Here is a 276,889-nt window from a genome sequence, read left to right as displayed (position 1 = left end):
GACGCCAGACTTACAGAGCCCTCCGGCTGAAAACCCGGCTAAAGCACACCGTAAACGGGCCTTAACATGTAGCGGGGAGAAACAGCCAATCTGGCAACAGCAGCCACCACTGAGTCGCACCGCAGCATGTCATCAACATGCTACGCCTTCACGGCAAAAAAAACAAAAAAAACAAATAGAAAACAGGATCAGTCCCTCAGACTCTGCCTCCACGATTCATACTTCATCTTCGTTATGATTACTTAAAATAATTTTATGAAAAGGTCAGTGATGATCCAGGTGGGAAAAAACATCACCTTTTCGTGTAAAATGTGCCCGCCGGGTTTCAAGAAGCAACTCCATACATCAACAACATCAACAGCAAACCTGAGATGGCACATTAAACTAAAACACCTGGCGAACCCTTCAAGGTATGGGGAGTAACGAAAACATCAAAAACACACAGCAATGTCGAGCCAATAATGGGCTGAATATTGCACTTTTATGACCCAAGTTCTAGAACTTGTCTTTGGACAAACAAGTGAGGAAAAAGTCGATTCACTAAAAACTGAAAAGTGAGAGATAGATAAATAATGTTTAAATGTTTTGCACATTGAATGTTGCACTTTGAGGTACACCTTAAGTTTCTTACCCAGGTCTGGCTCCTCCCTCAGATTGTGTTTGAGTTAGTACAGTGGTTCTCAATTATTTTCTGTCATGCCCCCCCTAGAGGACAACAATTTTTTCAGGCCCCCCCCGAATTGTACTACCATTGAGAACCTGATAATATTTGTTTATTTATCTGTATAAAACATTGTATGATTTGCTGGCACCAGCATTCTGCATACAATCGCCTGATTATCAAAATAAATTAATAAAATGAGCTGGAGGCCCTTTTTTTAATCGTTCAAGCATGAATAAAGACACTAATACTGAAAGTCGCGCCTGCCTCACGCCCCCCCTGACACCCCACCCAGTCCCCCCAGGGGGGCTCGCCCCACCATTTGAGAAGCACTGAGTTAGTACAAGAATTATGTCGACACATCTTCTGGACTTTGTTGTTAACAGCTCACAATAATCTCCTTGAGTGTTTTACTATTTTAGCTTGCAATTTGTTTGTAGAACCTGCCTGATATATTTTCCTTTGCACCTCAAGGACTAGGTTTTTGTTTTAATAATTCCTTATTAAAAAAGATCATTCAAGCAGCATGTTATGGAGAATATATTGTAGGGGTGGGGATGGGGGGCAACAAGAGGGAAATTGCATTATTCTGAGGGTAATAGCTCGCATCAACATATTGGAAAAAAAATAACTATGAACGAGTTAATTTTTGGAACTGAATTATGGACTATGAACTGAACTCGTTCATTTTAAAATTTGTGAACTCAACTTTGAACTAGTTCATGTAGAAAGTGAACTTTCCCAACACTGATCAGAAGGTTGCAGGTTCAGTTCCCATCTCTGCCTACCTAAATGCCGAATTGCCCTTGGGCAAGACACTGAACCCCAGACTGCCTGTGTGTATGCAGTGAGATTGAGTGAGCGGTGGCGGTCAGAGGGACTGATGGAGCAAAATTGCAGCCTCGCTTCCGTCAGTCTGTCCCAGGGCAGGTGTGGCCATCAAGTATGGAGGAATGAATAATGCAATGTAAAAGTGCGTTTGAGTGTCCAGAAAAGTGCTATATAAAACCAATGCATGGATTTGATTGTCATAAACCCAGTTTCAGTGTTTGCCTCATGGAAGTTGGCTAATATGAAATCAATATGTCATATATGATAGTGTATGCTGGGACTGACTGACTGTCATTGTTCAGGGTTCATTGTCTGTCACTGATTTGACTCTTAACATTACCAGAGCATTACTATAACAATTTATTTTTTATTTTTTTTGTATTGCTGCAACATTACTGCATTTTCTAAAATCGGAAGATAGGTGTATAATCATGTTTTTCTTTGCAGGAGCAATTAAAAAAGTCGTTTTGGCTCCAAATATTGAGACAGAGGAATCATTACAACTTCCTGTCCATGAAGCCCCTGGACCATCCCATTCCTCAGGACCTCCTCCTGACCAGGAAGCAACAGAGCCCATGGTCACTGCCTGTTTTTGGTAAACTAGTATGAGGTGAAAAATAAAATAAAGTAAAAAAAACTTGCCAACCATGCCTTCCTGAGGCATGACATGACTCCTCTGGAGCTTCCCACTGTCATCCACAAAAGTTGTTTGGAGGAACTGCATCTCAATCTATGGATTGCCCTGAGATTGGCCTGCCCTCTTTCTGTGACTGTACCCTCAGCAGAGAGGAGCTTCTCAAAGCTGAAGCTCATCAAAACCTACCTACAATCATCAACGGGGCAGGATCACCTTCCAAGTATTACAACAATCGGCCTCAACCATCAGATGGACAAGCAACTGTCATATGAGGACATAATTGATGACTTTGCAAAAGTCTCTACAATCTCCAGTTGATCCAGAACAGTGCAGCTGGATCCTACTCAGAGTAAGAAAGCACAAACACGTCACCCCAATACTCTTTCTCTTACTCTCGCACACTTTAAGGGCTTCCCATTATGACCAAAACAAACTACAAGTTGTGCCCTTTATGCATCAATGCCTTTATGAAAATGCTCCTTAACTCAAAGAAATGCTCATTTAACAAACCCCAATCCAGAACACATGCTCTGCACACCAACACCACCTCCAACCTGGGAGGGCCAACATCCTGCATGTTTCGAGGTCTCTCCCAGTTCCAACAGATCCAAGTAGCTTCTTTACAAGCTTGATGATGACATTGTCATTAGAAATAGAAAGCCTTTATTGTCATTATTCAATGTGGAGTGGAGTTGCTCCTCTCACAAATAAAAGAAAGAATAGTGCAAAATGACAAAAGGTTCCAGATGTTTCGCAGTGAATTTTGAGTTGCTTGTGATGTGCGGAATGTGTGCGAATCATTGAATGGGGAAATTTAGGTTGTTCATGGCTCTGGAAAATAAACTTTTTGAATCTGCTTGTCTTTCCTTTGTTACACCTGTAGGAACAGGTCAAACAGGTGCTAACCAGAGTGTCGCTGTCCTTGGTAATGTTTTGTGCTCCACTGAGGCATTTGGAGATGTAAATGTCCATCAGGGACACAGGGCAATGCTGCTGCTGTGATTACGCCTCTCTCAGCCAGGAGGTCTGGGTTACAATATTGGCTAGGAGTTTCTTTGTGGAGTTTGCATGTTCTCCCTGTGTGTGGGCTTCCTCTGGGTATTCCACTTTCCTCCCACAGTCAAATCTCTCTCTCTCTCTCTCTCTCTCTCTCTCTCTCTCTCTCGCCTCAAAAAGTACCTGCTAATGTTACATATTGAAGACGTACATATACATATTAATGTAACAATAAAAAAAACATGCATGTGAATAGGTATTAGCATCACATCGCAAATAGGCTTCAAAATAACCTCAAACAATAGTAATACAAGTGGCATTTTCAAGAATATTAATGTTTTGAATTCCCTCACCACCTTATATTACATGTCTAATTACTCAGCATTCCAATGTTGCACTTCTCAACTACCCCTGTCTCTTAAACATGTGCATGCTCATCAAATTACATCAGTTCAGAGTAATTATTCTTTATTTCAATGGTAATACATACATGGAACTAGTATATAACTTTTTTGGGCATTTGAATAGGTTTACATAAAGAAACACAATTAAAGAAAGAAATATAATGCAGAATTTTTGGAAATGGCAGTTTATTTATTTTGCCAAAAATATGACAATAGTTTAAGAATGCCTCAATATGCTTTATTATAAAACTCTGAAATGAACAAATGTTATTATGGATATGGATAAATACGAGAACGCTTTTCTAATTATTTTTCCATGTACTTACACATGAAATGTGATGGAAAAGCGATTTGTACAGCAAACTTTACTATCTTGTTATGTTGCTCAATGTTGTTTTGCCACTACCTGAAATCAGAGCTCATTGACTGCCTCAAATAGTTTTATGCCCTGTCTAGAGTTTATACATGTCTATGGTGGATACCTTGACTTTGCCCGACTTTGCTTCAGTCCACTCACCTGTATAAATGAGTACCAGCATATCCTGAGGAGTAACTGCGATGGACCAGTGTCTCATCCAGGTGCAATTATTAACGCTAACACGCTTTGCACTACTGAAACTGGAGATAAGCACCAGCCGAATAAGCTCCCATGGCTTGGAATAGGTTTAGTAAGTACTACTACTAGTCATAGATAAGGGCAAGCCCATCGATAATGAGGCTAGAAAAAAATTATAAATATATATATACGCATACGACAAACTTGCATGCAGTCAATAAGAATGGTCTCTTGGTGCCGCTGTGGACCAGTGTACAGAATAGATGTGCAGACATATCCAGCCACTCCTTCTGCATAATTTCTGTACATTTGGAGATGAGTCCCTTTATGCGACGGCATTAGAAGAAGTCGTCACTGCTTAGTTGTTGGATCTCATGTCTGTGTTTTTCATTATTTTGTTTTTGTTTGAGACCGTATTTTTGTAGGAACACGGGAGTTGTGTTTTTTCCCCCAGGATGGGAGACAAAAGATTCTCAGCGCTCGGGCCGATCATCTGCTTTGCTTTCTTAATCGTAATGATGCGCCTCGTCGACGGAGATCTGAGTTATTCTTTTCCCGAAGAGATGAAGCAGCAATCTGTGATTGGAAATATTGCAAAAGATATCGGCCTTGATATGAAAGCCTTGTCTTTTCGGAAAGCCCGTGTGGATTTGGTTGGAACTCGGAGACGCTACTGTGACATTAATTTAAATACCGGGGATTTGATCACACTGGAAAGAATTGACCGGGAGAGCCTTTGTGGAAAGAAACCGTCTTGTGTTGTTATTATGGATCTGTTGTTAGAAAATCCTTTGGAGCTTCATCGTATAAACCTTCATATTCAGGATGTGAACGACAACCCACCAAGATTTAAAAACAATTTGATCGACATGGAGATACGTGAATCCGCAGATAAGGGTAACCGCTTCTCCATCGAAGAGGCCCATGACGCAGACGTAGGTCAAAATGCAGTTCAGAGGTACAGTCTTAAAAAAAATGACTATTTTATCCTCGCTGTAGACAGCAACCGAGTTGAACTGGCGCTTGAGAAAAACTTAGATCGAGAAAAACAGAAGGAAATCAATTTACTCCTCACAGCTCTAGATGGCGGCTCTCCTCAGAGATCAGGTACTGTCGTCATACACATCACGGTGTTGGATGCCAATGATAACGCTCCAGTGTTCAGCCAGACCGTTTATAAAGTCAGTCTTCCTGAAAACTCTCCACCAGATACTGTGGTGGTTCGTGTCAGTGCGACTGATGCAGATGAAGGACTAAATGGAGATGTCACATATGATTTCGGTCACGTGTCTGACGACGACGTGAATATTTTTTCAATTGATCGCAAAACAGGAGAAATTAAAGTGACAGGTGACATTGATTTTGAAGACAGAAGTTCATTTGAAATTAGAGTGAACGCGAAAGACGGCTTAGGACTTACCTCATACGCTAAAGTTTTTGTAGATGTTACTGACATGAATGATAATGAACCCATGGTAGACGTAAAGTCTCTGTCTTACCTCATACCGGAGAACATCCCACCTGGTACTGAGGTGGGCATCATCAATGTGCAGGACAGAGACTCTGAGAATAATGGACAGGTCCGCTGCTCCCTCCAGCAGGGTGTCCCTTTTAAGTTAGTTCCTTCTATTAAAAACTATTATTCTCTGGTGAGCACAGGGCAACTGGACCGTGAATTGGTGTCTGATTACAACATTACAATCACTGCCACTGACGAGGGCTCTCCACCTCTGTCCTCCTCTAAAACTGTTCATTTATCTGTAGCTGACATCAACGACAACCCACCTGTGTTTGATGAAGAGTCGTACAGCGCATATGTGAGTGAAAATAACAAACCCGGCTCCACTTTATGTTCCGTTGCTGCTCGAGACCCTGACTGGAGACAAAACGGAACCGTGATTTATTCTCTGTTAGCTGGAGAGGTGAACGGTGCCCCGGTGACCTCGTATCTGTCTGTGAACGGAGACACCGGGGTGATCCACGCTGTGAGGTCGTTTGATTACGAACAGTTGAGGAGTTTCAACGTGCAGGTGATGGCCAGAGACAACGGTTCTCCTCCACTGAGCAGCAACGTGACAGTCAGTGTGTTCATATCAGATATGAATGACAACGCTCCTCAGATCTTGTACCCCGCCCCGGAGGGCAACTCCTTCATGACCGAGCTGGTCCCCAAAGCTGCACACGGAGGTTCTCTGGTGTCCAAAGTGATCGCAGTGGACGCGGACTCCGGACAGAATGCGTGGCTGTCCTATCAGGTAGTGAAATCCACTGATCCGGGACTTTTCACTATCGGTGTCCACAGTGGAGAGATCAGGACACAACGGGACATTTCTGAATCTGACAGCATGAAACAGAACCTGATAGTGTCAGTGAAAGACAACGGACAGCCCTCTCTGTCTGCCACCTGCTCCATGTATTTACTTATTTCTGATAACTTGGCTGAGGTTCCTGAGCTGAAGGACATTTCTTATGATGAGAAGAACTCCAAGCTAACTTCATACCTGATCATCGCGCTGGTGTCCGTGTCCACCTTTTTTCTGACTTTCATTATCATCATCCTGGGAGTGAGGTTTTGTCGCAGGAGAAAGCCCAGACTGTTGTTTGATGGAGCAGTGGCCATCCCCAGTGCTTATCTCCCTCCAAATTACGCAGATGTTGACGGCACAGGAACTTTACGCAGCACTTACAATTATGACGCCTACCTGACAACAGGATCTCGAACCAGTGACTTCAAGTTTGTGAGCTCTTACAATGACAACACGCTGCCTGCTGACCAGACTCTGAGGAAAAGTCCATCAGACTTTGCTGACGTTTTTGGAAATGACGGCAGTTCTCCTGAGGTAGGATATATTCATCTCCATATATATCTCTCAACGGCGGATATTGTGTCATCACTATGGAAGTCAATACACCCAGCCATTTCTTCAGCTCGAGCCACCTTCATACGAAGGAATATCTACGTAGCATTATCGTGTAATTGCATTAATTTCAACAGTATATACCACGTCAATGTTAGCATTTGTTTTCATATGTCATTAATGTTTTGCCCAATCATAACTTCACCCAAAATCTAATTCTGTGAAATACTGAAACAAAAACAACAAAAAAAAGAATTGAAACCCTTATGAATTAAGAATGGATTTGCATTTTACGTTTTGATCAGGTGTCTGATTTTTCAAATGACAACAAAATATCTTATTATGTACATAAGTTGAAATGACTCCACTTGTTAAATGTATCTAGAGTTCTTCCAACCTATTGTTATTACTTCCAAACATGTTAGCATTTAAATGAACAAGTCTGAATGACCAATTCCCTATGCGTCCAGTATTTGACCATATATAGTCTTATACGTTACAAATATTACTGAGTCAACAAAAATAATGTATTTTGATTTTCATACATTCACGAAAGTGATTTAGACGGGCATGCTCGGATAGAGAATGGTTCAGTCTTTGGCTTGCCATTGTAGCACTGTCCATGGTCCTGATTATTTTTTTGTTTGCTGAGCGCTTGAAGATTGAAGCTGATTGCTTCCATTTACAGTATACTACACTACAATTAGCTACGTCAGTGTTGATGTTTTTGACAAGTTTCAGACGTCATCTGTAATAGAGGTTGTTTATATGCGATATGTCTAATAAAGCTCGGGGCGTCGCTGTTCACTCGCAGATAGGAAGGAGGTTATTTCTCCACCCACAGCAAAAATAGTAATCATATAGAAACCGAGGGTAGCCATTGTTGGAAAAGCATCTGAGCGATACGTTCTATTTCCAACAAGAAAAAAAAAATCTTATCTATAGAGTTTCCCCTTTTCTCTGGCACTATGGCGCTGACAGGACGAACTTGGTTGGTTTCTCTGAGCTACTTCATTGTCTTTTTCCACCTCACCACGGGGGACATGAGCTACTCCGTTCCGGAGGAGATGAGACCAGGGTCGATTGTTGGAAATATTGCGAAGGATCTGGGTCTGGAAGTGGGGCAGTTATCCGCCCGTAAAGTCCGTATCGATGTTGAAGGAAAGTACCAACATTACTGTCACATTGATCTCAAAACGGAGAATTTGATCATGAAAGAAAGGATTGACAGAGAGGAGCTGTGCGGGGAGAAGGTTTCGTGCATGCTGACATTTGAATTAGTGCTAGAAAACCCTTTGGAGCTGCACCGCATTTCTGTGCTCATTCAGGATGTAAACGACAATTCACCAATTTTCCCGAAAGATCTATTTAAATTAGAAATCAGAGAATCAGCTGACAGAGGAGCTCGATATAGTCTTATAGAAGCTCACGATGCCGACATCGGACAAAACACAGTTAAAGACTATAGTTTACAAAAGAACGAGCATTTTGTTCTGTCTGTAAAAGGTGGCGCGGATGGATCTCAAACCGTCGAGCTGGTTTTAGACAAAGAGTTAGACCGTGAAAAACAGCAAGAATTAAATCTTGTGTTGACTGCAGTTGATGGTGGAAATCCACAGAAATCAGGGACTGCTATTCTACTTGTGAGTGTGCTGGATGCCAATGATAATGCACCTGTGTTTGATCAGGCTATATATCAAGCGAGTCTACCGGAAAATTCTTCAGTTGATACAGTAGTATTAACTGTCAGCGCCACCGACGCAGATGAGGGAATCAATGGGGAGGTGACTTATGAGTTTAGTCGCATTTCAGAAAAAGCCAAGAAGGTTTTCAACCTCAACAGTAAAACTGGGGAAATAAAAATCATCGGTACTCTTGATTTCGAAAGTGATAGTAAATTTGAAATGCGCATTTATGCTAAAGATGGATATGGTCTTTTTTCAAATTCTAAAGTCGCAGTTGATATTACTGATGTCAACGACAATGTCCCGGTGATATATATGAAATCAACAATTAATCCCATACCTGAGAATATCCCACCTGGTACAGAGGTGGGTATCATTAATGTTCAGGATGAAGACTCTGATAGTAATGGACAAGTCCGCTGCTTTCTCCAGCAGGGTGTCCCTTTTAAGTTAGTTCCTTCTATTAAAAACTATTATTCTCTGGTGAGCACAGGGCAACTGGACCGCGAAGGGATTTCTGATTACAACATTACAATCACTGCCACTGACGAGGGCTCTCCACCTCTGTCCTCTTCTAAAACTGTTAATTTATCTGTAGCTGACATCAACGACAACCCACCTGTGTTTGAGGAAGAGTCGTACAGCGCATCTGTGAGTGAAAATAACAAACCTGGCTCCACTTTATGTTCCGTTGCTGCTCGAGACCCTGACTGGAGACAAAACGGTACCGTGATTTTCTCTCTGTTATCTGGAGAGGTGAACGGTGCCCCTGTGTCCTCGTATCTGTCTGTGAACGGAGACACGGGGGTGATCCACGCTGTGAGGTCGTTTGATTATGAACAGTTGAGGAGTTTCAAAGTGCAGGTGATGGCCAGAGACAACGGTTCTCCTCCACTGAGCAGCAACGTAACAGTCAGTGTGTTCATATCAGATGTGAATGACAACGCTCCTCAGATCTTGTACCCCGCCCCGGAGGGCAACTCCTTCATGACCGAGCTGGTCCCCAAAGCTGCACACGGAGGTTCTCTGGTGTCCAAAGTGATCGCAGTGGACGCGGACTCCGGACAGAATGCGTGGCTGTCCTATCAGATAGTGAAATCCACTGATCCGGGACTTTTCACTATCGGTGTCCACAGTGGAGAGATCAGGACACAACGGGACATTTCTGAATCTGACAGCATGAAACAGAACCTGATTGTGTCAGTGAAAGACAACGGACAGCCCTCTCTGTCTGCCACCTGCTCCATGTATTTACTTATTTCTGATAACTTGGCTGAGGTTCCTGAGCTGAAGGACATTTCTTATGATGAGAAGAACTCCAAGCTGACTTCATACCTGATCATTGCGCTGGTGTCTGTGTCCACCTTTTTTCTGACTTTCATTATCATCATCCTGGGAGTGAGATTTTGTCGCAGGAGAAAGCCCAGACTGTTGTTTGATGGAGCAGTGGCCATCCCCAGCGCTTATCTCCCTCCAAATTACGCAGATGTTGACGGCACAGGAACTTTACGCAGCACTTACAATTATGACGCCTACCTGACAACAGGATCTCGAACCAGTGACTTCAAGTTTGTGAGTTCTTACAATGACAACACGCTGCCTGCTGACCAGACTCTGAGGAAAAGTTCATCAGACTTTGCTGATGTTTTTGGAAATGACGACAGTTCTCCTGAGGTAGGAAACATTCCTCTTCATAAATGTCTCTCAACGGCGTATATCCTAATGTGACATTACTATGAAAGTCAATACCCCCATCCATTTATTCAGCGCGAGCCACCTTCATACAAAGGAATATGAGGTTTACGTAGCATTATCGTTTGTTCACATTAATTTTAAAATGATATACCACGTCAACGTTTGCATTTATTTTAATATGTCATGGATATTTAAAGCAACCATAACTTCTCCCAAAATCTAATTCTGTGAAATGCTGAAACAATCAAACAAACAAAAAAATTAAAAGCTTATGAATTAAGAATGCGATTTACATGTTAAGTTTTGATCAGGTGTCTGATTTTTCAAATGACAACACAATATATTATCATATATATGTGTTGAAATGACTCCACTTGTTAAATGTATCTAGAATACTTCCGACACGTTGTTATTACTTCCAAACATGTTAGCATTTAAATGAACAAGTCTGAATGACCAATTCCTTGTGTCCAGTATTTGACCATATATAATCTGATACGTTACAAATAATACTGCGTCAACATAAATAATATATTTTGATTTTCATACATTCACGAAAGTGATTTAGACGGGCATGCTCGGCTAGAGAATGATTCAGTCTTTGGCTTGCCATTGCAGCACTGTCCATGGTCCTGATTATTTTATTTGTTTACTGAGCGCTTGAAGATTGAAGCTGATTGCTGATATATATATATATGACCACCCCCCCCCCCCCCCACACACACACACACACACGCACACACACACACAAGCAAACAAACACACACAATGACAGAAATAAGATTAAATAATGCTCAATTTGATCTAAATAAATGGAAGTCACTCCACTTGTTAAATGTATTATTTGGCTCCAAAAAGTGTTGCCCTTTTTCAGAGCGCATGTCTGAATTACCAGTCTCATAGGTAGTATTTGACTTCACATAATCTGATACATTACAAATTTCACTGCAGCCCTAGAAATGATATGTCTCAATTTGCATAGATTTATGAAATTGATTTACACCGGGCAGGCGCGATATAGTTTTTAAATCTTTTGACATACCGTTTCAACATTGCCCATGCTTCTGATTGGTTTCTATTGGAAATCTATTGAGTGAGCTACTTCAATGTTGAAGAATGAAATGTTGATGTGTATTTGTTATTTGTCGAAGAAAACTCAGGGTGTCGCTGTTCACTCGCAGATAAGAACACGGTCTTTTCTGTCTTTTCTCCACCCACAGTAAAAAATGGCATTGTATGGAAACTAAGGGCAGCCATTATTGGGAAAGCAACCGAGCTCTTCATTGTGTTTACAACTAGAAAAAATATTTTCTGTTTCGTTTTGGATTTTTTTTACTTAATAGCTCGGGAACCATGGAAGGGCGATCTTGGCTCATTCATTCATGCTATTTGGTTGTCTTTTTCCACATCACCACGGCGGACCTGAGCTATTCCGTCCCAGAGGAGATGAGGCCAGGATCTATTGTTGGAAATATTGCGAAGGATCTTGGACTTCAAGTGGATACATTATCCGCCCGTAAAGCCCGTATCGATGCTGAAGAAAACTACCAGCCTTACTGTGACATTGATCTTAAAACTGGGAATTTGGTTATGAAAGGAAGGATTGACAGAGAGGAGCTGTGCGCGGAGAAGGTTTCGTGCATGCTTAAATTTGAATTAGTCCTAGAACACCCTTTGGTGTTGCACCGCATTTCTGTGCTCGTTCAGGATGTTAACGACAATGCACCCGTTTTTCCGAAAGATCTATTTAAATTAGAAATCAGAGAATCAGCTGACAGAGGAGCTCGATATAGTCTTATTGAAGCTCACGATGCCGACATCGGACAAAACACAGTTAAAGACTATAGTTTACAAAAGAACGAGCATTTTGTTCTGTCTGTAAAAGGTGGAGCGGACGGATCTGAAACCCTCGAACTGGTGTTAGACAAAGAGTTAGACCGTGAAAAACAGCACGATTTAAATATGGTGTTGACTGCAGTTGATGGTGGAAATCCACATAAGTCAGGGACTGCTATTATACATGTGAAAGTGCTGGATGCCAATGATAATGCACCGGTGTTTGACCAGGCTGTATATAAAGCGAGTCTACCAGAAAATTCCCCGGTGGATACCGTGGTATTAACTGTCAGCGCCAGTGATGCAGACGAGGGAGTCAATGGGGAGGTGACTTATGAGTTTAGTCGCATTTCAGAGAAGGCTAAGAAGGTGTTCACACTAAACAGTAAAACTGGGGAAATAAAAGTAGTCGGAGCTCTTGATTTCGAGATTGATAATAAATATGAAATGCGCATTTATGCTAAAGATGATTATGGTCTTTTTTCAAATTCTAAAGTAACAGTTGATATTATTGACGTTAATGACAATGCCCCAGGAATATACATTAAATCACTGAGGAGTCCCATACCAGAGAACACCCCACCTGGTACAGAGGTGGGAATCATTAATGTGCAGGACAGAGACTCTGATAATAATGGACAGGTCCGTTGCTCCCTCCAGCAGGGTGTCCCTTTTAAGTTAGTTCCTTCTATTAAAAACTATTATTCTCTGGTGAACACAGGACAACTGGACCGTGAAGTGGTGTCTGATTACAACATTACAATCACTGCCACTGACGAGGGCTCTCCACCTCTGTCCTCTTCTATAACTGTACATTTATCTGTAGCTGACATCAACGACAACCCACCTGTTTTTGAGGAAGAGTCGTACAGCGCATATGTGAGTGAAAACAACAAACCTGGCTCCACTTTATGTTCCGTTGCTGCTCGAGACCCTGACTGGAGACAAAACGGTACCGTGATTTTCTCTCTGTTATCTGGAGAGGTGAACGGTGCCCCTGTGTCCTCGTATCTGTCTGTGAACGGAGACACGGGGGTGATCCACGCTGTGAGGTCGTTTGATTATGAACAGTTGAGGAGTTTCAAAGTGCAGGTGATGGCCAGAGACAATGGTTCTCCTCCACTGAGCAGCAACGTGACAGTCAGCGTGTTCATATCAGATGTGAATGACAACGCTCCTCAGATCTTGTACCCCGCCCCGGAGGGCAACTCCTTCATGACCGAGCTGGTCCCCAAAGCTGCACACGGAGGTTCTCTGGTGTCCAAAGTGATCGCTGTGGACGCGGACTCCGGACAGAACGCGTGGCTGTCCTATCAGATAGCGAAATTGACTGATCCGGGACTTTTCACAATCGGTGTCCACAGTGGAGAGATCAGGACACAGCGGGACATTTCTGAATCTGACAGCATGAAACAGAACCTGATAGTGTCAGTGAAAGACAACGGACAGCCCTCTCTGTCTGCCACCTGCTCCATGTATTTACTTATTTCTGATAACTTGGCTGAGGTTCCTGAGCTGAAGGACATTTCTTATGATGAGAAGAACTCCAAGCTGACTTCATACCTGATCATCGCGCTGGTGTCTGTGTCCACCTTTTTTCTGACTTTCATTATCATCATCCTGGGAGTGAGATTTTGTCGCAGGAGAAAGCCCAGACTGTTGTTTGATGGAGCAGTGGCCATCCCCAGTGCTTATCTCCCTCCGAATTATGCAGATGTTGACGGCACAGGAACTTTACGCAGCACTTACAATTATGACGCTTACCTGACAACAGGATCTCGAACCAGTGACTTTAAGTTTGTGAGCTCTTACAATGACAACACTCTTCCTGCCGACCAAACTCTGAGGAAAAGTCCATCAGACTTTGATGACGCTTTTGAAAACCGTGACAGTTCTCCCGAGGTAAGATACATTCCTCTTCATAGTTCTTGTTGTTTTTTCGGGATTGTGTCGCAATAATGATGCGTGTTTTATCGTCTTTCATGTTGTATGCTTTTATGATATGTTGCTTATCTTTAACTTTTGGCGTGCTATTTAAAACGGGATTCATGCCTGATAAGCTATATACTTTGCATGTTTAGTTTAAAGGAAGTTTATACAGGTGAACGGTCAAGTTGCACACATTACTTTATTGACGACTTTTAAATATTGTCAAGTCATTAAAAACAAAATAATTACTTTCGGGAAAAATAAATACAAAAAACATGTACATCCATCTGGAATCATTGGATATTTTATTTCAGTTCTCTCTATTTGTCTTTCTGTTCTTAATTTTCCAGCGAATCTATATTTCCATAGTGTTGTCCCTCCATCCACCTTAATACATATACATACATATAGTTTTTTTTCTGAATATCTAAATGCTTTACAAAGTGTGATTTACATGACATTATCTTTTCGACACATTTTTTTTCTTTTTTTTTTTTTTTAAGTAAGAGCATGCCAAGCGCTTGCGGAACAAACCAGAGCCGGGTCGGGGGCGGGGCACATGACCATGTCCTTTAAACCGAAGTAATAAAGCTCATCATAATTTACAAGATGCATATGTCCGTAAAGGGGGTCTTACACGATTCAGCACCACGAAGAGCAACCATGCCATTTTGAAGTCCATCAAACGGACATGAACTATAACAAGCCAAGAAAACAACAAAAACCATTAGGCTACATGGCCCCTAATAATAAAACAATACAAATCCAAAGCTGTTCAGCACCGCGGATAGCGACAACATAATTTTGACATCGACTTTAACTATTTCAACTAATGGGAGGCTACCAGCTTATATCAATAGTTATACATTTTAGTTAAACTGGCACAGCGACCCACATGTTCACAGACCAACACAATTTCAATATGAAGTACTATAAGCCTACGCACCACTAGTTGAAGGGCATACCACGAGCCTTGCGCTCCGCGAACTCGTCCACGATGTTCTGTTTGCCCATTTCCTTTGCTCCCTCATTCTCCATTGGAATCATTGCAGTTCAACTCAGTCTCTCCTGTCCCACTGTACTCCTCAAGTGGTTTTTGATGAGTTTTAACTTGGAGAATCAGCGCTCGGAAGTTGCTACGGTGACGGGAAGAGTCAAAAATAAAAAAGAGGGCGGTGCAAACCTCACTGAATGTAGAAGTTACTGCTGGGTGGGTGACGAGTAGCATTTTTGCCAGATCCGCAATAAACTTTTGCTGTGGTGTCTGAGTCACAGCATACCGATACAGTTCAGTTTTATCTGTTTATTAAATGTATGAATTACATGTTTGAACAGGGACTGTGAAACGTTTCAGTGGACTTTGTGTTTTATCCTGTCACTCGAGAGTTGATGGTGGAGGGTGACGAGGAGGTTGTCTCGGAATGCGTCCCGTGCGCATAATTGTACCGCGAGCAGCTTTTTTCAGGATTTACAGCTATAATGTAGAAACATACGAAACTATATCACGTATCACGTATGTATGCTAATAAAATAAGCAATATAAAGTCTATAATTTCTTAATTTCACATGTAACCCATGGAAAATCATGTCAAGTGCAGTTTGTTTTTTGCATGCGACTTTCCCAGAGACTCACATTACGGTAGTTCTTACCGTGTACACACAGTTCAGTTTGTTTGTACGTTATAGCTGCACATCCTAAGACAAGTTGGTGAAACAGAACAGACGTCCCCAGCGACAGCCAGTCAGTGTGCTCTCCCGTGGACGGGACTCGGTTTTTGGCACAACACCTGCGCATCCACAGTGCAGCTTTACTTACGGCTGTTACCGTGCGTAAAGCTGTGCTTTCTCTGAAATTAGACTTTACACACTTTGTCACAATTGATAATCCATCAGTTCTATCCACTGCTCTGTATCATTTGAATATTAAAGTTTGGCATGAGAACATGGTGCTGCAAATTCACTAGTAATGCTCCACTAAAGAAAACATATATACCACTGCAGCCTGGCTGTTTACAATTACACGGATCTATAAGTCTGATATTTGAGGATATTAAATGTATGAGATGAATCTGGCTTTAATTCTCCACCTCACATTCAGCGCTGCCCGGTTCCACGTCTCAAAAATCATAATGCACAAGGTTCAAAGTTTGCTTACCGGCAGGCACACCCCCCAGCCCTCCCCAGCCCAGAGCCGGGGGAGGGGCCCGGCTCCCCCAGGTCCCCGCTCCGAATCGGGCTCTCCGGGGCCCAGACCGGGGGCGTGCTTACCCTCGCAGGCCCTCCCGAAGCTCCGCTCCTGATACCGACTCAATGGACGTATATTTTGGAATAAGCCTTGCATGTTTTAGGCAACCATAACTTGCCAAAGTAGAATTGTCTAAAAAAAAAAATGAACAAAACAAAACGCGAATCAAACACTTACATGCATATCAATTAGGAATGCGATTTACGATGTTTTTCTTTTTATAACTTTATCACATTTCAGATTTTGTCAAGGCACTTCCAAGGTATGGGTATCATTTCCAAAAAAGAATAAAAAATACCCTTTTTTATTATCACATCTCGGGAATCAGCAATTCAACACGTTGCAAGTATTTGACTTAATATAATCTGGAAAAGTCACAAATACCACCAAGACACCCAAACTAATGTGTCTTCATTTTCCATCAAATGTAGTTAAACGGGCTAGTCAAGATATAGAGACTTTGAATGTTTGACTTGCCAGTTTAACATTTTTAGTGGTCCTGAATGGTTTCTTTCTTTTTTTTTGTTCTCGATTCTTACTGAAGTGAACTAATTTAAATTAAAATCTAACTTGCGACAGCGAGGCACTTCAGTGTTGATGGATGACAACAACTCTGGCGAATTAATGTATCTACGGGGTGTTGTTTATTTGCCATATGTTGAATTATACTCCGGGCGTCGCTGTTCACTCGCAGATAAGAAGACGGTCTTTTCTCCACCCACAGCAAAAATAGTCATTGTATGGAAACCAAGTGCAGCCATTGCTGGGGAATCAGCAGAGCTGTATGTTTTGATTCCAACGTGAATAACATTTTCAATAATTTTTATTTTTTGTTTTGTTTACTGTGGAACCATGGATCATACAGTCCGATCTTGGATCATCGATTTCTGTTGCTTTGCTGTCATTTTCCACCTCACCACGGCGGACCTGACCTATTCCGTTTTGGAGGAGATGAGACCGGGATCCATTGTTGGAAATATTGCTAAGGATCTTGGCCTTGACGTGGGGACATTGTCCGCCCGTAAAGCCCGTATCGATGCTGAAGTAAAGTACCAACATTACTGTGACATTGATCTCAAAAATGGGAATATGATCATGAAAGGAGCGATTGACAGAGAGGAGCTGTGTGGGGACAGGGTTTCGTGTATGCTTAAATTTGAATTAGTACTAGAAAATCCTTTGGAGCTGCACCGCATTTCTGTGCTCATTCAGGATGTAAACGACAATTCACCCGTTTTCCCCGAAGATTCAGTTAATTTTGAAATAAGAGAATCAGCCGTTAGAGGTGCTCGATATCGTCTCAATGAAGCGCATGACGCTGACAGTGGACAGAACGCTGTTAAACAATACAGTTTACAAAAGAACGACCACTTTTTTCTGTCTGTCAAAGATGGAGTAGATGGGTCCAAAACCGTTGAGTTGGTTTTAGACAAAGAGTTAGACCGTGAAAAACAGCAAGAATTAAATCTTGTGTTGACTGCAGTTGATGGTGGAAATCCACCGAAGTCAGGGACTGCTATTGTACATTTGAGTGTCCTGGATGCCAATGATAACGCACCCGTGTTTGATCAGGCTGTATATAGAGCAAGTCTGCCCGAAAATTCCCCTATGGATACAGTAGTATTAACTGTAAGCGCCACTGATGCAGATGAGGGAATCAATGGGGAGGTGTCTTATGAATTTAGTCGCATTTCAGAAAAAGCTAAGAAGATGTTCACCATAAACAGCAAAACTGGAGCAATAAAAGTCATCGGAGCTCTTGATTTCGAGAGTATTAACAAATATGAAATGCGCATTTTTGCAAAAGATGTTTATGGACTTTCATCTGATTCAAGAGTGATGATTGATATCACGGATGTAAATGATAACGTCCCGGCAGTATATATGAAATCGTTAATTAATTCAATCCCTGAAAACATCCTACCTGGTACAGAGGTGGGCATAATTAATGTTCAGGATGAAGACTCTGAGGGGAATGGACAGGTCCGCTGCTCCCTTCAGCAGGGTGTGCCTTTTAAATTAGTTCCTTCGATTAAAAACTATTATTCTCTGGTGACCACTGGACAACTGGACCGTGAATTGGTGTCTGACTACAGTATTACAATCACTGCCACTGACGAGGGCTCTCCATCTCTGTCCTCTTCTAAAACTGTTCATTTATCTGTAGCTGACATAAACGACAACCCACCTGTGTTTGAGGAAGAGTCGTACAGCGCAGCTGTGAGTGAAAACAACAAACCTGGCTCCACTTTATGTTCTGTTGCTGCTCGAGACCCTGACTGGAGACAAAACGGTACCGTGATTTATTCTCTGTTACCTGGAGAGGTGAACGGTGCCCCAGTGTCCTCGTATCTCTCTGTGAACGGAGACACGGGGGTGATCCACGCTGTGAGGTCGTTTGATTATGAACAGTTGAGGAGTTTCAAAGTGCAGGTGATGGCCAGAGACAACGGTTCTCCTCCACTGAGCAGCAACGTGACAGTCAGTGTGTTCATATCAGATGTGAATGACAACGCTCCTCAGATCTTGTACCCCGCCCCGGAGGGCAACTCCTTCATGACCGAGCTGGTCCCCAAAGCTGCACACGGAGGATCTCTGGTGTCCAAAGTGATCGCAGTGGACGCGGACTCCGGACAGAACGCTTGGCTGTCCTATCAGATAGCGAAATCCACTTCTCCGGGACTTTTCACAATCGGTGTCCACAGTGGAGAGATCAGGACACAGCGGGACATTTCTGAATCTGACAGCATGAAACAGAACCTGATAGTGTCAGTGAAAGACAACGGACAGCCCTCTCTGTCTGCCACCTGTTCCATGTATTTACTTATTTCTGATAACTTGGCTGAGATTCCTGAGCTGAAGGACATTTCTTATGATGAGAAGAACTCCAAGCTGACTTCATACCTGATCATTGCGCTGGTGTCTGTATCCACCTTTTTTCTGACTTTCATTATCATCATCCTGGGAGTGAGGTTCTGTCGCAGGAGAAAGCCCAGACTGTTGTTTGATGGAGCAGTGGCCATCCCCAGCGCTTATCTCCCTCCAAATTACGCAGATGTTGACGGCACAGGAACTTTACGCAGCACTTACAATTATGACGCCTACCTGACAACAGGATCTCGAACCAGTGACTTCAAGTTTGTGAGCTCTTACAATGACAACACGCTGCCTGCTGACCAGACTCTGAGGAAAAGTCCATCAGACTTTGCTGATGCTTTCGGAGAAGGTGACAGTTCTCCTGAGGTAGGACAAGTTCAATTTCATAAATTTCAATGAACGTTGTGGACGACTTATCGTGACATTTCAGTAAAAGTTAAAGTGTTTATGTATAGGGAACAAGCGTCTTTTGTTTTTAAACTATATGTGGTTGTTGTTTTTGTTGTTGTTGTTGTTGTAACAAGTGCCTGTATGGCAATACCAATGCGTGCCTTAAATTATTTATTTTATGCATATTTGATATGGTGGTTTATTGTAATTTGTGATTTACGATTTCAAATGTGATCATATCTCAGAAGCTTTACATATTGCCATGGACAGTTCAAATACGTCTCCAGGTGAGCGGTTTAGTTGTATACAGCACTGCACTGACTACTTTTCAATAAGTGGTGGTGTGTACCTTGCTGGAATTTCTCTCAACCAGAATGGAGTGGGTGCGTTGGTAACGTATGGGGGTGTATTGATGACGGTTGAAGGGTCAAACGAGGAATTGCACTGATGACAGAGAAAAACCTTTGAAAGTTGAACTATCAAGCTGTTGCCAGCAATAGATGAAGTCAACTCGACTCATCTGTTTGTGTCCTCTTTCACGAAAACAACAACAACAACAAAAAATCGTGAATAATTATATACATCCAAACTTTCTCTCTTCCTTAACATTTTTAATTAATCTCTATTTTTTTGTCATCATTTCACGCTAAGGCGAATTTATAGTCCTACTGTGGGGGTCTTGTATTAACAGTAATTTTTAAACGAAGAGTGTGCCTTGTCAATATTTCTTTTTTATGCACAAGCTCTGCATGTTTTAAGCAACCATAACTTCCTAAAAAGCATGATTGTCTGAAAAAAAACAAACAAAAAAACAACACAAAAAACCCTAATTTTTTAGTCAGATTTCAAATTTTGTTAAATGCCAAAAGGTCTTTTGATCTATATAATCGTAAGTTACTCCACTTGTTAGATGTATCCAGGGCACTTCCAATGTATTAGTTTCGTTTCCAAAAATGTACCCTTTTTCTTGTCATTTTCCTGAATGACCAATTCCACATTTGCCCAGCATTTCATTTTACACAATCTGATACGTTAGAAATTTTGATCGAACACCATCAATGAATTGTGTCAATTTGAAAAGATCCATGAATGTGATTTTGACGTGGTTGAGTCACGATAGAATATTTTACTCATTAACGTTCAGTTTCAGCGCTGTCCGTGGTCCTGAATGGGTCCTGTTTTTTGTTTGTTTGTTTGCTTTTTGTTTTTTTTGTTTTTTTCAGTGATTGAGACATCATCGATTGACTTACACTTGAATTCACCAAAGTGAGCGAATTCAGTATTGATAAATGACAACTAATCTTCTGAGTTCAATCGAACTGGATGTTGTTTATTTGCGATATTTCAAATTAAACTGCGGGCGTCGCTGTTCACTAACAGATAAGAACACGGCAATTTCTCCACCCACAGCGAAAATAGTCATTGCATGGAAGCCAAGTGCAGCCATTGTTGTGAAAGAAGACGAGCGGTTCGTGTTATTTCGAATTAGAAGAATATTTTATGTTCAGATTGCTTCCTTTTTTGTGGAATCATGGATCTTGCACGACGTTCGTGGCTCATCGATTTATGTTGCTTCGTTGTCTTTTTCCGCCTCACCAAGGCGGACCTGAGCTATTCCGTTCCGGAGGAGATGAGACCAGGGTCGATTGTTGGAAATATTGCGAAGGATCTTGGCCTGGAAGTGGGGAAATTGTCCGCACGCAAAGCCCGTATCGATGCTGAAGGAAATCATCAACAATATTGTGACATTGATCTTAGAAGTGGGAATTTGATCATGAAAGAAAGGATTGACAGAGAGGAGCTGTGCGGGGACAAGGTTTCGTGCATGCTTAAATTTGAATTAGTCCTAGAAAACCCTTTGGAGCTGCACCGCATTTCTTTGCTCATTCAGGATGTAAACGACAATTCACCCGTTTTTCCAGAAGATTCGGTTAATTTCGAAATACGCGAATCAGCCGACAGAGGAGCAAGGTATCGTCTCAATGAAGCCCATGATGCGGACAGCGGACAAAACACAGTTAAACAATATAGTTTACAAAAGAATGATCACTTTGTGCTGTTTGTAAAAGATGGAACGGATGGATCTCAAACCGTCGAGCTGGTTTTAGACAAAGAGTTAGACCGTGAAAAACAGCAAGAATTAAATCTTCTGTTGACTGCATTTGATGGTGGAAATCCACAGAAGTCAGGGACTGCTATTATACATGTGAGTGTCCTGGATGCCAATGATAATGCACCTGTTTTTGATCAGGCTGTATATAAAGCAAGTTTACCTGAAAATGCCCCTGTGGATACAGTACTATTAACTGTCAGCGCCACTGATGCAGACGAGGGAATCAATGGGGAGGTGTCTTATGAGTTTAGTCGCATTTCAGAAAAAGCTAAAAAAGTGTTCACAATAAATAGTAAAACCGGGGAGATAAAAGTAACCGGAACTCTTGATTTCGAGAGTAATAACAAATATGAAATGCGCATTTTTGCCAAAGATGCTTATGGACTTTCATCTGATTCAAGAGTGATGATTGATATCACGGATGTGAATGATAACGTCCCTGCAGTATATATGAAATCATTGATGAATCCAATACCTGAAAACATCCCACCTGGCACAGAGGTGGGAATCATCAATGTGCAGGATAGAGACTCTGAGAATAATGGACAGGTCCGCTGCTCCCTCCAGCAGGGTGTCCCTTTTAAATTAGTCCCTTCTATTAAAAACTATTATTCTCTGGTGACCACTGGACAACTGGACCGTGAATCGTTGTCTGATTACAACATTACAATCACTGCCACTGACGAGGGCTCTCCACCTCTGTCCTCCTCTAAAACTGTTCATTTATCTGTAGCTGACATCAACGACAACCCACCTGTGTTTGAGGAAGAGTCGTACAGCGCATCTGTGAGTGAAAATAACAAACCTGGCTCCACTTTATGTTCCGTTGCTGCTCGAGACCCTGACTGGAGACAAAACGGGACCGTGATTTATTCTCTGTTACCTGGAGAGGTGAACGGTGCCCCGGTGTCCTCGTATCTGTCTGTGAACGGAGACACGGGGGTGATCCACGCTGTGAGGTCGTTTGATTACGAACAGTTGAGGAGTTTCAAAGTGCAGGTGATGGCCAGAGACAACGGTTCTCCTCCACTGAGCAGCAACGTGACAGTCAGTGTGTTCATATCAGATGTGAATGACAACGCTCCTCAGATCTTGTACCCCGCCCCGGAGGGCAACTCCTTCATGACCGAGCTGGTCCCCAAAGCTGCACACGGAGGTTCCCTGGTGTCGAAAGTGATCGCAGTGGACGCGGACTCCGGACAAAACGCGTGGCTGTCCTATCAGATAGTGAAATCCACTGATCCGGGACTTTTCACTATCGGTGTCCACAGCGGAGAGATCAGGACACAGCGGGACATTTCTGAATCTGACAGCATGAAACAGAACCTGATAGTGTCAGTGAAAGACAACGGACAGCCCTATCTGTCTGCCACCTGCTCCATGTATTTACTTATTTCTGATAACTTGGCAGAGGTTCCTGAGCTGAAGGACATTTCTTATGATGAGAAGAACTCCAAGTTGACTTCATACCTGATAATTGCGCTGGTGTCCGTGTCCACCTTTTTTCTGACTTTCATCATCATCATCCTGGGTGTGAGGTTTTGTCGCAGGAGAAAGCCCAGACTGTTGTTTGATGGAGCAGTGGCCATCCCCAGCGCTTATCTCCCTCCGAATTACGCAGATGTTGACGGCACAGGAACTTTACGCAGCACTTACAATTATGACGCCTACCTGACAACAGGATCTCGAACCAGTGACTTTAAGTTTGTGAGCTCTTACAATGACAACACGCTGCCTGCTGACCAGACTCTGAGAAAAAGCCCATCAGACTTTGCTGACGTTTTTGGCGATTCCGATGGTTCTCCTGAGGTAGGAAGTTTGACTTATTGTCTAACATCTCAACAACTATGAATTTATTTTGAATTGTCTTTCCTCTGGTTTTTTTTATTTTTTATGGTCAGTTAATGCATCGTACTTTGTGTCTATGTTTTGATGGGAATTATATTCTTGAAATCACACAACGTAGCACTATTTTTAATTTGCATAGGTCATTATTTTTATAATAACTCTATGTGTCATTGCAGTTGTGAAGTATTGGGTCACACTAAGGTGTTTATTGGGAACACATTTACACATTGGGTGTATCTGCTTTGTTTTTATGATTGTGCTGCATGCCTTCTTATTGGATTATAGTTTATTTTAATTGCTGGGTTGAAAAAATGGTTTTGGTATTTTAGATCGCACCAGTTATTCGTAATTGTGAGCACCCGTGTCCATCCATGTTGTCGTCTGAAAAACAAAAACAAAAACAAACAAACACATATATATCGTCACGTTTCTCCCACTAGCATCTGTGCATTACCTAATATTAAAAAAAACCCAAAAAACATTTGCATTATAATTTGTATTATTGGTTTATATCCGTCTCTCGGGAATACATTCATCACTTGCGCAACAAAAATGTAACATTCTTAATCCTCAACTGAAAAAAGGCAAATAAAGAAAGACATTTTTTAATCATGACGCAATAACTTGTTTTATCTTGGAATCAATAAAGGGATTTCTGATTACAATATGGGAAAATGTTGGAAAACAAGCCTAGCGGTTAATTTTGAAACGTTGAAGCCTGTCTTAGGTTTTTTTTTTTATAGTTTTGTTGAAAACATTCTCCGTGCTCTCTCTCGTGCATATGAACCTGTACATTTGGCAACATTTGGAACTTTGCGGTTAACTAAGATTTAATGGTGAACTTTCTGCTTCCACAAGGCGTTCTGTCTGTGTGGGTTGCATAAATAGTTGAAGTTCTCAACTTGCATCAAAAATTCCGGCAGTTATTTTCTCTCTCTCTCTCTTCTCTCTCTCTCTCTCTCTCTCTCTCTCTCTCTCTCTCTCTCTCTCTCTCTCTCTCTCTCTCTCTCTCTCTCTCTCTCTCTCTCTCACTCTCACTCTCACTCTCACTCTCTCTCTCTCTTCCCCGCTCTCTCGCTCTCTCTCGCTCTCTGGTCATAACATACTTCAAGTCTCACTTTATCTGGTGTGCTGATGCTTGTTTCCAACTCCTGTCTATCTCCTTGTCATTGCTTTGCTTCCTCGCTTGTGTAATTATGGTTTAAATTGCACATAAATTACTCAGCCCCTACAGGTACTTGGGCCTGTCCAGAAAGTGTGCTGAGAGGTTAACCACCTCCATATATCATTTTGCTCCTCGTATGCATATTACATTTTGTCCACGATTATAAGTGCAGGATGGCCCGACCAATGACAGTGATTCGGCCAGCCCCCTGTCAATCACAACTGATTATCCAATCAAACCACAAGGAAAACACAATTAGAACTTGTTTTGCTTGGATCAGTTTTCAGATAATTGGAATTGTTCAAACCTATATTTATTTGATTTTATATGATTTGGATTTCTCTTCGTGTTGAATCTGACAATGAGTTTTACTTAATTGTTGATATTTTGTTAAAATCGGTCACATTTCAGAACAAATGAAGCCACACTTTTATTGTGGCAATGTCCTCTTCATCTCTTGTGCATAAACTGTGTCCTACCTGTATGTTACTGAATCTGACATGACACAGATTTCAGTTTAGTGCAGATATACCAGATGCTTTTCATAGTTGCTTACCTTTTTATGAACACCCAACTCGAGAATAACGAATGAAATTGTGTTATTGATTGAAGTAGTCTCCGTGAGGCTTCATGATTAAATTATATTATAATTCACCTGAAAGAAACGTTTGTTATACTAGCGCTGTCCATGGTACTCATGAATGACTCTTGATCAGCAGCATATCTAGTGATTGCACTTGGACAGTAAAAAAGAAAAAAAAAGAAAAAAAACAACAACAATAACTAAACTATGGTTCTTCTATTTACTTACTGGCTGAAAATGTGAATTATTCTGGATAAAAGTTGTGCATTTGTAATATGTGGAATAAACCCCAAGTGTCGCTGTTCACTTATATATATGAAGACGGTCGTTTCTCCACCCACAGTCACAGCAGTCATTCAGTACAAACCACAGCAACCATTGTTGTACCGGTAGCGTATGCCTACATTGATTTTAGAGTCTAGCTGCGGTATTTTTTAAACAAAATTAGTGTTTGTGTGTCCAAATCGTCCTCCAGGAAAAAAAATGGATCTTACAGGACGATCTTGGCTCGTTGTTTTATGTTGCTTCGTTGTCTTTTTCCACCTCACCACGGCGGACCTGAGCTATTCTGTTCCGGAGGAGATGAGACCTGGATACATTTGTGGAAATATTGCGAAGGATCTTGGCCTTGAAGCGGATACATTATCCGCCCGTAAAGCCCGTATCGATGCTGAAGGAAACAACCAACATTATTGTGACATTGATCTTAAAACTGGGAATTTGATCATGAAAGAAAGGATTGACAGAGAGGAGCTGTGCGGGGAGAAGATTTCGTGCATGCTTAAATTTGAATTAGTCCTCGAAAACCCTTTGGAGCTGCACCGCATTTCGGTGCTCATTCAGGATGTAAACGATAATTCACCCGTTTTCCCGAAGGATATATTTAAATTAGAAATAGGAGAATCCGCCTACAGGGGAGCTCGATATCGTCTCAATGAAGCTCACGATGCGGACATCGGACAAAACACAGTTAAACAATACAATTTACAAAAGAATGAGCACTTTGTTCTGTCCGTACAAGGTGGAACAGATGGTTCTCAGAACATCGAGTTGGTTTTAGACAAAGAGTTAGACCGTGAAAAACAGCAAGAATTAAATCTAGTGTTGACTGCGGTTGATGGTGGGAATCCACAGAAATCAGGTACTGCTATTATACGTGTGAGTGTGCTGGACGCCAATGATAATGCACCAGTTTTTGATCAGGCTGTTTATGAAGCGAGAATACCTGAAAATTCTCCCCTGGATACGGAAGTATTAACTGTAAGCGCAACTGATGCCGACGAGGGAATCAATGGGGAGGTGATTTATGAGTTTAGCCGCATTTCAGAAAAAGCTAAGAAGATTTTCGAGCTCAACAGTAAAACTGGCGAGATAAAAGTCATTGGAGGGCTCGATTTTGAAAGTAATTCAAAGTTTGAAATGCGCGTGGATGCAAAAGATGGCTACGGATTTTCATCCGATGCTAAAGTTGTGATTGATATCACCGACGTAAATGATAATGCTCCAGCTATATACATGAAATCATTGATGAGTCCCATACTTGAGAACATCCCACCTGGTACAGAGGTGGGAATCATTAATGTGCAGGACAGAGACTCTGAGAGGAATGGACAGGTCCGCTGCTCGCTCCAGCAGGGTGTCCCTTTTAAATTAGTCCCTTCTATTAAAAATTATTATTCTCTGGTGACCACTGGACAACTGGATCGTGAAGTGGTGTCTGATTACAACATTACAATCACTGCCACTGACGAGGGCTCTCCACCTCTGTCCTCCTCTAAAACTGTTCAGTTATCTGTAGCTGACATCAACGACAACCCACCTGTGTTTGAGGAAGAGTCGTACAGCGCAGCTGTGAGTGAAAACAACAAACCTGGCTCCACTTTATGTTCTGTTGCTGCTCGAGACCCTGACTGGAGACAAAACGGAACCGTGATTTATTCTCTGTTAGCTGGAGAGGTGAACGGTGCCCCGGTGTCCTCGTATCTGTCTGTGAACGGAGACACGGGGGTGATCCACGCTGTGAGGTCGTTTGATTATGAACAGTTGAGGAGTTTCAAAGTGCAGGTGATGGCCAGAGACAACGGTTCTCCTCCACTGAGCAGCAACGTGACAGTCAGTGTGTTCATATCAGATGTGAATGACAACGCTCCTCAGATCTTGTACCCCGCCCCGGAGGGCAACTCCTTCATGACCGAGCTGGTCCCCAAAGCTGCACACGGAGGTTCTCTGGTGTCCAAAGTGATCGCCGTGGACGCGGATTCCGGGCAGAACGCGTGGCTGTCCTATCAGATAGTGAAATCCACTGATCCGGGACTTTTCACTATCGGTGTTCACAGTGGAGAAATCAGGACACAGCGGGACATTTCTGAATCTGACAGCATGAAACAGAACCTGATAGTGTCAGTGAAAGACAACGGACAGCCCTCTCTGTCTGCCACCTGCTCCATGTATTTACTTATTTCTGATAACTTGGCTGAGATTCCTGAGCTGAAGGACATTTCTTATGATGATAAGAACTCTAAGTTGACTTCATACTTGATCATTGCGTTGGTGTCTGTGTCCACCTTTTTCCTGACTTTTATTATCATCATCCTGGGAGTGCGATTTTGTCGAAGGAGAAAGCCCAGACTGTTGTTTGATGGAGCAGTGGCCATCCCCAGCGCTTATCTCCCTCCAAATTACGCAGATGTTGACGGCACAGGAACTTTACGCAGCACTTACAATTATGACGCCTACCTGACAACAGGATCTCGAACCAGTGACTTTAAATTTGTGAGCTCTTACAATGACAACACGCTGCCTGCTAACCAGACTCTGAGGAAAAGTCCATCGGACTTTGCTGATGTTTTTGGAGATTACGATGATTCTTCAGAGGTAAGATTTTTTTGTCTGAATTATGCGCTTCTTTTACTTTTCATTTTTAAATATTTTTTTTCTTTTAATTAGGTGCAATTTGTGTTATATTGTCAATACCAACATACAATGACTTAATTTTGAAACGTTTGTCCATTTTGATGCGTTTTAAAATGGGTTTTTATTTCCCTGTTGATTATTTGCTCTCTATTACCCTTTAATGAAACAATGGGTTTTTGTATATTTGTGCAAGTGTCATTCAGATTATTTAATATATTCGTTTACAAGGCGCATGTAGTTTTCACTTACCAGAAAAGTTCATGATTTTACCTTGGCATTTTACATACACAATTGATATCCTCACCGTGATGTGAAACGCAATTGAATACTCAACCATTAACAGTGACTTTCTAATACTATAGCACAGGTATTCCTTTCTTCGGACTTACAAAAACCAGCACGCAACTTATTAAATTTAGTTACATTTTGAAACACTTCTGAATGCGATTTATTGTTGTCATAATCCTCTGCAAAAGTATATGTAAGAGTTAGTATAAGACACTGTCTTTTCATACAGCTTTTTGCCTTTTTCAGTTTTAGTTCACGTCTTGATTTCTAGTCTGCAACTACTTCAACAAACAATTTACCCTGAATTAATATAGCCCTCGGTACTTTACGGCACAAAGTGCACTGCAAACGCTAATTTAATTGGTTATCAGTGGCCTATACTTTTGTCAAAATATGAATAATGGTTACTATTGAAGGACATGGCAGTTTGTGTTACTTTTAACATTTTATTTTCTGTAATCTTCGGGGTATACTGCAAGTGTCGCTGTCTACCAATCAAAATCATAAAGTGCTTTGACTGAGCCCTTTCAGTGTCTCCACCCAAAGCTTTTTCCTCCTCATTGTTTGTCACACTTGTATTTGGGTCGAACTGCACAGCTACGTTTATATGTATATGGGTGAAACTAATTGTTTCATTTTGTTTGACTAATACCTTCTTTTAAACGATGGCGTGGCTCAGTTGGCCCATTACATTCATCTGCGGGTCTCTGTTTTTGCTTTTGGGTTTAAAGCTTTGTCGCGGCGATGTGAGCTATTCTTTTATGGAGGAGCAGAAAACCGGATCTGTCATTGGAAACATTGCCAAGGACCTTGGGCTTCAAGTCGGGAGGCTTCCACCTCGAAAGGCGCGTATTGTATTTACAGGGAACCGTAAACGCTACTGTGAGATCAAAGCGGATACCGGGGAGCTTGTCATCGGTGATCGGATTGACCGAGAGGAACTATGCGGAACTAAGGCTTCATGTAATTTGAAATGCGAATTGGTCCTAGAAGATCCACTTGAATCACACCAAATATCTCTGCAAATACAGGATGTGAATGATAATCCACCCGTTTTTGGTAAGGATATCGTTAGACTAGAAATAGGAGAATCTACTCCCAAAGGCTCTCGCTACAGAATAAATGCGGCACGAGATGCAGACATCGGGCAAAACGCTGTTCAAAACTACGTCTTGCAAAAAAACAATTACTTTGTTTTGAATGTGCTCACCAATTCAGTTGGATCTAAGTACTGTGAGATTGTCCTAGATAGAGAATTAGACCGTGAAGGAGAACAAGAGGTAGCTTTAATACTGACTGCCGTAGATGGCGGAAATCCTCAACGATCAGGCACCGTGGCCATACAAATCACAGTGTTGGACGCTAATGATAACGCTCCTGTGTTTAGTCAGGCTGTCTATGAGGCCACTCTACCTGAAAACTCTCCTCTTGACACAGTGGTGGTGATCGTGAGTGCCACTGATGCAGACCATGGGGCGAATGGTGAAGTAACTTATGAATTTAGTGGAATAAGTGACATAGCAAAAGACATATTTTCGTTACACGAAGTGACTGGAGAAATTACTTTAGTGAAAAACGTTGACTATGAAGAAGAGTCGAGATTTGAAATGCTAATTGAGGGAAAAGATGGTTATGGGCTTTCCACAGAAGCAAAAGTAGTAATAGAAATAACCGACGTAAATGATAATTCGCCAGTAATTCACGTCAATTCATTAGCAAATCATATGCCTGAAAACATCCCACCTGGTACTGAGGTGGGGATCATTAATGTGCAGGACAGAGACTCTGAGAAAAACCGACAGGTTCGCTGCTCTATCCAGCAGGGTGTGCCTTTTAAATTAGTCCCTTCTATTAAAAACTATTATTCACTGGTGAGCACAGGACAACTGGACCGTGAAGTGGTGTCTGATTACAACATTACAATCACTGCCACTGACGAGGGCTCTCCACCTCTGTCCTCTTCTAAAACTGTTCATTTATCTGTAGCTGACATCAACGACAACCCACCTGTGTTTGAGGAAGAGTCGTACAGCGCATATGTGAGTGAAAATAACAAACCTGGCTCCAAGTTATGTTCCGTTTCTGCTCGGGACCCTGACTGGAGACAAAACGGAACCGTGATTTATTCTCTGTTACCTGGAGAGGTGAACGGTGGCCCGGTGTCCTCGTATCTGTCTGTGAATGGCGACACGGGGGTGATCCACGCTGTGAGGTTGTTTGATTATGAACAGATGAGGAGTTTCAAAGTGCGGGTGATGGCAAGAGACAACGGTTCTCCTCCACTGAGCAGCAACGCGACAGTCAGTGTGTTCATATCAGATGTGAATGACAACGCTCCTCAGATCTTGTACCCCGCCCCGGAGGGCAACTCCTTCATGACCGAGCTGGTCCCCAAAGCTGCACACGGAGGTTCTCTGGTGTCCAAAGTGATCGCAGTGGACGCGGACTCAGGACAGAACGCGTGGCTGTCCTATCGGATAGTGAAATCCACTGATCCGGGACTTTTCACTATCGGTGTCCACAGCGGAGAGATCAGGACACAACGGGACATTTCTGAATCTGACAGCATGAAACAGAACCTGATAGTGTCAGTGAAAGACAACGGACAGCCCTCTCTGTCTGCCACCTGCTCCATGTATTTACTTATTTCTGATAACTTGGCTGAGGTTCCTGAGCTGAAGGACATTTCTTATGATGAGAAGAACTCCAAACTGACTTCATACCTGATCATTGCGCTGGTGTCTGTGTCCACATTTTTTCTGACTTTCATTATCATCATCCTGGGAGTGAGGTTTTGTCGCAGGAGAAAGCCCAGACTGTTGTTTGATGGAGCAGTGGCCATCCCCAGCGCTTATCTCCCTCCAAATTACGCAGATGTTGACGGCACAGGAACTTTACGCAGCACTTACAATTATGACGCCTACCTGACAACAGGATCTCGAACCAGTGACTTCAAGTTTGTGAGCTCTTACAATGACAACACGCTGCCTGCTGACCAGACTCTGAGGAAAAGTCCATCAGACTTTGCTGATGTTTTTGGAGACGGTGACAGTTCTCCAGAGGTAAGATCGTTAAATATTGAATCCACATTATCACTGCAAAATACTGTTCTATATTTATTTCAGTTAACTTATACGTCTTTATTGATGCAGCTAATTTGTAGATTTAGCTGAGATATCAGCACAATTTTACCTCATACACAACAATATATTATTTTACTAGGTCTCAGCGGTTTTACTCATCTCAACTATGATTTCCACCTATTTTTTTACATTTTATTTTAAATATTAACTGATCATTTATAAATTCTCAGAATTAACCAATATGGGTAAACATTCAGACATCATAATTTATCACATTATTTACTTCAGTAAAGCATTGACATTGACCTATATATTCATAGTCTGATTTTATTCACTATTATATATATTTTTCCACAATATCATGCATTTAAACTTGGACTTTTTTGCTGTATGAATGTGGGCTATTGGTGATGTTCTGTATTTATATGGGAGTTCTTTTTGCAAAAAATATATTTTCTGCTCCTTGTATTGATAGTTGTTTTGTGTTGCATTGTTTTGATCATTCTACGACTTTATATAATCCGTACTTCACTGTCCTGTCTGCTGTTTTCCTTTAAATAGTTGACCTTTTTCATTCCTGATGAATGTTTTATTTTATTTTTTTGCAAATTTCATCATTGCTTCTTCTACACCTCTTTTGATCAATAATTTATGGCTACAAAATACAGCAGTGTTGGTTGTTTTTTTTAATTATATTTATTTAAATGATCATTGACAGAAGGTGTTGCTTTATGCTCGTTGGCTTAGTGTAAAGATTGAGATACGTTTCTATTGCAATTTTTTTTTTCTTATCCGTCACTTTTTCAGTGAGGATAACACTTGAGAAAACACACCCCCTGCTCATTGTCTGTACATTTGTGAAATATATAATTTGGTGTACTACCATACTGTAGTTATGGATCTCATGCCCGCCCTAGTCTACACTTGAATGCAGACGCACATGTTTTCTTGTCTTTTTCCAATCGTAACTTGAAATAAGATTGGGATTTTGTCGGTAGTATTTGGCATTGTTAAAATGTATGTAGCTTCTCCAGGAGTTTGCGGGAGGTATAATTCTATTTAAAGCATAGTTCTAGTAATTGTTTTATTTGTTTCTCTTCAACGTTCATTATAACACAGTGACAGTGCTCACAGTTTTACAATAGCAGGAAAATAAATAAATAAATATATATATATATATATATATATATATATATATATATATATATATATATATATATATATATATATTAGGTCTTGGGAATTGTTAATTGTAGCTTTACTTGGTTCTTACTCAATGTGCTGGGAAATCATAGCTATTGTTATGTTGCAAAACGAAAAAAAATAAATCTAGAGTTTATGCTTTCACCATGGCATGATATTAATTAACCTTAACAGTTAAAATAAGTAAAGACAACTTTAATCATGTTATTTCCTCAAGGCTTCTTGTGTCTTTTACCTTTTGATTGTGAAGGATTCAAAAAGCAATATTAATCTCTGTTTGACCCAAGTTTGTGGGTATTAATGTTGTAAGGGTGAACATATTGACTGATTTGAGGAGGGAATGTTGTATTGTCACTGTTACAAAAACAATTACATTCAGTTTGGCAGTCTCCTATATGTATACATACCGCATGACTCAGTGGGAATCATTTTACTGCTCATACAGTTTGAGCTGTGTCGTTTAGGAGGAGATAAATAAGTCTATATTCCAAGACCTTTTCATATAATCTGTTTTGGAATGCATTGTATCATTTGAATGTTCAAATGCATCAATATATCTACGCATGTTCAGTGAATGAACCAATTGTATTATTTATTTGTTCTGTTAAATTATTTGGAACTGTGGCGATTATTTAGGGTATAACACATTTTTATAAATCGCCCTGTTATTTCTCAACAAATACTCATGGTGTCAGTGTGCACCAGAAGACGGAGCTGACGTTCTACTACCCTTCTGTGTCTATGAAATCAAGCCATGAGTCTGCTTTTGTCCTGCAGTTGGCAATATACGCTCCTGATATGAAAACTGCGCTCGATGGTGTTGTTCAGGGATTTGTAACAATTTTTTTTAGAGTATTTAGCCTCATCATTGCTTTTTCTCTAACCTGCAAGCCGTCATTTTTGCTGCAACAATGACTTACAGCACGTTTGCTCTGCATTGCGGCCTGGCTTTTGTTTTTATCGCCTTTCGTCCCGTCAATGGAGATCTGAGTTACACAATCCAAGAGGAGCTGAAACGTGGAGTCGTAATCGGAAACATCGCTAAAGATTTGGGAATTGAGTTAGGAAAACTATCGACACGCAAGGCTCGTATAGATACCGAGGACAACAGTGTTAAGTATTGCTCTTTAAACCTTAATACCGGAGACCTGGTTGTAAAAGAACGGATGGACAGAGAGGGGCTTTGTGCCAAAAAAGCATCGTGTGTTGTGAAGCAAGAGATTGTCTTGGAAAATCCAATAGAGCTGCATCGTATTAATATTCGAGTTCAGGATATTAACGACAACTTTCCACAATTTAAAGAAGAATCATTAAATTTTGACATTCAGGAATCTGCAGTAAAAGGTGCGCGGTTCCTCCTGGACGAGGCGCACGATGGCGACATTGGAGAAAATGCTATTCAGGGATATTCACTCGAGCAAAACGATCACTTCAAACTAAATGTGAAGACGAAAGCAGGTGGATGGAAATATGCCGAGTTGGTCTTAGACAAAGAATTAGACAGAGAAAATAAAAAAGAAATCACGCTTTTGCTTTCTGCATTTGATGGTGGCTCCCCACAGAGATCAGGCTCTGTGGTTATACGTGTAACTGTAATGGATGCTAACGACAATGAACCAGTATTTAGTCAGTCTGTGTATGAGGCTAAACTACCTGAAAACTCGCCTCTTGATACCATTGTTTTGTCAGTGACTGCCACCGATGCAGATGAGGGGATGAATAGTGAGGTCACTTATGGTTTGAACCATGTTTCAGATGAAATCCAAGTTTTTTCCCTTAATCCCAAAACAGGAGAGGTTACAGTTTCTGGATCTATTGATTACGAAAAAGAGTCGTCATACGAAATGCAAATCAGCGCTAAAGATGGATTAGGTTTGGCCTCATATGCGACTTTAATAATTGAAATTGTGGATACGAACGATAATGCTCCAGTTGTTAACTTAAAATCCATATTCAATTCCATACCGGAAAACATCCCACCTGGTACAGAGGTTGGCATCATTAATGTGCAGGACAGAGACTCTGATAGTAATGGACAGGTCCGCTGCTCCCTCCAGCAGGGTGTCCCTTTTAAGTTAGTCCCTTCTATTAAAAACTATTATTCTCTGGTGAGCACAGGACAACTGGACCGTGAAGTGGTGTCTGATTACAACATTACAATCACTGCCACTGACGAGGGTTCTCCACCTCTGTCCTCCTCTAAAACTGTTCAGTTATCTGTAGCTGACATCAACGACAACCCACCTGTGTTTGAGGAAGAGTCGTACAGCGCATCTGTGAGTGAAAATAACAAACCTGGCTCCACTTTATGTTCCGTTGCTGCTCGAGATCCTGACTGGAGACAAAACGGTACCGTGATTTATTCTCTGTTACCTGGAGAGGTGAACGGTGCCCCGGTGTCCTCGTATCTGTCAGTGAACGGAGACACGGGGGTGATCCACGCTGTGAGGTCGTTTGATTATGAACAGTTGAGGAGTTTCAAAGTTCAGGTGATGGCCAGAGACAACGGTTCTCCTCCACTGAGCAGCAACGTGACAGTCAGCGTGTTCATATCAGATGTGAATGACAACGCTCCTCAGATCTTGTACCCCGCCCCGGAGGGCAACTCCTTCATGACCGAGCTGGTCCCCAAAGCTGCACACGGAGGTTCTCTGGTGTCCAAAGTGATCGCAGTGGACGCGGACTCCGGACAGAACGCGTGGCTGTCCTATCAGATAGTGAAATCCACTGATCCGGGACTTTTCACTATCGGTGTCCACAGCGGGGAGATCAGGACACAGCGGGACATTTCTGAATCTGACAGCATGAAACAGAACCTGATAGTGTCAGTGAAAGACAACGGACAGCCCTCTCTGTCTGCCACCTGCTCCATGTATTTACTTATTTCTGATAGCTTGGCTGAGGTTCCTGAGCTGAAGGACATTTCTTTTGACGAGAAGAACTCCAAGCTGACTTCATACCTCATCATTGCGCTGGTGTCTGTGTCCACCTTTTTTCTGACTTTCATTATCATCATACTGGGAGTGAGGTTTTGTCGCAGGAGGAAGCCCAGACTGTTGTTTGATGGAGCAGTGGCCATCCCCAGCGCTTATCTCCCTCCAAATTACGCAGATGTTGACGGCACAGGAACTTTACGCAGCACTTACAATTATGACGCCTACCTGACAACAGGATCTCGAACCAGTGACTTCAAGTTTGTGAGCTCTTACAATGACAACACGCTGCCTGCTGACCAGACTCTGAGGAAAAGTCCATCAGACTTTGCTGATGTTTTTGGAAATGACGACAGTTCTCCTGAGGTAGGATACATTCATCTCCATACATATCTCTCAACGGCGGATATTGTGTCATCACTATGGAAGTCAATACACCCAGCCATTTCTTCAGCTCGAGCCACCTTCATACGAAGGAATATCTACGTAGCATTATCGTGTAATTGCATTAATTTTAACAGTATATACCACGTCAATGTTAGCATTTGTTTTCATATGTCATTAATGTTTTTCCCAATCATAACGTCTCCCAAAATCTAATTCTGTGAAATACTGAAACAAAAACAAAAAAAAGAATTTAAACCCTTATGAATTATGAATGTATTTGCATTTTATGTTTTGATCAGGTGTCTGATTTTTCAAATGACAACAAAATATCTTATTATGTATATAAGTTGAAATGACTCCACTTGTTAAATGTATCTAGAGTTCTTCCAACCTATTGTTATACTTCCAAACATGTTAGCATTTAAGTGAACAAGTCTGAATGACCAATTCCCTATGCGTCCAGTATTTGACCCTATATAGTCTTATACGTTACAAATATTACTGAGTCAACAGAAATAATGTATTTTGAATTTCATACATTCACGAAAGTGATTTAGACGGGCATGCTCGGATAGAGAATGGTTCAGTCTTTGGCTTGCCATTGTAGCACTGTCCATGGTCCTGATTATTTTTTTGTTTGCTGAGCACTTGAAGATTGAAGCTGATTGCTTCCATTTACAGTATACTACACTACAATTAGCTACGTCAGTGTTGATGTTTTTGACAAGTTTCAGACGTCACCTGTAATAGAGGTTGTTTATATGCGATATGTCGAATAAAGCTCGGGGCGTCGCTGTTCACTCGCAGATAGGAAGGAGGTTATTTCTCCACCCACAGCAAAAATAGTAATCATATAGAAACCGAGGGTAGCCATTGTTGGAAAAGCATCTGAGCGATACGTTCTATTTCCAACGAGAAAAAAAAAATCTTATCTATAGAGTTTCCCCTTTTCTCTGGCACTATGGCACTGACAGGACGAACTTGGTTGGTTTCTCTGAGCTGCTTCATTGTCTTTTTCCACCTCACCACGGGGGACTTGAGCTACTCCGTTCCGGAGGAGATGAGACCAGGGTCGATTGTTGGAAATATTGCGAAGGATCTGGGTCTGGAATTGGGGAAATTATCCGCCCGTAAAGTCCGTATCGATGTTGAAGGAAAGTACCAACATTACTGTGACATTGATCTCAAAACAGAGAATTTGATCATGAAAGAAAGGATTGACAGAGAGGAGCTGTGCGGGGAGAAGGTTTCGTGCATACTCACATTTGAATTAGTCCTAGAAAACCCTTTGGAGCTGCACCGCATTTCTGTGCTCATTCAGGATGTAAACGACAATTCACCAGTTTTCCCGAAAGATCTATTTAAATTGGAAATTAGTGAATCAGCTTACAGAGGAGCTCGATATAGTCTTATTGAAGCTCACGATGCCGACATTGGACAAAACACAGTTAAAGGCTATACTTTACAAAAGAACGAGCATTTTGTTCTGTCTGTAAAAGGTGGAGCGGATGGATCTCAAACCGTCGAGCTGGTTTTAGACAAAGAGTTAGACCGTGAACAACAGCAAGAATTAAATCTTGTGTTGACTGCAGTTGATGGTGGAAATCCACAGAAATCAGGGACTGCTATTCTACTTGTGAGTGTGCTAGATGCAAATGATAATGCACCTGTGTTTGATCAGGCTGTATATCAAGCGAGTCTACCAGAAAATTCTCCAGGTGATACAGTAGTATTAACTGTCAGCGCCACCGACGCAGATGAGGGAATCAATGGGGAGGTAACTTATGAGTTTAGTCGCATTTCAGAAAAAGCCAAGAAGGTTTTCAACCTCAACAGTAAAACTGGGGAAATAAAAGTAATCGGTACTCTTGATTTCGAAAGTGATAGTAAATTTGAAATGCGCATTTATGCTAAAGATGGATATGGTCTTTTTTCAAATTCTAAAGTCGCAGTTGATATTACTGATGTCAACGACAATGTCCCGATGATATATATGAAATCAACAATTAATCCCATACCTGAGAACATCCCACCTAGTACAGAGGTGGGTATCATTAATGTTCAGGATGAAGACTCTGATAGTAATGGACAAGTCCGCTGCTTTCTCCAGCAGGGTGTCCCTTTTAAGTTAGTTCCTTCTATTAAAAACTATTATTCTCTGGTGAGCACTGCGCAACTGGACCGTGAAGTGATGTCTGATTACAACATTACAATCACTGCCACTGACGAGGGCTCTCCACCTCTGTCCTCCTCTAAAACTGTTCATTTATCCGTAGCTGACATCAACGACAACCCACCTGTGTTTCAGGAAGAGTCGTACAGCGCATCTGTGAGTGAAAATAACAAACCTGGCTCCACTTTATGTTCCGTTGCTGCTCGAGACCCTGACTGGAGACAAAACGGTACCGTGATTTATTCTCTGTTACCTGGAGAGGTGAACGGTGCCCCGGTGTCCTCGTATCTGTCTGTGAACGGAGACACGGGGGTGATCCACGCAGTGAGGTCGTTTGATTATGAACAATTGAGGAGTTTCAAAGTGCAGGTGATGGCCAGAGACAACGGTTCTCCTCCACTGAGCAGCAACGTGACAGTCAGTGTGTTCATATCAGATGTGAATGACAACGCTCCTCAGATCTTGTACCCCGCCCCGGAGGGCAACTCCTTCATGACCGAGCTGGTCCCCAAAGCTGCACACGGAGGTTCTCTGGTGTCCAAAGTGATCGCAGTGGACGCGGACTCCGGACAGAACGCGTGGCTATCCTATCAGATAGTGAAATCCACTGATCCGGGACTTTTCACTATCGGTGTCCACAGCGGAGAGATCAGGACACAGCGGGACATTTCTGAATCTGACAGCATGAAACAGAACCTGATAGTGTCAGTGAAAGACAACGGACAGCCCTCTCTGTCTGCCACCTGCTCCATGTATTTACTTATTTCTGATAACTTGGCTGAAGTACCTGAGCTGAAGGACATTTCTTTTGATGAGAAGAACTCCAAGCTGACTTCATACCTGATCATCGCACTGGTGTCCGTGTCCACCTTTTTTCTGACTTTCATTATCATCATCCTGGGAGTGAGGTTCTGTCGCAGGAGAAAGCCCAGACTGTTGTTTGATGGAGCAGTGGCCATCCCCAGCGCTTATCTCCCTCCAAATTACACAGATGTTGACGGCACAGGAACTTTACGCAGCACTTACAATTATGACGCCTACCTGACAACAGGATCTCGAACCAGTGACTTTAAGTTTGTGAGCTCTTACAATGACAACACGCTGCTTGCTGACCAGACTCTGAGGAAAAGTCCATCAGACTTTGCTGACGCTTTCGGAGAAGGTGACAGTTCTCCTGAGGTAGGACAAGTTCAATTTCATAAATTTCAATGAACGTTGTGGACCACTTATTGTGACATTTCAGTAAAAGTTAAAGTCAATACACCAGGTCATTTCTCGATACAGTGTTTATGTATAGGGAACAAGTGTCCTTTGATTTTAAACTATATTTGGTTGTTGTTGTTGTTGTTGTTGTTGTTGTTGTTGTTGTTGTTGTTGTTGTATCAAGTGCCCTTATGGCAATATGAATGAGTGCATTAAATTATTTATTTCATGCATATTTGATATGGTGGTTTATTCTAATTTGTGATTTACTATTTCAAATGTGATTATATCTCAGAAGCTTTACATTTTGCCATGTGTAGTTTAAATAAGTATCTGTAGGGGAACGGTTTAGTTGAATACAGCACTTCACTGACTATTTTTCCATAAATGGTGGTGTGTACCTTGCTGGAGTCTCTGTCAACCAGAATGGAGTGTGTGTGTTGGTAACGTATGGGGGTGTATTGGTGACGGTTGAAGGGTCAAACGAGGAATTGCAGTGATGACAGAGAAAAACCTTTGAAAGTTGAACTATCAAGCTGTTGCCAGCAATAGATGAAGTCAACTCGACTCATCTGTTTGTGTCCTCTTTCACGAAAACAACAACAACAACAACAAAAATTCATGAATAATTCTATACATCCAAACTTTCTCTCTTCCTTAACATTTTTAATTCATCTCTCTATTTTTTTGTCTTAATTTCACGCTAAGGCAAATTTATAGTCCTACTGTGGCGGTCTTGTATTAACAGTAATTTTGAAAGTAAGAGTGTGCCTTGTCAATGTTTCTTTTTTATGCAAAAGCTCTGCATGTTTTAAGCAACCATCACTTCGTAAAAAGCATGATTGTCTTAAAAAACAAAAAACAAACACAAAAAAACCCTAATATTTTAATCAGATTTCAAATTTTGTCAAAGGACAAAATTTCTTTTGATCTATATAATCGTATGTTACTCTACTTGTTTGTGTATCCAAGGCACTTCCAATGTATTAGTTTCGTTTCCAAAAATGTACCCTTTTTCTTGTCATTTTCCTGAATGACCAATTCCACATTTGCCCATCATTTGCTTTTACACAATCTGATACGTTACAAATCCTGATAGAACACCAGCAATGATTCCTTTCAATTTGCAAATATCCATGGAAGTGATTTTGACGTAGTTCAGTCATGATAGCATAGTTTAATCATTAACGTTCAGTTTCAGCACTGTCTGTGGTGCTGAATGGGTCCTGTTTTTTGTTTGGTTTTTTGCTTTTGTTTTTTTTATTTTTTTCAGTGATTGAAACATCATCGATTGACTTACACTTGAATTCACCAAAGTGAGCGAATTCAGTGTTGATAAATGACAATTAATCTTCTGAGTTCAATCAAACTGGATGTTGTTTATTTGCGATATTTCAAATTAAACTGCGGGCGTCGCTGTTCACTAGCAGATAAGAAGACGGAAATTTCTCCACCCACAGCGAAAATAGTCATTGTATGGAAGCCAAATGCAGCCATTGTTGTGAAAGAAGCCGAGCGGTTCGTGTTATTTCGAATTAGAAGAATATTTTATGTTCAAATTGCTTCCTTTTTTGTGGAATCATGGATCTTGCACGACATTCGTGGCTCATCGATGTATGTTGCTTCGTTGTCTTTTTCCACCTCACCAATGCGGACCATAGCTATTCCGTTCCGGAGGAGATGAGACCAGGGTCGATTGTTGGAAATATTGCGAAGGATCTTGACCTGGAAGTGGGGAAATTGTCCGCACGCAAAGCCCGTATCGATGCTGAAGGAAATCATCAAAAATATTGTGACATTGACCTTAGAAGTGGGAATTTGGTCATGAAAGAAAGGATTGATAGAGAGGAGCTGTGCGGGGAGAAGGTTTCGTGCATGCTTACATTTGAATTAGTCCTAGAAAACCCTTTGGAGCTGCACCGCATTTCTGTGCTCATTCAGGATGTAAACGACAATTCACCCGTTTTTCCAGAAGATTCGGTTAATTTCGAAATCAGCGAATCAGCCGACAGAGGATCAAGATATCGTCTCAATGAAGCTCACGATGCGGACAGCGGACAAAACACAGTGAAACAATACAGTTTACAAAAAAATGAGCACTTTGTTCTGTCTGTAAAAGGTGGAGCGGATGGATCTCAAACCGTCGAGCTGGTTTTAGACAAAGAGTTAGACCGTGAAAAACAGCAAGATTTAAATCTTGCGTTGACTGCAGTTGATGGTGGAAATCCACCTAAGTCAGGTACTGCTATTATCCATGTGAGTGTCCTGGATGCCAATGATAATGCACCTGTGTTTGATCAGGCTGTATATAAAGCGACTTTACCAGAAAATTCCCCTGTGGATACAGTAGTATTAACTGTAAGCGCCACTGATGCAGATGAGGGAATCAATGGGGAGGTGTCTTATGAGTTTAGTCGCATTTCCGAAAAAGCTAAAAAAGTGTTCACAATAAATAGTAAAACCGGGGAGATAATAGTAATCGGAACTCTTGATTTCGAGAGTAACAACAAATACGAAATGCGCATTTTTGCCAAAGATACTTATGGACTTTCGTCTGATTCAAGAGTGATGATTGATATCACGGATGTAAATGATATCGTCCCTGCAGTATATATGAAATCATTGATGAATCCGATACCTGAAAATATCCCACCTGGTACAGAGGTAGGCATCATTAATGTGCAGGACAGAGACTCTGAGAATAATGGACAGGTCCGCTGCTCTCTTCAGCAAGGTGTCCCTTTTAAGTTAGTTCCTTCTATTAAAAACTATTATTCTCTGGTGAGCACAGGACAACTGGACCGTGAAATGTTGTCTGATTACAACATTACAATCACAGCCACTGACGAGGGCTCTCCACCTCTGTCCTCCTCTATAACTGTTTATTTATCTGTAGCTGACATCAACGACAACCCACCTGTGTTTGAGGAAGAGTCGTACAGCGCAGCTGTGAGTGAAAACAACAAACCTGGCTCCACTTTATGCTCCGTTTCTGCTCGAGACCCTGACTGGCGACAAAACGGAACCGTGATTTATTCTCTGTTACCTGGAGAGGTGAACGGTGCCCCGGTGTCCTCGTATCTCTCTGTGAACGGAGACACGGGGGTGATCCACGCTGTGAGGTCGTTTGATTATGAACAGTTGAGGAGTTTCAAAGTGCAGGTGATGGCCAGAGACAACGGTTCTCCTCCACTGAGCAGCAACGTGACAGTCAGTGTGTTCATATCAGATGTGAATGACAACGCTCCTCAGATCTTGTACCCCGCCCCGGAGGGCAACTCCTTCATGACCGAGCTGGTCCCCAAAGCTGCACACGGAGGCTCTCTGGTGTCCAAAGTGATCGCAGTGGACGCGGACTCCGGACAGAACGCGTGGCTGTCCTATCAGATAGTGAAATCCACTGATCCGGGACTTTTCACAATCGGTGTCCACAGCGGAGAGATCAGGACACAGCGGGACATTTCTGAATCTGACAGCATGAAACAGAACCTGATAGTGTCAGTGAAAGACAACGGACAGCCCTCTCTGTCTGCCACCTGCTCCATGTATTTACTTATTTCTGATAACTTGGCTGAAGTTCCTGAGCTGAAGGATATTTCTTATGACGAGAAGAACTCCAAGCTGACTTCATACCTGATCATCGCGCTGGTGTCTGTGTCCACCTTTTTTCTGACTTTCATTATCATCATCCTGGGAGTGAGGTTCTGTCGCAGGAGAAAGCCCAGACTGCTGTTTGATGGAGCAGTGGCCATCCCCAGCGCTTATCTCCCTCCGAATTACGCAGATGTTGACGGCACAGGAACTTTACGCAGCGCATACAATTATGACGCCTACCTGACAACAGGATCTCGAACCAGTGACTTTAAGTTTGTGAGCTCTTACAATGACAACACGCTGCTTGCTGACCAGACTCTGAGGAAAAGTCCATCAGACTTTGCTGACGCTTTCGGAGAAGGTGACAGTTCTCCTGAGGTAGGACAAGTTCAATTTCATAAATTTCAATGAACGTTGTGGACCACTTATTGTGACATTTCAGTAAAAGTTAAAGTCAATACACCAGGTCATTTCTCGATACAGTGTTTATGTATAGGGAACAAGTGTCCTTTGATTTTAAACTATATTTGGTTGTTGTTGTTGTTGTTGTTGTTGTTGTTGTTGTTGTTGTTGTTGTTGTATCAAGTGCCCTTATGGCAATATGAATGAGTGCATTAAATTATTTATTTCATGCATATTTGATATGGTGGTTTATTCTAATTTGTGATTTACTATTTCAAATGTGATTATATCTCAGAAGCTTTACATTTTGCCATGTGTAGTTTAAATAAGTATCTGTAGGGGAACGGTTTAGTTGAATACAGCACTTCACTGACTATTTTTCCATAAATGGTGGTGTGTACCTTGCTGGAGTCTCTGTCAACCAGAATGGAGTGTGTGTGTTGGTAACGTATGGGGGTGTATTGGTGACGGTTGAAGGGTCAAACGAGGAATTGCAGTGATGACAGAGAAAAACCTTTGAAAGTTGAACTATCAAGCTGTTGCCAGCAATAGATGAAGTCAACTCGACTCATCTGTTTGTGTCCTCTTTCACGAAAACAACAACAACAACAACAAAAATTCATGAATAATTCTATACATCCAAACTTTCTCTCTTCCTTAACATTTTTAATTCATCTCTCTATTTTTTTGTCTTAATTTCACGCTAAGGCAAATTTATAGTCCTACTGTGGCGGTCTTGTATTAACAGTAATTTTGAAAGTAAGAGTGTGCCTTGTCAATGTTTCTTTTTTATGCAAAAGCTCTGCATGTTTTAAGCAACCATCACTTCGTAAAAAGCATGATTGTCTTAAAAAACAAAAAACAAACACAAAAAAACCCTAATATTTTAATCAGATTTCAAATTTTGTCAAAGGACAAAATTTCTTTTGATCTATATAATCGTATGTTACTCTACTTGTTTGTGTATCCAAGGCACTTCCAATGTATTAGTTTCGTTTCCAAAAATGTACCCTTTTTCTTGTCATTTTCCTGAATGACCAATTCCACATTTGCCCATCATTTGCTTTTACACAATCTGATACGTTACAAATCCTGATAGAACACCAGCAATGATTCCTTTCAATTTGCAAATATCCATGGAAGTGATTTTGACGTAGTTCAGTCATGATAGCATAGTTTAATCATTAACGTTCAGTTTCAGCACTGTCTGTGGTGCTGAATGGGTCCTGTTTTTTGTTTGGTTTTTTGCTTTTGTTTTTTTTATTTTTTTCAGTGATTGAAACATCATCGATTGACTTACACTTGAATTCACCAAAGTGAGCGAATTCAGTGTTGATAAATGACAATTAATCTTCTGAGTTCAATCAAACTGGATGTTGTTTATTTGCGATATTTCAAATTAAACTGCGGGCGTCGCTGTTCACTAGCAGATAAGAAGACGGAAATTTCTCCACCCACAGCGAAAATAGTCATTGTATGGAAGCCAAATGCAGCCATTGTTGTGAAAGAAGCCGAGCGGTTCGTGTTATTTCGAATTAGAAGAATATTTTATGTTCAAATTGCTTCCTTTTTTGTGGAATCATGGATCTTGCACGACATTCGTGGCTCATCGATGTATGTTGCTTCGTTGTCTTTTTCCACCTCACCAATGCGGACCATAGCTATTCCGTTCCGGAGGAGATGAGACCAGGGTCGATTGTTGGAAATATTGCGAAGGATCTTGACCTGGAAGTGGGGAAATTGTCCGCACGCAAAGCCCGTATCGATGCTGAAGGAAATCATCAAAAATATTGTGACATTGACCTTAGAAGTGGGAATTTGGTCATGAAAGAAAGGATTGATAGAGAGGAGCTGTGCGGGGAGAAGGTTTCGTGCATGCTTACATTTGAATTAGTCCTAGAAAACCCTTTGGAGCTGCACCGCATTTCTGTGCTCATTCAGGATGTAAACGACAATTCACCCGTTTTTCCAGAAGATTCGGTTAATTTCGAAATCAGCGAATCAGCCGACAGAGGATCAAGATATCGTCTCAATGAAGCTCACGATGCGGACAGCGGACAAAACACAGTGAAACAATACAGTTTACAAAAAAATGAGCACTTTGTTCTGTCTGTAAAAGGTGGAGCGGATGGATCTCAAACCGTCGAGCTGGTTTTAGACAAAGAGTTAGACCGTGAAAAACAGCAAGATTTAAATCTTGCGTTGACTGCAGTTGATGGTGGAAATCCACCTAAGTCAGGTACTGCTATTATCCATGTGAGTGTCCTGGATGCCAATGATAATGCACCTGTGTTTGATCAGGCTGTATATAAAGCGACTTTACCAGAAAATTCCCCTGTGGATACAGTAGTATTAACTGTAAGCGCCACTGATGCAGATGAGGGAATCAATGGGGAGGTGTCTTATGAGTTTAGTCGCATTTCCGAAAAAGCTAAAAAAGTGTTCACAATAAATAGTAAAACCGGGGAGATAATAGTAATCGGAACTCTTGATTTCGAGAGTAACAACAAATACGAAATGCGCATTTTTGCCAAAGATACTTATGGACTTTCGTCTGATTCAAGAGTGATGATTGATATCACGGATGTAAATGATATCGTCCCTGCAGTATATATGAAATCATTGATGAATCCGATACCTGAAAATATCCCACCTGGTACAGAGGTAGGCATCATTAATGTGCAGGACAGAGACTCTGAGAATAATGGACAGGTCCGCTGCTCTCTTCAGCAAGGTGTCCCTTTTAAGTTAGTTCCTTCTATTAAAAACTATTATTCTCTGGTGAGCACAGGACAACTGGACCGTGAAATGTTGTCTGATTACAACATTACAATCACAGCCACTGACGAGGGCTCTCCACCTCTGTCCTCCTCTATAACTGTTTATTTATCTGTAGCTGACATCAACGACAACCCACCTGTGTTTGAGGAAGAGTCGTACAGCGCAGCTGTGAGTGAAAACAACAAACCTGGCTCCACTTTATGCTCCGTTTCTGCTCGAGACCCTGACTGGCGACAAAACGGAACCGTGATTTATTCTCTGTTACCTGGAGAGGTGAACGGTGCCCCGGTGTCCTCGTATCTCTCTGTGAACGGAGACACGGGGGTGATCCACGCTGTGAGGTCGTTTGATTATGAACAGTTGAGGAGTTTCAAAGTGCAGGTGATGGCCAGAGACAACGGTTCTCCTCCACTGAGCAGCAACGTGACAGTCAGTGTGTTCATATCAGATGTGAATGACAACGCTCCTCAGATCTTGTACCCCGCCCCGGAGGGCAACTCCTTCATGACCGAGCTGGTCCCCAAAGCTGCACACGGAGGCTCTCTGGTGTCCAAAGTGATCGCAGTGGACGCGGACTCCGGACAGAACGCGTGGCTGTCCTATCAGATAGTGAAATCCACTGATCCGGGACTTTTCACAATCGGTGTCCACAGCGGAGAGATCAGGACACAGCGGGACATTTCTGAATCTGACAGCATGAAACAGAACCTGATAGTGTCAGTGAAAGACAACGGACAGCCCTCTCTGTCTGCCACCTGCTCCATGTATTTACTTATTTCTGATAACTTGGCTGAAGTTCCTGAGCTGAAGGATATTTCTTATGACGAGAAGAACTCCAAGCTGACTTCATACCTGATCATCGCGCTGGTGTCTGTGTCCACCTTTTTTCTGACTTTCATTATCATCATCCTGGGAGTGAGGTTCTGTCGCAGGAGAAAGCCCAGACTGCTGTTTGATGGAGCAGTGGCCATCCCCAGCGCTTATCTCCCTCCGAATTACGCAGATGTTGACGGCACAGGAACTTTACGCAGCGCATACAATTATGACGCCTACCTGACAACGGGATCTCGAACCAGTGACTTTAAGTTTGTGAGCTCTTACAATGACAACACGCTGCCTGCTGACCAGACTCTGAGAAAAAGTCCATCAGACTTTGCTGACGTTTTTGGCGATTCCGATGGTTCTCCTGAGGTAGGACATTTGACTTATTGTCTAACATCTAAACAACTATGAATTTATTTTGATTTTTCTTTCCTCATAATTTTTGTATGGTCAGTTAATGCATCGTACTTTGTGTCTATGTTTTTATGGGAACTATGTACTTGAAATCACACAACGTAGCACTATTTGTAATTTGAATAGGTCATTGTTTTTATAATAACTCTATGTGTCAATGGAGTTGTGAAGTATTGGGTCACACTCTAAGGTGTTTATTGGGAACACATTTATACAATGGGTGTATCTGCTCGGTTTTTCTGATTGTGCTGCATGCCTTCTTATTGGATTACAGTTCGTTTTAATTGCTGGGTTGAAAAAATGGTTTTGGTATTTTTAGATCTCATCAGTTATTCATACATGTGAGTACCCGGTATCATCCATATTGTCTTCTGAAACCCCCCCCCCCCAAAAAAAAACAAAAAAAACAAAACAAAACAAACAAACATATATATATCGTCACGTTTCTCCCACTAACATCTGTGCATAACCTAATATTAACCCCTCCCCCCCAAAAAAAACCCCAAACTTTGTAATTATAATTTGTATTATTGGTTTATATCCTTAGTCTCTCGGAATAAATGTATCACTAACACAACAAAAATGTTACATTTTTTATCCTCAACTGAAAAAAGACAAATAAAGAAAGACATGTTTTAATCATGACGCAATAACTTGTTTTATCTTGGAATCAATAATGGGATTTCTGATTACAATATGGTTAAATATTGGAAAACAAGCCAAGCGGTTAATTTTGAAACATTGAAACCTGTCTTAGGTCCCAGCTTTTAAGACTATCATTATTCTGTTGATACATTACTGCTTTTTTTCTAACCTATGTACAGTGGTTTTATTGTTTTGTTGAAAACATTCTCCGTGCTCTCTCTTGCATATGAACCTGTACATTTGGCAACATTTGGGACTTTGAGGTTCACTAAGATTTAATGGTGAACTTTCTGCTTCCACAAGGCATTCTGTCTGTGTGGGTTGCATAAATAGTTGAAGTTCTCAACTTGCATCAAAATTTCCGGCAGTTTTCTCTCTCTCTCTCTCTCTCTCTCTCTCTCTCTCTCTCTCTCTCTCTCTCTCTCTCTCTCTCTCTCTCTCTCTCTCTCTCTCTCTCTCTCTCTCTCTCTCTCTCTCTCTCTCTCTCTCTCTATGGTCATAGCATACTTCAAGTCTCACTTTATCTGGTTTGCTGATGCTTGTTTCCAACTCCTGTCTATCTCCTTGTCATTGCGTTGCTTCCTCGCTTGTGTAATTATGGTTTAAATTGCACATAAATTACTGAGCCCCTACAGGTACTCGGGCCTGTCCACAAAGTGTGCTGAGAGGTGAACCACCTCCACATTTCATTTTGCGGCTCACATACAGTACATATTGAATTGTGTCCACAATTATAAGTGGGGGTGGGCCAGCCCCCTGTCAATCACAAACGATTATCCAATTAAACCACAAAGAAAACGAGCGGATGATGCAATTAGAACGTGTTTTGCTTGGATCAGTTTTCAGATAATTGGAATTGTTCAAACCTATATTTATTTGATTTTATATGATTTGGATTTCTCTTCGTGTTGAATCTGACAATGAGTTTGACTTAATTGTTGGTATTTTGTTAAAATCGGCCACATTTCAGAACAAATGAAGCCACACTTTTATTGTGGCAATGTCCTCTTCATCTCTTGTGCATACACTGTGTCCTACCTGCATGTTACTGAATCTGACATGACACAGATTTCAGTTTAGTGCAGATATACCAGATGATTTTTATAGTTGCTTGCCTTTTTATGAACACTCAACTCGAGAATAACGAATAAAATTGTGTTATTGATTGAAGTAGTCTCCGTGAGGCTTCATGATTAAATTATATTATAATTCACCTTAAAGAAACGTTTGTTATACTAGCGCTGTCCATGGTACTCATGAATTACTCTTGATCAGCAGCATATCTAGTGATTGCACTTGGACAGTAAAAAAGAAAAAAAAGAAAAAAAAAACAACAACAATAACTAAACTATGGTTCTTCTATACGCATACTGGCTGAAATTGTGAATTATTCTGGATGAAAGTTGTGCATTTGTAATATGTGGAATAAACTCCAAGTGTCGCTGTTCACTTGTATATATGAAGACGGTCGTTTCTCCACCCACAGTCACAGCAGTCATTCAGTACAAACCACAGCAACCATTGTTGTACCGGTACCGTATGCCTACATTGATTTTAGAGTCTAGCTGCGGTATTTTTATTTTAAACAAAATTAATGTTTGTGTGTCCAAATCGTCCTTCAGGAAAAATATGGATCTTACAGGACGATCTTGGCTCGTTGTTTTATGTTGCTTCGCTGTCTTTTTCCACCTCACCACGGCGGACCTGAGCTATTCCGTTCCGGAGGAGATGAGACCAGGCTCCATTTGTGGAAATATTGCGAAGGATCTTGGCCTTGAAGCGGATACACTATCCGCACGTAACGCCCGTATCGATGCTGAAGGAAAGTACCAACATTATTGTGACATTGATCTTAAAACTGGGAATTTGATCATGAAAGAAAGGATTGACAGAGAGGAGTTGTGCGGGGAAAAGGTTTCGTGCATGCTCAAATTTGAATTAGTCTTGGAAAACCCTTTGGAGCTGCACCGCATTTCTGTGCTCATTCAGGATGTAAACGACAATTCACCCGTTTTCCCAAAAGATATATTCAAAATAGAAATTACAGAATCAGCCTACAGGGGAAATCGATATCGTCTCAATGAAGCTCACGACGCGGACATCGGACAAAACACAGTGAAACAATACAATTTACAAAAGAATGAACACTTTGTTCTGTCCGTACAAGGTGGAACAGATGGATCTCAGAACATCGAGTTGGTTTTAGAAAAAGAGTTAGACCGTGAAAAACAGCAGTATTTAAATATTGTGTTGACTGCAGTTGATGGTGGAAATCCGCAGAAATCAGGTACTGCTATTATACATGTGAGTGTGCTGGATGCCAATGATAATGCACCTGTTTTTGATCAGGCTCTTTATGAAGCGAGACTACCTGAAAATTCGCCCCTAGATACGGAAGTATTAACTGTCAGCGCAACTGATGCCGACGAGGGAATCAATGGGAAGGTGATTTATGAGTTTAGTCGCATTTCAGAAAAAGCTAAGAAGATTTTCGAACTGAACAGTAAGACTGGGGAGATAAAAGTTATTGGAGGGCTCGATTTTGAAAGTAATTCAAGGTTTGAAATACGCGTGGATGCAAAAGATGGTTACGGATTTTCATCCGATACTAAAGTTGTGATTGATATCACCGATGTAAATGATAATGCTCCAGCTATATACATGAAATCATTAAAGAGTCCCATACCTGAGAATACCCCGGCTGGTTCAGAGGTGGGCATCATTAATGTTCAGGATGAAGACTTTGAGAGTAATGGACAGGTCCGCTGCTTCCTTCAACATGGTGTCCCTTTTAAATTAGTCCCTTCTATTAAAAACTATTATTCTCTGGTGAGCACAGGACAACTGGACCGTGAAGTGGTGTCTGATTACAACATTACAATCACTGCCACTGACGAGGGCTCTCCACCTCTGTCCTCCTCTAAAACTGTTCATTTATCTGTAGCTGACATCAACGACAACCCCCCTGTGTTTGAGGAAGAGTCGTACAGCGCATATGTTAGTGAAAATAACAAACCTGGCTCTACCTTATGTTCCATTGCTGCTCGAGACCCTGATTGGAGACAAAACGGTACCGTGATTTATTCTCTGTTAGCTGGAGAGGTGAACGGTGCCCCGGTGTCCTCGTATATGTCTGTGAACGGAGACACGGGGGTGATCCACGCTGTGAGGTCGTTTGATTATGAACAGTTGAGGAGTTTCAAAGTGCAGGTGATGGCCAGAGACAACGGTTCTCCTCCACTGAGCAGCAACGTGACAGTTAGTGTGTTCATATCAGATGTGAATGACAACGCTCCTCAGATATTGTACCCCGCCCCGGAGGGCAACTCCTTCATGACCGAGCTGGTCCCCAAAGCTGGACACGGAGGTTCTCTGGTGTCCAAAGTGATCGCAGTGGACGCGGACTCCGGACAAAACGCGTGGCTGTCCTATCAGATAGTGAAATCCACTGATCCGGGACTTTTCACTATTGGTGTCCACAGCGGAGAGATCAGGACACAGCGGGACATTTCTGAATCTGACAGCATGAAACAGAACCTGATAGTGTCAGTGAAAGACAACGGACAGCCCTCTCTGTCTGCCACCTGCTCCATGTATTTACTTATTTCTGATAACTTGGCTGAGGTTCCTGAGCTGAAGGACATTTCTTTTGACGAGAAGAACTCCAAGCTGACTTCATACCTGATCATTGCGCTGGTGTCTGTGTCCACCTTTTTTCTGACTTTCATTATCATCATCCTGGGAGTGAGGTTTTGTCGCAGGAGGAAGCCCAGACTGTTGTTTGATGGAGCAGTGGCCATCCCCAGCGCGTATCTCCCTCCAAATTACGCAGATGTTGACGGCACAGGAACTTTACGCAGCACTTACAATTATGACGCCTACCTGACAACAGGATCTCGAACCAGTGACTTCAAGTTTGTGAGTTCTTATAATGACAACACGCTGCCTGCTGACCAGACTCTGAGGAAAAGTCCTTGTGACTTTGCTGACGTTTTTGGAGACGGTGACAGTTTTCCTGAGGTAGGAAACAATGCACACTCAAAACAATGTATGTTTGGTCATACCTATACTAATGTGATGTTCCTGACACGAATTTGGACTTTCCTTGTTGTAATTATTCATGAATGTTATGCATATGCTTAATCTTTTACATTTAGCTTTTTTTCTAGCACAGCTTCATATATTTCACAGATGCCAAATGATCATATCGTACGTGTAGCTTTATCATTTCTTACAAGTTGCAAGTATTTCCACCAGCCATTCATATTTTCATGAAGAAATGAAACCAGATTGGAAATGCCACTGATTGTATTTAATCATTTAACCTGCATTTTTTGATAACGTTTGCAAAATGTAACAAGCTTTGGCCAAATGCGGAAAGTGTTATTGAAAAGTGCGTACGAAGATTGTATTACAAAATGCAGCGTTATCACAATTAATTGAAAATGTTTTACCTAGTTACATTTTGCACTTATATTACATAATACGGCGCTACAAGGTTTTACCTAATTCTTTGTATTTTGGCAAAATCCTTCAAGTTTCAGATTATGCGAAGACGCACCTTTATTATGGTGATATATTTTTTCATAGCTTATGAATAAACCTTGTCATTGCTGCATATCACAGATTATGACATTCCACATATTTCAGTTTTGAAGAGATACCAAGTAATTTCAGCAGTTGGTTCATTTTTGTCAACAATGTACTTATGAAGAATCAAGCAATTGCTATCCTTTATTGAATTAATATCTTTGAAGCTTCGTGATGAAGTTGTACTTCATGAGAAATGCGTTGCAGTAGTAGCGCTGTCCATGGTACTGATTGATGAAACGCTGGAATTGTCCCATACCGAGTATTTTCAGTTAGAACATTTAACGAAAGGAAGGAAAAGCGAAACACATGAATCTTCTGGATATTAGCTACGACTGTGATGAATTGTTTTGCATTACAAGTTTTTATTTGTAGTATGTGGAATACACTCCGAGTGTCGCTGCTCACTCATAGATGTGTAGACGGTCGTCACTCCACCCACAGCAAGTACATTCATTCTGTTTAAACCACAGCAGCCATTGTTGTGCTGGTAGCATATGCCGACAAGGATTTTAGAGCCAAACTGTTGTGTTTTTAAACAAACCTATTTTTTGCGTGTCCATATCGCTCTCGAGGAAAAATATGGATCTTACAGGACGATCTTGTTTCATTGATTTCTGTTACTTACTTATATTTTTCCACCTCACCACGGCGGACCTGAGCTATTCAGTTTCGGAGGAGATGAGACCAGGATCCATTGTTGGAAATATTGCGAAGGATCTTGGCTTTCAAATGGGAAAATTATCCGCCCGTAATGCCCGTATCGATGCTGAAGAAAACTACCAACACTACTGTGAGATTGATCTTAAAACGGAGAATTTGATTACGAAAGAAAGGATTGACAGAGAGGAGTTGTGCGGGGAGATGATTTCTTGCATGCTTAAATTTGAATTAGTCTTGGAAAACCCTTTGGAGCTGCACCGCATTTCTGTGCTTATTCAGGACGTAAACGACAATTCACCCATTTTTCCGAAGGATATATTTGAATTTGAAATCCAAGAATCAGCCGTTAGAGGAGCTCGATATCGTCTCAATGAAGCTCACGACGCGGACATCGGACAAAACACAGTAAAACAATACAATTTACAAAAGAATGAGCACTTTGTTCTTTCCGTACAAGGTGGAACAGATGGATCTCAGAATATCGAGTTGGTTTTAGACAAAGAGTTAGACCGTGAAAAACAGCAAGATTTAAATATTGTGTTGACTGCAGTTGATGGTGGAAATCCACAGAAATCAGGTACTGCTATTATACATGTGAGTGTCCTGGATGCCAATGATAATGCACCAGTTTTTGATCAGGCTGTATATAAAGCGATTTTACCAGAAAATTCTCCAGTGGTTTCAGTGGTATTAACTGTCAGCGCCACTGATGCAGACGAGGGAGTCAATGGGGAGGTGATTTATGAGTTTAGTCGCATTTCCGAAAAAGCTAAGAAGATTTTCGAACTGAACAGTAAAACTGGCGAGATACAAGTAATTGGAGGGCTCGATTTTGAAAGTAATTCAAAATTTGAAATGCGTGTCGATGCAAAAGATAGCTACGGCCTTTCATCAGATTCCAAAGTGATGATTGATATCACAGATGTTAATGACAATGCACCAGCGATATACATGAAATCATTGATAAGTCACATACCTGAAAACATCCCACCTGGTACAGAGGTAGGCATCATTAATGTGCAGGACAGAGACTCTGAGAGTAATGGACAGGTCCGCTGCTCCCTCCAGCAGGGTGTCCCTTTTAACTTAGTCCCTTCTATTAAAAACTATTATTCTCTGATGAGCACAGGACAACTGGACCGTGAAGTGGTGTCTGATTACAACATTACAATCACTGCCACTGACGAGGGCTCTCCACCTCTGTCCTCCTCTAAAACTGTTCATTTATCTGTAGCTGACATCAACGACAACCCACCTGTGTTTGAGGAAGAGTCGTACAGCGCATATGTGAGTGAAAATAACAAACCTGGATCCACTTTATGTTCCGTTGCTGCTCGAGACCCTGACTGGAGACAAAACGGTACCGTGATTTATTCTCTGTTAACTGGAGGCGTGAACGGTGCCCCGGTGTCCTCGTATCTGTCTGTGAACGGAGACACGGGGGTGATCCACGCTGTGAGGTCGTTTGATTATGAACAGTTGAGGAGTTTCAAAGTGCAGGTGATGGCCAGAGACAACGGTTCTCCTCCACTGAGCAGCAACGTGACAGTCAGTGTGTTCATATCAGATGTGAATGACAACGCTCCTCAGATCTTGTACCCCGCCCCGGAGGGCAACTCCTTCATGACCGAGCTGGTCCCCAAGGCTGCACATGGAGGTTCTCTGGTGTCCAAGGTGATCGCCGTGGACGCGGATTCCGGGCAGAACGCGTGGCTCTCCTATCAGATAGTGAAATCCACTGATCCGGGACTATTCACTATCGGTGTCCACAGTGGAGAGATCAGGACACAACGGGACATTTCTGAATCTGACAGCATGAAACAGAACCTGATAGTGTCAGTGAAAGACAACGGACAGCCCTCTCTGTCTGCCACCTGCTCCATGTATTTACTTATTTCTGATAACTTGGCTGAGATTCCTGAGCTGAAGGACATTTCTTATGATGAGAAGAACTCCAAGCTGACTTCATATCTGATCATTGCGCTGGTGTCTGTGTCCACCTTTTTTCTGACTTTCATTATCATCATCCTGGGAGTGAGGTTTTGTCGCAGGAGGAAGCCCAGACTGTTGTTTGATGGAGCAGTGGCCATCCCCAGCGCGTATCTCCCTCCAAATTACGCAGATGTTGACGGCACAGGAACTTTACGCAGCACTTACAATTATGACGCCTACCTGACAACAGGATCTCGAACCAGTGACTTCAAGTTTGTCAGTTCTTATAATGACAACACGCTGCCTGCTGACCAGACTCTGAGGAAAAGTCCATCAGACTTTGCTGATGCTTTCGGAGAAGGTGATAGTTCTCCTGAGGTAGGACAAATTCAATTTCATAAATTTCAATGAACGTTGTGGACGACTTATCGTGACATTTCAGTAAAAGTTAAAGTCAATACACCAGGTCATTTCTCAATACAGTTTTTATGTATAGGGAACAAGTGTCCTTTGCTTTTAAACTATATTTGGTTGTTGTTGTTGTATCAAGTGCCTGTATGGCAATACGAATGCGTGCATTAGATTATTTATTTTATGCATATTTGATATGGTGGTTTATTGTAATTTGTGATTTACGATTTCAAATGTGATTATATCTCAGAAGCTTTACATTTTGCCATGTGTAGTTCAAAAATGTCTCTGTAGGGGAACGGTTTAGTTGAATACAGCACTTCACTGACTATTTTTCCATAAATGGTGGTGTGTACCTTGCTGGAGTTTCTCTCAACCAGAATGGAGTGTGTGTGTTGGTAACGTATGGGGGTGTATTGGTGACGGTTGAAGGGTCAAACGAGGAATTGCAGCGATGACAGTTCAACTTTCAAAGGTTTTTCTCTATCAAGCTGTTGCCAGCAATAGATGAAGTCAACTCGACTCATTTGTTTGCGTCCTTTTCGCGAAAACAACAACAACAACAACAATTCGTGAATAATTCTATACATCCAAACTTTCTCGCTTCCTTAACATTTTTAATTTATCTCTCTATTTTTTTGTCTTAATTTCACGCTAAGGCAAATGTATAGTCCTACTGTGGCGGTCTTGTATTAACAGTAATTTTGAAAGTAAGAGTGTGCCTTGTCAATGTTTCTTTTTTATGCATAAGCTCTGGATGTTTTAAGCAACCATAACTTCGTAAAAAGCATGATTGTCTGAAAAAACAAAAAACAAACACAAAAAACCCTAATATTTTAATCAGATTTCAAATTTTGTCAAATGACAAAATGTCTTTTGATCTATATAATCGTAAGTTACTCCACTTGTTAGATGTATCCATGGCACTTCCAATGTATTATTTTCGTTTCCAAAAATGTACCCTTTTTCTTTTCATTTTCCTGAATGACCAATTCCACATTTGCCCAGCATTTGATTTTACACAATCTGATACGTTTGAAATTCTGGTCGAACACCAGCAATTATTTGTTTCAATTTGCAAATATACATGGAAGTAATTTTGACGATTTTCAGTCATGATAGCATTAACGTTCAGTTTCAGCGCTGTCCGTGGTGCTGAATGGGTCCTGTTTTTTGTTTGTTTGTTTGCTTTTTGTTTTTTTTGTGTTTTTTTTTCAGTGATTGAAACATCATCGATTTACTTACACTGTAATTCACCAATGTGAGCGAATTCAGTGTTAATGAATGGGAACTAATCTTACGAATTCAATCATACTGGAGGTTGTTTGTTTGCGATATTTCAAATTAAACTGCGGGCGTCGCTGTTCACTAGCAGATAAGAAGACGGCAATTTCTCCACCCACAGCGAAAATAGTCATTGTATGGAAGCCAAGTGCAGCCATTGTTGTGAAAGAAGCCGAGCGGTTCGTGTTATTTCGAATTAGAAGAATATTTTATGTTCAAATTGCTTCCTTTTTTGTGGAATCATGGATCTTGCACGACATTCGTGGCTCATCGATGTATGTTGCTTCGTTGTCTTTTTCCACCTCACCAATGCGGACCATAGCTATTCCGTTCCGGAGGAGATGAGACCAGGGTCGATCGTTGGAAATATTGCGAAGGATCTTGGCCTGGAAGTGGGGAAATTGTCCGCACGCAAAGCCCGTATCGATGCTGAAGGAAATCATCAACAATATTGTGACATTGATCTCAGAAGTGGGAATTTGGTCATGAAAGAAAGGATTGACAGAGAGGAGCTGTGCGGGGAAAAGGTTTCGTGCATGCTTAAATTTGAATTAGTCTTGGAAAATCCTTTGGAGCTGCACCGCATGTCTTTGCTCATTCAGGATGTAAACGACAATTCACCCGTTTTTCCAGAAGATTCGGTTAATTTCGAAATACGCGAATCAGCCGTTAGAGGAGCAAGATATCGTCTCAATGAAGCTCACGATGCGGACATCGGACAAAACACAGTGAAACAATACAGTTTACAGAAGAATGATCACTTTGTTCTGTCCGTACAAAGTGGAACAGATGGATCTCAGGATATCGAGTTGGTTTTAGACAAAGAGTTAGACCGTGAAAAACAGCAAGAATTAAATCTAGTGTTGACTGCAGTTGATGGTGGAAATCCACAGAAGTCAGGTACTGCTATTATACATGTAAGTGTCCTGGATGCCAATGATAATGCTCCCGTTTTTGATCAGTCTGTATATAAAGCGACTTTACCAGAAAATTCCCCTCTGGATACAGTGGTATTAACTGTTAGCGCCACTGACGCAGACGAGGGAATCAATGGGGAGGTGTCTTATGAGTTTAGTCGCATTTCAGAAAAAGCTAAAAAAGTGTTCACAATAAATAGTAAAACCGGGGAGATAATAGTAATCGGAACTCTTGATTTCGAGAGTAACAACAAATATGAAATGCGCATTTTTTCCAAAGATACTTATGGACTTTCATCTGATTCAAGAGTGATGATTGATGTCACGGATGTAAATGATAACGTCCCAGCAGTATATATGAAATCATTGATGAATTCGATACCTGAGAACATCCCACCTGGTACCGAGGTGGGAATCATTAATGTGCAGGATAGAGACTCTGAGAGGAATGGACAGGTCCGCTGCTCCCTTCAGCACGGTGTCCCTTTTAAATTAGTCCCTTCTATTAAAAATTATTATACTCTGGTGACCACTGGGCAACTGGACCGTGAAGTGGTGTCTGATTACAACATTACAATCACTGCCACTGACGAGGGCTCTCCACCTCTGTCCTCCTCTAAAACTGTTCATTTATCTGTAGCTGACATCAACGACAACCCACCTGTGTTTGAGGAAGAGTCGTACAGCGCATATATGAGTGAAAATAACAAACCTGGCTCCACTTTATGTTCCGTTGCTGCTCGAGACCCTGACTGGAGACAAAACGGGACCGTGATTTATTCTCTGTTACCTGGAGAGGTGAACGGTGCCCCGGTGTCCTCGTATCTGTCTGTGAACGGAGACACGGGGGTGATCCACGCTGTGAGGTCGTTTGATTATGAACAGTTGAGGAGTTTCAAAGTGCAGGTGATGGCCAGAGACAACGGTTCTCCTCCACTGAGCAGCAACGTGACAGTCAGTGTGTTCATATCAGATGTGAATGACAACGCTCCTCAGATCTTGTACCCCGCCCCGGAGGGCAACTCTTTCATGACCGAGCTGGTCCCCAAAGCTGCACACGGAGGTTCTCTGGTGTCCAAAGTGATCGCAGTGGACGCGGACTCCGGACAGAACGCGTGGCTGTCCTATCAGATAGTAAAATCCACTGATCCGGGCCTTTTCACAATCGGTGTCCACAGCGGAGAGATCAGGACACAGCGGGACATTTCTGAATCTGACAGCATGAAACAGAACCTGATAGTGTCAGTGAAAGACAACGGACAGCCCTCTCTGTCTGCCACCTGCTCCATGTATTTACTTATTTCTGATAACTTGGCTGAGGTTCCTGAGCTGAAGGACATTTCTTATGATGAGAAGAACTCCAAGCTGACTTCATATCTGATCATTGCGCTGGTGTCTGTGTCCACCTTTTTTCTGACTTTCATTATCATCATCCTGGGAGTGAGGTTTTGTCGCAGGAGAAAGCCCAGACTGTTGTTTGATGGAGCAGTGGCCATCCCCAGTGCGTATCTCCCTCCAAATTACGCAGATGTTGACGGCACAGGAACTTTACGCAGCACTTACAATTATGACGCCTACCTGACAACGGGATCTCGAACCAGTGACTTCAAGTTTGTGAGCTCTTACAATGACAACACGCTGCCTGCTGACCAGGCTCTGAGGAAAAGTCCATCAGACTTTGCTGATGTTTTTGGAGACGGTGACAGTTCTCCAGAGGTAAGAGCGTCAAATATTGAATCCACATTGTCACTGAAAAATACTGTTCCTTTTTTCTTTCAGTTATCTTATACGTCTTTATTGATGCAGCTAATTTTTAGATTTAGCTGAGATATCAGCACAATTTTACCTTATATACAACAATATATTATTTTTCGAGGTCTCAGTGGTTGTACTCAACTCAACTAGGATTTTCCCCTATTTTTTTTATTTTATTTTAAATATTAACTGATAATTTATAAATTCTCAGAATAAACCAATATGGGTATACATTCAGACATCACAATTTATCACATTATTTACTTCAGTAAAGCATTGACATTGACCTATGTATTCATAGTCTGATTCTATTCAATATTCTATATATTTTTCCACAATACCATGCATTTAAACTTGGACTTTTTTGCTCTATGAATGTGGGCCATTGGTGATGTTTTGTATTTATATGGAAGTTATTTTTGCAACAAATTTCCTTTCTGCTTCTTGTATTAATAGTTGTTTTGTGTTGCATTGTTTTGATAATTCTACGACTTTATACAATCCCTACTTCACTGTCCTCTCGCTGCTTTCCTTTATATAGTTGAACTTTTTCATTCATGATGAATGTTTTTTTTTTTTTTTTTTGTGCAAATATGATCATTGCTTCTTCTAAACCTCTTTTGATCAATCATTTATGGTTACAAAATACAGAAGTGTGGGTTGTTTTTTTATTATTTTTATTTAGATTATCATTGACAGAAGGTTTTGCTTTATGACCGTTGGCTCAGTGTGAAGATTGAGATAGGTTTCTATTGCAATTGTTTTTTTTTGTTTTTTTCTTATCCGTCACTTTTTCAGTGAGGATAACACTTGAGAAAACACACTCCCTGCTCATTGTCTGTACATTTGTGAAACATATAATTTGGTGTACTACCATACTGCAGTTATGGATCTCATGCCCGCCCTAGTCTACACTTGAATGCAGACGCACATGTTTTCTTGTCTTTTTCCAATCGTAACCTGAAATAAGATTGTGATTTTGTCTGTAGTATTTGGCATTGTTGAAATTTATGTAGCTTCTACAGGAGTTTGCGGGAGGTAGAATTATATTCAAAGCATGTATCTAGTAATTGTTTTATTTGTTTCTCTTCAACGTTCATTATAACACAGTGACAGTGCTCACAGTTTTACAATAGCAGGAAAAAAAAATATATATATATATCTTAGATCTTGGGAATTGTTCATTGTAGCTTTGCTTGGTTCTTACTCAATGTGCTGGGAAATCATAGCTATTGTTATATTGCAAAACGAAAAAAAATAAACTGAGAGTTTATGCTTTCACCTTGGCATGATATTAATTAACCTTAACAGTTAAGATAACTAAAGACAGCTTTAATCATGTTATTTCCTCGAGGCTACTTGTGTCTTTTACTTTTTGATTTTGAAGGATTCAAAAAGCGATATTAATCTCTGTTTGACCCAAGTTTGTGGGTATTAATGTTGTAAGGGTGAACATATTGACTGATTTGAAGATGGAATGCTGTATTGTCACTGTTACAAAAACAATTACATTCAGTTTGGCAGTCTCCTATATGTATATATACCGCATGACTCAGTGGGAATAATTTTACTGCTCATACAGTTTGAGCTGTGTCGTTTAGGAGGAGATAAATAAGTCTATATTCCAAGACCTTTTCATATAATCTGTTTTGGAATGCATTGTATCATTTGGATGTTAAAATGCACCAATATATCTACGCATGTTCAATGAATGAACCAATTGTATTGTATATTTTTTTCTGTTAAATTAATTGGAACTGTTGCGATTATTTAGAGTATAACACATTTATATAAATCGCCCTGTTATTTCTCAACAAATACTCATGGTGTCAGTGTGCACCAGAAGACGGAGCTCACGTTCTGCTACCCTTCTCTGTCTATGAAATCAAGCCATGAGTCTGCTTTTGTCCTGCAGTTGGCAATTTACGCTCCTGATATGAAAACTGCGCTCGATGGTTTTGTTCAGTGATTTGTAACAATTTTTTGAGGGTATTTAGCCTCATCATTGCTTTTTCTCTAACCCGAACGCCGTCATTTTTGCTGCGACAATGACTTACAGCACGTTTGCTCTGCATTGCGGCCTGGCTTTTGTTTTTATCGCCATTCGTCCCGTCAATGGAGATCTGAGTTACACAATCCAAGAGGAGCTGAAACGTGGAGTCGTAATCGGAAACATCGCTAAAGATTTGGGAATTGAGTTAGGAAAACTATCGACACGCAAGGCTCGTATAGATACCGAGGACAACAGTGTTAAGTATTGCTCTTTAAACCTTAATACCGGAGACCTCGTTGTACAACAACGGATCGACAGAGAGGGGCTTTGTGCCAAAAAAGCATCGTGTGTTGTGAAGCAAGAGATTGTCTTGGAAAATCCAATAGAGCTGCATCGTATTAATATTCGAGTTCAGGATATTAACGACAACTATCCACAATTTAAAGAAGAATCATTAAATTTTGACATTCGGGAATCAGCAGACAAAGGTGCGCGGTTCCTCCTGGACGAGGCGCACGATGGCGACATTGGAGAAAACGCTATTCAGGGCTATTCACTCGAGCAAAACGATCACTTCAAACTAAATGTGAAGACGAAAGCAGGTGGATGGAAATATGCCGAGTTGGTCTTAGACAAAGAATTAGACAGAGAAAATAAAAAAGAAATCACGCTTTTGCTTTCTGCATTTGATGGTGGCTCCCCACAGAGATCAGGCTCTGTGGTTATACGTGTAACTGTAATGGATGCTAACGACAATGAACCAGTGTTTAGTCAGTCTGTGTATGAGGCTAAGCTACCTGAAAACTCGCCTCTTGCTGCCATTGTTTTATCAGTGACTGCCACCGATGCAGATGAGGGGATGAATAGTGAGGTCACTTATGGTTTGAACCATGTTTCAGACGAAATCCAAGTTTTTTCCCTGAATCCCAAAACAGGAGAGGTTACAGTTTCTGGATCTATTGATTACGAAAAAGAGTCGTCTTACGAAATGCAAATCAGCGCCAAAGATGGATTAGGTTTGGCCTCATATGCGACTTTAATAATTGAAATTGTGGATATGAACGATAATGCTCCAGTTGTTAACTTAAAATCCATATTCAATTCCATACCGGAAAACATCCCACCTGGTACAGAGGTTGGCATCATTAATGTGCAGGACAGAGACTCTGATAGTAATGGACAGGTCCGCTGCTCCCTCCAACAGGGTGTCCCTTTTAAGTTAGTCCCTTCTATTAAAAACTATTATTCTCTGGTGAGCACAGGGCAACTGGACCGTGAAGTGGTTTCTGATTACAACATTACAATCACTGCCACTGACGAGGGTTCTCCACCTCTGTCCTCTTTTAAAACTGTTCAGTTATCTGTAGCTGACATCAACGACAACCCACCTGTGTTTGAGGAAGAGTCGTACAGCGCATCTGTTAGTGAAAATAACAAACCTGGCTCCACTTTATGTTCCGTTGCTGCTCGAGATCCTGACTGGAGACAAAACGGTACCGTGATTTATTCTCTGTTACCTGGAGAGGTGAACGGTGCCCCGGTGTCCTCGTATCTGTCTGTGAACGGAGACACGGGGGTGATCCACGCTGTGAGGTCGTTTGATTATGAACAGTTGAGGAGTTTCAAAGTGCAGGTGATGGCCAGAGACAACGGTTCTCCTCCACTGAGCAGCAACGTGACAGTCAGTGTGTTCATATCAGATGTGAATGACAACGCTCCTCAGATCTTGTACCCCGCCCCGGAGGGCAACTCCTTCATGACCGAGCTGGTCCCCAAAGCTGCACACGGAGGTTCTCTGGTGTCCAAAGTGATCGCAGTGGACGCGGACTCCGGACAGAACGCGTGGCTGTCCTATCAGATAGTGAAATCCACTGATCCGGGACTTTTCACTATCGGTGTCCACAGCGGAGAGATCAGGACACAACGGGACATTTCTGAATCTGACAGCATGAAACAGAACCTGATAGTGTCAGTGAAAGACAACGGACAGCCCTCTCTGTCTGCCACCTGCTCCATGTATTTACTTATTTCTGATAACTTGGCTGAGGTTCCTGAGCTGAAGGACATTTCTTATGATGAGAAGAACACCAAGCTGACTTCATACCTGATCATTGCGCTGGTGTCTGTGTCCACCTTTTTTCTGACTTTCATTATCATCATCCTGGGAGTGAGGTTTTGTCGCAGGAGAAAGCCCAGACTGTTGTTTGATGGAGCAGTGGCCATCCCCAGCGCTTATCTCCCTCCAAATTACGCAGATGTTGACGGCACAGGAACTTTACCCAGCACTTACAATTATGACGCCTACCTGACAACAGGATCTCGAACCAGTGACTTTAAGTTTGTGAGCTCTTACAATGACAACACGCTGCCTGCTGACCAGACTCTAAGGAAAAGTCCATCTGACTTTGCTGATGCTTTTGGAGATTTGGATTCATCTGAAGAGGTATGACCTGTTTTCGCTCTCAAATTGCTTTTTTATTTCTTTTTTTAATCATGATGTGCTTTTATTTTGCTGGTTGTTCTGCTTGTATTTAACTTCGATGATTTGATAAGTTTCATTTAATTTGAGCTACGTGGACATTTATGCAATCGATAGAACAATTCAATCGATATTAATTTTCTTATTTTCTGGATTTAAAGTGGCACTTTTTTTCAATTTGACTTGTCATGTGACTCATAGTCAGGGCCGACTTATATATGATACCTATGAGAGGACTGTTGTGTTTTTTTGGTTTTTTTTTTCAGCGGGTATATCACATAATCCTCCATTTATAACTGGTATTAGGATGAGCACGTCCTGTTTTGTCCGAGACACACGGCGTATTCATCTCCTTTAACTGTGATGATCTAGTTTGAATCCAACTTCAGTCAGCCACTAGATTACCCACCAATCACCTTTTAGTATATGCATGACCAATGTCCGTTGGTGATCTATGCTTGGGTTTGTCCGCTGCACCCGCGCGAGCACGGTTCCAGGCGCCAGCTGGTCTTGAATGTTGAAGTATCTCTCCATGGTCCTGAAACTCTTAAAGACGTTTCATATTCTTACTCACTGTTATTGCTATTTCTCGAAATGGTAGTCATTGATTGTATTGGTCGAGTTGAAGTTCACAATGTTTAACCAGCCTATATACAATGTTTTGTATTTTAGGGAAGTCCAACAGTATAAACACATTATGTATTTAAATTCAAAACGAAGACTTAAATTGAGCAATGGTCACCTCCAGTGGCAACCTCCTTCCAAACCACACAGATGTTTGTGACATAGACATTTTAAGCAGCACTTACAATCATAACGCCAACTTCACAACATAGTACTGTTAGTTATGACAGCAAGCAATCTGCTGACTAGACTCTGAGGTTTAAAAGTCCATAACACTACAGTGATGATTGTGAACAATCAGATGACTAATTTGTGGTTCTCAAATACCCACTAATCCTCACTTTTGCTTTAGACGAGAGCTTTAAACCAGCTGTGAGATAATATCAGCTGGTCTTGACAGTGCACCTGTTAGCTGCACAAATCCTGTGTTATTAATCAAAGTCTTTCGTGCTTCTTTTATATGAGCACATTTTACTGACTTCCTGCACAGATACACTCACACATTATGCAATGATGTCTTTCATAGCTACAATCATAGTAATTGTTTACTGATTTAATAATTAGTTACATAACATGTTGAATCGGAGTCAAAATAGACTCATCAATCTAGCTTTAATAGAAAAAAAACACACAAAAAACTATAGGCAGCAAATTCTTGAGAGTTCATGGACGGAATTATGTCTGTTAATCTACTCGACTGTGTTTGCATTATAATCAAATGAGTACTGGAAAAAAAAATATTCAAGTTGATACGTAACGAGCGAAGTTTTCAGTATACTTGAGTTTACCATGCTATTTCACGTAAATACTCTTGGTGTCACTGTACACCCGCAAAGGAAATGATGTCTCGCTTCATATCCTATTTTCAACCATTACAGGTCTTGTTCATGGCTCGTTGAGTCTATCGGTTGGATACATTGCACGCAGAGCCAACGCCGTGATTACACTCGATGTTAAATCGAGGGAATTTAACCACATTCTGTTGTCTTTATAATTCACTGGACGAGGATGGACGTCTGGCCATTCGTTGTGAATACAATGGGCAGACCGTTTTGCCTGATTTCCTATTGTGTCGCCTTTCTTTTCCTCGGCCTGCATTTCGCTGTCGGGGATGTGAGCTACTCTGTCGCAGAGGAGATCAAACGCGGTTCCGTGATCGGGAACATCGCTAAGGATCTTGGACTTGAGATTCCCACACTATCCTCACGCAAAGCTCGCATTGACACTGACCGGAATGACAAAAGGTATTGCGACATCAATCTGAGCAACGGGGATTTGATAGTGACTGATCGGATCGACAGGGAAAGTCTTTGTGGAAAAAAGGCAACATGCGTTTTAAAAGAGGAGCTTGTTTTGGAAAACCCATTGGAGCTCCACCGCATCAGTATCCATGTGCAGGACATTAATGACAATAGCCCAGAGTTTAGTGAGGACTTGATTCTGTTTGAAATAAGGGAGTCAGCCATGAAAGGAGCAAAATTTCTGCTCACTGAGGCCCGTGATGCAGATATCGGTTCGAATGCTGTGCAGGATTACAGCCTACAAAATAACGAGCATTTCACCATTAATGTAAATACTGATTCTGGTGGACGGAAACACTCAGAATTAGTTTTGACAAAAGAGCTGGACCGAGAAACAGATAAAGAATTGAAATTAGTGCTGACAGCTCTAGATGGCGGCTCTCCTCGGAGATCAGGAACAGCCGTCATACGTGTCACAGTGCTGGATGCCAATGATAACTCACCTGTGTTTAGTCAGGACGTTTATAAAGCCAGTTTGCCTGAAAACTCTCCCGTGGATACTGTCGTGGTCACAGTGACGGCGAGTGATGTAGACACAGGGCCCAATGGTGAAATTACATATACTTTTGATCATATATCAGACGACCGCTTGTCTTTATTCGCAATTGATCATAAGAAGGGGGAGCTCAGAGTTGTTGGCCCGATTGATTATGAGACAGACATTTTAATTGAACTACGCATACGAGCAAAAGATGGCCCAGGTCTTACCTCTTACTGCTCAATAATTATAGATATAACTGACGTCAATGACAACGCACCTACTATCACTTTGAAATCACTGTCCAACCCCATACAAGAAAACATCCCACCTGGTAAAGAGGTGGGCATCATTAATGTGCAGGACAGAGACTCTGACAGAAATGGACAAGTCCGTTGCTCCCTCCAACAAGGTGTCCCTTTTAAGTTAGTCCCTTCTATTAAAAACTATTATTCTCTGCTGAGCACAGGACAACTGGACCGTGAAGTGGTGTCTGATTACAACATTACAATCACTGCCACTGACGAGGGCTCTCCACCTCTGTCCTCCTCTAAAACTGTTCATTTATCCGTAGCTGACATCAACGACAACCCACCTGTGTTTGAGGAAGAGTCGTATAGCGCATCTGTGAGTGAAAATAACAAGCCTGGCTCCACTTTATGTTCCGTTGCTGCTCGAGACCCTGACTGGAGACAAAACGGAACCGTGATTTATTCTGTGTTAGCTGGAGAGGTGAACGGTGCCCCGGTGTCCTCGTATCTGTCTGTGAACGGAGACACGGGGGTGATCCACGCTGTGAGGTCGTTTGATTATGAACAGTTGAGGAGTTTCAAAGTGCAGGTGATGGCCAGAGACAACGGTTCTCCTCCACTGAGCAGCAACGTGACAGTCAGTGTGTTCATATCAGATGTGAATGACAACGCTCCTCAGATATTGTACCCCGCCCCGGAGGGCAACTCCTTCATGACCGAGCTGGTCCCCAAAGCTGCACACGGAGGTTCTCTGGTGTCCAAAGTGATCGCAGTGGACGCGGACTCCGGACAGAACGCGTGGCTGTCCTATCAGATAGTGAAATCCACTGATCCGGGACTTTTCAATATCGGTGTCCACAGCGGAGAGATCAGGACACAACGGGACATTTCTGAATCTGACAGCATGAAACAGAACCTGATAGTGTCAGTGAAAGACAACGGACAGCCCTCTCTGTCTGCCACCTGCTCCATGTATTTACTTATTTCTGATAACTTGGCTGAGGTTCCTGAGTTGAAGGACATTTCTTATGATGAGAAGAACTACAAGCTGACTTCATACCTGATCATTGCGCTGGTGTCTGTGTCCACCTTTTTTCTGACTTTCATTATCATCATCCTGGGAGTGAGATTTTGTCGCAGGAGAAAGCCCAGACTGTTGTTTGATGGAGCAGTGGCCATCCCCAGCGCTTATCTCCCTCCAAATTACGCAGATGTTGACGGCACAGGAACTTTACGCAGCACTTACAATTATGACGCCTACCTGACGACAGGATCTCGAACCAGTGACTTCAAGTTTGTGAACTCTTACAATGACAACACGCTGCCTGCTGACCAGACTCTGAGGAAAAGTCCATCAGACTTTGCTGACGTTTTTGGAGACGGTGACAGTTCTCCTGAGGTAGGAAACATCGCACACTTAAACCAGTTTATGTTTTGTCATACATATATTGATGTGATCTTCCTGACACGAATTTGGACTTTCCTTGTGGTATTTATTTCTTAATGTATCCATATACTTACCCTTTTGCATTCAGCTTTTTTTCTTTTCTAGAACAGCTTCATATGATATTTCACAACTGCCAAATAATCATATTGTATTTGTAGCTTTATCTTTTCTTACAAGTTATAAATAGTTTCACAAGCCATTTATATTTTCGTCAAGAAAGTAAACCAGATTGGACTTTCCACTGACTGTATTTAATCATTCAACCTGCATTTTGTAATAAAGGTTGCAAAATGTAACGCGTTTTGGCAACATGTGTAACATGTTATTAGACAATGCGTTCAAGAATTGTACTACATATTACGGGAGATTATTACAAAATGCAGCGTTATCGCATAACGAGTTGACATTTTTTTCCCTAATTACAATTTACACTATTATTACATAATGCGGAGCTACACGACTTTACCTAATTGTTTGAATTTTTTCATACTCCTTCATGTTTCAGAGTACATGAAGCTTCACTTTTATTGTGGTGATACATTTGTGTATCGTATTAATAAACCGTGTAATTCCTGCATATTACATACTTTGACATTCCACGAATTTCGGTATGTTGCACAGGTACCAAGTCATTTCAGCAGTCGGATATTTTTTGTCAACAATCTACTTGGGAAGAATCTAGCAATTGCTATTGTTTATTGAAGCTTCATAATGAAGTTGTAATTCATGGGAAAGGCTTTGCAATAGCAGCGCTGTCCATGGTACTGATTGATGACTCGCTAGAATAGTCACACGTAGAGTAATTTCAGTGAGAACATTAAAAAAAGGAAAGAAAAGCGGAAGAAAAACAACTGAAATATGGATCTTCTGGATATTAGCTACGATTGTGATCAATTGCTTTGAATTACAAGTTGTTGTTTTTTTTATTTGTAGTATGTGGAATACACTCCGAGTGTCGCTGCTCACTCACAGATGTGTTGACGGTCGTTTCTCCACCCACAGCCACAACATTCATTTTGTTTAAACCACAGCAGCCATTGTTGCACGGGTAGCATATGACTACAAGGATTTTAGAGCCTAACTGTGGTGTTTTTATACACAATTTTTGTTTTTTTGCGTGTCCATATCGCTCTCAATTACAAATATGGATCTTACAGGACGATCTTGGATCAGTGATTTATGTTGCTTCGTTGTCTTTTTCCACCTCACCACGGCTGACATAAGCTATACCGTCCCGGAGGAGCTGAGACCAGGATCAATTGTTGGAAATATTGCGAAGGATCTTGGCTTTCAAGTAGGAACATTATTAGCCCGCGATGGCCGTATTGATGCTGAAGAAAGACACTATTTGGACATTGATCTTAAAACGGAGAATTTGATCGTGAAAGAAAGGATTGACAGAGAGGAGCTGTGCGGGGAGATGGTTTCTTGCATGCTTAAATTTGAATTAGTCTTGGAAAACCCTTTGGAGCTGCACCGCATTTCTGTGCTCATTCAGGATGTAAACGACAATTCACCCATTTTTCCGAAGGATATATTTGAATTTGAAATCCGAGAATCAGCCGTTCGAGGAGCTCGATATCGTCTCAATGAAGCTCACGACGCGGACAGTGGAAAGAACACAGTGAAACAATACAATTTACAAAATAATGAGCACTTTGTTCTTTCCGTACAAGGTGGAACAGACGGATCGCAGAATATCGAGTTGGTTTTAGACAAAGAGTTAGACCGTGAAAAACAGCAAGAATTAAATCTAGTGTTGACTGCGGTTGATGGTGGAAATCCACAGAAATCAGGTACTGCTATTATACATGTGAGTGTCCTGGATGCCAATGATAACGCACCTGTTTTTGATCAGGCTGTATATAAAGCGAGTCTACCAGAAAATTATCCAATGGGTTCAGTGGTATTAACTGTAAGCGCCACTGATGCAGACGAGGGAGTCAATGGGGAGGTGATTTATGAGTTTAGTCGCATTTCAGAAAAAGCTAAGAAGATTTTCGAACTGAACAGTAAAACTGGCGAAATAAAGGTAATTGGAGGGCTCGATTTTGAAAGTAATTCAAAATTTGAAATGCGTGTCGATGCAAAAGATAGCTACGGCCTTTCATCAGATTCCAAAGTGATGATTGATATCACAGATGTTAATGACAATGTACCAGCGATGTACATGAAATCATTAAAGAGTCCAATACCTGAGAACATCCCACCTGGCACTGAGGTGGGAATCATTAATGTGCAGGACAGAGACTCTGATAGTAATGGACAGGTCCGCTGCTCCCTCCAACACGGTGTCCCTTTTAAGTTAGTCCCTTCTATTAAAAACTATTATTCTCTGGTGAGCACAGGACAACTGGACCGTGAAGTGGTTTCTGATTACAACATTACAATCACTGCCACTGACGAGGGCTCTCCACCTCTGTCCTCTTCTAAAACTGTACATTTATCTGTAGCTGACATTAACGACAACCCACCTGTGTTTGAGGAAGAGTCGTACAGCGCATATCTGAGTGAAAATAACAAACCTGGCTCTACTTTATGTTCCGTTGCTGCTCGAGACCCCGACTGGAGACAAAACGGTACCGTGATTTATTCTCTGTTGGCTGGAGAGGTGAACGGTGCCCCGGTGTCCTCGTATCTGTCTGTGAACGGAGACACGGGGGTGATCCACGCTGTGAGGTCGTTTGATTATGAACAGTTGAGGAGTTTCAAAGTGCAGGTGATGGCCAGAGACAACGGTTCTCCTCCACTGAGCAGCAACGTGACAGTCGGTGTGTTCATATCAGATGTGAATGACAACGCTCCTCAGATCTTGTACCCCGCCCCGGAGGGCAACTCCTTCATGACCGAGCTGGTCCCCAAAGCTGCACACGGAGGTTCTCTGGTGTCCAAAGTGATCGCAGTGGACGCGGACTCCGGACAGAACGCGTGGCTGTCCTATCAGATAGTGAAATCCACTGATCCGGGACTTTTCACTATCGGTGTCCACAGTGGAGAGATCAGGACACAGCGGGACATTTCTGAATCTGACAGCATGAAACAGAACCTGATAGTGTCAGTGAAAGACAACGGACAGCCCTCTCTGTCTGCCACCTGCTCAATGTATTTACTTATTTCTGATAACTTGGCTGAAGTTCCTGAGCTGAAGGACATTTCTTATGATGAGAAGAACTCCAAGCTGACTTCGTACCTGAACATTGCGCTGGTGTCTGTGTCCACCTTTTTTCTGACTTTCATTATCATCATCCTGGGAGTGAGGTTTTGTCGCAGGAGAAAGCCCAGACTGTTGTTTGATGGAGCAGTGGCCATCCCCAGCGCTTATCTTCCTCCAAATTACGCAGATGTTGACGGGACAGGAACTTTACGCAGCACTTACAACTATGACGCCTACCTGACAACAGGATCTCGAACCAGTGACTTTAAGTTTGTGAGCTCTTACAATGACAACACGCTGCCTGCTGACCAGACTCTGAGGAAAAGTCCATCAGACTTTGCTGACGTTTTTGGAGACGGTGACAGTTCTCCTGAGGTAGGAAATGTCGCACACTTAAACCAGTTTATGTTTTGTCATACATATATTAATGTGATCTTCCTGACACGAGTGTGGACATTCATTTTGGTAGTTGTTTATTAATGTATCCATATACTTTCCCTTTTGCATTCAGCTTTTTTCTTTTCTAGCACAGCTTCATATGATATTTCACAACTGACAAATAATCACATAGTATTTGTAGCTTTATCTTCTATTACAAGTTCGAAATAGTTTCACAAACCATTTATTTTTTCGTAGAGAAAGTAAACCAGATTGGACGTGCCACTGACTGTACTTAATACTTCAACCTGCATTTTGTAATAAAGGTTGCAAAATGTAACACGTTTTGGCAACATGTGTAAAATGTTATTAGACAATGCGTTCAAGAATTGTATTACACATTACGAGAGATTATTACAAAATGCAGCGCTATCACAAAACGAGTTGAAAATGTTTTCCGTAATTACAATTTACACTATTATTATATAATGCGGAGCTACACGACTTTACCTAATTGTTTGAATTTTGCCAAAATACTTCATGTTTTAGATTACATGAAGCTTCACTTTTATTGTGGTAAAACATTTTTCATATCGTATTAATAAACCGTGTCATTCCAGCATATTACATACTTTGACATTCCACAAATTTCGGTATATTGCACAGGTACCAAGTCATTTCAGCAGTCGGGTAGTTTTTGTCAACAATCTACTTGGGAAGAATCTAGCAATTGCTATTGTTTATTGAAGCTTTATAATGAAGTTGTAATTCATGGGAAAGGCTTTGCAATAACAGCGCTGTCCATGGTACTGATTGATGACTCGCTAGAATAGTTACATGTCGAGTAATTTCAGTGAGAACATTAAAAAAAGGAAAGAAAAGCGGGAAAAAACACAACTGAAATATGGATCTTCTGGATATTAGCTACGATTGTGATCAATTGCTTTGAATTACAAGTTGTTGTTTTTGTATTTGTAGTATGTGGAATACACTCCGAGTGTCGCTGCTCACTCACAGATGTGTAGACAGTCGTTTCTCCACCCACAGCCACGACATTCATTTTGTTTAAACCACAGCAGCCATTGTTGCACGGGTAGCATATGCCTACAAGGATTTTAGAGCCTAATTGTGGTGTTTTTAAACACAACAATTTTTTTGCGTGTCCATATCGCTCTCAATTACAAATATGGATCTTACAGGACGACCTTGGATCATTGGTTTATGTTGCTTCGTTGTCTTTTTCCACCTCACCACGGCGGACGTAAGCTATACCGTCCCGGAGGAGATGAGACCAGGATCAATTGTTGGAAATATTGCGAAGGATCTTGGCTTTCAAGAAGGAACATTATTGGCCCGTGATGCCCGTATTGATGCTGAAGAAAGACACTACTTGGATATTGATCTTAAAACGGAGAATTTGATCATAAAAGAAAGGATAGACAGAGAGGAGCTGTGCGGGGAGATGATTTCTTGCATGCTTAAATGTGAATTAGTCTTGGAAAACCCTTTGGAGCTGCACCGCATTTCTGTGCTCATTCAGGACGTAAACGACAATTCACCCATTTTTCCGAAGGATATATTTGAATTTGAAATCCAAGAATCAGCCGACAGAGGAGCTCGATATCGTCTCAATGAAGCTCACGACGCGGACAGTGGAAAGAACACAGTGAAACAATACAATTTACAAAAGAATGAGCACTTTATTCTTTCCGTACAAGGTGGAACAGACGGATCGCAGAATATCGAGTTGGTTTTAGACAAAGAGTTAGACCGTGAAGAACAGCAAGAATTAAATCTAGTGTTGACTGCAGTTGATGGTGGAAATCCACAGAGATCAGGTACTGCTATTATACATGTGAGTGTGCTGGATGCCAATGATAATGCACCTGTTTTTGATCAGGCTGTATATAAAGCGAGTCTACCAGAAAATTATCCAATGGGTTCAGTAGTATTAACTGTAAGCGCCACTGATGCAGACGAGGGAGTCAATGGGGAGGTGATTTATGAGTTTAGTCGCATTTCAGAAAAAGCGAAGAAGATTTTCGAACTGAACATTAAAACTGGTGAGATAAAAGTAATTGGAGGGCTCGATTTTGAAAGTAATTTAAAGTTTGAAATGCGTGTCGATGCAAAAGATAGCTATGGACTTTCATCAGATTCCAAAGTGATCATTGATATCACAGATGTTAATGACAATGTACCAGCGATATACATGAAATCATTGAAGAGTCCCATACCTGAGAACATCCCACCTGGTACTGAGGTGGGAATCATTAATGTGCAGGACAGAGACTCCGAGAGTAATGGACAGGTCCGCTGCTCCCTCCAACACGGTGTCCCATTTAAGTTAGTCCCTTCTATTAAAAACTATTATTCTCTGGTGAGCACAGGACAACTGGACCGTGAAGTGGTGTCTGATTACAACATAACAATCACTGCCACTGACGAGGGCTCTCCACCTCTGTCCTCCTGTAAAACTGTTCAGTTTTCTGTAGCTGACATCAACGACAACCCACCTGTGTTTGAGGAAGAGTCGTACAGCGCTGCTGTGAGTGAAAATAACAAACCCGGCTCTACTTTATGTTCCGTTGCTGCTCGAGACCCTGACTGGAGACAAAACGGAACCGTGATTTATTCTCTGTTAGCTGGAGAGGTGAACGGTGCCCCGGTGTCCTCGTATCTGTCAGTGAACGGAGACACGGGGGTGATCCACGCTGTGAGGTCGTTTGATTACGAACAGTTGAGGAGTTTCAAAGTGCAGGTGATGGCCAGAGACAACGGTTCTCCTCCACTGAGCAGCAACGTGACAGTCAGTGTGTTCATATCAGATATGAATGACAACGCTCCTCAGATCTTGTACCCCGCCCCGGAGGGCAACTCATTCATGACCGAGCTGGTCCCCAAAGCTGCACACGGAGGTTCTCTGGTGTCCAAAGTGATCGCAGTGGACGCGGACTCTGGACAGAATGCGTGGCTGTCCTATCAGATAGTGAAATCTACTGATCCGGGACTTTTCACTATCGGTGTCCACAGTGGAGAGATCAGGACACAGCGTGACATTTCTGAATCTGACAGCATGAAACAGAACCTGATAGTGTCAGTGAAAGACAACGGACAGCCCTCTCTGTCTGCCACCTGCTCCATGTATTTACTTATTTCTGATAACTTGGCTGAAGTTCCTGAGCTGAAGGACATTTCTTATGATGAGAAGAACTCCAAGCTGACTTCATACCTGATCATTGCGCTGGTGTCTGTGTCCACCTTTTTTCTGACTTTCATTATCATCATCCTGGGAGTGAGGTTTTGTCGAAGGAAAAAGCCCAGACTGTTGTTTGATGGAGCAGTGGCCATCCCCGGCGCTTATCTTCCTCCAAATTACGCAGATGTTGACGGCACAGGAACTTTACGCAGCGCGTATAATTATGACGCCTACTTGACGACAGGATCTCGAACCAGTGACTTCAAGTTTGTGAGCTCTTACAATGACAACACGCTGCCTGCTGACCAGACTCTGAGGAAAAGTCCATCTGACTTTGCTGATGTTTTTGGAGACGGTGACAGTTCTCCTGAGGTAGGAAACAGCGCACAGTCAAAACAATTTATGGTTGGTCATACATATATTAATTGGATTTTCCTGACATGAATTTGCACAATCATTGTGGTATTTGTTTATTATTGCTATCCATTTGCTTACCCTTTCACATACAGCTTTTTTCTACCACAGCTTCATATGATATTTCACAACTGCCCCAACTGCCAAATAATTGCGTTGAATTTGTATCATTATCATTTATTGTGTTATTGTTCAGTGTTCCAACATCATCGGGTGTTTCATGATGTCATCCTTTAAATGGAAATGGTCTTGTGGCTAACCTAACAATGTTCTGTAAGTAAAAACTAATGTGGTTGACAGTATTGAGACGTTGCTCTCTGTTGCGGTTATTTTCTCTGTCCATGGTGCTTAAAGTTGGTTTTTGATTACTATATTTAGTGTCGTCCTTATAGCTGTAATTTGTTCTGCTCATAGTGTTTTCTGTTACACTGATAACTGGTTAATCTTTGAACTTTTACAACACACTTCCCGTTTACTACCCATTATTGAGCGTATTACCTTTTCAAAGATTCATTTTCTAAGTCAGTAAAGCTTATTTAGACAAGGTGTTTTACTGATAAGAAAACGTAAAATGCCATACATAAAAATAGGAGCACAAAAACAACAGAATAATTTAATAAAATGCAGAAGTAAAGGCTTTGGAGACTTTTGAGTGAGAAATGCAGAGGGACAGAGGTAAGTCATTCCATAGCCTGAGGGCTTTAACTTGAAAGGACGAGTCCCCTCGGGTTTTTGGGTTTTCGGGGCCTTCAGGAGAGTTTCGCCTGAAGGTCGGATGATGCACCTGAGGATTGTTGTTATTGAAGTAAGTGAAGACAGAATTGCATTAGTCAATATGAGATCATGAAAACATGAATAAGCATTATAATGTCCAATTTTACCCACATATTCCTCACTTTAGAAATATTTCGCAAGTTATCTTTTTTTTTTTTTTGTCAGCTTTTCGGAGTAACCCTCCAAAGAAATGACCTGATCAAACACAACCCATCGGTTTCTGAGGCTGGTTTTAAATGATGAACCCAGAGCACCAATGTGATTTTTGATCAGGGGAAACTTTTTTTTTTTTTTTTTAATCACGAGCAATTTTCAGTTTCATTTATGTCGGCATGTAACTGAAGGTTTGAAGGAAGTCAGTTTTTTAATACAAGTCATGGATTCCAAAATCATAGATAAGAAATCAAACTGTCATTGAAGGAGCAATAAAGCTGCATATCCTCATCATAAAGCAGTGGGACACATTTTTAAAACAAATAACGAGATGACCAAGAGGCAGCAGGTACAGCAGAAACAAAACAGTCCCCAAGACAAGTCCCTTGGCAACTCCACAAGACAGGTTGGATAAATCAGACATTATATTGTTGAAAGCAAATTTTAAAGTCACACTCCTTTTATGAAAACCACTAAAGGACAGACCCGTAAAACACCAATTCAGATTTAAGTCTGTCAAACAATATATTGTCTTCCATAGTATCTAACACAGAAGTCAAGTCCAGTAAGCCAAAAACTGTGTGGTCACCAGAGTCTCCAGCCATCATCACATCATTAAGAACCTTTGATGAAGCTGTTTCATTGTAGTGCATTTTTTGAAAACCCAATTGAAATGCATCATCAAAATCATTCTGCTCCAACTATGAGGTTAAACTGTTCACCACTACTTTTTTTTTTAAAGATTTTAGAGACAAATGGACATTATAATATTGGCTTGTACGTTTTTGGTGTCCACAACGTCAAGCTTTGGCTTTTTAATTAATAGGCTTCACAGCATGTATGAAGTTACTGGGGACAGTATATGATCGAAGTGAAATATTGTCATCCAGGGACCTACAACATGGAAAACATTTAGAAACAGAGATGTAGGTGAAATGTCAGCAGGGATCGATGACAGTTTTCATCTTGCCCACTTAAGTCTTCGACTCCTGTAGGATGACTGGAGTGAAGTAGGACCACAAGCACACTGGAGATGATACTGTACATAGGATGTTTCGGGGAGGATTGAGGCTAGCCCTGATGTGTTGCACTTTGTTTACAAAGAAGTTTAGATAGTTATTACAATCTTCCTGTGTGTGCACAGGCACACGAGGAGCTGAGGGTGCAACACTATGTTCAATATTCAGCTATTTAATCTACAAGGAGGCCATTGATAGGAGTTGTATCTGAATTGACCTATCCCAGGCAGTAACGATGTTCTGTATAGTTGTTTTTCATGCATCACCAAATTCCCATCATAGTACATCAACACAGGTGCAACGAGTTTTTGTTCTGAAATTATTGTGTTATTTGTTGCCCTCAGTGGTTGAAACGGTGTTTTATTTATAAAAGAGTTGGACATGTCATGTCTCAAAATATACTCATGGTGTCAGTGTGCCCCAGTTGATGGAGGCAACAGTAATTCTCCACCCTTATTGTGTCAATGAAGTCAATGCATGAGACTGCTTTTGTACAGCAGTTCGTGGCGTGTGGCGCATTATATTCCTCTTAACAATCCGTAAATATTTATTTTAAATATTTGTTTTCTCTACAAAGCTCTTTTTAAACGTATGGATGTTTTTCATCGCTGCTGCCATGACTTCCAGTACGTTCGCTCTGCACTGCGGCCTGGCTTTTGTCTTTCTCGCTTTTCATACCGTCAATGGGGATCTGACTTATACTATCCAGGAGGAGCTAAAACCCGGATCTGTAATTGGAAACATCGCTAAGGATCTTGGACTGGAGATGGGACAAATCTCTGCGCGTAATGCCCGTATAGACACCGAGGACAGCAGTGTGAATTACTGCAGTTTAAACCTAAACACCGGAGATTTGATTGTGCAGGAACGGATTGACAGAGAGGGGCTCTGTGACAGAAAATCATCGTGCGTTGTTAAACTGGAGCTTGTTCTGGAAAACCCATTAGAACTGCATCGCATAAGTATCCGCATTCAGGACATAAATGATAATTCTCCTCAGTTTAAAGAGGAATGGCTACATTTCGAAATTCGTGAATCTGCTGATAAAGGTGCGCGTTTCCTTCTGGACGAGGCGCAGGACGAGGACATTGGAGAAAACGCTGTTCAGGGCTATTCACTAGAACAGAATGACCACTTCAAACTGAATGTGAAGACAAAGGCAGGTGGAAGGAAATATGCTGAGCTGGTCTTAGACAAAGAATTAGACAGAGAAGATAAAAAAGAGATCATGCTTTTGCTTTCTGCGTTTGATGGTGGCTCTCCACAGAGATCAGGCTCTGTGGTTATACATGTAACTGTACTGGATGCTAACGACAACGAACCAGTATTTAGTCAATCCGTGTATAAGGCTAAACTACCTGAAAACTCTCCTCTTAATATTGTCGTTTTAGCGGTGAAAGCAATTGATGCAGATGAGGGAATGAATAGTGAGGTGACTTATGGTTTCGACCATGTTTCCGAAAAAAATCAAGTTTTCACTCTCGATCCTAAAACTGGAGAAGTTAAAGTGGCTGGAACTATTGATTACGAAAAGAAATCGTCATATGAAATGCAAATTAGTGCTAAAGACGGCCTCGGACTGGCCTCGCATGCAACTGTAATAATTGATATCACTGATATGAATGATAACCCTCCTGTTATAAACCTAAAATCTCTGTCTAACCCAATATCTGAAAACATCCCACCCGGTACAGAGGTGGGAATCATTAATGTGCAGGACAGAGACTCCGAGAGTAATGGACAGGTCCGCTGCTCGCTCCAGCCCGGTGTACCTTTTAAGTTAGTTCCGTCTATTAAAAACTATTATTCTCTGGTGAGCACAGGGCAACTGGACCGTGAAGTGGTTTCTGATTACAACATTACAATCACTGCCACTGACGAGGGCTCTCCACCTCTGTCCTCCTCTAAAACTGTTCATTTATCTGTAGCTGACATCAACGACAACCCACCTGTGTTTGAGGAAGAGTCGTACAGCGCGTATCTGAGTGAAAATAACAAACCTGGCTCTACTTTATGTTCTGTTGCTGCTCGAGACCCCGACTGGAGACAAAACGGAACCGTGATTTATTCTCTGTTACCTGGAGAGGTGAACGGTGCCCCGGTGTCCTCGTATCTGTCTGTGAACGGAGACACGGGGGTGATCCACGCTGTGAGGTCGTTTGATTATGAACAGATGAGAAGTTTCAAAGTGCAGGTGATGGCCAGAGATAACGGTTCTCCTCCACTGAGCAGCAACGTGACAGTCAGTGTGTTCATATCAGATGTGAATGACAACGCTCCTCAGATCTTGTATCCCGCCCCGGAGGGCAACTCCTTCATGACCGAGCTGGTCCCCAAAGCTGCACACGGAGGTTCTCTGGTGTCCAAAGTGATCGCAGTGGACGCGGACTCCGGACAGAACGCGTGGCTGTCCTATCAGATAGTGAAATCCACTGATCCGGGACTTTTCACTATCGGTGTCAACAGTGGAGAGATCAGGACACAGCGGGACATTTCTGAATCTGACAGCATGAAGCAGAACCTGATAGTGTCAGTGAAAGACAACGGACAGCCCTCTCTGTCTGCCACCTGCTCCATGTATTTACTTATTTCTGATAACTTGGCTGAGGTTCCTGAGCTGAAGGACATTTCTTATGATGAGAAGAACTCCAAGCTGACTTCATACCTGATCATTGCGCTGGTGTCTGTGTCCACCTTTTTTCTGACTTTCATTATCATCATCCTGGGAGTGAGGTTTTGTCGCAGGAGAAAGCCCAGACTGTTGTTTGATGGAGCAGTGGCCATCCCCAGCGCTTATCTCCCTCCAAATTACGCAGATGTTGACGGCACAGGAACTTTACGCAGCACTTACAATTATGACGCCTACCTGACAACAGGATCTCGAACCAGTGACTTCAAGTTTGTGAGCTCTTACAATGACAACACGCTGCCTGCTGACCTGACTCTGAGGAAAAGTCCATCAGACTTTGCTGATGTTTTTGGAGATGGTGACATTTCTGATGAGGTAGGCACGATTATAACTTCAATCATAGTTTTACAATACTTTATTCAGAGACAATCACTTCACTTCATTATATTTGTTACTTGTTCTTGGAATGTACTGTTTTATGGCTTATTGTCGATTGTACTGCAACTTCGTATTTGTTTTTAATGTTTTCAAACTGCTTTATTCAATGTTCATTTTAAGGACTTCATTGAAGAAGACTCTCTCTTGTCTCTATCCATGGTGCTGAAGCGATGTTCACATTCATTTGTCTCGCTGCGGTCTGATTTACTTTCTGCTTTTACTTCTTTTTGACAGAGGGCAATGTGTTTCAGGGTGATATTTTTCATTCTACATTTATTATTTCATTTTTCATAAAATAAATGTATTAGCTTATATTGACACTTCATAGATACATACTTGTTACGGCCTGGTGTATTGGAACTTAATGGATAACAGCTTATCTATCTATCTATCTATCTATCTATCTATCTATCTATCTATCTATCTATCTATCTATCTATCTATCTATCTATCTATCTATCTATCTATCTATCTATCTATCTACCTATCTATCTATCTAGTTATTTATGTTACAATTAACAATAGGACACGATCCTGCGTGAATATCATTGACCCACTAATCGGTGAATCATTGTTTAAACTATATGTCTGACCTTCTTTTTTTTGGCAACATTACTGTAAAATGTCACATCTATTGCTGTATAACTTTACAATATTGTGGGAGTATGTCAAATTTACTTTTAAAAAGAAAATCCTAACTGTAATGCCTGGCAAATTGATCCATCAAAACATGTATTTCATTAATATAGCTCGTTATGCATTGTATGAGTTGTCTTGTACAGCGTGGAATTATAGAAGGATGTGAACTTTGGAGAATTCCCCAGAGCTAGAAAAAAATGCCTTCTGCTCTGAGCATATCTGAACCTTTTATTCTTCAATTACCGCCTCTATCATTAATTTACTTTCTAGTGAACATAGCTCATTGAGTATATCTCACTTTCCTTAATGTATGTCTTGTGCTTAGGCTTTATCTTACATTGACTACTTTGTTAAAAAATAAAAAAATAAAAAAATAACGTTTGAATAAATGTCCCCAGTGACTGTGAAAATCATGTTGCCACTTTATCTAAGGTTTTACTTTTTTTTTTTTTCGAAACCGCATTTTTTTTTCTTTCTTCTTATTGAAAATTGGCCTTAAATCTGACATCAGGGAGGTTGTAGGTTTAACATGATTTACTAACGTCTTTAGCATACGACTTGATGGATATATGTTGCTTTGGAATCCATTTAATTCCATCCGTTCGAATGTCAACATTATTTAGTTTATTAGTTTTGTTTAACGTGGACTAGTTTGGAGCATTTTTCGTCCCCAGTGTTATTTCGGATAGTGCTTCTCATTTTCATTAGTAGGAGAAACAAGTTAAAAATGTTATTTTGGCACGAAGTTAGGCCAGCCTAACTTTCAGAATCGTTGCGCGATGTGAGAAATAAGCCCAACATCTCATTTTCATGGAAGGAAAATATGCTGAATTAATACGAGGTGATATTAACATGCCCACTAGACATGATCAGCGGTGCGTTCTGTGGACAATATTCTATATATATCCATGCGCATTTGTGCAATATAACTTTTGTCCCATCTTGTATAATGGTGAAGCATTGAATGGGTGTTGATAAATCTTAATCGGCTTCAGAATCCTTTTAATTCCCACCACCACCACCAACTGTTTACAAGTACAGCCTTGTTTGGAAACATTGGTGGAATGTATGTATTTATTTATTTAGTTTTTATTTTTATTTTTTTTTTATCTATCTTGCTCTTTTACTTGACAGTTCACCAAGTTTGTAGACAATTATGTATTTGTATTATTCAATCAGAATGACTTCATTACACAACTCACCCTTAAAGCATGTTATAGCCAAACTAAAACTCATGGTGTCAGTGTGGACCAGGATATCCAAAGACGCAGCTACACTCCACCCTACTATACCAGCAGATTCATGACCTGACTCTGCCGTTGTGTGCAAACACTGTGTCTTGGAGACCAACAATTTTAGATTTTTCGTTTTTTTCGAAGATACATTTGTCTGAGGTCCTTCAGCGTGCTTTGTGTTGTCCTCACAATGGAGTACTGGACACGTGTGCTGAAGTGTGGCCTTATTTTAATTTTTGTCGCTCACCCTCCCGTCAATGGAGACGTAAGCTACTCGGTTCCAGAAGAGATGAAACGTGGATCTGTTATCGGAAATATTGCCAAGGATCTGGGACTTGGTCTGGGCGATCTGACTGCACGCAAAGCCCGAATTGATACGGAGGATAATAGCTTGCAATACAGCAGTTTGAATCTGAATACAGGCGAGTTAATTGTAAATGAACGAATCGACCGTGAGAGTCTTTGTGCGAAGAAAGCATCGTGTGTTGTTAAACAGGAGCTTGTGCTGGAAAACCCATTGGAACTGCATCGTATAAATATCCGCATCCAGGACATAAATGATCATTCTCCTCAGTTTAAAGAGGAATCGTTACATTTTGAAATTCAGGAATCTGCAGTAAAGGGTGCGCATTTCCTGCTGAACGAGGCGCATGATGGTGACATTGGAGAAAATGCTGTTCAGGGCTATTCACTTCAGCAAAATGTCCATTTCAAATTAAATGTCAACACGAAACCAGGTGGGCGTAAATACGGAGAACTAGTCTTAGACAAAGAATTGGACAGGGAAGACAAAAAGGAGATTGTGCTTTTACTGACTGCATTTGATGGCGGGTCGCCTCAGAGATCAGGTACCGCAATTATACATGTCACTGTATTGGATGCTAATGACAATTCACCCGTATTTAGTCAGAATATGTATAAAGCCAGTCTACCTGAAAATGTTCCTCCAGACACAGTGGTGATTATTGTTAGTGCAGCTGATGCAGATGAAGGGATGTACGGTGAAGTAAGTTATAGTTTTGATCAAGTTTCTGATGAGAACCAAGTGTTTTTTATGGATCCACATAAAGGGGAAGTTAAAGTAGCTGGAGTAATTGATTTTGAAAAGGAGTCGTCTTACGAAATACAAATAAGCGCTAAGGATGGTCTAGGAATGGCAACATATGCAACATTGACAATTGAGATCACAGATATAAATGATAATGCCCCAGTTGTACAATTAAAATCTCTATCCAGTCCCATACCAGAGAACATCGCACCTGGTACAGAGGTGGGAATTATTAATGTGCAGGACAAAGACTCTGAGAGTAATGGACAGGTCCGCTGCTCCCTCCAGCAGGGTGTCCCATTTAAGTTAGTGCCTTCTATTAAAAACTATTATTCTCTGGTGAGCACAGGACAACTGGACCGTGAAGTGGTGTCTGATTACAACATTACAATCACTGCCACTGACGAGGGCTCTCCACCTCTGTCCTCCTCTAAAACTGTTCATTTATCTGTAGCTGACATCAACGACAACCCACCTGTGTTTGAGGAAGAGTCGTACAGCGCATATCTGAGTGAAAATAACAAACCCGGCTCTACTTTATGTTCCGTTGCTGCTCGAGACCCTGACTGGAGACAAAACGGTACCGTGATTTATTCTCTGTTAGCTGGAGAGGTGAACGGTGCCCCGGTGTCCTCGTATCTGTCTGTGAACGGAGACACGGGGGTGATCCACGCTGTGAGGTCGTTTGATTATGAACAGTTGAGGAGTTTCAAAGTGCAGGTGATGGCCAGAGACAACGGTTCTCCTCCACTGAGCAGCAACGTGACAGTCAGTGTGTTCATATCAGATGTGAATGACAACGCTCCTCAGACATTGTACCCCGCCCCAGAGGGCAACTCCTTCATGACCGAGCTGGTCCCCAAAGCTGCACACGGAGGTTCTCTGGTGTCCAAAGTGATCGCAGTGGACGCGGACTCCGGACAAAACGCGTGGCTGTCCTATCAGATAATAAAATCCACTGATCCGGAACTTTTCACAATTGGCGTCCACAGCGGAGAGATCAGGACACAGCGGGACATTTCTGAATCTGACAGCATGAAACAGAACCTGATAGTGTCAGTGAAAGACAACGGACAGCCCTCTCTGTCTGCCACCTGCTCCATGTATTTACTTATTTCTGATAACTTGGCTGAAGTACCTGAGCTGAAGGACATTTCTTTTGATGAGAAGAACTCCAAGCTGACTTCATACCTGATCATTGCGCTGGTGTCTGTGTCCACCTTTTTTCTGACTTTCATTATCATCATCCTGGGAGTAAGATTTTGTCGCAGGAGAAAGCCCAGACTGTTGTTTGATGGAGCAGTGGCCATCCCCAGCGCTTATCTCCCTCCAAATTACGCAGATGTTGACGGCACAGGAACTTTACGTAGCACTTACAATTATGACGCCTACCTGACAACAGGATCTCGAACCAGTGACTTTAAGTTTGTGAGCTCTTACAATGACAACACGCTGCCTGCTGACCAGACTCTGAGGAAAAGTCCATCAGACTTCGCTGATGCTTTTGGAGTTGACGATATTTCTCCTGAGGTAGGCACTGAGGTGGATTTTTAATTGTCTCTGCTTACTTCATAATACTGTCATGGATTGTGACGTCTCCGTGCATTTTCATACAAACTACGTTTAGTTTCTGCAGTTTACTTCCAAATACATTGTACCTTCAAGATTTGAATTAATAGCTTTTTGCTTTAATTGGAGATTAACTTTTCTTTTCTCTGTCCGTGGTGCTGAATTTAGAATAACATTTGATCAACTTTATTTAATACATGTCTTTCATGCAGAAAACATCACGTAAATACTTGAATTCGTATTTTTTTCAGGAATAGATCCGTGTCATATGAATTCATAGTATTTACTGATTGTTCAGAAGTATATGAAATCACATTATGAGCTTTTTATTTTTTGAGAATCTTTCACGATATTATTTTTTTAGAACAAATATTGATTAAAAACCCATGATGTTCCTAAATATATCATTCAGGCTTTGTGAAAATATGTTTTAAAGTGTGTCTTATTTTAACCTTTTTAATCAATGGTTACTTGAGGATAACTAAATATAACAATAACCAAGCGGTACATTACCAAAGTGGGGGGGAAATAAATTTAAACCTTCTCAAAATTCACGGTGAAATCTAAATGTCATGTTAAGAATTGCAAAGCAAATTTAGGATAACAGTTTAACTATCAGCAGTCAGGATCATAGTAGTGTGAGTTGCCTTGGGTTAAGAATGTGCTTACAATATTTCTCAAATGTTCTTACTCATTTGTAAATAACATTCTGTGTTAACACCTTTATTATTCTTATTAGTAGTAGTAGTAGTAGTAGTAGTAGTAGTAGTAGTAGTAGTATCATCATCATCATCATCATCATTATTATTATTATTGTTGTTGTTGTTGTTGTTGTTGTTTTTTTAATGTTTCTTTTTTTTTCTTCTTCAATGTCGATGCATGGGCCCATCGTGTGTTGATACCCTTTTATAATCATGCATTTTAACAAGGACATACATTATACATGAGACTATTTTTTATATTTACTAAACTTATCTTTTACGGTTTCTTCTGGGATAAAGAACTACACTTTTATTTTATAATTCAAAACGGAATTGCCTTTATTCGAAGTCCACGATACTGTGTTTGACCCCTCAATATGTCAATTTGCTTTTGGATTCACGTGTCAAAATTGTTGCAAAATGTTAAGTTTTCCTCGCCATAACTTTAGGCTTTACTTATAAAATAAACACATTTCAACTTCTATCACAGCTGTTGTAGATTTCTTGAATACATATTTTCTGTTCAAATAGTCAGAATATTCATTTCGTTAAAACTTTGTAAAGCAATACACTGTTTTAAACGTGTTTGGTAGTCTAATAATTGTTGACCTACAGCAGTTGCTTGAAAAAAATGTCTTATATAACTATTTTGTGTTTGTTTTTTCCAAATTAAAGTACATTGTGTTGGGTGGAAAATGGTGTAGGTTTTTTTGCATTTGTTGTGCAGTTCGCAATAACACAAATCCGCAATTGAATGAGCAGATTGTGATTTTATCATTGTACTCATGGTGTCACTATTTACTAAGAAACGTAGCATTTCTAGCCTGTCTTCTTTTGTGTCGCCCTGTGAGACGCTGATTTCTCTTTTTCTTGTCATCGGAAAACAGTAACAGGGCTACTGTGGACTCTTTGGTGGATTTATGACCTCTCTTGATTTTTGAAACCTTTTTAAACATTAGTATAATTGTTCAGACATGGTCGTGATGGGGCTACCGTGTGGATGGTTGATTTTCTTCTTGCTGTGGCACACCACTAATGGAGACGTTACCTATTCAGTTCAGGAGGAAATAAAGCGCGGATCTTTCATTGGCAACATAGTGAAGGATCTCAACCTGGATTTGAGTACATTGTCGTCGAGGAATGCCCGTGTGGATGCTACAGGGAACCGCAAACAATATTGTGACATTAATGCCGGCACTGGAGATTTAATTGTGTCCGACAGAATTGATCGAGAGGAGCTTTGTGGAGAAAGGCTATCTTGTGCAATAAAACGCGATCTTGTCCTGGAGAATCCGCTGGAGCTGCACCCTTTCACTTTACATATCCAGGACATAAATGACCACGCACCGCAATTTAACGAAGAATCACATAGTATCGAGATCCGCGAGTCTGCAGACAGGGGCGCTCGTTTTGTGTTGGAGGAGGCTCATGATGCGGATGTAGGGCAAAACTCAGTTCAACGGTACAGCCTTCAGAATAATGAACATTTTGTTTTAGCTGCTGATGCTAACTCGTTGGAGCTGGTTCTTGATAAAGAGCTCGATCGGGAAAAACAAAAATACATAAATTTGCTCCTCACAGCTCTAGATGGCGGCTCTCCTCAGAGATCAGGTACTGTAGTCATAACTGTCACAGTGCTGGATGCCAATGATAACGCCCCCGTATTTAGTCAGGCCGTTTATAAAGCCAGTCTGTCTGAAAACTCTCCTTTGGACACTGTTGTGGTCACAGTGAGCGCAAGTGATAAAGATGAAGGAGTGAACGGAGATGTGACGTATGACTTTGGACATGTTTCTGATGAGGTGAAAAGGGTCTTTAGCATTGATCGTAAAAACGGACAAATTAAAGTAAATGGTGATATTGACTTTGAAGCTGTTACAACCTATGATTTACGCATAAAAGCAAAAGATGGTTTGGGGTTATCTTCATACATAAAAGTTATTATTGATGTAATCGATGTAAATGATAATATACCTGTAATCTATGTGAAATCATTGTCCAACCCCATACCTGAGAACATCCTACCTGGTACAGAGGTTGGCATCATTAACGTACAAGATGCAGATTCTGACAACAATCAGCAGGTCCGCTGCTCGCTCCAGCAGGGTGTCCCATTTAAGTTAGTCCCTTCTATTAAAAACTATTATTCTATGATGAGCACAGGACAACTGGACCGTGAAGTGGTGTCTGATTACAACATTACAATCACTGCCACTGACGAGGGCTCTCCACCTCTGTCCTCCTCTAAAACTGTTCATTTATCTGTAGCTGACATCAACGACAACCCACCTGTGTTTGAGGAAGAGACGTACAGCGCATATGTGAGTGAAAATAACAAACCCGGCTCCACTTTATGTTTCGTTGCTGCTCGAGACCCCGACTGGAGACAAAACGGAACCGTGATTTATTCTCTGTCAGCTGGAGAGGTGAACGGTGCCCCGGTGTCCTCCTATCTGTCTTTGAATGGAGACACTGGGGTGATCCACGCTGTGAGGTCGTTTGATTATGAACAGTTTAGGAGTTTCAAAGTGCAGGTGATGGCCAGAGACAACGGTTCTCCTCCACTGAGCAGCAACGTGACAGTCAGCGTGTTCATATCAGATGTGAATGACAACGCTCCTCAGATCTTGTACCCCGCCCCGGAGGGCAACTCCTTCATGACCGAGCTGGTCCCCAAAGCTGCACACGGAGGTTCTCTGGTGTCCAAAGTGATCGCAGTGGACGCAGACTCCGGACAGAACGCGTGGCTGTCCTATCAGATAGTGAAAGCCACTGATCCGGGACTTTTCACTATCGGTGTCCACAGCGGAGAGATCAGGACACAGCGGGACATTTCTGAATCTGACAACATGAAACAGAACCTGATTGTGTCAGTGAAAGACAACGGACAGCCCTCTCTGTCTGCCACCTGCTCCATGTATTTACTTATTTCTGATAACTTGGCTGAGGTTCCTGAGCTGAAGGACATTTCTTATGATGAGAAGAACTCCAAGCTGACTTCATACCTGATCATTGCGCTGGTGTCTATGTCCACCTTTTTTCTGACTTTCATTATCATCATCCTGGGAGTGAGGTTTTGTCGCAGGAGAAAGCCCAGACTGTTGTTTGATGGAGCAGTGGCCATCCCCAGCGCTTATCTCCCTCCAAATTACGCAGATGTTGACGGCACAGGAACTTTACGCAGCACTTATAATTATGACGCCTACCTGACAACGGGATCTCGAACCAGTGATTTTAAGTTTGTGAGCTCTTACAATGACAACACGCTGCCTGCTGACCAGACTCTGAGGAAAAGTCCATCAGATTTTGCTGATGCTTTTGGAGACGTTGACAGTTCTCCTGAGGTAGGCACATATTGCATGTAGTCATCTGATTGTATCTGTCTGTTTCTGCAAACCATCACTTTATATGTGTGAACCCCATCCACTTTTTGAGCTTTGCAGATTATCAAATTGACGAATACAAATAGTCATTTTTATTTCTAACAATCAGGATTCTAATGTGTATTGAATCGTCATGTTTTCCTATATTTTTCCCTTGTAAAAGGAAACCAAAATATTTTCCTGCTGGAGCATAACATTTTAAATCCAATGGGTTGGAGGAGTTGTTATTTTCTGCTGAACACTTGGAGGTGATCTGAAATAATGTATTTTAATGTTATAGCTCATTCTTTAAGTGACTCATTGTTATGTTAACCTCTCACTCACTCACTCACTCACTCACTCACTCACTCACTGTATTATCATTTTGTATCGAGTTTCAGATCAGACAAAACTTTTTGTTAGGTATACCAGGCTTTTTTGCCTTCATTTTGTTTGATAATCTATCTTTGTTGTGTTAACATAAGTTGATTAATCTTAATGATTGTGAATGTGTATCATTGTATTTGACCTTTTTCTAAATAGGGTGGAGTAGTTACTAGCAGTCATTCTTATTTTTCCTGTGTAAATCAAACACGTCCACACATATTGTCAATACTAGTTCATGAGAGATAAATAGAGTTCTCACATTCATTTAGTACTAACATTGTTTAACTCCAACATATCTCACTCACAAAATTAGTCTACTCTTTTTCCTCCTATCAGTTTTCCTAAGGCTGTGAATTGTGACTGTACACATCTGTAGTAATTTTAAATGTTTTTTTTAAATCATACATTTGTACTTTTTGAGAAACTTTCAAAGTTTCACTGGATTGACTTTCTTTTATACTTTGGTGTGTTGTTTGTGTCAGCTGTTTTGAAAAGCTCAAGGATTACTTTGTATGTTACTGACGACATATAGATTCCCCATATCTGTTTAAATGCATGACCATTTTCACTGTACACATTTGAGTTCAACACAGCATGCCTTCACATGTTGTATTTTTTTTTTTATGATAAAATATTTATTTTATTCTTTCTTAATATACAAAAAGGCCAATTCCAGGAAAAACCAAAACAGATATGCATATCTTATATTCAACAAATCTTAATATGTTGATTGAACAGATGGAGGTATTTTTTTCTTGCTGACTTGTTAAGTATTGCTTTTTACAGTGATTTTATCAAAAATGGTTCCTCTTCTGTTGAGACTTGACACAATTTAAACCCTTTTTTTTTCTGAACTACAAAGTTTATCATGTATTTTTTTTTTATTATTACATTTCATTTTACCTTAAAGTTGTTGCTGCAGTTTTGCTAAAAATCTCAGTAACACAATATATGTCTTGCTGTGATGATTGCATAAGCATTTGTTTGGAATTACCCTCTTTTATGAATCGTGCTATCTCCAGTTCAGTCAGAAATTAAACTGTATGTGGTACAGTGAACAGCTGTCATCAGTTTGAGGAATTCTAGTATGTGCAGAATTCCATGAGTTCCACAAGGTTCTTGTTATACAGTTGATAAAAGCTGAGATCATTATGCTGGTTATTTTCATTCATCACAAGCTAAATTTATTCCAACATTGTTCTATCTGAAATTCTCCAGTAAGAAAAATATTAGCCCATCATGGCCACACATCACTATATCAGTCTGGTTGTCTCCAAAACAGTTTGATATCTCTGAAATGCTTCAGTTTTGGCTTTTGAATGATTCTACTTTTTTTCTGTAATTTGTCTACCTTTTAATGAGTTAACTGCATGTTTTGTTAATATGAGGCCATTTGACTTTGCAATGCATACAAGGCCTGCTGGTCCTGGCCCGGAGGCTCCTGTAGCCTCCTGCCTTCTGGCCGCCTACAGGAGCCTCCGGGCCAGGACCAGCAGGCTACGAGACAGCTTCTTCCACAGAGCAGTCACTTTACTGAACTCTCACCCCGTTAAACCCCGTTAAAGCACGTAATGGCACTAGTCCATTAAATGTAAAATAATGTAAATATAATATCTAGCAATAGCAACTACACACTGTTCTATATTTATTTATTATTTATATATGTGAGTGTGCGAGTGTGTATGTGTATATATTATGTGTTACTTGGGATATTGCAATTCTGGTTGGATGCTAAACTGCATTTCATTACATTTGTAATGACAATAAGTTGAATCAATCAATCAATCAATCAATCAAACAAACAATCAACCAATCAATGAATCAATCAATCAATTAAACTAGCAGTGCAGAACCAGGGCAGAATCCTTCCAGAAAAAAAGATAGTTGCAAGAAAATAACATTAATGTTAAGAAAACAAGGAATCTAATGTGAAAAAAGAACCAGATATATTAAAATATTTTAAATGACTTGCAAATCCATATGTCCCTCCTGAACTATTGCCACTAATACATTTATTTGTATTTTAACTTTGAGGCATGTATGCTATTAAACGAATGACACAATAACATGTAAAATTGATTTTGGTTCCCTGCGTTTCTTTTAATTCACAGTTAAGCATTTTACCTCACGGTGGCGCTATAGACCAACAATATTGTATTTTTTTCTCTCTTTTGACTTCATTGTGGTTGCTCATTCAAGAAGGACGATCACTAAAGGAGTGGATATCTTTTCCCTCTTCGATAGTTTATTCTAATTTTTTCTCTTTATTAATTTGATTGAACTTCATCCCTGATCATGGATCCGAAAACAATCCAATTTCAGACGTGTTGGTTTTGTTTCCTCCTCTGGATGTGCAGCGCAAATGGAGACATGAGCTATTCTTTTCCGGAGGAGCAGGAACGGGGGTCGGCCATTGCAAATATCGCCAAAGACCTCGGGTTGGAGACGCGCGCCCTGTCCAACCGACGACCCCGTATTGACACCGACGGAGCTGCTGGACGTTATTGTGACATCCAGCTGAATACGGGAGAGCTGGTCGTTCATGACAGGATTGACCGTGAAGCGCTTTGTGGTGAAAAGGCTTCATGCGTCCTAAAGTACGAGCTTGTGATGGAGAATCCGCTCGAGCTTCATCGTGTTAGCCTTCACATTCAAGATATCAATGATAACTCTCCACAATTCAATGAGGCATTGATCAATTTAGAAATCAGCGAGTCTGCAGTTAGGGGCGCTCGTTTTGTGTTAGAGGAGGCGCACGATGCGGATGTAGGACAGAATGCAGTTCAGCAGTACAGGCTGAAGAAGAACGATAATTTTATTTTAGATGTTAAAGAAAACATAGTTGAGCTGGTTCTTGATAAAGAGCTTGATCGAGAGAAACAAAAGGAGATCAATTTGCTCCTCACAGCTCTAGATGGCGGCTCTCCTCAGAGATCAGGTACTGTAGTCGTACATGTCACTGTGCTGGATGCCAATGATAACGTCCCGGTGTTCAGTCAGACAGTTTATAAAGCCAGCCTGCCTGAAAACTCTCTTTTGGACACTGTTGTGGTCACAGTGAGCGCCAATGATGCAGATGAAGGAGTGAACGGAGATGTGACTTATGATTTTGGACATGTGACTGAAGACGTGAAGAAGATATTCAGTATTGATCGTAAATTTGGTGATATACGTGTTATTGGAGCTGTAGATTATGAAACGGCCACATCATTTGAAATACGCGTGAAAGCTAAGGATGGGTTAGGGCTGTCATCTTACGCTAAGGTCATCATTTCTGTAACAGATGTAAACGACAACGCCCCTGTTATCAGTGTAAAATCTTTAATTAACTCCATACCTGAAGGCATCCCACCTGGTACTGAGGTGGGCATCATTAATGTGCAGGACAGAGACTCTGAGAAAAACAGACAGGTCCGCTGCTCCCTCCAGCAGGGTGACACTTTTAAGTTAGTCCCTTCTATAAAAAACTATTATTCTCTGGTGAGCACAGGACAACTGGACCGTGAAGTGGTGTCTGATTACAACATTACAATCACTGCCACTGACGAGGGCTCTCCACCTCTGTCCTCCTCTAAAACTGTTCATTTATCTGTAGCTGACATCAACGACAACCCACCTGTGTTTGAGGAAGAGACGTACAGCGCATATGTGAGTGAAAATAACAAACCCGGCTCTACTTTATGTTCCGTTGCTGCTCGAGACCCTGACTGGAGACAAAACGGAACCGTGATTTATTCTCTGTTACCTGGAGAGGTGAACGGTGCCCCGGTGTCCTCGTATCTGTCTGTGAACGGAGACACGGGGGTGATCCACGCTGTGAGGTCGTTTGATTATGAACAGTTTAGGAGTTTCAAAGTGCAGGTGATGGCCAGAGACAACGGTTCTCCTCCACTGAGCAGCAACGTGACAGTCAGTGTGTTCATATCAGATGTGAATGACAACGCTCCTCAGATCTTGTACCCCGCCCCGGAGGGCAACTCCTTCATGACCGAGCTGGTCCCCAAAGCTGCACACGGAGGTTCTCTGGTGTCCAAAGTGATCGCAGTGGACGCGGACTCCGGACAGAATGCGTGGCTGTCCTATCAGATAGTGAAATCCACTGATCCGGGACTTTTCACTATCGGTGTCCACAGCGGAGAGATCAGGACACGACGGGACATTTCTGAATCTGACAGCATGAAACAGAACCTGATAGTGTCCGTGAAAGACAACGGACAGCCCTCTCTGTCTGCCACCTGCTCCATGTATTTACTTATTTCTGATAACTTGGCTGAAGTTCCTGAGTTGAAGGACATTTCTTATGACGAGAAGAACTCCAAGCTGACTTCATACCTGATCATTGCGCTGGTGTCTGTGTCCACCTTTTTTCTGACTTTCATTATCATCATCCTGGGAGTGAGGTTCTGTCGCAGGAGAAAGCCCAGACTGTTGTTTGATGGAGCAGTGGCCATCCCCAGTGCTTATCCCCCTCCGAATTACGCAGATGTTGACGGCACAGGAACTTTACGCAGCGCTTACAATTACGACGCCTACCTGACAACAGGATCTCGAACCAGTGACTTTAAGTTTGTGAGCTCTTACAATGACAACACGCTGCCTGCTGACCAGACTCTGAGGAAAAGTCCTTCTGACTTTGCTGATGCTTTTGGAGACGGTGACAGTTCTCCTGAGGTAGGCACATATTCAATGTAGTCATCTGATTGTATCTGTTTGTTGATGCAAACAGTTATTTTTTATGTAAATTAACCCCATCCACTTTTTGAGCTTTGCACATTATCAAAGTGATGGATAAAATTAGTAATTTGGTATTTCTAACAATCAGGATTCTGATGAGCATATTGAATCGTAATTTTTCATATATGTGTCCCTTCTATATGGAAACAAAAACATTTTCCAGCTGTAGCATAACATTTTTAAAGCCACTGAGTTGGAGGAGTTATTATTTCCTGCTGAACACTTAGAGGTGATCTGAAATGATGTTTTTTAATGTCACAGCTCTTCTTTAAGTGACTCATTGTTTTTTTAACCTCTCACTCACTCACTCACTCACTCACTCACTCACTCACTCACTCACTCACTCACTCACTCACTCACTCACAGTATTGTCATTTTATATCTGGTTTGAGATCAGATAAAATATTTTGTTCCGTATTTCAGGCTGTTTTGCCTTCATTTTGTTTGATAATCTATCTTTGTTGTGTTAACTTAAGTTGGTTCATCATAATTATTTTGTGTAAGATTGTATTTCATCTTTATCTTAATAGGGTACAGTAGTTACTTGCAGTCATTCTTATTTTTCCTGTGTAAATCAAACACGTCCACACATATTGTCAATACTGGTTCATGAGAGATAAATAGAGTTATCACATTCATTGAGTATTGACATTTTTTTACTCCAACATCCCTCACTCACAAAATTGGTGATTTTGATTTCCTCCTATCAGTTTTCCTAAGCCTGTGCATTATGTGACTGTGCACAGCCATAGTGACTTAATTTTTTTTTTTTTGTATTTTATTAATTTTTTTAAAGCATACATTTTAACTTACTGAGAAACTGTCAAAGTTTCACTGAATTGACTTTCTTGCATACTTTGCTGTATTGTTTGTGTCAGTTTTTTTGAAAAGCTCAATGATTACTTTCTATGGTACTGACGATATATAGATTCCCCATATCTGTTTAAATGCATGAGCATTTTCATTGTACACATTTGAGTTCAACACAGCATGCCTTCACATGTTTTTCTAATTCATTTTTTGATGATACAATGTTTATTTTATAATTTCTTAATATACAAAAAGGCCAATTCCAGGAAAAACCAAAAGAAATATGCATATCTTATATTCAACATATCTTAATATGTTCCTTGAACAGGTGGAGGTATTTTTCTTGCTGGCTTGTTAAGTATTGCTTTCTACAGTGGTTTTATTAACAGCGGTTCCACTTCTGTTGAGACTTGAAACAATTTAAACCCTTTTTTTCTTCTGGAACTCTAAGTTTGTCAGAACATTTTTTATTACGTTTCATTTTACCTTAAAGTTGTTGCTGCAGTTTTATTAAAAATGTTAGTAACACAATATATGTCTTGCTGTGATGATTGCACAAGCATTTGTTTGGAATTACCCTCGTTTGTGACTCATGCTATCTCCAGTTCAGTCTGAATTTCAACTTTATGTGGTACATTGAACTGCTATCATCAGATTAAGGAATTCTCGTCTGTGCAGAATTTCATGAGTTCCACAAGGTTCTTGTTATACAGTTGATAAAAGCTGAGATAATTATGCTGGTTATTTTCATTCATCACAAACTAAATGTATTCCAACATCGTTCTATCTGAAATTCTTTAGTAAGAAAAATATTAGCCCATCATGGCCACACATCACTATATCAGTCTGGTTGTCTCCAAAACAGTTTGATATCTCTGAAATGCTGTAGTTTTGGCTTTTGTTGATTCTACTTTTTTTCTGTAATTTGTCTACCTTTTAATGAGTTAACTGCATGTTTTGTTAATATGAGGCCATTTGACTTTGCAATGCATACAAGGCCTGCTGGTCCTGGCCCGGAGGCTCCTGTGGCCTCCTGCCTTCTGGCCGCCTGCAGGAGCCTCCGGGCCAGGACCAGCAGGCTACGAGACAGCTTCTTCCACAGAGCAGTCACTTTACTGAACTCTCACCCCGTTAAACCCGGTTAAAGCACGTAATGGCACTAGTCCATTAAATGTAAAATAATGTAAATATAATATCTAGCAATAGCAACTACACACTGTTCTATATTTATTTATTATTTACATATGTGAGTGTGTATGTGTATATATTATGTGTTACTTGGGATATTGCAATTCTGGTTGGATGCTAAACTGCATTTCGTTACATTTGTAATGACAATAAGTTGAATCAATCAATCAATCAATCAATCAACCAACCAATCATTCAACCAATCAATCAGTCAATCAATCAAACAAGCAATCAACCAATCAATTAATCAATCAATCAATTAAACTAGCAGTGCAGAACCAGGGCAGAATCCTTCCAGAAAAAAAAAGATAGTTGCAAGAAAATAACATTAATGTTAAGAAAACAAGGAATCTAATGTGAAAAAAGAACCAGATATATTAAAATATTTTAAATGACTTGCAAATCCATATGTCCCTCGTGAACTATTGCCACTAATACATTTATTTGTATTTTAACTTTGAGGCATGTATACTATTAAATGAATGACACAATAACATGCAAAATTGATTTTGGTTCCCTGCGTTTCTTTAAATTCACAGTTAAGCATTTTACCTCACGGTGGCGCTATAGACCAATAATATTGTATTTTTTTCTCTCTTTTGACTTCATTGTGGTTGCTCATTCAAGAAGGACGATCACTAAAGGAGTGGATATCTTTTCCCTCTTCGATAGTTTATTCTCATTTTCCCTCTTTATTAATCTGATTGAATTTCATCCCTGATCATGGATCCGAAAACAATCCGATTTCAGACGTGTTGGTTTTGTTTCCTCCTCTGGATGTGCAGCGCAAATGGAGACATGAGCTATTCTTTTCCGGAGGAGCAGGAACGGGGTTCGGCCATTGGAAATATCGCCAAAGATCTCGGGTTGGAGACGCGCGCCCTGTCCAACCGACGACCCCGTATTGACACCGACGGAGCTGCTGGACGTTATTGTGACATCCAGCTGAATACGGGAGAGCTGGTCGTTCATGACAGGATTGACCGTGAAGCGCTTTGTGGTGAAAAGGCTTCATGCGTCCTAAACTACGAGCTTGTGATGGAGAATCCGCTCGAGCTTCATCGTATTAGCCTTCACATTCAAGATATCAATGATAATTCTCCACAATTCATTGAGGATTTGATCAATTTAGAAATCCGGGAGTCTGCAGATAGGGGCGCTCGTTTTGTGTTAGAGGAGGCGCACGATGCGGATGTAGGACAGAATGCAGTTCAGCAGTACAGGCTGAAGAAGAACGATAATTTTATTTTAGATGTTAAAGGGAACGCAGTTGAGCTTGTTCTTGACAAAGAGCTTGATCGAGAGAAACAAAAGGAGATCAATTTGCTCCTCACAGCTCTAGATGGCGGCTCTCCTCAGAGATCAGGTACTGTAGTCGTACATGTCACTGTGCTGGATGCCAATGATAATGTCCCGGTGTTCAGTCAGACAGTTTATAAAGCCAGCCTGCCTGAAAACTCTCCTTTGGATACTGTTGTGGTCACAGTGAGCGCCAATGATGCAGATGAAGGAGTGAACGGAGATGTGACCTATGATTTTGGACATGTGACTGAAGACGTGAAGAAGATATTCAGTATTGATCGTAAAGTTGGTGATATACGTGTTATTGGAGCTGTAGATTATGAAACGGCCACATCATTTGAAATACGCGTGAGAGCTAAGGATGGTTTAGGGCTGTCATCTTACGCTAAGGTCATAATTTCTGTAACAGATGTAAACGACAACGCCCCTGTTATCAGTGTAAAATCTTTAATTAACTCCATACCTGAGAACATCCCACCTGGTACAGAGGTGGGCATCATTAATGTGCAGGACAGAGACTCTGAGAAAAACCGACAGGTCCGCTGCTCCCTCCAGCAAAGTGACACTTTTAAGTTAGTCCCTTCTATAAAAAACTATTATTCTCTGGTGAGCACAGGACAACTGGACCGTGAAGTGGTGTCTGATTACAACATTACAATTACTGCCACTGACGAGGGCTCTCCACCTCTGTCCTCCTCTAAAACTGTTCATTTATCTGTAGCTGACATCAACGACAACCCACCTGTGTTTGAGGAAGAGTCGTACAGCGCATATGTGAGTGAAAATAACAAACCTGGCTCCACTTTATGTTTCGTTGCTGCTCGAGACCCTGACTGGAGACAAAACGGTACCGTGATTTATGCTCTTTTACCTGGAGAGGTGAACGGTGCCCCAGTGTCCTCGTATCTGTCTGTGAACGGAGACACGGGAGTGATCCACGCTGTGAGGTCGTTTGATTATGAACAGTTGAGGAGTTTCAAAGTGCATGTGATGTCCAGAGACAACGGTTCTCCTCCACTGAGCAGCAACGTGACAGTCAGTGTGTTCATATCAGATATGAATGACAACGCTCCTCAGATCTTGTACCCCGCCCCAGAGGGCAACTCCTTCATGACCGAGCTGGTCCCCAAAGCTGCACACGGAGGTTCCCTGGTTTCCAAAGTGATCGCAGTGGACGCGGACTCCGGACAGAACGCGTGGCTGTCCTATCAGATAGTGAAATCCACTGATCCGGGACTTTTCACTATCGGTGTCCACAGTGGAGAGATCAGGACACAGCGGGACATTTCTCAATCTGACAGCATGAAACAGAACCTGATAGTGTCAGTGAAAGACAACGGACAGCCCTCTCTGTCTGCCACCTGCTCCATGTATTTACTTATTTCTGATAACTTGGCTGAGGTTCCTGAGTTGAAGGACATTTCTTATGATGAGAAGAACTCCAAGCTGACTTCATACCTGATCATTGCGCTGGTGTCTGTGTCCACCTTTTTTCTGACTTTCATTATCATCATCCTGGGAGTGAGATTTTGTCGCAGGAGAAAGCCCAGACTGTTGTTTGATGGAGCAGTGGCCATCCCCAGCGCATATCTCCCTCCAAATTACGCAGATGTTGACGGCACAGGAACTTTACGCAGCACTTATAATTATGACGCCTACCTGACAACAGGATCTCGAACCAGTGATTTTAAGTTTGTGAGCTCTTACAATGACAACACGCTGCCTGCTGACCAGACTCTGAGGAAAAGTCCATCAGATTTTGCTGATGCTTTTGGAGACGTTGACAGTTCTCCTGAGGTAGGCACATATTGCATGTAGTCATCTGATTGTATCTGTCTGTTGATGCAAACCGTCACTTTTTATGAAAATATACCCCATCCACTTTTTGAGCTTTGCAGATTATCAAAGTAACAAATAAAATTAGTCATTTAGTATTTCTAACAATCAGGATTGTGATGAGCATATTAAATCATAATGTTTCATATATATGTCCCTTCTAAATGGAAACAAAAAGATGTTCCAGCTGGGGTATAACTTTTTTAAAGCCACTGAGTTGGAGGAGTTGTTATTTCCTGCTGAACACTTGTAGGTGATGTGAAATGATGTATTTTAATGCCACAGCTCATTTTTTAAGTTACTCTCATGCTATTTTAACCTCTCACTCACTCACTCACTCACTCACTCACTCACCCACTCACTAACTCACTGTATTATCATTTTATATCTGGCTTGTGATCAGACAAAACTTTTTGTTACGTATTTCAGGCTGTTTTGCCTTCATTTTGTTTGATAATATATCTCTGTTGTGTTAACATAAGTTGGTTCATCATAATTATTTGTGTAATATTGTGTTTCACCTTTATCTAAATAGGGTGCAGTAGTTACTTGCAGTCATTATTATTTTTCCTGTGTAAATCAAACACGTCCCCACATATTGTCAATACTGGTTCATGAGAGATAAATAGAGTTATCACATTCATTGAGTATTGACATTGTTTTACTCCAACATATCTCACTCACAAAATTGGTCTTTTTTTATTTCCTCCTACCAGTTTTCCTAAGGCTGTGCATTTTGTGACTGTGCACATCCATAGTGGTTTTATATGTTTTTTTTTTGTATTTTTTGTTTTTTTAAATCGTACATTTTAACTTTCTGAGAAACTGTTAAAGTTTCACTTAAATTGACTTTCTTCCATACTTACTGTATTGTTTGTGTCAGTTTTTTTATTAAAAGCTCAAGGATTACTCTCTATGGTACTGACGATATATAGATTCCCCATATCTGTTTAAATGCATGAGCATTTTCATTGTACACATTTGAGTTCAACACAGCATGCCTTCACGTGTTTTTATGTTCATTTTTAATGATAAAATGTTTATTTTATTATTTCTTAATATACAAAAAGGCCAATTCCAGGAAAAACCAAAAGAAATATGCATATCTTATATTCAACATATCTTAATATGTTGCTTGGACAGATGGAGGTATTTTCCTTTCTGACTTGTTTAGTATTGCTTTTTACAGTGATTTTATTAACAGCGGTTCCACTTCTGTTGAGACTTGAAACAATGTAAACCCATTTTTTCTTCTGGACTTCTAAGTTTGTCGGAACATTTTTATTAGGTTTCATTTTACTTTAAAGTTGTTGCTGCAGTTTTACTAAAAATGTCAGTAACACAATATATGTCTTGCTGTGATGATTGCACAAGCATTTGTTTGGAATTACCCTCTTTTATGAATCATGCTATCTCCAGTTCTGTCTGAATTTAAACTTTATGTGGTACAATGGACAGCTATCATCAGATTAAGGAATTCTAGTCTGTGCAGAATTTCATGAGTTCCAGAAGGTTCTTGTTATACAGTTGATAAAAGCTGACATGATTATGCTGGTTATTTTCATTCATCACAAACTAAATGTATTCCAACATCGTTCTATCTGAAATTCTTCAGAAAGAAAACTATTAGCCCATCATGGCCACACATCACTATATCAGTCTGGTTGTCTCCAAAACAGATTGATATCTCTGAAATGCTTCAGTTTTGGCTTCTGAATGATTCTACATTTTTCTGTAATTTGTCTACCTTTTAATGAGTTAACTGCATGTTTTGTTAATATGAGGCCATTTGACTTTGCAATGCATACAACGCCTGCTGGTCCTGGTTTGGAGGGTCCTGTAGCCTCCTGCCTTCTGGTCGCCGCTACAGGAGCCTCCGGGTCAGGACCAGCAGGCTACGAGACAGCTTCTTCCACTGAGCAGTCACTTTACTGAACTCTCACCCCTTAAACCCCGTTAAAACACGTAATGGCACTAGTCCATTAAATGTAATATAATGTAAATATATCTAGCAATAGCAACTACACACTGTTCCCTATTTATTTATTATTTATATATGTGAGTGTGTATGTGTATATATTATGCGTTACTTGGCATATTGCAATTCTGGTTGGATGCTAAACTGCATTTCGTTACATTTGTAATGACAATAAGTTCAATCAATCAATCAATCAATCAATCAATCAATCAATCAATCAATCAAACAACCAATTAATTAAACAAGCAGTGCAGAACCAGGACAGAATCCTTCCAGAAAAAAAGACAGTCGTAAGAAAATAACATTAATGTTATAAAAACAAGGTATCTAATGGGGGAAAAAAAACAGATGTATTAAAATATTTTAAATGACTTGCAAATCCATATGTCCCTTATGAACTATTGCCACTAATACATTTATTTGTATTTTAACTTTGAGGCACGTATACTATTAAATGAATGACACAATAACATGTAAAATTGATTTTGGTTCCCTGAGTTTCTTTAAATTCACAGTTAAGCATTTTACCTCACGGTGGCGCTATAGACCAACATTATTGTATTTTTTTTCTCTCTTTTGACTTCATTGTGGTTGCTCATTCAAGAAAGACGCTCACTAAAGGAGTGGATATCTTTTTCCTGTTTGATAGTTTATTCTCCTTTTCTCTCTTTGTTAATCTGATTGAACTTCATCCCTGATCATGGATCCGAAAACGATCCGATTTCAGACGTATTGGTTTTGTTTCCTCCTCTGGATGTGGAGCGCATATGGAGACATGAGCTATTCTTTTCCGGAGGAGCAGGAACGGGGGTCGGCCATTGGAAATATCGCCAAAGACCTCGGGTTGGAGACGCGCGCCCTGTCCAACCGACGACCCCGAATTGACACCGACGGAGCTGATGGACGTTATTGTGACATCCAGCTGAATACGGGAGAGCTGGTCGTTCATGACAGGATTGACCGTGAAGCGCTTTGTGGTGAAAAGGCTTCATGCGTCCTAAAGTACGAGCTTGTGCTGCAGAATCCTCTCGAGCTTCATCGTGTTAGCCTTCACATTCAGGATATTAATGATAATTCTCCACAATTCAATGAGGAATTGATCAATTTAGAAATCCGCGAGTCTGCAGTTAGGGGCGCTCGTTTTGTGTTGGAGGAGGCGCACGATGCGGATGTAGGACAGAATGCAGTTCAGCAGTACAGGCTGAAGAAGAACAATCATTTTATTTTAGATGTTAAAGGAAACATAGTTGAGCTTGTTCTTGACAAAGAACTTGATCGAGAGAAACAAAAGGAGATCAATTTGCTCCTCACAGCTCTAGATGGCGGCTCTCCTCAGAGATCAGGTACTGTAGTCGTACATGTCACTGTGCTGGATGCCAATGATAACGCCCCAGTGTTCAGTCAGACAGTTTATAAAGCCAGCCTGCCTGAAAACTCTCCTTTGGACACTGATGTGGTCACAGTGAGCGCAAATGATGCAGATGAAGGAGTGAACGGAGATGTGACTTATGATTTTGGACATGTGACTGAAGACGTGAAGAAGATATTTAGTATTGATCGTAAAGTTGGTGATATACGTGTTATTGGAGCTGTAGATTATGAAACGGCCACATCATTTGAAATACGCGTGAAAGCTAAGGATGGTTTAGGGCTGTCATCTTACGCTAAGGTCATCATTTCTGTAACAGACGTAAACGACAATGCCCCTTTTCTCAAATTGAATTCATTAACTAACCCCGTACCTGAGGACATTCCACCTGGTACAGAGGTGGGCATCATTAATGTGCAGGACAGGGACTCCGAGAAAAACCGACAGGTCCGCTGCTCCCTTCAGCAGGGTGTCCCTTTTAAGTTAGTTCCTTCGATTCAAAACTATTATTCATTAGTGACCACGGAACAACTGGACCGTGAAGTGGTGTCTGATTACAACATTACAATTACTGCCACTGACGAGGGCTCTCCACCTCTGTCCTCCTTTAAAACTGTTAATTTATCTGTAGCTGACATCAACGACAACCCACCTGTGTTTGAGGAAGAGTCGTACAGCGCATATGTGAGTGAAAATAACAAACCTGGCTCCACTTTATGTTTCGTTGCTGCTCGAGACCCTGACTGGAGACAAAACGGTACCGTGATTTATTCTCTGTTACCTGGAGAGGTGAACGGTGCCCCGGTGTCCTCGTATCTGTCTATGAACGGAGACACGGGGGTGATCCACGCTGTGAGGTCGTTTGATTATGAACAGTTGAGGAGTTTCAAAGTGCAGGTGATGGCCAGAGACAACGGTTCTCCTCCACTGAGCAGCAACGTGACAGTCAGTGTGTTCATATCAGATGTGAATGACAACGCTCCTCAGATCTTGTACCCCGCCCCGGAGGGCAACTCCTTCATGACCGAGCTGGTCCCCAAAGCTGCACACGGAGGTTCTCTGGTGTCCAAAGTGATCGCAGTGGACGCGGACTCGGGACAGAACGCGTGGCTGTCCTATCAGATAGTGAAATCCACCGATCCGGGACTTTTCACTATCGGTGTCCACAGCGGAGAGATCAGGACACAACGGGACATTTCTGAATCTGACAGCATGAAACAGAACCTGATAGTGTCAGTGAAAGACAACGGACAGCCCTCTCTGTCTGCCACCTGCTCCATGTATTTACTTATTTCTGATAACTTGGCTGAAGTTCCTGAGCTGAAGGACATTTCTTATGATGAGAAGAACTCCAAGCTGACTTCATACCTGATCATCGCGCTGGTGTCTGTGTCCACCTTTTTTCTGACTTTCATTATCATCATCCTGGGAGTGAGGTTTTGTCGCAGGAGAAAGCCCAGACTGTTGTTTGATGGAGCAGTGGCCATCCCCAGCGCTTATCTCCCTCCAAATTACGCAGATGTTGACGGCACAGGAACTTTACGCAGCGCGTATAATTATGACGCCTACCTGACAACAGGATCTCGAACCAGTGACTTCAAGTTTGTGAGCTCTTACAATGACAACACGCTGCCTGCTGACCAGACTCTGAGAAAAAGTCCATCAGACTTTGCTGATGCTTTTGGAGACGTTGACAGTTCTCCTGAGGTAGGCACATATTACATGTAGTTTTCCGAATCCATGTGTTTTTTGCCACAAACTTTAAATTCTTTTGCATGATCTCATTCACCCTCTTAACTTTATCAATTAATTTGTTGCCATTTTTTTTTGTACGGCATTTTTCAGTATTTAGATTATTTCCAGACATTGTCACGTTTTTTCTCTCGCGAAAGAAACAACAATATTATCATGCTGGAGCATGATAATAAAACCTCTGGGTTTGAGGAGTTCTCATCATTTTCTGTTGTAAACTTGAAGGTGATCTGAAAGTACATGTTTTCATGTAAGTTTGTAACTGACTCATTGATGTTTGAAGCTCTCTATCTCTCTCTCTCTCTCTATTCCCCTCTCCCCCTCTCTCTCTCTCTACACACACACACTCACACACACACAAACACATCCACTGGTATTTTGATACATCTGAAATGGCTTGATATGAAGCTCAATCTAAACCTTTGACTTGTATTTCGAGCTGTTTATTTATTTTTTTTTATTTTTTTTTATTTTTTTTGGGGGGGTGTCTATTTTGTTATATAATCAATGTTTTTGTTTGAAGTTCAAAAGTTGTTTCCTCTACATGATTCTGAGTGTGCTCAGTGTACTGGCATTGCTATATTCACTGATTCGATCAAACATATCCAGACATTGTCCACATGGATTCGTTGGAAATATATAGTTACCACTTTCATTAAGATTATACATTTCTGACCCCATTACATCTCACTCACATATTTTTTTTATTTGATTCACTCTATGAGTTCCCTGAGGCTGTTTATTCTCTGTCAGCTGTTTTTTTTTTTTTTTCACTTTTAAAAACACTTTCACTGAAACAACTTTTTTAATAGACTGGACATGCTCAATGAATTACTTGTTATTATTCTGAGAGCACAAACATTCACATGTATGTTCTAACTCCTGATCATTTTTCATTGCTAATTGCAATGGCACCTTAACCCGATTCAGGCGCCGCTCTGGTGAGGACAGGTAACCTGTTTTGAATGCTTTCAGAGGCAACAAAGTTCATTTCCAATGTCAATCCATTTATTTGAAATGCACAGTCCAAAAGTTAATGCCTGTCATCAATTACTCAACTCACTACTGAGTTCCTCAAACACAATAAATGATTTCCCCTCCTGCTACTCTCCCTGACACGTCTCCCTGGCACGATTCAAAAACTGTGTCTGCTGCCCTGTCCGGCACACCTGCCACTGATTACGTGGAGGCTGTATAACCTCCACCTTGTCCTAGCTCCACCGAGTGAGTAAACATACAATCTGAAACAAATGACCAGTCAACAGGAGGGCACACACAAACAGAAAAAAACAAACCCTTATGCAACATAAAATAGCTCATACATTAATAATTGAGTTCCACACAACATATGTTGAATGTTTTTGATTTAGGGAATTTACTGGCTGGTTGATGAAGTTGTAATTTTTTTCTTCCCTGCACCGCAAAGGTTCTTTGGTGCTTTTATTTGATTTAATTTTACGACGAAGATTTTTTTTGCTATCTTGTTTATAACAGCTATCAATTAAACCCTATCTATCTCAATAGTATGGTAGGATGAGCATTTTTTTTTATCACTCCCTTTCTTAGATCGATGCAATCTCTGGATGAGGCTAAATATATACTCATTATTGTATGGTGTGCAGCTGTCAACGCTTTGACTAATTCTAGTTTGTGCAGATATTCTTGAGTTACACAAGGTTCTTGTCATGAAGCAAATTTCAACTGGGATTATTGGGTATTTTTCATGGATCAACAACAAAATATATACTATCATTGTTCTATCCGAAATTATTTGGAAAGAAAATTCCTACTCCCCTGGAGCCAAACTGTATGTCCTCGGTCTGTAGGTCTGTGCAACATATTGGCTTTTTGCTTTTTTTTGTTTTTTTCTTGGATAAAAAGCATTTTCACTTCACAAATCAATTGTAATGAATAACAGCTTTAATTTCCAACATAAATATCTGCATAAGATCTATTTCTAACAACAAAGACTAGATCTGAAAAGTATATTTAGGATGAAAAGATACTGACAGTGATTTATACAAATGAAATAATATGTATTACATAAGTCTGAACATATAGCTCTGTGGTTGGACACTTCTGCTCAACAGACCCTTGCCAAATCAGGTTTATCAATAAAGTACCCATAAACACTCAAATATTACTAATACAGTCTCGGTGGTTCATCAGACACAAATACTTTTTTACATGGAGCTTAAGCATATTTTAATACATGGCCTTTTTCACTTGGCAAAAGATGCATAGTGAAGAAATTAAACAATAATAGTTGGTGGGTTCCTTCCAGCATAAAAGAGAAAACAAAATATACAACTATATATTATGAAAACAATGATTCCAGTAATGATAGAAAATTAAACTAATTTAATATTTGACCTCTTAAAAACGTCACAACGCCACAACTTTAATCTCATCTACGATGATTATTTCACTGGTTTGTTGTGTATAGTAACTTTTTGCTGACTATTTTAAATAGTTGATACAAATAACTCCTAAAATATATTTGTGCTTCCTTAGTTTGTTTAAATTCATAGGATATGTTGTACCTCACGGTGGCGCTATAGGCCAACTTTAACGTATTTCTCTTTTTTGGTCTTTTTCTTTGTGGTCGCTCATTCAAAAAGGACTATCCGAAAGGATTGCAGATCTTGTTGCTGTTAGTGGTTTATTATCTTAACTCTCCCTTTTAATCTGATTGAACTTCATCCCTGATCATGGATTCGAAAACGATTGGATTTCAGACGTGTTGGTTTTGTTTCCTCCTCTGGATGTGGAGCGCATATGGAGACATGAGCTATTCTTTTCCGGAGGAGCAGAAACAGGGTTCGGCCATCGGAAATATCGCCAAAGATCTCGGGTTGGAGACGCGCGCACTGTCGAATAGACGACCCCGTATTGACACCGACGGAGCTGCTGCACGTTATTGTGACATCCAGCTGAATACCGGAGAGCTGGTCGTTCATGACAGGATTGACCGGGAAGCGCTTTGTGGTGAAAAGGCTTCATGCGTCCTAAAATATGAGCTTGTGCTGCAGAATCCTCTCGAGCTTCATCGTGTTAGCCTTCACATTCAGGATATTAATGATAACTCTCCACAATTCATTGAGGATTTGATCAATTTAGAAATCAGCGAGTCTGCAGATAGGGGCGCTCGTTTTGTGTTAGAAGAGGCGCACGATGCGGATGTAGGACAAAATGCAGTTCAGCAGTACAGGCTGAAGAAGAATGATAATTTTATTTTAGATGTTAAAGGGAACGCAGTTGAGCTTGTTCTTGATAAAGAGCTTGATCGAGAGAAACAAAAGGAGATCAATTTGCTCCTCACAGCTCTAGATGGCGGCTCTCCTCAGAGATCAGGCACTGTAGTCGTACATGTCACTGTGCTGGATGCCAATGATAACGCCCCAGTGTTCAGTCAGACAGTTTATAAAGCCAGTCTGTCTGAAAACTCTCTTTTGGACACTGTTGTGGTCACAGTGAGCGCAAATGATGCAGATGAAGGAGTGAATGGAGACGTGACTTATGATTTTGGACATGTGACTGAAGATGTGAAGAAGATATTCAGTATTGATCGTAAAGTTGGTGATATACGTGTTATTGGAGCTGTAGATTATGAAACGGCCACATCATTTGAAATACGCGTGAAAGCTAAGGATGGGTTAGGGCTGTCATCTTACGCTAAGGTCATCATTTCTGTAACAGACGTAAACGACAATGCCCCTTTTCTCAACTTGAATTCATTAACTAACCCCGTACCTGAGAACATCCCACCTGGTACAGAGGTGGGCATAATAAATGTGCAGGACAGAGACTCTGAGAAAAATCGACAGGTCCGCTGCTCCCTCCAGCAGGGTGTCCCTTTCAAGTTAGTTCCTTCTATTCAAAACTATTATTCCTTAGTGACCAAGGAACAACTGGACCGTGAAGTGGTGTCTGATTACAACATTACAATCACTGCCACTGACGAGGGCTCTCCACCTCTGTCCTCCTTTAAAACTGTTCATTTATCTGTAGCTGACATCAACGACAACCCACCTGTGTTTGAGGAAGAGTCGTACAGCGCATATGTTAGTGAAAATAACAAACCCGGCTCTACTTTATGTTCGGTTGCTGCTCGAGACCCTGACTGGAGACAAAACGGAACCGTGATTTATTCTCTGTTGGCTGGAGAGGTGAACGGTGCCCCGGTGTCCTCGTATCTGTCTGTGAACGGAGACACGGGGGTTATCCACGCTGTGAGGTCGTTTGATTATGAACAGATGCGGAGTTTTAAAGTGCAGGTGATGGCCAGAGACAACGGTTCTCCTCCACTGAGCAGCAACGTGACAGTCAGTGTGTTCATATCAGATGTGAATGACAACACTCCTCAGATCTTGTACCCCGCCCCAGAGGGCAACTCCTTCATGACCGAGCTGGTCCCCAAAGCTGCACACGGAGGTTCTCTGGTGTCCAAAGTGATCGCAGTGGACGCGGACTCCGGACAGAATGCGTGGCTGTCCTATCAGATAGTGAAATCCACTGATCCGGGACTTTTCACTATCGGTGTCCACAGCGGAGAGATCAGGACACGACGGGACATTTCTGAATCTGACAGCATGAAACAGAACCTGATAGTGTCCGTGAAAGACAACGGACAGCCCTCTCTGTCTGCCACCTGCTCCATGTATTTACTTATTTCTGATAACTTGGCTGAAGTTCCTGAGTTGAAGGACATTTCTTATGACGAGAAGAACTCCAAGCTGACTTCATACCTGATCATCGCGCTGGTGTCCTTGTCCACCTTTTTTCTGACTTTCATTATCATCATCCTGGGAGTGAAGTTTTGTCGCAGGAGAAAGCCCAGACTGTTGTTTGATGGAGCAGTGGCCATCCCCAGCGCTTATCTTCCTCCAAATTACGCAGATGTTGACGGCACAGGAACTTTACGCAGCACTTACAATTATGACGCCTACCTGACAACAGGATCTCGAACCAGTGACTTTAAGTTTGTGAGCTCTTACAACGACAACACGCTGCCTGCTGACCAGACTCTGAGGAAAAGTCCATCAGACTTTGCTGACGTTTTTGGAGATTCTGAAGTGTCTCCAGAGGTAGGGGCACATTTCATCTAGTCTGTACTTTTTAATAATTATATTATATATATATATATATATATATATATATATATATATATATATATATATATATATATATATATATATATATATATATATATATATATATATATATATAATTTATAATCAATAGGAACTTCACTGCTAGTCTTTTACTGCTGAACATCATCAACATATTTACGGTTTGTTTCTGGTGACGCTGTCCGTGGTCCTGAAAACTTTTCTCCATTGAGCTATGACTGGTGAATTGGCTTCAGATGATGCAATTTCTTTTTAATCTTAAAGGTGTGTGTGTGTGTGTGTGTGTGTGTGTGTGTGTGTGTGTGTGTGTGTGTGTGTGTGTGTGTGTGTGTGTGTGTGTGTGTGTGTGTGTGTGGGCGGGGGGGGGGGGGGGGGGGGGGGATTGCAACATTAACACCAGTTTATTACCTGTTTCATTTCAATGATTTTCACAGGATTCATGCTCAAACCTGCAAGGTCTTGATATATTTTCTACTTATAATTGTTTTAATACAATCTGCAAATGGCCATTTCAGAGTAATTGGACTCTTAATAATAATAATAATAATAATAATAATAATAATATAAATAGTAATAATAATAATAATAATACTAATAATATTAATAACATTGTTGTTATTAATATAAATAGTAATAATAATAATAATAATAATAATAATAATAATATTAATAACATTGTTGTTGTTGTTATTATTATTATTAGTATTAGTATTAGTATTAGTATTGGTATTATTATTATTATTATTATTATTATTATTATTATTATTATTATTATTATTATTATTATTACTTCATTTCCTTTTCAATTGACCTACATTTGGTCTTGTTGTCCAAAATTGTGTTTGGCTGTTGTACTTCTTCTCCCAGGCTCTTGGTGACGCTCTATTATAATGTCTGAGTCATGAATGCTCGTGTCTCTCTCTATCTGTGTCAGTGGAACTGGAGTATTGGGTTAGAGCCGAGGGCTTAATGTGCATGCGCATTTACGTGTGTATCTATGTTGGCGTGTGTATGAGAGGGAGAGAAGCAGAGAGGATGTGTGTGTGTGTGTGTGTGTGTGTGTGTGTGTGTGTGTGTGTGTGTGTGTGTGTGTGTGTGTGTGTGTGTGTGTGTGTGTGTGTGTGTGTGTGTGTGTGTGTGACAGAGAGAGAGAGAGAGAGAGAGAGAGAGAGAGAGAGAGAGAGAGAGAGAGAGAGAGAGAGAGAGAGATGAACTGCTGGAAATGGGACCGAAAAAGAGAGGAATGCAAGCTGACAGCGTCCTTAGTAGAGCATGATTAACTCAGCCAGAGGAGCAGGGAATCGTTGGATTTCAGCAGCATTTTCATTTAATTCCAATGTTTAACTGTATTTGGACGTTATCGCGTAAATTTTAGCCGCAATGACTATGGAACATCGTTTTCGGGGATCATATTTTGAAACGGACCGTCGTGCAAACTTGAAATGGTTGTTGCATATTTTAACATTTATCCTGCATTGTGGTTTTTCGTTTGAAGAAGTGCGGTATGTTCTTCCAGAAGAGAAGCAGAGGGGCTCGGTTATCGGGAATGTCGCACGGGATCTTGGGCTGAAGGTGGCGGAGCTTAATGCTCGACGTGCCCGTGTTGTTGCAGAAGGTACCAGCCTTCTCTGTGAACTGGACACTGCATCAGGAAACCTTTTGATCAACCAACGGATAGACCGAGAGGAACTCTGCGCTCAAGCCACTGTCTGCATCCTACAGTATCAGCTGTTACTTCAAAATCCGCTTCAAGCGTTCAGCATAGTTTTGGATATTGCCGATATAAATGACAACAGCCCAGTATTCGCTGCTGGTGATATAAAGCTGGATATAGTGGAGTCTACTGTTTTGGGGAGGCGCTTCCCCTTGGAGAGCGCACATGACCCGGATCTGGGCACGAACTCGGTGCGGGAATATAAACTAAGCCAGAACGAGCATTTTGCTCTGGAAATGAGTCCCCAAATAAACGGCAATGCCTATCCTGAACTGGTGCTTAAAAAGGCCTTGGATCGGGAAGCGCAAACTGAACACATATTAAAAATCAATGGAATTGACGGGGGGAAACCAGTCAGATCAGGAACTGCTTCTATCTACATCCGCGTTTTGGACGTCAATGACAATGTCCCAGTTTTTAGTCAACGAGTTTACAAAGCATCCGTGCTAGAAAACTCACCAATGGGGACTGTCATCGCAAAGCTAAATGCCACAGACTTTGACGAGGGACTCTATGGACAGATAACTTTCTCCTTCACTCATCTGTCTGACAACAGTGGAGGAGTCGTTGAAATCAACCCATCGAATGGAGAAGTCCGTGTGGGAGGACTTATTGATTATGAAGAAGCTACGTCACATGAGCTGGGTGTTCAGGCAAAAGATGGCGGTGGACAAGCCTCCCATTGTAAACTTATAATTGATGTCATTGATGTGAACGACAATGAACCCGTGATAGAAATAAAGTCGGCTTCGGCTAACGTGGCTGAAGACTCTAAACCAGGGACGATGGTTGCTCTGATTAATATATTTGATCTCGACACGGGGAACAGCGGACGCATCACGTGCGCAATCTCAGACAATGTTCCTTTTAAATTTGTATCGGAGGTAAAAAACTATTACATGTTGGTAACTGATGGAATGTTAGATAGAGAACTCCAACCACAGTATAACATCACGATAACAGCCTCTGACGCCGGCTCCCCGCCTCTCTCAAGTGTAAAAGTTATGACAATTGTTATTACTGATGTTAATGACAATCCCCCGACGTTTACACAGTCTGAGTATAGTGTCAATGTGTTGGAAAACCAACCAGTCGGTACGTTTGTTTTTAAAGTGAAAGCGGATGACACTGATGATGGATCTAATGCTAAAGTCTTGTACCAGATATCATTAGACACAAACTCAGAATTGTCGTCTTTTCTCACCATCAACTCAGAAACAGGGGAAGTGTTCACCTCGCGCGCCTTTGATTACGAACAATTAGTTCACTTCCAAATTAAAGTGTCAGCTCGAGACGGGGGCGGGCCTCCACTATCCACAACGTGCACGTTAAATGTTTTCATCAAGGACCAAAACGACAATGCACCCGATGTCCTTTACCCGGTCCAAAGCTCTGGGTTTATCGCTGAGGATATAGTGCCAGCCGAAGCGCCCAGAGGTTACCTGGTGACTAAAGTCGTAGCTGTCGATGCTGACTCTGGCCACAACGCTTGGCTTTCATACAGAATCGTCAGAGCAACCCGGTCTAACCTCTTTATGGTCGATCTGCATTCCGGAGAAATCCGAACTCTGCGCAACTTTATGGCGGATGATGAACCCAAACAAACGCTCATCGTTTTAGTTACGGATAACGGGCGCGAGTCTCTTTCTGCCACTGCCACAGTCAGCATAATGATTGGCGACGGTCTGCCAGTTTTGAGCGAACTTTTCGAGTTCGCAGATGAATCACGGGAAAGTAATAACTTGACGCTGTATTTGATAATTGCTTTGACCACTGTTTCGTTTTTATTCTTCCTTTTAATTGGGAGTGTGTTTTATTTTAAACTGTGCCGCCGGAGTTACGTTTACCGGTCCACCACAGCCAGTCTCCCAGTTTTCCCCACGACTTACTGCCCCTCGACTTTTACTGACTTCAGTCACTGCGGGACGTTGCTCAAAGATGATCGATATGATCCCTTCTTGACCACCGGTTCGTGGAGGGGCGATTTTCGTTTCGGGTCGAGTACAGACACTGACACACTCAAGAAAAGGAGCGCTGCTTATCAGAAAAACACACTGAGGCGTGTGAGTGTAGATAGAGGTACTCTGAAGGTGAGGGCAGGTGCCCCGCAACCTTGTTACGTCATCAAATGAGAGACTTTCGTAACATATGTTGTTAATGAAAGAATGCCTAACTGCCAAATATGTTCTGATTTGTTCATATTATGCTTAAATCTTTAATGTGTAATATTTTGACCAACGTGTTTGTGCATTTGTGAGTTTTCAACTCTCTGGTTTTATTTACTATGATAGAAGTTTTGTTTTGATCCTCAACTTTACCACTCCTCTTGCTGACCTCAAGGTGATAGTATTTTTTTTTTTTTTACATAAAGAATAGAATACAGATGCATAAATAGAGTAGTTCATGTATTGACCTATGTTTAATTTATGACAGTTTTTTTCATTATTATTTTATTTTAGTAGCCAGTTATATATTGTAGTGGTGTATTGATTTTGTCATCCAAATTAAATCATACTTATTATAATCCTACTACTATTACAATTCTGCATCTCTATAATAAAGTGTGGTGTGAAAAACTAATTGTATTACAATGTTAAGCAATAACGATATGTTCAACCGCATTTCATCGTTGTACCTCAACAAGAATATGTATGAACAATTGGATTGGTGGATGTAATCACCTGTTAAAATACATGTAATTTCCCTGCACTTCAAACACATTGTGTGTCATTGTCACTTTTCAGTATGTAGCCAGCCTGTATCTTGAGCAAGTGTAAATCTTGAACAAATGCAATCATCACAGTTTTTTTAATTTGTTTTTGTACATTATTTGAAATTAAAGTCTACTATAATTTCAAGATGCTTCATTTTTTCCCCAAAAACATAAACAATGGCTTGTTGTGTGACACAAAAAGGAAGCATGAAGCACTTCTCACAATGATTGTTGTTATTTGTACATTAAACAAAAAATAAGCTTAAGTGGTAAAATATGCTGTTTTTAATCTTCATTTAGCCTATTGACCATGGTCATATATAATCTAAATAGCATGTGTACATACTATTTACAAACAAATCTAAAGCTACATGTGTAAGCTTGATCACTGTTATGGTACCCATATAAAAAATGCAATGAATTAAACTTTCCTCCATAAAAACAGAAACAAAGCAGACTTTCTTCTTGTTGTTCAATGGCTTCTGCTTTTGGTCAAATCTATTTTTGTTGTGATATGTTAAACACCTGGTGACTTTATTTATAGCATTTTTTGAACCAAAGAAGGGTTTATTGCTTAAAAGTTTTAAATTTAGGTAAGAGCACATGATGAAAACTAATTTTTTTCCTTGTTTTTTTCATAAAGCCACCTGTGGAAGTTTTAGCCAGTTTATTTTTATTTTTTTCATAGCATTTTCCCACATAGGCCCATATCAGGTAACATTAGTCAAGTTGTATTTTTTGTTTTAAGTTTGTAGGTGTGTGTTTTCTGAAAACAAATCTCATCATATTTTTCCTGCTTTCACTTTCACTGTTCACAGAACAGCAATGCATTTGACTAGACATGGCAAACATATTCAGAACAAGCAATTTGGGCATACAATTTCACCATGTTCTTTATTTTCAACAAACATTAAGCTACTGAAAAAATAATACTTCTGATAGATTATTTTCCTGTTGTCATGCATTGTGATACTATCACATACATGCCATTTTACAGTGTGAAAGCAGATTATTATTAATGATACTAGTGATACATTTTATTCAGAGTACCTTTTGAAACCAAACACTTTACAATGTTTGGTTTGAGACACTAAAGCCTTGTATGTGTGAGATGTATATATTTCTGTGTGACAAATGATGACAAATTGTTTGGTAGAGTTGCTCCAGTTGTCAGACCTGGCTTTCTTGGATTGGAGTTTTGTGGGGTAAAAAAAAACCAAAAACAAGGGGGCTGTTGGTAAAGATAATACATATGTGTTTGCAAATGCTGTTTAAGCCATTGTTCTATTGTTCCCCAAGTTCAAAAGCTGATAGAAGCGTTTTCATCTGCAACTATGGATGAATCTCTAACAGCCTTTTTTCTAATTCAAGTTAGTAGTAAATTGTTCATCTCTAGTCTTGAATATTTCCATCAGCTACCAAACTAATAATTCAAAAAACGTGTTTAGCTTTATATTCATGTATATATTTATTTTACTCCTTCCTTTACTTTTCTTTAAAAAAAAACAACTGGTATTTTATTTGCAATTTTGAACATAAAACAGACGCTGGAACACACTTAAACACAGTAAAACCAAAAGATGAAATAAGGGTACATAATTAAAGGAGTCATCTGTGCTGATCCATGACATAAGTCATCAAACGTTTAGTCTGTGACATGTGACATGTTTTTGCATGCCTTCAGCTGTGTCATGATGGTGCAGCAGAGAGGATTTGCCATGAAAATATTCCCTGCTGAAATCATCTGCATCCCAGTTCGTGCTTTAGCTTCAGGCTCATTTATGCTCCTATTTTGAGCCATGAAGAGAGGGAAAAGCAATATGCTTAACATTTGTTTATTACTATCTAGGTCACAGAAAATCTGCTCTTGGAAGAATGCTTCGCAATAGTGTTGAATTTACTGAGAGAAGGTTTTGTCAACACCAAGTGTTAATACAAAACTAAACTACAATATATATATATATATATATATATATATATATATGTACCGGTATATATATATATATATATATATATATATATATATATATATATATATATATATATATATATATATATATATATATATATATATATATATATATATATATATATATATATATATATATATATATATGTGCAATGAATTGTACTTTAGTATAAATGTAAATGTATTTTCACATATTTTGCAATAAATAAAAGAGGCAAATAATTATGTCTACTTCAGTATATTGTATGTATGTATTCCGTTTTTTTCAAATGAATTTATTTAGATGCATGCTTCTTGTTTTTTTATTATTATTAATTATTTTTCTGAATCAGGTTGTAATGCCAAGACAGTCATTAACTTTATGAAATATTTTCAATTGACCAATAAGATTACTAAATAATTCAACATATTGAAATTCAATATATTTTAGAATATATATATATATATATATATATATATATATATATTATTATTATTTTCTTTACATTAGAGGTACCATCATTCAATATGCTCAGATCTGACTTTTTGCTAAAGTTTTTGACTTGATGATGCAATCATACACAGTCATGTCTTTGAATATGAGCAGCTCAAACTGCTGTGTTTCTTCCCATTCAATGTATTTGTTTTGTCAATAAACTGAAGAGGAATTGTGGCACAATAGTAATGTTGATTTTTTATTGATTGTCTTCTGAATACTATTGATTACTAAATGTTATCTTTTCCCTTCTTTTCTTGGTGTGGCCCCCTGGATGAAACATCTGATATGATAGGTAAGAAAATCTATTTTGTACACTAACATTTATCTCTTTCCAATATGGGCTGTACATGATATTTGACACCATCCTCAGCTCCTAGAATCAAGACTAAACTAATGTCCTATGCTGCCATATCTTTCTCTCTCTTTTTCATTATTCACTCAAGCTACATTATACAGTCTGATATCTTCAAAACTGTTTGCTCATATTTGTGTAGTACACAATGTTGTTTGCATTTGTTTGAGCTCTGTAGGCTACTGAAGATGTCGTGGTGCATGGATTTTACAAACAGTGGCTGATGCTGTACACTTTTTGCTTAAATAATGCACAATCATGATGTGCAGAGTAACCCCCACCCCTGCAGCAGGGTATGCTAATGTGAGCAAATGGAAAAAGCAAAGTATGGTTGTGACCCACTTTTAAGAATATAGGCATTTCCTACCAGCCTGTAGAGGGAGTCGGAAAATGCAGCTGTGACATCAGTCAGGACAAGTGTGACAGTTGAATAGCTGCTGATTGCACAGCTTCAATGTAGGTCACTGGATTTATCAGTTAGATCAGATCCTCAGGAAGTAGGTTATCTGACTGTGTAATCTATCTTTGTATTTATATCTATCTGTTGCATACAGTTCTCTAATGTATTTGTCAATCACTCTGTATGTAGAACTGTCCGTCTGTGTATGGTCTTATACTGCGAGTTATTGACTCATGTATGTTCCTTACTCACATTTTGGACTGTCGGAGCCGCTCGTTTGCACAACAAAGTACCTGCAGTACAGTTGTTGTTTTTTTTTTTTTTTTTTGCTTGTTTTTTTTCAAAATTGTGTGTGTGTGTGTGTGTGTGTGTGTGTGTGTGTGTGTGTGTGTGTGTGTGTGTGTGTGTGTGTGTGTGTGTGTGAGAGAGAGAGAGAGAGAGAGAGAGAGAGAGAGAGAGAGAGAGAGAGAGAGAGAGAGAGAGAGAGAGAGAGAGAGAGAGAGAGAGAGAGAGAGAGAGAGAGAGAGAGAGAGAGAGAGATGAATGTCAGAGACCAGACATGGATTCACTGCACCACCCACTCAAGTGATGTTTTACTTGATTACTGCTGGTGGTGCTGTTGCCTAAGCAGACATGTGTATCATCGCTCTCCTCCTAAAATCACCACCCATCTTTGAAACAAAATATGCGACGGTTGTGCACAGCTACGAAGGTTGTAGATCATTTGAGGTTTCGTGTGGATTTTGATGAGAACTAAATTCACATTATAGGTTTCATTCTGGTAGTAGTTAAACAAGTTCCTGCTTTTTGTCTATTATTTCTTGGGAAAGGATGGGTAATCTAAAGCACAATCTCATGATGTTGGACTGGAAAATCTCCATTTTGCTTTCCTTTGTTGCTCCAACCATCAGCGGACAGATCCGTTATTCAATCCCAGAGGAAATGCGGAAAGGACTTTTTGTTGGAGACGTTGCAAAAGACCTTGGCCTGGATGTCAGAAGGTTGGTTTCTGGTCGTGCTCGATTAGCTATAGATGACGATAACAAATATGTCGAACTAAACCAGAACAAAGGACACATCGTTGTCAATGAGAGAATAGACAGAGAGACGTTGTGCGCTAAGAAGTCTCCGTGCAGCTTTGGTCTAGAAATTGTCCTCGAAGATCCGCTGGAATTGTTTTCCATTACTATCGAAATTCAGGATGTAAATGATCATGCTCCGGTGTTTCCGAAGAAGGAAATACATTTGGAAATCAGCGAGTCGACGCCTGCCGGGGCCGTATTCTTGCTTGAAAGCGCAGTTGATCCTGATGTCGGCATCAATTCACTACAGAGTTATTCCCTGAAGTCAAATGAACATTTTGTTCTTAAACAAAATACTCGATCGGACGGGAGTAAATATGCCGAAATGATTCTTCAGAATGGATTGGACCGCGAGAAGCAAACGCAGCACACGCTCATTTTGACAGCTGTCGATGGGGGCGAGCCGCAAAGATCCGGAACAGTAAAGATATATATCTCTGTCTTAGATGCAAACGACAACGCACCAGTTTTTACGCAGTCATTATATAAAGTGTCCGTCCTGGAAAATGTTTTGCCAGGTACTGTTATCGCCAGAGTCAGTGCAATCGACGCAGACCAAGGTTACAATGGAAATGTCACTTATTATTTCACCCATCTTGAAGCGGATTCGTCTTGCCCTTTCGAAATTATTTCTTACACTGGAGAAATTAAGCTCATTAGTGACATCGACTACGAAATGTCTCAAAATTACGAAATAAACATCCAAGCAAAAGATCCATGGGGTGTGGCGGGCGCCAGTAAAATAGTAATCGAAGTAACGGATGTGAATGATAACATCCCAGTAATCATAATGGCTTCATTTTCCGGGAGGATTGCAGAGGATTCGCCTCCCGGAACGGTTGTAGGTTTAATTAGCGTCCAAGATAAAGATTCTGGTAAAAATGGACAAGTGCATTTAACTATAGATGAGAGTCTCCCTTTCAAAATCAAATCATCCTTAAGAAACTATCACACTCTCGTCACAGAGCAAATCCTTGATCGAGAAAAGCGTTCGAGGTACAACATTACTCTAACTGCCACCGATGGAGGTTCTCCTGCTTTGTCCAGTAGAAAAGAAGTGATTTTAGACGTCACTGATATTAATGACAACGTTCCATTTTTTAGTCAAAGTTCTTATAGCGCGCAGGTGATGGAAAACAACCCCCCAGGTGTCGCTCTGCTGCAGGTCCAAGCCACAGATGCTGACCAAGGTCAGAATGCTCGGATATCATATTTTCTGATTGACGATGAGGTTAATGGAAATCCAGTGACAACGTTTTTCTCTATTAATTCAGAAAGTGGAGCTGTACAGTCCTTGCGATCATTTGACTATGAACAAGTGAAACAGTATAAAATATACGTTAAAGCGCAAGATGGTGGCTCACCACCACAAAGCGCTAACACATCGGTGATTATACGTGTCCAGGACCAGAACGACAACCCCCCTCAGGTCCTGTACCCAGTGCAGACTGGTGGCTCTGTGGTGGCTGACATGGTGCCTCGTTCAGCAGATGTGGGCTATCTGGTGACTAAAGTGGTGGCTGTTGATGTGGACTCTGGACAGAATGCCTGGCTCTCATATAAACTACAGAAAGCCACGGACAGAGCGCTGTTTGAAGTGGGCTTACAGAATGGAGAAATCAGAACTATCCGCCAAGTGAAGGATAAAGATGCAGTGAAACAAAGACTGACTGTTATAGTGGAGGACAACGGACAGCCCTCTCGTTCAGCTACAGTCATTGTGAACGTGGCGGTGGCGGACAGCTTCCCTAAAGTGATGTCAGAATTCACCGACCTGATCTACGACAAGGAGTACAATGACAACCTGACTTTTTACTTAGTGTTGGCTCTGGCTGTAGTTTCCTTCCTGTTCATCACCTGTGTGGTGGTGATCATATCAGTGAAAATCTACAGATGGAGACAGTCTCGCGTCCTGTATCACTCCAACCTGCCTGTGATTCCATATTATCCACCACGTTACTCGGACACTTTGGGGACAGGAACTCTCCAACATGTGTACAACTACGAGGTGTGCAGGACGACTGACTCCAGAAAGAGTGACTGTAAGTTCGGCAGAGCTGGTAGTCAGAACGTGCTGATAATGGACCCCAGTTCAACAGGGACGATGCAGCGGATACAGAGTGAGAAGAGCATCCTGGATGAACCAGACTCTCCTGTAGAGGTTAGTTGATTTACATAATTCACACTTTAATCTATTCAAATTCGCAAACGCAGTGTCTGTGCTCTGTTATGGTGTTTCATGGTTTCAGAACCACGGACAGAGTCTTTGTTCGCAGTGGATGCGATTCGATTAAGTGTGTTTTAATGGTCAATATTGAGCATAAACGAACCAAAATAAATAATCGTATAGTTGTCTGTGTGTGTGTGTGTGTGTGTGTGTGTGTGTGTGTGTGTGTGTGTGTGTGTGTGTGTGTGTGTGTGTGTGTGTGTGTGTGTGAGAGAGAGAGAGAGAAGACACATCCTTCCTTTTATTTTACCACGTATATCAAAGAGTGGTCTATCGACTGTACAGTTAAATGCTTAAGGTTTGATGAGCTACACACAGTGGACTCTAAGGGACGCTGTTGGTTAGCAAAAAGACATTGTGTGAGTTGTCATTCAGTCCATCCCATCTCCGGGAGCGCAGTGATTATGGTTCTGCAGTTCATCGAAGTCATAAACGTCTTGTTGAACTGGATATACGGAGTTTAACCAATCTCCCTGGAATACAAAAAATATATATTTTTGGACTTTGTCGCTGTAGCACCGAGGCCTCCTAATCGTTATTTTTTTCGGGTTTTTTTTGGTATCTTTTTTGCCATGGCGATTGCGGGACATGGAACACACACTTCTTTACAATGGCGATGGTTTTGCGGATTGCGACAGCAAGTAAGACTGCTTGTGTTGCTGCTTTATCTGGTAAACACGACCTGTGGTCAGATTCGGTATTCTGTCCCGGAGGAGATGAAGAAAGGCTCAGTGATCGGTAATGTAGCGCAGGATCTCGGTTTGGATGTTAAAAGGCTTCGTTCTGGGCGCGCCCGTATCGTCACCGGAGAAAACGTTCAGTATGCTGAGCTGAAGACAGACAAAGGGATGCTCGTGGTGAATGAGAGAATAGATAGAGAACAACTTTGTGGAGACGTGACGCCTTGCAGCTTCAGCTTTGAAATAATTTTAGAAAATCCAATGGAGCTGCACAGAATAACTGTTGAGGTTTTGGATATAAATGATCACGCTCCGGTCTTCCCTAACATGAATAAACCTTTACATTTTGAAATAAGTGAATCAGCTGCCATGGGAGTCCAGTTCCCACTGCGGATTGCAGAGGATCTCGATGTTGGCCAAAATACGTTACAAGATTATGTTTTGTCCTCAAATGACAATTTCATCCTGAAGCAACATGAAAATCCGGACGGTGGTAAATATGTAGAAATGGTGCTTCAGAAACCTTTAGACCGAGAACAACACCCACATTTGTCTTTTAAACTGATCGCAGTTGACGGAGGGACGCCACAGAAATCTGGTACGGTGAATATCAACGTTAATGTTGTGGATGCTAACGACAATATTCCCGTTTTTAACCAAACAGTGTACAAAGCATCTGTAATGGAAAACACGATGAAAGGGGTGAAAATTGTTACGGTAAATGCTACAGATGCCGACAGTGGTTCAAATGCTATATTTGAATTTAGCTTGTCCAAAACGAAAGGAAGCTCGACAGATATGTTTACCATTGACGAAACCAGTGGAACAATTTCTGTATCTGGCCAGATAGATTATGAAAAAAATAAGAAATACGAAGTTAGAGTAGAGGCTAAAGATCAGGGCGGTCTCACCGGAACTAGTAAAGTTATAATAGATGTCTTAGATGTGAATGACAATGCGCCAGTTATAAATGTTATGTCATTTACCAACATGTTGTCTGAGGATGCACCTGCTGGTACGACTATTGCCATTTTAAATGTAAAAGACGCTGATTCAGATAAAAACGGGCAAATAACATGTTCTGTTGAGGGTAAACTTCCTTTTAAAATTGAATCATCTCTAACGAACTATTACAATTTGATTTCAGATCAACAGTTTGATAGAGAATTGGTCGCAGAATATAATATAACAATCAAAGCCACCGACTATGGATTCCCTCCTCTTTCCAGTTCAAAAACATTAAATCTTAAAATATCGGATGTTAATGATAACGCGCCGCTATTTGATAAAGCTCATTATTCTGCTTTCGTCCCAGAGAATAATGCCCCAGGGATTTCTATATTTGCAGTCAGTGCAACAGATTCAGATTGGAATCAGAATGCCAGAATCTCCTACATTCTCGAGGACACGCAAGTCAGCGGGAGTCCCGTTTCTACGTACGTGACATTAAACTCTGAAACCGGAGTTATTAGCGCCGGTCGCTGTTTTGATTATGAGCAAATTAAGCAGGTTGAACTAATCATCAAAGCTCAGGATGGAGGCTCTCCTCCACTTAGCAGCAACGTCACAGTGAAAATCCAGATCCAGGACCAGAACGACAACCCCCCTCAGGTCCTGTACCCAGTGCAGACTGGTGGCTCTTTGGTGGCTGAGATGGTGCCTCGTTCAGCAGATGTGGGCTATCTGGTGACTAAAGTGGTGGCTGTTGATGTGGACTCTGGACAGAACGCCTGGCTCTCATATAAACTACAGAAAGCCACAGACAGAGCGCTGTTTGAAGTGGGCTTACAGAATGGAGAAATCAGAACTATCCGTCAAGTGAATGATAAAGATGCAGTGAAACAAAGACTGACTGTTATAGTGGAGGACAACGGACAACCCTCTCGTTCAGCTACAGTCATTGTGAACGTGGCGGTGGCGGACAGCTTCCCTGAAGTGATGTCAGAGTTCACCGACCTGATCCACGACAAGGAGTACAATGACAACCTTACTTTTTACTTAGTGTTGGCTCTGGCTGTAGTTTCCTTCCTGTTCATCACCTGTGTAGTGGTGATTATATCAGTGAAAATCTACAGATGGAGACAGTCTCGCATCCTGTATCACTCCAACCTGCCTGTGATTCCATATTATCCACCACGTTACTCGGACACTTTGGGGACAGGAACTCTCCAACATGTGTACAACTACGAGGTGTGCAGGACGACTGACTCCAGAAAGAGTGACTGTAAGTTCGGCAGAGCTGGTAGTCAGAACGTGCTGATCATGGACCCCAGTTCAGCAGGGACGATGCAGCGGATGCAGAGTGAGAAGAGCATCCTGGACGAACCTGACTCTCCTATTGAGGTTAGTTGATTTGTATAATTGACACTGCTATATATTCAAATTCGCCAATGAAATGTCTGTGCTCTGTTACGGCGTTTCATAATTTCAGTACCACGGACAGAGTCTTTGCTCACAGTGGATGTGATTCTATTAAATGTATTTTAATGGTCCATATTAAGCATAAACGAACCCTAAAAAAATAATCGTATTGTTGTGTGTGTGTGTGTGTGTGAGAGAGAGAGAGAGAGAGAGAGAGAGAGAGAGAGAGAGAAAAGACATATCCTTCCTTTTATTTTACTACATATATCAAAGTGTGGTCTATCTCCTGTACAGTTAAATGCTGAAGTTTTGATGAGTTACACACAGTGGACTCTAAGGGACGCTGTTGGTTAGCAAAAAGACGTTGTTTGAGTCGTCATTCAGTCCATCCCATCTCCGGGAGCGCAGTGATTATGGTTCTGCATTTCATCGAAGTCATAAACGTCTTGTTGAACTGGATAACGGAGTTTAACCTATCTCCCTGGAATACAATATATATATTTTTTTTTTCTTTTTGGACTTTGTCGCTGTAGCACCGAGGCCTCCTAATCGTTTTTTATTTTGTTTTTGGTATCTTTTTTGCCATGGCGATTGCGGGACCTGGAACACACACTTCTTTAAAATGGCGATGGTTTTGCGGATTGCGACGGCAAGTAAGACTGCTTGTGTTGCTGCTTTATCTGGTAAACACGACCCGTGGTCAGATTCGGTATTCTGTCCCGGAGGAGATGAAGAAAGGCTCGGTGATCGGTAATGTAGCGCAGGATCTCGGTTTAGATGTTAAAAGGCTTCGTTCTGGGCGCGCCCGTATCGTCACCGGAGAAAACGTTCAGTACGCTGAGCTGAAGACAGACAAAGGGATGCTCGTGGTGAATGAGAGAATAGACAGAGAACAACTTTGTGGAGACGTGACGCCTTGTAGCTTCAGCTTTGAATTAATTTTGGAAAATCCAATGGAGCTGCACCGAATAACCGTTGAGGTGTTGGATATAAATGATCACGCTCCGGTCTTCCCCAACATGGATAAACCTTTACATTTTGAAATAAGTGAATCAGCTGCTATTGGAGTCCAGTTCCCACTGCAGAGTGCAGAGGATCTCGATGTTGGCCAAAACACGTTACAAGATTATGTTTTATCCTCAAATGACAATTTCATCCTGAAGCAACATGAAAATCCTGACGGTGGTAAATATGTAGAAATGGTGCTTCAGAAACCTTTAGACCGAGAACAACACCCACATTTGTCTTTTAAACTGATCGCAGTTGACGGAGGGACGCCACATAGATCTGGTACTGTTAATATCAACGTTAATGTTGTGGATGCTAACGACAATATTCCAGTTTTCAACCAAACAGTGTACAAAGCATCTGTGATGGAAAACACGATGAAAGGGGTGAAAATTGTTACGGTGAATGCTACAGATGCCGACTGTGGTTCAAATGGTTTAATTGGCTTTAGCTTGTCCAAAACAAAAGGAAGCTCGGCAGATATGTTTACCATTGACGAAACCAGTGGAACAATTTCTGTATCTGGCCAGATAGATTATGAAAAAAATAAGAAATACGAAGTTAGAGTAGAGGCTAAAGATCAGGGCGGTCTCACCGGAACAAGTAAAGTCATAATAGATGTCTTAGATGTCAATGACAATGCGCCAGTTATAAATGTTATGTCATTCAGCAGCATGTTGTCTGAGGATGCACCTGCTGGTACAACTATTGCCATTTTGAATGTAAAAGACGCTGATTCAGATAAAAACGGACAAATAAGATGTTCTGTTGAGGGTAAACTTCCTTTTAAAATTGAATCATCTCTAACGAACTATTACAATTTGATTTCAGATCAACAGTTTGATAGAGAATTGGTCTCAGAATATAATGTAACAATCGAAGCCACCGATTATGGATTCCCTCCTCTTTCCAGTTCAAAAACATTGAATCTTAAAATATCGGATGTTAATGATAACGCACCGCTATTTGATAAAGCTCATTATTCTGCATACGTCCCAGAAAATAATCTCCCTGGGATTTCTATATTTACAGTCAGTGCAACAGATTCAGATTGGAATCAGAATGCCAGAATCTCCTACATTCTTGAGGACACGCAAGTCAGCGGGAGTCCCGTTTCTACGTACGTGACATTGAACTCTGAAAATGGAGTTATTAGCGCTGTTCGCTCTTTTGATTATGAGCAAATTAAGCAGGTTGAACTAATCATCAAAGCTCAGGATGGAGGCTCTCCTCCACTCAGCAGCAACGTGACAGTGAAAATCCAGATCCAGGACCAGAACGACAACCCCCCTCAGGTCCTGTACCCAGTGCAGACTGGTGGCTCTGTGGTGGCTGAGATGGTGCCTCGTTCAGCAGATGTGGGCTATCTGGTGACTAAAGTGGTGGCTGTTGATGTGGACTCTGGACAGAATGCCTGGCTCTCATATAAACTACAAAAAGCCACGGACAGAGCGCTGTTTGAAGTGGGCTTACAGAATGGAGAAATCAGAACTATCCGCCAAGTCAATGATAAAGATACAGTGAAACAAAGACTGACTGTTATAGTGGAGGACAACGGACAACCCTCTCGTTCAGCTACAGTCATTGTGAACGTGGCGGTGGCGGACAGCTTCCCTGAAGTGATGTCAGAGTTCACCGACCTGATCCACGACAAGGAGTACAATGACAACCTGACATTTTACTTAGTGTTGGCTCTGGCTGTAGTTTCCTTCCTTTTCATCACCTGTGTGGTGGTGATTATATCAGTGAAAATCTACAGATGGAGACAGTCTCGCGTCCTGTATCACTCCAACCTGCCTGTGATTCCATATTATCCACCACGTTACTCAGACACTTTGGGGACAGGAACTCTCCAACACGTGTACAATTACGAGGTGTGCAGGACGACTGACTCCAGAAAGAGTGACTGTAAGTTGGGCCGAGCTGGTAGTCAGAACGTGCTGATAATGGACCCCAGTTCAACAGGGACGATGCACCGGATACAGAGTGAGAAGAGCATCCTGGATGAACCTGACTCTCCTGTTGAGGTTAGTTGATTTGCATAATTCAAACTTTAATCTATTCAAATTCGCCAATAAAGTGTCTGTGCTCTGTTATGGTGTTTCGTAGTTTCAGCACCACGGACAGAGTCTATGTTCGCATTGGATGCCATTCGATTAGGTTATTTTAACTGGCCATGTAAGCATGGCATGGACCAACCAAAATGTATCCTACTATTGTGTGTGTGTGTGTGTGTGTGTGTGTGTGTGTGTGTGTGTGTGTGTGTGTGTGTGTGTGTGTGTGTGTGTGTGTGTGTGTGTGTGTGTGTGTGTGTGTGTGTGTGTGTGTGTGTGTGTGAGAGAGAGAGAGAGAGAGAGAGAGAGAGAGAGAGAGAGAGAGAGAGAGAGAGAGAGAGAGAGAGAGAGAGCAGACATATCATTCCTTTTATTTTACCACGTATATCAAAGTGTGGTCAATCGACTGTACAGTTAAATGCTGAAGGTTTGATGAGTTACACACAGTGGACTCTAAGGGACGCTGTTGGTTAGCAAAAAGACATTGTGTGAGTTGTCATTCAGTCCATCCCATCTCCGGGAGCGCAGTGATTATGGTTCTGCAGTTCATCGAAGTCATAAACGTCTTGTTGAACTGGATATACGGAGTTTAACCTATCTCCCTGGAATACAAAACATATATATTTTTGGACTTTGTCACTGTAGCACCGAGGCCTCCTAATCATTTTTTTGTTTTGTTTTTTTTTGTTTTTTGGTATCTTTTTTGCCATGGCGATTGCGGGACCTGGAACACACACTTCTTTAAAATGGCGATGGTTTTGCGGATTGCGACGGCAAGTAAGACTGCTTGTGTTGCTGCTTTATCTGGTAAACACGACCTGTGGTCAGATTCGGTATTCTGTCCCGGAGGAGATGAAGAAAGGCTCAGTGATCGGTAATGTAGCGCAGGATCTCGGTTTAGATGTTAAAAGGCTTCGTTCTGGGCGCGCCCGTATCGTCACCGGAGAAAACGTTCAGTATGCTGAGCTGAAGACAGACAAAGGGATGCTCGTGGTGAATGAGAGAATAGACAGAGAAATACTTTGTGGAGACGTGACGCCTTGTAGCTTCAGCTTTGAAATAATTTTAGAAAATCCATTGGAGCTGCACAGAATAACCGTTGAGGTTTTGGATATAAATGATCACGCTCCGGTCTTCCCTAACATGGATAAACCTTTACATTTTGAAATAAGTGAATCAGTTGCTATCGGAGGCCACTTCCCACTGCAGATTGCAGAGGATCTCGATGTTGGCCAAAACACGTTACAAGATTATGTTTTATCCTCAAATGACAATTTCATCCTGAAGCAACATGAAAATCCTGACGGTGGTAAATATGTAGAAATGGTGCTTCAGAAACCTTTAGACCGAGAACAACACCCACATTTGTCTTTTAAACTGATCGCAGTTGACGGAGGGACGCCACAGAGATCTGGTACTGTTAATATCAACGTTAATGTTGTGGATGCGAACGACAATATTCCAGTTTTCAACCAATCAGTGTACAAAGCATCTGTGATGGAAAACACGATGAAAGGGGTGAAAATTGTTACGGTGAATGCTACAGATGCCGACAGTGGTTCAAATGGTTTATTTGAATTTAGCCTGTCCAAAACGAAAGGAAGCTCGGCAGATATGTTTACCATTGACGAAACCAGTGGAACAATTTCTGTATCTGGCCAGATAGATTATGAAAAAAATAAGAAATACGAAGTTAGAGTAGAGGCTAAAGATCAGGGCGGTCTCACCGGAGCAAGTAAAGTTATAATAGATGTCTTAGATGTGAATGACAATGCTCCAGTTATAAGTGCGATGTCATTTACCAACATGTTGTCTGAGGATGCACCTGCTGGTACGACTATTGCCATTTTGAATGTAAAAGATGCTGATTCAGATAAAAACGGACAAATAAGATGTTCTGTTGAGGGCAAACTTCCTTTTAAAATTGAATCATCTCTAACGAACTACTACAATTTGATTTCAGATCAACAGTTTGATAGAGAATTGGTCTCAGAATATAATATAACAATCAAAGCCACCGATTATGGGTTCCCTCCTCTTTCCAGTTCAAAAACATTTAATCTTAAAATATCGGATGTTAATGATAACGCACCGCTTTTTGATAAAGCTCATTATTCTGCTTACGTCCCAGAGAATAATCTCCCAGGGATTTCTATATTTGCAGTCAGTGCAAAAGATTCAGATTGGAATCAGAATGCCAGAATCTCCTACATTCTCGAGGACACGCAAGTCAGCGGGAGTCCCGTTTCTACGTACGTGACATTAAACTCTGAAAATGGAGTTATTAGCGCCGTTCGCTCTTTTGATTATGAGCAAATTAAGCAGGTTGAACTAATCATCAAAGCTCAGGATGGAGGCTCTCCTCCACTTAGCAGCAACGTCACAGTGAAAATCCAGATCCAGGACCAGAACGACAACCCCCCTCAGGTCCTGTACCCAGTGCAGACTGGTGGCTCTGTTGTGGCTGAGATGGTGCCTCGTTCAGCAGATGTGGGCTACCTGGTGACTAAAGTGGTGGCTGTTGATGTGGACTCTGGACAGAATTCCTGGCTCTCATATAAACTACAGAAAGCTACAGACAGGGCGCTGTTTGAAGTGGGCTTACAGAATGGAGAAATCCGAACTATCCGTCAAGTGAATGATAAAGATGCTGTGAAACAGAGACTGACTGTTATAGTGGAGGACAACGGACAGCCCTCTCGTTCAGCTACAGTCATTGTGAACGTGGCGGTGGCGGACAGCTTCCCTGAAGTGATGTCAGAGTTCACCGACCTGATCCACGACAAGGAGTACAATGACAACCTGACTTTTTACTTAGTGTTGGCTCTGGCTGTAGTTTCCTTCCTGTTCATCACCTGTGTGGTGGTGATCATATCAGTGAAAATCTACAGATGGAGACAGTCTCGCGTCCTGTATCACTCCAACCTGCCTGTCATTCCATATTATCCACCACGTTACTCGGACACTTTGGGGACAGGAACTCTCCAACATGTGTACAACTACGAGGTGTGCAGGACGACTGACTCCAGAAAGAGTGACTGTAAGTTCGGCAGAGCTGGTAGTCAGAACGTGCTGATAATGGACCCCAGTTCAACAGGGACGATGCAGCGGATACAGAGTGAGAAGAGCATCCTAGTTGAACCTGACTCTCCTGTTGAGGTTAGTTATTTTTACTTCGATTTCTTTCAATTTTGTTAAGCAGCTATTTTCAGCACCATGGAAAGCATCTCGCTTTAGCATAATGGGTCTGCAACATGCTCATGCTGGTTTTTTATTTATTTTTTATTTTTTTTTGACTTTGTGCTTTCTATTTTAAAAAAATACATCTGTATTTGTTATATAATATTGTTTGTTTTGATTTGCTTTTTTTGTTTTTGCTTGGTTTGTTGGTGTTTTTTCATTTTTTTTTCTGTCTGGTTTATGAAACGTCAAATAATTTATATTAAGCAGATATATATCTGAACTTTGAATTATATATTTGTGCTATAATCAGATATAAATAGCTTGGCAGTTTTCCCCAATAATACATGCTATCAAAGAGAAGTAGGTATGTTCTCCTTTTAACCACAATAACCTATTTTAGAACTTCGTGACACATTTGTCAGACATTTTGCAAGTTTATGTGTTCTTGCATGTTTATATTACATTTGTATTTAAAAGTGATGTTCAAAACATGGATTTGATAGTTGTGATAAATTTAATAGTTTCATCTGATTGTTTTATAGGGCACCTTGATTTTCGTCATGTCAACGTATTCGTCCATGTGGTCGGACACATACTGGCTTGTTGCTTGACATTGCATATACTTGACTCTAAGGGACGCTGTTCGTCAATCTATATCATTCCTCAATATTACCACAAAGGTCCCTCCTTTCCCACTGTGGTGTAAGAGAGAAAATGAGATAGAGTGCATTTCATTGGCGGTGACCGTCGAGAGAAACCGAAATTTTCTTCGAATTTACAACTACCTATTTTTTATGGAGTGATGTACTCAACATAACTTCTGCTTAAAGGTCGTGATAATACGGATACTGGGCCTTTTGATTCCTGTCTTTTGAGATGGCTTTTGACAAAAAATCCACCACCTTTCCTGTAAAATGGCGCTTTGACTGCGGACATATTTTGGAGCTTCTTTTTCTCCTTCTTTGCCTCAATCACTCGGTGAGTGGAAATATCCGATATTCAATCCCCGAGGAGATGAAAAAAGGCTCGTTAATCGGAAACGTAGCACAAGACCTTGGTTTGGATCTGAAGAGGCTTCGATCTGGTCGGGCCCGGATCGTGACCGGAGAGAGCATCCAGTACACCGAGCTGAAGGCAGACAAAGGGATTTTAGTCGTGAACGAGAGGATCGACCGAGAGCAGCTTTGCGGACACACGACGCCGTGCAGCTTCAGCTTTGAGGTCATTTTAGAAAATCCTATGGAGCTCCATCAAGTAACAGTTGAAGTAACAGATATAAACGACCACTCACCCTCATTCTCGACCAATAATATACTTTTTGAAATCAGTGAAACCGCACTGACTGGAGCTCGTTTTTCCCTTGCAAGTGCAGATGATCCTGATGTGGGCATTAACGGACTGAGAGAATATTTCATGACTGAAAACCACAATTTCTTACTTAAACAAAACTCAGATGCGGATGGAAAGAAATATGCAGAGATGGTGCTTCAGAAGCCGTTAGACAGGGAAACAAATCAGCATTTGTCTCTCAAACTAATTGCAGTGGATGGTGGAACTCCGGAGAGATCTGGTACAGTAAATATAGACATCACTGTTCTCGATGCCAATGATAATGCACCTGTATTTAATCAATCAGTTTACAAAGCTACAGTAAGGGAAAAGTCCCCAAAAGATACTCATATTATCACAGTGAATGCAAGTGATGCCGATTTTGGATCAAATAGTGATTTTTCTTATTATTTTTCAGACAGGACCAGTGCTCTTCGTGATTTGTTTACAATTAATGAAAAAAATGGCATGATTTCATTGAAAGGAGATATCGATTTTGAAAAAGATCAAAAGTTTGAAATGAGAATAGATGCAAAAGATCAAGGAGGTTTAACAGATTCAAGCAAAGTGATAATTGAAGTTATGGATGTTAACGACAACGCCCCGAGTATCAGCGTCATGTCATTCACTAGTCCTGTGTCAGAGGACTCTCCTCCTGGCACAACAATTGGCATTATTAACGTAAAAGATCTCGATTCGGGTGATAATGGACAAGTGCACTGTAAAATAGAGGGTAATTCTCCTTTTAAGATTAAATCCAACTTGAGAAATTACTATACTTTAATAACCGACACTGTACTAGATCGAGAAAGTGTTTCCGAGTATAACATCAGTGTAGTTGCAACAGATTCAGGGATGCCTCCTCTTTCTGCAAATAAAATCTTTCATTTAAAGATATCGGATGTGAATGATAATGCCCCTGTTTTTTCACAGAGCGTATACAATGCATTTCTGACTGAGAATAACTCTCCAGGTTTTTCTATTCTCACAATCAGAGCTAAAGATCCCGACGATAAGGAAAACGCTCGTATTTCTTATGTTTTAGAAGACACTAATTTCGCCGGATCTTCAATTTCTGCACATATTTCTGTAAATGCAGAAAGTGGAGTCGTTCACGCTGTGCGTTCATTTGATTATGAACAACTAAAGCAAATAGATTTTGTTGTTAAAGCGCAGGATGGAGGCTCTCCTCCACTCAGCAGCAACGTGACAGTGAAAATCCTGATCCAGGACCAGAACGACAATCCCCCTCAGATCCTGTACCCAGTGCAGACTGGTGGCTCTGTGGTGGCTGAGATGGTGCCTCGTTCAGCAGATGTGGGCTATCTGGTGACTAAAGTGGTGGCTGTTGATGTGGACTCTGGACAGAATGCCTGGCTCTCATATAAACTGCAGAAAGCAACAGACAGAGCGCTGTTTGAAGTGGGCTTACAGAATGGAGAAGTCAGAACTATCCGTCAAGTGAATGATAAAGATGCAGTGAAACAAAGACTGACTGTTATAGTGGAGGACAACGGACAGCCCTCTCGTTCAGCTACAGTCATTGTGAACGTGGCGGTGGCGGACAGCTTCCCTGAAGTGATGTCAGAGTTCACCGACCTGATCCACGACAAGGAGTACAATGACAACCTGACTTTTTACTTAGTGTTGGCTCTGGCTGTAGTTTCCTTCCTGTTCATCACCTGTGTGGTGGTGATCATATCAGTGAAAATCTACAGATGGAGACAGTCTCGCGTCCTGTATCACTCCAACCTGCCTGTGATTCCATATTATCCACCACGTTACTCGGACACTTTGGGGACAGGAACTCTCCAACATGTTTACAACTACGAGGTGTGCAGGACAACTGACTCCAGAAAGAGTGACTGTAAGTTCGGCAGAGCGGATAGTCAGAACGTGCTGATAATGGACCCCAGTTCAACAGGGACGATGCAGCGGATACAGAGTGAGAAGTTCAGCTTGGATGAATCTGATTCTCCCATCGAGGTCAGTCATTTTTTCTTCAAATAGTTTCAATCTTCTTATGTGGCTTTTTTCAGCACCATGGAGAGTAATTATGTTGTCATCTGGCGACTGCAACAAATAATCTTGCTTTTGATTATATGTGCTGTGCTCATTAATAGGTACATTGTCCGTTCACTTTCAATATTAGTTCTTTTTTTTTTTCAAGAAACCGTTAATTAAAAACGCATCAACAGCTTTTAGTTGACTTACTCTCTGAACTATCTCCAAAGTCTGATTGTTTAATTTCATTAGCCTGATGGAGTACACTGCTTTCGAATACCATAAAAAAAGAAAACATACAAATAGCTCAGATTTTTTTTTCTCATAGATTTTACCGTCAGAATTGAACTTTAACTTTTCTTGTATGTATATTCAGTGTTGGACTTTCTGCCTAGTCCCGTAGTTATATTTATTTGGGCACTTTGTGTGGTGTTGTTCTAAATAAATGTTGGAATTGAAATCGCGGATTTATGTCACACATCATGTTATCTTTCCTTTTATTCAGAGAAATACTGGCATGTTATTTGACATTACTGGTGATTGACTCTGAGGGACGCTGTTGGTCAATCTATAGTCTCGTCTCATTAATACCAAACAGGTCCCTCCTTTTCCACTGTTTTGTATAAGAGAAAACGAGATACAGGGCGTTATATTGAGGGTGACCGCCAGAGAAACGGAAATGTTCGTCCTATTTTGAAATTCTCATTTTATATGCAGTGATATGCTCCCTGTACTTTCTGGTTAAGGGTAGTCATTATACGGATATTGAAGATTTATTAATCTTTTTTTTTTTCTTTTTTGCTATGGCTTTTGGAATAAGATCCACCACCGTTCCTGTAAAATGGCGCTTTGACTGCGGACATATTTTGGAGCTTCTGTTTCTCCTTCTTTGTCTCAATCACTCGGTGAGTGGAAATATCCGATATTCAATCCCCGAGGAGATGAAGAAAGGCTCCTTGATCGGTAACGTAGCGCAGGACCTTGGTTTGGATCTGAAGAGGCTCCGATCTGGTCGGGCCCGGATCGTGACCGGAGAGAGCATCCAGTACACCGAGCTGAAGGCAGACAAAGGGGTTTTAGTGGTGAACGAGAGGATCGACCGAGAGCAGCTTTGCGGAGACACGACGCCGTGCAGCTTCAGCTTTGAGGTCATTTTAGAAAATCCTATGGAGCTCCACCAAGTTACAGTTGAAGTAACCGATATAAATGACCATTCGCCAACGTTTAAAAAGACCAATCTGAAATTTGAAATTAGCGAATCCGCTGTGACTGGAGCTCGTTTTTCCCTTGCAAGTGCAGACGACCGCGATGTGGGCATTAACGGACTGAAAGAATATTTTATTTCAGAAAACAACAACTTTGTTATTAAACAAAGCTCAAATGCAGACGGAAAGAAATATGCCGAGATGGTGCTTCAGAAGCCGTTAGACAGGGAGACAGATCAGCATTTGTCTCTCAAACTAATTGCAGTGGATGGTGGAACTCCGCAGAGATCTGGTACAGTTAATATAGACATCACTGTTCTCGATGCCAATGATAATGCACCTGTATTTAATCAGTCGGTGTATAAAGCAACAGTAATGGAAAATTCCCCAAGAGATACTTATATTACTACAGTGAATGCAAGTGATGCAGATTTCGATTCAAATAGTATTGTGACGTATTCTTTTTCTGATCAAGACAATGGTCAAGGTGACTTTTTTACCATTAATGAAAAAAACGGCATAATTTCAGTGACGGGAGCTATTGACTATGAAAAGGATCAAAAGTTTGAATTACGAATTGATGCAAAAGATCAGGGAGGTTTAACAGATTCTAGCAAAGTGATAATTGAAGTGACAGATGTTAATGACAACTCCCCGAGTATCAGCGTCATGTCATTCACTAGTCCTGTATCAGAGGACTCTCCTCCTGGCACAACTATTGGTATTATTAACGTAAAAGATCTCGATTCAGGTGATAACGGACAGGTGCACTGTAAAATAGAAGGACATGCTCCTTTCAGGATCAAATCCAACTTGAGAAATTATTATACTTTAATAACCGACACTGTACTAGATCGAGAAAGTGTTTCAGAGTATAACATCAGTGTTGTTGCAACAGATTCAGGGATGCCTCCTCTTTCTGCTCAAAAAGTATTTCATTTAAAGATAGTTGACGTGAATGATAATGCTCCTGTGTTTTCACAGAGCATTTACAAAGCATTTATAACTGAGAATAACGCTCCGGGTGTTTCTATTCTTTCACTCAGAGCTAAAGATCCCGACGACAATCAAAACGCTCGTATTTCTTATTTTTTAGAAGACACGAATGTTGCCGGATCTCCAATTTCAGCACATATTTCTGTCAATGTAGAAAGTGGAGTCGTTCATGCTGTGCGGTCATTTGATTATGAACAAATTAAACAGCTTGTATTTGTTGTGAAAGCTCAGGATGGAGGCTCTCCTCCACTCAGCAGCAACGTGACAGTGAAAATCCTGATACAGGACCAGAACGACAATCCGCCGCAGGTCCTTTACCCAGTGCAGACTGGTGGCTCTGTGGTGGCTGAGATGGTGCCTCGATCAGCAGATGTGGGCTATCTGGTGACCAAAGTGGTCGCTGTTGATGTGGACTCTGGACAGAATGCCTGGCTTTCATATAAACTACAGAAAGCCACAGACAGAGCGCTGTTTGAAGTTGGCTTACAGAATGGGGAAATCAGAACTATCCGCCAAGTCAATGATAAAGATGTTGTGAAACAAAGACTGGCTGTTATAGTGGAGGACAACGGACAGCCCTCTCGCTCAGCTACAGTCATTGTGAACGTCGCGGTGGCGGACAGCTTCCCTGAAGTGATGTCAGAATTCACCGACCTGATCCACGACAAGGAGTACAATGACAACCTGACTTTTTATTTAGTGTTGGCTCTGGCTGTCGTTTCCTTCCTGTTCATCACCTGTGTGGTGGTGATCATATCAGTGAAAATCTACAGATGGAGACAGTCTCGCGTCCTGTATCACTCCAACCTGCCTGTGATTCCATATTATCCACCACGTTACTCGGACACTTTGGGGACAGGAACTCTCCAACATGTTTACAACTACGAGGTGTGCAGGACAACTGACTCCAGAAAGAGTGACTGTAAGTTCGGCAGAGCTGGTAGTCAGAACGTGCTGATAATGGACCCCAGTTCAACAGGGACGATGCAGCGGATACAGAGTGAGAAGAGCATCCTGGACGAACCTGACTCTCCTCTAGAGGTTAGTTATTTGTGCTTCAAATGGATTAACTTTTCTTACGTGGCTTTTTTCACGCTTTGGCATATGTGGAGATTGTTAAATGGTCAGTGTTTTTATATCTTTCTTTCTTTCTTTATTTCGTTCGTTATTTTTTTTCAAGAAACTATTCATATAATAAATATCTGCTATAATTTAATTCTATATTTTCTCTTGAAGTATGTCCGAAGTCTTTCAATTGACCTTCAATGGCTTTAAAGAGTATAGTGATCGTGAATCCTAAAAAAAAAAAAAAAAAAAAACATCACTCGGTCCCTTCTTCATCTCACATTTGTTTTTATATAATTTAAATAAATACCACCTATTCAGGACAGAACATAACTTTTGTCATATTGATACGAATGTTTTGGAGTTTGTCTTGCATCCCATGAAGTAATATTTTCTTAGGCACTACATCTGTCCTTGTTCTTGAGACTTTTCTTTTTTTTTACTTTAAATTGCGAATTTCTGTCACATATTTGTCAGTCCATTTGTTCTGAATCACACTCGCATGTTGCTTGACATTACCGAGGTTTGACTCCAAGGGACGCTGTTGGTCAGTCTAAAATCTGTATCAATATTACTACACAGGTCCCTCGTTTTCCACTGTGTTGTGAGAGAGAACAGGAGATAGGGTGTTTTTTTTTATTGACGGTGACTGTCGAGCGAAACGGAAAAGTTCTTCCAATTTTGAACTTCTCATTCTATATACGGGGGTATACTTGACGCACTTTCTGGTTTATACCTTTTTGTTTTGCGATGGCTTCTGGGATAAGATCCACCACTGCGTCTGTGAAATGGCGGTTTGACTGCGGACATGTTTTGAAGCTTCTGTTTTTCCTTTTTTGTCTCAATCACTCGGCGAGCGGACATATCCGATATTCAATCCCCGAGGAGATGAAAAAAGGCTTCTTGATCGGTAACGTAGCGCAGGACCTTGGTTTGGATCTGAAGAGGCTCCGATCTGGGCGGGCACGGATCGTTACCGGAGAGAGCATCCAGTACACCGAGCTGAAGGCAGACAAAGGGATTTTAGTGGTGAACGAGAGGGTCGACCGAGAGCAGCTTTGCGGAGACACGACGCCGTGCAGCTTCAGCTTTGAGGTCATTTTAGAAAATCCTATGGAGCTCCATCAAGTTACAGTTGAAGTAACAGATATAAATGACCATTCGCCAACATTTATGAAGAAAAATCTCAAGTTCGAAATCAGTGAATCCGCTACAAGTTCAGCCCGTTTTCCGCTGACGTCCGCAGACGACCCCGATGTGGGTCTTAATGGGCTCGCGGAATATTTCTTGACCGAAAATGATCATTTTGTACTTAAACAGAACTCAAATGCTGATGGAAAGAAATATGCAGAAATGGTGCTTCAGAAGCCGTTAGACAGGGAGACAAACCCGCATCTGTCTCTTAAGTTAATTGCAGTGGATGGTGGAACACCGCAGAAATCTGGTACAGTTAATATAGACATCACTGTTCTCGATGCCAATGATAATGCACCTGTATTTAATCAGTCAGTTTACAAAGCTACAGTAAGGGAAAATTGCCCAAAAGATACTCATATTATCACAGTGAATGCAAGTGATGCCGATTTTGGATCAAACAGCATTGTGACGTATTCTTTTTCAGATCTAAACAGTGGCCTCGGTGATTTTTTCACAATCAATGGGAAAACTGGGGTCGTTTTAACAAAAGGTTCGATTGATTACGAAAGAGATAGAAAATATGAATTGATAATTGAAGGAAAAGATCAAGGCGGTTTGACAGATTCAAGCAAATTGATAATTGAAGTGACCGATGTTAACGACAACGCCCCGAGTATCAACGTCATGTCATTCACTAGTCCTGTGTCAGAGGACTCTCCTCCTGGCACAACTATTGGTATTATAAATGTAAAAGATCTCGATTCAGGTGATAACGGACAAGTGAGTTGTATAATAGAAAGAAATGCTCCTTTTACGATTAAATCCGATTTGAGAAATTACTATACTTTAATAACTGACACTGTATTAGATCGTGAACGTGTTTCAGAGTATAACATCAGTGTAGTGGCAACAGATTCAGGGATGCCACCTCTTTCCGCCCGTAAAGTGTTTCACTTAAAGATATCTGATGTTAATGATAACGCCCCTGTGTTTTCACCAATCGTGTATAAGGCATTTATCGCTGAGAATAACTCTCCAGGTGTTTCTATTCTCACACTTAGAGCTAAAGATCCCGACGAGAACAGAAATGCTCGTATTTCTTATGTTTTAGAAGACACTAATATCGCTGGATCACCGATTTCAGCACACATTTCTGTAAACGCAGAAAGTGGAGTCGTTCACGCATTACGGTCATTCGATTATGAACAAACTAAAAATCTAGTGTTCGTTGTCAAAGCTCAGGATGGAGGCTCTCCTCCACTCAGCAGCAATGTGACAGTAAAAATCCAGATCCAGGACCAGAACGACAACCCCCCTCAGGTCCTGTACCCAGTGCAGACTGGAGGCTCTGTGGTGGCTGAGATGGTGCCTCGTTCAGCAGATGTGGGCTATCTGGTGACTAAAGTGGTGGCTGTTGATGTGGACTCTGGACAGAATGCCTGGCTCTCATATAAACTACAGAAAGCCACAGACAGAGCGCTATTTGAAGTGGGCTTGCAAAATGGAGAAATCAGAACTATTCGCCAAGTCAATGATAAAGATGCTGTGAAACAAAGACTGACTGTTATAGTGGAGGACAACGGACAACCCTCTCGTTCAGGTTCAGTCATTGTGAACGTGGCGGTGGCGGACAGCTTCCCTGAAGTGATGTCAGAGTTCACCGACCAGATCCACGACAAGGAGTACAATGACAACCTGACTTTTTACTTAGTGATGGCTCTGGCTGTAGTTTCCTTCCTGTTCATAACCTGTGTGGTGGTGATTGTTTCCGTGAAAATCTACAGATGGAGACAGTCTCGCATCCTGTATCACTCCAACCTGCCTGTGATTCCATATTATCCACCACGTTACTCAGACACGTTGGGGACAGGAACTCTTCGACCTGTCTACAATTATGAGGTGTGCAACACCACAGACTCCAGAAAGAGTGATATAAAATACATGCAACCAATAAGTCAAAGTCTCGTGAACGTGGATGGAGCTGGAGCTGATACACATCAAGTGGAACAACAGCTGTCAGGGACGTGTTCTCGCATGTCATCTTTGGTGAGTGCTATCCTTGACTTTAATTTGTGTCTGTCTGATTGATTAGCCATTTGTTTCTGCTTATGCGAATCTGCAAATTCTAAATGCAGGTACGTGCAAGTGAAAGTAAACGTAAGTGCGCCTGACTGTCGCTGACCATGGTTCTGAAATGGTCACTCGGTCATTATCATATTAACTCTGTTACTTACTTGTATTGATTGGAAATGTATAGTGGACTGTTTAAATTACCCTATAGCATGACATATGTTTACACTTGTTTCATTTCCGCGACATTTATGAATACCTATAGATGAAAGTTCTACTCAAGAAATCCTTTTTTTTTAATTATTATTTCAGGCAGCGCACCAAATTGTATTTGTTCAAGAATATACATTAAAAAAAACAAACGTGGTTTTTACGTTGTTGTCGTTCATTGTCATTCACAGAATGTATCAGTATACATTACTTTGTCTTTTTTTAATATATATTGTTCCTTCGCAAAAGGCTTATGCATCATTCGTTAAATCAAAACACTCTTTTATTGCTGCATACGCCAGATACACTTCTTTGAATGATCTCTGAGTGCCGCTGTTGATACATCTCTGAATTCTGATGGAGCCAATGTAGTGGCCCTTCCCTCCGAAGCCATTCAGATTCAAAGCTCAGAGAGACGATTTCTGTCCGCGTGGATGCGCTGCTGGTTTTTCTTTACGGAAAATATTTTTTTTTTCCATTTAGATTTGTGGACTTTATATCTTCTGTTTCTGAGTGAACAACAACCTCTTCGTTTTTGGATTCATAATGGCTATTTTGTGGACCGTTGCTGGCAGAGGCCGATGGCAAACATCGCTTTTCATTCTTTGTCTTCTGAAGCTGAGCTCCGTGACTGGTCAGGCTCGGTACTCCATACCGGAGGAGCAGGCGGAGGGGTCGATTGTCGGAAACATTGCGAGGGATTTAGGCTTGGATGTTGCCAGACTAGTATTAGGTAAAGCGCGTATAGTAACAAAAGGAAGCCGTCAGTATGTCGATTTAAATCGAGACAAAGGGACACTTGTTATTAAAGAGCGGATCGACCGAGAGGAGCTGTGCGGAAAGACGACGCCCTGTAGTTTCAGCTTCGAGGTCATTTTAGAAAATCCTATCCAGCTTTATCGTGTAACAGTGGAAATAATAGACATCAACGATAACAGTCCATCATTCCTAAAAAATGAGATTAGCTTGCAAATTGTTGAAAGTGTTGCGCCAGGTACTCGTTTTTCGCTCGAGAACGCAGAAGATCCTGATGTTGGTCTCAATGATATTCAGAAATACACCCTCAGAACTACTGACTATTTCAAACTCGAAGTAACAGCCCAGTCTGATGGGGGCAACATAATTGAAATTGTTTTAAAAAATCCGTTAGATCGAGAGAACGAGGAAAGTCACACACTCATGCTGATTGCTTCAGATAGCGGTGAGCCGCAAAGATCAGGGACCGTCCGTATTCATATCGCTGTATTGGACGCGAACGATAATGCGCCAGTGTGCAGTCAGCCTGTTTATAAAGCGGAGGTCGCGGAGAACTCTCTTGAAGGAACAATAGTCACTACAGTTAGTGCCAGTGATGTAGATGAAGGAGTTAATGGTTATGTAACATTTTCCATAGCGCATGTGGCTAAAGAGACAAAGCAGCTATTTAAAGTGAATGAAAAAAGTGGAGAGATTAAAGTTGCAGGTAAACTAGACTTTGAAAAGTCTAAAACGTATCCATTAAATGTCAAGGCAAGTGATCGTGGTGGTTATACAGATACTTGTAAAGTAATCATTCAATTAATTGATGAGAATGATAACATCCCGACTATACAGCTCATGTCATTTTCTAACTCGATATCGGAGGATTCACCTCCAGGTACCACTATAGCTGTAATCAACGTGGATGATGAAGACTCTGATGGTAATGGTGTTGTGAAATGCTCTATCAACTCTGATATTCCTTTTAAAATCGAATCATCATTAACAGGTTATTACACGATAGTGACCGATGATTTGTTAGATAGAGAAATTGTTCCTGAATATAATATCACAATAACTGTTTTAGACCAGGGCTTACCTCCCCTGACAAGCAGTAAAAACATCAATGTAAAAGTGTCAGATGTGAATGATAGTCCACCCAAATTCGAATGTTCAGAATATAGTAAAATTGTACCAGAGAACAACTCTCCTGGGCTTTCAGTGTTTACTCTCGCTGCCACTGATCCAGACTGGGGCCAAAATGCTCGCATTTCTTACTTTCTGGAGGAAAAAGAAATTAATGGCGTAGCTGTCTCATCATTGGTGTCAATAAATTCAGAAAGTGGTATCGTTCATGCAATGCGATCATTTGATTATGAACAGATCAAATGGTTTGAATTTAATGTAACCGCTCGAGATGCTGGGTCTCCTCCTCTGAGCTCTGTGGCTATGATTAAAATAATAGTTCAAGACCAGAACGACAACCCCCCTCAGGTCCTGTATCCAGTGCAGACTGGTGGCTCTGTGGTGGCTGAGATGGTGCCTCGTTCAGCAGATGTGGGCTATCTGGTGACTAAAGTGGTGGCTGTTGATGTGGACTCTGGACAGAATGCTTGGCTCTCTTATAAACTACACAAAGCCACAGACAGGGCGCTGTTTGAAGTGGGCTTGCAGAATGGAGAAATCAGAACTGTTCGTCAAGTGAATGATAAAGATGCAGTGAAACAAAGACTGACTGTTATAGTGGAGGACAACGGACAGCCCTCTCGTTCAGCTACAGTCATTGTGAACGTGGCGGTGGCGGACAGCTTCCCTGAAGTGATGTCAGAGTTCACCGACCTGATCCACGACAAGGAGTACAATGACAACCTGACTTTTTACTTAGTGTTGGCTCTGGCTGTAGTTTCCTTCCTGTTCATCACCTGTGTGGTGCTGATTATTTCAGTTAAAATCTACAGATGGAGACAGTCTCGCATCCTGTATCACTCCAACCTGCCTGTGATTCCATATTATCCACCACGTTACTCGGACACTTTGGGGACAGGAACTCTTCAGCATGTGTACAACTATGAGGTGTGCAACACCACGGACTCCAGAAAGAGTGATATAAAATACATGCAACCAATAAGTCAAAGTCTCGTGAACGTGGATGGAGCTGGAGCGGATACACCTCAAGTGGAACAACAGCTGTCAGGGACGTGTTCTCGCATGTCATCTATGGTGAGTGTTATCCTTGACGTTCATTTGGATCTGTCTGATTGATTAGCTATTTTTTTCTGCTTATACGCATCTGCAAATTCTGAATGCAGGTACGTGTAAGTGCAAGTAAATGTAAGCGCGACTGACTGTCGCTGACCATGGTTCTGAAATGGTCACTCGGTCATTATCATACTAACCCTGTTACTTACATGTATTGATTGAAAATGTATAGTGGACTGTTTAAATTACCCTATAACATGAAATATGTTTACACTTGTTTTATTTCCGCGACATTTATGAATACCTATAGATGAAATTTCAACTCAAGAAATCTTATTTTTATTATTATTTCAGGCAGCGCACCAAATAATATTTTTTCAAGAAAACAAATAACAAACAAACGTGATTTTTACTGTTTGATCGTTCATTTTCGTTCAGAGAACATATAAATATAAATTGCTTTGTCTTTTTTTGTATTTTTCCTGAGCAAAAAGCTTATGCATTATTCGTTATATCAAAACTCTTTTTTTTTTTTTTTTTGCTGCATACGCCAGATACACTTCTTTGAATGGTCTCTGAGTGCCGCTGTTGATACATCTCTGAATTCTGATAGAGCCAGTGCAGTGGCCCTTCCCTCCGAAGCCATTCAGATTTAAAGCTCAGAGAGACGATTTGTGTCCCCTTGGACGCGCTGCTTGTTTTTCTTTACGGGAAATTCCTTTTTCCAATTCACTTTCTGGACTATATATCTTCTGTTTCTGAGTGAACAACAATCTATTCGTCTTTTGGTGCATGATGACCGATTTGTGGACCGTTGCTGGCAGAGGCCGATGGCAAACACCGCTTTTTATTCTTTGTCTTCTGAAGCTGAGCTCCGTGACTGGTCAGGCTCGGTACTCCATTCCGGAGGAGCAGGCGGAGGGATCGTTTGTCGGAAATATTGCGAGGGATTTAGGCTTGGATGTTGCGAGACTGATGTCAGGTAAAGCTCGTATAATAACAAAAGGAAGTCGACAGTATGTTTATTTAAATCGAGACAAAGGCACCCTTGTTATTAAAGAGCGGATCGACCGAGAGGATTTGTGCGGAAAGACGACGCCCTGTAGTTTCAGCTTCGAAGTAATTTTAGAAAATCCTATCCAGCTTTATCGTGTAACAGTGGAAGTCATTGACATCAATGATAACAGTCCTTCGTTCCCAAAAGATGAAATTAGCTTGAAAATTGTTGAAAGTGTTGTGACAGGGACTCGTTTTTCACTCGAAAGCGCAGAAGATCCTGATGTTGGTCTCAATGATATTCAGAAATACACCCTCAGACCTACTGAGAATTTCAAACTCGAAGTGACAGCCCAGTCTGATGGGGGTAACATTATTGAAATCGTTTTACAAAATCCTTTAGATCGAGAGAACAAGGAGAGTCACTCACTCGTGCTGATTGCTTCAGATAGCGGTGAGCCGCAAAGATCAGGGACCGTCCGTATTCAGATTACTGTTTTGGACGCAAACGATAATGCGCCAGTGTGCAGTCAGTCTCTTTATAAAGCGGATGTCAAAGAAAACACTCCTGAAGGAACAGTAGTGGCCACAGTTAGTGCCAGTGATGCAGATAGAGGAGTTCATGGTGCTGTAACATTTTCCATAGCGCATGTGGCTAAAGAGACAAAGCAGCTATTTGAAGTGAATGAAAAAAGTGGAGAGATTAAAGTTGCAGGTAAACTAAACTATGAAAAGTCTAAAACGTATCCATTAAATGTTCAAGCTAGTGATCACGGGGGGTTAACGGATACTTGTAAAGTAATCATTCAATTAATTGATGAGAATGATAACATCCCGACTATACAGCTCATGTCATTTTCTAACTCGATATCTGAGGATTCACCTCCAGGTACCACTATAGCTGTTATCAACGTGGATGATGAAGACTCTGATGGAAATGGTGTTGTGAAATGCTCTATCAACTCTGATATTCCTTTTAAAATCGAATCATCATTAACAGGTTATTACACGATAGTGACCGAAGATTTGTTAGATAGAGAAAGTGTTCCTGAGTATAATATCACAATAACTGTGTCAGACCAGGGCATACCTCCCCTGACAAGCAGTAAAAACATCAATGTAAAAGTGTCTGATGTGAATGATAGTCCGCCCAAATTCGAATGTTCAGAATATAGTAAAATAGTACCAGAGAACAACTCTCCTGGGCTTTCAGTGTTTACTCTCGCTGCCACTGATCCAGACTGGGGCCAAAATGCTCGCATTTCTTACTTTCTGGAGGAAAAAGAAATTAATGGCGTAGCTGTGTCATCATTGGTGTCAATAAATTCAGAAAGTGGTGTTGTTCATGCAGTGAGGTCATTTGATTATGAACAGATAAAATTGTTCGAATTTAATGTAACTGCTCGAGATGCTGGGTCTCCTCCTCTGAGCTCTGTGGTTATGGTTAAAATAATAGTTCAAGACCATAACGACAACCCCCCCCAGGTCCTGTACCCAGTGCAGACTGGTGGCTCTGTGGTGGCTGAGATGGTGCCTCGTTCAGCAGATGTGGGCTATCTGGTGACTAAAGTGGTGGCTGTTGATGTGGACTCTGGACAGAATGCCTGGCTCTCATATAAACTACAGAAAGCTACAGACAGGGCGCTGTTTGAAGTGGGCTTACAGAATGGAGAAATCCGAACTATCCGTCAAGTGAATGATAAAGATGCTGTGAAACAAAGACTGACTGTTATAGTGGAGGACAACGGACAGCCCTCTCGTTCAGCTACAGTCATTGTGAACGTGGTGGTTGCGGACAGCTTCCCTGAAGTGATGTCAGAGTTCACCGACCTGATCCACGACAAGGAGTACAATGACAACCTGACTTTTTACTTAGTGTTGGCTCTGGCTGTAGTTTCCTTCCTGTTCATCACCTGTGTGGTGGTGATCATATCAGTGAAAGTCTACAGATGGAGACAGTCTCGCATCCTGTATCACTCCAACCTGCCTGTGATTCCATATTATCCACCACGTTACTCGGACACTTTGGGGACAGGAACTCTGCAACATGTGTACAATTATGAGGTGTGCAACACCACGGACTCCAGAAAGAGTGATTTGAAATACATGCAACCAATATGTCAAAGTCTCGTGAACGTGGATGGAGCTGGAGCTGATACACCTCAAGTGGACCAACAGCTGTCAGGGACGTGTTCTCGCATGTCATCTATGGTGAGTGCTATCCTTGACGTTAATTTGTGTCTGTCTGATTGATTAGCTATTTTTTTCTGCTTATACGCATCTGCAAATTCTGAATGCAGGTACGTGTAAGTGCAAGTAAATGTAAGCGCGACTGACTGTCGCTGACCATGGTTCTGAAATGGTCACTCGGTCATTATCGTACTAACTCTGTTACTGACATGTATTGATTGAAAATATATAATGGACTGTTTCAATTACCCTATAACATGAAATATGTTTACACTTGTTTCATTTCCGCGACATTTATGAATACCTATAGATTAAATTTCTACTCAAGGAATCTTTTTTTTTTTTTTTTTTTTTTTCAGGCAGCGCATCAAATTATATATATTTTTTAAAGAAAACAAATAACAAACAAACGTGATTTTTACTGTTTGATCGTTCATTTTCGTTCAGAGAACGTTTAAGTATAAATTGCTTTGTCTTTTTTAATGTATTTTTCCTGAGCAAAAGACTTGTGCATTATTCGTTATATCAAAACTCTTTTTTTTTTTGCTGCATGCGCCAGATACACTTCTTTGAATGGTCTCTGAGTGCCGCTGTTGATACATCTCTGAATTCTGATGGCGCCAGTGCAGTGGCCCTTCCCTCCGAGGCCATTCAGATTTAAAGCTCAGGGAGACGATTTGTGTCCCCGTGGACGCGCTGCTTGTTTTTCTTTACGGAAAATTCATTTTTCCAATTCGCTTTCTGGACTATATATCTTCTGTTTCTGAGTGAACAACAATCTCTTCGTCTTTGGGTTTATGATGGCCGATTTGTGGACCGTTGCTGGCAGAGGCCGATGGCAAACACCGCTTTTTATTCTTTGTCTTCTGAAGCTGAGCTCCGTGACTGGTCAGGCTCGGTACTCCATACCGGAGGAGCAGGCGGAGGGATCGATTGTCGGAAATATTGCGAGGGATTTAGGCTTGGATGTTGCTCGACTGGTATCAGGTAAAGCTCGTATAATAACAAAAGGAAGCCGACAATATGTGGATTTAAATCGAGACAAAGGCACCCTTGTTATTAAAGAGCGGATCGACCGAGAGGATTTGTGCGGAAAGACGACGCCCTGTAGTTTCAACTTCGAGGTCATTTTAGAAAATCCTATCCAGCTTTATCGTGTAACAGTGGAAGTAATTGACATCAATGATAACAGTCCATCGTTCCCAAAGGATGAAATTCAATTGAAAATTGTTGAAAGTGTTGTGACAGGGACTCGTTTTTCACTCGAAAGCGCAGAAGATCCTGATGTTGGTCTCAATGATATTCAGAAATACACCCTCAGACCTACTGAGCATTTCAAAGTCGAAGTGAAAGCCCAGTCTGATGGGGGCAACATTATTGAAATCGTTTTACAAAATCCGTTAGATCGAGAGAAAGACGAGAGTCACTCACTCGTGCTGATTGCTTCAGATAGCGGTGAGCCGCAAAGATCAGCGGCCGTCCGTATTCAGATTACTGTATTGGACGCTAACGATAATGCGCCAGTGTGCAGTCAGCCTGTTTATAAAGCAGATGTTAAAGAAAACACTCCTGAAGGAACAATAGTGGCTACAGTTAGTGCCAGTGATGCAGATAGAGGAGTTCATGGTGATGTAACATTTTCCATAGTGCATGTAGCGAAAGAGACAAAGCAGCTATTCGAAGTGAATGAAAAAAGTGGAGAGATTAAAGTTGCAGGTAAACTAGACTATGAAAAGTCTAGAACATATTCATTAAATGTTCTAGCTAGCGACCACTGGGGGTTAACGGATACTTGTAAAGTAATCATTCAATTAATTGACGAGAACGATAACATCCCGACTATACAACTCATGTCATTTTCTAACTCGATATCTGAGGATTCACCTCCAGGTACCACTATAGCTGTTATCAACGTGGATGATGAAGACTCTGATGGAAATGGTGTTGTGAAATGCTCTATCAACTCTGATATTCCTTTTAAAATCGAATCATCATTAACAGGTTATTACACGATAGTGACCGATGATTTGTTAGATAGAGAAAGTGTTCCTGAGTATAATATCACCATAACTGTGTTAGACCAGGGCTTACCTCCCCTGACAAGCAGTAAAAACATCAATGTAAAAGTTTCTGATGTGAATGACAGTCCACCCAAATTTGACATGTCTGAATATAGTAAAATAGTACCAGAGAACAACTCTCCTGGGCTTTCAGTGTTTACTCTCGCTGCCACTGATCCAGACTGGGGCCAAAATGCTCGCATTTCTTACTTTCTGGAGGAAAAAGAAATTAATGGCGTAGCTGTCTCATCATTGGTGTCAATAAATTCAGAAAGTGGTATCGTTCATGCAATGCGATCATTTGATTATGAACAGATCAAATGGTTTGAATTTAATGTAACTGCTCGAGATGCTGGGTCTCCTCCTCTGAGCTCTGTGGCTATGGTTAAAATAATAGTTCAAGACCAGAACGACAACCCCCCTCAGGTCCTGTACCCAGTGCAGACTGGTGGCTCTGTGGTGGCTGAGATGGTGCCTCGTTCAGCAGATGTGGGCTATCTGGTGACCAAAGTGGTGGCTGTTGATGTGGACTCTGGACAGAATGCCTGGCTCTCATATAAACTACAGAAAGCCACAGACAGAGCGCTGTTTGAAGTTGGCTTACAGAATGGAGAAATCAGAACTATTCGTCAAGTCAATGATAAAGATGCTACGAAACAAAGACTGGCTGTTATAGTGGAGGACAACGGACAGCCCTCTCGTTCAGCTACAGTCATTGTGAACTTGGCGGTGGCGGACAGCTTCCCTGAAGTGATGTCAGAGTTCACCGACCTGATCCACGACAAGGAGTACAATGACAACCTGACTTTTTACTTAGTATTGGCTCTGGCTGTAGTTTCCTTCTTGTTCATCACCTGTGTGGTGGTGATCATATCAGTGAAAATCTACAGATGGAGACAGTCTCGCATCCTTTATCACTCCAACCTGCCTGTGATTCCATATTATCCAACACGTTACTCAGACACTTTGGGAACAGGAACACTCCAACACGTGTACAATTACGAGGTGTGCAGGACGACTGACTCCAGAAAGAGTGACCTGAAATACATGCAGCCGATATGTCAAAATCTTGTGAGTGTGGATGGAACTGAGACGGACACGCCACAAGTGGAAAAATCCTTGTCAGGCCACATCTCTCAAATGTCAACTCTGGTAAGTGTCATCAGTATTTATTAATTTTTTTGATTATCATTTTGTTTTTTGTCATGCTCTATTGTCTTCATGTATAATACTTTAAAATCAAATACCAAAGATATGTCAGTTGCATTTGAGTGTTGCTTTGCAAGATGTTATTTTTCTTGAGGAATTATGTTGACTTTTTCATGTTTTCTACTTTTCCAAACAAAACAATATTTTTTTTCCCTCTAAGAACCTTCGTTGCATTCCAATAGGACACAAAAGGACTTACTTCTATAAAATCCCACTCACCACACTGCTTACTAGTAATAACATGTGCTGTATAATTACCCATCTTTAAATACAGTATATGTACAGTATTTACCTGAGAACAGGTGAAATAGCATGATTGGCTTCCAGATCCATATAAGACACTAGCAGAAAGACCTCTAGTGATTTAATGCTTTATAGAATTATGTGTCTCTATTTTGTCCTAAAAAATAATACAGGCTTTCCTCAAAGGCACATTTACTGAATCATCTACGTTTCCCATTTTAGCCATGGTGTTAAATAATTTACCGGCAAGAATTGTTGCCAGCTTTTAACAACCTAATGGGTGGTTTGTTTAATGAGTATTTCGATGACTCGTTTACACTTGTATACTATCTTTCTCCTTTCTGATCTCGTCTGGGTCACAGTAAAGCAAAAACTGATATCAACATAATTCCATTGTATTTGTTTCTAAGAGCAAGTAAACTCGATTGTCCCAGCAGTAGGTATGGCGTGAGTCACGTAATAGTTCTTAGCGTGATACTGAATGTTTTCTTATCACGATTGAGGTTGTTTTTTTTTTTTTTTAATGCCAATATGTGTATGTATACACGTTTTAGGATTTAGCAGTGACGTTTAAATGTCTTCTTCACCAAGCACGTTACCTTGAATGGGCTCTGAGTGCCGCTGTTGTTACATGACTGAATTGTTGGCTGTTCCTGATGGTAGTGCAATGTTCCTCCCCTTTGAAGTGATTCGGATTTAAAGCACAGACAGACGACGTTGTCATAGTGTGGTGCCATCCGTCGTTTTTCCTTCGTGGAAAAGGTCTTTTATCGTTTCAACTTCAGGATTTTTTACCATCACTTTTTCACCAGAAGGGTCACGTCGTCTGTCCCTTTGGATTTATGATGGCTTGTTTGTGGACCGCTGCTGGCAGAGGCCGATGGCAAATACCGCTTTTTATTCTTTGTCTTCTGAAGCTGAGCTCCGTGACTGGTCAGGCTCGGTACTCCATACCGGAGGAGCAGGCGGAGGGATCGATTGTCGGAAATATTGCGAGGGATTTAGGCTTGGATGTTGCGAGACTGATGTCAGGTAAAGCTCGTATAATAACAAAAGGAAGTCGACAGTATGTTGATTTAAATCGAGACAAAGGAACACTTGTCATTAAAGAGCGAATCGACCGAGAAGATCTGTGCGGTAAGACTACGCCCTGCAGTTTCAGCTTCGAAGTCATTTTAGAAAACCCTATTCAGCTTTATCGTGTAACAGTGGAAGTAATTGACATTAACGATAACAGTCCATCATTCCCAAGAGAAGAAATTAGCTTAAAAATCTCTGAAAATGCAATACCAGGAACTCGCTTTACTTTAGTGAGTGCAGAGGACGCTGATGTTGGTCTCAATGATATTCAGAAATACACCCTCAAACCCTCTGATCATTTCAAATTGGAAGGACAAAATCACCCGGATGGGGGCAGATCAATCGAGATGGTATTACAAAACCAATTAGACCGAGAAAAAGAGGACACACAGTCATTCGTGTTAATAGCTATAGACGGTGGTGAGCCACACAGATCAGGGACCGTCCGTATTCATATTACTGTTTTGGACGCCAACGATAATGCTCCCGTGTGCAGTCAGCCTGTTTACAAAGCGGAGGTCAAGGAAAACTCTTCTGAAGGTACAGTAGTCACTACAGTTAGTGCCCATGATGCAGATGAGGGAATTAATGGCGAAGTTATGTATTCCATGCCACATTTATCCAAGGAGGAAAATCAGCTGTTTGAAGTGAATGATAAGAGTGGAGAGGTTAAAGTTGCAGGTAAACTAGACTTTGAAAAGTCTAAGACTTATACATTAAATGTTCAGGCAAGTGATCACGGTGGCTTCACTGATACATGCAAAGTAATTATTCAATTAATTGACGAGAATGATAATGTCCCAACAATACAGCTCATGTCATTTTCTAACTCGATATCGGAGGATTCACCTCCAGGTACCACTATTGCTGTGATCAACGTGGATGATGAAGACTCTGATGGTAATGGTGTTGTGAAATGCTCTATCAACTCTGATATTCCTTTTAAAATCGAGTCATCGTTAACAGGTTATTACACAATTGTGACCGATGATTTGTTAGATAGAGAAAGTGTTCCTGAGTACAATATCACCATAACTGTGTCAGACCAGGGCATACCTCCCCTGACAAGCAGTAAAAACATCAATGTGAAAGTGTCCGATGTGAATGATAGTCCCCCCAAATTTGACATGTCTGAATATAGTAAAATAGTACCAGAGAACAACTCCCCTGGCCGTTCAGTGTTTACTCTCGCTGCCACTGATCCAGACTGGGGCCAGAACGCTCGCATTTCTTACTTTCTGGAGGAAAAAGAAATCAATGGCGTCGCTGTTTCATCGTTAGTGTCAATAAATTCAGAAAGTGGTATTGTTCATGCAATGCGATCATTTGATTATGAACAGATCAAATACTTTGAATTTAATGTAACCGCTCGAGATGCTGGGTCTCCTCCTCTGAGCTCTGTGGCTATGGTTAAAATAATAGTTCAAGACCAGAACGACAACCCCCCTCAGGTCCTGTACCCAGTGCAGACTGGTGGCTCTGTGGTGGCTGAGATGGTGCCTCGTTCAGCAGATGTGGGCTACCTGGTGACTAAAGTGGTGGCTGTTGATGTGGACTCTGGACAGAATGCCTGGCTCTCATATAAACTACAGAAAGCATCAGACAGGGCGCTGTTTGAAGTGGGCTTACAGAATGGAGAAATCAGAACTATCCGCCAAGTGAATGATAAAGATGCTGTGAAACAAAGACTGACTGTTATAGTGGAGGACAACGGACAGCCCTCTCGTTCAGCTACAGTCATTGTGAACGTGGCGGTGGCGGACAGCTTTCCTGAAGTGATGTCAGAATTCACCGATCTGATCCACGACAAGGAGTACAATGACAACCTGACTTTTTACTTAGTGTTGGCTCTGGCTGTAGTTTCCTTCCTGTTCATCACCTGTGTGGTGGTGATCATATCAGTGAAAATCTACAGATGGCGACAGTCTCGCGTCCTTTATCACTCCAACCTGCCTGTGATTCCATATTATCCACCACGTTACTCAGACACTTTGGGAACAGGAACACTCCAACACGTGTACAATTACGAGGTGTGCAGGACCACTGACTCCAGAAAGAGTGACTGTAAATTCGGCAGAGCTGGTAGTCAGAACGTGCTGATAATGGACCCCAGTTCAACAGGGACGATGCAGCGGATACAGAGTGAGAAGAGCATCCTGGATGAACCTGACTCTCCTATCGAGGTTAGTTGAACAATTTTTGTTCCCTTGAGAGGTTACCCTTTTTTCACTGTTTTTCGATATGCCGCGATTTGTATCTGCTTTTGGATTAGTTAATCCAACGCATTTAGCTGCGGACTCGTGTTTTCAGGACCAGGGACAGCAATTGTATTTGCCTACCCAAATCTGCTATTAGTTCATGTTCTCAAACTCAAGCACATTAAATTTACTTAATTTAAATTTGTTTACTTCTCTCTAACATGATTGCATTGTGTCTTGAAGCAGGATTATCTTTTTTTTTTTTTTTTTTAATACTAGCATGGTAGTAATAATGGAAAACACACATACTGTCACTTCTGAAGGTTCTCTTCCGCCCGTATTTATTTAATGTTTTCTTTCGTGTATGTTTTTTTTAGCTAATGTATCTAACAGTTTTTCTTCATTCAGCTGTTAAGGGGTATATTAATAATATAATCAATATGCCATTAATATAAAGGTGCGACAATTGGATTGTATTTGTGCGTTCTTCATATGATACTTTTTACGATGCTTAAGTTTAATTCAAATCCAGTTGATTGTTTATATTTTGTCTTGGGTGATATTTTAGATCACACAATGAAAACGACTGTTACATTACCGTTATAGTCGGGGCTGTTCATTCCTCGATTCGGGCTCTAAGAGACGCTGTTGGTCAGCAAAACAGGGACTCGGGGTGATGGTTTGTCAGGGAGGAGAGAGAGAAAGAGAGAGAGAGAGAGAGAGAGAGAGAGAGAGAGAGAGAGAGAGAGAGAGAGAGAGAGAGGAGGGAGGTAAAGCAATCTTCATACGTGCGGGGATATGAGAAAATCCAGTCACAAGGACTCCACATTTTGGATTATACAACTTCTTTTTTTCATATCTGTGCCTTGACGTCTATTTTGGGGGATTTTTATTCGTAAATTAATGATTTAATTGGAAGATTCGTTGTTTTTTCTCTTGGTGACATGGGCTTACAGCAGCATCGATGCGGAAAATGGACAGCAACATGGCAACTATATATTTTCGCTTCGGCGATATCCGTGATCGGCGGTCAAATTCGGTATTCAATTCCGGAAGAGATGAAAAAAGGATCCATTGTCGGTAATGTAGCACAAGACCTTGGTTTGGATCTGAAAAGGCTCCGGTCTGGTCGGGCCCGGATTGTGACCGGAGAAAACAACCAGTACACCGAGCTGAAGACAGACAAAGGGACTTTAGTGGTGAACGAGAGGATAGACCGAGAGGAGCTCTGTGGGGAGGTGACACCGTGCAGCTTTAGCTTTGAAATTATTTTAGAGGACCCAATTGAACTACACAGGATAACGATCGAGATTTTAGACGTCAATGACCATGCACCCTCGTTCAAAAATAAAGTGATTGATTTAGAAATAAGCGAGTCTGCAACAATAGGATCCCATTTCGACTTGGAGAGCGCTTATGATCCCGATGCGGGGATTCACGGCTTGCAAAATTACGTTCTATCACCTAATGATAACTTCGTTTTAAAACAACACTCCAACGCCGACGGAGTTCACTTTGCTGTGATGATTTTACAGAAGCCACTGGACAGGGAGTTGAACCCGCATCTTTCTTTAAAGCTGATAGCAGTCGATGGAGGGACTCCACAGCGCTCTGGTACAGTGAATATGGAGATCACTGTTCTTGATGCCAATGATAACCCTCCAGTATTTAATCAGTCTGTGTATAAAGCTACAGTGGAAGAAAATGTTCCTATTGGAACCTACATAACAACAGTCAATGCATCCGATGCCGACACGGGCTCAAATGGCGAAGTTACATATAGTTTGTCTGACGTCAAGGGAAAAAATGCAGGGAAATTCGAAATTGACAGTGTTTCTGGAAAAATATCAGTTCTTGATATTATAGATTTCGAAAAAGACAGAAAATACGAGATTAGAGTTATTGCGAAGGACCAAGGTAGTTTAAGTGATGCCACTAAAGTTGTCATTGAGGTTGTAGATGTGAATGATAATTATCCCCTTATTAATATAATGTCATTCTCGAGTGTAATTTCAGAGGATGTCTCGCCAGGTACAACTATAGCAGTTTTTAATGTGAAAGATGCAGATTCTGAGAAAAACGGACAGATACATTGTTCAATAGATTCCAACCTCCCGTTTAAAATCCAATCTTCTTTGACTGGTTACTATAATTTACTTTCAGATGTAGCCTTCGATCGCGAAACAAAATCTGAGTACAATATAACAATAACTGCAACTGACTCAGGTTCATCCCCACTTTACACGAGAAAAACCTTACATCTAAAACTTTCAGATGTAAACGACAATGCTCCGGTCTTCACCAAGCCAAATTATTCTGCATATGTAACTGAGAACAATCCATCTGGGATATCAATAGTCAGTATAAGTGCAAAAGATGATGACTGGAACCAAAATGCGAGAGTCTCATATTTTCTGGAAGACACGCACATCAGTGGACAGCCAGTTTCTTCCTTTGTGTCAATAAACTCTGAAACTGGCGTTATCAATGCAGTGCGCTCTTTTGACTATGAACAAATTAAAGAGCTTGGTTTCACTATCAAAGCTCAGGATGGAGGCTCTCCTCCACTCAGCAGCAACGTCACAGTGAAAATCCAGATCCAGGACCAGAACGACAACCCCCCTCAGGTCCTGTACCCAGTGCAGACTGGTGGCTCTGTGGTGGCTGAGATGGTGCCTCGTTCAGCTGATGTGGGCTATCTGGTGACTAAAGTGGTGGCTGTTGATGTAGACGCTGGACAGAACGCCTGGCTCTCATATAAACTGCAGAAAGCAACAGACAGGGCGCTGTTTGAAGTGGGCTTACAGAATGGAGAAATCAGGACTATCCGCCAAGTGAATGATAAAGATGCAGTGAAACAAAGACTGGCTGTTATAGTGGAGGACAACGGACAGCCCTCTCGTTCAGCTACAGTCATTGTGAACGTGGCGGTGGCGGACAGCTTCCCTGAAGTGATGTCAGAGTTCACCGACATGATCCACGATAAGGAGTACAATGACAACCTGACTTTTTATTTAGTATTGGCTCTGGCTGTAGTTTCCTTCCTGTTCATCACTTGTGTGGTGGTGATTATATCAGTGAAAATCTACAGATGGAGACAGTCTCGCATCCTGTATCACTCCAACCTGCCTGTTATTCCATATTATCCACCACGTTACTCGGATACTTTGGGGACAGGAACTCTCCAACATGTGTACAATTACGAGGTGTGCAGGACGACTGACTCCAGAAAGAGTGACTGTAAGTTCGGCAGAGCAGGTAGTCAGAACGTGCTGATAATGGACCCCAGTTCAACCGGGACGATGCAGCGGATACAGAGTGAGAAGAGCATCCTGGATGAACCTGACTCTCCTATTGAGGTTAGTTTCACAGAGAAATATGTTTAGATAAAAACACATTACTGCTTTGTACATGACTATACTTTTCTTCCCGTTGTTGTTGTTGTTGTTCACTGATAAGTGACCTAGAGAACATATGGATATATTCTTATTAACGTTTTATTTTCTATTTTCTTTTTTTCTATTCATGTCTGACATTATTTTGATATGTAAGTTATCCTTTCAATATATAAGACGAACGTTCTCCTGGCTCTTGGTGTCTTCATGGTCATAAGGTCTACATATGTATATAACGAACTGTGGTCCTTCCATAAGTTTATGTCTTCCATGTTGTATGTTTCTTATATGGTATATCAGTAGAGTATTTGGAAATCAGAACACATTGATTCGAGCATTATGAATATACAAGTTTGTTAGATCTAGCATTTCATCTCATTCACACTGCCGTAAAATACACATGATTGGATCAATTATCGCCGTTATTCTTGCTAAATAACGCTCCTCTCCTAATGATTACATCTACACTTATGTTTCAGTATTTCAGCCTCAGTGAAACTAAAGGTCTCTAAAAGCTTCACCTGATGCCTTCCAACTTGAACGTGGGAAAAAAGAACCCTCAAACATTACTGCTTCAGCTTTGTGTTTTGGATTTTAATTCAGTACCATGGAAAGCTCCTCAGCCCAGCTCGGGACCGTTTCAGGTTTCAGAACAGGCTAGAAAGTGTCGTCTAAAGTTGTACAGTTCGTCATTACATTTCAGACCGACATTTCCTCCGGGTTTTATGTGTTGATTCTCTGTGTGTGTGTGTGTGTGTGTGTGTGTGTGTGTGTGTGTGTGTGTGTGTGTGTGTGTGTGTGTGTGTGTGTGTGTGTGTGTGTGTGTGCGTGCGTGCGTGCGTGCGTGTGTGTGTGTGTGTGTGTGTGTGTGTGTGTGCGTGCGTGCGTGTGTGTGTGTGTGTGTGTGCGCATACCTTTACATGCAGCTGAGTACATGGAAATCTAGAGTGTATTTGTCACTTCCTTTCTTTCTTTTTTTATGTATTTATTGGGGTACCACCGTTTTGTCATCTACATACCTTACACAGTGAAGATAAACTTCCGTGCGTTTTTATCGGTTCCAGGCTATACTGAGGGTATCACATAACGTGGTGACAGTGCATTATCCCTGCTTTCCACAGCAGTGTGTAGTTCAGCTTCGTGGACTCTTAGGGCCGCTGTTGACCAAACGGTGATTTTGAGGAGATGGAGCCAGCAGTTCCTCCACCCATTAGTACGGATATAGGACAAGAGAAAAGACACAATGAACAGAACGGAATACGATATCTACGTGATTCGTACTGAGTGGATGAATGCGTCTTTCCATTGTGATTTACGGTTTAGTTGGTGATTACAAAACGGATTACATCTCCATTCAAATTGGATGTTGTCTGGATTTATGCGCGTTTTTTTTTACTCGACAGTAACACGACGGTCAGAACAATGAAACTGCAAGTATTGCTTCTCATCTCATTATTTAGCATCAGCGTAGTAACTGGGCAGGTCAGTTACTCGGTTCCAGAGGAGCTGCCGAAAGGATCGTTCGTCGGTGATCTTGTGCAAGATTTGGGTCTGGATGTGAAAAGATTGAAGTCAGGAAAAGCTCGCATATATGTGGGTGACAGCGCAGAGTACATCGAACTGAACAAGGAAAAAGGAGTCCTCCTTGTCAAAAATAAAATAGATCGAGAGCAAATCTGTGCACAAACGACACCCTGTGCTTTGCATTTACAGGTAATTTTAGAGAATCCGATGGAATTTCACAGCGTTGACGTTGAAGTCAAAGACGTCAATGACAACGCTCCGATGTTCAAACGCGGTGAAATGAAATTCAGAATAAGCGAGTCAGCTGTAATTGGAACCGTATTTTTACTCGAGCAGGCAATCGATCTGGATGTGGGTGAAAATGGCCTACAGAATTATTTGTTAAAGCCAACTGAAAATTTTGCGTTAAGGCTGCAGAATCAAGCAGATGGAAGCAAGGTTGTTGAAATGGTTTTGCAAAAACCTCTTGATCGAGAAAAACAAGATCATTTGGCGCTCGTCCTGACTGCAATAGACGGCGGAGAGCCACAGCTTTCAGGCGCCGTTCAGATACACATAACTGTGCTTGATAGTAACGATAATGCTCCAGTTTTTACGCAGCGAACGTATAAATCTACCTTGCGAGAAAATTCACGATCAGGGATGGTAGTGATCACAGTCAGTGCCACAGACTTGGATGAGGGCTCAAATGGAAAATTATCCTATTCAATTTTAAATTCTGTTGATGACGCTGCTGAAATGTTCGACATAAATGAAGAAACTGGTGAAGTTAAATTGGTAGGAAGTACAGACTTTGAAAAAAAGCGGCAGTATCAAATTCATGTTAAAGCCAGTGACGAAGGAGGACTGACTGATTCGTGTAAGATTATTGTTGAAATACTTGATACAAATGACAACAACCCAGCAATTAATGTAATGTCAGAGTCCAGTGTGGTGGCAGAGGACATCCAGCCGGGCACAGTTGTGACCATTGTAAATATTCAAGATCCGGACTCCGGTGAAAATGGAAAAGTTAATTGTGATATAAACAAAAATGTGCCATTTTCAGTCTTATCCACATCGAATAATTTTTTCAGTATCACAACAGATAGTGATTTAGACCGAGAGATATCATCAGAATATAACATCATAGTGACCTGCTCTGATGAAGGAGTCCCCTCCCTCTCCAGCAGCGTCACTCTCACCTTGCAGATCTCTGATGTAAATGATAACGCACCTGTCTTTGAGAGGAGCTCATACGAGGCCTACATAGTAGAAAACAACACACCAGGCCTCTCTGTAGTCACAGTAATCGCGACAGACGCTGACTGGAATCAGAATGCCCGTGTTTCTTACATCCTGGAGGACTCATCTGTTAACGGAGTGCCAGTCTCCTCATATGTGTCCGTCAGTGCAGATAGTGGAGTCATCCATTCAGTGCGCTCGTTTGACTATGAACAGATCAAAGATTTTATGTTCCACGTTAAAGCTCAGGATGGAGGCTCTCCTCCACTCAGCAGCAACGTGACAGTGAAAATCAAGATTCAGGACCAGAACGACAACCCACCTCAGGTCCTGTACCCAGTGCAGACTGGTGGCTCTGTGGTGGCTGAGATGGTGCCTCGTTCAGCAGATGTGGGCTATCTGGTGACTAAAGTGGTGGCTGTTGATGTGGACTCTGGACAGAATGCCTGGCTCTCATATAAACTACAGAAAGCCACAGACAGGGCGTTGTTTGAAGTGGGTTTGCAGAATGGAGAAATCAGAACTGTAAGTCAAGTGAATGATAAAGATGCAGTGAAACAAAGACTGGCTGTAATAGTGGAAGACAACGGACAGCCCTCTCGTTCAGCTACAGTCATTGTGAACGTGGCGGTGGCGGACAGCTTCCCTGAAGTGATGTTAGAGTTCACCGACCAGATCCACGACAAGGAATACAATGACAACCTGACTTTTTACTTAGTGTTGGCTCTGGCTGTAGTTTCCTTCCTGTTCATCACCTGTGTGGTGGTGATTATATCAGTGAAAATCTACAGATGGAGACAGTCTCGCGTCCTGTATCACTCCAACCTGCCTGTGATTCCATATTATCCACCACGATACTCGGACACTTTGGGGACAGGAACTCTCCAACATGTGTACAATTACGAGGTGTGCAGAACGACTGACTCCAGAAAGAGTGACTGTAAATTCGGAATTGCTGGGAGTCAGAACGTGCTGATAATGGACCCCAGTTCAACAGGGACGATGCAGCGGATACAGAATGAGAAGAGCCTCTTGGACGAACCTGATTCCCCTGTTGAGGTTAGTCTCTACAATGTACATTACTCTCATTTTTATGTTTCCCAACACAGAAAAGTACTGACACAATCATCTGGAATATGTTTAATTAGCGTCACTGTTTTGCAAAAGTTTTTTTCTGCAAACGTAGCTTGAGTTCCAGCACCACGGACAGTGCTTGCAAAGTCATGCGCTTGTCCTTCCTCTTTCTCAGACATTTATTGTATTTCAAATAATATTAACACTTATAGAAAACATCGAAAAACAGCATCGCATCGAAAAGATACCTTCAATAGCTCCCTGTGTCATTGGTTAATAGGCTACTTTTGTTATCTTACAGAGTCAGTGTGTGTCAATTTGATAATGATTTAACAGCATTGCGGTTAATTACGAGAATATAGTTGTTAAATTCCTGCTCTTTGTTCTAATCTTCGACTCAGAATATTCAGCAATCTGCACATAAGTAATTAAAATAAACATTTGTGATTTGGTCCTGTAGAATTTATGTTTCTGTTAATGTTGGGTTATTTTTCCTATTATATATCATATATATCATATCATCGATTAGTGATGAATTGTGCCTGCCTCTTTAAGAGGCATCGCACAATTATTATTTAACATATTGTTGTAGACATGTTGTGATCCTAAATTAAAGTATAATTATGTCAGTAAAAGCAAGAGCCTGTTCTTTTTGTTATACTACGCCTCTACAAACACCCTGCAGTCCAGCACACTGCACAGAGAGTGCCGCTGTTCACCGCTAAGTTTCTGAAGAAACATGCAGCACCTCCCAATCACGTCAGCAATGTGTATTCAGAAGCAAAGCCTGCGCTTTCAGTCGGATTACCCATGCAGATCAGAAGCAAGGGATGTGGCGAATATCTATTTTTTTTGTTTAATATTCCAAAAAGATTTTACCTTTGGACCTAAATGATTTGTCTCGAAGTAAAAATCGGAAGCTGAAGAGGGATTTTACATGTTTTCTTCAAAACACGAGTCGATCGGAACAATGGGAATGGGAATGCTGTTGTTTATCTCGATGCTTTCTCTCCGTGTCATACGGGCGCAGGTCAGCTATTCTGTCCCAGAGGAAATGGAAAAGGGAGCTATTATAGGTAATATAGCCAATGATTTAGGTCTACCAGTAGGCAGATTAAATTCCGGTAAAGCTCGCATTTTTACTGGCAACACTGTGGAGTACGTCGAGCTGAAGCGAGAAAAAGGAGTGCTCCTCATGAAGGAGAGAATAGACCGAGAAGCGCTCTGTGGTCAAACAATGCCGTGCGCGCTTCATTTCCAAATGATCCTGGAAAACCCCATGGAGTTTTACACGGTGACGGTTGAAATCACCGATATAAACGACAACCCTCCGACATTTGAGAGAGGTGAGATGAAATATGACATCTCCGAGTCGGCTCTCATTGGAGCTCGATTTGTCCTAGAAAAGGCGATTGACGGAGACGTTGGTATAAATGGCTTAAGTGGCTACACTCTAAAACCCAGCGATAATTTTGCATTGAAAACCACTAGCCGTGGGGATGGCAGTAAAAATGTCGAAATGGTTTTACAAAAACCCTTAGATAGAGAGAAACGCGAGCATTTATCATTAATTCTTACCGCTCTGGATGGTGGTTCACCACAGCTCTCAGGGACACTGCGAATAGCTATAACTGTCTTAGACGTAAATGATAATCCACCTATTTGTTCAAGGGCAGAGTATAAAGCGAGTGTAAAAGAAAACGCTCCGATTGGCACTGTTATAACGACAGTTAAGGCCACCGATGTAGATAAAGGAATTAACGGAAAAGTGACCTATCTGATTCCTAAATCCACAGCTGCAAGTTTTTTTAAAATAGATCCAGACAGTGGCGTGTTGACCCTTGCGAGCAATGTAGATTATGAAAAAAATAGACTTTACGAGCTTGATGTGCAGGTATCCGATCAAGGAGGGTTATCTGACGCATGTAAGGTAATTGTAGATGTGACAGACACAAACGATAATGCTCCGATAATTAATATCATGTCTCGCGCAAATACACTGTTTGAAAACATGAACCCAGGAACGGTGGTGACAATGCTTAATATTCAAGATCCAGACTCAAACGAGAACGGCAAAGTTAATTGTGTTTTAAACAAAGATATACCTTTCGACATTAAATCGTCCACAAACCATTTTTTCACTGTTGTAACAGACAGTGATTTGGACCGAGAGGAATCCCCTGAATATAACATCACAGTGACCTGCTCTGATGACGGAGTTCCCTCCCTCTCCAGCAGCGTCACTCTCACCTTACAGATTTCTGATGTAAATGATAACGCACCTGTCTTTGAGATGAGATCATATGAGGCCTTCATAGTAGAAAACAACACTCCAGGACTCTCTATATTAACAGTAAAAGCTAAAGACGGTGATTGGAACCAGAATGCCCGTGTTTCATACATACTAGAGGACTCGTCTATTAACGGAGTGCCAGTCACCTCATATGTGTCCGTCAGTGCAGATAGTGGAGTCATCCATGCAGTGCGCTCCTTTGATTACGAACAGATTAAAAATGTCCACTTTTATGTTAAAGCTCAGGATGGAGGTTCTCCTCCACTTTGCAGCAACGTGACAGTTAAAATCCAGATCCAGGACCAGAACGACAACCCCCCTCAGGTCCTGTACCCAGTGCAGACTGGTGGCTCTGTGGTGGCTGAGATGGTGCCTCGTTCAGCAGATGTGGGCTACCTGGTGACTAAAGTGGTGGCTGTTGATGTGGACTCTGGACAGAATGCCTGGCTCTCATATAAACTACAGAAAGCCACAGACAGGGCGCTGTTTGAAGTTGGCTTGCAAAATGGAGAAATCAGAACTATCCGCCAAGTCAATGATAAAGATGCAGTGAAACAGAGACTGGCTGTTATAGTGGAGGACAACGGACAGCCCTCTCGTTCAGCTACAGTCATTGTGAACGTGGCGGTGGCGGACAGCTTCCCTGAAGTGATGTCAGAGTTCACCGACCTGATCCACGACAAGGAGTACAATGACAACCTGACTTTTTATTTAGTGTTGGCTCTGGCTGTAGTTTCCTTCTTGTTCATCACCTGTGTCGTGGTGATCATTTCAGTGAAAATCTACAGATGGAGACAGTCTCGCGTCCTTTATCACTCCAACCTGCCTGTGATTCCATATTATCCACCACGTTACTCGGATACTTTGGGGACAGGAACTCTCCAACATGTGTACAATTACGAGGTGTGCAGGACGACTGACTCCAGAAAGAGTGACTGTAAGTTCGGCAGAGCTGGTAGTCAGAACGTGCTGATAATGGACCCAAGTTTAACCGGGACGATGCAGCGGATACAGAGTGAGAAGAGCATCCTGGATGAACCTGATTCACCTATCGAGGTTAGAAGCTCTTAATTTAGATTTTTCTATGTTCTTTTACGTACTCTCTTGTATTGGTCTCACGTTTTTTTTATATTTCTAATCATCCATAAGTCTCACTTGGTTGTGTTTTTGTATTACACGTTTGATCTTTAATACAAGTCTTCGTACTGTGAGGCGGCATGGCTCGGTTGGTAGAGCGGTCGTTACGCAAGACACTGAACCCCAAACTGCCTGGGTGAATGTAATGTGAGAGCGAGTTGTTGTTAGTCGTCAGAGGGCCCGATGGCGCAGTTGGGCAGCCTCGCTTCCGTCAGTTTGCCCCCAGGGAAGCTGTGGCTACATACGTAGCTTACCACCACCGTGTATGGAGTGAATGGATAATGCAATGTAAAGCGTCTTTGAGTGTCCAGAAAAGCGCTGTATAAAACCCATGTATTTGTGTATTTTTGGGGGGAAATTTAAAAAAATAAAAAAATACCTGTACGTTATACTTTTAAAACCATATTCAGTCATTTGAAACTGACAATCAGTTAAAGTGTTGATAAAAGTGGTATTGGTCATCTTACAAGGTTACAACATTGGTAGTATGGCCTTGTCATTCGACTGCTTAACTTCAGGACCGTGGACAGTGACACACATACCGAGCCTCTTGCAGCAGCATGTCGTGCTTTTCAATAAAGGAGAGCGTTTCCACAATTGTATTGTTACCCCAAACATCTATTTTCAACATTGACATCCGGACATAAGTTTTAATCAGTGTGACGTTATAATTATAATTATTATGTATTATTTAATCGCTATGCTTTGAATCGATACTATACGCTGAAAGACAACTCTGTACAAGGCGGGCTCTTTTGATTGAACAATCCATTCAGATATTGATATTATTATTTCCTTTACTTTTAAGACATACCAAACATTATTGATTGGTTGTCTAAACACCTATGGAAAGTGGAGCATGTCATCAAAATGTGTTTTGTTGTTGTCAAATCAAACTCATCATTTACATACAGTGGAGTTAATTTGTAGTTGGTGTTCTGCAGTATTCTGATTTGGACTCTTAGGGCCGCTGTTGGCTAAATTGTTGCTGAATGAAAGAGGATTTGTAGCAGTACCTCCCTTCTAAAGTCGTCAGTATACAAAGACAAAACGGCGAAACAGGATCGAATAATGCTGATTGAGATGGACTGATTAAAAATTAAACCTTCCGCATTTCACTTTGGAGCAATCGGATTCTTAAGATACCACTGAAAACCAGGCTATGGGATCGATTTGGACTCCGATTTGTGGATTATAAGTGGATTTTGTAGCTTCGCTGTGGAAAAAAAGATCGAGTTGAACAATGAATCTGCAAGTACTGGTGTTTATTTCCCTCCTTTCTTTCGACGCAGTGATCGCTCAGGTCAGCTACTCTATTCCGGAGGAAATGTCAAAAGGATCTCTAGTGGGAAACATAGCGCAGGATTTGGGTTTGGAAATTAAACGTTTGGCATCCGGTAAAGCAAAGATCTACACTAGAAACAGCGACGAGTACATCGAGCTGAGCAGAGAAAGAGGAGTCCTCCTCGTCAAGCAAAGGATCGACAGAGAGGCGCTGTGTACAGAGACGGCGCTTTGTGCTTTGCATTTCCAGATAATTTTGGAGAATCCGATGGAGTTTTACACGGTTACTGTACAGATTACTGATATTAACGATAATGCACCGACCTTTGAAAAGAATGAAATTCAATTTAAAATCAGTGAATCGGCAGCGACCGGAGCTAAATTCATGCTAAAAAGAGCAGCCGATCTGGATGTCGGACGGAATGGAGTTCATAATTATGAACTCAAACCAACAAATAATTTTGCTCTAAAAATGCACAATAACGCAGATGGCAATAAAAACGTGGAGATGGTTTTACAAAAGCCTCTCGACAGAGAGAAACAGGAGCAGATTTCTCTCGTATTAACAGCGGTAGATGGGGGAGAGCCGCAGATGTCAGGAACGATGCTGATCGTTATTACAGTTTTAGACGTGAACGATAACGCTCCTGTTTTTACACAGCAAACATACAAAGCTACACTTACTGAGAATTCACGTAAAGGTACAATCGTTGCTACTGTAGCAGCCTCAGATGTAGATGAAGGCTCTAATAGTAAAGTAACCTATTCAATTACTAACACGTTGGACAATGTAGGAAAAATATTTGAGGTGCGGGAGGCAACTGGTGAGGTTTTTTTAATTGGAAATGTTGATTTTGAAAAAATTAAACATTTCCAGATAGACCTAGTTGCAAGTGATGATGGAGGACTAACTGATACTTGCAAGTTAATTGTTGATGTGCAGGATATAAACGATAACACACCTGAAATCAATATAATGTCAAAGTCAAACATTATCACAGAAGATGCTGAACTCAATACAGTTGTAACTATGATACACATTGAGGACCTAGACTCGGGAGAAAATGGGAACACGAAATGCTATATCAATGAAAATATACCATTCATACTAAAATCCTCCTCAAATAATTTTTATCGTTTAATGACAGACAGTGATTTAGACCGAGAGATATCATCTGAGTATAATATCACAGTGACGTGCTCCGATGAGGGAGTGCCCTCCCTCTCTAGCAGCGTCACTCTCACCTTACAAATCTCTGATGTAAATGATAACGCACCTGTCTTTGAGAAAAGTTCGTATGAATCATACATAGTAGAAAATAACAAACCAAGTACCTCCATTTTCACAGTGAAAGCTACAGATTTTGACTGGAACCAAAATGCTCGTGTTTCTTATATACTGGAGGACTCCTCTATTAACGGAGTGTCAGTCTCCTCATATGTGTCCGTCAGTGCAGATAGTGGAGTCATTCATGCAGTGCGCTCGTTTGACTACGAACAGATCAAAGAGTTCCAGTTTCTTGTTAAAGCTCAGGATGGAGGCTCTCCTCCACTCAGCAGCAATGTGACCGTGAAAATCCAGATCCAGGACCAGAACGACAACCCCCCTCAGGTCCTGTACCCAGTGCAGACTGGTGGCTCTGTGGTGGCTGAGATAGTGCCTCGTTCAGCAGATGTGGGCTATCTGGTGACTAAAGTGGTGGCTGTTGATGTGGACTCTGGACAGAATGCCTGGCTCTCATATAAACTACAGAAAGCCACGGACAGGGCGCTGTTTGAAGTTGGCTTACAGAATGGAGAAATCAGAACTATCCGTCAAGTGAATGATAAAGATGCAGTGAAACAAAGACTGGCTGTTATAGTGGAGGACAACGGACAGCCCTCTCGTTCAGCTACAGTCATTGTGAACGTGGCGGTGGCGGACAGCTTCCCTGAAGTGATGTCAGAATTCACCGACCAGATCCACGACAAGGAGTACAATGACAACCTGACTTTTTACTTAGTGTTGGCTCTGGCTGTAGTTTCCTTCCTGTTCATCACTTGTGTGGTGGTGATCATATCAGTGAAAATCTACAGATGGAGACAGTCCCGCGTCCTTTATCACTCCAACCTGCCTGTGATTCCATATTATCCACCACGTTACTCGGACACTTTGGGGACAGGAACTCTCCAACACGTGTACAATTACGAGGTGTGCAGGACGACTGACTCCAGAAAGAGTGACTGTAAATTCGGCAGAGCTGGTAGTCAGAACGTGCTGATAATGGACCCCAGTTTAACCGGGACGATGCAGCGGATACAGAGTGAGAAGAGCATCCTGGATGAACCTGACTCTCCTCTGGAGGTTAGTTCAATAATGATGCTTTACATTAATACATTTCAGATTTCTCTTGAGGATATATATATGTCATAATATCTCAAAATTATCATAAGTTAAAAGTTTGTTTTCCATCCTTAGGTTTCAGTTAGTATTTACTTGTGATCATTCTTTTCTGTTTGATGTCCAAACCTGATTCCATAATTTTACTATTTGAAACCTATAAATATGATTTTCTTTCTTTTTTTTTTTTTTTTAGGTCACGTGATTGTTTTTCTTATTCATTTTTGAGGGCTTTTCAAATAATGTATTGTTGAAAAACATATTTCACAATAGCATACATTTACACTCAAATACATATGTTTTTATTGTCTTATTTATATTAGAATTTTAATGTGAGATATTAAATCAGCTGACAGCTTTGAAATAATTGCTTAAGCTATCCCTCTTTGTTTTTTTTGTTTTTTTTTTGTTTTTTTTTTTATATTTAATGGTCTTTTCACATTGTTTGACTCAACAACCGCTTCAGTGCATATATGTAATGTTTCGTTTGAGACCTGACTACTTGTTATGAAACCCGACGAGACCTTCACCAATTTAGGATCTCGGATACGGAAAGGAACAAACTGATCAGTTCGCTCCCGCTGAATTGTCTTTAAATGTATTTTTATTTTTATTTTACTTACATTTAGTTGACACTTCGCCACTTCCCTCTCGTGTCTTTATTTACACATTTGCAAATAGTTTAGCATTTAGTGGGAATTCATAACCGCAACTTGTCATGAAGCTGCTCTCAAGAACTATATTTAAAAATGGTGTGATGTGTTGCTGGCTTTTCTCATTTTGTAGTACTTCGTCAGTATAACATCCTGCACAATATACTGGCGGGTTTCTGCAGTGTTGTGTTATTAACTCATAGGGCCGCTGTTGACCATGCTGTTGATGATAGAGTTAGACTGTATCTGCACCTCCCATACCGCCTACATAAAACCAAAAGCCTCGGAGCAAAAGGACCGACTTTGTGGACCTACGCGATCTTTTATTCGACGAATTTCTCGACATTTTTACGTGTTGTGGATTGAAAACAACGACTTTTGTATTTTTGACGGGATGGTTCACTTCTCATTGGATATATATAACCAAATTGCCGATTATCGCCAGGAGAGAAATCTGTGAAAGAACAATGGAGGGAATGATATTGCTGTGTTTATTTTCCTTGTCATTTGGCTCTGGGATCGCTCAGGTCAGTTACACAATACCTGAAGAAATGGCTCAAGGATCAATAATCGGTAACATTGCGCAGGATTTAGGCTTAGAAATCAAGCGTCTGAGTTCTGGTAAAGCTCGGATATATACAAGAGATAGTGACGCATACATTGAGCTGAACAGAGAAAGAGGAGTCCTCCTTGTTAAAGAGAGAATCGACAGAGAGGCGCTCTGCAGACAGACCACGCCGTGTGCGTTACATTTTCAGATCATTTTAGAAAATCCCATCGAATTTTACACGATCACAGTACAGATCACAGATATTAATGACAATGCACCGACCTTCGAGGAAGAGAAAATGGAATTCAAAATAAGTGAGTCTGCCACGATAGGATCCAAATTTGTTCTGCAACGCGCGGTGGATCGAGATGTTGGAACAAATGATCTCCGAAGATATGAATTAAAACCCAGTGAAAATTTTGCTCTGAAAGGGTACAGTAACACTGATGTAAATAAAAACGTGGAGATGGTTTTACAGAAGCCATTAGACAGAGAGAAACAGGAGCAGATATCGCTCGTGTTAACAGCGGTAGATGGAGGAGAGCCGCAGATGTCAGGAACAATGCTGATCGTTATTACAGTTTTAGACGCGAATGATAACGCTCCTGTTTTTACACAGCAAACATACAAAGCGACAGTTACTGAGAATTCACCTAAAGGCACAATCGTAGCTACCGTCAGGGCCTCAGATGCAGATCAAGGCCCGAACAGTAAAATAACATATTCAATTACAAATACATTGGATGACGTAAGAAAGGTATTTCAAATTAATAAAGATAATGGAGAAGTATCTTTAATCGGAAATATTGATTTCGAAGATTCGCGAAATTTTCAAATACATTTACGTGCGAGTGACGAAGGAGGACTTACAGACTCTTGCAAACTTGTAATTGATGTGCAAGATGTAAATGATAACAAACCTGAAATTAATATAATGTCAAAATCTACTGTGATATTAGAAAATGTCAAACTCAATACTGTCGTTACTGTGATCAACATCGAGGACAAAGACACCGGCGAAAACGGGAAAATACAATGTTTTATCAGTGAAAATGTACCCTATGTTTTAAAATCCTCTGCAAATAATTTCTATAGTTTAGTTACAGACAGTGATTTAGACCGAGAAACATCCTCTGAGTATAATATCACAGTGACCTGCTCTGATGAGGGAGTTCCCTCCCTCTCCAGCAGCGTCACTCTCACCTTACAGATCTCTGATGTAAATGATAACGCACCTGTCTTTGAGAGGAGCTCATATGAGGCCTACATAGTAGAAAACAACACACCAGGTCTCTCTATATTTACAGTAAAAGCGACAGATCCTGACTGGAACCAGAATGCCCGTGTTTCTTACCTACTGGAGGACTCCTTTGTTAACGGAGTGCCAGTCTCCTCATATGTGTCCGTCAGTGCAGATAGTGGAGCTATCCATGCAGTGCGCTCGTTTGACTATGAACAGATCAAAGATTTCCAGTTTCTGATCAAAGCTCAGGATGGAGGCTCTCCTCCACTCAGCAGCAACGTGACCGTGAAAATCCAGATCCGGGACCAGAACGACAACCCCCCTCAGGTCCTGTACCCAGTGCAGACTGGTGGCTCTGTGGTGGCTGAGATGGTGCCTCGTTCAGCAGATGTGGGCTACCTGGTGACTAAAGTGGTGGCTGTTGATGTGGACTCTGGACAGAATGCCTGGCTCTCATATAAACTACAGAAAGCCACAGACAGAGCGCTGTTTGAAGTGGGCTTACAGAATGGAGAAATCAGAACTATCCGCCAAGTGAATGATAAAGATGCAGTGAAACAAAGACTGGCTGTAATAGTGGAGGATAACGGACAACCCTCTCGTTCAGCTACAGTCATTGTGAACGTGGCGGTGGCGGACAGTTTCCCTGAAGTGATGTCTGAGTTCACCGACCTGATTCACGATAAAGAGTACAATGATTACCTGACTTTTTACTTAGTGTTGGCTCTGGCTGTAGTTTCCTTCCTGTTCATCACCTGTGTGGTGGTGATCATATCAGTGAAAATCTACAGATGGAGACAGTCTCGCATCCTGTATCACTCCAACCTGCCTGTGATTCCATATTATCCACCACGTTACTCGGACACTTTGGGGACAGGAACTCTCCAACACGTGTACAATTACGAGGTGTGCAGGACAACTGACTCCAGAAAGAGTGACTGTAAGTTCGGCAGAGCTGGTAGTCAGAACGTGCTGATAATGGACCCCAGTTCAACAGGGACGATGCAGCGGATACAGAGTGAGAAGAGCATCCTGGACGAACCTGACTCTCCCATCGAGGTTAGACGTCTTTAACATTTGTTTTTTCTTCAGCATGGCCACCGATAGACATGTCACGTTAAATATGTAGCTACATTTAAAGGTGAATATATGAAGTCTGTTGGCTCTCTGCCTCTATATTTTCCTTTTAACCCATCAAAAAATATATTTACAGCTGCTGGTGCTTCGAATTTGGTTTAGATTCATGACTCTGAGAAACGTTGATCCTTTCTTTTGATTTTGCTTATTTCTTTTGCTATGTATCTACTGGTCATTAATGGAAGTTTATCACACACCTATCAAGTGTTGCAATTGGCATTTTACTGAATCACTAATGTTCAACTTAGTTGACAATCTAAATTCCACTATATGTCTGCAATGTTACTTTGTCTTTGGTAATAAAAATAGAATATTAACAATACATATCACCGATTGTTCGACCTGTGTGTTCCAATTTATCGGAGCGTGTCTGTGGAGTAGGGGCCTTCTATAGAAAGCCATTTATTATATTTATCAGCACGTTTGGAATTAATTTTTTTAGTTGTTTTATTTTTCAGCACCTTGGACAGTGACTATTCTCGAGTCATGTTTTGCTGCACTTTGTGAAGCTTTATGTTACACAATGTGCAATGGCATCCATATATAATTTCTAAAATGAAATCATTGGAATATTTAAACTCGTGATTATTGTATGCTTGTTTATGCATGGTTCAATTTATTCTCACTTATTCGACCACTTTGTCATGGGCAGAATAGCGAATTATGGACAAGGGCAGTGTACACTCTGGACAGCGTGTCAGTCCAACACACTGTACATAGTTTATTATTTGAAATATCAACGTAATACAGATGCATATCTTTATTCAAAGACTTATGATCCAAAACACACTATATATAGTAAGTTGTGGAGCGTTGAAAGCTGGAACAGCTGCATATTGTGCTTCGAAATGCCTCGTAAATAGTAATTCAGGCTCAATTTCTGCAGTTGTCTGACGTGAACTCTTAGGGCCGCTGTTGGTCCGTGAGTGTTTCTTTCTGGCAGCAGGGTTGTTTCAGCACCTCCCACATCTCGTCGACACAATAAAGAAAATGCGACGTTGAGGAAGGGTCACTCGAGTTTTGAGCAGAATTTTAAAAAACACAATTCGATCTGTGGGGATATCTTACCATTGCGAGTGATGCATTTCCTGGATTAAGGAAGGATACGCGATATATTTATGTTTCCTTTTACCTCTGAGGAATATAAACCTTCTGGAATACAGTACATCAAATCGCATTTGACAATGACAAGGCAAGTGTTGTTGATCGTTTGTCTCCTTTCCGTCGGCTCGGTGTTTGGACAAGTCAGCTACTCTATCCCCGAAGAAATGACGAAAGGATCGTTAGTCGGTTACATAGGTCAGGATTTAGGTTTAGAAATAAAACGTTTGATTTCTGGCAAAGCTCGAATATTCTCACGAGACAACGACGGATTTATCGAGTTGAACAGAGAAAGAGGAGTCCTCCTTGTGAAAGAGAGAATCGACAGAGAGGCGCTTTGCAGACAGACCACGCCGTGTGCGTTACATTTTCAGATCATTCTAGAGAATCCCATGGAGTTTTACACGATCACAGTACAGATTACTGATATTAACGATAATGCACCGACTTTTAAAAAACGTGAAATGGTATTCAAAATCAGCGAATCAGCAATCGCCGGTGTAAAATTTATGTTAGAAAGAGCAGTGGATTTGGATGTCGGGATTAATAGTGTTCATGGATACGAATTAAAACCGACAGATAATTTTTCTCTGAAAATGTACAATAGCGGGGATGGCAATAAAAACGTGGAAATGGTGTTACAGAAGCCTTTAGATCGAGAGAAACAGGAGCAGATATCTCTCGTGTTAACAGCGGTAGATGGAGGAGAGCCGCACATGTCAGGAACAATGCTGATCGTTATTACAGTTTTAGACGCGAATGATAACGCTCCTGTTTTTACACAGCAAACATACAAAGCTACAGTTACTGAGAATTCACCTAAAGGTACAATCGTTGCTACTGTAACAGCCTCAGATGCAGATCAAGGCTCTAACAGTAAAATAAAATATTCAATTACAAATACGTTAGATGATGATCATAAAATATTTGAAATTAATCAGGAAAATGGAGAGGTGATTTTAATTGGAAATATTGATTACGAGGATTCAAGAATCTATCAAATAAATTTACACGCGAGTGATGAAGGAGGACTTACAGATTCTTCAAAATTAATTATTGATATCCAGGATGTGAATGACAACGTTCCTGAAATTACCGTAATGTCAAAATCAACCGTGATATCGGAAAATTCTACACCGAATACAGTTGTTGCGATGATAAACATTAATGACAAAGACTCGGGAGAAAATGGAAAAATAAATTGTCTCATGACTGACGCTGTACCTTTCATTTTAAAACCATCAACTAATAACTTCTATAGTTTAGTAACAGACAGTGATTTAGATCGAGAAACATCATCTGAGTATAATATCACAGTGACCTGCTCTGATGAGGGAGTACCCTCCCTCTCCAGTAGCGTCACTCTCACCTTACAGATCTCTGATGTAAATGATAACGCACCAGTATTTGAGATAAGATCATATGAGGCCTACATAGTAGAAAACAACACACCAGGTCTATCTATATTTACAGTAAAAGCGACAGATCCTGACTGGAACCAGAATGCCCGTGTTTCTTACATACTGGAGGACTCCTCTGTTAACGGAGTGCCAGTCTCCTCATATGTGTCCGTCAGTGCAGATACTGGAATCATCCATGCAGTGCGCTCGTTTGACTACGAACAGATTAAAGAATTCCAGTTTTACATCAAAGCACAGGATGGAGGCTCTCCTCCACTCAGCAGCAACGTGACAGTTAAAATCCAGATCCAAGACCAGAACGACAACCCCCCTCAGGTCCTGTACCCAGTGCAGACTGGTGGCTCTGTGGTGGCTGAGATGGTGCCTCGTTCAGCAGATGTGGGCTATCTGGTGACTAAAGTGGTGGCTGTTGATGTGGACTCTGGACAGAATGCCTGGCTCTCATATAAACTGCAGAAAGCCACAGACAGGGCGCTGTTTGAAGTTGGCTTACAGAATGGAGAAATCAGAACTATCCGTCAAGTCAATGACAAAGATGCAGTGAAACAAAGACTGACTGTTATAGTGGAGGACAACGGACAGCCCTCTCGTTCAGCTACAGTCATTGTGAACGTGGCGGTGGCGGACAGCTTCCCTGAAGTGATGTCAGAGTTCACCGACCTGATCCACGACAAGGAGTACAATGATAACCTGACTTTTTACTTAGTGTTGGCTCTCGCTGTAGTTTCCTTCCTGTTCATCACCTGTGTGGTGGTGATTATATCAGTGAAAATCTACAGATGGAGACAGTCTCGCATCCTGTATCACTCCAACCTGCCTGTGATTCCATATTATCCACCACGTTACTCGGACACTTTGGGGACAGGAACTCTCCAACATGTGTACAATTACGAGGTGTGCAGGACGACTGACTCCAGAAAGAGTGACTGTAAATTCGGCAGAGCTGGTAGTCAGAACGTGCTGATAATGGACCCCAGTTCAACAGGGACGATGCAGCGGATACAGAGTGAGAAGAGCATCCTGGATGAACCTGACTCACCTATCGAGGTTAGACTTAACATTTTTCTTACGCCTGACCACCTATAGACATTTCGTGTTACAGCTTGAATTATATTTAAAGGTGAACATATTTAGTGTATTGGCTGGACGCCTCTGTTTTTGTTTTAACCAATCATAATAAAAACTAAATAAAAAAAATTACAGCTAATGTTGATTTAAATCCAGTGTATATTATTTACTCTTAGGACCTTTGAATGATACTTCTCATTTTACTTACTTCTTATGTTGTTTGTTATTTGGTTATTAATTGCACAATGTCACACACAAGAGTTACGTTCTGAATTTTATTGAATAATAAATGTCCAACTAAGTGGAGAAACAAACTTCCAAGATATTGATGGTGGTACTGGTCTTTGTTTTTTTGTTTTTTTTAAGTATACTTCCTATGCATACCATTCATGGTTTGAGCTGTGGTTTCCAACAGGTTCTCGGCATATCTGTAGTTTAGAGGCTTTCTATGAAAATCCAGTATTTTGTGGGCATCAGCACGTTTGGAAGTGCTTTAGATTTGTCTTTGTGTTTTTCAGAACATTGGACAGCGACTGTTTGTCTTAGTCCTTGTTTGCTGCGCCTCATGCAGCTTGATGTTGCACAATGTGTTTGTGGCGTCCTTATATAATATCAATAGTGATCTTTTTGAAGTAGTTCAACTCATGGTCTTTTGTAGGCTTGTTTGTTTATGGTTCAATTTATTCATCCATCGTCAACCACTTTATCCTGGGCAAAATGCAGGCGGCTGGAAACCAACTGAGCTTATTGTGGACAAGTGCAGGGTACACCCTGGACAGCATGTCAGTCCAACACAACACATAGGTGATTATTTTAAATGTCACACCTAATAAAGACAAATATTTTTTTATTCAGGGACGTTTGTTGTCCTTAAGACATTATCGACAATTGAGCAATGAAAGCGTACAACACATGTATATAGTTCTTTGAAATGCCGAGTCAAATAAAATTTCAATCATGCTTAATTTCTGCAGTTTTCTCATGTGAACTCTTAGGGCCGCTGTTGGCCTGTGAGTGTTTCGGTCTGGAGGCAGGATTGTTGCAGCACCTCCCATATCTCGTCGACACAATGAAGAAAGAACACGACGTTGAGGAAAGGTCACTCGAGTATTTAGCAGAATTTTTAAAACCTTTCGATCTTTGTGGATATCTGACTAATGTGGGTGATGCATTTCCTGGATTAAGGAAGGATACGCGATATATTTATGTTTCCTTTTACCTCTGTGGAATATAATCCTTGGTGAGAATAATTCATCATATTGGATTGAACAATGACAAGGCAAGTGCTGTTGATTGTCGGTCTCCTCACCGTCGGCTCGGTGTTTGGACAGGTCAGCTACTCCATTCCTGAAGAAATGACGAAAGGCTCATTAGTCGGTAATATAGGGCAGGATTTAGGTTTAGAAAAACATCGTTTGATATCTGGCAAAGCCCGAATCTTTACACGAGACAGCGACGGGTATATCGAGTTGAACAGAGAAAGAGGAGTCCTCCTTGTTAAAGAGAGAATCGACAGAGAGGCGCTCTGCAGACAGACCACGCCGTGTGCGTTACATTTTCAGATCATTCTGGAGAATCCCATGGAGTTTTACACGGTTAGTGTACAAATTACTGATATTAACGACAACGCCCCGACATTTGAAAAGAGCGAATTGGCTTTCAAAATCAGTGAGTCCGTAACGATCGGTGCGAAATTTGTTCTTCAGCGGGCTGTGGATCTTGATGTCGGGATTAATGATCTAAAACGCTACCAATTGAGGCCAACAGACAACTTTGCACTTAAAACGCACAGTGACGCTAATGGTAATAAAAACGTGGAGATGGTTTTACAGAAACCTTTAGACAGAGAGACACATGAGCATTTATCACTTGTGATAACAGCGGTAGATGGAGGAGAGCCGCAGATGTCAGGAACGATGCTGATCATTATTACAGTATTAGACGCAAATGATAACGCTCCTGTTTTTACACAGCAAACATACAAAGCTATAGTAACTGAAAATTCACCTAAAGGCACAACCGTCGCCACTGTAGCAGCATCGGATGCAGATCAAGGCTCTAACAGTAAATTGACATATTCAATCACAAATACATTAGATGATATCAGAAAAGTGTTTTCTGTAAATGAGGACAATGGAGAAATTATCTTAGTTGGAAATGTTGATTTTGAAGAGTCCCAGAGTTATGAAATAAATGTACTTGCCAGTGATGAAGGAGGACTCACTGATTCCTGTAAATTAATTGTTGACGTCCAAGATAAGAATGACAATAGGCCTGAAATAACCATCATGTCTAAGTCCAATGTTGTTTCAGAAAATGCCAAAATAAATACGGTTGTGACAATGATAAACATTGAGGACAAAGACTCGGGGACAAATGGAAATGTACAATGTTTCATTGATGATGATATACCTTTTGCTTTAAAAACCACTGCAAACAATTTCTATAGTTTAGTTACAGATAGTGATTTAGACCGAGAGAGATCATCTGAGTATAATATCACAGTGACGTGCTCTGATGAGGGAGTTCCTTCCCTCTCCAACAGCATCAATCTCACCTTACAGATCTCTGATGTAAATGATAACGCACCTGTCTTTGAGATGAGCTCATATGATGCCTACATAATAGAAAATAACACACCAGGTCTCTCTATATTTACAATAAAAGCTACAGATGCTGACTGGAACCAGAATGCCCGCGTTTCCTACATGCTGGAGGACTCCTCTTTTAACGGTGTGCCAGTCTCCTCATATGTTTCCGTCAGTGCAGATAGTGGAGTCATCCATGCAGTGCGATCATTTGACTATGAACAGATCAAAGATTTCCAGTTCTATGTTAAAGCTCAGGATGGAGGCTCTCCTCCACTCAGCAGCAACGTCACAGTTAAAATCAAGATCCGGGACCAGAACGACAACCCCCCTCAGGTCCTGTACCCAGTGCAGACTGGTGGCTCTGTGGTGGCTGAGATGGTGCCTCGATCAGCAGATGTGGGCTATCTGGTGACTAAAGTGGTGGCTGTTGATGTGGACTCTGGACAGAATGCCTGGCTCTCATATAAACTACAGAAAGCCACAGACAGAGCGCTGTTTGAAGTGGGCTTGCAGAATGGAGAAATCAGAACTGTCCGTCAAGTGAATGATAAAGATGCAGTGAAACAAAGACTGGCTGTTATAGTGGAGGACAACGGACAGCCCTCTCGTTCAGCTACAGTCATTGTGAACGTGGCGGTGGCGGACAGCTTCCCTGAAGTGATGTCAGAGTTCACCGACCAGATCCACGACAAGGAGTACAATGACAACCTGACATTTTACTTAGTGTTGGCTCTGGCTGTAGTTTCCTTCCTGTTCATCACCTGTGTGGTGGTGATTATATCAGTGAAAATCTACAGATGGAGACAGTCTCGCATCCTGTATCACTCCAACCTGCCTGTGATTCCATATTATCCACCACGTTACTCGGACACTTTGGGGACAGGAACTCTCCAACATGTGTACAACTACGAGGTGTGCAGGACAACTGACTCCAGAAAGAGTGACTGTAAATTCGGCAGAGCTGGTAGTCAGAACGTGCTGATAATGGACCCCAGTTCAACAGGGACGATGCAGCGGATACAGAGTGAGAAGAGCATCCTGGACGAACCTGACTCTCCTATTGAGGTTAGGCTTATTTTATACTGTTCTGCATTTACCATTTCCGTTCATGCGACTATTAATTATTGTTTCTTTTCATTCATTGATTTAAAATAAGGCAGATGAGCATTCTTCCTAATCTGTGATTTGTAACTGTTGACACATGCAAGATCTGTGAAACTTCTGTCGTCCTTTAAACATAGTAATGTCCATATAAATAAAATGAACTGTCTATGGAAATTTTCATAATATGGTGGAATTCGTATTTGATTGATTGATTGATTGTTGTTGATTGATTGATTGATTGATTGATTGATTGATTGATTGATTGCTCGGTTGTTTGCTTGATTAATTGATTGATTGGTTGGTTGGTTGTTTAATTGATTGATTGATTGATTGGTTGCTTGCTTGATTGGTTGGTTGATTGATTGATTGATTGATTGATTGATTGATTGATTGATTGATTGATTGATTGATTGATTGATTGATTGATTGATTGATTGATTCGTCGTATTCCTAACAGATACCTATTACACTAGCTTTATTTTCAGTAACTTTGAAAGGGGTTCAAGTTGGAGTTTTCGCCCTTCTTATAATCAGCTCATTTCAGGACTGTGGAGAGCGAGATGATCAGTTGAAGTTGTGGTATCAGTAAAGTTGTATGGAAATTATGTACACAAATGTATTCTGTGTGTGTGTATATATATATATATATCCCGTTTGTAAAAACATTCATGTTGCTATTTTACTTCAAAGAATAATGCAGAATTTTCCATGATCGTATGGGTTCTTGCACAGTTTTAGTATGTGTTCTGCAGTTTTAAGATTTGAACTCTTAGGGCCGCTGTTGACCATGATGAATATTGCTGGTTGAGGTTACATTTGCAGCAGTACCTCCCTTCCACGGTCGTCATTGTACAAAGAGAAAACGACACACGAGGATCTGACAACGCTGATGGAAGTGGACGGATAAAAAAGGCAACATAACACGTTTCACTTTGGATCGATCGGAATCTTAAAACTTAACTCAAAACCTAGGTGTGGGATCAATGGGGACTCTGGTCTTTGGAATATAAGTGGATTTTGTACCTACACTGTGGAAAAAAGGTCGAGTAGAACAATGAAAGGGCAAGTACTGTTGTTTATTTCCCTTCTTTCCTTTGACGCAGTGATCTCGCAGGTTAGCTACACTATTCCAGAGGAAATGTCAAAAGGATCTCTACTGGGAAACATAGCACAGGATTTAGGTTTGGAAATTAAACGGCTGATATCCGGTAAGGCAAAAATCTACACACGAAACAGCGACGAGTACATCGAGCTGAGCAGAGAAAGAGGAGTCCTCCTCGTCAAAGAAAGGATCGACAGAGAGGCGCTGTGTACTGAGACAGCGCTTTGTGCTTTGCATTTCCAGATCATTTTGGAGAATCCGATGGAGTTTTACACGGTCACTGTTCAGATTACTGATATCAATGACAATGCACCAACATTTGAAAAAAATGAAATGAAATTCAAAATAAGTGAATCAGCGACTATCGGTGCCAAGTTTGTACTGGAAAGAGCCGTAGATTTGGATGGTGGAATAAATGGAGTTCAAAAATACAAATTGAGATCCACAGATAATTTTGCCTTGAAAATGCATAATAACGCAGATGGTAATAAAAACGTGGAGATGGTTTTACAGAAGCCTTTAGACAGAGAGGAACAGGAGCAGATATCTCTTGTCTTAACAGCGGTCGATGGAGGAGAGCCGCAAATGTCAGGAACGATGCTGATCGTTATTACAGTTTTAGACGCGAATGACAACGCTCCTATTTTTACACAACAAACATACAAAACTACAGTTACTGAGAATTCGCCTAAAGACACGGTTGTTGGTACTGTAAAAGCGTCAGATGCAGATCAAGGCTCTAATAGTGAGTTAACCTATTCAATAACAAATGCGTTAGAAAATGTAAGGAAGACTTTTGACGTAAACGAAAAAAGCGGAGAGGTTTTTGTCATCGGAAATATTGACTTTGAAAAGTCAAAGCTTTTTCAAATAAGTTTAGTTGCCAGTGACGATGGGGGACTCACAGATACTTGTAAGTTAGTCATTGAAGTGCAAGACGTTAATGACAATACACCCGAAATTAGCATTATGTCGAAATCAAATGTAATATCAGAAGATGCTGAAGTAAATACAGTTGTTACAATGATAAATATTGAGGACCTTGACTCTGGAGAAAATGGAATGGTGAAGTGTTTAATTAATGAAAATATACCGTTTACTTTAAAATCTTCAACGAATAATTTTTTTAGTTTAGTGACAGATAATGATTTGGACCGAGAGACATCCTCTGAGTATAATATCACAGTGACCTGTTCCGATGAGGGAGTGCCCTCTCTCTCCAGCAGCGTCACTCTCACCTTGCATATCTCTGACGTAAATGATAACGCACCTGTTTTTGAAAGAAGCTCATATGAGGCCTACATAGTTGAAAACAACACACCAGGTCTCTCCATATCCACAGTGAAAGCTACGGATGCTGACTGGAACCAGAATGCCCGTGTTTCTTACATACTGGAGGACTCATCTGTTAACGGAGTGCCAGTCTCCTCATATGTGTCCGTCAGTGCAGATAGTGGAGTCATCCATGCAGTGCGCTCGTTTGACTACGAACAGATCAAAGATTTCCAGTTTCACATCAAAGCTCAGGATGGAGGCTCTCCTCCACTCAGCAGCAACGTGACCGTGAAAATCCAGATCCAGGACCAGAACGACAACCCCCCTCAGGTCCTGTACCCAGTGCAGACTGGTGGCTCTGTGGTGGCTGAGATGGTGCCTCGTTCAGCAGATGTGGGCTACCTGGTGACTAAAGTGGTGGCTGTTGATGTGGACTCTGGACAGAATGCCTGGCTCTCATATAAACTACAGAAAGCAACAGACAGGGCGCTGTTTGAAGTTGGCTTACAGAATGGAGAAATCAGAACTATCCGCCAAGTGAATGATAAAGATGCAGTGAAACAAAGACTGGCTGTTATAGTGGAGGACAACGGACAGCCCTCTCGTTCAGCTACAGTAATTGTGAACGTGGCGGTGGCGGACAGCTTCCCTGAAGTGATGTCAGAATTCACCGACCTGATCCACGACAAGGAGTACAATGACAACCTGACATTTTATTTAGTGTTGGCTCTGGCTGTAGTTTCATTCCTGTTCATCACCTGTGTGGTGGTGATTATATCAGTGAAAATCTACAGATGGAGACAGTCTCGCATCCTGTATCACTCCAACCTGCCTGTGATTCCATATTATCCACCACGATACTCGGACACTTTGGGAACAGGAACTCTCCAACACGTGTACAACTACGAGGTGTGCAGGACGACTGACTCCAGAAAGAGTGACTGTAAGTTCGGCAGAGCTGGTGGTCAGAACGTGCTGATAATGGACCCCAGTTTAACCGGGACGACGCAGCGGATACAGAGCGAGAAGAGCATCCTGGACGAACCTGACTCTCCTATTGAGGTTTGTCTCTGTGATATTGTGATTTGTGTTCTATTTAAAAAAAAAAAAAAAAAAAAAGTTCCAGTCAAACAGTAGCACTATATAATGTAAGCTCACCTATGTTCTATAATTCTTGTTTTGCTCACCGCGTATGTGTCAAACTCCGGTCCTCGAGTATCGGAATCCTCCATGTTTTTGGTGTCTCCTGGTTGAAACACACCTGATCGCAATCAGGAGCTCGTTGTTGGTTTATCCCCGAGATTACTCCAACATTAGATTGAGTGGTGCTGAAGCAGAGATACATTTAAAACATGTCGGACTGCAGATTAACACCTCTGGCCTCCGGAATGTATTTCAGCACCACGGACAGCAAAGAGCAAATCATCTTATGTGCAGTTGTATATTTCTTTCGTTATACAGTCTCCTGGCACTGAAAAATAGTATTTGATGCGATATATATATATATATATTTATTTATATTTGCCACTGGATTCTTTTCGCCGTCTTGCACACAAGTGAAGTTTCATGTCTTTCACTCTTAGGGACGCTGTTGGACAACGTGTGGATGTTTCACTGCAGATTCTAGAAGCACCTCCCAGATCATTTCGGTTTGCTGAATGCAGAATCAGGGCAGTGTTTAGTCCACCATGTCGAGGACACTACAAACCTTCATATGCAATTGATTGTTTTATTTTTATTTTTATTTTCTTTTTGCTGGGCATTTGCATCGACCCTAGTTCATTTTCCACCTTGTCGTGTGTGGAATATTCCAGACTCGTTTCTTGGATTGTTGTCCTTTTTCCGCGTGAAGCTAGAGCGAGACCGACGTGGAACAATGAGGTGGCATTTACTGTTGTTTTTCGTGACGCTGGCTTCCCGTCCTGCCCTCGGGCAGGTCAGTTATTCTATTCCTGAAGAAATGTCAAAAGGCTCGCTGGTCGGTAACATAGCACAGGATTTAGGTTTAGACCTAAAGCGACTGAAAACGGGAAAAGCTCGCTTGCATGTCGGACACAGCGCCGATTACGTCGAGCTGAACAAAGAAAGGGGGGTCCTTCTCATCAAGGAGAAAATAGACAGAGAGGCTTTATGCAAACAAACGACGCCATGTGCCTTACATTTTCAAATGATTTTAGAAAGTCCCATCGAGTTTTATCGCATCACCGTAGAAATCACAGATATAAACGACAACGCCCCCGTTTTCAAAATGAACAGCATGTTATTTGACATTAGTGAATCGGCTATGAGGGGCGCAAAATTTTCACTGGAGAAAGCTCTGGATTCTGACGTTGGAGTTAACGGACTCAAAAGCTACTCCCTTCAGCCGACAGATAATTTCATTTTGAAACTCAGCGATAGCGCCGATGGAGGAAAAGAGGTCGAGATGATTTTGGATAAACTTCTCGATAGAGAAAAAGATGAGCAGTTGACTCTTACACTCACTGCTGTCGACGGAGGTGAACCTCAGCTCTCAGGAACCGTGCAAATTCACATCACTGTATTAGATGCGAATGACAATGCTCCAATATTTACGCAGTCAACATACAAGGGTACTTTAATGGAAAATTCCCCGAAAGGAACTTTATTAATGACCGTAAGAGCCACCGATATTGACCATGGAAAAAATGGTATTGTGATGTATTCCATATCAAATAATATTGACAGTGTTTTGGATTTATTTGAAATACAAGAGACCAGTGGTGAGGTCCGTTTGATTGGCAACCTTGATTATGAAGTATCAAAAAATTACCAGCTTAACATTAAAGCAAAGGATCACGGTGGTCTTTTTGATTCTTGTAAACTTATAGTGGATATTACGGATGTGAATGACAATAATCCGGTTATTGATTTAATGTCAACTACTCAAGCAATACCAGAAGATTCAGCTTTGAAAACAGTCGTTGCTGTCATGAATGTGCATGATACTGACTCAGATGATAATGGAATGGTTAAATGTTTTATCAGTGACAGTTTACCTTTTATTATTGAAACTACATCAAATGGTTTTTATAGCATACTGACAAACAGTGATTTAGACAGAGAGAGATCATCTGAATATAACATCACAGTGACCTGCTCTGATGAGGGAGTTCCATCCCTCTCCAGCAGCGTCACTCTCACCTTACAGATCTCTGATGTAAATGACAACGTGCCTGTCTTTGTGAAGAGCTCATATGAGGCCTACATAGTTGAAAACAACACACCAGGTCTATCTATATTTACAGTAAAAGCTACGGATGCTGACTGGAACCAGAATGCCCGTGTTTCTTACATACTGGAGGACTCCTCTGTTAACGGAGTGCCAGTCTCCTCATATGTGTCCGTCAGTGCAGATAGTGGAGTCATCCATGCAGTGCGCTCGTTTGATTATGAACAGATCAAAGATTTTCAGTTTCTTGTTAAAGCACAGGATGGAGGCTCTCCTCCACTCAGCAGCAACGTCACGGTGAAAATCCAGATCCAAGACAAGAACGACAACCCCCCTCAGGTCCTGTACCCAGTGCAGACTGGTGGCTCTGTGGTGGCTGAGATGGTGCCTCGTTCAGCAGATGTGGGTTATCTGGTGACTAAAGTGGTGGCTGTTGATGTGGACTCTGGACAGAATGCCTGGCTCTCATATAAACTACAGAAAGCCACAGACAGGGCGCTGTTTGAAGTTGGCTTGCAGAATGGAGAAATCAGAACTATCCGTCAAGTGAATGATAAAGATGCAGTGAAACAAAGACTGGCTGTTATAGTGGAGGACAACGGACAACCCTCTCGTTCAGCTACAGTCATCGTGAACGTGGCGGTGGCGGACAGCTTCCCTGAAGTGATGTCAGAGTTCACCGACCTGATCCACGACAAGGAGTACAATGACAACCTGACTTTTTACTTAGTGCTGGCTCTGGCTGTAGTTTCCTTCCTGTTCATCACCTGTGTGGTGGTGATTATATCAGTGAAAATCTACAGATGGAGACAGTCTCGCATCCTGTATCACTCCAACCTGCCTGTGATTCCATATTATCCACCACGTTACTCAGACACGTTGGGGACAGGAACTCTCCAACACGTGTACAACTACGAGGTGTGCAGGACGACTGACTCCAGAAAGAGTGACTGTAAGTTCGGCAGAGCTGGTAGTCAGAACGTGCTGATAATGGACCCCAGTTTAAGCGGGACGATGCAGCGGATACAGAGTGAGAAGAGCATCCTGGATGAACCTGACTCTCCCATCGAGGTTAGTTTTATGGAATAATGTTGTTGTTTTTTTTATCCCTCAGTTTAATTAATCAATTATGGTCCGATGATATGTGTGTGTTTAAAATTTACTTCGCAAACATCTACAGTCATGATTTTAAAGAAACTTACCTGAATATTAATAATATTATATCTAATCATCAGCATCCAGTAGCAGATATATGTGTGACTCATGTTGTTGTCAAGATCTGACAAAACATTTCGAAAAATGACTAAAATATTAGTTATTTTTAAGTCCATGTTTTTGCATCACTATTGTATAGGTTCAGGTTTGCTGAAAAGCCTGCTGGCAACAGAACCCGGAAGGTTAACAAAACAGAGTATGTTAAGTAACTGTTGCTATCGGAGCTAAAATCATTATTAACCAATTCATTATCTTAATACCATTTTGGTTCTTTACACTGTGCTTGATGTTAGCTGAATAACTATAAAAATGATTACAAGGCCTTCATTGAACTTCGTCCTTGTTTTTTAAGTCTGCAGTTTAATTTTTTTTCAATCCAGCACATATTCCTATAGTTGCTAAAATGTATGATTGCAAATGTATTTGTAAATTCTGCTTCAGAAACTCCTATTGAATGTTTTATCTTAGGAGTGAGTTTATGATTATCACCGACAATTAGTTTTAATAGTTGATCATTCTTTTAATTTGTTCTGCCTTTGTGTCACTTTCCAACTTTAAAGGATCCACAACATATCGCTGTGAGGGGCGTTAAAGAACGTTGCTGATAGATGACTTGTTAATGCGCGTTGCAGTGCAAAGGGGATTTTATTTGAGCAATCTCTGAACAGATTGGTTCGAACAGTCGCAGGACGAGATCAAACACACTTCACTTATCAATAGCGGTCGTGTAAACATTGCACTTTACCAAAGAAAAGTAAACGCTAAAAAAACATTTTATTGTAAACATGACCTCTTTAAACACGGTGACGCTAAAATAAACCTTAATAACGACTATTAAACTCCTAACACCCTGAACTCCAATTTTGCATTGCAGCACAATAGTTTAGTCATAGTGACTAGCTCTTGCAATCGCTAAATTATTAAATTAAATGTTTATTGTTGATTTTCTGAAATATTTATTTTTTATACTTAACGATTAAACTCAATTGATTGCACGATGTATACAATTTTGTGAAGTTATATAGTAAAGTGCTTCAAAATATCTCGACAAGTTGCATTGAAAACATTTCACTCCACATTGCTATCCTAACTGAACTCTCAAATAAATTATGAAAATAAAGAATGTGAGTTGTTTTCTGCAGAATGAGCTACAGCTCCTCGCTGGACGACAGGTAACAGCTGGGACTGCGCGTCATAATCTCGTGTATTGAAGCTCGTTTTGCAGTTTCCTGTAGTGCACATGTTTGGACTCTCAGGGCCGCTGTTGACTAAAGGAGAGCGTCCCTCGCTTATTTTTTGTACATTAAACAGAGAAAGACAGACACATTTAGCGCACAGCAGTCGTTGAAGAAAGGCAGGCGGTTTTGTCGCTGCGTTTCACTCCTTTCAGATTCAAGATACGCGAACAAGCCCATTTTTTTTTCTCTTCTGGGATATTCTATCATTGAGGAAAATTGCGAACTGGATCTTGATTGCTTCCACATCTCGTTTATTTTGTGGATAAATAATATCGGACTGAACAATGAGACGGCAAGTACTGTTGTTGTTATTGGTATTTACCGTTGGCTCAGTGGTCGGGCAAGTGACCTACTCCATTCCCGAGGAAATGCCGAAAGGCTCTTTAGTTGGTAATATAGCGCAAGATTTAGCGATTGAAGTGAAAAGGCTTAAGTCGGGTAAAGCTCGCATATATACAGAGGACAATGCAGAGTACATCGAGCTGAACAGAGACAGAGGAGTCCTGCTCGTTAAAGAGAGCGTCGACAGAGAGGCGCTGTGCGCGCAGACAACACCTTGCGCTTTACATCTTCAAATCATGCTGGAGGACCCGATTGAATTTTACACAGTCACGATCGAAATCAATGACATCAACGACAATGCACCGAGTTTCAAAAAGGAAGAGATGAAATTTAGGATCAGCGAGTCGGCCGTGATCGGAGCAAAATTCGTGCTCGAAAGAGCAATGGATCTCGATGTGGGTGTGAATGGACTGCAGAGTTATTCGTTAAAACCCACAGATAATTTTCATCTTAAGCTCCACAGTCAGCAGGATGGGAGTAAAAAGGTGGAGATGGTTTTACAAAAACATCTGGACAGAGAAGCGCAGGATAACCTTTCCTTAATGCTCACGGCTGTTGATGGAGGAAACCCTCAGCTGTCGGGTACAATGCGAGTCGAAATTTCAGTGCTCGACGTTAATGACAATGCGCCAGTATTTACGCAAGAGGTCTATAAGGTCTCTATAACTGAGAATGCTCCTAAAGATACAATATTGTGCATCGTAAGTGCGTTAGATGCTGATGAAGGCTCGAATGGAAACGTGCTGTATTCCATAACAAATGCTTTAGATGATGTCTCTCTTTTGTTTAAAATTGAAGAAAACACCGGCATTGTGTCTTTAATTGGAAACCTGGATTATGAAAAGATTCAGATATATGAAATACACGTACAGGCTGGTGATGAAGGAGGACTAACAGACTCGTGTAAGATTATTGTTGAGGTAACAGACACAAACGATAATCACCCATATCTTGATATCATGTCCAAAACAAATTCTGTATCAGAAAACACGAGGCCTGGAACTGTGGTAACTATATTTAATGTTCAGGATCCCGACTCTGGAGAGAATGGCAAAGTCACGTGTAATATTAATGAGCAAATGCCTTTTTTAATGAAAACTACTTCAAAAAAGATTTTTAGCTTGGTCACAGATAGTGAATTAGACCGAGAGACATCGTCTGAGTATAATATCACAGTGACCTGCTCTGATGAGGGAGTCCCCTCCCTCTCCAGCAGCGTCACTCTCACCTTACAGATCTCTGATGTAAATGATAACGCACCAGTCTTTGAGAAGGGCTCATATGAGGCCTACATTGTAGAAAACAACACACCAGGTCTCTCTATATTCACAGTTAAAGCTAAAGATGCTGACTGGAACCAGAATGCCCGCGTTTCATACATACTGGAGGACTCATCTGTTAACGGAGTGCCAGTCTCCTCGTATGTGTCCGTCAGTGCAGATAGTGGAGTCATCCATGCAGTGCGCTCGTTTGACTATGAACAGATAAAATATTTCGAATTTCACATCAAAGCTCAGGATGGAGGCTCTCCTCCACTCAGCAGCAACGTCACAGTGAAAATCAAGATCCAGGACCAGAACGACAACCCGCCTCAGGTCCTGTACCCAGTGCAGACTGGTGGCTCTGTGGTGGCTGAGATGGTGCCTCGTTCAGCAGATGTGGGTTATCTGGTGACTAAAGTGGTGGCTGTTGATGTGGACTCTGGACAGAATGCCTGGCTCTCATATAAACTACAGAAAGCCACGGACAGGGCGCTGTTTGAAGTGGGCTTACAGAATGGAGAAATCAGAACTATCCGTCAAGTGAATGATAAAGATGCAGTGAAACAAAGACTGACTGTTATAGTGGAGGACAACGGACAGCCCTCTCGCTCAGCTACAGTAATTGTGAACGTGGCGGTGGCGGACAGCTTCCCTGAAGTGATGTCAGAGTTCACCGACCTGATCCACGACAAGGAGTACAATGACAACCTGACATTTTACTTAGTGTTGGCTCTGGCTGTAGTTTCCTTCCTGTTCATCACCTGTGTGGTGGTGATTATATCAGTGAAAATCTACAGATGGAGACAGTCTCGCATCCTGTATCACTCCAACCTGCCTGTGATTCCATATTATCCACCACGTTACTCAGACACTTTGGGGACAGGAACTCTCCAACATGTGTACAATTACGAGGTGTGCAGGACGACTGACTCCAGAAAGAGTGACTGTAAGTTCGGCAGAGCTGGTAGTCAGAACGTGCTGATAATGGACCCCAGTTCAACAGGAACGATGCAGCGGATACAGAGTGAGAAGAGCATCCTGGATGAACCTGACTCTCCTATTGAGGTTAGAATGTTGCTACAAATGTGTACAAATTATTGCCACTTTCATCCAGATTAATGTCATACCACAGTACGGTTGTTTAGTTTTCTTCAGAAAATATATACACAACAAGTTCCTGCTCAGTATGTAGACAGTGTCATCAAACTAACTCACATTTTCAGTACCAAGGACAGCACCTCGTAGCAAAATTGTGGTGCTGATGGAAGAAGCTACTCTGTGATCTGTTATACTTCCATCAACTGCAAGTCAGAAAGGCTACTTTTGATTGAAAATTTGAATGTTCGACCAAACCTGTTGCACACATTTCCAATCAAAACATTTTGTACAATGCTAACACGAGTAAATTCAGATTCATGTGTCAGTCCGGCTGCCATTGTGGCTTTTTATTGCACTTATGTATTGTAAGTATTTACTTAGTGAGTTTTTTGTTTTGTTTTGTATTTTACATGAAGTCATGTAATATATTATTTCAACTCAGAGGGTCGCTGTTGGAAAGCATGTCGAGATGTGACGGGGTGCTTTGGGTATTTTTCTGTCCGTGTCCTTCGTCGCTGCTGATATGAAAGACACAATCCGTGAAAGCCGGTCGCGTTCAGATGGAGCCTTTTGTGGGACTATCAAGCTGAATACTTCAGGTTTTATCCAAGTACTATTGTGCAAAGGGTGTTTTTTTTTTTTTTGTCTTGTTTTCTGCCCTGGCTGTAACAGGAATGCTTATTTTCGTTGTTGGAAGTAAAAAGACGATGTCGTGCAGAACAATGAGACGGCAAGTATTGTTTTTTCTGATGCTCCTCTGCGTCAGCCTTGTCCATGGGCAGGTCAGCTACTCAATTCCCGAAGAAATGGCTAAAGGATCAGTAGTTGGAAACATAGCACGCGATTTGGACGTAGATCTTAAAAGACTGAAATCTGGTAAAGCTCGGGTCTACACGGGAGGTGGCGTGGAATACATCGGCCTGAATAAAGAGAAGGGGGTCTTGCTTGTCCAGGAAAGGATCGACAGAGAGGCTTTGTGTGGAGAAGTAACGCCGTGTGCTTTGCATTTCCAGTTAATTCTGGAAAATCCGATGGAATTATTTCGTGTCACAGTTGAGATTACAGACATCAACGATAACACCCCGATTTTTACAAATTCAGAGAAGCGCTTCGAAATTAGCGAGTCTGCTGTTATAGGATCGAAATTCATCCTCGAAAAAGCAGTGGATTCCGACATAGGGATGAATGGCTTACAGCAATACTCACTGACTCCTATCGATCATTTTGTACTCAAACTAGAAAACCAGGCAGACGGCAGTAAAAAGGTGGATATGGTCCTCCAGAAGCCTCTCGATCGAGAGAAACAGGAAACCATGTCGCTGTTGTTGACTGCTATTGACGGGGGAGAGCCGCAGATGTCAGGGACAATGCAGATCTGTGTTACCGTATTAGATGCGAATGACAACTCGCCAGCATTTGAAAAAAATTTGTACACAATAAAAATACGTGAAAATGCACCCAAAGGCACGAGCGTAACGACTGTAAGTGCTTCTGATAAAGACATAGGCTCAAACGGTGATCTGTCATATTTGATTTCAACCAGCAACCGCATTTTGTCCAAAATGTTTAAAATAAACTCCCAAACCGGTGAGATTATTCTCGCAGGTGAATTGGATTATGAAATGGCAAACACTTATCAAATTGATATTGAAGCAATCGACAGTGGTGGGCTTTCTGACTCAACCAAGGTGGTAGTTGAGATTATTGACGTAAACGATAACAATCCACAAATAAACATTGTTTCTAAATCTGAGTCTGTATCAGAGGACTCACCAGTTAATACTGTGATTGCGATGTTAAGTGTTAATGATCCTGATTCAGAGAATAATGGCAATGTTGATTGTAAAATAGGTTATAACACACCTTTCAGAATACAATCTACATTGAATGGCTTTTATACCTTAGTGACAGAGGTCCCTTTAGACAGAGAATCCACTTCTGATTATAATATTACAGTCATATGCACTGATGAGGGAGTTCCCTCCCTCTCCAGCAGCGTCACTCTCACCTTACAGATTTCTGATGTAAATGACAACACACCTTTCTTTGAAAAGAGATCATATGAGGCATACATAGTCGAAAATAACACACCAGGTCTCTCTGTATTCACAGTAAAAGCTACAGATGCTGACTGGAATCAGAATGCTCGTGTTTCTTACTTACTGGAGGACTCCTCTGTTAACGGAGTGCCAATCTCATCATATGTGTCCGTCAGTGCAGATAGTGGAGTTATCCATGCAGTGCGCTCGTTTGACTATGAACAAATTAAAAAATTCCAGTTTGTTGTCAAAGCTCAGGATGGAGGCTCTCCTCCACTCAGCAGCAACATGACAGTGAAAATCCAGATCCAAGACCAGAACGACAACCCTCCTCAGGTCCTGTACCCAGTGCAGACTGGTGGCTCTGTGGTGGCTGAGATGGTGCCTCGTTCAGCAGATGTGGGCTATCTGGTGACTAAAGTGGTGGCTGTTGATGTGGACTCTGGACAGAATGCCTGGCTCTCATATAAACTACAGAAAGCCACGGACAGGGCGCTGTTTGAAGTGGGCTTACAGAATGGAGAAATCAGGACTATCCGCCAAGTGAATGATAAAGATGCTGTGAAACAAAGACTGACTGTTATAGTGGAGGACAACGGACAGCCCTCTCGTTCAGCTACAGTCATTGTGAACGTGGCGGTGGCGGACAGCTTCCCTGAAGTGATGTCAGAATTCACCGACCTGATCCACGACAAGGAGTACAATGACAACCTGACTTTTTACTTAATTCTGGCTCTGGCTGTAGTTTCCTTCTTGTTCATCACCTGTGTGGTGATGATCATTTCAGTGAAAATCTACAGATGGAGACAGTCTCGCGTCCTTTATCACTCCAACCTGCCTGTGATTCCATATTATCCACCACGTTACTCGGACACTTTGGGGACAGGAACTCTCCAACATGTGTACAACTACGAGGTGTGTAGGACAACTGACTCCAGAAAGAGTGACTGTAAGTTCGGCAGAGCTGGTAGTCAGAACGTACTGATAATGGACCCCAGTTCAACAGGGACAATGCAGCGGATACAGAGTGAGAAGAGCATCCTGGATGAACCTGACTCTCCCATCGAGGTTAGACTGCAATCTTATTATTTTGGTACTCAAACCTTTCAACAAAAGATACTGTAATCATTGATTGTGAAAAACATTGAATCTGTTTTCTATCAATCTGGGAGTTGAAATTGGGTTTTTTTCCCACCTGTGTGAATGAACATCTGTGCGGTTGTTTGTTTCTGTGTATTTGTCCTGTAATGGACTGCTGACATGTGCCCTGACCTCGCCTATAGTTGGCTGAGCTTGGTTCAAGCACTCACTAACCCTGAACAGGATCACATCGAAGATGTATGGATGAACTAACCTCCGTGTACAATTTTATCTTTGAGTTTTGCATTTTATTACCATGACTTAATAAAAATAAGTGCACCTAGTCTTATATACAATTTTCTCGAGCCTCACTGACTATAATAATATTAATATTAATATTAATAATAATAATAATAATAATAATAATAATAATAATAATAATAATAATAATAATAATAATACATGCTATTTTATCAAATACATGTTTGTATGTCTGACTATCTTTGTCATGCAAATCAAATAGGATTTTGCTGTTTCCTATGTTGAAAAAAGAGGGTCGCTTTTGGCCAGAGTGTGGCAGTCGTACATAAGGCTGGTGGCAAATGTCCCTCCCCTTTATTTTCTGATCTTGCAGACAATAAAACACACGCAAATGGTCTTCCGTCCTTTGGAATCTTGCGCCACGGAAATCAAGAGCGGGTTTTATATTTATTTATGTATTTATTTTTTGCTGTTGTTGTTGTTGTTGAACATTTCGTCGAGATACGGACTGAATTCGTAAAATAATTCAAGGGGATTACACTTTTATTACGTGGAAAAAAAGGAGTATTCACACCACACGATGAGACTGCATCTACTGTTGTTCTTCTCGGTGCTCTCTTTCGCCTCCGTCTCCGGGCAGGTCAGCTATTCCATCCCCGAAGAAATGGAGAAAGGTTCGTTTGTCTGTAATGTTGCCCAGGATTTGGGTTTGGACCCTAAACGACTTAAATCGGGCAGAGCACGCATTCATTCGGGAGACAGTGCGGAATATGTCGAGCTGAATAGAGACAGAGGTGTCTTCCTTGTCAAAGACAGGATAGACAGAGAGACGCTATGTGGAGAAACGACGCCCTGTGCTTTACATCTTCAACTGATTCTGGAAAATCCGATGGAACTGTTTCGGATAACAATAGAAATCACCGATATAAATGATAATGCTCCCGTTTTTACAACGGGTGAGCAACGCTTTGAAATAAGCGAATCTACCATTATTGGATCTAAATTTGTACTGCAAAAAGCCATCGATGCTGATATTGGCACAAACGGGCTCCAAAGCTATTCTCTTAATCCCAAAAATAACTTCGCATTGAAACTAGAAAATCAAGCTGATGGCAGTAAAAAGGTCGAACTGGTCCTACAGAAGCCTCTTGATCGAGAAAAAGAAGTAAAAAGGTCGTTGTTATTAACTGCTCTGGATGGCGGACAGCCGCGGATGTCAGGCACAATGCAGATAAATATCATTGTCTTAGATGCAAACGACAATGCACCGATTTTCACAAAATCAGTATACAAAACTACTATAACGGAGAACTCCCCGCGAAGCACCAGTGTTATAACTGTGACTGCGTCAGATAGAGACGGGGGTTCGAATGCAGAAATAACATATGCCATTTCAAATAACAAACGTGGGTTATCCGACTTATTTCAGATTGACAGAAAAACAGGAGAGGTTATCTTAACTGGTGACATAGACTATGAAAAAACAAAAGTCTTTCAAATCGATGTCGAGGCAATAGATAACGGAGGTCTGTCTGATTCTAGTACGATTGTAATTGATATTACAGATGTCAATGATAACAGCCCTCAGTTGAAAATACTCTCTAAATCTGAAAACATTTTAGAGGACTCTCCTGAAAATACAGTCATTTCTATGCTAAGCGTAAATGACCCTGACTCTGAGCAAAATGGAGATGTTAAATGTCGCATTGATGATGACATTCCCTTTAGAATACAAAACACAATGAATGGATTTTACAGTTTGGTGACGGAAGTAGCTTTAGATAGAGAGGTCGCTCCACAATATAATATCACAGTGACCTGCTCTGATGAGGGAGTTCCCTCCCTCTCCAGCAGCGTCACTCTCACCTTACAGATCTCTGATGTAAATGATAACGCACCTGTATTTGAGAGAAGCTCGTATGAGGCCTACATAGTAGAGAACAACACACCAGGCATCTCTATATTCACAGTAAAAGCTAAAGATGCTGACTGGAACCAGAATGCTCGTGTGTCATACATACTGGAGGACTCATCTGTTAACGGTGTGCCAGTCTCCTCGTATGTGTCCATCAGTGCAGATAGTGGAGTCATCCATGCAGTGCGCTCCTTTGACTACGAACAAATCAAAGATTTCCAGTTTCATGTTAAAGCTCAGGATGGAGGTTCTCCTCCACTCAGTTGCAACGTGACAGTGAAAATCCAGATCCAGGACCAGAACGACAACCCCCCTCAGGTCCTGTACCCAGTGCAGACTGGTGGTTCTGTGGTGGCTGAGATGGTGCCTCGTTCAGCAGATGTGGGCTATCTGGTGACTAAAGTGGTGGCTGTTGATGTGGACTCTGGACAGAATGCCTGGCTCTCATATAAACTACAGAAAGCCACAGACAGAGCGCTGTTTGAAGTGGGCTTACAGAATGGAGAAATCAGAACTATCCGCCAAGTGAATGATAAAGATGCAGTGAAACAAAGACTGGCTGTTATAGTGGAGGACAACGGACAGCCCTCTCGTTCAGCTACAGTCATTGTGAACGTAGTGGTGGCGGACAGCTTCCCGGAAGTGATGTCAGAGTTCACCGACCTGATCCACGACAAGGAGTACAATGACAACCTGACGTTTTACTTAGTGTTGGCTCTGGCTGTAGTTTCCTTCCTGTTCATCACCTGTGTGGTGGTGATTATATCAGTGAAAATCTACAGATGGAGACAGTCTCGCGTCCTGTATCACTCCAACCTGCCTGTGATTCCATATTATCCACCACGTTACTCGGATACTTTGGGGACAGGAACTCTCCAACATGTGTACAACTACGAGGTGTGCAGGACGACTGACTCCAGAAAGAGTGACTGTAAGTTCGGCAGAGCTGGTAGTCAGAACGTACTGATAATGGACCCCAGTTCAACAGGGACGATGCAGCGGATACAGAGTGAGAAGAGCATCCTGGATGAACCTGACTCTCCTATTGAGGTTAGACAATATTTATGACTAAAACTAATTCTTTCTTTCATACTTTAGTGTCAAAATCTGAACCGCAATCACTTTCAGCACCACGGACAGCGAAAATGATTCGCTCTCTCTCCTTTCTGCTGAAATTGTTTTGTATGATTTTTGTTATTCCGTTTGAAAGCACTGTCTTCGGTTATATGTCAATGACTCGATGTTTATTTGTCTTTTTTTGTTTTTGTCATTTATTGACCACGCAAAATGATCATTTGTTGTTATGATAAAAAAATAATAATAATTCTTCATCAGTGACATTTTCTTCAGGTGTACGTGAACTGAACCAGGGTGTTTATTGAGATTTTGCCCTGCACTTTCTATTTTTGAACTCGGTGGGCCGCTGTCGACCAGCTCTACTGGGTTTAAAATGATATTTAAACCGGGAAGTCTTCTGAGCTTTCACTCCGGCGAGGAGATCCTCTGCACACCGCTTCGTCGCCAGTAACCGAAACAGAAAACACGGACGGACATATTGGAATAATATTTTGCTCTTGTTGACAAAGAAAGCTGCTTTTCTATTGCATTTGCATCGGAATAACTGATTGGATAACGAGAAGATTTCTGTTTTGTGTTGTTGTTGTTCGACTGATGTGCTCGCTAGAACAATGAAACGGCAAGTACTGGTGTTTTTGTCGATCCTCTGTCTGCGGTCAGCGCTCAGCCAGGTCAGCTACTCCATTCCCGAGGAAATGGCAAAAGGTTCTCTGGTTGGTAACATAGCTCAAGACTTAGGATTGAATGTGAAACGATTGTTGGCTGGAAAAGCTCGCATCCATACAGGAGACAATGCGGAGTATATTCAGCTCAACAGAGAAAAGGGACTGCTCGTTATCAAAGAGAAAATAGACCGTGAAGCTCTCTGTGCGCAGACGACACCCTGTGCTTTACATTTTCAGATCGCACTGGAAAATCCCATAGAAATATTCCCAGTTACCGTTGAAATCACAGATATTAACGACAACGCCCCTATGTTCGAACAAGATGAGAGACGATTTGAAATTAGTGAGTCGGCAATTGTCGGCTCAAAATTTATTCTAGGGAACGCATTAGATTCCGACATTGGGCTTAATGGTCTTCAAAGCTTTACACTGAAACCAAATGACAATTTTATTCTCAAACTACACAGTCAGTCAGACGGTGGAAAAAAAGTAGAAATGATTTTACAAAAGCCCCTCGATAGAGAGAAACAGGAGTTTGCGTCATTGTTATTGATAGCTGTTGATGGAGGAGATCCACAAAGATCCGGGACAATGCAAATTCATATCACGGTGTTAGATGCAAATGATAATGCTCCTGTTTTTACACAAAACGTTTACAAAGCAAGTGTCAAAGAGGACTCTGTCAGGGGAACACTGATTACTAAAGTGAGTGCCTCCGATGCAGACAAAGGCTCGAATGGGGAAATTAGTTATACTATGGTAAAGCGAGGAATATCAAAATTGTTCCATGTTACTGAAGACGGGAGCCTCATACTATATGGCCCAATTGATTATGAAAAAGCAAAAAAATATGAAATTGATATCGAGGCTGTGGATCGCGGAGGTCTCTCTGATTCTAGTAAAGTAGTTGTAGATGTGGGTGATATTAATGACAACAATCCGATTATCAATATAATTTCTTCATCAAATACGATCAGTGAGGATTCACGTGTGAGCACCGTGGTCGCTGTTATGAGCGTAAATGATCCCGACTCGGAAGAAAACGGAAACGTTCATTGTACGATTGATAGAAATATACCATTTTCGCTGACTTCTTCTGCAAGTAATTTTTATAGCATCGTTACCGAGAGTGATTTAAACCGAGAGAGATCCTCTGAGTATAATATCACAGTGACCTGCTCCGATGAGGGAGTTCCCTCTTTGTCCAGCAGCGTCACGCTCACCTTAAAGATTTCTGATGTAAATGATAACGCACCTGTCTTTGAGAGGAGCTCATATGAGGCCTACATAGTAGAAAACAACACACCAGGTCTCTCTATATTTACAGTAAAAGCGACAGATCCTGACTGGAACCAGAATGCCCGTGTTTCTTACCTACTGGAGGACTCCTTTGTTAACGGAGTGCCAGTCTCCTCATATGTGGCCGTCAGTGCAGATAGTGGAGTCATCCATGCAGTGCGCTCGTTTGACTATGAACAGATCAAAGATTTCCAGTTTCTGATCAAAGCTCAGGATGGAGGCTCTCCTCCACTCAGCAGCAACGTGACAGTGAAAATCCAGATCCAGGACCAGAACGACAACCCCCCTCAGGTCCTGTACCCAGTGCAGACTGGTGGCTCTGTGGTGGCTGAGATGGTGCCTCGTTCAGCAGATGTGGGCTACCTGGTGACTAAAGTGGTGGCTGTTGATGTGGACTCTGGACAGAATGCCTGGCTCTCATATAAGCTGCAGAAAGCCACAGACAGGGCGCTGTTTGAAGTGGGCTTACAGAATGGAGAAATCAGGACAATCCGCCAAGTCAATGATAAAGATACAGTGAAACAAAGACTGGCTGTTATAGTGGAGGACAACGGACAGCCCTCTCGTTCAGCTACAGTCATTGTGAACGTGGCGGTGGCGGACAGCTTCCCGGAAGTGATGTCAGAATTCACCGACCTGATCCACGACAAGGAGTACAATGACAACCTGACTTTTTACTTAGTGTTGGCTCTGGCTGTAGTTTCCTTCTTGTTCATCACCTGTGTGGTGGTGATTATATCAGTGAAAATCTACAGATGGAGACAGTCTCGCGTGCTTTATCACTCCAACCTGCCTGTGATTCCATATTATCCACCACGTTACTCGGACACTTTGGGGACAGGAACTCTCCAACATGTGTACAATTACGAGGTGTGCAGGACGACTGACTCCAGAAAGAGTGACTGTAAGTTCGGCAGAGCTGGTAGTCAGAACGTGCTGATAATGGACCCCAGTTCAACAGGGACGATGCAGCGGATTCAGAGTGAGAAGAGCATCCTGGATGAACCTGACTCTCCTATTGAGGTTAGACTATGATTTATGTGTAAAAAATAACTAATTATTTAATTTATATTTCATTGTTAGAGTTTCAAATGCCTTTCGCTTCAGCACCTTGGAGAGCGAAGGCAATGGCACTGCTTTCTCCTCCAGTTTTTCTTTCTTTACAACATTTTTGTTAATCATTTTAAGAGCAATTGTGTTTCATTATCTCTTCATTTGTCGATAAATGTGTCATTTGTTAGTGTCTTTTATGACGCAGAGGAAAATAACTTTGTTCGTGTGATTTAAAAAGTTATTTAATTCTATAGTAATTTCTTCAGCTGTCATTGAATTAATATCAGGGTTTTATTCCAGTTTTGCCTTGCAATTTCTTGTTTTGAACTCGGTGGGCCGCTGTCGACCAGCTCTACTCAGTTTAAATGAATATTTAAACGGGGAAGTCTTCTGAGCTCTCACTCCAGCAAGGAGATCCTCTGTACACCGCTTCGCCAACAGTAACCGAAAAAGAAAACACGAAATGCTTTGTTGGAATAACGTTTTGCTCTTGGTTACAAAGAGAACTGCCTTTCAGTTGTTTTCTCATCGGACCTACTGACTGGAAAACGAGGAGATAACATTATTTTTTGTTCGACGGATGTGCTCGCTAGAACAATGAAACGGCAAGTACTGGTGTTTTTGTCGATCCTCTATCTGCGGTCAGCGCTCAGCCAGGTCAGCTACTCCATTCCCGAGGAAATGTCAAAAGGCTCTCTGGTTGGGAACATAGCTCAGGACTTAGGGTTGGATGTGAGGCGATTGCTGGCTGGAAAAGCTCGCATCCATACAGGAGACAATGCGGAGTATATCCAGCTCAACAGAGAAAAGGGACTGCTCGTTATCAAAGAGAAAATAGACCGTGAAGCTCTCTGTGCGCAGACGACACCCTGTGCTTTACATTTTCAGATCGCACTGGAAAATCCCATCGAAATATTCCCAGTGACCGTCGAAATCACAGATATTAATGACAACGCCCCTGTGTTCAAAAAGGAAGAAAGGAGGTTTGAAATTAGCGAGTCGGCAGTTGTCGGATCTAAATTCATGCTAGAAAAAGCGATAGATCCAGACATAGGACTTAATGGTCTACAAAGCTATACACTAAAGCCCAATGACAATTTTATTCTCAAACTACACAGTCAGTCTGACGGTGGAAAAAAAGTAGAAATGATTTTACAAAAGCCCCTCGATAGAGAAAAGCAGGAGTTTGCGTCATTGTTATTGACAGCTGTGGATGGAGGAGATCCACAAAGATCCGGGACAATGCAAATTCATATCACGGTGTTAGATGTTAATGATAATGCTCCTGTTTTTACACAAAACGTTTACAAAGCAAGTGTCAAAGAGGACTCTGTCAGGGGAACACTGATTACCAAAGTGAGTGCTTCAGATGCAGACAAAGGCTCAAATGGAGAGATTAGTTATGTTGTTGGTAGTAGTGGTGCAATCATTCCAAATTTATTTCTCATTAATGAAGACGGGAGCCTTGTACTAAATGGCCCGATTGATTATGAAAGAACCAAAAAATATGAACTTGATATCGAGGCTGTCGATCGCGGAGGTCTTTCTGATTCTTGTAAAGTTATTGTAGATGTGGGTGATATTAATGACAACAGTCCGATTATCAATATAATTTCATCATCAAATACGATCAGTGAAGATTCACGTCCGAGTACCGTGGTCGCTGTTATGAGCGTAAATGATCCCGACTCGGACGAAAATGGAAAAGTTAATTGTGCCATTAACAGAAATATACCATTTTCGATTACTTCTTCTGCAAGTAATTTTTATAGCATCGTGACAGACAGTGATTTAGACCGAGAAAGAACCTCTGAGTATAATATCACAGTGACCTGCTCTGATGAAGGAGTGTCCTCACTCTTCAGCAGCGTCACTCTCACTTTACAGATCTCTGATGTAAATGATAACGCACCTGTCTTTGAGAGGAGCTCATTTGAGGCCTACATCGTAGAAAACAACACACCAGGACTCTCTATTTTCACAGTGAAAGCTATTGATGCTGACTGGAACCAGAATGCTCGTGTTTCTTACATACTGGAGGACTCCTCTGTTAACGGTGTGCCAGTCTCCTCATATGTTTCCGTCAGTGCAGATAGTGGAGTCATCCATGCATTGCGTTCATTTGACTACGAACAGATCAAACATTTCCAGTTCTATGTTAAAGGTCAGGATGGAGGCTCTCCTCCACTCAGCAGCAACGTGACAGTGAAAATCCAGATCCGGGACCAGAACGACAACCCCCCTCAGGTCCTGTACCCAGTGCAGACTGGTGGCTCTGTGGTGGCTGAGATGGTGCCTCGTTCAGCAGATGTGGGCTACCTGGTGACTAAAGTGGTGGCTGTTGATGTGGACTCTGGACAGAATGCCTGGCTCTCATATAAACTACAGAAAGCCACAGACAGGGCGCTGTTTGAAGTGGGCTTACAAAATGGAGAAATCAGAACTATCCGTCAAGTGAATGATAAAGATGCTGTGAAACAAAGACTGACTGTTACAGTGGAGGACAACGGACAGCCCTCTCGTTCAGCTACAGTCATCGTGAACGTGGCGGTGGCGGACAGCTTCCCTGAAGTGATGTCAGAATTCACCGACCTGATCCACGACAAGGAGTACAATGAGAACCTGACTTTTTACTTAGTGTTGGCTCTGGCTGTAGTTTCCTTCCTGTTCATCACCTGTGTGGTGGTGATCATATCAGTGAAAATCTACAGATGGAGACAGTCTCGCGTCCTTTATCACTCCAACCTGCCTGTGATTCCATATTATCCACCACGTTACTCGGACACTTTGGGGACAGGAACTCTCCAACATGTGTACAACTACGAGGTGTGCAGGACGACTGACTCCAGAAAGAGTGACTGTAAGTTCGGCAGAGCTGGTAGTCAGAACGTGCTGATAATGGACCCCAGTTCAACAGGGACGATGCAGCGGATGCAGAGTGAGAAGAGCATCCTGGATGAACCTGACTCTCCCATCGAGGTTAGACTATGATTTATGTGAAAAAAAAACAAATTATTTCATTTATATTTCAGTGTCAGAATTTCAAATGCTTTTAGTTTCAGAACCTTGGAGAGCGACGACAATGGCACTGCTTTCTACTCCAGTTTTTCTTCTTAACAACATATTTGTTTCTCATTTTAAGACCAATTATTTTCATTATCTCCTAATTTATTGATAAATGTTTGTTTGTGTCTTTTATGACGCATAGGAAAATAACTTTGTTCGTCTGATTTAAAAAGTTATTTAATTCTATAGTATTTTCTTCAGCTGTCATTGAAGTAATAGCAGGGTTTTATTCCAATTTTGCCTTGCAATTTCTTGTTTTGAACTCCGTGGGCCGCTGTCGACCAGCTGCAGTGAGTTTGAATAGACACTTTAACGGGGACGTCATTTGAGCTCTCATTTGAGCGAGGATATTCTCTGCACACCGCTTCTTCGACAGTAACCGAAATAGAAAACACGCAAATGCCATGTTGGAATATTTTTTTCCTGTTGAAAAAGAGAGCTGCTTTTGTTTTGTATTTGCAGCGGAATAACTGACTGGAAAACGAGGAGATACTATTATTTATGTTTAACGGATGTGCTCGGTAGAACAATGAAACGGCAAGTACTGGTGTTTTTGACGGTTCTCTGTCTGCGGTCAGCGCTCAGCCAGGTCAGCTACTCCATACCCGAGGAAATGTCAAAAGGCTCTCTGGTTGGTAACATAGCTCAGGACTTAGGGTTGGATGTGAGGCGATTGCTGGCTGGAAAAGCTCGCATCCATACAGGAGACAATGCGGAGTATATTCAGCTCAACAGAGAAAAGGGACTGCTCGTTATCAAAGAGAAAATAGACCGTGAAGCTCTCTGTGCGCAGACGACACCCTGTGCTTTGCATTTTCAGATCGCACTGGAAAATCCAATAGAAATATTCCCAGTTACCGTCGAAATCACAGATATTAACGACAACGCCCCTGTGTTCGAAAAAGATGAGAGGCGATTTGAAATTAGCGAGTCGGCAATTGTCGGCTCAAAATTCTTACTCGAAAAAGCGATAGATCCAGATATAGGAGTTAATGGCCTTCAAAGCTATACACTAAAGCCCAATGTTAATTTTGTTCTAAAAATGCCCAGTCAGTCAGACGTTAGGAAAAAAGTAGAAATGATTTTACAAAAGCCCCTCGATAGAGAGAAACAGGAGTTTACGTCATTGTTGTTAACGGCTGTGGATGGAGGAGATCCACAAAGATCCGGGACAATGCAAATTCACATCACGGTGTTAGACGTTAATGATAATGCTCCTGTTTTTACACAAAACGTTTACAAAGCAAGTGTCAAAGAGGACTCTGTCAGGGGAACACTGATTACTAAAGTTAGTGCTTCAGATGCAGACAAAGACTCAAATGGAGAGATTAGTTATGTTATTGGTAGTAGTGTTGCAATCATTAAACATTTATTTCTCGTTACTGAAGAGGGGAACGTGCTACTAAATGGCCCAATTGATTTTGAAAAAGCGAAAGAATATGAAATTGATATCGAGGCTGTGGATCGTGGAGGTCTCTCTGATTCTAGTAAAGTAATTGTCGATGTAGGTGACATTAATGACAACAGTCCGATTATCAATATAATTTCATCATCAAATACGATCAGTGAGGATTCACGTCCGAGTACCGTGGTCGCTGTTATGAGCGTAAATGATCCAGACTCGGACGACAATGGAAACGTTAAATGTGCGATTAACAGAAATATACCATTTTCGATTACTTCAACAGCAAGTAATTTTTATAGCATCGTGACAGACAGTGATTTAGACCGAGAAAGAACCTCTGAATATAATATCACAGTAAACTGCTCTGATGAGGGAGTGCCCTCCCTCTCCAGCAGCGTCACTCTCACCTTACAGATCTCTGATGTAAACGATAACGCACCTGTCTTTGAGATGAGCTCATATGAGGCCTACATCATAGAAAACAACACACCAGGTCTCTCTATATTCACAGTAAAAGCTATTGACACTGACTGGAACCAGAATGCTCGTGTTTCTTACATACTAGAGGACTCCTCTGTAAACGGAGTGCCAGTCTCCTCATATGTGTCCGTCAGTGCAGATAGTGGAGTCATCCATGCAGTGCGCTCGTTTGACTATGAACAAATCAAAGATTTTCAGTTTCTTGTTAAAGCTCAGGATGGAGGCTCTCCTCCACTCAGCAGCAACGTGACAGTGAAAATCCAGATCCAGGACCAGAACGACAACCCCCCTCAGGTCCTGTACCCAGTGCAGACTGGTGGCTCTGTGGTGGCTGAGATGGTGCCTCGTTCAGCAGATGTGGGCTATCTGGTGACTAAAGTGGTGGCTGTTGATGTGGACTCTGGACAGAATGCCTGGCTCTCATATAAACTACAAAAAGCCACAGACAGAGCGCTGTTTGAAGTGGGCTTACAGAATGGAGAAATCAGAACTATCCGCCAAGTGAATGATAAAGATGCAGTCAAACAAAGACTGACTGTTATAGTGGAGGACAACGGACAACCCTCTCGTTCAGCTACAGTCATTGTGAACGTGGCGGTGGCGGACAGCTTCCCTGAAGTGATGTCAGAATTCACCGACCTGATCCACGACAAGGAGTACAATGACAACCTGACTTTTTACTTAGTGTTGGCTCTGGCTGTAGTTTCCTTCTTGTTCATCACCTGTGTGGTGGTGATTATATCAGTGAAAATCTACAGATGGAGACAGTCTCGCGTGCTTTATCACTCCAACCTGCCTGTGATTCCATATTATCCACCACGTTACTCGGACACTTTGGGGACAGGAACTCTCCAACATGTGTACAATTACGAGGTGTGCAGGACGACTGACTCCAGAAAGAGTGACTGTAAGTTCGGCAGAGCTGGTAGTCAGAACGTGCTGATAATGGATCCAAGTTTAACCGGGACGATGCAGCGGATACAGAGTGAGAAGAGCATCCTGGATGAACCTGACTCTCCTGTTGAGGTTAGAAATTTGGTACACCCTCTGCCTTTGCAGTTTTCAGAGTTTTTATAAAACATTGCATTTTAATGTCACTACATCATGTATATACGTATCAGCAATCGCGTAAGCAACATATCCATATGGTTCATTTGTACAGTAAATTATTCTTGCTCAATCTTTTAAAAACGCCTTTTTTGTTGTTTGTTTTGGGGTGTTTTATTGTTTTTTTTTTGTTTTTTTGTTTTTTTTGTTTTTTTGGGGGGGGGGGCGAAAATGTAAACACAGGTTAGCATCGATTATTTATAGCGAGCAGCTTTTTCCTGACTCTTCCCTTCATATATTTTTCGCACACCTTGTCTGCAGTTTCCCTAGATGAACTCACTGGGCCGCTATTGCCTTTTCATTTATAGTTGTAGCATTTGCAGCAGTACCGCCTCTCTTTCTCGATGGATACCGTCTCTCAGATGCATTGTCTTCGTATTTTGGGTTGATGTAGTCTGCAGTACGAGGAGGGACCGCCATTCGCTTTTTCTTCATGTCAGTGAACTGCTTTTCTTCCCATTGTGTTCGATGGCCGTTCATCTTCCCAAGGAATTTTAGGACGCAGTTGTTTGTTCGCAGTGGCGTTAACAATGACACGGCAAGTACTGCTGTTGATTTCCGTTCTGTGTCTTGGTTCAGTCTTTGGGCAGGTCAGTTACTCTGTTCCAGAGGAGATGGCGAAAGGATCTGTGGTCGGTAATATAGCTCAGGATTTAGGTTTGGATGTTAAGCGACTGAGGTTAGGAAACGCTCGTATCTATTCTGGTGATAGCACGGAGTACATCGAGCTGAACACCGAGAGAGGAGCTCTGATCATAAAAGAGAGAATCGACAGAGAGGCTTTGTGCGGTGACACGGCGCCTTGCGCCGTGCATTTCCAAATTGTTTTAGAAAACCCGATGGAGTTTTACAGTGTAACGGTTGAAATTACAGATATTAATGATAATGCGCCAACCTTTGAAAAAAACGAAATGAAATTCATAATTAGCGAGTCCGCAGTCCTCGGTGCAAAATTTGACTTGGAGAGAGCCGCTGATTTAGATGTAGGTACTAACACTCTCCAAAATTATGTGCTCAAGCCAAGCGACAATTTCTTACTGAAGCTCCACAACCAACCTGATGGAACGAAGAATGTGGAAATGGTTTTGCAGAAGCCCTTAGATAGAGAAAAAAATGAGTTTATCTCGTTGGTGTTGACGGCTCTGGATGGAGGAGAGCCACAGATGTCAGGAACAATGCAGATTCTTATTACAGTGTTAGACGTGAATGATAACGCACCTATTTTCACGCAACCCATTTACAAAGGCACGATCACTGAAAATTCAGTAAAAGGCACGGTTGTCGCCACTGTCAGCGCATCTGATGCTGATCATGGTTTAAATGGCAAAATAACATATTCGATCACGAACACTTTGGATGACGTTAGACATATGTTTGAAGTGCACGAGGAAAGTGGTGAAGTGAGAGTGATAGGGCGTTTGGATTTTGAAAAGAAAAAACATTTTCAGATCAACATACGGGCCAGAGACAACGGAGGGCTATCAGACTCTTGCAAAGTCACAGTCGATGTCGTTGATATAAATGATAATGAACCGATAATTAAAATAATGTCGAAGTCAACAGTTATATCGGAGAACTCAGATATCAACACAGTCGTTACGATGATTAATGTCCAGGACCCAGACTCCGGTGAAAATGGAAAAGTTCAGTGTTTTATAAATGATAATATTCCTTTTATATTGAAATCATCATCAAACAATTTCTATAGTTTAGTGACGGACAGTGATTTAGACCGAGAGAGATCATCTGAGTATAACATCACAGTGACCTGCTCTGATGAGGGAGTGCCCTCCCTCTCGAGCAGCGTCACTCTCACTTTACAGATCTCAGATGTAAATGATAACGCACCTGTCTTTGAGAGGACCTCATATGAGGCCTACATAGTAGAAAATAACACACCAGGTCTCTCCATTTTCACAGTTAAAGCTATAGATGCTGACTGGAACCAGAATGCCCGTGTTTCTTACATACTGGAGGACTCTTCTGTTAACGGAGTGCCAGTGTCCTCATACGTTTCTGTCAGTGCAGATAATGGAGTCATCCATGCAGTGCGCTCGTTTGACTACGAGCAGATCAAAGATTTCCGGTTCTATGTTAAAGGTCAGGATGGAGGCTCTCCTCCACTCAGCAGCAACGTGACAGTAAAAATCCAGATCCGGGACCAGAACGACAACCCCCCTCAGGTCCTGTACCCAGTGCAGACTGGTGGCTCTCTGGTGGCTGAAATGGTGCCTCGTTCAGCAGATGTGGGTTATCTGGTGACTAAAGTGGTGGCTGTTGATGTGGACTCTGGACAGAATGCCTGGCTCTCATATAAACTGCAGAAAGCCACAGACAGGGCTCTATTTGAAGTGGGCTTACAGAATGGAGAAATCAGAACTATCCGCCAGGTGAATGATAAAGATGCAGTGAAACAAAGACTGACTGTTATAGTGGAGGACAACGGACAGCCCTCTCGTTCAGCTACAGTGATTGTGAACGTGGCGGTGGCGGACAGCTTCCCTGAAGTGATGGCAGAGTTCACCGACCTGATCCACGACAAGGAGTACAATGACAACCTGACTTTTTATTTAGTGTTGGCTCTGGCTGTAGTTTCCTTCCTGTTCATCACCTGTGTGGTGGTGATTATATCAGTGAAAATCTACAGATGGAGACAGTCTCGCATCCTGTATCACTCCAACCTGCCTGTGATTCCATATTATCCACCACGTTACTCGGATACTTTGGGGACAGGAACTCTCCAACACGTGTACAACTACGAGGTGTGCAGGACGACTGACTCCAGAAAGAGTGACTGTAAATTCGGCAGAGCTGGTAGTCAGAACGTGCTGATAATGGACCCCAGTTCAACAGGGACGATGCAGCGGATACAAAGTGAGAAGAGCATCCTGGACGAACCTGACTCTCCCATAGAGGTTAGAAAATCGAGATAATTGCTTGCAATATGTTCATAGTATTTTGTACGACTTTACGCGCTCTGTCGTGCTTTCTTTCATTTCAGCACCTCGGATAGCGATGCACTGTCATCGTTAATGTTTCGACGGCTAAAAAACTATATTCAGTCTTTCACTTTACCTGGTGTTTTTGAACAATTTTGTTCATTATAATTCCATTTTGTTTTGTCACCGCAGTGTAGACAGCACTGTTATTCTCAAGAATCTGTGTTTTCTTTGTTCATTGTTGCATTTCTGGTCTTGATCAAATGTTTGTGGCAATTTCGATGCAGTTTTTTAACATGGACTCAGAGCGCCGCTGTTGGACAGATATTTTAACATTTAGCAGACTCGTATTTTCCGTCACCCTTTTATTGTCGTGGTGGAAAGCTCAGAAGCTAAACGCACAGTCTGGGATTGTCAGTGAAGACGTCTCATCACTTCTCCACTGATTGGAATACGGCATAACACTCCTGGTGGCATATCATTTGGGAAATACAGACGTATCAAGGATTTTAATGGTTCGCCCTGGAAGAACATCGTGAAAAACAATGAGAGGGCACGTCCTGTTGTTTTTGGTTCTTTTTCTCGACTCGGGCTTCGCACAGGTCAGCTACTCTGTTCCTGAGGAAATGTCAAAAGGGTCCCTCGTTGGAAACATGGCAAAGGATTTTGGTTTAGACGTGAAGAGACTAAAGTCGGGCAAAGCTCGTATTTTCACTCCAGAGAGCGAGGATTATATTGAGCTAAACAACGACAGAGGCGTCCTCCTCATAAAAAACAGAATCGACAGAGAGGCGCTCTGCGGACAAACGACGCCCTGCGCATTACATTTTCAGATTATTTTGGAAAATCCGATGGAGTTTTACACCGTGACTGTCGAGATTATAGATGTTAATGATAATGCCCCGTCTTTCGAAAAGAACGACGTCAAATTTAAGATTAGCGAGTCCGCTGTGAACGGAGCTAAATTCATATTAGACCGAGCTGTTGATCTCGATGTCGGCTTGAACGGGTTGCAAACATATAAACTCGAACCGTCGGATAATTTTGTTGTAAAATTGCATGATCAAGTAGATGGTACGAAAAACGTGGAAATGGTCTTAGAAAAGCCCCTCGACAGAGAAATGCGCGAGCACCTCTCTTTAGTTCTCACGGCGGTGGATGGAGGTGAGCCGCAGATGACTGGAACAATGCAGATTCTGATCACCGTTTTAGATGTTAATGACAACGCTCCTGTTTTTACACAGCCTGTTTATAAAGCATCTGTACACGAAAACTCACCTCTCGGAACGGTTGTAATGACGGTCACTGCAACAGATGCAGATCACGGATCTAATGGTCGCCTAACCTATTCAATATCAAGTATACTGGATAATGCTCGTGGATTGTTTGAAGTAAACGAGGAAAGTGGCGAAATTCGGCTAAAAGGAAATGTTGATTTTGAAAAGGCTCGATCCTTCCAGATAAACGTACGTGCGAGTGATGATGGAGGACTAGTTGACTCGTGTAAAGCAATGATTGACGTCATTGACATAAATGACAATAAACCACACATCCGTATAATGTCGAAGACAAACGTAATATCAGAGGATGCCCAACGTGGTACTGTTGTAACAATGATAAATATTAAAGATGCAGACTCGGGTGAAAACGGTAAGGTCCAATGTGCTATAAGTAATAATATTCCTTTCGTGATGAAGTCTACCACCAGTGATTTTTATAATTTGATGACTGATAGTGATTTAGACCGAGAAACATCATCTGGATATAATATCACAGTCACCTGCTCTGATGAGGGAGTTCCCTCCCTCTCCAGCAGCGTCACTCTCACCTTACAGATTTCTGATGTAAATGATAACGCACCTGTCTTTGAGATGAGCTCATATGAGGCCTACATAGTGGAAAACAACACACCAGGTCTCTCTATTTTTACAGTAAAAGCTATAGACACTGACTGGAACCAAAATGCTCGTGTTTCTTATATACTGGAGGACTCCTCTATTAACGGAGTGCCAGTCTCCTCATATGTGTCCATCAGTGCAGATAATGGAGTCATCCATGCAGTGCGCTCGTTTGACTACGAGCAGATCAAAGATTTCCAGTTTCTTGTTAAAGCTCAGGATGGAGGCTCTCCTCCACTCAGCAGCAACGTGACAGTAAAAATCCAGATCCGGGACCAGAACGACAACCCTCCTCAGGTCCTGTACCCAGTGCAGACTGGTGGCTCTGTGGTGGCTGAGATGGTGCCTCGTTCAGCAGATGTGGGCTATCTGGTGACGAAAGTGGTGGCTGTTGATGTGGACTCTGGACAGAATGCCTGGCTCTCATATAAACTAATAAAAGCCAAAGACAGGGCGCTGTTTGAAGTTGGCTTACAGAATGGAGAAATCAGAACTATCCGCCAAGTCAATGATAAAGATGCAGTGAAACAAAGACTGGCTGTTATAGTGGAGGACAACGGACAGCCCTCTCGTTCAGCTACAGTCATTGTGAACGTGGCGGTGGCGGACAGCTTCCCTGAAGTGATGTCAGAGTTCACCGACCTGATCCACGACAAGGAGTACAATGACAACCTGACTTTTTACTTAGTGTTGGCTCTGGCTGTAGTTTCCTTCCTGTTCATCACCTGTGTGGTGGTGATCATATCAGTGAAAATCTACAGATGGAGACAGTCTCGTGTCCTGTATCACTCCAACCTGCCTGTGATTCCATATTATCCACCACGTTACTCAGACACTTTGGGGACAGGAACTCTCCAACATGTTTACAACTACGAGGTGTGCAGGACGACTGACTCCAGAAAGAGTGACTGTAAGTTCGGCAGAGCTGGTAGTCAGAACGTGCTGATAATGGACCCCAGTTCAACAGGGACGATGCAGCGGATACAGAGTGAGAAGAGCATCCTGGATGAACCTGACTCTCCTATTGAGGTTAGACATCTGTTACAGTGTGTACTTAATTGATTCTTTATTTCAATTGTGACTAGTCATTTTAAACAAGCAGGCAACTGCTTCATTTAGAGGATTTCATTTGGCCTGAACAATATCAGCACCCTGGAGAGCACAGAACAGAATTAGTTGGTCGCCCTCCATCAGCTATCCATCTATCTATCTATCTATCTATCTATCTATCTATCTATCTATCTATCTATCTATCTAGTAATATAACTGTATATTTCATTTTCTTGTTTTTTTTTTGCTGCTGTTCATTTATTCGTCTCTAGGTGCCACTGTGGGCTAGTGTGGCAGTTTTTCTTTTTTTTTTTCTGAGTGAAATCGCACTCCCCTGTTCGGTGCGTGAAAATAGGGTCATTTTTTTCATCGGAACTAAACACACGGAGACTGCGTGCAGCACTCGACAATAAGCTTACGGTCAACTATCTTTTATGGATATTGACACCCTGATTTTACTTGTTTTTTGTTGGGGTTTTTTTGGTTCGTGCAGACATTCTTGCCATCATGACTGTTCTTTGTTGTCTGGCCGGACATACAACATTATCATGGTTGTCGCTGCTTATCTGCATCTGCGTCGCTGAAATTGCAGTCGGGCAGGTCCGGTATTCTATTCCTGAGGAGATGACGACGGGTTCGGTTGTTGGGAATATTATCCAGGATCTCGGTTTGGACATTAAACGACTGATATCGGGTCGGGCTCGGATTTTTACCGAGGATGGCAGTGAGTACATTGGTCTGAATGCAGGGAAGGGTACATTGGTTGTGGCTAAAAGAATTGACAGAGAAGAATTGTGCAAAGAAGTATCTCCCTGCTCTCTTCATTTTCAAATAATTCTTGATAATCCAATGGAGCTTCACAGGATAGATATTGAAATTACAGATATTAACGATAATGATCCAGGTTTCCCAAAAAAAGAATACAGTTTCCAGGTAAGTGAATCTGCCTCTGCAGGGGCTCGTTATTCACTGGAGAGTGCAAAAGATCCAGATGTAGAACAAAATACAATTCAAACATACAAACTTAACCCTGCAGATCATTTCAAACTAAATAATGTAGCTCGAGCTGATGGAACAAAATATATTGAAATGGTTCTTCACACGCAGCTCGACAGAGAAACGCAGGAAGAGCATAAATTAACTCTCACTGCTATTGACGGTGGTAATCCGCAGAAGTCAGGGTCTGTCAGAATAAACGTGGTCGTTTTGGATGCCAATGACAATGCCCCAGTATTCACCCAGTCCCTTTATAGTGTATCTGTGCCAGAAAATGCAGCAAAGGGCACTGTGATTGTAAAAGTCAGTGCCACTGATAATGACAAGGGAGCCAACGAAGAAATTGTGTATTCCTTCTCTCATCACAATGATGGAGCATCCTCCCTGTTTAATATTGATCCACACACTGGGGGTATTACTTTAATTGGTGTTTTAGACTATGAAAAAGCAAAACAACATGAAATAGACATTAAAGCAACAGACAAATGGGGCTTAGCAGACACAAGTAAAGTATTAATTGAGGTGATAGATCTAAATGACAATGCACCTGTCATAAGCATAATTTCTCTATCAAACCCAATACCTGAAGATTCTGCTTTGAATACTGCTATAGCAATGCTTAACATTAAAGATCTGGACTCGGGTAAAAATAGCCAAGTTAAATGTTTTATTAACCCTAATCTACCTTTCAAAATGAAGCCTTCAACAACAACAAATTTTTATAGCTTGGTTTCTGATGACATTTTAGATCGAGAGACGGTGCCAGAATATAACATAACAATAACCGCAATGGATGAGGGTTTGCCACCGTTTTCCACAAAAAAGACCATTAACTTAAAAATTTCAGATGTAAACGATCACGCCCCTGAGTTCCAACAACACTTGCTCACAGCTTCCATTGCTGAGAATAATTTGCCTGGTATGTCCATCTTCTCTGTCAAAGCCAGTGACAAAGACTATGGAAACAATGCGCGCATTTCCTACTTCCTAGAGGATAGCCAACTAAATGGGATGTCAGCCTCATCTTATTTTTCAGTGAATGCAGAAAGTGGGGAAATACTGGCTGTGCGCTCCTTTGACTATGAGCAAACAAAACAATTCTGCATTCACGTCAAAGCTCAGGATGGAGGCTCTCCTCCACTTAGCAGCAACGTGACAGTTAAAATCCAGATCCAGGACCAGAACGACAACCCCCCTCAGGTCCTGTACCCAGTGCAGACTGGTGGCTCTTTGGTGGCTGAGATGGTGCCTCGTTCAGCAGATGTGGGCTACCTGGTGACTAAAGTGGTGGCTGTTGATGTGGACTCTGGACAGAATGCCTGGCTCTCATATAAACTGCAGAAAGCCACAGACAGGGCGCTGTTTGAAGTGGGCTTACAGAATGGAGAAATCAGAACTATCCGCCAAGTGAATGATAAAGATGCAGTGAAACAGAGATTGACTGTTATAGTGGAGGACAATGGACAGCCCTCTCGTTCAGCTACAGTCATTGTGAACGTGGCGGTGGCGGACAGCTTTCCTGAAGTGATGTCAGAGTTCACCGACCTGATCCACGACAAGGAGTACAATGACAACCTGACTTTTTACTTAGTGTTGGCTCTGGCTGTAGTTTCCTTCCTGTTCATCACCTGTGTGGTGGTGATTATATCAGTGAAAATCTACAGATGGAGACATGAGCGCCTGTTCTACAAATCCAGTGGACATCTTCCTGTCATTCCGTATTACCCACCCGTTTACGCAGATGTCGGTGGCACTGGCACGTTAAAGCCTGGAAGCTATGAAGTATACGGAACCACTGACTCCCGGATGAGTGATACTAAGTTCTCTGGACCTTTCAGTCAAAGCACATTGAGTGTCGACCACAGTGGCTCTAGGACAGTGCCAAGACTTAAAACAGATAGCATAGAGGTGAGATAAGACCCGCTCTTGTGCGTGCATGTGTGCGTGCGTGCGTCTGTGTCTGTATATGTCTTTGTATATGCCTGTGCATTTTTCTTCTCTTTCTGTCCTGATATGCCATCGCAGACATTCAAAATTTTCACCATTAGATTTAGATTTCAGCCTATGTTTGATGGGTATTATGCAGATTATTTTGATGAATGAAAATCTAATGTTGTCCTGTTGTTGGATTTCAGTTGCAAGTTGAACTATTTCAAGATTTTTTATTCCCAATTCTGTGAGGTAAAAAATAAATAAAAAGACATGCTCAGGTCTTTGCAGTATGTCCTTATTCTGAGCATCTTGACTTTCTTAGAAAAATATATGTATATATCTTAAAAAGATCCGACTAAGATTTTTTTTTTCTGTATAACTAATCCATTGATATCTTTCATACATACATGCTGCATGCTCCTGTATGTACTCACTATAAATTTCACACCTGTAGATATCTTTATTTTGTTTTATACACTAAAATCAACAAACATGGTTTGTTTCTTCTGCTGAGTCTTTTTACAGTTATTTGCTTGGTATTGCAAAGAGCAACTTGTGATGAATTGAAGAGGCATGGGACAAAAATAGAAAAATGTTGAAAGAAAATAGTCTGAGGCTCATCCCTGCTGAAGCTTTATACAGATCACTCTCACATAGAAACACATAGCCATGCAGTGCACTACTTTATCAGTGACCTAGTTCCCTTCATAACACCATGCATCCATTTGCACTGGGCTTCTTGTTCAGACAGAATAAGTGTCTATGACATTATTTCAAACACACCGAGCAATCAATAATAAATGTGTTAAAAATGCCATTTTTACTCATATATTTTTATACTGGAATTAAAACTGTGTTATTGAATAGAGGTTGTAGTCACTGCTGATCGGAGGAGGCTGAAAGCAAGGGAGACAGGCAGGGGAGGAGAGAGGCAGAGCGGGGGAGGGGAAGAGGCACGTGGTAACCGGCACAGACTCACCATCCCTGTGCAGCATTTGTGTGAGTGAAGCACAGCAGCCATTTTGATCTCTTCTTTGTCTGCTATATAACAAGGTAAAAAATAAATGTATATTGTATGTGAAATGGCAACATCAGGCTCCTTTTATGCTTAGCACCTTCAATACCGCAAGAAAAATCGATATCCGGTTTCTTGATGAAACATGAAGAAATAAAAGAAGAGGAAGTGAATGCAGGAAGAGCAGCCAGAGACGAGTTATATAACAAATGACAAGGGACTAGCAGTATTTAGCATAGAGGCTGTGTGTATTAAATAGGGCATAGTTACACAGTACAAATGACCTCATTTCTATTGAAAACTACAGTCACTCACAAAGACAAACATTTTAGGAGCATGTCAGTCCTGTCTTGTGTGTGTATGATTGACAGAGCGCAGATAAACTATTGTCATTGTGTTGATGCAGTAAGAATGAAAAAAATATAAAAATGTTGCACTTGTCTTGCCGAGTTGTACAAATTGCTGTCATTCTGTATGTATTATTGATTATTGTCACGTGTCGCCTGCTTACCTGTGGTATTATTTTGTTGGGCAGCCTGGGTGCAGATATGTTTGCTCAGATGAGTCTTTCTTGTGGCGGATGTGGTTCAGCAGTAAAGTCTGCATGACGCTTGAGATGTGAGCATGTGAAAAGAAATGATGACAGACTACAAAGCAGAAGCCTGCATGGGTTATTTGTGGTAACCCCCAGATCCGCTGGAATTATTCTGTGACAATAATTAACTCACATCTGTTTCTGTTTTACCTGCTTTGGCTGTATTTAAAGCATTATCTTTTCAACCAGACAAGTGATTCAACCTGCTCTTCCCGTTGTTAAAGTTCAGCAAGCTGTTTTGTGTTTGTTGGAGAAACCTACTCTGAAGTGGTTATCGGGCCTTTTATATCCAATACAAACTCTTGGTTAGTAATAACCATAACATTTTACTCTTTCACTCAAGCACCTGGTTCCCACAGGTCTATACTCTGTTGTTTGTTTTTTTTGTTTAGTTTTTTTATGAAGGAAACAGCCCTCCCCTGGTCAGCACCTGTGTGTCCATGTTTATGCCGGTGGGGCTCGTGAACACATGCTGCACTATATTTTGAGTATTGTTGTTTATACTATCATCATTTTGTTGTTGTTGTTGTTGTTGTCATAGCTGACATATTCTGGACATTTGAGTGAAATGTTGCTTCTAGACAGAAAGTCTGATGTTCTGAAAAAAATATAACACAGGTTCAGAAAAAAACATCCTCTCTCCACTTGGTGCAGTCTGTTTTATGAGTCTGTTTTGTACATTTTATAAGGATGTGTGTGTGTGTGTGTTTGTGTGTGCGTGTGTGTGTGTGTTGTGTTATGTATTCAAACCGACCTTCAGTAAGGATACTCTTTATCAAGGTTTCCTACTATAGTTTTACAAATGTAGTATTATAGTGTTTTGTGTAGGAGACATGATGGTTATCTAAAAAGCAATGATTGAGTTATTGTTATTGCTATCATGTTTAAAATCAGTAGGAGTAGAAAGAGGAGGAATAGTCACAAAGTGTTTCCGAAATAAACCTATACTTAACTTCTTAAGTCATTCTGTTGTGGTTTGTTGTGTTCTGTTGTGTGAGGCAGAGTCAACGATGAGGAGTCAGGTCTTTGACACTTCACAGGGAGTTATATTTAGGATTACAAAAGATTCAAACATAAGGCAATTAACTGAGAGCAAAGCCACCATTCCCAGTTTATATAGACAAGAGCTACCAGAATAATCCCAGTTGTTATTCAGATCAGTTTATATGACTCCCCTCTATGTCAGAGTACTATATATGACCTACACATTGTCTCAGGGTGATACGATATTGAACTCAAAATATATTGAAGTCAAAGCATTCCATATCAGGTTGTTTTAGTTGGGTGTATCTTTGCATGATGCCATGTGATTAAAACATGCGATGGCTTAATATCATGCAAAAAATGTTATCTGTTGATGTGAGTTGGTGTTGTCAAGTTTTCAATGTTTGCTCTGGTTAGTTCTCCAGGAAGGATTACACTCTGGATTACATGGAACAAGAAGGTCATTTACATGTGGTTGATGAAATATCAAATTATCAAACAGAGCTGTGATTTAGAAGAATGGCCAAATATTGCTGTGGGTGGGAGAATTTTTTTTCCATAGGACATTACCAGGGTTTTTTTCTTTTATATATATATAATTGTTGAGATTGTTTTTTTGTCATTTTGCTTCAGATCTTTGCATTTCTAACTGCCATTAACTCAGTTGCTGAGGTCAAAACTGGGCAATATTTGAGCTAAGACAAGATGAGAACCCCACGTCAGTCACTCACACTGTTTCCAGCAGGCTCTCCTTTTTCCTCCTGATCTCATTTTCTCCATCCCTCCCCTCCCCCTCTCCAGCTGCACCACTCTGCTGCAGAGAAAGAAAGACAGTGAGAGCGAGAAAGGGAGAGGATGATTTCTCACTGTAGGACATTTTGTCGGGTCTATAAAAAGACACCATACACTGCTGTTGTATATCTGTTGTTGGTGGAGTATTACTGACATGCAAAATTCTATTTTTGGAAATGCTTTTCTTCAATTTGTCCAGCAATTGTTTAGTACCCAGTGGTGTAGAAAAGCCTGTTTTATTTGACCACGTTTTCATTACATCTGCATCTGGAGAGTAGTCATCTCCGATATATATATACATGTTTTCTCTTCCATCTTCTTCATACACCATGTTGTTGTTTTTTCCACCCTGCCAGTTTGGAGGGCTGCAGGGTGGGATGCGAGCAAAGGAGGTGGGATGTGTTACCATAGCAACAAGCTGACTCACTGGCAGGACTGTACCATTTTAGGAAGCCACAGGGGGTCAGCAGCAGATGCAGCCTCTGATATGGGTGTGCTCTCAGTTATTGTTGGAACTGGGACCACAGGAGACACCCCTGTTTTAGAAATAAAACAAACAAAAAAACTAAATCTGTGCTGGTTGCTCAAATCTGGGGTGTCTGGTGATGGGGAGGAGGAGGGGAGGTGGGCAACCGTGGCTGCTTGTAGTATCTGTTGTAATATTTGCTGCTTTGTTTAATTCCTCTTCCACTTTTATGGTCATTGTTGTACATATTGAGTGTGCTGACACATTTGATATGTCTTTATATGTGTCATTAAATTATCTGTTTCAGTTAATTGAAAATGAGAGGCAACTCTTTTCTGTTATTCAATTTCTTTATTATAGAACACATGACCTAATTCTCATATGCAATCTTTTGTGGTTATTTAAAACGTGTATGTGTGTCTGCTAAAGGTGATGTTTCGTAATGCATACTGTAGCTCATAATATAGCACAGTACATAAAATCAAGCCTGGGGGTCGTTTTCTTTGTTTAGAAAGCTTCAGTTTTCTCCCGCTGACACTCAGCTGCAATAATCATGGGTCCACTGTATAAAGATCTAATGGATTAATCACGGGGCATCGCCTCTAGGCCCTCTGCTGTTGCTTTGAAGGTAGTGATTTTGTGCAGCAGTGCAGTATTGTGCTTGTGAATCATGCACTCTTAGTGTCATTACTGTTGCAAAAAATCGTATAAGTCCTAATTTTCTGCTCACTATTAGTGACTTTAATTTTGTGTGATGAAAGAAAGGCATGCTTGCTGTACAGTTTTTTGATTGTATGCAATAATAATAATAATACATCTTCATTATCATCAAACTTCATCATCATCATCATCATCATCAAATTTTTAGTCAATGCCACTCAAATGTTTTACAAAATTTTACAAGATTACTGGAAGTGTTTTGCATGCTGCAGCCACACAGATAGAACGGTTAAAGTTGTGTCTTTATCTCCTTTTTTGCTTTTAGCTTCTGTTTTTTTATGTATATTTAAAATGATATTAGTTATATAGCTTCATTCTTCATCAATGGTTATTCTTACTCTGTTTTTGTTTGTATGATCACCTTTTACATTTTTGTTTCAATGAGAAAATATGATGTATGGTTTGATAAACAAGTACATGTATACGATAAGAATTCCAATATTAAAAGACAGAAAGACAAAGTAGATACAAAAATATTTCACTGAAACGTTTCTCACTTTGAGACAAGTTTTAAAATACTGCCATGGTTGTTTTACTTTTGCTTTAAATACTTTTGAGCAGCTGGTATTGTGATTAATTTGTTCTTTAAAATGTCTTGTTGTGTTTCAAATTCAACTGCTTTATTATTTATTTTTTTCAGGTGTTTAAATATTGGTTTGTACTTTCACTAGCAATTATGTGACTATTAATCTTCATTAAGACTATTTGTTTTTCTCTTGATATGTTTTATTCGAGTTTACACCTTGCAACGTAGTATTATCTGTCTTCTAAATTTTAGCCATAAAATCTACATGTTGATTGGGTTTCTGTTTTCCGGTTCATATTAAATATTTGTTCATTTTATTTATTTTTAAATATTTTTGAATGTAGACTTTTTAAGAAGTTTCAAGGTTCACATGCACAGTTCAGATGATATTTGGATTAATAGTTGCTCTCAATCAGACTGAAATTATTACTATTTGTTTGGAGAATTTCCCTGCTGCAGTCTGCAGCTGAGTGTGGAACAGGTTATTCCAATAGATGTTTTTTTTTTTTGGGGGGGGTAACTCAAGACACTTTCTCAAACTCTTTATCTTTCCTTCTCTCTCTCTCTCTCTCTCTCATCTCTCTCTGTCTGAAAACAGACAACACAATCACAGCCATTCAGGTCTCACATATTTATACATTGTTGAATGGTCATGTTTCTTTAAAGAATACAGGTAGCAACTCACTCACATGTTAACCTTGTTAGGAAATTCTGCTCAAATGATGATCTCCTCAATACATTGTTCTAACCTGTATTTCTCTTTTACAGTACACTACAATACTACATTATATTATTTTACACTTTTACAAAGAACACACTTTTTTACACATTTATACACATTTATGTACTCACGTACAACAGTCTCGCAATAGACAATTAGTTAACTTTCCACACACATACACAAAGATAACTTTGTTTATTGTGAGCCTCATGGTAAGTATGCTGCAGGTGGTGTCTGTACTTCCCAGTGTCCAGCTTTGTATCATCACTAATCTAACCAAACATCCTTGTTTGCTTGTTTTTTTTCTCTTTCATGTTTCCCCCTTGCTGCTTGGTCTTGCTCCCGTTTCCTTCCCAATGCCTGTTAAATCACCAAATAAGGTAAGACCAGCCACTTTTCTATTATTCACACAAAAGTGCCTTTAAAGAAGCCCAGTAGTACAAACATTCGTTTAATCTACAAATATGGCAGATTACCAGTGAACTCAATACTGAATTTCATCTGCTATATCATAATACTGTTACCTGACTGATTAGATATGTGTTGACATCAGTTCAGGTAAGAGGATTCATGTCCAAAACACATTTTGATTATTGAACAGGATGCTAACAACAAATTAGACACTTCGTCAGATGGATGGACACATGGAGCAGATAGTTAATAGTAGTACCTTACAAAATTAGTGCAAATTAGATCTAGAATCTAGAATTAGATTTAGCCTGTCTTGCAAACAGGCTTACATGGTTTAAAGAAAGTATTAGCAGTGAAGACCAGCTGTTAAAGTAAATCGACAGGGTTGCAGCAATTATTCTACTCAGTATCTTGAATTTTAGACATTGGTTTGGTGATGCATGCTGCCCTTCATTTTGTAAATTATAGAGTGTTACATTACAATAAATAAATGACATCACGTTATAAAGACACACAGGAGCATAAATAGTCAGTTCAAAAATGCTAAGCATGTCACACAGATTGAATGTTTAAAAAAGCACAGGCCGAGCTACACTTTACCACAGTTGTTCATTAAAACCGTGTTGAGCTCGCGTAAAGGATTTATCATACTGTGACATTATCTATAATAATTAGACACACCCAGCTGAAATAAAAGAATACAATGCAAAGTTTACAATTAACAAAAATATTAGCTTTGTGGTATATGGACAATGTAATATTTGCATTATAACACTGTCTAGTGTTTTTTTGCCCCCAGTTTACTTTTGTTTTACCTTCCTGAATAACCACAAACATTTGTTTTAATACAATGCTGTTGGTTTATGTGGCACTTCAGAACTTCGAATGTGATTACTATTCTTTTTTTGTTTGATACATGTTTAATTACTGATTACTTTTCATGAGCTGAACAAGTTTAATGTATTGTTACATACATTGTTGACATACATACAGCTTGCTGTAAAATAATCTTGCACAAGAATGCTTTCAAAAGCTACTGTAATTACCTTAATTTTGGAGGAACAGTGCATTACTCTAAAACCTTCCCATACTTTTATGGCTATTCCTTACAGTTTATCACTGAATTAAATGCACTGACATCAAAACAGAAAAATATATTCAGATAGGTCAATATCGCTTCCTAAATTGCGACGGTTAATAGCTGAACATGATAGTCTTCATCAAGGTAAGTTTTATTGTTGCAGGCTTGCTTAATAAACTTTTATCAGCAAGTATTGATAGTGTGTGTTTACATGGCTGGATTAATAACAGCTTTTTTGTGTGTGCAAGCCAATTTTAGACACTACAGCTTTTAGAAATGTACATATTATTCATCTTATTTTTTATCTACTCTATATACAATGTGTCAGGATGCATTTGTTAAGAGTCTCTTGTTCTGTCTTGCATATGTAGACTCATTCTTTAGTAACCTACTAGTTGTTGTTATCGAATATTTTACTTTTTAATTTAACTACTACAAGTGATTACTCACTTACTTCTTCACAAATAACACATTGATGGGAGGCGGTGGCTCAGGTGGTACAATGGATTGTCCTCCAATTTGAAGATTGGCTGCTCGATCCTCAGCTCTACCTGCCCATCTCCCTGTTCCTGGACAAGACGGTGAACTTTTAGTTGCTCCATACAAGTTGTCAACTTTATTTACATGGTTGTGAATGCTATTAAAGAAAAGACAGAATGAGATTAAGTGTTTATAACTTTTTAACTGCCAAGGTCATGAAACTATGCAATCCTGAAGTCAATGAACCTTTTGCAAGTGCTCACAGCTGTCTGTTTCACTTTTATCTGTTATTTTAGTATTTTAGTATAATATTTTCATAAAATCTTGAACTTGCAAAAAAAAGCTCAAGAAATATTGCTGGGAATATGATAAATAAAAACTAGAATTATAAATTACACCAACTTTAAATCCAAAACTGGTGTGAATAAATAAAGAAATATTAAGCACCCAAATTAATTTGAAAAAAAAAGAAAAAGTATTTCTATCTGGCGCTTTTTATAATTAGAAATGTCATTGTGTTGTAGCCACTCTTGGCGTATTTGTACCGTGTGTATCATTGTGATACACAACAGTATAACTAGTCCTGAGGTCTCTCCTCCCTGCAAGAGACTGGCTGTGTCTCTGGCAGCATGCAGCAGCAGCAGTCGGCCGCCTGTGTGGCGCTGTCCACCCTGGTGGTGCTGAAAGAAGCACTCAGCCCTCCCTCCCACTGGCTGCTTGTCAGGCTCTCTTCATCTCCCCCTGTCGCCCACTTCTATTCAAGAAATGTGACTTCTTCAAATACACATGCAAATATACAAAAATGATGTATTTGCATATTAATCTATACATTGCATTGTGCTCTGTTTCACTATTTGGTGATGTTTTATATTTATATTTGTTTTATCATTTATATAATTAAAGCGGGACTGTATGGTCTTATTTGTTTTACTATTATAATGCATTGACAAGGTTTAAAGTTTTTAGAGTGCAGAATAGTGTAATGTTCTAATAAAAATAATTCTGCTCTGTCTGCATGTCTGCTCTATACCAAGGTATGAGAAAGACTGAAGGGAGGCTATGTCTGAGTGTCTGTGTGTAAGAGAGAGAGAGAGAGAGAGAGAGAGAGAGAGAGAGAGAGAGAGAGAGAGAGAGAGAGAGAGAGAGAGAGAGAGAGAGAGAGAGAGAGAGAGAGAGAGAGAGAGAGAGAGAGAGAGAGAGAGAGAGAGAGAGAGAGTACACGCCTTCCTGCTCCATCTGCAGCTCCCCCTCCCATCGCATTTGCTCTACAGACCTCCATACGGGTATTTTGCGCACGGTGGCTGCAGAGAGGATTATCTCTGTGATGCGTGCCGAAAGCCGTGAAGACGTAATGACGTCGGTAGCCCTGCACTGGCTTTTTATGGCCACAGGAAGGCAACGAAGAGCCTTTTCTGCAACAAAGACATGTGCATGCATGCAGGTGCATGGAGATAGGATAGTGGAGGGAATATTATAAACACAATAAATGATTAATCATGCCATTATCAGTCAAGGAATCATTTCAACCACACTGTAATTAGTAATTATATATAAGTAGTATTTCAACTTTAAAATGAGCATTGTAATGTTTATTTTCTTCAGATAATTTAAGGAAAAATATATTTCAAAAACCTGATTAAAAAAATAGAAAATACTCTTCATTATGTCTATAGTTGAAATGCACATGATGGACACGGAGAGACCCTTTCTGTGATTCACCCTTCCACGTGAATCATAGAATGTAGAACGTAGACGCTCGCGGGTAATTGGATTGGTGGAAGTAGCTTTTCTCTCTCGACCAATGAGATCCAGAGTGGTACAAAGAGATCCACTCTCTTCCACAGAGTCGCATCAGCCTCCTGACCGAGACAATTTTCTGCACGGGAGGGGAGGAATGCATATGCAGACGCAAAGCATGACTGACATCGTTTTATTTGAGGACGCAACTCCTTTGGATTATACAACCCTGATCTTTCATTTACGAAATTGGGATTCGAGTGGAAAGATACGGATTCATTGAACGTGGAATAATGTGGAAGAAATTACCGACATGGCAGGTGTTAATGTGGTGGCATCATTTCTTCCTATTGTGGAGTACAATAGACGGACAGATTCGCTACAGCATCCCCGAGGAACTCACCCAGGGTTCGGTGGTAGGAAATATAGCCAAAGATCTGGGTTTGATTGTTTCGGAATTGTACCGGCGTAAATTGCGTATCACCTCGGAGGCTGGTAAGCAGTATTTTAATGTGGACTTGGGGAAAGGAGAATTGGTGGTGACTGACAGGATTGACAGGGAAGAACTGTGTGGCCAACGACCGTCGTGTTTGTTGCCTTTGGAGGTGATTATAGATAACCCCCTCCAACTGCACAGAGTTGAAATTGAAATACAAGACACAAACGATAATTCTCCGAATTTTCTTACAAAAGGAAAACTGTTGAAAATTGCAGAGTTAGTAAATCCAGGCACACGATTTCCTCTCGAGAGCGCACAGGACCTGGACGTAGGCGTCAATTCAGTGCGCTCATATCTTATTAGTCAAAATTATAATTTCAAATTAACAGTGAAAAATCACAAGGACGGAAGAAAGATCCCCGAACTGGTCCTGGATAAACCTCTTGATCGAGAGAAACTGCCTGAACACAATTTAATCCTCACTGCTGTAGATGGTGGAGATCCAGTACGCTCAGGTACAGCGGAAATTACTGTTATAGTACTTGACAATAATGATAATGCACCCCAGTTTGAAAGGCAGGTGTATGAAGCAAATGTCAGCGAAAAGGCAACAACTGGAACTGAAATATTACGTGTTAAAGCCACAGATGCAGACGAGGGACCGAATGGAGAAATTGAATATTTTTTTGCAGACCAAACGACTGATCTGGTATCATCAATGTTTGACATAGACCCGTCCACTGGAGTCATAAAGATTAAAGGCATTTTAGACCACGAAACTAACTTTTTACATAGATTTGATGTAACTGCAAAAGATAAAGGAAATCCACAGATGGATGGGCATTGTGGTGTTGAAATTAGAGTAATTGACATTAACGACAATATCCCTGAAATAATTGTGACATCACTAACAACACCTGTATCTGAGGACTCGGCAATAGGAACAGTTATTGCGATATTAAGCGCAAAAGATACGGATTCTGGTGACAATGGTAAAGTTATTTTAAATATATCTCCTATGTCCCCTTTTAAATTAAAGCCATCGGTATCTAATCATTACTCACTGGTGACAAATGAACGGCTTGACCGTGAAAAAAATGATCGGTACAGTGTCAAGATAACTGCCGCGGATGCTGGAAAACCCCCATTAAAAAGTGAAAAAGTAGTAATTGTTGAATTAATGGATGTAAATGACAACCCGCCACTTTTTTCCCAGTCCACATACATAGTGTATGTAAGGGAAAACTATGCTCCTGGAAACATTTTGTGTTTTGTATCAGCAAATGATGCTGATTCGGGTGAAAACGCTAAAATTGCTTACTCTATACTAGACTCTAAAGTTCAGGACGTTTCTGTGTCTTCTTATGTTTACATTAACTCGGATAACGGCAGCATCTACAGCATGCACTCGTTTGATTATGAGAAACTGAAGGTGTTTGAGATTCAGGTTCAGGCAAAGGACCAGGGCTCTCCGTCTCTCAGCAGCAACGCCACTGTCCATGTTTTCATCCTGGACCAGAACGACAACGCCCCCGCTGTTATTTACCCCTCCTCTGCTGTCCTGGGCTCCCTCTCTCATCAGAGGATGCCCCGCTCCGCTAAAGCGGGTCACCTGGTTACAAAGGTGACGGCTGTGGACGCAGACTCGGGCCATAACGCCTGGATCTCCTACAAACTGGCAGAGGCCACAGACGCCTCTCTGTTCACCGTCAATCTGTACACAGGAGAGGTGAGGACTAAACGCGCTGTGTCCGAGCAGGACGACTCCTCTCAGAGGCTGCTCATTGAGATCAGGGACGACGGAGAACCGGTCCAGTCCGCCACCGTCACGGTGTCCATCCTGGTGGAGGACGGTCTCCATGAACCCATCTTAGACCTCCGACAGAAAGCGGCCGAGCCCAGCAAGAAAACAGGCAGAATCACCCTTTATCTGATTCTGTCTCTGGCCTCGGTGTCCGTGCTGTCTCTGGTGACTTTTCTCATCTTAGCGGTGAAATGCATCAGGAGCAGCAGCAGCAGCGGGAGTTGCTGCACGAGACGGAGCGACTGTGATGATTACAAGAACCCCAACAGAAACCTGCAGATTCAGCTCAACACTGACGGACCCATAAAGTATGTGGAGGTCCTGGGAGGAGACATGTTGTCTCAGAGTCAGTCCTTCAGGTCCTGCATGTCTCCAATGTCCGAGTACAGTGATTTCACTCTGATCAAACCCAGCAGCACCACAGACTTTAAGGAGGTGATCAGTGTGCTGGATGCGTCGTTACCCGACAGCACCTGGACCTTTGAGAGCCAACAGGTGAGCACATAATATTTTATGTAGCTTTATTTGGCTTTAAGTGTTGGTAAATCTATCTATCTATCTATCTATCTATCTATCTATCTATCTATCTATCTATCTATCTATCTATCTATCTATCTATCTATCTATCTATCTATTTGTCGTTATCAAAGCGCACATTTCAGTAGCGAGTTGTCAGCACTTCAGCACCATTGAGGTGGACAGCGACTGGCACTGCAACCGATAACTCAGAAGCATGGTGTGAAATTTTTTGGGGTTTTTTTGTTTAACGCAATATTTTGCAGTATATAGTGTGTGTTATGCTCTTTGGTGTGCCTGGTTGGATAATTGTCAAATTAAATCTCCGTGACATTGCAAACAGGCGAGAAAAGCTGTGTCTTTAAGAGTGTAGATCAACGTGCTTCTTATTGGATCACAGAAGTGAACGCTGTGCACCAATAGGATCCAGGACTGTACAAAGCAATCCAGTCCCTGCCCCCATTCAGCCTCGGCGCTGAGACTCCGACAATGCAAAGAAGAGAGCGAGCCATGAGCTCATATTTCACAATATGACTATTCCATATTTAGGTTTGATTCCATACGCAGTAATTTGTGAAAAATATTCGATTGGGAGCGATCATGGATTACAGATTGTTCGTTTTTCTGACACGATGTTGATTGGATATACTTTGTTATAGCAGTCCAAGGATGACAAAGAGAAAAGGATATCCAGACTGGAGGTGGCTGGCGCTTTGGTGTCATCATTTCTTTTTCTTGTGGAGTACAATACACGGACAGACTCGTTACAGCATCACGGAGGAATTAAAAGAGGGATCCGTGGTTGGAAACCTTGCCAAAGATTTAGGTTTGGGATTGTCAGAGATTTTTGACCGCAAGCTGCATGTTGCCTCTGAGGCTGGTAAGCAGTACTTCAGCGTGGATGCGGGAAAGGGCGAGCTGGTTGTGAATGACAGAATAGACAGAGAGGCTTTATGTGGACAAAGCGCCAACTGTGTGCTGCCTCTGCAAGTTGTAATCGAAGACCCATTGCAACTTTTTCGCGTCGAAGTCGATATTCAAGATGTTAACGACAACGCACCCAGATTTCCATCAAATGATATTAGTTTAGAAATAGCGGAATCCACTGTTACGGGAGTTCGTTTTCCCCTCGAAAGCGCAGTGGATTCGGATGTTGGTAGCAATTCATTAAAATCATACACTCTAAGTAAAGATGAATGTTTTAGTGTGAGAGTTAAGGAAGTCGCGGGTGGAAGAAAGGTCCCTGAATTGATTTTAGCAAAACTGTTAGATCGAGAGAGAAAAGGCGTGCACAAGCTGCTTTTAACAGCTTTAGATGGAGGTAATCCAGTAAGATCAGGGACTGCTCAGATAACTATCACAGTCCTTGACATTAACGATAATGTCCCTGTTTTTGAGAAACCGCTGTATAAAGTATCTGTACATGAAAACGCCGCAGAAGGTACATTGATAGTCCAAACAACTGCGACAGACATGGATGATGGTCAAAACGGAGAAATTGAATATTCATTCGGGGCACACACATCGGATGCGGTTCTTTCTGTTTTTTCTATAGATCAAATATCAGGTACAATAGTTCTTAAAGGAAAGTTAGATTTTGAGGAGACTGCAAATTATGAATTGGACATTAGTGCGAAAGACAAAGGCACTCCGAGGATGGAGGGACATTGCACTGTGCATGTTGAAGTTTTAGATATTAATGATAACGCACCTGAAATAATATTGACTTCTCACCCGAAGCCAGTGCGTGAAGACTCATTGAATGGTACAGTTGTAGCTTTGCTCACTGTCAGAGATCTTGACTCAGGTGATAATGGAAAAATAACGTTAAAAGTTCCCTTGAAATCTCATTTCACCCTGAAATCATCATTTTCCCATAATTACGCACTGGTTACCAATGGTGCTTTAGATCGGGAAAACGTTTCAGAATATAAAATTGAGATAACGGCTACTGATTCAGGTTCTCCTGCACTTTCTACTAAAAAAATTGTTCCTGTCATCATAAGTGATGTGAATGATAATGCTCCTTTATTCACCCAGCTCTCTTATAATGTGTATTTAAAAGAAAATGGAGTACCTGGTTCTATACTGTACTCAGTATCAGCTTCTGACCTGGATTCGGGTGAAAACGCTAAAATAACTTACTCCATACTGGACTCTAAAGTTCAGGACGTTTCTGTGTCTTCTTATGTTTATATTAACTCAGATAACGGCAGCATCTACAGCATGCACTCGTTTGATTATGAGAAACTGAAGGTGTTTGAGATTAAGATTCAGGCAAAGGACCAGGGCTCTCCGTCTCTCAGCAGCAACGCCACTGTCCATGTTTTCATCCTGGACCAGAACGACAACGCCCCCGCTGTTATTTACCCCTCCTCCGCTGTCCTGGGCTCCCTCTCTCATCAGAGGATGCCCCGCTCCGCTAAAGCGGGTCACCTGGTTACAAAGGTGACGGCTGTGGACGCAGACTCGGGCCATAACGCCTGGATCTCCTACAAACTGGCAGAGGCCACAGACGCCTCTCTGTTCACCGTCAATCTGTACACAGGAGAGGTGAGGACTAAACGCCCTGTGTCCGAGCAGGACGACTCCTCTCAGAGATTGCTCATTGAGATCAGGGACGACGGAGAACCGGTCCAGTCCGCCACCGTCACGGTGTCTATCCTGGTGGAGGACGGTCTCCATGAACCGATCTTAGACCTCCGACAGAAAGCGGCCGAGCCCAGCAAGAAAACAGGCAGAATCACCCTTTATTTGATTCTGTCTCTGGCCTCGGTGTCCGTGCTGTCTCTGGTGACTTTTCTCATCTTAGCGGTGAAATGCATCAGGAGCAGCAGCAGCAGCGGGAGTTGCTGCACGAGACGGAGCGACTGTGATGGTTACAAGAACCCCAACAGAAACCTGCAGATTCAGCTCAACACTGATGGACCCATAAAGTACGTGGAGGTCCTGGGAGGAGACATGTTGTCTCAGAGTCAGTCCTTCAGGTCCTGCATGTCTCCAATGTCCGAGTACAGTGATTTCACTCTGATCAAACCCAGCAGCACCACAGACTTTAAGGAGGTGATCAGTGTGCTGGATGCGTCATTACCCGACAGCACCTGGACCTTTGAGAGCCAACAGGTGAGAAAATTATAAATTTGAGATCATATTTATTCTTGTATCTGTTCTGTTGCAAAAATATCACTATTGGCCATAGATTACATGATTTCATTGTATACATATTCTTAGTTTGCGTCTCTCAAATCAAATGACTTTTTATTTGTTCTTATTTTTCCTTGCTGCTGTATGACACACACACTCACACACGCCCACACACACACACACACGCACACGCACGCACACGCACACACACGTTTTTTTTGTTCTCGCTCTCGTGTATTTATTATGAATTACTAACCCCGAGACATAGAACAGCTATGCAGTACTTTGCCACTTTAAGAGCCGCGATCCTCTTCCGTCTCATTGGGTGGTGGAGACTGACGCTGAGCTCCAATAGGATTCAGAACTGTACAAAGAAATCTATCGCCTGCCCCCCTGCAGCCTCAGAGCTATAGCACTTACAACAATGAAATGAGCTCGGGAGGAGACAGCAATGAAGTCGCCTTTTCTACATATTGTATTTACTTCAACTCGCAGCCATGCGCAAACACTATTGCGTTTTAGGAGAAAGGAGTATTCTACATTATACTGGATTCTGGCTTTGCTGTAAGCATGATCTTACTGGGAATTAACGTGATCTAGCCGATCAAGGATGACAAAGAGAATGGGATACCGAGACTGGAGATGTATTGCGCTTTGGTGGCACCATTTCTTCCTCTTGTGGAGTACAATAGACGGACAGACTCGTTACAGCATCCCGGAGGAACTAAAACAAGGCTCGGTGGTCGGAAATCTAGCAAAAGATCTCGGTTTGGGACTAACTGAAATTTTTGACCGAAAAATGAGTGTCGCCTCTGAGGCTGGTAAGCACTATTTCAGCGTGGATGCGGGGAAGGGTGAGCTGGTCGTGAATGACAGGATAGATAGAGAGGCTTTATGCGGGCAAAGCGCGAGCTGTGTTCTGCCTCTGCAAGTAGTAGTTGAAAATCCTTTGCAATCAAGTCGAATAGAAGTGGAAATAAAAGACATAAATGATAACTCTCCCAGTTTTGTTACTCGTGAGATTAATCTTAATATACCAGAATCAGTTGCTGTTGGAAAACGATTTCCTTTAGAAAGTGCGGACGACCCTGATGTTGGAAGCAATTCTTTAAAAACATACTCTCTGAGTAAAAATGATCATTTTTCTTTAAAATTTAAGGAAACGAAGCATGGTGAATCTGTACCGGAATTAGTGTTAGAGAAGCCATTGGATCGAGAGAAAAATGCCCTTCATCAGCTGCTGTTGACAGCATTAGATGGAGGAAATCCTGTCAAATCAGGAACCTGTCAGATAACTGTTACTGTGCTCGATATTAATGATAATTTTCCAGTTTTCAGTGAGAATGAGTTAAAAGTTTCTTTAAAAGAGAACAGCACCAAAGGGATATTTGTAATCAAACTCACAGCTACAGACGCTGACGAGGGTCTTAATGGAGAAATTTCATATTCTTTTGGGTCACGAACTCCAGACTCTGTCTTGTCGACGTTTGATATTAATCATGCAACGGGGGGAATTGTATTAAAGGGGGCGCTGGATTACGAAAGTTATAGATCATACCTAATTGACATAACAGCTAAAGATAAAGGGATCCCTGAAATGGAGGGACACTGTCGAGTACGGGTGGATGTAGAGGATATAAATGATAATGCTCCGGAGATTGTGCTCACTTCAAAACCCAGTTCCGTCCGTGAAAACGCATCAAGTGGCACAGTTGTTGCTTTGATTAGCGCACGAGATATTGACTCCGGAGATAACGGTAAAATGACATTAAATGTCCACAAACGCTTTCCTTTCACTCTAAAACCTTCATTTTCAAATAATTACGAGCTGATTACCAGTGGTGCTTTGGACCGAGAGAGTTTTTCTGAGTACGATGTTGAAATAACAGCCACAGATTCCGGCTCTCCTCGTCTCTCCAGCAGCAGAATTATACCTGTCAGAATCACTGATGTAAATGACAATGCTCCATTGTTTACTCAGAAAACGTACAATGTGTATTTGAAAGAAAATGGCGTCCCGGGATCTATACTGTACTCAGTATCAGCTTCTGATCTGGATTCTGGTGAAAATGCTAAAATAACTTACTCCATACTGGACTCTAAAGTTCAGGACGTTTCTGTGTCTTCTTATGTTTACATTAACTCAGATAACGGCAGCATCTACAGCATGCACTCATTTGATTATGAAAAACTGAAGGTGTTTGAGATTAAGGTTCAGGCAAAGGACCAGGGCTCTCCGTCTCTCAGCAGCAACGCCACTGTCCATGTTTTCATCCTGGACCAGAACGACAATGCCCCCGCTGTTATTTACCCCTCCTCCGCTGTCCTGGGCTCCCTCTCTCATCAGAGGATGCCCCGCTCCGCTAAAGCGGGTCACCTGGTTACAAAGGTGACGGCTGTGGACGCAGACTCGGGCCATAACGCCTGGATCTCCTACAAACTGGCAGAGGCCACAGACGCCTCTCTGTTCACCGTCAATCTGTACACAGGAGAGGTGAGGACTAAACGCGCTGCGTCCGAGCAGGACGACTCCTCTCAGAGGCTGCTCATTGAAATCAGGGACGACGGAGAACCGGTCCAGTCCGCCACCGTCACGGTGTCCATCCTGATGGAGGACGGTCTCCATGAACCCATCTTAGACCTCCGACAGAAAGCGGCCGAGCCCAGCAAGAAAACAGGCAGAATCACCCTTTATCTGATTCTGTCTCTGGCCTCGGTGTCCGTGCTGTCTCTGGTGACTTTTCTCATCTTAGCGGTGAAATGCATCAGGAGCAGCAGTAGCAGCGGGAGCTGCTGCACGAGACGGAGCGACTGTGATGATTACAAGAACCCCAACAGAAACCTGCAGATTCAGCTCAACACTGACGGACCCATAAAGTATGTGGAGGTCCTGGGAGGAGACATGTTGTCTCAGAGTCAGTCCTTCAGGTCCTGCATGTCTCCAATGTCCGAGTACAGTGATTTCACTCTGATCAAACCCAGCAGCACCACAGACTTTAAGGAGGTGATCAGTGTGCTGGATGCGTCGTTACCCGACAGCACCTGGACCTTTGAGAGCCAGCAGGTGAGCAGAAGATAACGATTTTCTGTTTTGTTTTATCTTGTGTGAAACTATGAAAAGTGAAGATACTCCATTGTGTCCCATTTGGGAACACGTCTTTGTGCGGTTCAAAAGGTGAAAAAGAAGTGATCAACCATGATGCTCTGAGTGCCAGTTGTTTTCTATTCCTCTGGAAGCTTATTATTTCACACTATTGTGCGTGAATTTTGGTGTATTGTTTTCTTCTCATCCAGAATGTAAACTAGGCTAGAACTACATGGTGTTTATTTAATCTTGTTTAATTATTTCCTCGGATTTATATCACTGCCACAATTGAATGGAACCTATTTCGTTTCAGAACCACGGACAGCGACACTGCGTTGATCTTGCCAAACGCTTAGATTTGTCATTGCTATCACTGACATTTCGGAATGTCATATGTGATTTTTTTTTTCTACAGTTGTGAATAAGCAACAATTAATGTGTGTGTGCGTGTGTGTGTCACAGCAGCAAGGCAAGATTAGAACGGGATCTACTTTGGCAGAACATTGAGGGCTATTTAATTAGCAGATTGAGATTTTTCGCATTTTTTTTTCCAGTTTCATTTTACTTGTTCGAGTACGGGTTCATTATGGAACTGTTTGTGGGAAAGGTAATAAATTTGCATTCTGAATGAAATCAGTCCTATTAAAAAAGACAATTTCCAGCCATGATTTTTTTTACCCCAAAGCTTTATTTTTCTATTCTTAACGCTCATTGATAATCGCAATGCTGTGCCATTTCATACAATACGAAGCCGTCATGCTGCTTCTTGAACATGCAGGCTGGGTTATTGGAGGCAGCGGAGTGATGTTCAACCAATAGAACTGTGAGCTGTACAAAGAGATCTACTCCCTCCCCCATCCATCCTCCCCACTGTAGTCAGTTGTAGCTTGGAGCCCGAGCTGAGAACAGGATGCGTTCTAACATTCGGATTAAATAATATACATGACATTTACATCTCACGATGTATAATTACAGATGTCTTCTGTGTGCAGCAAGATCGCCATTGCTGGATTTCCATATCGACTTCTTTGTTTTAAGGAACATATTGATGGGGAGATTCGTTGCATTGTAACGGACCGGGGATGACAAAGAAAATGGAATATCGAGGCTGGAGACGGCTGGCTCTTTGGTGGCATCATTTCTTTCTCCTGTGGAGTACTATAGACGGACAGACTCGTTACAGCATCCCCGAGGAGTTGGAACGGGGATCTCTTGTTGGAAATCTTGCCAAAGACCTGGGTTTAGGACTTTCGGACATTTTTGAGCGTAAACTGCGCGTCGCCTCAGAAGCTGGTGAGCAGTATTTCAGAGTGGATGCGGGAAAGGGTGAGCTGGTGGTGAATGATAGAATAGACAGGGAGGCTTTATGTGGACAGAGCACTAGCTGTGTTTTACCTCTGCAGGTTGTTATAGAAAACCCACTGCAGTTGCACCGGATAGAGGTTGAGATAAAAGATGTAAACGACAACGCTCCGAGTTTTCTCAAAAGCGATCATGTAATAGAAATTGCCGAATCCACCGTTGTTGGTGTTCGATTTCCCCTCGAAATGGCAGAGGACACGGATGTGGGGAGTAACGGGTTGAAAACGTACTCATTAAGCAAAGACGAGTGTTTCACACTAAAAATAAAAGAAATTGAAAATGGTAGAAAAACACCGGAGTTAGTATTAAATAAATCATTGGATCGAGAGAAAAAAGCCATTCACAATTTAATTCTCACTGCTATGGACGGAGGAAGCCCAGACAAGTCCGGGACCTCAAAAATAACAATAACAGTGCTTGATAGTAATGACAATGTGCCATTATTTGAAAACAATTTTTATAAGATTGCTGTTAAAGAAAACACTGCTAATGGTTCCTATATAATAACAACCAAAGCAACTGACGTGGATGAGGGTCCAAATGGAGAGATTGAGTACTCACTCGGTGTGCACACACCACCATCCGTGCAGTCCCTTTTTTATATAAATACATTGACAGGAGAATTGTTTTTGAAACGACAGTTAGATTATGAGACTCAAACTTCTTATCGTGTAGACATAACTGCAAAAGACAAAGGCTTTCCAAAGATGGAGGGTCATTGTAGTGTCCAGGTAGATGTTTTAGACGTAAATGACAACGCTCCTGAAATTGTCCTCACTTCAAAATCAACTTCGGTGCCTGAAGACTCTCGCAGTGGGACAGTGGTGGCTTTGCTCAGTGTCCGTGATCTTGACTCCGGTGATAACGGTAAAGTAACGATACAGTTGACCAAAGGTTCGCCTTTTGCTCTGACGCCGTCTTTTTCTAATAATTATGCACTTGTCACTAACGGGGCTTTAGACAGAGAAACCTTTCCAGAGTACAATATTGAGATTACCGCTACTGATTCAGGCTCCCCACTGCTTTCAACCAAGAAAATCATACCTGTTACTGTCACTGATGTGAATGATAACCCACCAGTATTTACCCAGCTCTTATATAATGTTTATTTGAAAGAAAATGGAGTACCGGGATCTATACTGTACTCAGTATCAGCTTCTGACGTGGATTCTGGTGAAAACGCTAAAATAACTTACTCCATACTGGACTCTAAAGTACAGGACGTCTCTGTGTCGTCTTATGTTTACATTAACTCGGATAACGGCAGCATCTACAGCATGCACTCATTTGATTATGAGAAACTGAAAGTGTTTGAGATTAAGGTTCAGGCAAAGGACCAGGGCTCTCCGTCTCTCAGCAGCAACGCCACTGTCCATGTTTTCATCCTGGACCAGAACGACAATGCCCCCGCTGTTATTTACCCCTCCTCCGCTGTCCTGGGCTCCCTCTCTCATCAGAGGATGCCGCGCTCCGCTAAAGCGGGTCACCTGGTTACAAAGGTGACGGCTGTGGACGCAGACTCGGGCCATAACGCCTGGATCTCCTACAAACTGGCAGAGGCCACAGACGCCTCTCTGTTCACCGTCAATCTGTACACAGGAGAGGTGAGGACTAAACGCGCTGCGTCCGAGCAGGACGACTCCTCTCAGAGATTGCTCATTGAGATCAGGGACGACGGTGAACCGGTCCAGTCCGCCACCGTCACGGTGTCCATCCTGGTGGAGGACGGTCTCCATGAACCGATCTTAGACCTCCGACAGAAAGCGGCCGAGCCCAGCAAGAAAACAGGCAGAATCACCCTTTATTTGATTCTGTCTCTGGCCTCGGTGTCCGTGCTGTCTCTGGTGACTTTCCTCATCTTAGCGGTGAAATGCATCAGGAGCAGCAGCAGCAGCGAGAGTTGCTGCACGAGACGGAGCGACTGTGATGATTACAAGAACCCCAACAGAAACCTGCAACTTCAGCTCAACACTGACGGACCTATAAAGTACGTGGAGGTCCTGGGAGGAGACATGTTGTCTCAGAGTCAGTCGTTCAGGTCCTGCATGTCTCCAATGTCCGAGTACAGTGATTTCACTCTGATCAAACCCAGCAGCACCACAGACTTTAAGGAGGTGATCAGTGTGCTGGATGCGTCGTTACCCGACAGCACCTGGACCTTTGAGAGCCAACAGGTGAGGCGAAATCTGTATTTGAAATCTGCATTGTTTTTGAATATTTTTATTTATTTGCTTGTATTAATCATTGGCGTTGATTTGAACCTCCCAGTTTCATTGATAAAGAATGGAATGCTGAGCTTTTCAGTTTTGTTTTGTCTGTTCGATATGAACCAAAATTAATACGAGTCGTGATATTATGTTCCATGTGTTTAACATGTTTGACAATTGATCAAACATCCATTTCATGCATATCTGAGTTATGAACATTTTGGCTGAATAACGCACAGGCATCATAACGTTGTAGCGTCGCAGACAGGACGTGTTTTGAATTTCTATTTACTATTCAGAATTGGTAATTATTCATATGGACTCTAATGCGTCATACACCACAGGGTTGTGATTAGTTGCAACATCTATCTTCCTCGTGAACACATCCTTAACAATATCTGCATTGAGCAGGATAGCAACGATGAAACAATAACAGAAACACAAAACCAACCGTTATAACTACAATAACTTAGATTCGAATTACCGGGAAATGACATCCCATAATCCCTTGGTTCACCAGCATCCCGCTGCAGTCTCAACATTGTTTTTATAAGCGCAAATTGTGTTATTGGTTTTTTTTATTGTCTGGTGTTATTTATTAATTTTCAATGTAAGAATGAAGTTTTGTTTCGTTAGTTGAATTCGAGTTAATTAATGCACTGTCAGGACTGGCGTTTCAGCTTCCCATTTGTTAAAAATTGTCTTTCTTTTTCTGAGATATATGTTGTATTTAATTGTGGCGATGATATGATATCTCAGCAACACGATCACGTAAAGAGACTTGTGGACTTTTGACAAACACGCCTCTATCACCCATTGCATTTAATCTAGTGGAATTCTCAAAAGGCCCAGCTATTTCTTTAACGGCATCACTCCGGCTTCTGCTTTATTGGACGATGTGAGAGACGCTCTGCTCCAATAGCATGCAGGACTGTACAAAGAGATCTACCCCCTCCCCCTCGCAGTCTCAGCATCACAAACATTCACAATGCAAAGGGCTGAAGGACGGTGGGATGCGTTCACCTCACGGAGCTGAGAATATATTCACTATTTTAAGCTTCCGACATGGCCCAAACTGTTTTGGATAATTTAGCAGGCGGAGACAGAGCGCATTGGAAGTGGATATTTACTTTGTTACTCTTGATGGCAAACAACATAATCTAACGGACCGAGAATGACAAAGAAAATGGGATACAAAGACTGGAGATGTCTGGTGCTCTGGTGGTATTTTTCCTCTCTCCTGTGGAGTACAGTAAATTGCCAGACTCGCTACAGCGTACCAGAGGAACTGAAACAGGGAGCTGTGGTAGGAAATCTTGCCAAAGATCTGGGTTTGGGATTAACAGATATTTTTGACCGTAAATTACGTGTCGCCTCTGAAACGGGAGAGCAGTACTTCACTGTGGATGCGGGAAAGGGCGAGCTGGTGGTGAATGACAGAATAGATAGAGAGGCTTTGTGCGGCAACAGCATCACCTGCGTTTTGCCTCTCCAACTAGTTCTTGAAAATCCTTTACATTTACACAGAATTGAGGTAGAAATAAAAGACATTAATGACAATTCACCCATTTTCCATTCAAAACAATTATCGTTGAAAATTGCGGAATCTGCTGCAGTTGGAACTCGTTTCCTTTTGGAAGGTGCGGAGGATTTAGATGTGGGAGGTAATTCAGTAAAATCTTACATATTAGCGAAAAACGAATGTTTTACTCTAAAAATTAAGGAGGTTGATGATGGTAAAACAGTCCCCGAGTTAGTATTAGAAAAGCCCCTTGATCGAGAGAAAAAGGCAGTCCATCAGCTGTTACTGACAGCTTTAGATGGCGGAAACCCAGTCCTGTCTGGTACCTCACAAATAACTGTGACAGTGTTAGACAACAATGACAATTTCCCGATATTTGATAAAAATGTCTATAAAGTATCCTTACATGAGGATTCTTCAAAAGATACCTTCGTAATCAAAATCGAGGCGACTGATGCTGATGAAGGACCAAACGGAGAAGTTGAATTTTCTTTTGGTCCACGGACACCAGACTCCGTGTTATCCGTGTTTGAGATCAATTCGCTAACTGGAGAAATACGCTTGAAAGGAGGGCTAGATTATGAACAAGCCTCGTCATATAAAATCGAAATTACTGCAAAGGATAAGGGGATTCCTACAATGGAGAGTAGTTGTCGTTTACAAATAGATGTTGTGGACGTTAATGACAATACTCCAGAAATCGTTCTTACGTCTGAACCACAGCCTGTGCGCGAAGACTCACCAACTGGTACTGTGGTGGCTTTACTCAATGCACGTGATGCTGACTCTGGTAATAATAGTAAAGTAACACTGAGATTACCCAAAGGCTCTCCTTTCACTTTAAAGCCTTCATATTCTAATAATTATGCGCTGGTTACCAGTGGTTCTTTAGACCGAGAAAGCAGGTCAGATTATAATATTGAAATAACAGCCACGGACTCAGGCTCACCTCCACTCTCCAGTAAAAAAATCATACCGGTCAAAATCACTGATGTGAATGACAATGCTCCAGTATTCACTCAGCGAATGTATAATGTGTATTTGAAAGAAAATGGAGTACCGGGATCTATACTGTACTCAGTATCAGCTTCTGACCTGGATTCTGGTGAAAACGCTCAAATAACTTACTCCATACTGGACTCTAAAGTTCAGGACGTTTCTGTGTCTTCTTATGTTTACATTAACTCAGATAACGGCAGCATCTACAGCATGCACTCGTTTGATTATGAGAAACTGAAGGTGTTTGAGATTAAGGTTCAGGCAAAGGACCAGGGCTCTTCGTCTCTCAGCAGCAACGCCACTGTCCATGTTTTCATCCTGGACCAGAACGACAACGCCCCCGCTGTTATTTACCCCTCCTCCGCTGTCCTGGGCTCCCTCTCTCATCAGAGGATGCCCCGCTCCGCTAAAGCGGGTCACCTGGTTACAAAGGTGACGGCTGTGGACGCAGACTCGGGCCACAACGCCTGGATCTCCTACAAACTGGCAGAGGCCACAGACGCCTCTCTGTTCACCGTCAATCTGTACACAGGAGAGGTGAGGACTAAACGCGCTGCGTCCGAGCAGGACGACTCCTCTCAGAGGCTGCTCATTGAAATCAGGGACGACGGAGAACCGGTCCAGTCCGCCACCGTCACGGTGTCCATCCTGGTGGAGGACGGTCTCCATGAACCCATCTTAGACCTCCGACAGAAAGCGATCGAGCCCAGCAAGAAAACCGGCAGAATCACCCTTTATCTGATTCTGTCTCTGGCCTCGGTGTCCGTGCTGTCTCTGGTGACTTTTCTCATCTTAGCGGTGAAATGCATCAGGAGCAGCAGCAGCAGCGGGAGTTGCTGCACGAGACGCAGCGACTGTGATGGTTACAAGAACCCCAACAGAAACCTGCAGATTCAGCTCAACACTGATGGACCCATAAAGTACGTGGAGGTCCTGGGAGGAGACATGTTGTCTCAGAGTCAGTCCTTCAGGTCCTGCATGTCCCCAATGTCCGAGTACAGTGATTTCACTCTGATCAAACCCAGCAGCACCACAGACTTTAAGGAGGTGATCAGTGTGCTGGATGCGTCGTTACCCGACAGCACCTGGACCTTTGAGAGCCAACAGGTGAGCAGAAGATGACGATTTTCTGTTTTGTTTTATCTTGTGTGAAACTCTGAAAAGTGAAAATACTCCATTGTGTCCCGTTTGGGAATACGTCTTTGTGCGATTCAAAAGGTGAAAAAGAAGTGATCAACCACGATGCTCTGCGTGCCATTTGTTCTGTATTCCTGTAGAATATTAGTATATTAGACTATTGTGCGTGGATTTTGGTGTGTTTTGTTTCTCGTCCAGAATTTAAACGAGGTTGGAATTACATGGTGTTTATTTCATTTTGTTTAGTTATTTCCCCGGTTTTATATCACTGCCACAATTGAATGGAACCTACTTCGTTTCAGAACCACGGACAGGGACACTGAGTTGATCGTTGTCATTGCCGTTACTGACATCTTTTTTAACAGTTGTGAATAAGCAACAATTACTGTGTGTGTGTGTGTGTGTGTGTGTGTGTGTGTGTGTGTGTGTGTGTGTGTGTGTGTGTGTGTGTGTGTGTGTGTGTGTGTGTGTGTGTGTGTGTGTGTGTGTGTGTGTGTGTGTGTGTGTGTGTGTGTGTGTGTGTGTGTGTGTGTGTGTGCATACATAGTATTCCAAAAGCTATTTTGTCTTTTAAATCCATGTAAAACATTTTGGCATCCTATTTTCAACCACTGTGGCTTTAAAAGCACTCACCTCCTCTGACTGGTTACAGGAGACTATGTCTGTGCGCCAATGAAGCAAAGCGCTTTACAAAGAGATCTAGTCCCTCCCCCACGCAACCACAGCAAAATGCACACTTTTGTTGCACGGGTATGATGACAGGCAGCGATGGTCTGCGAGGGTTTTTCTTTCTTTCTTTCTTTAAAAAAAATAATAACACGGTGTCATTTTCTTCTCATCTGATTTTGGATTGCTGTTTTGGAATACAGCGTCATGGAATTGGATGGTCAATTTCGGATTTTTGATCGCTTTACTTTCATTGGAAAATAATTCTAAAGGATACGGGATGACAAAGACAATAGGATACAGAGACTGGAGATGGCTGGCCCTATGGTGGCATTTTTTCTTACTTCTGTGGAGTACAATAGACGGACAGACTCGTTACAGCGTGCCAGAGGAATTAAAGGAAGGATCTGTGGTAGGAAATCTTGCCAAAGATCTGGGTTTAGGGCTTTCGGACATTTCTGAGAGAAAACTGCGAGTCGCCTCTGAGGCTGATAAGCAGTATTTCACTGTGGATGCGGGAAAGGGCGAGCTGGTAGTGAACGACAGAATAGACAGAGAGGCTTTATGTGGACAAAGTGCCAGCTGTATATTGACTCTGCAAGTTGTCATAGATAATCCCTTGCAATTGTATCGAGTAGAGGTGGAAATACAAGATATCAATGATAATTTCCCCAAATTCCCATCTCACGAGAAAATATTCCAAATAGCAGAGTCTGCTGCAGCAGGGACTCGTTTTCCTTTGGAAACGGCACAGGACCTTGATGTCGGAGTGAATTCAGTACGATCTTATATTTTGAGCAAAGATGAGTTTTTCAGTTTGAAAATCAAAGATATTTCCGGGGGTAGAAAAGTGCCGGAGTTAATCTTGTCAAAATCTCTTGACAGAGAAAAAAAGCCGAAGCATCAACTCCAATTAACAGCTTTAGACGGAGGAAACCCAGTCAAATCTGGGACTTGTCAGATAACTATAGATGTCATGGATATCAATGATAATTTCCCCTTGTTTGAGAAAAATATTTATAAAGTCACCATCAGTGAGAATAGCGTACCGGGAGCACCTATCATTAAACTTACAGCAAAAGATGCGGATGAAGGACTCAATGGAGAAGTAGAATATTCGTTTGAAACACACACAACAGATATAGTAAAATCCATATTTGATATTGATAAAGTCACCGGTGAAATAAGTCTGGAAGGAAAGCTGGATTTCGAAACAACTGCCAATTATGAAATCGACATATCTGCAAGAGACAAAGGAACTCCGAGAATGGAAGGCCATTGTACGGTTCATATTGAGGTCGTAGATGTTAATGATAACGCTCCTAATATATTTCTGACCTCTCAACCAAACTCCGTGTCTGAAGACGCACCGAGTGGCACAGTGGTGGCTTTAATTAGTGCTCGAGACCTTGATTCCGGTGATAACGGTAAAGTTACGTTACGGCTCCCAAAGAGCTCTCCGTTCAATCTTAAACCATCTTTTTCTGATAATTACGCACTGGTCACGGCTGGTGTTTTAGACCGAGAGGCATTCTCAGAATATAATGTTGAAATAACAGCCACTGATTTAGGTTCCCCGCCTCTGTCCATGAAGAAGGCGATCAAAGTCGCTATTACAGATGTGAATGATAATTCGCCCGAATTCACTCAGCCCTCTTATACTGTCTATTTAAAAGAAAATGGAGTGCCGGGATCGATTTTGTACTCAGTATCGGCTTCAGACCTGGATTCTGGTGAAAACGCTAAAATTATTTACTCCATACTGGACTCTAAAGTCCAGGACGTTTCTGTATCGTCTTATGTTTACATTAACTCAGATAACGGCAGCATCTACAGCATGCACTCGTTTGATTATGAGAAACTGAAGGTGTTTGAGATTAAGGTTCAGGCAAAGGACCAGGGCTCTCCGTCTCTCAGCAGCAACGCCACTGTCCATGTTTTCATCCTGGACCAGAACGACAATGCCCCCGCTGTTATTTACCCCTCCTCCGCTGTCCTGGGCTCCCTCTCTCATCAGAGGATGCCCCGCTCCGCTAAAGCGGGTCACCTGGTTACAAAGGTGACGGCTGTGGACGCAGACTCGGGCCATAACGCCTGGATCTCCTACAAACTGGCAGAGGCCACAGACGCCTCTCTGTTCACCGTCAATCTGTACACAGGAGAGGTGAGGACTAAACGCGCTGTGTCCGAGCAGGACGACTCCTCTCAGAGGCTGCTCATTGAGATCAGGGACGACGGAGAACCGGTCCAGTCCGCCACCGTCACGGTGTCCATCCTGGTGGAGGACGGTCTCCATGAACCCATCTTAGACCTCCGACAGAAAGCGGCCGAGCCCAGCAAGAAAACAGGCAGAATCACCCTTTATTTGATTCTGTCTCTGGCCTCGGTGTCCGTGCTGTCTCTGGTGACTTTTCTCATCTTAGCGGTGAAATGCATCAGGAGCAGCAGCAGCAGCGGGAGTTGCTGCACGAGACGGAGCGACTGTGATGATTACAAGAACCCCAACAGAAACCTGCAGATTCAGCTCAACACTGATGGACCCATAAAGTATGTGGAGGTCCTGGGAGGAGACATGTTGTCTCAGAGTCAGTCCTTCAGGTCCTGCATGTCTCCAATGTCCGAGTACAGTGATTTCACTCTGATCAAACCCAGCAGCACCACAGACTTTAAGGAGGTGATCAGTGTGCTGGATGCCTCATTACCTGACAGCACCTGGACCTTTGAGAGCCAGCAGGTGAGCAGATGACTGTAAATCTGCGATTGAATTTATGTATTTATCAGTTCTTGCAATTGTGTGTTGTGGTTTTCTTGTCATCTATATTTGTTAATTCGCTGGTCAAATGCTTGAACACCTTTGAAAAAAAGCCTTTGAAATGTAGCCTCGTTAGTGTCACTGACGACTAAATATTAGATGTGCTGTTAGTTTGCATAATAGGTGTTTTTTGCTCTACATACAGGACAAAAATCGTTTTTCGCAGTGCACGTCCAGCGCAGCAGAGCGTAATATTGATTTTGTAAACATGTTTTGGTTTTTTTTTCTCAATTTAACTTTTAGTATCATCTTCATATTTTTCTTGTCTTTTTAATAACTTAAAGCACAATACATATTGCATATCATATTCATGATATAGTAGAAAGGAAAATATATCATGAATATTCATAAATTAATAGTTTCCTTGATAACCAACGTAACAAATTACAACCCCATAATTTATCAGTATTAATTACATAGCAATATTTGTTTATTCTGCACGCATCCAATGTCTAATGCAAAACATGTCTAATGGCTGTGTGTTTTTAAGTTGAAACTCTTGTTTTTTTAAGTCTCCCCTTTGGTATTACACTTTTTAGTCATAAAGAAACAATTTATTCCCGTGTAATGTCAATATTACGACAGAGGAGGTATAGCAGCCTTCCCAGAAATGATGGAGCTTGGTGACTGGATAGTGTCGCTGCATGCTGGGAACCAATAGAATCCAGGACTGTACAAAGAGATCTTCTCCATCCCCCATTCAGTCTCAGGGTGGACGCTCTGTCAGCACTCAGAGGTGGAGAGCAAATGCGCCTATCACAAATTGTCTGCAGTTTAATAATCTGCGTTTTTCGTGCAATTGTGGACTGATGTATTATGGATTATTCATTTTGGCATTGGAATTAACGCGGCAATTGAGCTTGGAGACTAAATCAATGGGAAGTAACACATTCTAACGGATCGGGGATGACAAAGAGAAGCAGATATCGAGATTGGAGCTGGCTGGCGCTATGGTGGCATCATTTCTTTATTCTGTGGACTACAATAGACGGACAGACTCGTTACAGCGTACCAGAAGAACTGAAGCAGGGATCTGTGGTCGGGAATCTTGCCAAAGACTTAGGTTTGGGATTAACAGATATTTTTGACCGTAAATTGCGCGTCGCCTCTGAGGCGGATAAGCAGTATTTCACCGTGGATGCGGGAAAGGGCGAACTGGTGGTGAATGACAGAATAGACAGAGAGGCTTTATGCGGACAAAGCGCCAGCTGTGTGTTGCCTCTGCAAGTAGTACTAGAAAATCCATTACACCTATATAGGATAGAGGTGGAAATTAAAGACATTAATGACAATTCCCCTACGTTTCTTAGTAAAGAAAAAAATCTTAAAATTCCAGAGATGACAGCGGTGGGCACGAGATACCCATTGGAAACCGCACAAGACCTCGATGTGGGCAGCAATTCACTAAAGTTATACAGTTTAAGTAAAGACGAATGTTTCACTTTGAAAATGAAAGAACTCGCTAATGGACGAAAAGTACCGGAGCTTGTTTTAGACAAACCGCTCGATAGAGAAAAACAAAATGTGCATCAGTTACAGCTCACAGCGTCAGACGGAGGCAATCCCATCAAAACTGGAACATTGAAAATTACGGTGATTGTTTTAGACAATAATGACAATGCTCCTATTTTTACAAAGCCTTTGTATAAAATAACATTACCGGAAAACAGTCAGAGTGGATTTGTGCTGACAAAGGTTGAATCAACGGACCCGGACGAGGGTGTTAATGGTGAAATTGAATACTCATTCGCTGATCACACACCGGAGACGTTACGTTCTATTTTTCAGATCAATCAGGTGACAGGAGAGATTTTTCTTATTGGAAAATTAGATTATGAAAGCGCTGCAACACATGAAATAGATATTACTGCGAAAGATAAAGGAATTCCGGAAAATGAAGGCCATTGTCGTGTTCAAGTCGAAGTAAAAGACATAAATGATAATCCACCAGAAATTGTTCTAACATCAAAACCGAGCGAAGTGACAGAGGACGCACCAAGAGGCACAGTTGTGGCGTTGTTAACAGCTCGAGACCTCGATTCTGGAGATAATGGCAAAGTGACATTACACCTTCCAAAAGATTCACCTTTTAATCTAAAACCTTCTTTTTCTGATAATTACGCACTGGTTACAGCTGGTGCCTTGGACAGAGAGTCTTTCTCTGAGTATCATATTGAGATAACAGCCACCGATTTAGGTTCGCCCCCTTTGATGACCAAAAAGACTATTAACATAATTGTTACTGATGTGAATGACAACCCTCCTGCATTCAATCAACCGACCTTCGCTGTATATTTAAAAGAAAATGGAGTACCAGGATCTATACTGTACTCAGTATCAGCTTCCGACCTGGATTCTGGTGAAAACGCTAAAATAACTTACTCCATACTGGACTCTAAAGTCCAGGACGTTTCTGTATCGTCTTATGTTTACATTAACTCAGATAACGGCAGCATCTACAGCATGCACTCGTTTGATTATGAGAAACTGAAGGTGTTTGAGATTCAGGTTCAGGCAAAGGACCAGGGCTCTCCGTCTCTCAGCAGCAACGCCACTGTCCATGTTTTCATCCTGGACCAGAACGACAATGCCCCCGCTGTTATTTACCCCTCCTCCGCTGTCCTGGGCTCCCTGTCTCATCAGAGGATGCCCCGCTCCGCTAAAGCGGGTCACCTGGTTACAAAGGTGACGGCTGTGGACGCAGACTCGGGCCATAACGCCTGGATCTCCTACAAACTGGCAGAGGCCACAGACGCCTCTCTGTTCACCGTCAATCTGTACACAGGAGAGGTGAGGACTAAACGCGCTGTGTCCGAGCAGGACGACTCCTCTCAGAGGCTGCTCATTGAGATCAGGGACGACGGAGAACCGGTCCAGTCCGCCACCGTCACGGTGTCCATCCTGGTGGAGGACGGTCTCCATGAACCCATCTTAGACCTCCGACAGAAAGCGGCCGAGCCCAGCAAGAAAACAGGCAGAATCACCCTTTATCTGATTCTGTCTCTGGCATCGGTGTCCGTGCTGTCTCTGGTGACTTTTCTCATCTTAGCGGTGAAATGCATCAGGAGCAGCAGCAGCAGCGGGAGTTGCTGCACGAGACGGAGCGACTGTGATGGTTACAAGAACCCCAACAGAAACCTGCAGATTCAGCTCAACACTGATGGACCCATAAAGTACGTGGAGGTCCTGGGAGGAGACATGTTGTCTCAGAGTCAGTCCTTCCGGTCCTGCATGTCTCCAATGTCCGAGTACAGTGATTTCACTCTGATCAAACCCAGCAGCACCACAGACTTTAAGGAGGTGATGAGTGTGCTGGATGCGTCGTTACCCGACAGCACCTGGACCTTTGAGAGCCAACAGGTGAGCAGATAAAATTTGTAAACGTGTATATTTTCACTGAGTGTCAAAAGACGGTGAAAATACATACTTTTCCCGAACTAGCCGTGAATAGACATTTGGACACTTGCAAGGCACCGTATCGCTCATACATATCTTAAAGACCATCTGTTTTCCACTGATCGCAACTCTTAGTAGACAATAATTTAAATAACTATCGTTTATTTAATGGATTTTTTTTATTTGTGCGCAATAATAAAATATACAATTAATCTATTCAGTAATGTGGCGAACTAGTATAACTTAGAGTTTTCATCATTTCACCTGTATTTGTATTTTGATATTCTATTCAAATGCAGACGTAATATGTTCTATTAAAAAAATAAGATTTTTTTTTTTCATACATTAAAGTTTGTGGAGTAAATGTGGGAAGATCGGTGTGGTTTGAAAAAAGTTATATTTAGTTAGTTGTTGATTGTGCAATGGATGGCTTTTTTGACGAGAGCCAATATTTGTGTTAATGTAATAGTGTTGTTAGGACGATCCATCAAGGTTTTGAAACAAACGCAAGCACAGGCATGCACGCGCGCACACGTACACACGTACACGCACGCACACACACTATTGTTAATTCGTGTTTGGTCTTCTATACTGGTATTGAACACACATTAATAACGTGGTGGAACGTTTGTCCAAATGCTCTGTGAGCTTGTGACTGCTGCAGCTTTCTGAGTGTTTTTGTTTCGATATGGCTGAGAGCTATTGGTGACTGCAGCGAACCAATGGCATTCTGAACTGTACAAAGAGATCTAGTCCATCCCTCTTTTCTCTCTCGCCACCCCCACTGTGTGCACAACGAGAGGGGATGCCACTATTCGTCGATGGCGTCCGGAATACATATTTCATCTATTATATTTAAGGAATTGCTTCTGCGGGAAATTCTATTCTGACAATGACATCGATAACTGGATTATTTGTTTTTCATACAAGAATGGGAAATTGCATATTTTAACGGACCGGGAATGACAAAGACAATGGGATACAGAGAATGGAGAAGACTGGCTTCTTGGTGGCATTTCTTTCTCCTGTGGAGTACAATCGACGGCCAGACTCGTTACAGCATCCCAGAGGAATTAAAACAGGGATCTGTGGTAGGAAATCTTGCCAAAGACCTTGGTTTAGGACTATCAGACATTTTTGAGCGTAAACTGCGTGTTGCCTCTGATACTGGTAAGCAGTATTTCACTGTAGATGCGGGAAAAGGCGAGCTGGTGGTGAACAACAGAATAGACAGAGAGGCTTTATGCGGACAAAGCGCCACATGTGTTTTACCTCTCCAGATTGTAACAGAGAATCCATTACAGCTGCATCGAATAGAAATTGAAATAAAGGATATAAATGACAATTCTCCCATTTTCATAACAGAGGAGCGCTTTTTAAAGATTGCAGAATCCACTGCCACGGGCATACGATTTCCTTTAGATACTGCACAGGATCAGGATGTTGGCAGCAATTCAGTAAGGTCTTATACATTAAGTAAAAATGATTGTTTTAGTTTGAAAATGAAAGATTTATCAGGTAATAGACAAGTTCCGGAATTAGTCCTCGAAAAATCCCTAGACAGAGAGAAAGACAGTTTTCACCATTTATTATTGACAGCACTGGACGGAGGGACTCCTGTCAAAAGTGGAACCGCAAAAATTGTAGTGACTGTACTTGACAACAACGACAATGTCCCCGTTTTCAAAAGACCGCTGTATAATATATCAGTGCATGAAAATAGCGTCGTTGGCTCTGTTCTGGTAACAGTTGAAGCCACAGACGCAGACGAGGGTGTTAATGGAGAGATTACTTACGCATTTGCTGACCATACACCCCTGTCGTTGTTGTCTATATTTCAGCTTAATGCTAATACAGGTGAAATATCTTTGGTTGGTCAGTTAGATTATGAAAGCAGTGCAATGCTTGAAGTAGGAATTACTGCAAAAGACAAAGGGGTTCCTGAGATGGAAGGGCACTGTCGCGTCCAAGTAGTTGTTATAGACATGAATGACAATGCTCCAGAAATTGTTCTAACTTCAGAGCCCAATCCAGTTCGCGAGGATGCGCCAAAAGGCACAGTCGTGGCTCTAATTAGTGCGCAAGACTTTGATTCTGGCAATAACGGAAAAGTAACATTAAAACTTTCTGATGGATCGCCTTTTAGTTTGAAACCTTCATTTTCCGATAATTATGCATTGATTACCAGTGGTCCATTAGATCGAGAACTTTTTTCTTACTATAATGTTGAAATAACAGCCTCAGACTCAGGCTCACCGCCACTCTCTGGTAAAAAAGTCATAGCTGTCAAAATTACTGACGTGAATGACAATGCTCCGTTATTCACCCAGCTCTCTTATAATGTGTATTTAAAAGAAAATGGAGTACCTGGTTCTATACTGTACTCAGTGTCAGCTTCCGACCTGGATTCTGGTGAAAACGCTAAAATAACTTACTCCATACTAGATTCTAAAGTACAAGATGTTTCTGTATCGTCTTATGTTTATATTAACTCAGAAAACGGCAGCATCTACAGCATGTACTCGTTTGATTATGAGAAACTGAAGGTGTTTGAGATTAAGGTTCAGGCAAAGGACCAGGGCTCTCCGTCTCTCAGCAGCAACGCCACTGTCCATGTTTTCATCCTGGACCAGAACGACAATGCCCCCGCTGTTATTTACCCCTCCTCCGCTGTCACGGGCTCCCTCTCTCATCAGAGGATGCCGCGCTCCGCTAAAGCGGGTCACCTGGTTACAAAGGTGACGGCTGTGGACGCAGACTCGGGCCATAACGCCTGGATCTCCTACAAACTGGCAGAGGCCACAGACGCCTCTCTGTTCACCGTCAATCTGTACACAGGAGAGGTGAGGACTAAACGCGCTGTGTCCGAGCAGGACGACTCCTCTCAGAGATTGCTCATTGAGATCAGGGACGACGGAGAACCGGTCCAGTCCGCCACCGTCACGGTGTCCATCCTGGTGGAGGACGGTCTCCATGAACCCATCTTAGACCTCCGACAGAAAGCGGCCGAGCCCAGCAAGAAAACAGGCAGAATCACCCTTTATCTGATTCTGTCTCTGGCCTCGGTGTCCGTGCTGTCTCTGGTGACTTTTCTCATCTTAGCGGTGAAATGCATCAGGAGCAGCAGCAACAGCGGGAGTTGCTGCACGAGACGGAGCGACTGTGATGGTTACAAGAACCCCAACAGAAACCTGCAGATTCAGCTCAACACTGATGGACCCATAAAGTATGTGGAGGTCCTGGGGGGAGACATGTTGTCTCAGAGTCAGTCCTTCAGGTCCTGCATGTCTCCAATGTCCGAGTACAGTGATTTCACTCTGATCAAACCCAGCAGCACCACAGACTTTAAGGAGGTGATGAGTGTTCTGGATGCGTCGTTACCCGACAGTACCTGGACCTTTGAGAGCCAACAGGTGAGAAAATAACATTTACTCATGTGAATACCATCACAGGGTCTCAGATTTTGAAGGTGGTAATAATTTTGTAGCGATCACAGAGCAGGACGGAACTGTTGTGCTGCAATGCACCATGGACGTCCAGGGTGTTAGGGTTTAAATGTCGTTATTGTGGCCTATATTGGTGTTACTGTGTTATTTGTGGTTATATTTTATTGTTTTATTGTTTAGGCATTGTAATTAGTGTAGTCAAGTGTAATGTTCTCATGACCGGGAGTGAGAAGTAGAGTATGTTTTAACTGCCTCCTGTCGCTGTTTCTGTTCGGGGGAAAACTCTTCATAATCAAACTGTGCATTCTTTATCAATTGATAGGCTATAATAGAAATTAAAAAAATATATAGATATATTTTTTTAAATAAAATGTATGTCTCTGGTGGTAACGTCTTGTGAAATACTTGTTATCATTTGACCACAACAGTGTAGGATGGTGAGTTGGTGCTGACGCTCACTGTTTCAGCACCAGGGTGGTGGACAGCGACACTGAGCGTCTGAATGACTGATCGTGTTCGAGCGAGATATATAATGAATGAAACTACATGGACCTTTCTCTAACACACTGAGCTAAATTAGCTTGGTTCATTTTTTTGAAGTCATTTTTTCTTATACAAATAGATAACGACAACACGTGCCAGAGCTTGAATAGAAAATTCACGAAGCAATGCGTTCTTTCTAAAGTTTACTTTTTAATTGATTTTTTTCTTACATTTATTTTTCAATAACAAATTAATATGAATTTAGAACTTTATGTATGTAGTAGAATATTCCTATTCCTCACACTTATGATGTGGTATGTCCCAGCATGTCAGTGTATAGTATAGTGGTTATTGTGTCTTTAACTGTGTTGCTCCGTTCCACTCTCATTGGATGTCAGGAATGGATGTTGCGCACCAATAGCGTTCAGAACTGTACAAAGAGATCTACTCCCTCCCCCATGCAGCTTCAGCACCACAATGTTCAGAGTGTAACGGGAGTGGGTGCCTTAAATGGTATACGAGTATGGGGAAATATCTTAATTTTTTCTTTGGTCATGGTCAGTGGGCCTTTTTCAGGGATATGCCTCGCTTTTGGAATATGGATTTTGGCGTTTTGATTTCCGTGGAAGTGAAATGGAAATGATGCACTTTCGTGAACCGGGGATGACAAAGAGAAATGGATACCGAGACTGGAGGTGGCTGGCGCTATGGTGCAATCATTTTATTCTCTTATGGAGTACAATAGACGGACAGACTCGTTACAGCATACAAGAGGAGTTAAAACAAGGATCTGTGGTAGGAAACCTTGCCAAAGATCTGACTCTGGGACTATCAGATGTTTTTGAACGTAAATTGCGCGTCGCGTCTGAAGCTGGTGAGCAGTATTTCAGAGTGGATGCGGGAAAAGGCGAGCTGGTGGTGAATGACAGAATAGACAGAGAGGTTTTATGTGGACAAAGCGCCAGCTGTGTTCTGCCGCTGCAGGTAGTTATAGAGGATCCACTGCAGCTACATCGTATAGAGGTTGAAATTAAAGACATTAATGATAATTCCCCAAGTTTCCTTTCAAATGAACTGTCTTTGAACATTGCCGAATTAGCGGTGGTGGGCACTCGCTTCCCATTGGAGAGCGCAGCTGATCCAGACGTAGGAAGTAATACACTGAAATCATACACACTCGGTAAAAATGAGTGTTTTTCTCTTAAAATCAAAGAAATTGAGGGTGGAAAGATTGTCCCGGAACTTGTTTTGGAAAAACCTCTGGATCGAGAGAAAAAGTCTGTTCACAAAATATTATTAACAGCATTAGATGGAGGGACTCCAGTAAGATCCGGAACCACACAAATAACAATAAGCGTGCTTGACACAAATGACAATTTTCCAGTATTTGATAAAAACGTTTACAAAGTATCCCTGAGTGAGAGAAGTGTGAAAGGAACCGTTGTCATTAACCCCAAAGCAACAGATGCAGATGAAGGTTTAAATGGTGAAATAGAATTTTCTTTCGGCTCGAGGACACCGGAATCTGTCCTGTCAGTTTTTGATTTTAACCCCGTAACAGGTCAAATCACCCTGAAAGGTGAATTAGATTACGAAACTGTTAAGTCATATGATTTTGATATCACTGCGAAAGACAAAGGTAGTCCTCAGATGGAAGGCCATTGTCGTGTGCAGGTCGATATTACCGATTTCAATGATAACGCCCCAGAAATAGTTTTCACTTCTCAGCCAAAACCAGTCCGAGAAGACGCAGCAAGCGGTACTGTTGTTGCTTTGATCAGTGCTCGAGACCTTGACTCTGCTGATAACGGTAAAGTAACGTTACAACTTGCTAAAGGCCCGCCTTTTAATCTGAAACCATCTTTTTCTAACAATTACGCACTCGTTACCAGTGGTGCTTTAGACAGAGAAGGCTGCTCGGAGTATAATATCGAGATCACAGCCACTGATTCAGGCTCCCCTCAAATGTCCAGTAGGAAAACTGTATTTGTCACTATTACCGATGTGAATGACAACCCTCCTTTATTCACTCAGCCCTCTTATAATGTGTATTTGAAAGAAAATGGCGTCCCGGGATCTATACTGTACTCAGTATCAGCTTCTGACCTGGATTCTGGTGAAAACGCTAAAATAACTTACTCCATACTGGACTCTAAAGTTCAGGACGTTTCTGTGTCGTCTTATGTTTATATTAACTCAGATAACGGCAGCATCTACAGCATGCACTCGTTTGATTATGAGAAACTGAAGGTGTTTGAGATTAAGGTTCAGGCAAAGGACCAGGGCTCTCCGTCTCTCAGCAGCAACGCCACTGTCCATGTTTTCATCCTGGACCAGAACGACAATGCCCCCGCTGTTATTTACCCCTCCTCAGCTGTCATGGGCTCCCTCTCTCATCAGAGGATGCCCCGCTCCGCTAAAGCGGGTCACCTGGTTACAAAGGTGACGGCTGTGGACGCAGACTCGGGCCATAACGCCTGGATCTCCTACAAACTGGCAGAGGCCACAGACGCCTCTCTGTTCACCGTCAATCTGTACACAGGAGAGGTGAGGACTAAACGCGCTGCGTCCGAGCAGGACGACTCCTCTCAGAGGCTGCTCATTGAGATCAGGGACGACGGAGAACCGGTCCAGTCCGCCACCGTCACGGTGTCCATCCTGGTGGAGGACGGTCTCCATGAACCCATCTTAGACCTCCGACAGAAAGCGGCCGAGCCCAGCAAGAAAACAGGCAGAATCACCCTTTATCTGATTCTGTCTCTGGCCTCGGTGTCCGTGCTGTCGCTGGTGACTTTTCTCATCTTAGCGGTGAAATGCATCAGGAGCAGCAGCAGCAGCGGGAGTTGCTGCACGAGACGGAGCGACTGTGATGATTACAAGAACCCCAACAGAAACCTGCAGATTCAGCTCAACACTGATGGACCTATAAAGTACGTGGAGGTCCTGGGGGGAGACATGTTGTCTCAGAGTCAGTCCTTCAGGTCCTGCATGTCTCCAATGTCCGAGTACAGTGATTTCACTCTGATCAAACCCAGCAGCACCACAGACTTTAAGGAGGTGATCAGTGTGCTGGATGCGTCTTTACCCGACAGCACCTGGACCTTTGAGAGCCAGCAGGTGAGAAAATGAATGTGTATATTACCATGTACATGGTTTACGTTTTAGCCTTAAAGGCTATAGTATATTATTCAGTCTCTTGGTTTTGGACTCCTTTAACGTAACAACACTTTATTATTTCTGCGCTCTGCTCCAGAATCTGATTCAATAATAAATTCAATAAAATCTATCTATCTATCTATCTATCTATCTATCTATCTATCTATCTATCTATCTATCTATCTATCTATCTATCTATCTATCTATCTATCTATCTATCTAGCTCACGATTCTCTCTCCAATATGGCATTTTTCACAAATTGATAAAGAAAGACTTTGATTAGTGTTTACTGTAATAGATCTTGTTAAGGGTGCACTTTCTGAGCCTGAGGGAAACGTTTTTTTTTTTTGGTATAACCAATATGGAACAGCGCCCCCATGCGGACAACAAGGTGCCGTTTTCAATGACATCCTGTTGATGCGCCGCCGCTTTGAGCCCTGTTTTACTGAGAGCAATGGTTTCAATGAATATACTGAAACTGTTGGATTTGTCATGTTTTTACTTCCTAGTGTGAGGTCTGAATTCATAAATGCGCTTCGTTTTACGCATCTCTTGCTCAAAGTTTTATAGTTGATATGCGCCTGTTGAAAAGTTTTCTGCGTGTGTGCGAGAGAGAGAGAGATGTGCAACAGTGCTGGTCCAGTCCTGTCCTCCAATGAGAGGGAGTTCCTCTGAGTCCTCACCCCGCCCATGCAGAGAGTGAAAGAGAGGCGGGGGAGACCGCAGAGTTCCAGCGGAGGCACAAATACTTTTTCTCCTCGTTTTTTTTTTTTTCTTCTTTGGACGCGAACGTCATGATCGTCTCAAAATTTCCATTTCTTTTGTTTTTAAAATGGACACGTTTATGTTCGAGCGTATCCGTCTCGTTTTAACACTACCATGGACTCGTTACGGTAGGGGAAAAAGTTAGAAACTTTCCCGATCCTGGGAGCGCAGCACAATGGACTCCAGACAGAGGAAGCGCTCCGGAGGAGGGAGGCTGTGGAGGATTTACCTCTATCTGGCCTCCGTCTCCTTTGCGTCCGCGCAGCTCAGCTATTCGGTGTCGGAGGAATTAAGCCCGGGATCTGTCGTTGGGAATATTGCGAAAGATTTGGATGCCACTGCTCAGCGGATCGTTCAGAGAAAGTTACGAGTTGTCTCGGAATCAACAACTCAGTACTTCGAGGTGAAGCAGGCGACCGGCGATTTGGTGATTAAACAACAAATTGACAGGGAGCAACTGTGCGAACGGAGTCCATCGTGTTCCCTGCATCTTCAAATTATTCTGGAGAATCCTTTAGAGATCGTTCGCGTTGAGGTGGAGGTCCGGGATGTGAATGACAACGCACCACAGTTTTCAACCAGCAATATTTCTTTGGAGATATCTGAGGCAGCAGTGCCGGGGACACGATTCCGCCTGGAGAGCGCGCACGACCCGGACGTGGGTACCAACTCTTTACGCACGTACCACTTGGCAGCAAATGACTTCTTTGTTTTGAATGTGGAGACTAAAAGTGATGGCAGCACGTTTCCAGAGCTGGCAGTGAATAAAGCTCTGGACAGGGAGACTCAGGACTCGTTTCGCCTGTTGCTCACTGCAGTGGATGGAGGTCAGCCACAGAAATCTGGCTCCACACTTCTGCTCATTAAAATTCTGGACGTGAATGACAATGCGCCCATTTTTGACGAACCTGTGAAAAAAGTTAGGCTTTTAGAAAATGTTGCACCGGGCACTTTAGTGACTAAATTAAACGCGACTGACGCGGATTCGGGTAACAATGGGGAAATATCATTCCTGTTTAGTAAATACACACCCATCTCTGTTTTCACTGTGGACTCCAAAAGTGGTGAGATCCGCGTGAATGGTGATGTGGACTATGAGAAAACCACTACATACCACATCACAGTGCAGGCCAGAGATGGTGGCTCCCCTGCCATGGAAGGGTCCTGTAACGTCATCGTGGATATTATTGACGTGAATGACAACGTGCCAGAAGTGACAGTGACGTCACAAACCGGTTCCATCAGAGAAGATGCTGCACCAGGGACCGTGGTGGCGCTCATACAATCACGGGACCTTGATTCTGGTGTCAATGGGAAAGTTACTTTAACTATCCCACCAGGTTTGCCCTTTAAACTTAATTCAGCTTTTAGCACACACTACAGCCTCACCACTGCTAGAATCCTGGACCGTGAGACTGTTCCAGAGTACAAAGTCGTTGTGATGGCCACCGATGGTGGCTCCCCTCCCCTTTCATCACAAACAACTTTTGTGGTGAAGCTCTCGGATGTAAATGACAATGCCCCCACCTTCTCACAGCCTTCATACTCAGTGGATGTCCCTGAGAACAATGCCCCTAGTGCCCCCATTGCTGCTGTTTCTGCCACTGACCCGGACCTTGGGGACAATGCTCACATCTCATACTCCATCCTCCCCACCATGGTCCAGGGTTCATCCATATCCTCTTATGTCTACATTAACCCAGAGAGTGGCCACATCTACAGCATGCGCTCACTGGATCATGAACAGCTGAAGGCTTTCCGGATTGAGGTGCAGGCCCGGGATGCTGGGGTTCCCTCACGGACAACCAATGTCACTGTTCATGTGTTTGTGGTGGATTTAAATGACAATGTACCAGTGATCGTACACCCCTCCCACCCAAAAGACAAAAGACTACAGTTGACTGTGCCCCCATCTGCAGGCCCAGGCCACCTTATAAATAAGCTGGTTGGGGTGGATGCAGATAGTGGGCACAATGCATGGTTGTTTTACTCGATTGCCCCTGGTCCAAATGCTGGCATGTTTCGTATTGGGGCACACACTGGGGAGCTCCGCACAGCCCGCAAGTGGGCTGAGGAGGAAGATGGTTCAAGTTACGACATCATGGTCATCATTCAGGATAATGGTGACCCACCAAAGTCCAGTTCTGTGAACATCACAGTCACTGTGGATGAGAAGGGCACCTCCAACGAGGCACCAGCACACCCGCGCCACACGCCCTTCTACCACACCGACATGCCGGATATCACTCTGTACCTTATAATTTCTCTGGCCTGCGTATCCGGCGTGGCCTTCATCACATTCGCTGTCCTCATGGTGCGCTGCCTCAGGCACCGTGACCCGGGGCTGGGAGACTCTGAGTGCTGCTGCTATGGTCGCCACAGGTCCAGCCGCTATCATCAGAGACCCAGCAAAGACCTGCACCTGCAGCTCAACACTGACGGACCAATTAGATATATGGAGGTTGTGGGGGGTTCACAGGACCCACATACACGCACCTATAGGCCTTGCTACTCCACCTTATCAAGCCGAAGTGACTTTGTATTTATGAAGACACCCATGCTGAGTCACAACAACACGCTCAACATGACGCTCAGCAGGAAGCACCTTATGAACTCAGCCAGCGAGGTGAGGGCTTAAATGGGGGAGCAATCACTGCAACACTTTCACTGCTGAAGTATGAATGCATTGGTTTGGGGATTTATTCTTTAAAAAAAACATTTTTGTATACCATTGTATAATTGTATCAAGGGTTTGTCACAGATTGCAATTTTCAAACTGAATTGTAGCTGAAAATTACTTAGTCATGTATCTCTGCAGCATCTTATATAAAACAACTTGATTTAGTTAGAGGATCACTCTGACAGGGCTATGAGAGATGTATTGTTTTTAATCCACAGGTTCAAGTCAAGTCATAATGTGCTTAATATTTAATCTAACTTGAGGGTATAAAATGTGGTTTCTGTCTCTCACTTGAGGGAATATAAATGAAGGAGAATGCTTTTCTTTGTGTTTGAAGCAATCTGCAGATAATGAGATAGTGAGTAGAAAAACAAACTAGTTGAAATAGCAAAAGGATTGGGGTAAAAGGAGAAAAATAATAGCTCCGAGCAGATGGAGAGGAGGAGACAGCCAGATGAAAATAGGTCCTGTGGAGCTGGCTCTGTGCGATGGTAGAGACAGGATGACAGAAGGAAAGATGGAGGGTGAGGGTGAGGAAAATGGGGAGAGGGGTGGAGGTTGAGAGGTAAAGAATAAAGCAGTAGTTGAAAAACAGGAATTCAGGAGGTCAGTGGCCGGACCCCGGCTTCCTGTTGTCCTCTGAAGCTTCAGTGATTGGATCCAGGAGTCAGCATCAGTGAGGCAGACTTTACTGTGTGATCTGTGCCACTTTTTCTATTTGTCATGTTAGATATATTTATTGAGAGGACATCAAATGACAGCCAACAGGATAAAAACACACATGAAAGAATAACTCATTAGTTCAGCAAGTCAACAAGGCATTGACTAAGATTTCAGTGAAAAAAAATCGATTTGGTCATTTTTTTTATTTTTCATTTTGTATTTAATGTAGTGTGGTCAGTTGTTACTGTTGCATAGCATTTTGATCACGGTTGTTGCCCTAGAATATTTAATATCCACAAATTCCTCATGATTTTCGTGACTGTGCGCTGAATCTGGTTGTCCCTGGGGTCAGCAGGATACCATCTGTCCTCCTGCTCTAGTGACACGTGTGCAATGAGGACAACAGAGAAAAAAGCAATAGAGGGATAGATAACTGAAGAGATGGGCGAGCTTAATGCACATGTGACACTGACAGACGACTTAGGCCATGCAGGCTTTTAGAGCTGCAGCGATCACTGTGCATGTTTATGAGCTTGTATGCATGAGATAGTGTATACAAAGCATAGGACAGAAGGAGCCGTCCAGTAGTGTGTAATTTTAGCAGGACCTTGAGGCCTTGGTCCCTTTCCTCTTTATTCCGTCTATTCATTCGCAGTGAGCTGTTTTGGCACATTCTATTTAACCATGTGCTCACAGGGAAGGTTTCCTGGAATAATACATTATATGTCAAGAGCGTGACGTGTTGTGTGTTGCATGTTATATCTGTCCTCCTACACTTTAACATAACATTTGTTTCAGGCTGTTGACATTCCTGCAGATTTATTTATCTGTTTTAGAGTTTCTAAATCCTACAGATTATGTACAGATTGAGGCCAAAATTTTTATAAATATGATGGATGATAAAGCTGTACCTGTTTTATGTGGTTCAGTAAAATGGTCCTCAAGGTTTTTATCGGTTAGCTCATGATGTAATTCACCCGAAGATCTCTCAAAATCCCGCGCTTCAATATAAAGATGTAAGAGAAGCAGACGGAAAGTGTTTAAAGCTTCGGGGTTAGTATGATGGTCTTTGTGTGGGATGCGTAGTAAGGCCCACAGAGCTGTGATCCATCCAGCTCTCCCTGCAGTGTGTCTTAGGTTCTTGGGTCTTTTCCTTCAAGTTTAACTTGTGCCCTGAAAAGAAATAGATGCTATTTAATAGAATAGATAACAGTTTAAAGTTCAGATTTTTGTGCGAACATTCCTGGATTTGCAGCTGTGTGAGCATGACACGCGAGCTTGCCAGACTTTACAACATTAGATCTTTCACCTGAAACTATCACCGAGGTGTGGTATGTTGTTACCCTTTTTCACACATGCCCGGGGAGGGAGCTGACCTTGGAAATGACATGCATGGGTCTGCGAATGTGTGTGGTGAGAGCGAGTCACACAGCAGGAATGCTGGGCCTCACTGTGGATGCTTGCCGCCGCTCACTGCCAATCTTTTCCCCTCTCACTAGTAACTCAGACAAACTCGCTTGCCCACGCACACGTACACTCCTCTGAGTCAATTTTTAGACTTTACACATCAACCGGGCTCTGCGTTCACATTCTGCTCTCCGCTTTTCATCTTCACTCACTTTGGGATAGCTCATGTTGTAGTTCTAACAGCTTGTGAGTTCTGGCATCAAAGTTTGTTATGAGGATGCGTATATGTTTATCTGACACACTTTTTTTTTTCTGTTCATGGTTGCTCCATGACTATCACTGTGAAGTGAACAATGAGATTTAATGTTGTGACAGCTAATTTCGCTCTGTACTCCCTGCACTCCTGCCGTGCCATTGAATGATATCACATGTAAAATCTGTACATATCTGTTTATACAGTTTGTGACAATCACTACTGCATTCATCTTTTCATTAGCTGTTTATAGTCTGGCCATGGCCGTGACCTGTTCATCCCACACTCCTGTTCTCTTTGTGTAGGCATTTTCAAGAGAGACTGTAGTTCAGTTTTCTCTCCCACTGTCTTGCATCTCTCCATCATTCCTTTGGGTCGGACAGCTCTTTTAATAATGCAGCACATCATCCTGCTGGCCTTTCTCTCTCCAGGGAGCTCTAGTTTCGATTAGGCAGCAGAGTTTGGAGCCGGGCCAGGGGTCTATTCACCGCATCGCTGCACAACAAGACAACCTGAGAGAGAGTGAGAAAGAGATTGAAAGAGTGAGGGTGACGCAAAAGACATGGCGACATGGCCGGGTGTGGTACAGATAGACAAGAGTGCAGTAGGCTGGCAGACATTAATAGATGATCAAATACCTTAAAGGACGAGTCAGGCTTTTACCTCCATTTTACCATCACTTAAGTCAACTTTTATGCTGTTAAGTTTGTTTAGCTTATTTGTTTCTCAATGTCCTGTGTCCTTTCACTATCCTGGCTTTTTGTTTTTGCACATCTTGTCATAGAGATGTGCACTTTCATATTTGAAGATAATTGCTAAAACATGTCACACCTATGATTGTCCGAGTCATCATGTAATGGCACTGGTTCATTTGTCTAATATATACTCAGTGTCTCACTTTGGCATAATTCATAAATTTTTTTTCATTTATTTTCAATCCTCATTGATCTAAAAAAACAAACCAGTACAAATGTGCCAACAGTTGCCTAAACCCTCTAGTTTTCATCTGCTGACTGAACAGCTGTTAAAAAAGTCAAACTGTATGTATTTCTTCTGCAGTATTGTCTGCGTTTTGTTTTTAGTCATGACCACAGTTTTTCAAAGCACTGCTTGTATTTGCTCCACAGCTTTGGAAACAACATGAATATTGAAGATAGTTAAGGATTTCACCCCCAAAAAAGTTGAAATATATGTACACCATCAGCCACAAACAAATGTCTGACGAATCAAAACGCACCTCTGAACGCTTTCACTCATGTTGCACCGCAGCACATCTTTCATGTATCATCTTCTGTTCTCTTCACAGCAAAAGCCGCCCAACAATGACTGGCGCTTCACACAGGGACCGAGACCTGGACCTAGTGGGTGAGTAAACTAAAACACACACACACACACACACACACACACACACACACACACACACACACACACACACACACACACACACACACACACACACACACACACACACACACACACACACACACACACACACGCAGACAAAGTTATCTGCCATTTCAATGCCATGTTGTTATCATAGAAGCATGAGGAAGGATGAGAAGAGGAGAAGAGGAGGGGTGGTGGTGCTGTGCTGACAGCATATCTCTTATTGCAAATTGATAATTGTGAAGTCAGCCTGTTACATATTAATGTGCCTTCAGATTACATGCATTGATATGTGCATCATGCATTTATCGCTGCATTTTACAGGCAGGCTCAGACTCTGGGTTTTGTCTCCTGTGCTAGCATCTCTGCCTTTTTGCAGGCTGCTTTATAAAATGGCTGCCGCAGCTTCCACTCCCCCTCCCCCTCTCCTGCTGTTCCATTCCTCTTTGCGCTCCCTGAGCCTGTGCGCCATCACTCAGTACTACTGATGAGCGACTGTGACCAGAGCACGCTGGGGGGGATGGGACAGAGCTTTTATGCGTCTTGATTTTTCTCCTTTCTTCGGCATTTGAGAGACTTTATTTTTACATCAGTAGCGTTATGATTTTATGACACTAGACTGAATGGAGCACCCTGTTTTTTTGTTCTTTGGTTTGAGGACATGTGTGTTGTGTGTCTTGATAGTTGATCAGTGCTATTTGCTCATGTGGAGTGGGATAAAATGGAGAGCGTGCGGCTCATTTTCACAACAATGATTACGCAACACATTCTGCCAGTCAAGGCTTCTGCCTAAAACACACCAGCTGGGGCAAAAAAGCTACTCTCTGAGGATAAATGTCAACACAAACATAAGCCACTACAGTTTTAAGAGACCACCAGGATGATTGATACATGAGACCGAGTTTATGTGCTCAGGGAATAGAAAACAAACCATAGACTTGTTATTTCAAATCAGGGACTCGACATATTTTCCAGTGAAATCTCAAAAAAGCAATGTACCAGCGTTTTAACCCTTTTCTTCACTAACCTCAACCTTCAGACTGTATAACTTGTTGTGTTTTTAGTCCCCACATGCCATACGGTACACACATACGATGGACGCCGAAGAGTGGGACAAGGTACCGATTTAGACATAGACACTGTGTGGTTGCTTTCTGTCCTCAGCAGCTGATCAGGCCGCCATATAAAGAGCCACCAATCAGTGGCAAAAAGCAGCAGAGCGGCTGATGAGGACATAGAGCTACTCAAGTCGTTTTAGGTAGTGCACTGCAGTTGAGTGCTGTGCTGTGTGTAGCTGTACCTGACCCATAGCTTCTGTTAGTCTCCCCTAAAAGTTTGATGGGGTTTGTTGATCAATGTGTATAGGCCACAATGCCTGCTGTGGCGTAGAAAGGAGTGTGAAACTTTTGAGTTTGTGTGCAGTGTTTTGTAGACTTGCTATGCCTTGTACGTGTGCTACACATACAGTCAGAGCTCTTCACGCCTACAGGACTGGCTTACCATGCAGTGTTGCCTTCGATGTATGTCTGTGATGGTCGTAGCTCAATGCCACCACACGCAGCTTTTTAATGTGAGTCATGACCTGGAAGACAAAAAAAAAACAAACAAAAAAGTTGAAGTTGACATGTAGAAAGTGATCTAAGAGAAAAGATAACATGATGAGTTGTTATTACAGTTTAAAGACAAAACAATTAAACACAAGGACATGTTATAGGGAAAGACATGATAATCCTGTCTGGCCAACCAACGATATCCTCCCAGACCACAGTGTGCAATCTTTCTCTGAGGAAGTGATAGTCCTGACCACAGGAAATGTTTAACACAACCACAGGATGTGATAGCAACAGAAAGAGACGCTAATTTAGCACAAATGAAGCCTTTCTATTTATCTTAACTTGTGCAAGGAGGCACAAAATGGCTGCTTCGACGTGTCTGACCGTGCTTTTATCCAGCCTGGTTCTCATTGGCTGTCTGGCACAGAACATGCATGTTTCTCTCCCTTGGTCTCCCCCTCTGGCTCTGCGCTGAAAAACCACTTCAGAGTTTTGGCAGCCAAATCTGGCAACCTGCGCTTCAACAGAGCCGAGTTTTTGTGTTTGGAATTCCTCTTTTACTTTTTCTCTCACTGTGTCCTTTACTTTCTGCTAATCCTCTGGAGCTCACCAATTTGTCCAAGAGAGTTTTTGGGGGATTTTTTTTTGAGTTGGCTTGAAAAAGAAAGAAGGTGATTACGTTAGATGGATTAAAAATAAAACTGTCAACATTAAAAAGGTTTGAGGTACTAAGAGTGGCATGGATGTGACTTTTTAAAAAGCTATATTCACAACAGTAGTTGGCTTCCCAGATACATGTAAAATAGATGCAGGCATGTTTTTTCAGGAATTGTGAAGTTATTGCCACATTTGCTGTGCGGATTTAATTTGTCTCGTTTTGTGTCCCCTGCAAAATCTGACTTTTTGCTAATGTTGAGATCATAGCTCTGAACCATTTAACCTGACTGTTTATCCAAGCTATATTTTGTGCTTACAGAAGGTATACAGTAAACTTCTGTTACTATTTTTGGAGGCATTTTCAATGGATTCAGGAGATTGGCATTGCAGGAAAAATAGGTAGAGAGAGTTGAGGGGAACAACATGCTCCAAATCGTCCCTCTAGCCAGAACTGAACCTAAAAACTCAGCTCTGTTGTGACTGAAACATTTCACCACAGTGTAAACAGTTGTACTTTCCATTTTCCATTGTAGAATACGTTGTGTATCTTTGACTGTGAGCTGCATACATAATCAGAATATAAGTGTCCTGAAGGGAGTTTCAGAAAAAGTAAAGTATCAAATAACCAGTGAACACTGCACAGTTTGCCAGGCGAACGACAGTTCAACTTGTTTCTGACATGTTTTTCACCTGCCACAAACTGATATTCTGTGACTATACATGTTTTAAAGGATCTTTGTCACAATATTTGTCTTTTGTCTAAAATTAGGGACTGGTAGCATCCATATGAAACACTGTCGTCTTGTGTCAACTTTACGCTTAACTTGAAAATCCACAGATGTAGGTTCATTAGTACTGGTACTTTGTGAACAGAAGCAGAGCTGGGATTAAAACATTGTGACCTAGTTTTCCCATTATAGAGTGTGTTCTTAGTGTGTCACGCACGTAGAAAGTTTGATGGAACAAGACCATAGGTCTGTGGTTCTTTTGTTACTTACACACAAAATGCAAATTTTAAATACAACAGCCTTTGAAGAGTAAGTTTGCCCCAAGGGAAATTTTCAAAACTATTTCATTCAAAAGCAGAATCATTAAATAATTGATCAGATTTACTCAATGGTGCCGTGCCCGTGGTCATGTTGTACAATGAATGTGGCTTCACACCTTGCTGTGTGTCTGAGTGCAGGCACATTTTTAAAAGCCTGAAGACGAGTGTGTGTTTGTTTGAGGCACACCCTGTTTTGTACACTATAAATCCTCCTTATTATTCTTGCTGAGTTCTCTTCAGGCTGTGTACTTCACTGTCAGCTGCTTTGCTTGTACATCATAAACGGCCAACTGTCGAGGCAGCGAGCGAAGCACACCGACACACGCACACACACATGCACACACTGCAGAGGACGAACCGCTAGTTATTTACAGTTGTTGTCTCTTTAATTTCCCCCACAGGGCAACTGGAGGACCTGAGGTTGCCATGGGAACCGGCCCCTGGCCCCAGCCCCCAACTGAAGCTGAGCAACTCCAGGCTTTGATGGCTGCAGCCAACGGTGAGTCCGACACCTCATCATCTCTGCTTCCTCCCTGCTTTCTTTCCATGCTGTCTTTTCAAACGGATTTATCTTTCGCTTGGCACACGGATTCGGGACGTGTGGGAAGAGGCGGTTTGTTGGTCTCCCCGGTTTGGTCGGAGGGCAGCTAGCCAGACGCATTCATTGATGAAGCTCAGTCTGTCCACATTGATGTTTCCATGTGGTGAACCTGTACTGATAGATACGCAGTGGACGATTCAGATGATATTCATTCAGTGAATGTAACGACCTGCGGTTTCTCTGACACAGGACAGTGAATGTGTTGAATTTACTAACAAGACACAAATGCATGTTTCCACTTTACACACCAGACACATGCTCACTGTTTTAATATAAGCTGCGAACCATCTTTTAACATGGAGGCCTCATATTCTCACATTCCAATAACTAAAACATATTCCATGACACTCTTCCTGTCTGTCGCACTCACTGACTCATCTTCAGGCTCTGCACATGGAAAATTACACAATGAAACTGGCAGTAAAAGTAAAAGTGCAGCGACACGCATACCCAATTTGCGCAGACAAGATGAAGGGACACACTTGATGAGATATCAGTGTTTCCACTGTTATTTCAGCACATTGTCTCTCCCTCACCTCACACACACCCTTCTCCTTTTCTGGACACTGCACCGGACATTGTGTGGGATTTTTGTTTTCCATTCTAACTGGAGAGGCAAAGAAGGAAAAGCACATCTCCTCAGGGTGACGTTAACCTGCAAGTCAGCCCGAACCATCACAGTGGAAAGAACAAACAGTGCTGGTGATGAACACTATTTAGAAGTCTCTGTGGAGATGTGCTTGATTCAGTCTCTTCAATATTCAAGCCTCACATGAGAAGAGTGTTTTGTGTCTCTGCTTTTGCCCTTTGAGAGGCAGCACAAGTTGGCGTGACAGATCACACACGTGTGTGTTTATAGGGGCTGAGAGGGACGGCTGGATGGGGGAGGGAGCACTTGTGTCTCTGGCTCTGCAATGCAGGGGCTATGGGAGAGTTATGAGATGAGCAGCTACGTCATGCACACACAGTGCATGGCTGATGGAAAATCAGAAACTCGGCGGCGTGTGCTCGGAAAGCCGTTTCATCATCCACTTTAGATTAACCGACAAACATCTGCTCACCATCAATCACTTTGTCACACCTCTTGTTGATGCTGATCTGTACAGTCCAAGCTTCATTAGTTCATTAGCTTCGTGTCCTTTTATCACCTATTTACTTTTCACCACCTCTGTGTAACACTGTCATACTAAAACTTCCAAATGCTTCTTTCTAACAATTTTCATCCCTCTCTCCACTCCCTCCTCACCCCCTCTTACCCCCCACTCTGTCCCTCTTCCCCCTAGAAGTGAGCGAGGCGACGGCCACCCTCGGGCCCGGCACCATGGGTCTGAGCACCCGCTACAGCCCCCAGTTCACCCTGCAGCACGTGCCTGACTATCGCCAGAACGTCTACATCCCAGGCAGCACCGCCACCCTGACGTCCAACCCCCAGCAGCAGCAGGCCACCGCGCAGCAGGCAGCCCAGCAGGCGCTGCCCCCACCTCAGGTGTCGGCCCAACCCGAGCCCCCAAAGGCCGCCCAAACCCCGGCCTCCAAGAAGAAGTCCACCAAGAAGGAGAAGAAGTAGATGTAGATGCAAAGAGGTGAAGAATGATAAATCCCGGCCTAATCAGAAGAGAAATTCAACCCCTCACCCCCGGCCGCCACGTATCTCCCTGCTCTGCTGTCACTCATGAAGCCACAGTCTAAACGTTGACAGCAAATCATGCTGAACCATGTTGTTGGTCCTTTCAAAGTTTTGTGAAGACCTCAGAATCAGAATTTGCCGAAGGCTGTTAGTGTTGCTACCTTGTGCTGTATTGAAGGTTTGGTATTGTTCACATACTCAGTGTCTGGAGATATTATTAGCAGGGTGTGGGGGGTTACTGCTGTTTTTCCTCTTTTTTTTACCTTTTGGCAAAAAATCAAAAAAATCAAACTTGGACAAAGAGATTCAATGTAGGGAACCTTGCTGGGGTGACAAGACTATACGCAGTGATGTATTCAGAAATGAAATGTTGACGTCTTTCATGTTGGATTTATTGTGCACTTTCCTGTCGGTGGAAAGTCAGCTGTTGTAAAGTATGCTAGTTGCTATCCATTAGATTCCTATAGGGTCAGCCTCGCAGGTTCTTGAAGCAAAGATCCTGTCAATACTAGGCTGCTGCTTGACACCTGTTACAAACTCTTCTGCATGCTCATCAAGGCTCAGACCACATATACTAGTTTAGAGTTGCAAACTATGCATTACAAAAACAAAATGGAGGACATCCTGAATCTTTTATCCTCTTTTCAATCGCAAGTCAGTATAATGCACATGTAGCATTCACTTGACACAAGATGAAAATTACTTTTGTAATTGAAGATTTTAACCTGATATTTTTATGATCTGAGCATGCATACAGAGGAGGAGTGGAGGAGCTGGCAGAGAGAGCTTGTTTCTTGTATAACAGCTCCAGATGGGTGCAGACACCCCCTGTTGCGCCACACCTTCTGCAATCTCCTCCTCACACCCAGCTTGTGTCCTTCCCTCCACTCATGACCCCACGGTGACAGCCAAACAAATAGAAATGCACTGTTTGTATTCTGAAGACGAGATAAAGTAAGGGTAGTAATCACTTCAGTCTTTAGGGAAACATGTAGATTTGGTAAACTGTAAGTGTGCTTAGGAGTTTCTAGACACTTTGTAGGACCTTTAAGGCCATGATGGAGTATTTCCCCTCACTACCCTGAAGTGTTGAAGAAACTTCTTGATGTGACACAGTAACTTGTTTTGTTTGGGGTTTTTTTTTTCTTTGGGAGATGACAATTCGATAACATAGAGGAATAATGTGTATAAGATATGAAGTCTTTACTTTGCCGTCCATCCATATGTCAGGCCTTCGGCCGGATACAACTGCATGAACAGAAGGCATCCTATAGGCTGGGTCGGAGGGAGTGGAGGGGGCACAGTGAGGGGTAAACAGACTGAGGTGGCATCATTGTATTGACCAGGGAGGGGGTGGGGAAACAACCTCGGCTCTGCCCCCTGAATGTACACAGGAACCACTGTTGACAAGTCCACCGCCCTCAAACTTTCTCTAATGCACTGACCCAGGCAGAGGTCATCAGAACCAAGCACAGTCGTCCCTGTTCGTGAGGAGATACCACCACACAAACCCTCTTGAGGTCTCGCTCCTCAACTGAAATCAATGAGAAACCTCAGCCTCTCTACCACTAACCTCTCCACATCCACTCCCTGGTCCTGCGAGGTTCCTACCCCACTGTAAATAGACACCAGTCCTGTCGATGGTATGAGCCAGGTGTTTGTAAAGCAGGGACGACGTCAAACATTTTCAAAAATAAAAAGTCCCTCTCCACAAGGCGTGGCTTACTACTGGAATGTGTTGCATTTTGTTTTTTCAAGAAAAATAAGAAAACCACACTTTAAAAAAAATAAAATAAACGATGAATAAAAATTTGAGATGTTCTTCAACAGTTTGTGTTGCAATGTAGTAACTAAGCACCATGGAAGCCAACTAACTCTTAAGTGTAAATAAATGAATTAAAGATAACTTTAGATAAGTAAACAAAGTGACACACGTAGAATAGTTAACTTGTGGTATGTGTTGCGCATATTTTTGTGTTTATTTTCTCTCTACTATCTTTTATCACCCTGTAAAGAAACAAAACAAAAAAAAAATGGAAATGTTTCTATCCTTCTGTAACCTCTTAATGTTCTTTTGCGGTGATTTTATCTCGTGCATTTGTGAAAGAATGCCTCTCATTCTCTTTCTGTCCATATGAACAAATGATTATAAATATTATATATGTGTATGTTCGTCCGCTGCTGAATTAATACTACTCTATCCTGCTGTATTATCTTTCTTATCAAATGCTTAGCCCCTCCCACGCTTTACCCCTGTGTTATCCTCTTATTTTTATGCTAATATTTATATTGCTGTTTTATTTTCTCTTGAACACTGACATTTCAAATAAAAAGATTCTGAAATCATATAAAAAACACAAAAATGTGTGGTTTGTATTTAATTCTTCAAGAATGCTGCTGGAGTGAGTTAACACCTGCCATTATTAAAGCTGTTAATCTTTTTTAATCACCAAAACCCATCTTGATTGAAGACGCTGTGTACTGTGCACTAAAAGCCTCTCCTGAGCTAATTTCTCTGTGTGTGACTACAGAAAAGCTGATTTATCACCAGGAATGTGTGACTGTAACACCACTAAAGTTTATGTGCTCTTAAGGTGTGGAGTTCATGAAAATAGTTGCTGAGCTACTGTTGTTCCCTCTCCTCCGTATTGATTAGCCTGTGAGCTTTAGCATTTGCATTAAACAAAGATTCCAAGTTCAAACAATGGTTATCTGCATAGGTAGTTACTCTTTTATTTTCTACTCAGTCCTTCCAGTCCTTAGAAGAATAACTGTGTTCAAGCCCTTTCTATAATTTGCATAATACTGAGACTGTGCATTGGTTTTCTCAGAACATATTAATGGGATTATTATCCCTTCATTACTGTTCATTAAAGGATCCACAGTTAAATCTGCTCTGACATATACATTTTAACTAGCTCTATAATGTCTCAAATGAAAACCAAGCACAGACCAACAGTAATAACTCCCCCTTTCTTTTTTTTGTTTGAACAATCGTCTGAAGGTGAAACAAAACAAACAGCATCTTATTGTCAATATCTATCTTGTAAATACTGAAAACTGTAATTGAAGCAAGGTATAAGAAAATATCAAAACAACATGTAACACATCTTCACACAGGCACCTCATTCTAAATTAAAGCCTCTCCCTGGTTCATCCATCGTGGCGAAGCTACATGTTTTTTTTTTTATCTTTCCTGCTGCAGATCCTGGGGGCCGGTGAGGGGAACATCTTAGCCTGCTGCAGCTCTTTGTGCCTTTCACAAGCTCTTACACAATAACACACGTCCCTATAAATAGCCAATGGGACGTCACTAAGCAAAACAAAAGGAGCGGGCTTCAGCTCACTGCTGCAGATGTTGGGGGATGGAGGGAGGGACTTTGATGCAAGAGTGATGGAGAATATGTGAGGGCTGCTCACGAGTAAGGTTCTTCTTTAAAGACAGGGTTATAGCTAATGAGGTTTTCCAACACATTGACAGAAAAAAGTCCCTGTTGAAGATCAAAATAAAATGAGAAAGAATTCACACTGAAGAATTACAGCATCAGTCTCTGCAGACTCACAGATCCAAAATGGCCGGCTTCTCTGGCTCTTCTCTCCGTTGTGTTGTGCGGTTTCCGCAGCAACCAGCAGCCCCATCTCCCAATGCTTTTACTCCGTGATGCACCTCTTCCTTACGGAAGAGTCGAGAGGCCATGATTTGTTCGTGACTGGGGCCTGAATGACCTGCACTACGATAAACATATTGAGCAATTAGTCAAACCTGGCAACATGGACAGGAAACATGATGAGTCAGACATAGTGAAGCACTGTAGGTTATCTCCACTGAGATTCAGTGTTAGTGTTCAGTGGAGAGATTTTCTATTTAAGGTAAACAATCAAAGGAAACCAGAGTTTCATTCATAAGCTCCACAGGACACTATTAGAACAGAAAACGTCTCTGGAGTGATATTGTCAGCTGATGTTTGTCATCCTGTGACTCACAGAGACTCCTGCTGTCCTCACTGTCCCCATGTGTCACACATTTCCCCGAGGGAAGCCCCAGCAGAAAGAGCAGATTGTTCTTTTATTGCCCCTTTCATGCAATCACCCATCCATCCTCCCTATCTCGCTTAATTAAGCACATTCCTACAGATTATACACACAGATATACACAATGGAATGACACTAACAGTCACACACAGCCAAAAAAAAAAAAAAAGAGGCTTCAAAGTAGTGAAGTATAGCAGAGTGGCATAAAGAGTGGGGCGCCATCACTGACTGGACCTCGACAATGGACCGCCTGTGTGTTGTAACAGCATTAGTCAGACAATCCTGAACACAAGACAGAGTGACTGTCACATCCTGTATATGAGGCAGTCCACAGACATACTTTGGCAGTGCTCACACTGTCTGTGGTTCCCTGTTATGGACTGAATTTAAAAAATAAAAAAAAAAGATAGAGAGAAAAGTACACTTTAAGCCCACATAGGCATTGTTAACATAAACAACAACCAAAAAACAAAAACAATTCCAGTGATTATGCAATATCCGAAGAAGACGAAACAGTGAGAGGAATTCATCTGCTTTGCTCATCAATTACAGTAAACAACAACTTATTTTTAATAAACAAAGCACAGTTGACCAATGCACCAAATGATAGAACATCAATTCTACAGAACCCCTGGTGAGAGTCCCTCTTCTTTCTACTTTCATATTGTTTTCTTTTGTAATCTGTGATACATTACGTCCTGTCTTTCGCCAGCTTACAGCTTTAAGTCCTCCGTCATCAGAGTAGGTTTGCTCATGTTCCAGGACCTGCTTTTCAAGCAAACTTGGATCACTTGTTTGATCTGGACTTTTATCTTAGGCAGGCTGCTACAGGTCTGTGTGGAGGTCCACTTCATCTCAAAAAGCTTTGTTCCTGTTTTGGTTTTTTTCCATTCCTGCATTGATATACAGTATCATAACTGTTAATAAGTTTTGTCTATTTCTATCCTGCTCTTATCTTCTCTTTACTATCCCTTAACTCTGACAGGTCAAAGAAGACGGCCAGCACCCAAATGTGGTTGTGGTGGTGAACCTGTGGCTCTTTAATGAGATCTGTGGAGCTGGCAGCAACCTGTGGTTGATCTATCAAGGATTTAATTTGAACCCTTTCGAACACCAAAATCAGTCTGCTGGACGAGAGAACCAGTTCACTCCTATTCAAATAAAGATTGACTCCACCTCTCTCTCAAGCACACACGACACGCTCTATATCAAGTTTCCTCATGTGCTTTCCAGACACAAAAACAATGTCAGCTTATCATCAAGAGGTATAGGAAATGCAAAGCAAAAAGAACATATGAAGAAGAGCTCTGGACATTTCCTGAAAGGAAGGAATTGTATTTTCTTTTTGCTGAGAAAAATGGGAAACCCGTCTGCCTGCTATGCCAGACATCACTGTCACATTTTAAACATTCAGAGCACCATTTCTGGAACCATACTGGTTCTTAATGCTGAATCTGTTAGCCAGTCTTGTGTTTGAAGTTTCTTTCTGTATACTTGGAGTTTTTCCTCTCCACATTCACCTTTGCCTGCTCATATAAGATGGTTGATTTATTCTTCGATATTTTATGATCGCAAAGTGTCATGTGTTGACTCTATCTACAATTCATGTATCACAATTACTTGGTGCAATATAAATAAAACGAAATCAAAGTTAAGTTTCCGAAGAACACCCTAAATCAGATTTATTCCGTTTTCTCCCAGAAAGCAAAGCCGTGAGCCACTGTGAACTTCTACGTCCCCACTTCAGGGAGAGGATCTGAGCAGTGGGAGGAAGGAGAAGGATGTAACGTAATAAGCTGCTTGTGGCGGGACAGGAAGTCAGTTTCCGCGCCTGTTTTTGTGGGTGTGTGCGTCTGTGTGTGAGGGGGGGTCTCCTTCAGCTGTAAAGTGAAAGGAAGGAATCCTCCCCCCATCCTCTGCCATGACTTCCTCTTTTCTTCTTCCTTCCGTGCCCTCACCCCTCCCTCCCACCCTCCCTCCCTCCCACCTATCCTGCAGCTGTGTCTGCAGAATGTTGGGTCACCACATGTTGGAGGACAGAGCTCTCCTCTGTGGAGCCATCACAACCGGGATAAAGATGGCTTAATCTGGACTTTAGTGGGTAAAAAGTCTGGGATGAAATGTATACATTTGCAGAGCCAAACCATTTAATCCAAATGTTAGAGAATCAGATCAGGTCAATGAGGCTTTTTCTCCTGCAGCCCAGTTAGAGGAAAAGAGGCTCTGCAGTTCTTTGTGGCGGATGTTCCCTATGAAAAATTAATAGGAAGAGAATAGATAGGAATCTTTTCTCTGTTGACACACAACTCTAAAAATAACATCCAAATACCATGCACTGATGGGTCAAGCATGACAGCACCCACACTTCCATGTGCTTTATTATCATCTTTACGGAGATATATTTCACAGAATGTCTCATCAGTGTGTGTGTGTGTGTGTGTGTGTGTGTGTGTGTGTGTGTGTGTGTGTGTGTGTGTGTGTGTGTGTGTGTGTGTGTGTGTGTGTGTGTGTGTGTGTGTGTGTGTGTGTGTGTGCAAACTATCTCAGCTGAGAGGAATGTGCCCATCAGGCCGAGTTACAAGGGAGTTCAGTGCTGTTTGACTGAAGGAAGAAGAGGAGGCCATTGAAGAGGAGCATTGGAGCACTGCAGCCTGAACGTTGCTAAGGCTAACACTGCCCTGATTTAAAGAGACACAGTAATGTGCTGGCTGCTGGCTCGATTAAATCACAGAGATGGAGCTGTAGCAACATGGAAGAAACAACACAATGCTCCCTTTCAACCCCTTTTTTCCCCCTGCACTGAAAAGTCTCCTCTCTATTCTTTCTCTCGTTCACTTCATCCCTTGCTTGCCTCATCTCCTTTGCCAAGAGCACTTGCTCCTGTTTTCTCAGCTGGGAGGATGGAAATCAGACAGCGGGGAGGGGGAGAGGATGAGAGATAGGAATGAAGGAGACAGACTGAGGGATTGAGAGGTCTGAATTTAGGCTGATGGAGGGCCGGGGTTAATTGCTTCATTATTATTTCGCTCCAGAGAAAAGAGAAGATGGAAGGAGAGGATTGTGTGAAGTCAAGAGTCCAAGTGACAATCAGTGGCAGTGATGTTGGCTCACAGGAAACACAAAATGATGAACTGTGATCTGATTTCAGTATGCCTGAAAAGTGTGTGTGTGTATGTGTGTGTGTTCGAAGATCAAAAGCCTCCATCTGGTGCATAGTGGTTGGAGGGCATTCTCTACCCCCGCCTGTCCCTGCACCCGCGCTCACACCCAGACACACACATTTAAAGCTACATTCAACTAATAACCCAATCCCCTTTTACAAGCTGTGCACCCTATAAGCACTGTGTGTGTAGTCGGTTTATGTAGCCACCTCCTCTCTCCTCTGAACACACACACACACACACACACACACACACACACACACACACACACACACACACACACACACACACACACACACACACACACACACACACACACACACACACACACACACACACACACACACACACACACACAGCCCATGGTATATAATCCATTGCCGTCACCACTGCAGTTGTCACTGTAACAAAACAAAAAAATATCCTGATTCCAGCAATGGCAGCAGGCACAGAGGGAGGAGGAAGGAGAGTAGAGCTGCGGGCTCGAGACAACAAAACGTGTGTATGTGACTACAAGTCGACATCAGCATGCATGTGTTTAAAATCTACACATTCCTGTAAATGTAAGTTTGCGTCCGTGTGTGTTTCCAAAGGCTGGACTGTGAACGTGCGGTTCCTAAGACATTGACACTCACACGGAGACATGTCGACAGCTCAGCGCCATGGCGACAGGTGTTGCCGAGGAAATGGTGCAGCTGCTGCATGGATATTTCAGCCTAATAGCTGTACACCATCAAGCAACTCTGAATGCACCCTCCCTCCCCCCACTACCACCACTGAATCAACATGCTGATAATAAGAAGCAGAAATGTAAACTCTGGACGGGAAGTTCATCTTTAACACATAGCAGAATAAATACTGCATTATGACGGTTTGATAAGAAGGGGCAGCTAATGAAGATGGTCAAAACCTTTTTTTTCACAATGTGTTCACTTTCTTTCAGCTCTTTTTTGGTTGCTACCATGAGCAATCAATGGAAAAGTGAGGCTCTTCAGCAACTAAGTTCTTTCCCTTGTGATCATATTTAACACTTTTCTCAACTTCCATCCATCCAAACACTGCTCCTCTGTGTTTCTGTTTCAAATCTGAATTTTCTCAATCTTTACATATATAATGTTAAATGGAGGAATGAGCGAGTACGTTCATGCGGGTACTATTTACTATAGTATTTAGGATTCACACATCAAATAAGGACCGCAGTATTAATGCTGGAGTCCGATTAACTGTGAACCAAGTATTTTCAGTTTTACTCACTAATATCAAGGAGCGGCTATTCGTTTGTCACCAGAATTCACATTGACGTGATAAAAATGAGCAATCCCAATTAAATTCCACAGAAATGACTAAGCCAGCCAGTGAAGACAGACATGCAAACATGCACACAAGTAGAAGCAAGGCCAAGGTTGCATATTTGTGAAACTCTGGGGGATAACAATCTAGGCATATGGAGTCAGCAAGGGGAATCATGGGAATATGGAGCGTTGTGTCAAACTGTGAGCATGGTCTGGATGTCAGCAGTGGACTGCGGTTCATGGCAGGACCTCTGGGACAGGCGTTAAAGCCTTCAACAGAGGAGGACTCTGAAACACACTGGGACTTTACTGAGGGAAACATGGGAAATCAGAGCCAGCATGAAACATCCATGAGGTTTGCACTGCCCACTGTAACAGAAAGATATGTCGGGGAACCGTTATTCACACTCTCACTGATGATATAAACTAAACACATTTTACAGAGAAACAGTCTGACAATGCTGGCACGTTGCTCGTACTGAGAATATGTGAATATGTGCAGACTATGGAGATGATGAGTCGTATTTGTTTCAGTTTCAGTGTATTTTTTTTTTATTTTTCTTGACGCAGTGCAGTCGGGCTGTACACAATTAAACTTCCTAAGTCAGTTCACTGTCTCATTTGGAAATCTGCATGAAGCATGACTGGCTTGTTTGCATGGATGTGTTTGTGTCGGTGTGTGTATGTGCCTAAACAGCAGGCAGAGAAAACAACCCTGTGAGAGGATTAATTAGGAAATACTGCAGGATGTTCAGAGAACTGAAGAGAGAAGAGGAGGAGAGAAGAGAGGGAAAAACAAGCTCCAGTGCCCTAATTTACTGCTCTCATGGTACGTCACAGAACCTCTCACTCCCTCCCTCCTGTCAACTCACACTCTTTGTTCTTTCCCTCCCATTTGCCTTTCTGCAAGCACAGAAAATAAAATCCTTTATTTGCTCAAAAAGGTTCCCCTTCAATGCTTTTTTGTCTTGACTGTCCCTGCATTCATTTTCTTGTCTCTACTTTTTCTAACCCAGATAGCCAGACTCTCTGCCCTAGATAAAATGGAGGTCTGTCAGTCTCTGTTTGTGACCCCGCCTTTCCTTCATCTGTGAACCAACTCATCCATGCGTTCATCCTCGTGTTCCTCCCTTTCCTCAGCATTGACCTCTCCACATCTCCATCTGAGAGGGCGATGGGGATCCACTCTGTGTCACTCGTCTGCTCATGTCCATAATGCTCAAATATTTATGCGTTTGCTTCGTTCCTCGTAGCCACAGATGATGTCGGCTGGCAAGAAGATTCCCAGTTTCCATGGCAACCTCCACCATCCGATTCCCCTCCTCTTGACTCAGTTTGGTAGAGAGGGAGGGAGGGAGGAACAGGGGCAGGGGTGATTACCTCGCTGGAAAACATGAAGCTAAAGGCGGAGGGGGGGGGCTTGGCATCGCTCTGAAGAGAGATGGAGTAAAGAGTGAGAGGAGACGGAATAAAGTGCAAACAATTAATAGAAATCAAAGGAGAGCAGAAGACCAAAGGCAAAAAGAGCTGAATAAAAACAAACAAACACGCGTGTTAAATGGGGAGGACCCAGGGATGAAAATTTCCTCCTCTTTGTCTCTCCGCTCCCCCCACCCATGAAGAAGCATCCCAGCACAGTGACTGTAAGCAGCTTACCATAATACAGCTTCACAAAGACCCCTAATACCCCTTCACCCCCCCCACCCAGACCGCCTGTCTGCAAAATGGACTGTTCCCGATATCCGCATGTACTTCGTTACTCTGGCTATTTCTGTTAATGAATCCACAAATAATCACAATTATAATGCACATGAAATAGTAAAATTAGTAGAATTACAATAATTTTCAAAATGTAGACATGAGAAGATCAAAATATGAAATAAATAAATGTTAAACTTGACCCATCCGTGCCTCACACTGAGATAATCAGGCTTGGACTTTTTTTTCCCCTGACCAATCTGGGTCGTTGTTTACGAGCCTGATCTTTTCTTCTCATCGCCTCTGTATTTCTCATTACGTTCCATATGACCGAGCATCATCCGCAGTGTTTACTGTCCTGTGTGTGTGAGGTGCTCTGCCCTTTCAGCTACAGCTATACGTGCACATCTGTGCATTCTCGGCCTATGTGGGTCAGCTCGCACTCTACGTGGGCTTGCCTTTGTTTTTACTCCTGTCATATTTTACGGTATTTTTAAGCCAGGAGGGGAGACTAAAGGTTTAAGAAAGTCGGAGGTGTAACGAATATAAGACAAAATAAGAAAGGAGAAGAGATGACATGAAGAGTAAGAAGAATCAGAGGGAGGAGGGAAGCGTGCAGACATGACATGCAGGGATTGGAAACAAAGAAAAATCAAGGAAAGTCGGGTATGGCTGTATTTTAGCAGGAGGGAACAGTAACCATGGTTACAAGGCAAAGAATGATGTCACTGCTTCCAATAGATGGCAGTGGGATTTTTTTTTTTTTGGGGGGGTTGACGATCTGTCTCTCACCTGCCTGTCATTTATCAGTAGAGAACAGGTGTCTATACTGAGTTATGTATTTGAATTTTTGAGGTTATATTTAGCCTCCACACATGATATGACGACACCAGACATTAGCCATTCTCCATAGACAAACCTCATTTAAGCTACCTTAGGCTCAATACACCTCATTGACCACCAGATGTTCTAGAGTAAACATACACTATGTGGATTTTATGTGTAAATGCAAATTTGTGATGTGTTACTTTTCACTTTCTGAGAGCTGAAAGATGCACAGCAGCATGGGGTGAGTGGAGGTCAGTGACTTTTCCTACCAATTTTTTATAATTTTTTTTTACAACAAATCCACACATTTGCATGATTGACAAGAATGAGACTATTAACATAATATATGATCAATAATGTGGATACATATGCAACTGCAGACATGTCAAATGAAACACTATATCTGAAGGCGAGTTCAGATTAAATATGTATTACAAACTATGTTAGTAAAATTACAATTCATGGAAGGTTTGTTTTTAATTGGGGACATTGATAGTGTCTGTAGTTGCACCCTTAACCTCTAAATGTCACCACAGATGTAGCCTGGTTTTCATCAGTCCGTACTCAGCTTCACATGCACGCATGCACACACACACAAACTACCACACCCACAAATTGATGACCCCCAAAGGAAATCAGACCGCTGCAGGCTCAGCTGATATAGGTCAAGTGACTGACAACTGCCCTACCTCCACAAACGTGGGTGGACATGTAGGAGGCAAGAAAACACACTTACACTATTGTTGT

The 276,889-nt window shown here is 41.8% G+C and overlaps 33 protein-coding genes and 4 pseudogenes across 40 annotated transcripts; all 37 read left to right on the top strand.

Annotated features, from left to right (window-relative positions):
* Positions 1 to 4,603: 4,603 nt before the first annotated feature.
* Positions 4,604 to 7,256, top strand: LOC308134687 (protocadherin gamma-A11-like; the record flags this gene model as incomplete). The annotated part of the gene is made up of 2 exons (XM_080502460.1): positions 4,604 to 7,058; positions 7,249 to 7,256. 2 exons carry the CDS (start codon positions 4,604 to 4,606, stop codon positions 7,254 to 7,256), a joined length of 2,463 nt encoding a protein of 820 aa, XP_080358586.1.
* A 655-nt stretch (positions 7,257 to 7,911) lies between these two features.
* LOC308134686 (protocadherin beta-15-like) lies at positions 7,912 to 16,420 on the top strand (the record flags this gene model as incomplete). Its single annotated transcript, XM_080502459.1, has 3 exons — positions 7,912 to 8,449; positions 12,209 to 14,061; positions 16,250 to 16,420. The coding sequence occupies 3 exons, from the start codon at positions 7,912 to 7,914 to the stop codon at positions 16,418 to 16,420; spliced, it is 2,562 nt and encodes an 853-aa protein (XP_080358585.1).
* A 765-nt stretch (positions 16,421 to 17,185) lies between these two features.
* On the top strand, positions 17,186 to 19,609 carry LOC308134685 (protocadherin beta-15-like; the record flags this gene model as incomplete). The annotated part of the gene is made up of 1 exon (XM_080502458.1): positions 17,186 to 19,609. One exon carries the CDS (start codon positions 17,186 to 17,188, stop codon positions 19,607 to 19,609), a length of 2,424 nt encoding a protein of 807 aa, XP_080358584.1.
* A 1,621-nt stretch (positions 19,610 to 21,230) lies between these two features.
* On the top strand, positions 21,231 to 23,564 carry LOC308134684 (protocadherin gamma-A12-like; the record flags this gene model as incomplete). The annotated part of the gene is made up of 1 exon (XM_080502457.1): positions 21,231 to 23,564. The coding sequence occupies one exon, from the start codon at positions 21,231 to 21,233 to the stop codon at positions 23,562 to 23,564; it is 2,334 nt and encodes a 777-aa protein (XP_080358583.1).
* A 2,228-nt stretch (positions 23,565 to 25,792) lies between these two features.
* On the top strand, positions 25,793 to 32,352 carry LOC308134683 (protocadherin beta-15-like; the record flags this gene model as incomplete). The annotated part of the gene is made up of 3 exons (XM_080502456.1): positions 25,793 to 28,196; positions 30,497 to 31,572; positions 32,341 to 32,352. 3 exons carry the CDS (start codon positions 25,793 to 25,795, stop codon positions 32,350 to 32,352), a joined length of 3,492 nt encoding a protein of 1,163 aa, XP_080358582.1.
* A 1,355-nt stretch (positions 32,353 to 33,707) lies between these two features.
* Positions 33,708 to 47,502, top strand: LOC308134682 (uncharacterized protein; the record flags this gene model as incomplete). Its single annotated transcript, XM_080502455.1, has 4 exons — positions 33,708 to 36,228; positions 38,393 to 39,451; positions 42,389 to 43,464; positions 45,028 to 47,502. 4 exons carry the CDS (start codon positions 33,708 to 33,710, stop codon positions 47,500 to 47,502), a joined length of 7,131 nt encoding a protein of 2,376 aa, XP_080358581.1.
* A 1,918-nt stretch (positions 47,503 to 49,420) lies between these two features.
* On the top strand, positions 49,421 to 53,162 carry LOC308134681 (protocadherin beta-15-like; the record flags this gene model as incomplete). Its single annotated transcript, XM_080502454.1, has 2 exons — positions 49,421 to 52,198; positions 53,155 to 53,162. The coding sequence occupies exons 1-2, from the start codon at positions 49,609 to 49,611 to the stop codon at positions 53,160 to 53,162; spliced, it is 2,598 nt and encodes an 865-aa protein (XP_080358580.1). The 5' UTR covers positions 49,421 to 49,608.
* Positions 53,163 to 53,322: 160 nt separating this feature from the next.
* LOC308134680 (uncharacterized protein) lies at positions 53,323 to 60,442 on the top strand (the record flags this gene model as incomplete). Its single annotated transcript, XM_080502453.1, has 3 exons — positions 53,323 to 55,719; positions 57,231 to 59,663; positions 60,431 to 60,442. 3 exons carry the CDS (start codon positions 53,323 to 53,325, stop codon positions 60,440 to 60,442), a joined length of 4,842 nt encoding a protein of 1,613 aa, XP_080358579.1.
* A 1,308-nt stretch (positions 60,443 to 61,750) lies between these two features.
* On the top strand, positions 61,751 to 64,144 carry LOC308134264 (protocadherin gamma-A4-like; the record flags this gene model as incomplete). Its single annotated transcript, XM_080501929.1, has 1 exon — positions 61,751 to 64,144. The coding sequence occupies one exon, from the start codon at positions 61,751 to 61,753 to the stop codon at positions 64,142 to 64,144; it is 2,394 nt and encodes a 797-aa protein (XP_080358055.1).
* A 1,692-nt stretch (positions 64,145 to 65,836) lies between these two features.
* LOC308134679 (uncharacterized protein) lies at positions 65,837 to 71,971 on the top strand (the record flags this gene model as incomplete). The annotated part of the gene is made up of 3 exons (XM_080502452.1): positions 65,837 to 68,253; positions 69,449 to 71,813; positions 71,957 to 71,971. The coding sequence occupies 3 exons, from the start codon at positions 65,837 to 65,839 to the stop codon at positions 71,969 to 71,971; spliced, it is 4,797 nt and encodes a 1,598-aa protein (XP_080358578.1).
* Positions 71,972 to 72,993: 1,022 nt separating this feature from the next.
* LOC308134678 (protocadherin gamma-A12-like) lies at positions 72,994 to 76,188 on the top strand (the record flags this gene model as incomplete). Its single annotated transcript, XM_080502451.1, has 2 exons — positions 72,994 to 75,378; positions 76,174 to 76,188. The coding sequence occupies 2 exons, from the start codon at positions 72,994 to 72,996 to the stop codon at positions 76,186 to 76,188; spliced, it is 2,400 nt and encodes a 799-aa protein (XP_080358577.1).
* A 1,794-nt stretch (positions 76,189 to 77,982) lies between these two features.
* LOC308134677 (uncharacterized protein) lies at positions 77,983 to 88,990 on the top strand (the record flags this gene model as incomplete). The annotated part of the gene is made up of 4 exons (XM_080502450.1): positions 77,983 to 80,397; positions 82,525 to 82,729; positions 83,555 to 84,885; positions 86,585 to 88,990. 4 exons carry the CDS (start codon positions 77,983 to 77,985, stop codon positions 88,988 to 88,990), a joined length of 6,357 nt encoding a protein of 2,118 aa, XP_080358576.1.
* Positions 88,991 to 91,744: 2,754 nt separating this feature from the next.
* Positions 91,745 to 99,226, top strand: LOC308134676 (uncharacterized protein; the record flags this gene model as incomplete). Its single annotated transcript, XM_080502449.1, has 2 exons — positions 91,745 to 94,045; positions 96,857 to 99,226. 2 exons carry the CDS (start codon positions 91,745 to 91,747, stop codon positions 99,224 to 99,226), a joined length of 4,671 nt encoding a protein of 1,556 aa, XP_080358575.1.
* Positions 99,227 to 101,997: 2,771 nt separating this feature from the next.
* LOC308134674 (protocadherin gamma-A11-like) lies at positions 101,998 to 104,319 on the top strand (the record flags this gene model as incomplete). Its single annotated transcript, XM_080502445.1, has 1 exon — positions 101,998 to 104,319. The coding sequence occupies one exon, from the start codon at positions 101,998 to 102,000 to the stop codon at positions 104,317 to 104,319; it is 2,322 nt and encodes a 773-aa protein (XP_080358571.1).
* Positions 104,320 to 107,129: 2,810 nt separating this feature from the next.
* Positions 107,130 to 188,547, top strand: LOC308134673 (uncharacterized protein; the record flags this gene model as incomplete). The annotated part of the gene is made up of 5 exons (XM_080502444.1): positions 107,130 to 107,697; positions 179,499 to 179,612; positions 179,787 to 181,172; positions 183,031 to 184,341; positions 187,064 to 188,547. The coding sequence occupies 5 exons, from the start codon at positions 107,130 to 107,132 to the stop codon at positions 188,545 to 188,547; spliced, it is 4,863 nt and encodes a 1,620-aa protein (XP_080358570.1).
* Positions 107,995 to 120,477, top strand: LOC308134597 (protocadherin gamma-A1-like; the record flags this gene model as incomplete). The annotated part of the gene is made up of 4 exons (XM_080502369.1): positions 107,995 to 107,998; positions 108,355 to 108,824; positions 119,727 to 120,344; positions 120,433 to 120,477. 4 exons carry the CDS (start codon positions 107,995 to 107,997, stop codon positions 120,475 to 120,477), a joined length of 1,137 nt encoding a protein of 378 aa, XP_080358495.1.
* On the top strand, positions 110,856 to 113,321 carry LOC308134598 (protocadherin beta-16-like; the record flags this gene model as incomplete). Its single annotated transcript, XM_080502370.1, has 2 exons — positions 110,856 to 112,471; positions 112,580 to 113,321. 2 exons carry the CDS (start codon positions 110,856 to 110,858, stop codon positions 113,319 to 113,321), a joined length of 2,358 nt encoding a protein of 785 aa, XP_080358496.1.
* LOC308134596 (protocadherin gamma-A3-like) lies at positions 122,081 to 123,297 on the top strand (annotated as a pseudogene). Its single transcript has 2 exons — positions 122,081 to 122,105; positions 122,238 to 123,297. The product of its transcript is annotated as a protocadherin gamma-A3-like (transcript).
* LOC308134595 (protocadherin gamma-A4-like) lies at positions 123,353 to 126,350 on the top strand (annotated as a pseudogene). Its single transcript has 3 exons — positions 123,353 to 123,433; positions 124,156 to 124,369; positions 125,291 to 126,350. The product of its transcript is annotated as a protocadherin gamma-A4-like (transcript).
* Positions 128,320 to 129,536, top strand: LOC308134594 (protocadherin gamma-A3-like; annotated as a pseudogene). Its single transcript has 2 exons — positions 128,320 to 128,344; positions 128,477 to 129,536. The product of its transcript is annotated as a protocadherin gamma-A3-like (transcript).
* LOC308134593 (protocadherin beta-11-like) lies at positions 130,573 to 133,035 on the top strand (the record flags this gene model as incomplete). Its single annotated transcript, XM_080502368.1, has 1 exon — positions 130,573 to 133,035. One exon carries the CDS (start codon positions 130,573 to 130,575, stop codon positions 133,033 to 133,035), a length of 2,463 nt encoding a protein of 820 aa, XP_080358494.1.
* Positions 133,833 to 136,530, top strand: LOC308134592 (protocadherin beta-11-like; the record flags this gene model as incomplete). Its single annotated transcript, XM_080502367.1, has 2 exons — positions 133,833 to 136,282; positions 136,467 to 136,530. 2 exons carry the CDS (start codon positions 133,833 to 133,835, stop codon positions 136,528 to 136,530), a joined length of 2,514 nt encoding a protein of 837 aa, XP_080358493.1.
* Positions 137,046 to 149,766, top strand: LOC308134591 (uncharacterized protein; the record flags this gene model as incomplete). The annotated part of the gene is given in 8 exon segments (XM_080502366.1): positions 137,046 to 139,478; positions 141,321 to 142,670; positions 143,517 to 143,631; positions 144,814 to 145,668; positions 145,671 to 145,696; positions 146,708 to 146,822; positions 148,293 to 149,047; positions 149,758 to 149,766. Coding segments are annotated over 8 exon segments (5,658 nt in total).
* LOC308134590 (uncharacterized protein) lies at positions 150,190 to 160,575 on the top strand (the record flags this gene model as incomplete). The annotated part of the gene is made up of 4 exons (XM_080502365.1): positions 150,190 to 152,610; positions 153,582 to 155,943; positions 158,449 to 159,827; positions 160,528 to 160,575. 4 exons carry the CDS (start codon positions 150,190 to 150,192, stop codon positions 160,573 to 160,575), a joined length of 6,210 nt encoding a protein of 2,069 aa, XP_080358491.1.
* Positions 160,813 to 166,969, top strand: LOC308134589 (protocadherin beta-16-like; the record flags this gene model as incomplete). Its single annotated transcript, XM_080502364.1, has 2 exons — positions 160,813 to 163,101; positions 165,482 to 166,969. The coding sequence occupies 2 exons, from the start codon at positions 160,813 to 160,815 to the stop codon at positions 166,967 to 166,969; spliced, it is 3,777 nt and encodes a 1,258-aa protein (XP_080358490.1).
* Positions 168,057 to 170,456, top strand: LOC308134588 (protocadherin gamma-A2-like; the record flags this gene model as incomplete). The annotated part of the gene is made up of 1 exon (XM_080502363.1): positions 168,057 to 170,456. The coding sequence occupies one exon, from the start codon at positions 168,057 to 168,059 to the stop codon at positions 170,454 to 170,456; it is 2,400 nt and encodes a 799-aa protein (XP_080358489.1).
* On the top strand, positions 171,704 to 178,376 carry LOC308134587 (protocadherin beta-16-like; the record flags this gene model as incomplete). Its single annotated transcript, XM_080502362.1, has 3 exons — positions 171,704 to 173,987; positions 176,327 to 177,784; positions 178,339 to 178,376. 3 exons carry the CDS (start codon positions 171,704 to 171,706, stop codon positions 178,374 to 178,376), a joined length of 3,780 nt encoding a protein of 1,259 aa, XP_080358488.1.
* A 728-nt stretch (positions 188,548 to 189,275) lies between the features above and the next one.
* LOC308134672 (protocadherin gamma-A11-like) lies at positions 189,276 to 194,889 on the top strand (the record flags this gene model as incomplete). Its single annotated transcript, XM_080502443.1, has 2 exons — positions 189,276 to 189,911; positions 193,150 to 194,889. The coding sequence occupies 2 exons, from the start codon at positions 189,276 to 189,278 to the stop codon at positions 194,887 to 194,889; spliced, it is 2,376 nt and encodes a 791-aa protein (XP_080358569.1).
* A 620-nt stretch (positions 194,890 to 195,509) lies between these two features.
* LOC308134267 (protocadherin gamma-A2-like) lies at positions 195,510 to 197,897 on the top strand (the record flags this gene model as incomplete). The annotated part of the gene is made up of 1 exon (XM_080501932.1): positions 195,510 to 197,897. The coding sequence occupies one exon, from the start codon at positions 195,510 to 195,512 to the stop codon at positions 197,895 to 197,897; it is 2,388 nt and encodes a 795-aa protein (XP_080358058.1).
* Positions 197,898 to 198,512: 615 nt separating this feature from the next.
* LOC308134266 (protocadherin beta-16-like) lies at positions 198,513 to 200,906 on the top strand (the record flags this gene model as incomplete). The annotated part of the gene is made up of 1 exon (XM_080501931.1): positions 198,513 to 200,906. One exon carries the CDS (start codon positions 198,513 to 198,515, stop codon positions 200,904 to 200,906), a length of 2,394 nt encoding a protein of 797 aa, XP_080358057.1.
* A 604-nt stretch (positions 200,907 to 201,510) lies between these two features.
* On the top strand, positions 201,511 to 203,756 carry LOC308134671 (protocadherin gamma-A11-like; annotated as a pseudogene). Its single transcript has one exon. The product of its transcript is annotated as a protocadherin gamma-A11-like (transcript).
* A 747-nt stretch (positions 203,757 to 204,503) lies between these two features.
* On the top strand, positions 204,504 to 206,752 carry LOC308134670 (protocadherin gamma-A11-like; the record flags this gene model as incomplete). The annotated part of the gene is given in 2 exon segments (XM_080502442.1): positions 204,504 to 206,694; positions 206,697 to 206,752. Coding segments are annotated over 2 exon segments (2,247 nt in total).
* A 1,706-nt stretch (positions 206,753 to 208,458) lies between these two features.
* Positions 208,459 to 212,773, top strand: LOC308134669 (protocadherin gamma-A5-like; the record flags this gene model as incomplete). The annotated part of the gene is made up of 2 exons (XM_080502441.1): positions 208,459 to 209,065; positions 212,027 to 212,773. Exons 1-2 carry the CDS (start codon positions 208,472 to 208,474, stop codon positions 212,771 to 212,773), a joined length of 1,341 nt encoding a protein of 446 aa, XP_080358567.1. The 5' UTR covers positions 208,459 to 208,471.
* Positions 212,774 to 222,609: 9,836 nt separating this feature from the next.
* On the top strand, positions 222,610 to 267,494 carry LOC308134259 (protocadherin gamma-C5-like; the record flags this gene model as incomplete). Of its 4 annotated transcripts, XM_080501920.1 has the most annotated exons (5): positions 232,387 to 234,840; positions 259,566 to 259,624; positions 260,710 to 260,763; positions 263,305 to 263,402; positions 264,788 to 267,494. In XM_080501920.1, 5 exons carry the CDS (start codon positions 232,387 to 232,389, stop codon positions 265,069 to 265,071), a joined length of 2,949 nt encoding a protein of 982 aa, XP_080358046.1. In that variant the 3' UTR covers positions 265,072 to 267,494. The 4 variants fall into 4 exon arrangements, with proteins under 4 accessions (XP_080358047.1, XP_080358046.1, XP_080358048.1 ...); XM_080501921.1 differs by lacking the exons at positions 232,387 to 234,840; positions 260,710 to 260,763 and adding an exon at positions 222,610 to 225,054 and having other exon boundaries at positions 264,791 to 267,494; XM_080501922.1 differs by lacking the exons at positions 232,387 to 234,840; positions 260,710 to 260,763 and adding an exon at positions 253,219 to 255,882 and having other exon boundaries at positions 264,791 to 267,494.
* LOC308134586 (protocadherin gamma-C5-like) lies at positions 228,830 to 231,298 on the top strand (the record flags this gene model as incomplete). Its single annotated transcript, XM_080502361.1, has 1 exon — positions 228,830 to 231,298. The coding sequence occupies one exon, from the start codon at positions 228,830 to 228,832 to the stop codon at positions 231,296 to 231,298; it is 2,469 nt and encodes an 822-aa protein (XP_080358487.1).
* On the top strand, positions 236,048 to 238,516 carry LOC308134585 (protocadherin gamma-C5-like; the record flags this gene model as incomplete). Its single annotated transcript, XM_080502360.1, has 1 exon — positions 236,048 to 238,516. The coding sequence occupies one exon, from the start codon at positions 236,048 to 236,050 to the stop codon at positions 238,514 to 238,516; it is 2,469 nt and encodes an 822-aa protein (XP_080358486.1).
* Positions 239,478 to 245,381, top strand: LOC308134584 (uncharacterized protein; the record flags this gene model as incomplete). Its single annotated transcript, XM_080502359.1, has 3 exons — positions 239,478 to 241,931; positions 242,176 to 242,197; positions 242,893 to 245,381. 3 exons carry the CDS (start codon positions 239,478 to 239,480, stop codon positions 245,379 to 245,381), a joined length of 4,965 nt encoding a protein of 1,654 aa, XP_080358485.1.
* Positions 267,495 to 276,889: the final 9,395 nt, after the last annotated feature.

This window comes from Blennius ocellaris (genome assembly GCF_963422515.1).
Source record: "Blennius ocellaris genome assembly, chromosome: 9".
Classification (NCBI taxonomy): Eukaryota; Metazoa; Chordata; class Actinopteri; order Blenniiformes; family Blenniidae; genus Blennius; species Blennius ocellaris.
This window is presented reverse-complemented; position numbering and strand designations above follow the sequence as displayed.